Source organism: Dromiciops gliroides, chromosome 2 (assembly GCF_019393635.1).
Source record: "Dromiciops gliroides isolate mDroGli1 chromosome 2, mDroGli1.pri, whole genome shotgun sequence".
NCBI classification, from domain to species: Eukaryota; Metazoa; Chordata; class Mammalia; order Microbiotheria; family Microbiotheriidae; genus Dromiciops; species Dromiciops gliroides.
In genome coordinates, this window is record NC_057862.1 from 297,987,502 (window position 1) to 298,275,859 (window position 288,358).

Consider the following 288,358-nt stretch of genomic DNA (forward strand, 5'->3'; position numbering starts at 1 on the left):
TTGTTAATAGATCTTCTCATAAAAAGTGGCTGTTTAGTGCCCACAAGCTAGCCCATAAGATTCACTGGGGAAAGGGGTGGGAGCCAGTCAATAGCTGACTCATCTGGGGCTGTGAAAAGGACTCCAGAAGCAGGAGAGGGCAGGGAGAGGGGTCAACAGTGAGGTTTTAAGTCATATATCTCCACTTTCCTCCTCCCCCCAACAAACCATTCTTATATTTTCAGAAGTGATTTTATTTGGGTAGGTAACTGACTGAGGGAGTCTCATTTGTAACCAAGATGGAATTCACAGTATGATGTTACATTCACACTTTAAAAATATATCTGTATGTACAGGAATTTGTAGATAGATGTAAACATACAATACTTTCCAAGGTCCGGTTTCCATTCCCTTGTCTCCCCCCCACCAAAAAACAAACACAAAAAACAGCCCCAAATTCAGCAAGGCCAACCTGTCCAAAACAATTTTAAAATTAAAGGACCAAGAATACCAGTTAAACCAAAAAAGTCTGACAACAGTATCATATATCACAGGAGAGTATTACTGAAGGAAAACGGTTTTGACTTTAGATGATACTGGATTATTTAAAACTTTTTTTTTTCAGTAAAAGTAGGCACTGATTTTTAAAAGGAAATGTACTCCTTACAGTTAACTATTGAGCCAATATGGCTGGTTAACATGTTCACTAGTATAAAGTAATCCTGCACAGTAACAACTGACTTTAAATTAATCAAGTGTATAAAGTTAGATTATGATTGGCTTTGCAGTAGTAGCTATACAAGAAGCTGTGCTGTAGAAGGCCCGCTAGAATTCAAGTTCACCATTCCATTCCCTTTTCTGTACTGCAGCTGGGTAGCATGTACAAGGTGCCCTGCTGTTCAACTATTTTTCCATTTAAACTAAACTTCAAAGGTATTTAAAAAAAAAGAAAAAAAAAGAAAAAAATTGTATTTGATTTAAAAAAAAGGGGGGGTGAGGGGGAGAAGAGGCATCATGTTATCTCATCCAAGCTGCACGTCCCAATCCTCCCACAGGAGGCATGCCAGGTGGGGGAATGGGAGGTGGCACTGGGGGTTGCCCACCTGGGGGCACAGCTGGAGGAGGGTAACTGGCAGGTGGCATCCCAAGCCCTGGAGGAGGGTGGGGAGGAACAGCATGAGTTGGAGGCAATCTTGGAGGTGGAAAGTTGGGGTTGTATGTTGGTGGGGGAGGATATCCAGGAGTGGGTGGGGGAATGTTGGGTGGTGGAAAGGATGCTGGGGGAGGTGGGACAGGTGGTGGAGGGTTAGGAGGATATACGTGAGGATGGTATGGCAAGTGAGCGGGTGGTCCATATGCTGGAGGCAGAGCCCCATAGGCTGGTCCTTCCGTCTTCATCATGGATTGCAGACTTTGATAACCCTCTCCTGACATGTAGGAATTTGTAGTTGACATCCCAGTAATGTAGCTGGAAGGTGGTGGTGGTGGGGGTCGGTGAGGAAGAGGAGGTGGCTGATGTACAGGGGCAGGATGACTGGGAGGAGGAATCTGGACTTTTGGTAGATCTCCAGCCTCCACTGTGCCGGTCTGCTCGCCCTCTCCCATTGAAACTGCAGCTGTGAGGGTTGGCTTACGTTCTAAAGAGGAGAGAAAAGGCCAAAACAGGAATCACTATACAAATGAGATACAAGTGTTATATTTCAGGAAATGCTTTGTCAAAAGTTACAACATTAATATAATTACGAAAAGTCACATAGCAAAAAAATTTATTTATACTTTCTGGTTTCTGGCACATTATCTTCATATTTTTTGAGATTTAGAAATAAAATGCCAGTTATAGGGATTACAGAAATAGAATTTAGACCTATGTAAAAGTTAACAACGACTTGTTAATAATAACTAAGTTATTAAAAAAAAATCACCCAAACAAGCCATGATCAACTTATGTGAAGTAGCAACCACAATAAACTTTCATTTCTATATTGCTATAAGGCTCCCAAGGTGCTTTCCTGTGAGGTAAATTCTTTTTCTATAGGACTCACACGAATTCCCAAAATGCAAACAAATCAGTAAAGGTTGGAATTAGAATCCAAGCCTGTGTTTTCATCCCTACGACTAATCAGTCCAGCACCTTCCCCAATTCATCATTATTGTATAAAGGGGGTTAAGAAATGCATAATCATACTCATCTATCTCCTCTAGGAAAAGATACAAACTATAAATGTCATTTAAAGCCCTTCACAATTTAGTTTCAACTCTCATTTCCAAAGTGAAAACACATTACTTCTGCTTGCTCACTGCAGACAAACTGGCTTGCTGTTCCCTATACATGACAGTCCAGCTTCTGCCTGTAGGCCTTGGCACAGCACTAGCATGCGTTAATAATGCCTAATGTTCTATTTTGGCCTGAACTTCCAGTTCCCTCCAAGACTCAGCATGCCACCTCCTTTTAAGAAGTCTTTCCAGACTCACAGTTAGTGTACATCTTCCAAATTACCCATATTTCTTGTGTGTGTAAACATATTTGTATAAACATGCATTCAATAGAATGTAAACTCTTGAAGGTGGGGACTATTTTTGTTGTCTTCTCTAGCAGGTTTTTAAATGCTTATTGATTCACAATCAAACTGGGTTCATTTAAACATTTCCTGAGCTCTCATACTAGACCTAATGATAGGTAGAGAAAATGATGATGATGTCTACTCTCTTGGAGCTCAAGCTAACAACTGATACTTAAAAGTGTCTTTAAGGTACTTTATATATTTCTTTCTGATCCACCCTGTGAAGATAGGTGGCATTAATAAATATTATTTCCATTTTATAGAGGACAAAACTGCAGTTCATAAAAGTTAAAGCAATATGCTCCAAGTCTTAAGAGCTAGTAATCACAGGACTTTTGTGCCTTCACATCATCTTTGTAGAGGTGGCACAATGAATAAAATGTTAAGACTTTTGTGATGTGTTGGTTAATTTTGCTGAACTTTCCCTCCTAATCTTTATTATAAGGTATGGCTCTTTGGGAGGAGAGAGAAAAGATAAATTGGGAAATGTAGGTGACATAAAGAGATAGCAATAAAAACGAGAAGTCTAAGGCTCCTTTGCCACCAAATGAGAAGTGTACTTTCTTCCCTCCAGGGCACTGAGATTGAGATTCCTGAATGAGAACTCCAATTTATATCTTAGAACTCACTATGCATAGAAATCATAGGCCTTGCCACTGTGAAATGACAGGTAATGGCCAAGTCTAAGTAACATCTATAGAAGGCAACCCTTCAGAAACAAAAATCTATAAATGACACTGATGCTAAACCTACCCTTGAAAAAATCAATAGATACAGCACTTCATCAACTGGTACAATGATAATGCTAAGAATTTAAAAGTTCAAATTGTACTCCATCAGTTGAACCATGGAAGTAGATTGGAACCACAGAGGCCATACTCCTAAGGCTGCATGTATTGGCAGGGCAATTGGGGTTAAGTGACTTGCCCAGGGTCACACAGCTAGTAAGTATCAAGTGTCTGAGGCCGGATTTGAACTCAGGTTCTCCTGACTCCAGGGCTGGTGCGCCACCTAGCTGTCCCCTTTTCAGGGTATATTTTTAAAGAACTGGATAGACCTTTAAGGGCAAAATCACTGACAAAGTACATGCACACGTCTTTTCCCTCTCATAGAAGTTCAAAGTTTTGTGTGAAACTGGGATTTAAAAAAAACTAACAAAACCCCAAAGTGAAGGTAACAGCTATGAATCTGCTGCTCAAATAAATATTTACATTTCTATTTTCTGCTACATTCCCAGTTTTCTACTCACAGGAATTACAGTTACCAAAACAACGTAAATACTACCCAAAGGCTCTGATTGGGGTGGTGGTGGTGTGTGTATAAATTAACTGTTTCCTTTACATTCCAGGAGTCTAAACTTCAGGAAATGTTCTAATAACATGGAAAAATGATGGCAATATACTCAGGAAAAGAAGGGAATCCACATATAGAAATATGATTAGACTTTAATTCTATCTAGAATTTGTAAAATTCTTAAAGGATCAAATGAGATATTTAATGGAAGGGACTGTAAATAACAGATGTGTGTGTGTGTGTGTGTGTGTGTGTGTGTGTGTAAGTGTGTAAATAACAAAGAAATGTCAACTATTAAAATTAATTTTGTGTTAAAATACTCAACAAGGGGGCAGCTAGGTGGCGCAGTGGAGAAAGCACTGGCCCTGGATTCAGGAGAACCTGAGTTCAAATCCTGACTCAGACACTTGACACTTACTAGCTGTGTGACGCTGGGCAAGTCACTTAACCCTTATTGCCCCCCCCAATAATAATAATAATAATAATAATAATAATAATAATAATAATAATAATAATAAACCAGGAACAAAAATACTCAACAAAATAGAAGTGTTCCTAAAAAGGTGTTTAAAGAATAATCTTTTTCTAGACAAAAGGTGATACCATAGGCAAATTATAAAAGGAAGGAATAGTTTACTTGTCAGATCTAAAGAGAGGGGAAGAATTTATGACCAAGGATGAGATGGAGAACATTATGAAACGCACAATGGATCATTCTGATGACATAAAAAATTTTTTGCACAAACAAAAGAATTGCAACCAAGATTAGAAGGAAAGCAGAAAGCTGGGGAACGGTTTGTATAGCTAGTGTTTCTGATAAAGGCCTCATTTCTAAAATATAGAGAACTGAATCAAATATATAAGAACACAAGTCATTCCCTAATTGAGAAATGGTCAAAGGATATGAACAGGCAGTTTTTTAATGAAGAAATTAAAGTTATCTAAACCAGATGAAAAAATGTTCTAAATCACTACTGATTGGAGAAATGCAAATCAAAACTATTCTGAGGTACCATCTTACACCTATCCAATTGGCTAATAAGACAAAAAAAGGAAAATGATAAATGTTGGAGAAGATCTAGGAAAACTGGAACACTAATGCACTTGTTCGTGGAGTTGTGAACTGATCCAACCATTATGGAGAGCAATTTGGAACCATGCCCCAAACGCTATAAAACTGCATACCCTTTGATCCAGGAATACCACTGCTAGGTTTATGTCCCAAAGACATCCAAAAAAGAGAGAAAGATCTATTTGTACAAAAGTATTTATAGCAGCTCTATTTGTGGTAGCTAAGGAAATCTAAGGAAAGGAGATCATAAAAAAGACAAAATGACCCACATGTACAAAAACATAACAGCTCTTTTTGTGGTGGCATATGAATGTAATGTAATACTATTGTGCTGTAAGAAATGATAAGCAGATTTCAGAAAAACCTGGAAAGACGCTGAGTGAAATAAGCAAAACGATGAGAACACTGTACACAGTAACAGCAACATTGGGCAATGATCAACCATAACAGACTTAGCTCTTCTCAACAATACAATAATCCAAGATAGTACCAAAAGACTCATGATGGAAAATGCTATCCACATCCAGAAAAAGAACTATAGAGTCTGCATGCAGATTGAAGCATATTATTTTTACTTTTGTTATTTCTTCTTTCTTGTGGCTTTTTTTCCTTTTGTTCTGATTCTTTTTTCACAACATGATTAATTTGGAAATATGTTTTAACATGATTGTGATGTGTAACCTATATCAGATTGCTTGCTGTCTTGGGGAAAGGAAAAAAAATTGGAACTCAAAATCTTACAAAAATGAATATCGAAAACTATATATGTAATTGGAAAAATAAAATATTAAAATAAAAAATATTATTTCATTAAGAAATAGATGACGAAATATGCCTACAATATTTCCTATATGGCTAGGGGTATGTTTGTGTGTTAGAAACTATTCTAGCAGAATGCTGTATACATTTTTAGATGAGGTAATCTGATGTTTTTATTTAATGGTTTGAGTTACAAAGAAAGATTCAATTCCAGAGAGTGGGAAGAAAGTATTTCCAGAAATGACAGTGATATAAAAAAAAAAACAACAAAAAACAAAACAAACTTTCAACCAAAATATTAACATTGGGGAAAAATTACAGACCTACAGAAATGAGGTCATCTTAGTATAGGAAAAATTTCTCACCAATATCTGGACTGTAACCTATTCAAACAGGTTACTGATGCTAAAAAATGAGATATAGATAAACAAGAGTACCACAAACTATTCGCCATCTCTTATAAAACTTTGATTTTGAGGGGGACAAGGGAGTTCAGAAACCACCTCAGCATTCAAAACACTTAACCGTGACAAATGAGAGATGAGGACAAGGATTTTTATAATTTTATAATATTAGTATAATTTAAATAATATCAACTCTTCTACAAATCATTCCAGAGGATGACAGAAAATTATAAGCACTATCACCTCATAAAACAGCAAGAAATGATGAAGGGAAAAATGAGATGGAATTAAGAATGGTGTGAGATCTAAAGACAGATCATAACAATTTCTGTAATTCATTTATCTATGTAAGTGGTACCACTGAATTTGGACTCTTGATAGCTCAGTCCCTAAATGTGCCATACAAGAAAATGGAAATGGCATTAAAGTTGGCAAACAGAGGTGAAACAGTTGAGCCAAAGTAAATGCAGAGGAAACCTAGGATTCTGAGGGCACTCAGGAGCAGAGAGTATTTCTTACTGGGAAAAAAACCAAAAAGGGATCAAGAGGACATAGATAGGGGCAGCTAGGTGGTACAGTGGATAGAGCACTGATCCTGTATTCAGGAGGACCTGAGTTCAAATCCAGCCTCAGACACTTAACACTTACTAGCTGTGTGACTCTGGGCAAGTCACTTAACCCCAATTGCCTCACCAAAAAAAGAAAAAAAAAGACATAGATAAGTACCAACTCTCCCTTTGCTTATTTTCCTATTTCTATAAGAATCTCTCAAAGAAGAATTTATGCAAGAATCAGAGGTATCTAAAGGAAATAGGAGATCAGGCAGGCTTTCGTAAGTAATAACTGATTTAAGAAGTACAGTGAATACAAAACTGCACTGTGTTTATTGTTTTTCCAATTACTTAATGCATAAGATTTGTCTGAGGAAAACACATCCTTAAGAGACTTTCCTCCAACCAATCTTTCTATCCACCCACTAAAATCTCAGAAAACTAAACAAAAACACAAACTCACCAAATTCAGAAATGTTGATTATCAAACAGGGATAAAACATAAGCTTGCTGCTATCTCTCACTGCCATGCCACACTCTTCAAATGGAATTAGGAATTCCCTATAGATGATAAGGTGCCCCAGGTATTCCTAAATGCAAATGCATCAAGTCCAGCCTAACAACCTTCCTCCACCAATGATCAAAAAAGGACTGATGTCGAGACAGTGATATTCAACTGGGTGGACAACTGGTGTGTCTCTACCTCGCTCAAGAACCAAAATTGTGAGTGAGCTATATGGCATGCACATGACTAAGATGTAAAATATCCTCTTTAGATCATGTATGGTGCAGAAATGAAATGAAATAGGGAGGGAGACTGAGAAGTAACACTGCAACATACCTACAGTCAAATGTGTATGTAATATTAAAAGACCTATAACACAGCCTCCACCTCATTGAGTGTGTTCCCCATGGAAGATTTATAGGAGGACATTAACTACATAGGATGAGAAGGAATAAAATGGGTATTTACCATTAGGAGTCTCCACAGAGCCACTAAAGTTAATATGTAGAGTGTACAGAGGGCTCATTTTCCATCCAACATTATGAAGAAATACAGAATGTGCCTCACCAAAAAACAAAAACAAAAACAAATTCTTGTACTGGCTTCTTCCCTAATGCCTTCAAACATGCATCCTAAAAAAAACCAAAACAAAACCAAGCATCTTCACAAGATCCTACCAAACCCTCACACTTATCATTCCTCTTCCCTTCTCAATCAAAATTCCTAGGTGAAAAAAATGTTTACACCAATTATCTGTACTTATCTCCTTATGTCTCTGTAATCTGGCTTCTGACATAACTTAAATGAAACCATTCTCTCCAAAATTACTAATTATCTCTTGATCAACAAATCTAATGGTATTTTCTCAATCATTCCTCATCTCTCCAAAGGGTCTGACACTGCTAATCACACTCTCCGGCAAAGCATTTCCTCTTTGGGTAATTTATATTTTGACTCCTAACTGCAGGTGTACTGTAAGCTTCTGTCCTGGAGCCTTTTCATACTATCTCTAGTGACCTCAAGAGCTCCCATTGGTCTAATTATTATTATGGGCCTATTTTCCTAGTCTGCATAATTTTTAATTTCAGTGTTATCCATAACTCCTCACTCCACATATCTAATTAAGTTTTTTTGTTTGTTTGTTTTTTTTTAGTGAGGCAATTGGGGTTAAGTGACTTGCCCAGGGTCACACAGCTAGTAAGTGTTAAGTGTCTGAGGTCGGATTTGAACTCAGGTCCTCCTGACTCCAGGGCCGGTGCTGTATCCACCGCGCCACCTAGCTGCCCCTCTAATTAAGTTTTTACACCTTGCTATTTCTACCTTCCCACCACCCCTGAGTCCTCTTTTCTACTGTACTCATACAGAAACAACCTTAGTTCAGACTCTGGTCTCCCATTCTTAAGTTTCTCATCACTCCATTCCATTCTCCACAGGTTTTCCTTAAGTGCAGATCTGATTAGGTTACTATAGTATTCAAATTCCAGAGGCTCCCCATTGGCTCTAGATAAAATACAAACTCCTCATTAAGTTTAAAATCCTTCAGAACTTGGTTCCAATCTATTCTTCCCCTTCCCGCACTCTCCAGTCCAAGCAAATTAGTTTTCTGTTCTTCACACAACATTCCATCTCCTGTCACTATGGCTTTATGTTTGTTGTCCTACAGACCTGGAATACATTCCCTTCCTAACCTCTGTTTGTGTTTCACCAAATCCTTCTTCCTTCAAGTTGCAAACATCACCTTAGAAGATGCCTTTCCTGCTACTCCTGATTCCTAGTGACCTTCCTACCTTGTATTTATCCTACATTCACTTATATATGTGCATGTACTTTCCTCTGAAAGAGTATAAACTCCTTGGAGGCAGATTTTTTTCATTATTTTTGTTATTATATACCCAGCACCCAGAATAGCTCTTGGTCCAGAGTAGGCAATTGGTCAATATTTAACGATTGATTTAACAGTGATCTTAAGCCACCTTAAGAGGCATAGTTTCCAGGGCTAGGGAACTTTAATAGTTTCATTAGACTGCCACAGTCAGATCATGTCATGTTCAATTTGGGGTGCCATGTTTTAGAAACTGATAAAATATAAAACCAGAGATGGGAACAAAGGTTTGAAGAACTAGAGAGATTTTGCCTGTAGGAAATACTTGAGGGGATATGATAACTATCTTCAAGTATTTGTCATGTGGAAGAGGGATTAGACTTGTTGTGCTTGGCTGCAGAGAGAAGAACCATGAACAATGAGCAGAAGGTACAAATCTGAGCTTGATGTCAGGAAATGCTTTCTTAGCAACAGGAACTATTGAAAAATAGATAGGGAGGTAGTGGGTTCCCCCTCATTAGAGGTCTCTGAAACTGAGGTTAGATGACCATTTGCTAGGTATGTTGTAGAAAAGGTTCTGGAATACCAGCATGGATTGGATTAGATTGCCAGTTAAATTTTTTTTCAACTAGGAGATTCTTATTTCTATTGTTTACTAAATGAAGTTTACCACTGTTTCCTTCCTGTTGCCTACCTTCCAAGCTTGTTCACATCCTGGCTTTATTACGTAAAGCTGGCCTTTTACAAAGAACTATTTAAAAGGCTGACAGATCACTTGTCAGGGATCCTATAGAGGATGAAGATTGGTTTAGATGCCCTTTTGAGGTCACCCTCAACTCTTAAATTTCTATCATTCTATTTCCCTATACTACTACTACTACTTTTTTTTTTTTTGCAGGGCAATGAGGGTTAAGTGATTTGTCCAGAGTCACACAGTTAGTAAGTGTCTGAGGCTGGATTTGAACTCAGGTCCTCCTGAATCCAGGGCCGGTGCCTTATCCACTGCACCACCAAGCTGTGCCCTCTATTTCCCATATAACCCTTTCTTTATTTAGTCTTCTCAGTGTGAAGATGATCCCTCTCTTCCTTTGCACATTCTATTCCCCACCTAAGAATGTACTCCTCCTTCTCTCTAACTATCCGGGTCCCACTAATGTTCCAAGGCCCAGCTGAGGTATTGTGTTCTCTATTAAGTTCTTTCTGATTACTATGGCACATATTAGGTTCACACCACATTTAACACTGGTTACATTTTTCTAACTAGAATAGTAAGTCCTTTGGGGGCCATGGACAATGTCTTAAGCTTCTTTCATGTTCCCTATATTGCAAAGTTAAGCACACAGTAAAGGAAAAATTCATTCTTCTTTCTCGATTTAAAAAAAAACAACCACGAAGTTACCATGAGAAACCATGGCAATTTATAAGAAAATAAAAAAGTGATTCTGCCTCCAAGAAGTTATTATAAGCCCCAGTGGGATGAATTAGAAGAAGCATAGATATTACATATCTGACACAATAAATTTTAACAAATAGGCAATGGACAAATGCACAAACTACACAATACAATAGATATAAGTAGTGAGTGTCATTAAAAAATTGTTTTCTCAGACTTGCATAGACAGTCAACGTTGGCAATATTCTTCTCCAGTACCAATCTGCCTCCTATTGTCTTTAAAAAAAACAAAACCAAAAAACTACAGATTTCTGTCCCAAGTTTAACATTGTATCTAATATGTTACCTCAATGCAGAGCAAGAGGTTTCCCGAACACACCTTCCTTTAAATTCTGACAATAAAGAAGTCTAAAAATCAGAGCTCCCTCATAGTGATTTAGAAAAATGGGTCTGGAGTTCTATAAGGATTTTTCTGTAAAATTTACTCTAATATTCACTTCATTGTATGAAGGTTCAGAACGGGAGAATGTGAGGAGTAAAGTGGTGGTTAATATTACCATGAGGCCTTGTTTTCTACATAGTTACTAGGCAAGTCCATCAATAAAAACTAAAAGATCATTCTAATTTGGAATTTCACCTATGGACTAGTTTTCGTTACAATAGTCCTGGAAAAGAATTTTTTAATGAAATGGATGGTTAGTACTATGCCTTCCCTTTTCCTGATCCACAATTTGTAGTTATAAAGCTGGTGGTGACCTTAGAGGCTCTCTAATCCAAACTCATTTTAAAGATGAAGAAATAGGAGCTGAGAGAGATTAAGTGACTTGCCCAGGATCACACAGGTAGTGATGGAGGTGGGATTTGAACCCGGGTCCTTTTATTCCAAATTCAATACTCTCTCCACAGTAATCACTGACTCTTAACAAGGTAAAGAAAAAAACCTGGTTGCCAATGAGCTAATCTCAAAGGAAAACTTACCTGGAGGTGGATGTACAGGTAGTATTGGTGGGTGTGTGGTCTCAATTTTGGGGATTTTAGATGGTGGTGGTTCTAAAAAGAAAAACCGTATTAAAAAGCCACCCATACTTCTGCACGAAAATAAAATTTTTAAAAACTGATCCGGGCTTTTAGGAAAAATAACTGAAAAAACCATATGGCTTGCAAGGAAACTTCAGAAAGGATCCATTTAAACCATTACACATTTATCTTTTAGTGAAAAGGACAAATTGTTTCTTGTCAAAAACTTCTTTCTAATTTTCCTACAACCACTATTTTCTACTTTTAGTTGAGATAAAAAAAATATCATAAATAACCCTACTTGAGAAATCCCCTTCAAATAATTTTTTGGAACTTATCGTAACACTTCAAAAGGAACCAGAATTCATTTCTAAAACAACATCAACTATCTGGTACACAGGTGAAACTAGGGAAGCAAATAAGGCCCTGAAGAGCCAAAAGAAACTTCAGTCTATGCAACTAAAACGAATGCATTTCTCTTCCAAGGAGAAATCCTCCTCAAAGTTCTCACTCAGAATCAATTTACTCATTTTTGCCATAGTTCATTCAACAACATTTCAAGTCACAATATATCAGAACAATGTAGAAGGGAGGGATGGAGGATGGTACCTGAGAGACAGCCACACTGATAATAGCAAATAGCAAGAAATGATTACTGACAGCAAGGGAAGAGAGAGAAAAGGTACATTCAAGAATTCAAAAAGCACAGTAATCCAGGGTCATGCAGTGTGAGGGAGAGTAGTTATGCTTTAAGTGCCCCAAGGATATCAGTGTAAGTACACTAGTTATATATACAGTGAAAGTATACTGTTGTTAATAATGATGATTCTCTGTCATCAAGGTTAAGTTTTAATAGCCTTTTTAATGAATGCTAAAAAGCCTGTTATTCATTTTAGAAATATTTTCATCCAATATATCAAAAATTTTAAATAGTCTTGAAGCCAAAAGGGTTACAAGTATCTCAAATCTTTACCCATTGTGAAGCACTTTTTATTTCGTGGCAATGTGGAAAAAATGACTGCTTCGAACACTTCTTGGTATTCTCATAACTTTAGAGGTTCCTCTATGAACTCAACAAAAACTTCACATCCTAAAGAAATTGTAGAGCTGAAATTTGGATGCAGGAGTCTATAAAAGGCATGGCCTGTTGAGCTCAGAGCGGGAGGATTGCTACACAATTTCTTTCAGCAACACTCTTATTTTTTGTATATACATCCTAGTATTCTAATTCACCCTATCTCTGAGACTTAGCTGGGTCACTTTCAATACTTTGAAGGCTTTTAACTTGTCTTTCATTCAAGAGATGATAAAACTAAGATTAGAGGAGAACAATGAGTTAGTTCATACACACAAAATTTGGGTACAAAAATATTAAACATTTTCAATGTGACTTTTATTAGCTAGTTTATTACTAACTACACATTTATCCTGTCAAGTATTACAGAAACCTTGTGCTTTTCTTATTATATGTCTTCACTAGTAGAATTCAATCTCAAAAGAAGGGAAAAAGAAATAACTTCAGGCCCCTGGAATTCAAAGTTTAGGGCTACTACTGTGCTGGAAAGAAAAAATGTTTTCTAAAAGAAGCAATATATTTCAGACATAGGCATTTTGATTAAAGTAAAAATTAAATATTTTTTAAAAAATGAGATTACCTGCTGTCTTGTTGTCTTCCTTAGGAGAAACAACCTAATAAAATAAAGTTTTTAAGTGTTAACCAAGAAACTAGCTTATAGATGGGGGAAAAAAGAATTAACTGTTACTAGGAAGGAAGTAAACAAAATCTGAACCATAGACATAAGAGATTCATTTCCCCCCAGACTAGTCTATTAGAAAAACCTACTGTGATTTATGTAAGACTGGCTGATGATGGATACCAGAAGTGTGTTTTTTCCTATTTTATACTTCAATCTTAATTTAAATATTAGACCAAATTTACTGACTTTTCTGAGAACAAAATTTTGGTCAACTCTCATCCAACATACTCACCTACATAATATTCAATGATAAATAATTTACCTCATTAAGGAATATTTTAGAAGCTACATTAAACAGATTTAATAAAATATTTTTTAAAATATAAAATTAAATAGATTTCTGCACTGGAAGGTACATACTACTACCATTTTTTGAATTAGTATGATGTCAGAAAATCTGGTAGGGACTTCTGAGGACAAGCAAACAGTGTGGTCCAGAGGTAAAAGCACCAATCTTGCAATTAGGAGACTTGGGTTTGAGTTTCAGCTCTAACCAAATCATTTAACTTCTTTGAGCCTCACTTTTCTCATCTGCAAAACAGGGATAATACTTGCAAATGTTCTTTACAAGACTGCAATAAATAAAGTACTCAATAAATCATACAGTATTATATAAAAAGAATTAATCATTTAGTCCACCCTTCCTCCCAATTCAGGAAGTATCTCTACAAGTAATAGGAGAAAACACTTACTTAAACTAACCAAAAAAATGTGGAAAATGTAGATGCGTTGTCTACCTTTACAAATTCAGTAAATCTAATCACATGTACGTCAGCTATAAAGAAGCAGCATGATAAATATCAGCTGGGTAATGTTTACTTTCCCCTGTATTATAACCTCTAAAGGATTGGTATTGGAACTTTTAATCTCTAAAACAGTCACAGAAAACAGTTGTCATATTACATTTTTTAAAAACACCTCGATGAGAAAACTAAAAAACTACAGGAATACAAGGTTGATTCTAAAAAAGAGATATGAGGAGGCAGCTCCACTAATTTCTTTTTAGAGAGGTGGGGGGTGGGTCTAAAGGTGTGAAGCCCTGAGAATAATGCCAAACTTTGACATGTTGGTTAGTTTTGCTGAGCTGCTTTTTTCTTCTCTTTTAAATTTTTTGTTATAACGGACAGTTCTCTGGGAAGGAAAAGAGAAATACACTGGGAAATGCAGATGTAAAAATAAGGTATAAATAAATATTTATTTTAAAATATCTCACTACATATATTGATTTTGGGGTAGTTATTTCCATAGTGAAAAACTGAAGGGGACATAGCCTGACTTTATTTATTTTTGGTGAGGCAACTGGTGTTAAGTGATTTGCCCAGGGTCACACAGCTAGTAAGTGTCAAGTGTCTGAGGCTGGATTTGAACTCAGGTCCTCCTGACTACAGTGCCGGTGCTCTATCCACTGTGCCACCTAGATGCCCCCAATAGCCAGACTTTAAGCTATTTAATCTCTTAGGGCCTGTTACCACATAGAAAATTAAAGGGTTGGACTAGCCAATACCTAGTGTTTCTTCTTCTAGCTTTTATAATTTAATGCATCTATGTGAAAATTTACCTTTTACTTCAACAATCTGTTATTATTATAACTTACTGTCAATCTTATGCTTAAGAATGTTTCAGCAGAAGCCAGAGAACCAGTTATGATGGATGTTGAGTAGATCTTATTCAACTCTAGGTTAGATGAGTTGACCTCTGAGGTTTTTCTCTCTCTTTTTTTACAATAATAATAAGCATTTTAATTTAAAGTTTGAGTTCCAAATTCTATTCCTCCTTCCCTGAGGTGATAAGCAATCAGATATAGGTTATACATGTGCAATTATATAAAACATTACCATATCAGTAATTTTGTATAAGAAACCTTGAATAAAAGAAAAAAATGAAAGTGAAAAATAGCATGCTTCAGTCCGTCAATATCAATATCAGTTCTTTCTTTGGAGATGGATAGTACGCTTCATCATTAGTCCTCTGGGATTGTCTTAGATCATTGTATTGCTGAGAATAGTTAAGTCACTCACAGTTCTTCATCCAACAATATTGCTGTCACTGTGTACAATGTTCTCTGAAGTCTCTTCTAACTAAGATTCTGTGAAACATCTGACAGCTTCTCATCTATACTGTCCTTGAACATCCTGAGCCTAATGGAGAGCTTACTACTATTTGGGGCAGTTCCACTTTAATTGTTAGAAATCATTTATCCCTGTTAAGTTTCATGGACTGGGCCATGTATTAAGGGAAGGATAACTAATGAACAGCTCATATGCTTCACTAGTATCTTCAACATTGAAGAGAATGTGAAGAAGGTCCCTAGCATACTGGGTGAGTCCTTAGTGGAGAACTTAAGAAAGGATATGGTCAAGAAGTCACATAGGAAGGGTATGAATATGTTGCAATCTGAATCAATAGAAGGAATACCTATAATGAGATCAATGATAAAATGGAGAAAATTTTATTTTATCCCATAATTTTCAGCCTACATGACCTTTTGTCCTGCCTCATGTCACTAATTAAGTATGTCTGTTATTGTAGTATTTAATCACTTAACTGATTAAAACTGAATTTGAGAAAGTTAGATATATATTACAGTGGAGTCAGGAAGCCAAGTTTAAATCCTGTTCCAGACACTTACAAGCTGTATGACTCTGGGTCATTTAGTGTACCTGCCTCAGTTTCCTCAATTGTAAAATAGGGATAACAATATTGACCTCCCAGACATGTTGTGAGGATATAATGAGATAATATTTGTAAAGAGCTTAGCACATTTCCTGGCACATAGTAGACACTATTCTTCTTCCCTTCCTCCTTTCCTTCCCCTTCAATAAATGTCTGAAATATATAAGGTACTATCCTAAGCATTGTAGAGAAAACAGAAATAGCAAATGATTAGTTACCATTAATATGAGAACTTATTAGTTTCTGTATAGCTATGTGAAGCTTTGTATATGCTAAGATCCTTTCCATCTTTCACATTCATAGACTGGCTCTATGAAAAAATTTTTCTTCTCAAAATAAGTTGATGTCCTTGGTAATGGAGAAAGAAATGCTGGACAGGACAAAGTACATAATTATAACTTGAGAGTAGAGAATTTCTTCTAGGATAATATCTGTGTATTTTCATTTGATACTACTATTCAAACAGTTTTATCATTCAATTACATTTTTCCTTTCTGTCCACAAGACCACCATAAGAGACTGTCAAATGGCTTGCTGGAATACAAATATAAAATATATGTGGCTTAAATTTGATACCTCAGTCTGGAAATTCTCAAAACAAATAGGTTTAATATGAATGACTTATTCTCATGTTAATTTCTAGCAATCACCTTTCTTTTGTAAATGCTCATAAACTATATATATATATATATTTTTTTTTTAGTAAGGCAATTGGGGTTAAGTGACTTGCCCAGGGTCACACAGCTAGTAAGTGTGTGTTAAGTGTCTGAGGCCGGATTTGAACTCAGTTACTCCTGACTCCAGGGCCGGTGTTCCATCCACTGCGCCACCTAGCTGCCCCATAAACTATATTTTTAATCATTCGTTTAAGGATACTAGAACCTATAGTTTTCAGGATGGTTCCCCTTCTTTCTCAGTTCTGAAAATAAGAGTCAACCTACTGACTATCCTTAAGTGTTTTGGCATCTAGCTTTCTCTTGTGGATTTTAAAGAATGACAATGGTTTTTCATTCAGATCAGTCAGTACCCTAGGAGGTAGTCTGCCTAGGCCTGGAAACCTGAATGAATTTTAAGCGGTTAGGTGCTCTCTTCCAGTGGAAGGAACAATGGCTCTGGAATCTAGGATGAAGTTCTGTCTCTGTCACTGCCTGTGTGACCTTGGATTAGTTATGTAACTTTTCTGGACATCAGTTTACTCATCTATAAAATGAGAGGGCTGGACTAGATGGCTTTTAAGGTCCCTTACAACTCTTAAGTCTATGATACTAATATTTATTCATCCATTAGCTGATTTCTAAATTAATACTGAGTAAAATAATGGCTTTAGGATTGTTACCATTTTGGTATCCATTAAAAATTAAAAAGCCAAAAAAGAAAAAAATGGATTTGGGGGAACAGAAAAAAACAAAAGGATTTCTCTATTTCAATGATATCCAGAGGAACTTACCACTGATCGTTTGACCTGCCTGGGAGGGCTAGGCTGAGGAGATGGTTTCTTGGATTGTTGTGCTTGCTGCTGTTGCTGCTGCTGTGCTGTCTGCTGGGACTCTTTCTGTTGTGGCTGTGACTGTTCAGAACTTTGAGATTGCTGTGATTGTTGTACTGAGGGCACTTGAGGTGTTGATTGAAGAGATGGTGGTTGTTGCAATTGATGAGGAGTATGATGAGGCATCTGCTGTTTTCCTTGTGAATAGAGATCCAGGATCTGGTGGCAAATGTCTAAATAAAGTACAAATATTAAATTCATCTTAAACTGAAATCTCAAATAAAATTCATATTTAGAGATATAAAACCTAGACCATTTTCCTTTCAACAACTATGGATTTAATTTTCTACTTAACCCCACATACCCATGAATAGGGAAGTCAGAAACCTTTCTGGAGTTCATCTGGAAACTGAGGAAGCTAGAGTAAACATTGAAGCTGCCTTCCAGATCTAATATTATATAGTTCTATTTTCCTCTGAAGTTCATGGGAAATGTATATGTGTATTTGAGAAAGAAAGAGATGAAAATGATGCTAACTAATTTAATTTAAGGTTTTTAAGAGGTCGGTTTTATCAGGCTTGACTGAGTCCACTAAGGAATATGGTCAAGTTTACAGTACCTTCTAGTACATCAACAGGTACATCTTGAACAAACTGTTCCCACCATCTTCTATACATTGGTTTTGATGTCCATTCCTGTATTTCAAATTTGCATAAACGGCCTGCCAAGTACATGACTGCTACTGCTATGATCTCAGGTTCCCATTGTAATGATAATGTAGTACACAGGCTATAATAATAAAGAAAAAGAACCATTTTAAATGCATTTAGTCACATAACTATATCCAAAGTTCACAGGATACCTCCAATAGTAAAACTTGTATAACCACTCAGGAAGCAATTATGTTCATGTAATTTTCTTTTAAACATTTTTTATTTTATTTTTATCCATGAACTGTTTTTACATTGCATTCACTTCCAAATATACCCCTGATCCATCACCTACCCCTTATAATAAAGATTAAAAAAGAAAAAAGTCATTCATCAAAACCAAGCAATATATCAACTATGTCTGACAGCATATGTACTAGTACAGAATCAGTGTCCTTGACCACTACAAAATAGGTAGTATCCACGTTGTCTTGGTAAGGCTCATTTAAAACCAAGATAAACAAAATGCACAAATTACAGAAGGTAAGATGAGCATAAGAAAAAAAAAATCTTGATTTTTAGAGCCACCTTTTAGCTTCCTAAATTTATCCATATACTCCTTCAAGTACTTATAGTAAAATAGAGCTAACATTTAAAAAAATGTCCCTTTATGAAAAGCTAAATAGAGTGAGCTGTGTAACATAACATGGCTCTAAAACAGGAGTTCTTAACCTATTTGGTTTTATGGAAGCCATATTGAGAACCCTTGCTCTGAAACCACTATTAGGAATGATCTTTCTGCAATATACTATTTAAATACATGAGTTGTTAAGAGTTCTTAAACATGTAGTTCTAGATGTCATGAATTAGATTATTCAAACCAATTATTAAAAATTTAAGACTATATATCATATCTGCACTACATTTTAAAATATATTGGTAAAATTTACCTGTCATTTACAAATGTCCATGCCATTTGAACCAATTTTTGAATTTTGTTTTTATCACCTAATAAAAGAAAAGGAATGTTAGTAAAAATATGGGGGGAGGGGGGAAGTTCTGAGTGCTCAGTGAGTGTCTTAACAAAAGTGAATACCATATATAGAGAGGAAAAAAATCTCTGACTGCCAGATAGGAATGGAATAAATAAAAATTGAAATAGGACCAATCCTTGTTTATATTTTTATCTTTTCCTCCAAAATACTGAACAGGTTAATAAAATAAAAAACTCGTGGAAGATTAATGTATGTGATGATTGTAGACTGTTTTCTCATTTTCCCTGCCACTAAAAAATCTCCAATGAATTTTATGAAAGAAATGGAGCCTCTGTAAATTCAAGGTCCTATAAGGAAATTTACAGATCATTTGCCATATCTAGAGCCAGGCAGATAATCTGTTCCTAGCATTACCACCAAAAAGAAACAAATTTCATTTTTTATGACATAGAGGAAAGGGCAGTGGATTTCTAGTTAGAAGGTGTCTTCCAGAAGTCTCAAGATATTTCATTTTTAATATGGGGCTAATACCATCTTAAGTCTCTCCCCAATTCATGACATTCTCTAGTCACCTGGAATCATGTTTACTCCTCAGTAAATTTCAGTGGTTCCCTATTACCTACAAGATCAAATATAAAATCCTGCTTGATTTTAAAGATCATTTTACAGCCTGACCCCTCTCTTCTTTACTCTCCTCCAAATTCTCTAAGATCTAACAGTATACTATCCTCTATCTCCTGACTCTGTGCCTTTTTACTGAGTACACCCCATGTTTGAGATGCTCTGTCTTCTTGTCTCAGCTCAAATCCCACTTTTTGCGAGAAGTCTTTCCTAGTCTCATCAATGCTAGTCCCTTCTTTTGACACTACCTCCAATTTACTCTATGTTTTGCATGTTGTCTCCCCCACTACAAAAGTTAAGTTCCTCGAGGACAGGGCCTCTTTTTACCTTTTTTTGCTTGCCCAGCACTTAGCCCAGTGCCTGGTGCGTAGCAAGCACTCAAATACTTATTTAAATTGATTACAGTACTTCAAAGATTATTTTAAGGAAAACCCTTTGTAACTTTAAAGTAGAAATTTAAGAAGCAGCATCACATGGTGCACAGAGTGGTGGCCTCCAAGTTAAGAAGATCTGGATACAAGTCTTATCCCTGACTGGCTGAGTGATCTTAGAAAAGCCACTTAATCTCTCAGCCCACCAGAAAACTCTCTAAAACTCGAAGTTGTAGGGGATTCCCACACCAATAAAATCACAAGCCTGTTTAAAAAAAAAAAAAAAAGCCTATTTCATAGAATTGTTGAGAAAAACAGTATAAACTGTAGTGTTGTGTCTAAATGTGATCTATTACTATCATAGCACAAATTATTTCATACATATTGGTCCATTTGATCATCACAACCCTAGTGAGGTTAATAAGGCAAAAATTATCATCCCTATTTTATAAGCAAGAGAACTGAGGTCTAGATAGCGGAAGTCACTTGGCCATAGTTGTTCAGGTAGTTTTAAGTGACAGAGCTGAGAGTAAAACAGTGATTTCTTAATTCCATATCATAACTCTTTCTAATATATCCCATTTCCTTTACTCCTAATACAAAAAGTTTCTCTCTCTCTCTCTGTTTTTTATTTGAGAAACAGAAAATGAAAGTGTACCATCAAGTGCTAATACAACTAAGCCCACAAAGTCAAAAGGGCTGTACTTGAATTCTGAATGATAAAATTCTATTTAGCAAAAACACTGATTCTTTTACCTTTGAGTTGTTTGGCATATTTGAGGAGGAACTGGTAGGGATGTTCTACTTGCAAATCAAACTTTATGGTCTGTAATAAGATCCTCTCCAGTACCATAACTTCTTCCTAAGACAAAACACAAAAAACAGGCCATTATGACATTCTTTACAATCACATCTCAATACAGCTTGAAAATTAAGTTTTCTGGTGAAATTAATCAATTAATTAATACATTTTATCAGTTTATCTCTAACCATGATTTTAACACCTAAATTCTGACTCTAATTTATGTGCCTCCTTAAGAACTGGAGAAGGTAAAATAAACAATGCATAAGTTAGCTTACATACTGGACTAGAAAGTTGAATAACTCCTACAATTTTTACACAGGCCATTATTTCTAATCAGAGATCTAGCCTATGCAACTGAAGACCTCTGGTAATGAAGGCAATGTCAAAATAGTTGGCCTCATACATAAAGAATATTTAAGAATATATAGTGGGAATAGAATGACAGTTGGATTTAGAGTCCCAGGAAATGGGCTTCAATTTCACTGAGCGATTTTGGGGAAGTCATTTTATCTCCCCAAGCCTCACTTCTACATCTGTAAAATGAGGGATCTAGATTAGGTGGTCTCTAAGGTCCTTTAATACTTTAAAACTATGACCTTCATAATATGAATATCAAGTTTATAGTTTTCTTTTGCTTTGAAATTTTCCCAGCAGTAATATTTTACAATATTTATAATACTGCAAAAGAATTTTTTGCATTCCAAGGGACCTAGGATGCTCTGAACCTCACATCATAAAGCGGAAAGAGAGCAGTACCTAACACATAGAGCAGCAGCAGAAGCATAATTCAATAACAGATACCACTATTTTTAGCATGACAATTATTTAATTTGATAGGCTTTAGGTAATGTCCAATTTTATTAGTTATTTAACTTCCAAATTCTACAAGACAAGGAATTTACTTGGAATATATTATTTATGTATGCAGGCAGAGATAAAGGTCTCACTGGAAATCACAGACCCAAACTGACCAGGTCTGTGAATGGTGGTGATTTAGTTACTGACACATCAAGGGGATACAGCCATCAATTAATTTTACCTATGAAGAAAGCTCACAGGGAAGGATATTGGTATAGTAAGTCTTCTGTATGTCTGTGCGCTTGCATGTACATATATGTAAAGTACTGTAAGTGATGAAAAAATTTAAATTTTCTCAAATGATATATAAAATCAAGCTTTGCATGATATATTTTTAAACCAGCAAGAATATATAAGGCAAAACATTAGAATGAATGATATGCCATATGTTTTGCTAAAATTCTCAATGATTTAATTTTCTAATTTTCTAGAAGTGGTCTATTAGAACTGGCTATTATTTAATAGTATTGAAAAATTAAGGGTTTCAGATAATGAATAGTCAATAGAGTATCTCTCTCTCTCACACACACACACACACACACACACACTCGTCATTTTTCAGATATATCAAATAAGAGAAATGTCATTATTTCTAGGTATAGGAAATCACTAATTTAACACAAATGACATCTGTAAGCTGAGCTACATTTTGGATTCTATTTTTTCTACATCATTTACAAGTGGAAGGAAATGCATTTTAAATCGCAGTTATTTAGATTTAGATTATTTTAGATTCCAAACAGTAAGCCTCATACCTCAAATTCCCATTTAAAGTTAAAAAAAAATCAGAAGCTTCAAATATATTTTCATGGTATAAAAATGTTACACTAAGATTTTATTTTATTTTATTGCTTTGTCACCACTTGTTTCTGGTGGCTTCACAATTCCTCTAAGTTTAGAAACTGCCTCTTATTACTAAGTGTGCTGATCTCATAATCTATCATCGGCCACCTGCAAACTAGATAGAATTACAAGATGATAGTGCCTGACTTCTTTTTATGTTATGAATATTAGCAGGTGCAACATTTTGACTATAACTGGCAAAGTATCCAGTGTTCTACAACTCTTTAAAAATAAAATAAGTCACATACACTATGTTCCTTAAACTTAAAACTGTCCTGATAAAATTGTGTACTGGAATTATTACCCTCATCCAAAAAAAGGATAAAAATTTCATACAGTTGACTATTTGTTTAAATTAGCAGAAGAGCAAGGAACTGTCACCTTTAGTTACTTTCAAAGTATACTTTAATAACTGTGATAACTACAGAAAGTACCATCATATTATGTTTCCTAACATCCTTGTAGTTCAAAGCATTTACTGGAATTTTTTTTACCCTATTTCTATTTTTATAATCATTTATTACCTTCTTTCAACCCCCTTCCCTCCACGAATAATTTCAAACAGGAACTAACTGAAAATCCTAATCATAAATGTGCATACTCCAGAGCAACAAATTCCTGCATTAGCTATGTCCCAAAATGCAAACAACTCATTTTGCATTTTAAGTCTGTCACCTCTTTTGAGGAAGTAGGGAGCATGCTTCATCATCAGTTCACTAAACTTGTGATTTATCACCACACTAATCAGAGTTCTAAATAATTTTTTGGCTATAATGTTGCTGTCTTTGAATAAATTTTTCTCCTTGTTCTGCATTATTTCATAAACATCTTTTGAATTGTCTTGCAAACTGTCCATCTCATTTCTTATGGTACAATAATATTTCTATTACATGAATATACCATAATTTGTTTAGCCATTTACTCGAAGGTGGGCAGCCCTTTAGTTTCCAGTTTGGGTCTACCATGAAAAGAGCTGCTATAAATATTTTTCTGTCTATAAGACCTTTAACTTTTTCATCGATCTCTTCCTAGTTTCCCACATTTTAAATCAAATCTGAACTGCCATATGCTTAGTAAGGCATTAATGGCTTAGTGAGGACATAAAACTATCATTTCATTAATGAAGAGAAGCAAGCAGAGAGGTCAGGTTGATTCACCTAAAGTCACTAGAATGAAACTCACAGCTCTAGACAAAAGACCCTTAAAAATGAATATTTCCAAATGTCTCACCTCTTAATAGTCCCTTAGAACAGAGGTGTCAAACTCAGCAATCCAAAAACGCAGATTAAATTGTAATTGAGAAATATTTAACAAAAGAAAAATAACACAACAGAGATAATGTTAATTTGTGATTTTCTAAGTTAACATGCCAACAGTAGGGAGTGCCTTAGGCCAGAAAAAAGTCCTACCATATAATTATATTTAAATTGCTTACTAAAACTGTGATTCATGTCAATTTGGGTGATAGAAGAACTGTCATATCTGATACAACTTGGTATCTATATGGAGAATCACCTTCTGTTGGCCACGTTTGTTAGCCTGTTCTCAGAAGTTAACCAGAGTATGGCTCTGCTACCTGTCATTTCTAAAAATCACCTATGGATGATGAAAGGAACCCTGATGTTCAACTCTACATTCCAGTCTGCTGTCTCTAGGAGCAGCAGTGGACTCTTCCCCAAAATACAGATAAACTGTATAAGAGAATTTTTCTGGTTTGCCTTTTGCCACATTTGCTTGAAACAGCAAGAACATCACTATCTAGAGAATGAAGAATTTAGTGGGGCATCAAATTTTTAGCTGCAGTGATTAACTGGTTAGTGATAGAATTTCTAGCTCAGCTTTGATACCGCTATTTACTTAAGATAAGCTTGTCAAATAACTAGACATAATTCTAACCATAGTTAATGGTTAGTCTGCAAATTCCAGTTACATCCCTAATGTTTACTAACTAATTTATGATATTAACTGATGAAGATCTTCCCCTTCCACTATCTATTCTTTGATGTGCAAACCTTCTTTTTCTACCCTCTGTAAATTTCCACTGTATATGTTGATTACATAACTAAGGCCTCTATAAAGTTGTTGAAACTGAGGCCCAAGGCCTTTATTTTTTGTATACCATGGATCTATGTTCCAAGCATATAGCAAACCAGTTAATAAAACGTTGCTGTGTGTTGATAAGTATGACTGGCAGCAGTCATGTACAAATCCTTGGATCATTTTTATGTCAAAATGGCAACCATTTTAAGTGACAGATAGGTTGGATCAAAATTGAATTTTCCAGGCCTGATGCCATCTAGTGTGCACAAGGTAAAATTGACCCAGAGAGATTTCTGGGCAGGAAAAATGAACTAACCGGTAAAGTTGCTGTTCTTCCTAGAAAATTTGCAGAGACAAGTTAGTAGTCTGTGTACCTGTCTGTTTATCTCTTGCCCCTGAATAATTAACAAGACATATACTGTTAAATTCATTGATTTCTCTGAAGATTCAGGAGTTGAAAACAAGGGCTAGACTGAGAAATTTTGAGGTCTTAAGAGAAGAGACTACTCTCTCAATCCTTTTTCTTGGTGAATACCTGGTCTAGGACTAGGAATTTTCCAAGCCCTGTGACCTTTTACCTAATTTACTCACAGACAAATATTTTGCAAGAGACTTGTCTGATTGTCATTTGTCAGTTCTATACTGTCTAAATTCATAGGAAGTTCTTGTTAAAAATCTGACATAAATCTTAACTCTGCCTTGAGTAGTCAGAAATCACTGTAGGGGTCTCTTACAGTCTGGTTTGGGTAAAGAATAAAAATCTGACATAAACCTCAATTCTACATTGGGGGTGTCAGAATTCTTTTGGGGGGATCTATCAAGTTGACTTGACTATCTGATTGGCTGTCATTTAAATAATACGGTCTTGACTACTGGGTAGTCTTGATATGGTCTGACATAATTCTCAAGTGCAAGGAAGACTCCCTGTCACTAATGATATAAATCTGACACAAATCTCAATTCTGTCTTGAGTGGCCAGGGATCATTATAGGATCAATCTCTCAGTTTTCTTCTGGTTAAATTCTGGTAATTCTAGTTTGTGATAATTGTCTGTAGATTTGGGAGTAAAATTATTCCTGGTCAAATCTACTCATGATATAACACCTCTAATATGGTTAAATTCTGAAAAGAAATACATATTAACTATAGAAAAGGCCTAAATATGATAGCCTTGACTCCAGGGAGAAACTTAAATTGAAATATTGCTTATGCTTAAGTTAACTGTTGAAGCTTCAACTTAAATCAGCTGAGTGTCTGTTGTTACTGCAATTCTAATAATGACCTCACTTTCTTGCAAAACAGAGACTTCCCTTGACCCTTTCACTAAACTTTTAGTGGGAAATAAGTTTGAAGAATCTGTAGGAAAAAGACTCAGAACCTTTTCTCATCTTTATGCTCCTTTTTCTGTCTAACCTATGAGTGTAGAGAGAGAGAGAAAATTAGGTAAGATAAAGACTTCCCCTTTGCAGAAAGCTGTTTACTATGCATTATTCATGAAAATGTAGTTTGAAAACATTGAAATACCCTACTGGATTTTAGGGTAATGAGACTTTTTGGTCAACAAGACAAAAGAAGAATTTATCAATAAATAAGAGATAGAGAATTGTGAAATGTAAAATGGATAACTCTGATTACATTAAATCAAAAAGGTTTTGTGCAAATAAAGCCAATAAATATAGCCAAGATTAGAAGGAAAGTAAAAAACTGATAAATGTTCAAAAGATATACAGTTCTTCAATGAAGAAATTAAAACCATATAGCCATATTAAAAAAATGCTCTAAATCATTGATTAAAAAGGCAAAATAAAACAACTTTGAGATAATCCATCTCACACCTATAAGACTGGCTAAAATGATACAAGGGGAAAATGGCAAATGTTGGAAGAGATGTGGAAAAATTAATACATTAATACAATGCTGGTAGAACTATGAACTGATCCAAACATTTTGGAGAACAATCTAGAACTATGCCCAAAGAGTTATAAAACTTTAATTACCTTTTGACCCAGCAATACCATATTAGGTCTGTTTCCCAAGGTGATCAGGGGAAAAGGAAAATAATCTACATGTTATAAAACATCTATAGCAGCTCTCTTTGTGGTGGCAAAGAATTGGAAATCGAGGGTTTGGCCATCAACTGGGAAATGTGTAAATGTTTTGGTAAATGATTGTGATTGAATACTACTGTGGTATAAGAAACGATGAACTGGTTGATTTTAGAAAAACATGGAAAGACTTGCATAAAATAATGAAGAGTTAAATGAGTTCATTCAAGGGAATGCTGCATACATTAACAGCAATATTGTTCAAAGAACAACTGTGAAAAATAAGTTATTTTGAGTAATATACTCAAATCAACTACAAAGGAAGATGCTACCCACCTCCAGAGAAAGAACTGGTAAGCAGAAGTATGCTTACTATTGGTGTGTGTGTGTGTGTGTGTGTGTGTGTGTGTGTGTGTGTGTGTGTGTGAGAGAGAGAGAGAAAGGATGGCCTTTCTCTATTTATACAACTGCTCCTTTGATTGCTGAGATCTCCAAAGTCACAGAAGCTTTAATTTTGACCAGGAAAAGGGTGGAAAGTTTTGGCTTAATCGGTATGGCGCTAATTTGCAAAGAAGAGATTCAGTGAAATTGCAGAAACCAGCTAAAATGTGTCCAACACAGACCCAGGGATAGACAGAATTGTGATCTAAGGACAACCCTAGAAAAGGATGACAGACCGAAGAGGTTTATCACCAGAAAATTCACCTAATGATTTTTTTGATCAAGGTAAACTTAAGAAACCATCCACCACAGCACTAAAAGTTTCAATCAATGTCAGTGGAAGGAATGACACTAATGTAAATACAACATTTTTTAAGTACTGAAGGATAAATTAAGGAGGGGAGTTAGCATAAGGAGTTATGTTAACCTTACCTTTGGGTCATCTCCAAACTGACCAAACTGTACATCATTTAATAAGCTACGAGCTGTTTTGATGATATCTTTACATTTTTTGGGAGTTTCTTCTACTTTCCCTGCCAAAAAGAGACAGCACGCTCCTGTCACCTATAGACAAAACACACATATACACACACGCCAAAAAACAAAAACAAAAACAAAAAACACAAAACAAAAAATCAAAAGTAAGACTATTATATTGTAATTAATTATGGTAACAAAAGCAAATAGTTTACTCTAGCCATCTCTCTCTTACTTAATCAGAGAACAAAGATGTAAATAATATTTTACATGTTCCTCACATGCAGATTAGCCTCAAGAATGGTTTTAAATTTTGGATGAACTTTATTGGGCTAATATGTTTAAATAAATGACAAATATAACTATGGAAACTATTTTTGCCCTTGTACTAAAAGGATGGTTTTATTAAATTTCATTAGTTCTTGGCTTTCTTTTTTTAAAAAGGCAATACAATAAAACAAATGTATTGTTTAGCACAAAAGAGCTGATTTTAAAAGCTCAGTTAGCATAATTTTCTTAATTATTTTCTGGGTTTCATACACAAATTCAAATGGGAAACATAGATAAGTAGTAAAAGCTTTTATACAACTTAAAGTTCTTAGCTATTTCAAGAGAATTCCATCACGGTCTACACCCTAATCACATTAAAATTTAAAATAAGGCTACTACTACTTATCTGACTTCTGTTTATGCTATTTGAGGAAGCCTTAATAATAAGTACCTTCATCAATACACATACAAAAAACCCTTTTCTCCCCACCAGGTTAATATGACCATAGTTTTTACCACAGCATAATGATTTTCTAGGGGAAGGAAGAAGTGTTAAAATGCTACTACAATCTATATCAAAGGAATTTTTATTCTTACTACTAGGAAAACAAAGTTATCAAGGCATCACAGAATCATTCATCAGGTAAATATTTCAGGAAAACATTTCAAGAAATATCAAATTAAAATAACAAAGATACTTACATATCTTGGGAATTGTTTAAAGGAATGAAACATATAGAAGCGATGAAAATAAATTATTCCAGTAGCCAGAGTATCATAGTGTCTGGTGTTCAAGTTAAGGACATTAGCCAAGAATCTTTAGAAATCAAGATTTTACTTAAATCTTGTCAACCTGGAAAATAAAGACTTTCCACAGCAAAAGTTAACAAACAAGAGCTATAACTAAATATTAGAATTATAAAATGAGAATTACAGTTATAGGTTTTTGACAAGAGGCAAGCTTATATTTTCTTTAGAAATAAATCAACTATGATTTTAATGCTAGATCATTTTCCTATCTATATAATTATTGTGCTCAAAAGTTAAGTCTACAAGATCTAACTAATAAACTTGGAGCTTTAAAGGAAAAATCTGCACAGAGCAAAGAAAACAATGAATTAATCTAAATACTGCAATAAAATTTAAAGTAGTCTTCAAAGAGTTTTTGAAAACATATTCAAGAAGTCACCTTACAACCTTGTCTACAGTTTCTAACTTAGTTCCAATAGAAATTTGTGTGTGTGTTGGGGGGGGGGGGGAGGGGTGCTACAAAAAAACAAAAACTCTTAAGGAGAAACAGGATACAGTCCCAGACGTGTTCCTACATCAAAGATGAACCTGGCACCCTCTCGGCGGTACCGGGCTTCAGTAGCTGGATCCAGTCCTTCTAACTGTGAAGGGGTATGAGCCAAGTCTTTTTTATCCCAGTACCAGCATGGTTTTGTGTGGTCCAGGTTTGCCGAAGTTACTGAAGGGCTGGAATTTTCTTTATTCTCCTTCATTTATTGAAGTAAACTTGTTCTTATTCAAAAGGTTTCCGGAGAAAGGCAAAAAATCCTGAGGGGAAAAAGTTCACAAATTATAATGCCTCAATTATGTTAACTGTTTGGTAGTCAAGAAATATTTTAGATTTATATAAGGCTTTTAACTTTTCAAAGTTCTTTGAATTTGAATTATCTGATTTTACAAACATCCCTATAAGGTAGGTAGGACAGATATCATGAACCTTATTTTGCACCTAAGGATCAAATCGCACAGAATGATTCTTAAAGCCACCTACTTAGTTTGGAACAAGTATACTTACTGACTTTCTGTCTAGTGTTTTCTCTATTATGACACACAACACGTTCTAGTAAAAAAAAAGTCTTGGGTTCCAAGCCAGGAAATACTACTTCAGGCTCAGTCATTAATTAGCTGAATGACCTTAAGATAGAAATCCTCTGAGTCTAAATTTTCTCTTCTGTAAAGGATGGGCTATATGATTTATCTCTAAGGTCTCTTCCAGTTATAAAATACTGGGAGGAAAGGAGGGTACCCCCTATATTATTATTCTATCACAATCAATCCCTAAGAGTCAGAATTTCTTGTTGCTGAAAGCTCCGCATCTCACTGATATAGCTGCTCTTCTGTGACTTCCTACCCATTCTGAATCCCTTTCCTTCTAGGGAGAAAACAAAGCTCCGTAGTCAAACTTCTCTTTTTTGTATGAGCAGAAACATTAGTCAAGAGTTAGATATCAAAGTTGATAAGAATCCTGGGGAAATCAGGAAGAAGGGAGATTCTATGTTTATCTTGTCATGTTCAAGTGTCTCATTTTCTAGCTTATTATAAAATTTTTATATCTCAAAACTTAGTGTGAAAGTTAATTACTGAAGATACCTAAATCATAGAAAGTTGGGTTATAAATTGTAAGATCGCTAAGAGATAATTCATACAGTCCAAATTGATTTTATATCTTTACAAACTAATTTATCCAGAATTTTCCAAGTCATATGTACACTTTGGATACATAAAAGGACTGCCCCAAAATAAGACCAAGTAATACTTTAATAAAACATCTGAAATTTAGCTGTCCTGCTTAGTCTATTCTGCAAGTGAAATGTATTTGATGATGTGTTTTTTCCAGTTGTATCTAACTCTTCATGACCCCATTTGGGGCTTTCTTGGCAGAGATAATGGAGTGGTTTGCCATTTCCTTCTCTAGCTTATTTTATAAAAAAGGAAATTAAGGCAAACAGGGTTAAGTGACTTTCCTAGGGTCATATAACCAGGAAGTGTCCAGGCCAGATTTGAACTCAGAAGTTTTCCTGATTCCAGGCCTACCTATGGCGCCACCTAGCTGCTCAAATATTTGATAGCACTACTCTTTCTAAAAAATATGCTTAACTATAAAAATGTTACAGGGGAAAGACTCCTGGTTAGAGAATATAACTACTACTTCCTTATTTGAGGTTGAAATAGAAAATAAATTCATTTTTCATTAAAAAAAGCCAAAGCACAATTTTAACTTTCTTTTAACATGTTTAAGGTGAAGTCCAACGGCCTACAGGATTTATCTAATTCAGTAGCCCACTTTACACCTCAAATTCAACTTAAATTGAAGTCATTACTTGTCTTCACAAATCAATTCCTCTTACCAAATATCCTGGGACCCATGACTGGAATATGACACTGGAAGAATACAAGATATGTTAAGAAAAAAGGGAAGGGGTTCCTAGTATTATTATATATTAAGAAGATAGATTAATATAAGGAAATCAAGAACAGGTTGGGGGGAGTTGAGCACAGTTGGGTGAAGATCAATGAAAGCAAGCAAAAGTGATAGTCATCTAGGTATATACAGGCTCCACGTAGAAAGAAGGGAAATAGATGTGGATAGCAGCAAATAGATCACAAGTCCTGCCTGAGACAGAGGGGATGACAGAGTAGAGATGGCCAACTTCAAACATACAGACATCTGCTGGAACTATCTTTCCCCAAAGATGGAGTACTAATAATTTTCAAGCTTTGTTGTGATTCAGTTGGATTTAGTTGTGTTTGACTCTGTGATCGCACTTGGGGTTTTCTTGGTAAAGATACTGGAATGATTTGCCATTTCCTTCCCCAGCTCATTTAACAGATGAGGAAACTGAGGCAAATAGAGTTAAGTGACTTGTCCAGGGTCAATAAGTGTGAGTCCAGATTTGAACTCAGTTCTTGACCCCAGAGTTAGCACTCTATCCACTGAGCTATTTAATTGCTTTAATGATAATTTTATCCTTCAAAAGTTCAAGGAATCAACACGGAGAAAGTCTATCATGGACTTGATTCACACCAATAAAGTTTCTGGGGGTAGAAATGTTGGAAGTCCTGGAAGAAGCTGGGCATAGTTTGACCTACTCTCCAGAAATCAAAGGTTTCACAGGAGGTACATGGCATGGGAGAATGGAAAGAGCACTGGCTCTGGAGTCAAAGAATCTAGGTGCAAACCCCACAGTTTGTCCTTACTACCTAAATGATGCAGGACAACCACAACCTCTGTAGATCTCATTTCTTCACCTATAAAATAAGGTTATATTCAACAAACTCTTCAAGGGACCCTAAGGCCCCTTCCACCTTTAGATCTATAAGCCTAAAAAAAATACACAGGATACCATCAACAAATTCTACAGGAAAATTCAAGAAGGATGTGGGGAACTGGCAAAAATGAAATTCTGAAAAGAATTTTAAAAAGGGGGGGGCAAAGGGAATAGTCTAAAAAGCATGGTAACACACATACATCAATGAACTTTTAAACAATATTAGAGAATAAGGAAAACAAAGGACACCAAGAAAGATAGTTTAAAATATTGTTTTAAGCCAGAGAAAGTTCAAGAAAAGACAGGAACTGCTGCTTTAAGCAGATGAAATAACAATGAACACAACGAAGAAAAAAGCAGATCTGCTCTACTCTTTAGGTGTGCCAAGGAGAACCATCTTGGTCTAAAAAAGAAAAATGGCTAATGTAGTATTCATGACAAATAAAGAAACAAAGAGTTCCTACCTGCTTTTAATAAATTCAGATCACCAGGCCCATGTGAAACATTTTGGGGAAATAAAAAAGAAGTAGCAGATGTGACAGCTGAGCCACTGTTAGTGATTTTCTGACAAAAGTGGGGAAGAGTTTCAGGGCTGGAAAGAGATAAATGTACTAATTTTCAAAAAAGAGAAAATAATAGAATCTGAAAACTACAGGCCACAGAACTTTACCTTCATTTCTAACAAAATTCTGATGTGTATTTATTAAAAAGGATGGCTGGTTAAAAACTAGAAAATTGAAGGAATCTCAAAGAGATAAGCATAGACTATTCTCATTTCCTTTCTGAAGAGATTATTGGATATTATTGGACTGGTAGATTGGGGAGTATTAAATCAGTTTACCTAAAGAATTCTGGAAGGTCTCACATTACTCTTGTGGACAAGATGGAGTAATGTGAACTAGACGACAAAACAAAAAGGTGAATTAAAAGCTGGCTGAATGGTCAGACCCAAAGAACTGTCATTAAAGGTTATCTACTTGGAAGAAGAGACCAGGGATCTACAAATGGCTCTGTGCTATATTTAATATTTCTACCAATAACTTAGATATAAATGCATAGCTGGAATGTTTATAAAATCTGTAGATGATAAAGCTGTGAGGGAAAACTAACATGCTGGATGATTGAGTGAAGACCCAAAAAAGATCTTTATAGGCTAAAATACTGAATCAAATCCAATCACATGAAATTTAATATATTACAGTATCCTGAGTGTGTGTTCAGTTCAGGGTTGGTTTTAGCAAGGATAATAATAAAGCGGAACACAGAAAGTATTATTGATAGTGACCAATATGGTGAAAAGATCACGTTATATGAATGAATATTGATTGAAGGACAAGGGTATCCTGAAGAATATGTAAAGAGACTATGAAAGCTGTTTTATATTGTTTAAAGGGCTCTCATGTGGAAAGGATAAGACTTATTCAGCTTAAGTGCAAAAGAAAGAAGTAGGAACATGAGAGTGGAAGTTATGGAGAAGCAGACTTTGGTGTGATTTAAGGAAAAACTTCCTGATCACAAATATCCCAAAGTGGAAAGCACTACTCTAAGGCAGCTGGTTCCCTCTCACCAGAGTTTTTTAAGCAATATAGTTAGATAATCACTACTTGGGGCAATATTCAATCAACAAACATTTATTAGGTGCCAAGTACTGTGGTAGGCAATGGGGATACACAAAGAATGAAAACAATCCCAACTAGCAAAAAATTTACACTCTAAAGGTGGAGACAAGTGCAGGCAATTCTGCTACAATACAACTTAGGCGTTCTAAAAATTTACCATAGGACTTATGGTGAAAATAAAATGAGCACAGCATTCAAATTCAGTCCCAGAGGACACAGCAGCCTTGACATGAAGAGCCACAATGGGGGAATCAATCACATCACTAATAATGCCAGCTGATGTCCTTGTGAGACCTCTGGTTTGGTGTTTTCGGTGAGATATCCAGTGACCACCTTTGGCCTCACTGCATCCTGGGTTGAGGAAGATAACCTCTTTAACATTTTCCCCCAGGTGGAGCAAAATATGTCCTCTTCCCACAGGCTGAACAACATGCCAGCAGCATCCCATTATGTCAGAGAGGTCTCTTTCCCCCTCTCCCCACGAATACTCTGACGCTATGGTGCAGTTTTCTTTGAAGACAAAATTCCTATTAAGCAAACACAAAATTTTCGTTCTGTTCAAACTGTTCCCTAATGTCAATGATCCAACTGGAACAAGGTCAAATTTTCAAAACAAGCACTAAAGAAAAACTGAAAAAAATACAAAAAAAAAATACAAGGTAGTCTCAGAGGAAAGGAACTAGCAGCATTGGGAGAATCAGGAAATGCTTCAGAGATGGTACTTTGTGTCTTGAAAGAAGAGGGGGATTTTACAAAATGGAGATGAGAGAAGAGTGCAGGCTGCAGAAGCAATTCTTGGATTCTGTGACTTTTGTGGAGGATACCACAATTCTTTTCTATCTTCTGGGATTAGAAAAATAAACCTTTTTTTCCCCCATTCAACCCATTACCACTGTTTACATGTTCTATTTTGAAAGATACCTCAGAGGATCAATGAACATTTTTTAAAACCCACAGAAGATAACAGAAGTTTACATAAGCAGCACAGCATTGAAAGTTGCATTTGAATTTATTATATACTTTATGGAGTTTTGTGGTTTTACATATAATATTTTTTCCTGTTCTTTGAATATGTAAAATTTTTCTTGGTGTATACTTTAAACTCAGAAAAAAGGTAAAAAAACAAAAAAGATTCACTACTTTATTTTCCCTTTACTTTATACCAGACTATAGGTTGCACAGTGGATACAACATTGGGTCTGGAATCAGGAAGACATCTTCTTGAGTTCAAAACTGGCCTTAGACACAGGCTGTATGATGACCCCGCAAGTCACTTAACTCTGGTTACCTCAGTTTTCTCAACTGTAAAATGAGTGGAGAAGGAAATGGTAAATCACTCCAGTATCTTTGCCGAGAAAACCCCAAATGGGGTCACACAGAGTCAAACAAATTACTTAACCTTGTATACCCTTTGACTGAATCATACCACTAATAGGCATACATCCAAAAAAATTAAAGAGGGAAAGGACCTACATGCACAAAAATATTTATAGCAGCTTTTTTCATGATAGCCAAAAATTTGAAAGGGACTATCTTCCTATTAGGGAATGGCTAAACAAATTGCGGTTAGAGGAATATGATGCCACAAGAAATGAAAGGATGGTTTCAGAAGAAACTGCAAAGATCTTTTTAAATGACACAGCAAAGTGAGCAAGACTTGGAGAACAATTTATATAATGAAAAACTTCAGAACTATGATCAGCGCAATGATAAACCATAAATCCAAAACAATGTAGATGAAACATGCTGCTCACCATCTGAGAGAAAGGTGATAAACTTAATATGCATAAAGAGACATGTTTTCAGACACTGCCAATGTGGGAATGTGTTTTGCCAGACCATGCCATGCCTTATGTTTTGAGGGCTTTATTTTGTTTTTAATAGATTTGCTCAGTGGGAGAGGAAGGAATGTACAGGTTAATTAAAAAAAAATTCATGCTTCTCAGGTGCATTACTTCCGTTTTGTTTTCTTTCTAATGCTCTCACTGTACCACTTCAAATCTGTATTATTACATGAGCCTCCTACCATGTGAATCAACAGTCCAAAGTCTTCTGAAAAGTTTGGCTCTTATTAAAAGTTCTGTAATAGTCTTGAAGTTGAAGCAAGCAACACAGTATCATACACAAACTGAAGTATCTGGAACATGGACTTTGTGGTAGAAATCACTTTGACAGTGACTTTTTTCCCTGCCTCAGTATACGCTGATAATTAAATCAAAGGATCTGAACAATTACCTAGTATTGTATCTATCAAGGAATCTTATGCAGCTCTGGGAGGTCACAGTTAAACCCACGGGCTTGCTTGAAGTTGTCCAAGTGAGATAGTATAAATGTGAGAAGCAAAAAGGGCCTAGGACAGCCTTCCAAAACACCCAGTTAGGAGAGGAGATGGGCATAATGACCCAGCAAAGGAAAAGTGAATGGTCAGAAAGGTATAAGGCAAATCAGTAGAGAGTAGTGTCATGAAAGCCTAGAGTTTTAAAGTTTATAGTACTACATATGCTACTATAAACTCTATTTCTAAAATACAGAAACAATAAAATGAATTTAATGATTATAACACTGTAGGGAAACTATGTGACCAATGATTGAGGGAAAGACTAAATAAATTATGGTATATGAATGTAACAGGATACTACTGTGCTTGAATGACAAATTGTGAAGATTAAAAAGAAATCTGGGGAGACACAATGAACAGTTTTTAACTACAGCTACTGTCAATAAAGGCAACATCATGGTAATACACCTTGGTCCTACCTTATTGACAAAAAATTGTTCATACAAGCATTCTTGGTAATAGCAAAATATTAGAAATTGTGTGTCTAATAATTCATGACTAAAATGGTAACATGAATTCAGTGATTATTACACTGTAGGGAATGACAAATATAGAAGGCATATGATTTGATTTAAAAAAAAAGGCAGAATCAAAATAAGATACACTCTGGGCATTTTCATCTTCTGCCCCCTCACTTAAGTTCTCAGCTAAAATCCCACCTTCCAAGGAAAACTGTTCCTGATTCCCTTTAATGCAAGTCCTTTCCCTCTGTTGAAGATCTCCAAATTATCCTATATAGATTTGTATGTACTTGTTTATATGTTGTCTACCCCTATTAAACTTTTGCCTTTCTTTGTACCTTCAGCATTTAGTAGTGTCTGCCACAGAATGGGTACTTAATGATTCTTACCTGACTTAACCTATCTAACGAGTTGTTAAATCTTGTAATTTCCATCACTATAACAACTCTCATATGTGACAACCCTTCTTTCCACAGTCATTACCTTAGTTCAGGCCCTCATTTACCTCTCCCTCCCTCCCTCCCTCCCTCCCTCTCTCTCTCTCTCTCTCTCTCTCTCTCTCTCTCTCTCTCTCTCTCTCTCTCTCTCTCTCTCTCTCTCTCTCTCTCTCGTTTTTTTTTGGGAAGGGCAATGAGGGTTAAGTGACTTGCCCAGGGTCACACAGCTAGTAAGTGTCAAGTGTCTGAGGCCAGATTTGAACTCAGGTTCTCCTGACTCCAGGGCTAGTGCTCTATCCACTCCGCCACCTAGCTGTCCCTCTCTTTTTTTGGCGGGGCAATGAGGGTTAAGTGACTTGTCCAGGGCCACACAGCTAGTGTCAAGTGTTTGAGGCTAGATTTGAACTCAGGTCCTCCTGAATCCAGGACCGGTGTTCTATGCACTGCGCCACCTAGTTGTCCCCTACAAGTTTTAATTCTCAACCAAAAAATGTATAGTTTCATTAAAGTATTTCTTACGATCAATGAATTAGATGAGATTATGGGGTCCAACACCCTCATTTTACACGTAGGCAAACTGAACCCCAGAGAGGGTAAGTGACTTGCCTATGGTGACAGAGTGGGAAGGAATCAAATCCAGGTCCTCCCGCTCCGAACCCAGCACGGAACATTAGTTTCTCTCCTCCGGAGTATTTCTTAAAACAAGAAAAAAGACCACTGCCACAGATACAAGGACCCTTCTTGTCTAAGTTATTTCCTCAAGGAAGATGACTTCGCAGAAGTTGGGTTGAATTGGCCAAGGTAACTCACTCTGCATTATTCATCATGCTACCTGACCAGAGAAATTTAAATACTTATGGTCAATCCCTGAAAACCCTTCTCCATCACTTCGATAAACTATTCTGCTTAGGCAAAAGACTCCCAAACAACCCCCCCCCCAATAATAACAACAAAAAAAAAAGCTTAAAGCAAAGCAACGTCAAAAAAACCCAAACAAACTCAAAATGTTTAGTTTCGTAAAGAATCGTCCTTGACTGAGCTGCCTGAGGAATGGAGGGGAGGACATTGGCCAGACAGACTTAACCCGCTTCCCCAGGTGTGTTTCTTCAGGTTTACTCACATCACTGGGCCTAGCCCGGGGCGCGGAGCTGACTTCACGAGTGGGGGCTGGCGCGGGGAAGGCGGTTAAGTAGCCAGGTGCAGCCCCGAAGCCAAGCACGGCCGCCGCGGGGCTTCCCCAGCACCGCGCCTCAGGCGGGACACCCTCCCCCTACTCCGCGGCCACTGTTCCTCTGTCCCCCCAAAAGTCTTCCTCCTCAGGGAAAGGAGGCGCTCCCGGCTCCGAGTGTCTCCTGGAAGGCGAGGCCGGCGCTACCACGGGATCCAGGGCACCGAGGCCCGGCCCCTTCCTTCTCTCCGAGGTGTCTGCGAGTCCCGAGCCCACACCCGAGGCCCGCTCTTTTTACCAACTGAACCGCGCCGACCAGGTCGGGCCCGCGTCGTCCCCGTTAACTGTTATCGGGACTCGGCCGTTGCCGAACGGGGGAGGCGTCCTCACTCCCGCCCCCAACACCCAGGCACGCGAGGTGCCAGGTCCCGCGCGACGTTCTCTCCGACCCGCACTCACCCGCCACCTCACGAACTCCTACTTAACGACGTCTCTCATAGCTGACGGCGGCCATTTTGGACGCGGGGTGCTAGGGAGCAGACGTCATTACGCGGCGTCCTCTTTGAGGGAAACGTGAAAAGCGGAGGAGGCAAAGGAAGAGGAGGCGGAAAGGGCTGATATTAGAGGGGCAGGGCGAAGAGCACACCTTTCACCCAATCAGAAGGGAGAAGAAAAGCTTAAAAAGGAAAAGAGCCGATGCTTGGGGCGGGGCGATGTAAAGTGGGTTTGGTAGTGCTAGAGGAGGCGGAGTAAAAAAGCTTAACGGTACCGCCCCCCTCTTGGAAAATGCGATTCCGCGACCAACCTAGCCTGCTAACGGAACCCCGAGCGTCAGGGGCGTGACTAGGCGCGGCAGTTCACCAATTAAATGGCCGAAGGAGCCAGTGCAAGGGTCCCTTTCCTCCAATCGCTCTTACGGAGTTGTCAAGGGCTTAGCCGGCTCTCCAGGCCTCCCGGAGCCTACCGGCTCAAAGGGCTGGGAAGAGAACGGTTGGAGTGACAGCTGGATGGTGTGGGGGAAGAGTGAGGTGCAACCGACCAATGAGCTCCAGCCGGGGCCGCTCCCGCGCCTCGCGGGAGGGGGTGTGGGGGGAGCTTCATCGACCAATGAGCGGCGGGGGTGGCGGTCAGGGGGTGGGGCTCCCGGGGGGCTGGAGGAGCGGGGTTGGGTGTGTGGCTGCGGCGCTCTCCCGGCTGCCTCCGCCCCCGGCCTCCCCCGCCTCCCCGGCCGCCGCCGCGTCCGCGGGGTTGGTTGAGGCGGATTGTGGGGTGCTGACTGAAGTGGAGGCGCCGCCGCCGCCGCTGCTGCTGCTGCCGCTGCCGCCGTTGCTGTTGCTGTTGCTGTCGCTGCTGCCGCCTCCGCTACCGCTGTTGCTGCAGCCGCCGCCGCCGCCGCCGCGGGAAGGAGAGAAGACGAAAGGTGAGCGGTGGGGGTGGCAGCGTCTGGTCGCCGCCCCCGCCCCACGAGTCGAGGAGGGGAGCCCCGCTCCCGGTTTGGCCCCCGGAGCCGGGATCGGGTTCATCCGCGCCACCCTGCCCTCCAGGCCTGCGCTTCCCTCTGCCTCCCCCGGCCTGTCTTCTCTCGGGCGAGCGAGGAGGGCGCTGCCCCCGGGGACGGGTCCTTGCGTCCCTTGCCCTCGGAGACTGGCGGTCTGGGGGAGGGGGTGGGGGTCGGCCGGGAATGGCCGCTTCAGATCCCGCTTCTCTGACTGCCCCTGGGGAGGGGGGTTGAGGGGAAAACGAAGAAAGCCTTGTTCCCCAGCTCTACGCTTCCTCCTCTGTGGCGCTGTGGCTGTCCCCCCACCTCTGTGTCACCATGTGTCAGTCCTCACGTCACGGCGTGTGCTGGTCTCTTCCTCCGTCACCTTGTCGGGCTATTTTCTCTCCCCCTTCGCGCCCCCACCCCGACGACCCCCTCAAATCACCCAATCTACGTACTCCCGCCCCCCACCTCCGTCACGGTGTCGGCCGGTCCTCCCCCCACCATCACCCCCCACCCCCCCCACCCCGTCACGGTGTCTCCCCCCCCATGTGCCTGTCTCCACCCCTCCTCACTACGTCTGTCTCTCCCTCTTACCTTCCAATCTCGGTACTCTCTCCCGCTCTCCCCCCCCCCCCCCCCCCCCCCGCAACGTTACCGTGTTCCCAGCTCCTTCAACCTGTGGATCTCTATTCTCCCCTCACCCTGTTGGTCTGTACTCTCCCTCTACCTCCCCCAACCCCATCCACCCTGTGGGCCTATTTCCTGTCTGTGTCATTGTGTGTTCTGTCACTGTCTGTGTCTTGTGCCCCTTCCTTTTAGGTCACTGCTTGTGTCACTGCTCGTGTGTCTTGATTTTTTCTTCCCGATTTTTCCCTGGGTGCCTATGTATATGTTTCTCCCCCCTCCCCTGGGACCCTCTTGTGTCAAAATCCCTTTTTTCAGATAGAACCAACTTATTTTCTTTCTTCTACTAGTCTTCCTTGTGCTACTCTTGGGAGTAAAATCCAAGGCCTAACACTAGATTTCATACTCCATCTGCACTCCCACCTCCCAACTATTCCTCATTGTGTTTCAGTGGAAGTAGCACTGTTTCCTTCCTTTTTTCTCAACACCAACTCTTTAGTAGGAAAGGAAAGAAATAGTATTTTTATGTGCTAGTTCCTGCACCCTTAAACAGGGTTCTTAGAGGAATATTCTCCTTCTCCTCCCCCCCCCCCAAGCCTTTTCAGCTGTAGGAAAGTGGTAGAAAATATGTCCTATTTGTTCAAAATATATTGTTCTTAGATCTAAGTATTCTTATTCCATACACATATGCTTGCCAGGGAGGAAAATAATTTACTTGATTGCAGAGTTTACCTTTGACTTGGCTGTATGACCCTGGGCATAGACTTCTCTCCTCATCTATAAAATGAGGGGGACCTGGACTATGACCTCCAAGATTGCTTCCAGCTCTAAATCTATGATTCTGTTTCCTACCCTCTTTACTTACTGCTTCACTCAGTGTTGCTTGCTTCCTCAAATTTAGCACTTGATAGAAAGGAGTAGCCATTGATTTGTGAGTTTCATTTCCCTCCCCCCCCAATAATTGGGAAATAACATAGTGAGATATGTGAATATTTTTCTGTTTTTAATTATATTACCTCAATACATTTCTGGGCATGATCTAGAAACTCAATGCAAAGTGAATGATTTTTGTGGAAGAACTTAATTATCATCCCTCCTATTAATTAGCGATTGCTATTTTGTTTTAAAAATAAAAGCACGTTTATGTAATTCCTTTTATGTTCGTTCTGTTTTTTAATGAAGTTCTCTTCTAAGGATTTAGAGGAATCTGTTACCATATTTTCCCAAAACTTTTGATCAGAAAGGACAATTTTAACATGTGAGAAGCAAAGTGAGTCCGTTTTCAGTATCTTACCCTCAGTATTTCATATATCTCATTGATACTCCCTCCAGTGGTACAGGTTGCAATTCATCCACATCTCATTCTGTGCGACTTTCATCTGTGTCTTCCTGTATATGCTCCATGAGGGGGTCCACTAGCTTGCAGGGGCTTTCTCTAGGTACTTTGACAATATATGGGTACCAGTAACAGCTACCTACTTGTTATCCCTAACTATCAATATTTGATTAACCCACCTCTTTTTCTAATTATGTCTCAGTTGCTATCTTTTATGCTGCTTCTTATATTTAAATCTTCATTAGAAATATGCTGCAGCCTGTTGATGCCCACCATGCTTTGTGTTGACCTTTGGTGTGCCCTCAGAGATTGTGGTATTCCTTGATTCACATCCATAAAGTATCACCAAAAGGCCATTACTGTAAAAGGCTGAGTTTTTGTTTTATTGAGGAAGTTGGAGTTGTTAAAAGCACCTTAATGTTTCCCATGTTCCATTCTTCTCACTTTTTTCTTATTCAATTCTGGGATCTAGTCATTGTTTATCTATAGCATGTGGTGTACTTGTAGCTGTACATGTACATAGATAATAGGTAAGTACTCCAAATTAGTAACTAAATAGCCTGGTGAAGTACTCCATTTTTCTGAAGTCCTTTTTCTTTGCAAAGAAGGTTGAGTTAGAACAGTGGTTTTCAAAATATATTTTTTTCAGGGAACTACCCAGTTTATATAACTCATTAACACAAACTTTTCAGTGTTACTCTAGTGAACACTATAGTGCTCTCCCTTTCCCCTTATTTTTTGCCTGCCCCATTCCCTTTTCTAATCCTAATTTAAAATTGTAAATCCAGTTCTTTCCTGAAATGGTAATCTAAACTGGAAAAAGAAAGTTATCTACTATACTTTTCTGAAATTTCTCAAAATTCTTATTATACTTATCTTTTATTGGTGGAATGGGGAGGTGAGTGGAAATGTATATGATATGAATGGTTTGCTAACTTCAGTTAATAAACTGTCGGCATCTATCATTGTTTTAGCATTAGGTTTCTCATGCCTTTCTATTGTCAATGACATTTAGACCAGTCTGGAATTATGACCAAACTTGTATTTTAGTGGTAACTGGAAAATGAAGAGAAATGTTTGGAGGTTATATGTAAAGAGCTTTTTCCTTCCTTATATATCTAACCAATGGAATATAAAAACTCTACTTCTTAACATCTTAGTCTAAGGTGTGATGGGTAACTCCTTGCCCTTATCTTTGAAGCACCATGTTCTTTAATTGGAGGATCATGAGGTTTAACTTAAAGAAACCATAGTTACATTTAACAGCATACTACCATAAGTCTTTGCTAAGTATGTGATCAACATCCTATCTCATAGCTTCCTTAAATTACTTTTTATTAGATAGGATCATCATATGAGAATTAATGTTATGCCAAGTGACCTAGCTTTCATTTAGTGCCTGCTATGTTTCTAGCCCAGGGGATACAAAAAAGGGTGAAAAGCAATCTTTGCCTTCAAGGAGCTCACATGGTCTAATTGGGGAGACAACACACAAACAACTTTGTTCCAAAAAGATACATGAAGAATAAATTGGAGATAATCTCACTGGGAAAGGTCAAAGATTGTGGAGAACTGGAAAGGGTTTCTTGCAGAAGGTAGGACTTTAGCCGAGAATTGAAGGAAACCAGGGAAGTAGGAGATGGAAATAAAGATGGAGAGAGTTCCAGGCATGGAGAAAAGCCAGTGGAAACACTGGGTCTGGAGATGGAGTGTCTTGTGGGAGGAACTAGGAGGCTGTTCTGATGTCTAGGTTTTGTGAATCTTTTTTTCAAGTGTTTGCCTTATCATCTTTTAATAGAAAGTCTTTCCATTTCAGAAACTGAGTGAGCTCTAGTTCCTCTGTATGGTGTCTGCCTGTGTGGTGGTAGGAGGAAGTTTAAAGTAAAAAGTTCTTTTATACTGTTAAAGTCCAAACCTGTGATTTCCCTGGTGTAAGGGAACTCCCTTTGAGAAAATCTCCACCAATGTAGGTCGGCCAGTGCTCTAAAATTTAGTCTTACAGAGCTACCTTGAGAAGAACTAGAAAATTTCTAACTTCCATTCCAGCTCTAGAACTGTGATCTGACCTGAAGGTAACTGAGAAGTTAAGGGTCAAATAGCCAGTACGTGTTTGAGGCTGGACCTGAATGAATCATGCTCTTTACCCTCTGTGCTGTACTTGTAGCCTATTATTCCTAGCTTGTATTAAGTACTTAAATCTAGGTATATTCACCCCCATAGAGGATCATGAATAATTTTGCTAATTTTTGTATAAGTGTATTGTACTACTTACCTTTTTTTTTTTCATTTTTGCCTAGTGTGAAATCTGATGCTTTTCTAAATAGATGTTTGTCTGTTTCTAAGATTAAATAGTCATACTAAAAATTGAACAATTGGCAAAGCTGGTACAAGCTGGATCTAGCACACCTCTGATTATAGCTATCTATATTTACCATATTAGAAGTTATAATATCTTAGTATTATTATTTTTAAAGTTTTGACCTTTTGGACCCCCTGAGAGGGTCTCAGATCCCTAAGAGTTCCCTGGCCATGCTTAAGAACCACTGATCTAGGATGAAAAGAAGATATCAATATAATAATAGTGATAACAACAACAATAGCATTTATTTAGCACTTTATGGTTAGCAAAGCCCTTTACAAATAACACTGTGATCCTTACAATAGCCCTTGGAGAGAGGTGCTGTTAACCCCATTGTACAGAGGGGACACATCACTATCAAGTGTCTGAAACAGGATTAAAACTCAGGTCTTCCTAATTGGAAGCTCAGCACTCTATTCACTGTGTAACCTAGCTGCCTCTCTGATAGAAATGCCAATTCAGAAAGTAATGAAATAGAAGGGAAATTTTCTAAAACTAAGCAAAGGAAATAGAAAATGTAGAAGAGTTATCAGTTTCCCTTGCTTTAGAAAATTCAGTAAGACTGAATTTATGTACTTTAAACTTCTCTAATTAAAGAGAGAACACTCTAGGAATCTCTGCTATTAGACTTTTTTTTGTTTTTCTCCCTTTCTAATCACTGATATTTGAAATTTTAGTCTTTAAAATAGCTGTTAAAATAGTTCTATGAGGATTTTAGTATCCATTGGAACTACTAAACAACTAAAGACTATAATAATACAGTTTTAATATATATTCTTACTAGAAACAGCCAGTCAGTCAATAAGCATTGACTAAGTGTCTGCTATGTGCCAGGCACTCTGGGCATGCAAAGGCAAATGACAGTTCTTTTCCTTAAGTAACAGTCTAATGGCGGAGACAACAACCAAACAAATATGTGCAAATAAGCTCTTCGTGGGATAAATAGGAAATAATTTACAGAGGAAAGGCACTGGAATTAAGAAGAAAGTGGAATTTTAGTTGGGACTTGAAGGAAACCAAGAGATGGAAATGAGTTGGGGGAGCATTCCACTCATGGGAGACAGCCAGAGAAAATGCTGGGAGCTGAGAGATCAAGTGTCTTGTTCTGAGAACAAGGAAGCCAGTGTCACTGGATCAGAGTACATATGTCGTGGGGTATATGGTTTAAGAAGACTGGAAAGGTGATGGGGTGCTAGGTTATATAGGACTTTGAAAGCCAAACAGGATTTTGTATCTATCTGGAGGTGATAGGGAGCCCCTGGAATTGAAAATTGAGCATGGTGGTGATGTGGTTGGATCTGAACTTTAGGAAAATCACTGTTGGCAGCCAAATGGAGAATAGATTTGAGTCTGGGGAGTCTTAAGGCAGGTAGACCCACCAGCAGGTTATTGCAATAGTGAGGTGATAAAAGCCTGTACTAGGGTGGCAACTGCATTAGAGGAGAAAAGGGGGTGGTATTGGAGATCTGTTGCAAAAGGTCAAATCAACAGGTCTTGACAACATTTTGGGTGGTAACGTTCATAAAGAAACAATTTGAGGGAAGAATTTTAGTTGATTCCAAGGCACTTAACCTCCATATTAGGTTTTTTCAGGAATAAAATAAAATGAAGCAGGCTGAACTAAGTTCTTATCATTTGTAAATTCCTAGATGAAACTCTGAACATTCACCTTTTCCTGTGTTGGATATTTGCTTTAGATCTCACAAACTTTACAATTTGTGAATAGCAGTGTAGCACTCAGGTTTTTATTATCTCTCCACCTTGCTACATTATTAGCCCACTTTTTTGGGGGGGTTGGTGGGGCAGTGAGGGTTAAATGACTTGCCCAGGTTCACACAGCTAGTGAGTGTCAAGTGTCTGGGGCTGAATTTGAACTCAGGTCCTCCCTCCAGGGCCAGTGCTTTATCCACTGTACCACCTAGCTGTTCCTCCCCCCCCCACTGCCAACTTCTTTTTATTATTATTATTATTATTATTTTTTAGTAAGGCAATGGGGGTTAAGTGACTTGCCCAGGGTCACACAGCTAGTAAGTGTTAAGTGTCTGAGGCCAGATTTGAACTCAGGTCCTCCTGAATCCAGGGCCGGTGCTTTATCCACTTTATCCACTGTGCCACCTAGCTGCCCCCCAACTTCTTTTTTTTTTTTTTTTAGTGGGGCAGTTGGGGTTAAGTGACTTGCCCAAGGTCACACAGCTAGTAAGTGTTAAGTGTCTGAGGCCGGATTTGAACTCAGGTACTCCTGACTCCAGGGCCGGTACTCTCTCCACTGTGCTACCTAGCTGCCCCCCCAACTTCTTTTTAAGATCAAACATTTTCAGGATAGAAATTTCATACTATTCCTTATATATAGGGCATTGTTGGGAATATGCTATAGCTTATTTGCATATACATTATGCTTCTGCATTGTCCTTTGACTGAACTGCAATTTATAGTCATCCGAAAGGCCATAGTAACTTTCATTTTGACTTTTTAAACTTTTTAAAAATGCCACCTTTATCTTTTCATTCACCTGGACTATGTCCTATTTATAATTCCTAATAACCTTATTAGAGTATTGTCAGCTCTTCACCTGTGGGAGCTCCCTGTGAAGCCAATTAAAGGGGAGAAGGAGTGACTAGGTGGGATTCTTCCACTGGTCTGACCATTTGAATATTCACCAGTATAGCAACAACATAATTTATGATAAGTGTTGACTATTACAAACCTGTTTAGTTCATATCCTTAGTATGATGGTCTGCTTAAAACTGTGTTTAGGTGGATTCCTAGATAAATGAATAACTGCATCCAAAGAGTCTTGATCAAGACTTCCCTGAGGAAAGTCTCTGGGAGCCTAGGACTTAGCCCACCTACCTTTTCTCATTGTGTTCATCAGCAATTTTGATGATTTAGAAGGTACATTTTATAAAATTTGTAGAAGAATAGCAAATATGTTGGATAAGAAAATGAGGATTTGAAGCTTAAGGCTAAAAAGATAGGCTAAAACTTACAAGATGAAATTTAATAGGTGCAAATGTTAAATCTCCCCTTTAGGTTCAAAAAACCCATTGTACAGGTATGAGATAGGGGAGCCCTGAATTAATCTAGCAGTTCATTTGAAAAAAACTTAGGGGCTTATTATCTTTGAACTCAGAAAAGGTAATGTAAACTTTGACCGAATTTATAGAAATGTAATGTCCAAATGAAGTGTAATAATTAGTTCATTGTACTCTGCCCTCCTCAAACCCGTTCTGGAAGCCACTATTCTTAAGGTAACATTGATATTCTGAATCTTGAAACATTGTTATAAGGAATGATTGAAGGCAGTAAGGTTATTTGACCTGAAGTAAGGGGGAAGAGAACATGATCAAACAGTGAACATTCAAGAGCCTACTTATTGTGCTAGGCAGTATACCCCGAGCTGAGGATACAAATTTTTAAAAAATGAAATAATTCCTTTTTCCAAGGAGATATGATATACTAGCTCTCTTCAGCTATCTGAAAGGGCAGTCCATGGGGAAGATTGCTCTGGAAAAGAAAACTAGGACCAATGGATAGAAGTTACAGCAAGCGCTATTTTAACTTACTATGTAAAGGAAGACTGGGCAGAAAGATTGTGCCTCTTTAAATGCTTTTTTGTGAAGGTCTACTTCTTCAGAGATGACTTAGTGCTGAAACCCAGAAGAGATAGGGCACAACTAGTTAAAGTACCGATAGGCAGTCCATTCAGATTCTTGAATTTTTTCTTTGGCATGTCACTTGAGGGGATAGTGATTCCTTGTACTTCTATCTGCCCTACAGGTTAGTTGGTCTTACCTCTACCTGAAATTGGGCCAGTTTTTCTTAAAGCGATAGGCCTTTTTGTTTGTTGCTTTTGTTTTTTGCTTGGGGTGGGGGTAGGGAGGAGGGTGAGGCTTTTCCTGGGACTGGGCTGAACCCAGAGGAGCTACCACTCAAACCAACAGTCCAAATGACTGTTGTTCCTCTCATTTTTGCAAACTTTTGCCTTGTCAATACTTTATCAGTTGTTTAAGCAAAAGTTTTAATGACCAAAAGTACACATTATCCCAAAGCCATTATCTCTGGGATGTTTGAGAGTGCATACCCTGTGCTGTTTGTGTGTATCAGCTATAGGAATCCACTGTTTACCCCCAAATATGAGAAAACTTGTATTGATATGATTTAAAGCATTTAGTATATCTCTAACACATGGAAAGTAAAGCCAGTTTTACTAATATTTAGAGAGATTTGGTATTTTGCCCAAGATGATACAGCAAGTTCATATAGGAATGTGGGAATATGTCACTGATTTCCTTATTTCCTCTTTGAACTGAGATCCATTGCTAATGTCCTTAACATGACTGTTAGTTATTAAAAGATAATAAAAGTACAATGTATGTTATCATGTATTGGGAATGAATGTGTGTTTGGAACATTGTATCATCTCCTAAAGGGGATTGTAACTAATATGGAGAAGCTTTTAGAAGACAGGAAAAGAAGACAACCAAAGTAGCCAAGTCCTTCTACTCTCTCATTGATTAGAACAAAGTAATGAAAATTACACCTCTTTTCTATGTTATTTAAATATTTTCTTATTCAGTAATAGTTTTTTGGGGGGGCAGTTAGGTGGTGCAGTGGATAGAACACTGATCCTAGAGTCTAAAAGACTGCCTTCCAGAGAGGTCAATTCTAGTCTCAGATACTTATTAGCTATGTGACCCATGGCAAGTCATTTAACCCCATTTGCCCCAGTTTCCTCATCTGTAAAATGAAGTGGAGAAGAAAATGGCATAGCACTCCAGTATCTATGCCAAGAAAACCCCAGATGGGGTCACAAAGAGTCAGACATGTCTAAAAAAGGACTGAATAACAGTTACAATAGGTTGTTTTATATAGATATCATGAATACTCAGGGGAGCTACCTCACTACACCTTGATTAATCTAGGAAAGAGGCTTATAACTGGGCTGGTATGAAAACCTGGGAATTCTAATCCTTAACCCAGAGCTGTGTAAATAGGACAGTGTTCCCTTTTATGATCTGCTGAAATGCCCAGAATTCTGCAAAGGTACTTATAACCATCCAGGTCCTAAGCTCAAATCACTAGAGACCAGACTGTGGTTAACAATGATTGACCAAAATGTAGACGAGATATTTTTGATCAACAGATTTATGTGTTTAACCTGGTTCTATATACAGGTGTATGGGATACAAGCAGATTAGAATGTATGGAGAAGGTTCTTGGGAAAGGTCTAGGAGATATTATTCAATCACCATGTTTTATTGTCAAATGTATACAGTTTTTCTTCTATTATTAGTTCCTTGCCCTGATCTAGGAGTCTATCAAGTACAATAGGGATATTGTTGCTTTGCTGCCCTTTCCCAACTACTTAAATGAAATTAATTGCTCAGCAGCTATATTCTGTACATTACAATGATTTAAAAAAAAAAGTAGTCTGGGACGTCTATTTAGACAATGACTTTTTTAACTCTTGAGACCAACCACAATGTGCATGATCAAATCTTCAAGGCTAAGGAGCAATGTTTAATTGAATGTTTAGTTCTGTATCCAAATCAGAAAATTAAAAAAAAAAATCTTACAAGCAATTTCTTGTTTCCTGAAGACAGGTTGGTGATAGCATTATACCTTAGAGAATGGTGATTCAATGGAAAGAGTACTGAATTTGGAGTTAAAGAACCTGAATTTGCATCCTGGTCTTGCTTAATACCTGTGGAGCAGGGGCAAATTACTTTCCCTGTCTGAGTTTTAATTTCTGTGTGTGAAATGACGGGGTAGTACTAGATAATTTCTGAGGTCCTTTCTAACTGTGAATCCTGTAATCCTTTGACTCTTTAATTGGAGCTGTTTTATAGTATCTGTCACTAGGGGTGACCCTCTGTCAAAGTTATTGAAGAGAGAAATGCCTTGGGTGGGAAATTGAACTAGATGCTCTCGAAGATGTATGATGTTGAACATTTGTTTGGTGAAATGTATGCTTTGAGGTTTACTTCTTGGCAGAAGGATTATAGGTGTGCACTGAGACTTAAGAACATTCAATTTTAGAACCACTTAAAATCAGGACGTAATCAGATGATTCTTTGTTTTACAAAAAAAAAAGTCTGCAAGTTTCTTTTTAAATGAGTTTGCTTAGTACATTGAAGAGTTTCTTTAAATTTAGATTATAGATTACTTAACAAGTAATTTTAAGATTAAAACCATTGTATATTCTATAATCATTCATTAAGACTGAGTTAATGGAAAGCACTATGCTAGGCAGTAAGGAAGATAAAAAATTGGATATGACTGAGTACCTACCCTCATAGAGTTTTTTTTTTTACTGTAGTAGAATTTTTGAAGATTAATGAGAAATTATACACAAATATATCAGAAATCATGAAGTAAGTTAAAAGTAAAGAAAAACTTTTTTTTTTTGCATGAAGCAAGGTTAGCCATTTGGAATTTATCTCAATTAAAGGTGTTTTTTTTAAAGCATTTATTAAATACCTACTATTTTCAAGACTGTATCAGAAACAGGCAAAGTAAAAACAAGATTCCTGCCCTCAAAGAACTTTTATTCTTTTCACAAGTAAATATATAAATTGATTTGATGTTCAAGTTAAAATAGATTGTTTTCTGTATGAAAAGTCAATTTTTTTTATTTTCTTGTAACCTTTTATCCAGTCTTGATCATTCAAACATATCTAGAAAAATATTCTTTCTTAAGTACTTATTCCTCACGTCTGTGACACATGTTTTTGTGGGTGAGAAAAATAAACATTATCATGTGTTCACTATTAGCTTAATTTTGGAAAATATTTGATTTGCCTTAACTCATCATTTATATAATTTATATATTTAACACAAAATTTAATGGGACACTAGGGCCAATGAACTATTTCAATACTTTACCTATTAGTGTAATTGGGTGAAAACTTTCTATTCTTTCTTCATAAAGGATTTTAGTAGGCTCCCACAACCTCTTCAAATAAATTGGCCTGAGGTATGAATAAACCATAGTGCCACCTCATTCTACAGTTAAACCAACTGTAAAATTGGGTAAGTATAGGACTACACTGAAAAACAGATGCTCTGTTAGAGTTAAGGTTTCCTGGATAAATCACCAAATACGTGTAATCAAAAATGTTTATTTGTGTTGTGTTTAGTTGAAAGTAATATTTTCCAGGAAGAAAAAAAACACAGGAAAAATACCAAGGCACATCCTTTTTATTTTGATTTTTTTAATAGTGTGCAGCTGCAGTGTATCACTATTCTGTTTAATGTATGAACTAAAATGTATTGCTAAAAACCAGGATTTTTAAAAAGGAAACAGCTTTCTCTAAATGTTTTTTATCTTTGTTTATAGTTGGAGGGTTTTAAATGTTCATTTTCTCCATGACCTACTTACTGTCTACTAATTTGGATTCTATAAAGGCATCCCTAGATTAGTCAAAAGTTACTGTTTTTCAGGGATGATACCTAGTCATTACTATATAATTTAAATGAGTAAGATATCACTATTTGTTTATCCAAGTTCTATCATCTGACTTGCATTTTAGACGGATATAGTATAAGTAAATATCTTGAAGTAATTTATTATGTTTTGGGTGGTAGAGTCATTCATGGACATTGTAAATGTTATTGGCCTCTTGCTTTAATATTGGAAAAATTTCTTAAATATATAGTAAACTTCCCCCTCTTCATTTTCTTTTTAAATTGTGTCATAGTCATTTTCTATATAATTTGTCATTTAGGCAATGCCTCATGACATCTCTATTTTCTTGTCTTGTTATTTAAATCTTTTATTTTTTATCTTTTCCAATTTTGTCTCTTTGAGTCTAAGCTCCTTAAAATTGAATGTAGTGTTTTATACTTTTTCTTTATTCCTCATACTAATTTGTTTATAGTGTCTGTATTGCCAAAGGGCAATGGAGAAAGCATAAACAGGTTTCAACCTATTATCCGTGGCATAGCATAAAAAATATCACCCAAAGAAAGGAACTTGTCTGAGTGTGATCTGTATAGAGATGCTAATAGAATCCTTGGGAAGTGCTTACATTTTGGGAGAGTGTAAATGTAGAAGGGAAGAGGGCCCAGGACATCTTCACATTTTTGTGAAAGCCTGCTTTTAGTGAGTGTCTTCTCACTTAGGATGATACAGCAAAGGAGATAAAGTTGGAGTGACCAGAGAGGAGAAGAACTAAGAGAGCGCGATGCCACAAAAGTCAAGGGACTAGAGCGTCTGGGGGGAGGGGAGGGCCAACAATGTCAAATTTAGCAGTTAAGATGTCACTAGTAATTTTGTACAGAGCTCTGGCCTCAATTTAGTTATGGCATCTGAATCAAGATTGCAGGAAATTGATAAGTGAGTGGATTAGGGAATGGAGAACAAGTAGTTTGGACAACACTTTCTAGGAGCTTGGCAATGAAAGAAGAAATGATATGGGACTCTTGCTTAAATCAATGACAGGATCAAGTGAAGTGGGTTTTTTTTTGTTTGTTTTATGGGTGTTTTTGTTTTTTTTTTTTGGTTTTAAAGGATGGGTAAGACATGCTTGTAGGCTATAGCAAAAGGGAAATTGAAAAGAAAGGGAATGATTTGGGGTAAATACTCCTGGAAGAAATGGGATCAAAAGCTAGCTCCCAAAACATTAAGGAGCCCCCTCCCTTCCTTGTGGGGCAGTTATAGGATAACACAAGATTTATACATTATAAGGTGTGAATGGATTTCACTGGAGGAAATACTTATATCAATGTCATCAAAGACCTACAAACCCTACCTTTGATAACCATATAGAGTGAAACTCAGAACTGGGACTAAAGATTGTATTTAAACTACTATTTTATGTTTTAGAGTCTAAAATGGTACAGAAGTCATTTAATTTTTATTAAGGACTATTCTTATACAAAGTATTACAGAATCACATAAAAAGTTTTCTATTGAGCCTTTAAAGTTCTTCATCACCTGGCCCCTTCCTATCTTTCCGGTTTTCTTATACTTCTTTCCACACACTCTTCAATTCAGCTACACTAGCTTATTTACTGTTCCTCACACACAATCCCTTCTCACTTCCATCTCTTGATTTTCATTGCTTCCTTCATGTCTCAATTTAAATTCAACCTGCAGGAGGCCTTTCTCATCCCTGCAACTGCCTTCCCTTCTGAGATTACCTTTGAGCTACTAAGTATTTGCCTTATATGTAACTAGTTGTTTACATGTTGTCTATCCCATTAGAATGAGAGCTCCTATCATAGAGGGAATGTGTCTTGTCTCCCCAACCAAATTATAAACTCATTAAGGGTAAAGAATATGTCTTAAGCTTTATTGTGTCTTCTAGAATACATAATATTATTCTGTCTTGTAGGTGCTTAAATAAATTAAGCATGTCCCCAAAGACTAAGTGAAGTTTAGGCTATTCAAGTTTAAATTTTTAAAAATAGTTTTAAACTATTAAGGCTTAAAACTGATCTAAAACCTTTGGGACACCTTTTATTTTAATGTACCAACAATTAACTGTTAGTATTGATCCATCAAACAGTATTTTGCAATAATTTACTATGTTCTAGGCAATGTGGTAAGTACTTATAACAAAGAAAGGACAGAGCTGGTACACATCAAAGGCAGGACTTAAACTTACTTATGTTTTCCTGTTTGTGAGGACAGGTGTGTCTCCCCCCCCCATTACATCATATTGACTCTCACTATAAAAATGGGGCAGGGAGGGGGTGCAGGGATTTGCTTCTAGAAAGAGGTTAGTCATTACAAGTACTACCAAAACTGTATTTCTCTTTTCTTCCAAGAGTTCTTCCAAAGGATCATCTTCCTTTTGAATTCTGTACCACCTACAGTATTTGTATTATACATATGTATGTGTGTGTGTGTGTATTGATGGACAAACTCCATACAACTATATATCATAGTCTGAAAAAAAAGTTTGTTTGATTTTTTTTTAATTGGTATTTTCCTTTGTCATTCTCATTTGGGAAACTGATAGATATTCTGGGGCTTGATATAATCTGAACCTTATTGTCAGTAAATGAGTGCATCATTAAAACTTCTTCATCTAGATTAATATTAAATAAAAAATACCCTCTTCCATTTGAACTCAGTGCTGGACATCCTCCATTATAGGACATCTTCCATTATAATAGCAAATACCTTTAACAAACCCCATACTTCCCTGTTTTATGCCTTGATAATAATTGGAAGGCAGTCAACAAGCAAGCACAATTAGATCTTGTTTTATCTTTATCCTTAGTCAGCCACATGACTGCACATACCAGATCCATTATAGAAGACAACTTAAAAAAAAAAAAAACTCTTGCTAGTTTTACTCTCATGCATCCCCATCAAGGATGCCATGAAGTATGCAGACTGTTAAAATATTCTTCAAAGATAGGTAATCAGGCATTTAGTTTGGCAACCAGAGATATCTTCTGATTCATCATTTCTTATTGTAAATTATTTTTTTCTAAGCACCAATATCCTTCCTTTTCCATCCTGAAAATTGATCCCTCTGTTGTGTTACTAAATTATTATCCCTAAATTGTGTTACTTCTTGAGTGGACCTCCCTATTGACCTGTTTTGGGCCAGTTGTTTTTCCCATCATAGATTTCTTTAATGTGCTTATTTCAATTTAATTTTTATTTTTAAAGCAGAGACTTTTATTCTTTTTTTGTTCAATTCCAAATTCCCTCCCCTTCCCCCCACACAGTGAGGTTCCCCCAAAAAACAATCCCAATACTAAAATTGTTTGTGATTGCTATTTCCTCATGCAATGCACCAATGTTATGATGTTAGAACCCAAGTATGATGGCTCTACTTTTTTTAATAGAGAAAAAACATTTTTGAGAAATTTTGACAAATATTTTATGTTTCTTCATATCTCTTTTCTCTCCCCCCTCACCCCCACCATTTCATTTTTAAATTTTCTCTGGAGTTGAGCTACCTCAATCAACTTTCTCACCAACCCATCTATAAATTTTTTTTCATTGCTTCTTGATGTTTTTATGATGAGATATATTGCTTATAAACTTTTATCATGTTCCTTTGCAAAATGTTATCAATGAGTTTATGTTCTAAACTGGTGCTACCATTGGCTGTAATCTTTCCTCACCATGTCAAGGAGATCAAACAACCTCTGCCTGAGGCAATCTCCAGGTTTCTCTGGCCTCTCCATTGTAGTGATTGATTTATACTGGTTAAGCTTTTTTCGGAAATGGTGTTAAATTACGATTTTTAGGTTAGGTTGGAATTATTTTAATTTCAGACTGAATCTTATTTTTATTCTGATTTGATTGGTTTTCAAGCCACTTGGGAAGATTAGTAGCATATAAAATCAGGTTGCTGTGTGACTAGTTATTGTTGTTTGTCCTTTGTTCTCAAAGAGGACCATGACATCAGGGATGCAGTGTCATGACTTGTAGTGAATTGGATTTAAGTGAGGAAGGGCTGTGCAAAGTCACCAGCCTCATTCTCTCCAGAGCCATCTGGGTCCAGTGGCAATATATACATCAGGATGACTAGATATTGACCCTGTATGTTTAAGGCAGTTTGAAGTTGTGACTTTCCCAGGGTCTGAGGTCAGATTTGAACTCTGGTCCTTCTGATTCCAGGGCCAGTACTCTATCTACTGCATCACCTAGCTGCTCCTGTGTGGCTAGTATTCTCAAGTGAAATATTCTTAAGTAAAACTTCCTTTTGTATGTGAATCTGACAGTTTCCCTTCTAGGAAGTTGACTACAATGACTATATTAGAAAATATTTAGCAAACACTTATTGGATATTCTAACAACAATGATAATAATTTCTAACATTTATATGGCACCTACTGTTTTCTAAGCATTATGCTACCTACTTTACAGATATCATCTCATTTGATCTTCACAACAAGACTAGGAGGTAGGTGCTATTATCTCCATTTTTACAGTTGAGGAAACTGAGGCTAACAGACATTGTGTCTTGCCTGAATTCACAGAGCTAGTGATCTAAACTCAGTCTTCTGACTCAAAGCCTAGGCCTCTCTCCATGGCATCATCCATCTGCTTCTTATTCAGAACAGTATACTAGACATTAGGAAATCTTCAATTGATAAATGGTCAAAGATATGAATAGGCAGTTTTCAGAGGAAGAAATCAAAGCTATCATTAGTCATATGAAAAAATGCTCCAAAACACAAATGAGAGAGATGCATTTAAAAACAATTCTTGAGTACCATCTCACACCTATCAGATTAGATAAGACTGGGGGGAAAGGAAAGTGACAAATACTGGAGGGTATGTTGGAAAGCAGGTACACTAATTTACTCTTGGAGGATCTAGGAAAAAAAAGTTAGGATGCCAGATTATTGCCTTATGAGAAGCTTGAAGTCTGGTTAGTAAGACAGAACACTCATGGATACATGAAAAGCATAGAAAGTAGTTTTATTCAACAAATGAATGCCTGCTTTGATACTACATAATACTTGATACTACTAAGATACAACAGGTTCCTGGGGGCAGCTAGGTGGCGCAATCGATAGAGCACCGGCCCTGGAGTCAGGAGTACCTGAGTTCAAATCCGGCCTCAGACACTTAACACACACTTACTAGCTGTGTGACCCTGGGCAAGTCACTTAACCCCAATTGCCTCACTTAAAAAAAAAATATACAACAGGTTCCTGCCTTTTAGTTCTTAATCTGTTGTCTGTAGTTTATAGCAAGTAGACACTGCAAAATTCATTAACAATGAGGATAGATAGATAGATAGATGAACAGACCAATAGTATAGGTGAGTATTAGGACGGATTTCAAAACAAGGAGATTATGGGTGAGAATTTTTATAGAAGATGCAGGAGTTGAGTGTGGTTTAAAAAGATGCATTTTGGTTGAATAGGGAGAGGGGAAGAGAAGGCAGTCTAGGTAAGGAATATTCTATAAACAAAAGTAGCAGTGAGCAAGGGATGTTCAGGGGGCAGTCAGACCCAGTTAGCCAAATGAGAGCAGAAGATCTTATATCAGATAGTAAGGGGACATCATTGTGGCATTGAATGCCAAGAGGCAGTGTGGGTTAGTTAACAGAGGACTGAACTGACCTTGCTGCCTGGAAAACTAGGTTTAAGTTCCTCTTCTGACATACTAGCTGTGTGACCCTAAACAAGTCACTTAACCTTCTAGTGCTGTAGTAAATTTTTTTTTTCTTTTTTAGCCCTGTTATAAACAACAACAAAAAAGGGCATTATTAAAAATATGCTTCAGTTTGTGGAGGCCATTAATTCTCTATATGGAGATAATATATTTTGTCTTGAGTCTTTTGGAATTCGCAAGTCCTGTTGATCATTGTTATTAGAATCTGAATTACTAAGTCTTTCAAAGTTGATTGTCTTCACAATATCCCTGTTACTTTGTAGATTGTTCTCCTGGTTCTCCTCTCTTCAAATTTCATCAGTTCATATAGGTCTTACCAGGTTTTTCTGAAACCATCTCCTTCATCATTTCTTAATAGGACAAAAGTATTATTTCACTCTATTCATATATAACATGATTTATTCAGCCATTCTTCAATTGATAGACATCCCCTCAGTTTCCAATTCTTTGCCACTACAAAAGCTGTTATAAATATTTTTGTATTTTTACTTTTCCTTTCTGATTTCTTTGGGATATAGCCCTACTAGATATATTGCTGGTCAAATGGTTTAAAAGCTTTCTGGGGATAGTTATAAATTGATTTCCAACATTTGTCATTTCCCTTCCCCCCCCCCATTTTTTCTAATCTGATAGGTGTGAGATGCTACCTCGGAGTTATTTTAATGGGTGTTTCTCTAATTATTAGTGATATAAAGCATTTTTAAAAATATGGCCATATGAAAAAATGCTCTAAATAGCTATTAAAATTATTTGTTTCTATGATTTGGTCTATGACCCACTCATTCTTTTTTTTTTTTTTAGTGAGGCAATTGGGGTTAAGTGACTTGCCCAGGGTCACACAGCTAGTAAGCGTTAAGTGTCTGAGGCCGGATTTGAACTCAGGTACTCCTGACTCCAGGGCCGGTGCTCTATCCACTGTGCCATCTAGCTGCCTGACCCACTCATTCTTTAGGATTATGTTATTTAGTTTCCAATTGTATTGCAACTTCAAAGGTCCTTTATTGAATGTAACTTTTTTTTTCATTATGGTCAGAAAAAGATACATATAATATTTCTACTTTTCCGCATTTGCTTGTGAAATTTTATGCCCTAATACAGAGTCAGCTTTTGTGCTAGGTACATCTTAGAAATAGTCCTCTTTACTCCCATTCAGTATTCTCCACAGGGCTATCATGCATAACTTTTCTCCAATTCTGTACATTGCTTAAATGTCTTTTTTATTTTGTAGTTAGAATTATGTAGATCTGAGAGTGGTAAATTGAGGTTTCCTACTAATGTAGTTTTCTCTATTTACCCTTGTAACTCATTTAACTTTTCCTTTATGATTTACATGCTATACTTTTTGGTGCATATTATGTTCAGTATTGCTTTCAATTCATAGTCTATAATACCTTTTAGTATAATGTAGTTTCCCTGATTATTTATTTCTTTTTCTTTTTAATTTTTGTGAGGCAATTGGGGTTAAGTGACTTGCCCAGGGTCACACAGCTAGTAAGTGTTAAGTGTCTGAAGCTGGATTTGAACTCAGGTCCTCCTGACTCGAGGGCAGTGCTCTATCCACTGCACCACCTAGCTGCCTCTGATTATTTATTTTAATTAGGTCAGTTTTTGCTTTTACTTAGAGGTCATGATTGCCACCACTGCCATTTTAAACTTTAGCTGAAACATAATAGATTCTGCTCTTGCTCCTTACTTTAATTCTTAAGTATATCTTTTGGTTTCAAGTATGTTTCTTATAAACAACATATTGTTGGATTCTGGTTCTAATCCATTCTGATAGCTTTTTTTATCTTATAGATGAGTTTATTCCATTCACATTCACAGTTATGATTGCTAGCTGTGTATTTCCCTCCTATCCTTCTCTTCTCTTACCATCCTCAGAAGTCTGTTTTGCTTTTGATCACTGCCTCCCTTTTATATTACCTTGTCATTTCTTGCAACCCCTTTTCCTTCTGCTTCCCCCTTGGATAAGATGAATTTCTGTACGCAGATGTATGTGTATGTGTGTTTTTCCCTCCTTGAATCATTTCAGAAGGGAGTGATGTTCCTCTCCCACTACCTCCTCCATTATGTGAACTCTTCCTTACTCACCTTATTTCTGGCTTTTTATGCCTTTCCGCTGTTTTCACAACTCAATCCAGGGGCTTGCTAAGTGTCTGGGGCTTCTTAGGTGGTATGATTTGGAGAAAGATTTGTTCTCTGATCTCCTGGTCTAAACTCTGCAAGTTCCTGACCTGGGTTTGGGTTTGTTGGATTATGGATGGTTGAGTTTCTGTAGACTGCTGGTGGACTCAGTCACTGTTAGCCTGTTAGGAAGTTCTGCAGGTTCAAAACTACAGACCTGCTTGACTCTCCTTTGGTTTGGCTTTCCTGCTCGAGTTATTCTACTACAAGCCTTTTAGTACAGCTTGTAGCTATATAGCTTATGTACAGAGCTAAAGGTTAGAATGGAGTCATATCTACTCCCCCCCCCCCCCCCCCCTGCCCGGCCTGAGAGCTACACAGCTAAGCTTTTGGAACTTGTTCCTTGCTTTGTAAATAGCTAGAATCTCTTTCACTCTCAACTTTTCCTTTCTGCCCTGGAAATGGACAAAAGAACTGCCAGTTGGCTCCTGTTCCTGTTCCCAGCACTGGTTCAGGTATCCTCTAGGATCTCTTTCTGCCCCAGGGCTTCCAGCCCTGGGATTCAGTCTCAGCCCCCTTACCATCCCTAAGCACTAGAATGCTTCAAACCCCTGCTGTTCTGTGTACTGGCCAGACAGTTCCTGCCCCAGTCTCTTCAGATCTCTTTATCTTTCTACACTGCCCTGGCCTTCCCTATCAGAATTTGGTCTGTCACTTTTCTAGATTGTTGTGGAGGGTGTGTATTGGGTGAGCTGGGTAAAAATGTTCACTCTCTTCCATCTTGACTCCTCCCCTCTAGGTAATTTTCTAAGACCAGAAGTTTCAGAGAAGGTGTGCCAGTTTGCATTTGTAGAGGGATTATCTGTACCTAGCAGTTTTCTGTGTATCAAATAAATCATAGGTTCAGTCGCTACTAAGTCCTGATGAATCCCATACTGTTGGAATTTTGTTTTCTGTGTAGTGAAGTATCCCTAAACGGTTTTGTCTTTATAGTTCAGAGCAACATGATAAAGTAGTAGCTTCTATTTTGTACCTCTTTAAGATTTCCTTCTCCCCAACTTCTTTCCTCTTTGCTCCTGTCTAGGCCCTAGGAATCCTCTTCATTCTTCCCCCAAGACCAGAATTTGCTGTTTAGATAACAGTTGCCAGTTCCCATCACCCCCTTCCAGCCAACTGAAATGTCCTGAATCATAGTTTTGTCTATTTGTAGACCTGGCCCCCAGCGATATAAAACTATAGACTAGGGCTATGAGGTATATAAGAAGGTGGAAGGGCAGCTTCTACCAGGATGGCTGCCTGAATGGGAGGGAGAACATTCAGCTCCATATATCCTCATACATTCTAGCAATGCCCTGAAGTTTGCCCCAGACTCAATAATGATCAAGAAATCCAATGAGAAACTATAGTGAATGGCTTCTTCCAGTCCAGAACTGTGGGAAAAGTTTGCCAGAAATCCACAGGCAATTAAAAAGGGAGTCCCCACCTGCAGAGCCATTAGCAGTTGAGGGCCACCTCCTAGTGCAACCAGAAATTGGATATGTGTAGACTGCAAGGCTCAATGAATGGAGCCATGGGTAGCAGCAGCAGACTCCGAGGTAACCTAATACCCTTTTCTGAGATACCAGAGAAGGCCCTGAGGATCCAATACATTGAACTTAAAATATGGGGGGGATGCTGAACCCCAAGAGGTAGGTCATCATGGAAACCCTGATAACCTGGGGCAAGACCAAGCAGGACTGACCACTCTATCCAAAAAATGGAGCAGGGGATAAATCTTGTCCCTGGTACAAAGCCTCAATTCAGGAACTAAGATTAGAGAAATGAGTAAGTCAAAGAAAACACCAGTGTAAAAAATTGTTACAAATTTAGAGATTTCAAAAAAGGAGCTAGTAACTCCATAATAAATGCTAGCACAGACTCAAAGAAGGAAATTGCTTTTCATGAATATTACATGGCTATCTAGAAGAACTGTGGCAAAAGATAATTAAATAAAAGCCTTGGAGGAATTAGAATAAATAACTCAGAAAAGCATTCCTACCCAAGAAATAGATTCTCTGAAAACTAGAATTGAACAAACAGAATTACTCCATGAGAAAGCAACAAATATTAGTACAAAATCAAAATTGAAAAAAATAGAAGACATTGTAAGATATTTGATATCAAAAATAATTCACCTGGAAAAGAGGTCAAAGAGAGACAATATAATAATCATTGGACTAGTTGAAAAAGCAAGATTTTTAAAAAACTATACAATATTTCAAAAAATTGTAAACAAATACTGCCCATATCTATTAGAACCAGAGAGCAAAGGAAAGATAGAAAGAACTTACCAATCAACTACTGAAAGAAATCCCAAAGGAAAAAAATCCTATAAATGAGAGCTCCCATGCCAAAGAAAAAGTACTCCTACAATCCAGAAAGAAGCAGTTCAAGTACCAAAGATCAGTCATCAGGATCACATAAGACCCAGCAGCTTCTACTGTAAATGAAAGGAGATCTTAGAATATAACAAAAGAGAGAGGCTTACAACCAGTAATAACTTACCTTATGAAAATTAATATAATTCTCCAGGGAAAATGGAACTTTAATGAAAGAAAGGACTTTGAAGCATTTGAGAAAAAAAGACCAGAGCTGAGTAAGAACTTTGGAATACAAAACCCAAAATTCCAGAGAAACCTAGAATGGTAAATTTATTTGAGCAAGTAGAAGTAGCTATATGTTGATGTAGTAATAACATTCTTATGGGGAAGAAGAAACATGTCTTTCACAACCTTAATATCTCTAAAGAGTTTTGCTAGAATTAAATTTTTAATAAGACATTCCTGCAAACAGATTGGTTCCATTTTTAAGGTTTTAAGAGGGAAAAGATAAAGTAGAATAAAAATAATACACTGTAGTAGAAGGGAGAATGGAATGGAACTTGAATTTCTCATAATTGGAGTACTTGAGAAGAGTCTACAAATATGTAATAAGGGTTGGTAGGGAATGACCATCAGATGAACCTCGCCTTATGTGAAATGGTCATGGAGTTGAACACACCCAATTTGGAGTAGAAATAAATCAGATTTAACATGGAAACAAATGAGGATGAGGGAAACGTGGTTGTCCCATGTAAAACTAACTTCCTGATCCTGATGTGAGGATTAAGAAAATAGGAATGGGAGGAAGAAAAGCAAAAAATCTGAGGGGGTGAATACCTTAGATCCCCTCTTAGGTAATTGGAAAATGAACAAATTTTGGTGTAGGAATTTAATTATAAAGGTGATTGCAGAAATTCATGTGTAGTATGAACCGACAATGAACTGAACAGAATCCCAGCAGTTTATACAAGGGCAGAAGTACTGTAAAGAAAAAGGTTTGAACCAGTACAGTGTCTCCAGAGGACCTCTGGTGAAACATGCTCCAACTTCCTGACAAAGAGGTGCTATACACAAGATAGAGAAAGATATATTTTTGTACATAGTCACTGTGTGAATTCAATTTTGCTTCTTTCTGTTTTTGATTGGGAATGTCAATTGTGGGGTCCTGGGAGAGGTAGCAACAAAGATGAAAAAAATTAAGAGGGACATTTTAAAACATTTTTTAAAATGAACAGGACAAAAGAAGGTTCATAAGGAAGCATAGACAAGCAGAACAATTTTTGAAAGTAATGTATAAAATTTATTATATACTTAAAAAAAAGGTAGTATGGAGTAGATTCATTGTTTCATTTAGAATCTTTTGTGTTCTCTGTCTATTTCTCTCTCCCTCTTCTGCTCCCCTCCCACTCCTTCTTCCTCTTCTTTTCCCCCTTTTCTGTCTTTTCCCTCCCTCCCCACCTTTTTTCTTTCTCTAGCTCTAGCTCTGAATCCCTACATACAGAATTTAAAAATCTCTCCCCCACAAAAAACTCCAAAGCCTGTGAATCAGTTCCTGTCTGAAAATGTGTGTAGTGCATGTTTATCAAAATTCAAGCCTATTTGTGAATCTGAGTTGAAAGATTTTTAAGGCTTATAATAAAAGTATAAACATGAAGTTAATTAACATAAAAAGTTAGAGAGACCATGAAACAATAGCACTTTAAAAATCCTTGTAAGGAATTTTCTGAGTCTCCAACTGCTAAATTGAGAGCATTTTTAATTGTCACCAGTCTCTGTAGTGAGAGGCTAAGTACCAAGTATTGGAGTAAAGGAAGGTTGAAGGGGATGGGCTTGGATGGCACAAGGGGAGAATAGGAAACAAGACCTTAGTGCTGGGAATGGGATTCTATGGAAAAAGGGTCTTTCCTTGGTTTCAGGAACACCAAAGACTGAATTCTGGGGGAAGACCATATTGGAGTATGACATTTTCCAGATCCCATAGTAATTTTAGATCTTCTCAGGAGGGAAATCTAGGACTAGTCTATAAAGTGTCTAGTAAATCATGACCACCAGTGACAGTTGTTTAAGTTTTTTAAAGTGCTACTTCACTGTCATAATAATTAATAATAATAGTTTAACACATTGAAGATCCAACTGTGTTGAAGGCCATGAGCATTAGGGTAACAGCTAGTGGTCTAGTTTGTCACTTAGAGTATATGAAAGGGAATAATGTTAATTAAGACTGGATAGGTAGGGTGGAACCAGAATGTGATTGGCCTTAAATGCCAGGCTGGGGAATTTGAGTTTTATCTGGCATTAGTGAATCATTGAAGGTTTTAATAATTTATCACAGCTCCTCACATTTATATGTACATGCTTTACATTAGATGGCTCCTGTGCTTCTGGATTTGCATTTTCCCCACATAATAAACATAACCAGTAATTGCACAAGTATTTTCAACATTTTACAGATGAAAAAAGCTGAGCCTTAGGGAGATCTAGGGACCTTCTCAAGATCATGTAGCCAGTATTTCAACTCAACTCTATGACTATTTTTTCTCTCACTATACTTTGTTGCCTCGGTATGCTGGTTTTTTTTTTTTTTTTTTGGTGGGGCAATGAGGGTTAAGTGACTTGCCCAGTGTTACACAGCTAGTAAGTGTCAAGTGTCTGAAGCCCAGTTTGATCTCAGGTCCTCCTCAAATCCAGGGCTGGTGCTTTATCCACTGCACCATCTAGCTGCCCCACCTCTCTATGCTTTCATTTCTGTTCTCATTTTATAATCAAAATAGCAGCTTATATTTATATAGTGCTTCATAGTCATAAAAGTGTTTTATGTACATTATCTGAGTTATGGAATTTCAGAATTGGAAGAGACATTAGAGAGGTAGTCAGTCTTCCCTCTCACTCCGCTCCTGATTTAAAAATCTCCTCTACAGCATATAATCTCTGGAAGCCAGGCAGTGCAAGTATTATCACCTGTGTTTTAATAGGAAATAGCCCTAGAGAGGCTAGGATTTGAACCTGTGTCTTCTGACTCCCAGGTCCAATGCTCTTTTCATCTATTTCTCAAAACTGATAAAAAATGAGACAGAGAAAAGGGAAGAGATTATACTTAAAGTGGGCATGTATCTATCTAGTGGCAGATCTATGACACTGGTATGGTTATTTTGGCATTGTTCCCCCAACTCCCAATATTATATTTGGCATTGGAACAGGAGAGTTTTTTTAGATGGTCTCAGTGGAAACCAGGGTATATAGGACCATTTTTTCACCATAAAACTCTGAATGTAGTTCCATCCTAGTGTGAGAAAATAATTATTAATAATGAACTTCTTGGGGGCACCCAGAGATCAGTTTCAGTTCCTTCTCTCTAAATGCTCACTTTTGAAAAGGGTGAAGTAGCAATTAATATATAAATATAAATAGTAGCCACAATAATTTCAAAAAACACACTAAGGAAAGGCAGTTTATAGCCGAGAAGAACATACTGGCCAGGGTAACTGGGTCAATGCAAAGTCTCAGCAGGTTATCAGTAAGCACACTAGCCAGCCAGTGGCAGTTTCAGACACTGTTTCTATCTCAGCAAAATGAGTGAATAGTAATAATGATAATACATCTACCATAGCACTTTGTCAGTCCTTACAAAATTTGGGAGATAAGTATTATAGGCATTATTACTCCCATTTTACAGATAACTTAAATTTTTTTAGTATTGTAAGGTTTACAAAGTGCTTTTCTTCTTTTTTTGGTGAGGCAGTTGGGTTAAGTGACTTGCCCAGGGTCACACAGCTAGTCAGGGTTAAGTGTCTGAGGCTGGATTTGAACTCAGAGTCCTCCTGACTCCAGGGCCGGTGCTCTATTCACTGTGCCACCTAGCTCCCCCCCCCCTTTTTTTTTAATAGGGCAGTGAGGGTTAAGTGACTTGCCCAGGGTCACGCAGCTAGTAAGTGTCTGAGGCCGGATTTGAACTCAGGTATTCCTGAATCCAGGGCCAGTACATTATCCACTGCGCCACCTAGCTGCCCCACAAAGTGCTTTTCTTACAACACCAAATGAGCTAGTGTTATTTAAATTTTTTTGTTTTTATCTAAATTTTACAAAAAGCCAAAATAAATGAACATTTCCATATGTAAAGCAGAAAAGAAAATGAATATTATGGGCAAAACTGGATTTTGATTATATAAACTTGATTTGTAAAAAAAAGTATTTAAGGGGCAGCTAGGTGGCACAGTGGATAAAGCACCAGCCCTGGATTCAGGAGGACCTGAGTTCAAATTTGGCTTCAGACACTTGACACTTAACTAGCTGTGTGACCCTGGGCAAGTCACTTGACCCTCATTGTTCCACTAAAAAAAAACCGTATTTAAGTTACTTTGAAAATTATCTTACTGGGGCCAGCTAGGTAGCACAGTGGATAACATACCCGGACCTGGATTCAGAAGGACCTGAGTTCAAATCCAGCCTCAGACATTTGACATTTACTAGCTGTGTGACCCTGGGCAAGTCACTTGATCCTAATTGCCCTGAAAAAAAATTATCTTGTCTGTTTCCTTCAGTACTTTTTATTTGCACATTTAAAAACTGCTTCAGTGACTATTCCCTCCCTTCCTTCTCTCATAGCACTATTACTAGCTCCCCTCTCTTCCAAATTCCTAATACAAAAAAGAAAAACACAGTCATTGTAACAAATAAGCATGGTCAAGCAAAAGAGAAATACATGCATTTGCCAGAAATATCTAATTCTATATTTTGAAGTCCATAGTCTCCTGTGTTAGGCAGGTGGATAGTGTGCTTCTTCCTTCTTCTGTTGTTTGTTGTTGTTGCATTGGACTGAGTCGTTCCTTAGTCTTTCAAAATTGTTTATCTTTACAAGTTTGTGCTGTGCAAATTGTTCATTCTGCTCATTGTATTTTGCATCATTTCATATAAGACTTCCCAGGTTTCTCTAAAAGCATCTCTTTTTTTGTTTGTTTTTGCAGCACAGTAATGTCCCATAACATTTATATAATTTATTCAGTCACTGCCAAATCAATGGGCAGCATCTTTGTTTCCAGAACTTTGCTACAACAAAAAGAGCTGCTATAAATATTTTGGTTAATTTGCCTTAGATGTCTTTGGATAATAAACTGAGTAGTGGTAGTGCTGGGTCAAAGGCTATATATAGTTAAGTGACATTTGAAGCACATTTTCACATTGCTTTATGGAATGGTTGAACCAATTCAGAGCTTCACCAACAGTACCTTGTTGTACTTACTTTCCCTCCAGCATTTATCATTTTCCTTTTTTGAACAGAAAAGAAGGGAACCCAGGATGAAGTCTTGGGGAATATCCACAGTTTGGTGTAAATAGGCGATAAACCAGCAAAGGAGACAGAGCAGGAGTGGCTAGCTAGACAGGTGGGAGGACAATTAGGAGAGAACAGTAACATGAAAATCCACAGAGTATAGAATGTATAGGAAGAGAGCATGGTCAACAGTGTTAAATGCAGGAGACAGGTTAAGAAGGATGAGAACAGAGAAAGACCATCACATTTGGTAATTAACCTCCAACCTGCTGCCACATTCTGTCAATTCAATTAAAGAAACTATTAAGCACATACTATGTGTAATCTATTATGCTAGATAGTAAGGATACAAAAAGGCAAAAACAAGCCAATCCCTGCCCTAAAGAAGCTTATATTCTACTGTGGAGAAGGGAGATACAATATTTATAGAACAACTATAGTAAAAAGAAAACTAAGGAGGAATAGGGCACTAACCAATAAAGGCATTAAAAAAGGCTTCTGAGAGCAGTTAACTCTTGGTAATGTGATCAAAGATTTAGAGCTAGAGGGTCCCTGTGGTTCTAGGTTGGATCTTAAAGGAACATAAGGATTCCAAATAGCAGAAATGTTTCTGTGAAGTGACAGAATAAGGTAGAATACGAAGTTCAGAGAATAGCTAGCTAGTAGTACAAATTGAATGGAATGTAGGATTTGAGATTGGCAATGCCATGGCATAAGGCTGAAATGTTAGGTGGAAGTCAGACAATACAGGGACTTAATGTCAGACTAAGGAATTTGTGTTTTATTCTAGGAGCAATAGGGAACTACTGAAGGTTTTTAAGGTGAGCAATGGCATGGTAAGGTAGAAAGTATAGACACTCTCCCTCTGTGACTTCATCGGTCCTTTAATTCTCTTTATTTGGATTATTCAGTGATCTGTATATCCAGTTACATTCTCTCCTCTAAGCTCCAATATTGTGTCACCAACTTCCTATTAGACATTTCAAACTGGATTTCTTTGAGACATCTCAAACTTAACATGTGCCTAACACAGCTCATATTTTTTCCAAAGACCACCCCTTTTCCAAATTTTCCTATTTCTATTGAAGGCACCATTTTCCTTCCAGTCACCTAGATTTATTGCCTTGTTGTTACCTTCAATTCCTTGCTTTTTACCACATATATCCATTTCTGCTTCCATAATAGCTCTCAGCTGACTTCTTTGTAAATAGATAAGCAAACACAAAGTAATTTGGGTGGGCAGAAAATGGGGTGGAGTGATCAGGAATGCCCCATGTAAGAGATGGCTTAAGCTCATCCATAAAGGGTTTGTCTAAGTACATAGTGAATTTAATACTCAAATTCAGAGGAGTCTTTAGCTGGTGAAGTTTGCTTCCCAACTATTAATTGAATGGTTCCTCCCAGAGCCTCTCTTCACACACCTTTAAAGGTCTATAGTTTTGAATTGGGTAGAACCAGGTGGTTCCATAGGTTGATTCACGAAGTTCTTTAATTAAAGCCAACTGATACTAAATCATAGGCAATAATGTACAAATAGGTAGAACCTATTTTGTAGCAGTTGATGGATCGTATTTATAGTGTGAGTATAAAATCATGTCAGTAGCTTGATTTTTTTTTTCCCTTCAGAACTATTAGGTGAAGGGGATTTATTTTTATTTTTATAGCTTACCATTAAAGTGATGTTCTTTATTTGTTTAGAGCCTTGCACAGCAGAACATCTTGCCAACAGTGCTAAAGGGAGAATATCTGTTAAACCCATCATTGATAGTGTTTTGGTACAGGGCTTTTTGCCAAGCTAGTTGATCTACTATATTTGGTCATGTGACTAAACTCTTTAGACCAGACTTTCCTATAGTTTGAGGGTTTTTTGGGTTTTTTTAAGGTCAGATTCAGTAGTTCTTCACACAAATGTCACTGGTGGATATAAAGTGGGTCTAAATAAAGACAGGAAAAAAATCCTAGGTGATTTCATCCCCAAACATAGCTATTGCCTCTAGATTTTGTATTTTTTGTTTATGGAAGAATAAATGTTGGAGGTTTGGGGTGGCTTTATGAGTGTGTGTTTTTAATGAATGAAGAATCAATGAAAAAGCACTTATAAAGTATATACTATGTTCCAAACGCTTCTAAATGACTGGGATAGCAATACAAAAGTGGAAAAAATAGTTTCTACTTTAGAGGAGCTTGCTTGAGTGTATTTATAGGGGAATCATGGCCATGGGGCTTTATTTATTTATTTGGAAAATTATCAGGGTGGTTGTGTGGAGCCTGCGGGAAGTAGTTTATATATTCTTGGTAATTATTTTCAAGCTGTCTAAATTTATGTGTTTATATTTCCTCTTTTTGATTTCAAAGGAATGTACTTTCTCAGTTTTAATCCTGTTGGCGCTATCTACCAATCCTTATCTTCTCTCAGATTTAATGACCTCCTAATTGGTCTGCTAGCTTTTACTTTCTCCCTCCCACTCATCTTCTAATACAAAGGCCACTTTCCAAAGGTCCAATCTGACCAATCCCTTTTGCTTCTGATAAATTACAAACTCCTCAGCCTAGTTTTTATGGCCTTCCACAAACTGGCTTCAAATAACCCTTCTATTCTTTTTCAGTAATACCCTCCCTTGCATACCCTAAATTCTAGCCAATCTGGGCCATATTGGACTAGATGGCTTCTGAGAAATGTAGTTCTACAGTGAAGGTGTAGCTCTAGATCTATAGTAATGTGATCCCATATGATCTTCCACGTTAGGCTGTCCTCAACATCACTTCTCAAAATACTTATCTTGGGCATGCTTGGCAAAGGTGTCACCTCCTTTATGATATTTTCCCTGAAATCCTCACACTTAGAAGAAGTGTAGGATAGAAAGAGTCCTAGATTGGGAATCAAGTAATATGGGTCCAAATCTGGCCTCTGTGTGGTCTTTAGCAAGTTACTTATCCTATTACATTATCAATTTTTCCTTCTGAGAGGACTAGATGGCATCCAAGGTCTCTCTCTTCCAGCTCTAAATCTATGTTTCTATGCACCTATGTATATGGTTGAAAAGACCACTTGTGGCAATCAAGTGTTGTGCCTGGTACTGTTTCGTTATGTAGGCTCTGGTTTCTTTGTGTTGTTTTTTTCTTGCCTTGTGATCAGTCCAAAGGTTTTTTTTTGTTTTGTTTTTTTGTTTTTTGCAGGGCAGTGAGAAGGGTTAAGTGACTTGCCCAGGGTCACACAGCTAGTAAGTATCAAGTGTCTAAGGCCGGATTTGAACTCAGGTATGCCTGAATCCAAAGCCAGTGCTTTTCCCACTGTGCCACCTAGCTGCCCCCCACCCTTTTTTTCCCCCCAAAGTTGGTTTTTTTTTTTTTTTTTTGGCAATGGGGGTTAGGTGACTTGCCCACAGTCACACAGCTAGTAAGTGTCAAGTGTCTGAGGCCGGATTTGAACTCAGGTACTCCTGACTCCAGGGCCAGTGCTTTAACCACTGCACCATCTAGCTGCCCCCCCAAAGTTTTTAAAGAACCATCTTAATTCCTTATTGCGCACTAGGCAGCTATTCTGTATCTATTGTTGCATAATGTTATGAAACTAGACCATTCGATTTGGTTACTTTGTCTTCAGAGCATTTCTTTTGGCTTTCCCTAACAGATGACTGGCCCTTTTGAGCTTATCATACCCTCATTATTGGACTGACCTGCTGTTTATTTTCTCCTTGTGATTAGCCTACTGAATTTTCATTGTACCCAGTCTGGTGAAGTTACTTCACTGTTTCATTCTATTAGGGCAGATACCTACAATATCAAAATTTGTTAGAGGTTTTTTTAATCATTTCATCCCTGGATTTCTGCAATGTTCTCTTAGCTGGTAGTTTCTCTTATTCCTATTTCATCCTTAAGTTGTGCTCAATTTTTTTAATTGTTATTTTGGTTTTAACCTGATTTCATCTATGTAGGGAGTTTCCATTTAGGAAACTCCTTCCACAACAGTTCTGCTTTTTATAATCTTAGAAAGATACATGGGATACTTAGAGGTTCAAACACTTGCCCAGAGCTAGTATATGTCTGAAGCCTGACTTGGATCCACATCTTTTTGAATGAAGCTGAGGGCAGCTTCCCATTTGCTATACCACAGTGCCTCTTGGACTTCAGATTTGTTCTTATTGTTCAGTAGTTTCAGTCATGTCTGACTTTTTGTGATCCCATTTGGGGTTTTCTTTTTCTTTTCTCCTTTTTTTTTTTGGACCGAGGCAAGAGTTTAATTGAAATTAAACAACATGTAACCTTCACAAGAGAAGACCAGAACACTATCTTGTGCTACTTCCTCCCATCCCACACCAGGCCGCCTGGAGAGCCAAGTGGGTGTGGGGATGGAGCAACAGAGCCTGATGTCCCTTCATAAAGAGGGTCAGAGGGTTACTGGACAGGCTCTGTGGCCACAGCAGCAGGGGCTGCTGGGCCAGGGCTTCTGTGCACTGCCCAGGGCCTTCATGTCTAACTGAGTCTTGGAACACAAAATCAATAGGATGTGAACATCTCCCTCCAGCATCAGAAAGACACCAGAAACTCCCCCCAGAAAGCTGCCCAATTCAGCATCTTGGCAGGGAAGCCCAAGAGGCCTCCTCTCCAAAGGGAGCCAGCCTGGGGATCTGGTTTGGGGGGAAGGGAAGGGACAGGAGCTGCAGGGGCTGCCCTGGGTGGCTCTATTTCTTCCTCCCACCTCTTTCCTTGAGGGCCATGTTGTAATATGCCAGGGAGTTGGAGTCTTTGATGAAGATGCATACATCACAGGCACACAGCTGATCAGTTTGATGATACGGCAGCTTCTGCTTGCCGGCTGGCATGTGCCAGTAGCCTTGTGGATCTTAACCTTGATGACAGAGACCTGGTCTGGCATCGGGAGAGTGAAGACCAGCACCTGCCTGTTAAGCTTCCATTTGGTCTTGTCCTGCATGTTGGGGACCTGAACCTTGACAGTGACTGGACCCTTGTTCCTCTGCAGAAACTCTTCCTCAGGCATGAGACTGTCCTCTGTCTTCAGCTTCTTGGAGGCGGGCTCATCCTCCATGGGCAGCGGTGGGTACACAGGAGGCATTGGGGTTGGTCCTGGGACTGGCGCCACTGGGGGGGGGCACAAACGCTGTTGGCACACTCATGGGAGGCAGATGTGGTGCCATGATGGGTGGAGCAGAGGGTGGCATGGGGACCATGTTGATGTGAGGACCGTGGATGATGGGTGGCTTGGGAGCAATCACTGAGCCTGGAGGCAGGTGAACCACTGAGGCCACTTGGGGCCGCAGCATGACAGGCACAGCAGGCACGACTATGGTCCGGACAGGTGCCAGCATCGAGGGACTGAGGTGATGGGCGGGGCAGATGTGGGGATGTTCTGGGCCAAGGAGGGAGGGGGTGGCTGAGGGATTTTGTTGGGCTTGCTGGGGCTGATCTTCTTCTTGCTTTCATCTTCTGGCATGAGCCCTTTGGCCTTGTGGATGGCTTCGATCTGCTCCTGCAGAGTGATGTTGGCCTGGGTGGCCTGCTGCATTCGGGCCATGCTGCCCGAGTGGCTATCCCAGGTGACCACCTCCTCCAGCTTCTTGATCTCCTCCTGGCCGATCTTCTTACCAATGGCCTTCTCCTCCACACCAAAGATATCGGTGCACCGCTCGGATAGCTGTTTCAAGCTGCTCTCTATGTCCAGACCTGGGGCATAGACCTCATTGTTGCTCTGTTTCTCTGGGATGGAACGATGATGCTGTTCCAGCCAGCATGGATCCAGTAAGCTGATGCGCATGTGTTCCTGCATCTTGCTGGCTGGGATCTCCCCAGTGATGGGGGACACGAGAGATACTCGTCTGGAGCTGGGGCTGGGGGCAGGGTCTTGGAAGCTTTGGGGTCATAGTCTTTGTGCACAATGACCTGATCTGGAGTCAGTAGCAGTGGTGGAGGCAGAGGGGTCTCTGGAGGAGGGGCAACTTTCTGGACCTCCTCTTCATCATCAGAACATCAGAACCCTTGTCCATGTACTGCACTTGGGTGTCCTGGTCCAGCTGGGATGGGGGCTTCTCTGTCTTCTCGTCCTTATCATCAGACTCCACCTCCATTTCCACTTCTCGCTCTCCCCAAACTTCTTATAGTGCTCCTGGATGAGGATTCAGGCGCCCAGCTCCTCAGGGTAAGTGGGAGGTGGGAAGTTATCTTGTTCATTGGGCTGGAAGTCCACAGTTTCTACCACCACAAAGTCGTGCCAATAAATCTGTGCATACACCACCCACTCCTTCTCCTTTTCCTCTTCCTTCTTCCTCTCAGGCCCCTGGAACTTGGCCCACTCCATGCGGTAGCACACCTGGTCCAAAACTTCCCTAGGGTTTTATACCTCTTTCTTGAGTTTTGTAAATAAGCCTTTTGGTGGAATCAAGATCTTAATATACAGCTCCATCAGCTTGGTGAAGTAGTTGACAAGACTGTGTTGGGGACACAGGAAATCAAATTGGTAATTCCCCTGCTCCTTCTGCTTCAGCTGGGTCAGGAACTGGTACCCATTGCAGGCCACAAACTGAATGGTCAGCTTCACCACATCTAGGTCAAAGGCTGAGATGGAGTAGGGGTCAGCAATGAACTCAAGCTCTGGAGGGGCTCTTTGGGCACAATGGTCTCCTGGATCACCTGGGCCTGGACCTTTTGGGCAGCTGTTGCTGGAAGGCCTGCTGCTGCTGCTGCTGCATGACCTTGGGGATGGTGGCCGAGGGCTCTTGAACCTTCCTCTCCTTGAACTCGCTGACCTTTTTCTGGTAGTAGGCACGGTACAGGTCATTAGGTTGAGAAAGTTGAACTTGGGGTTGTTGATTTCATTCTGGCGCATCTGAGCTTCGAACCTAGGACTGTTTCTGGCCACAAAGCTGGTGGTCTTGTCCACAATATTCCTGACCTCAGGAGGCAGGTAGACGATTCCCACAACAGGCTTGGAAGGGGTAGAGTCCTCCTTGGAAGCTTCCCCTTCAGGGGGCTGCTTGAGTTCTGTGGTGATGGGTGGTGGCAGTGGCACCCCGTGCACAAGTCCTGCTGGTATGGCTGTGGTGCAGTGGGCTGTGGCTCCAATGGCGGTCTAGGTGGGAATGGCACTCACAACATGGTGGTGGTCAAGTGGCAGACCTCCTTGAAGGTGGCAGGCCCATTTGGGGTTTTCTTGGCAAAGATACTAGAGTGGTTTGGTTTTTCCTTCTCCAACCCATTTTACAGATGAGGAAACTGAAACAATGACTTGCCTAGGGTCACACAGCTAGTAAGTGTATGAAGCCAGATTTGAACTCGGGAAAATGAGTCTTTTGGACTGCAGGCCTGGCAGTCTATCTACTGAACCACCTAACTGCCCTGAGTTCAGATTAGTTGTCATTTACAAAGGATTGTTTTCTTTTAATTCTCCTAAGAACTTTCAGCACCTCAGATCAAATAAGACTCTCCATCCTTCAGACCAACAAATATTTATTGAATGCTTTGTGAGTGTGGAGGACATAGTTTCTGGGAGAGAGATCACTCCTGGTCTGCTTGCTTTCATTTTTTCCCCTTCTTTAGTTTATATTAGTTTGACTTAGGTCTCTTCCTTAATGGAGTTTGCACTGCTAGTCTTTGGGTAGTACTGTCTTTCTTACTTAGCTTTATCTACTAGGCTATTCCCTGATATTATTCCCTAGCTTCAATTATCTCAATTTCCTTTCTACACCTCCTTTGTACTATCCAAATTCCTTTCCTTACTATAGTCTTCCACTTTCATCCATTGAAATCCTCCTGCATGAAGTTCTCAAGCTATCGTGACCTCATTGTGGTCTTTACATGCCCCAAATTACTTTAGCCCTTATTTGGTATAGTTTGTGCATCCCTACCTCCAAATGTTTGTTTTCTTTGAATTATTTCATTTATATATATATATATATGAATGATAGAAAACTGCATGTTTGAAGTCCTAACAGAATCAGATCAGCAGGAGATTTGGCAAAAATGAAAACATATTGGACTAGTGGGAGTTAAGAAAACTGTTGTCATAGCACCTGCATGCTTCTTCTCCCTTTCCTTTCCTTTCCTTCCTTACTCTCCCTGAGTTTTTCTTTTTCTGTCTCTATATTTGTCTCTGTTTTTCTCTCTATATAAAAGAAAACTTGGTCCTAGTACAGTTCTTCCCCTGATCAGCCGTGTGCCTGTGAGCAAATCATTTCTATTTCATGTATCTTCATTTTCTCGTCTGTCATTAGGGATTTTGATGAATGTTTCAGGTCCCTTCTAGTTCTAAAATTCTGCGATTGTTTTGTTTTATTATATTTGTATGATATATGGTGCTATGTTGTTTCCCCTGATAAAACGAAAGCTCCTTGAGAGTAGGGATTGTTTCTTTTTTGTATCTCTATCCCCACACTTGGCTTCTGATTGAACTTTTTTCCTCATTTGTAAAATGAAGGAGATCATAAGATCATGATTTTTGAGATAGAAGAGACCTTAGAGATGATCTAGTTCAAACCCTTTGTTTTAAATATGAGAAGATCAAGGCCCAACAACATTAAACAGACTTGTTTCAAGGTCACCCAGGTTATCACCTGGATGCAAAGCCAGAATTAATACTTAGGGACTTTGACACCAAATCTAGTGGTCTTCCCACAATGCTCCTTCATCACTTGGAACTGCTCTGCTTGACTTCGCATTTTTCCCTCTTTCTCAAATCTACTATTCTTTCTATTGGTCCTCTTCATGATGCTCAAACTTACAATTCTTTCTTATTCTCCCAGTACCCCAAGCCAGTCATAACTTTGGCTTATCTTCAAATCTAGCCTAAATCTCATATCTCTTGTCCTTCATTTTCCCTGCTCCCACCTTGTGAAATCCCAACCATAGTCCATCTCTACTGCCCAGTTTTTAAAAATCTAGTTATATTAATTTTTGGTACTAGATGATATCTTATCCCTTCTAGGTCTAAATCATGTGACCCTATGGGATTACCCTTTTAAAACTACATAGGGGGAAAAATTGCTGTGCTCAAGTGGCCAGTGTATGTTTGTAAACCAAAACTGTAACTAGGGTAGGATGATCAAGACATTGTCTCAGGCCACTGATATTTTGCAGAAGCTGGAGGAGAAATTATAGTACTTTAGCAATATAGAGACTGTGCTTAGGCCCCTAACTTACTTGGATGATTAAACAGGAAGCTAGCAGGTATCCTATGTCCCTGGCCTCTTCCTCAATTTTATTTCTAACCCTGGCCAAGCAGCTTCTTAGCTGTAGGTCCCAGCATCTGTCTTTCCCCTCTATGGCTATCTCAGTCCCCCTCCTCCCTTTATAGGACTCCAGGTATGACTTTTCCCTGTAACTGAATTTATCTTAAAAACTTGATCTGAGAAAATGTTTCTTTCTGCTTGCCCAGGTCACCAATTTCTAGTTGCAACTCTTTTGTGTACCCTTTATCTCTATAACTACCTACTTATTAAATGTAGCCTTGTGTGAATTGTATATGTTATTTTTTTCAAATTCAAGAGTAAAACTTACTTTTAACTGTAGTTTTTAATAAGTGAAAAAGTAATGAGCTTTTCTTCCAGAGAGTGCAAAGCAGTCTTTCTTTCATTGAGATCCAAAATACTAACATTTGCTGCACACTTTTTTCTGGAAGAAAACTTCAGGATATGGCAACTTCTTGGTAAGAAATAACTATTAATGTCCCCTTATAGTCTAAGAGTAAGACATTGCCACCTCATATTTATATTATTTGATTTTATTTCATGGTAACTGATAATAATTTATTACTTTTCCTATTTATCTCCCTCTCATCCCACTAGTCAGAAGATGGGTAAGAAGAGCCGAGTGAAAACTCAGAAATCAGGCACTGGCGCTACAGCAACAGTGTCACCAAAGGAAATGCTGAACCTAATTAGTGAACTCTTACAGAGTAAGTTTATTTTCCAAATGTCAGTAAATCTTTTTCTTTTCTTTAACTAGAATATTTGAATTTTTACTGCTTCCATCCTGACTTGCAAAGTACTGTTTGATTTTTTTTTTAGTAACTAATAAAAATATACATGTGACCAATTTTACAATATCCATGCGAATTATCCACTTTATGGACTTTCCCATGACACATTTTTATTCCCAATTTTGTTTCCCATCCATTTTATTTCTAGTATATACCCTGCTTCCCTGTTCCTTCCACACTATATCCCACATCCTCTATCCTATCACTTGGCATGTGCCATAGTTTGAGCAAATTCATTTTAATAATATCACAAGGTCCACTACCTTCTAAAGCTTAATAAGAGTAATTTTTGGAAAATACCAGCAGTTTAACAATTGAGAGTTAACTACATGTGAACTTGATAGATAATTCTTTGTAATAAACACAAAGCAAGTATTTGTGACTTCGGTGTGACTATTCAGATATAAAAGAGACAGTGTGATATACATACTGGATAAAGATCCAGCCTCACTACCTGGAATTCCTAGGTTCAAGTCCTGTGTCTAGCATCTATGACCTATGTGACCTGGACAAGTCACTTAACCTTGCTCTAGGCAGCTCTTTAAGACTATAAGTTACAGAGATGGTGTTGATCTGCATTGGTAGAGGGAATTTCTGTACCCTTAAATTTTTTGTGCAATGAAATAAAAAGTCCAGTCCTCATCCCTCTTCAGATACAAAGACCTGGGCATGGGTGAAAAGAGGGGAGAAAAAAAGGCTAATATATGAAAGTCAAAGAATGGACTTTGTGTGAAAGAAGAAAGCTGAAAATGATGTCCCTGAGGCAAATCTGACTCTTTTCTGTTGGGAAAACCACCTGTCATATTCTTTTCCTTCAGAGTTAATAAACTTCTAGAAGTACTGCTCTTCATACCTTGGGAGGTTGTTTATTCTGAACCCTGTATCTTTAAACATTCTTTGTACAAAAAATGAATTTCATCAAGAGTAGGAAACTTTTTATTGCCTTTTTAAAAAATTTTCAGAGTGCAGCAGCCCAACACCTGGCCCTGGAAAGGAATGGGAAGAATATGTACAGATTCGGGCTCTAGTCGAGAAAATCCGAAAAAAGCAAAAAGGTAAAGTTGAGAATGTTACAATTAGTCTCCTAGAAATATCATAGTAGCATATTATTTAAGTCATTAGGATACATTGTACTAAAATATTAATGGAAATTTTGAAGACTCTTGCTGATTTAAAAAGATGGATGTGGTGGGGCAAAGCCAAAATGGTGGAGTAGAGGTAGGTATTCTCCTGGGCTCTCCCAAACTCCCTTTGAAACAAATTAAAAAAAAACTTCAAAATGAATTCTGGAGAGGTAGAATCAACAAAAGGAGTGGGTGAAACAACTTTCTAGCCTGAGACAACTTAGAAGGGTGGCAAGAAAGGTCAGTCTCACTGGGGTAAGAGTAGAGCACAGACCACACCCAGCAAGCCAGCAGCAGGCCTTGGGGTGTAACTGAATCAGCAGCAGCATGTTTCAGAGCTCTCAGCCCATGTATGGTAAGGGGTTTGGACAACTTGTCAGAAGATTGCAGGGGACCCTTTGCTGGCACTAGGTGAAGGACTCTTGCATTTGCCCATGTGTAGTGCTGGGTCACTGTCCTAGGGCAAGGAAGAGCACTAGCACACTAGAGTGTGCAGCTGCTGGAAAGCAAGAATCCTCATCACAGTTCTAGGGTGGAAAAGATTGCTTGTGGTTGCTCAACAGACCAGAGAAGTGGCCACACCTCTCCTTAGATCATACCACCTTGGAAGAACTGAAAACATACAAATCCTCAGAAATAGCTCTGAAAACAGCAGCAGGAAAAGCCTGGGATAGTGCCTTTTCCACTCTGGGAGCGGAGCCTAACTTTAACATAAAGTTAAAAGTCAACAAATAGGCTGGTAAAATGAGCAAACAATAGGACCATAGGAAGTTATTTGTCATTTTGTGAAGCAAAACACTTTTGAGGAGGGACAGGGGGAGAGAGAGAGAGAGAGAGAGAGAGAGAGAGAGAGAGAGAGAGAGAGAGAGAGAAAAGGAAAAATAGGATGGAAGGAAATACACAGTAATTATAACTGTGAAAAAGTTTTTACAGCAAGTTTCTCTGATAAAAGCCTCATTTCTCAACTATATAAAGAACTGAGTCAAATTTATAAGAATACAAGTCATTCTTCAATTGATAAATGGTCAAAGATTTGAACAGGTAACTTTCAGACAAATCAATATCTAGTAAGATGAAAAAATGCTCTAAATCAGTATCACTTAGAGAAAAGCAAATTTTAAAAGCCCTAAGGTATCACCCCACACCTATCAGATTGACTAACATGACAGAAAATGAAATGACAAATTTTGGTAGAGTTGTGAACTTACCCAGCCATTCTGGAGAGCAATTTGGAACTATGCCCAAAGGGCCATACAATCTTTGACTAGCAATACTACTGCCAGATCTGTAGCCCAAAGAGTTATTAAAAAAGAAGAAGGACCTATATGTACACAGATATTTATAGCAGTTCTTTTTGTGGTGGCAAAGAATTGGAAATTGTGGAGATATCCATCAATTGGGGAATGGCCGAACAAATCTGTATATGATTTTAATGGAATACTATTGTGCTATAAGAAATGAAGAGCAGGATGCTTTCAGAGAAAACTGGAGAAACTTACATGAACTGATGCAAAGTGGGGAAAGCAGAACCAGGAGAACATTATGCATAATGATAGCAATATTGTATGATGATCAACCATGAATGACCTAGTTATTCTCAGCAATACAGTGATCCAAGACAATTCTGAAGGACTTCTGATGAAAAATGCTATCCACCTCCAGAGAAAGAACTGATGGAGCCAGAATGAAGATCAAAGAATATATTTTTTACTTTATTTCTCTTGGGGTTTTTTTGGTGGGGAGGGGGTCCTGTTTTCCTTCCCAACACGACAAATATGAAAATGTGTTTTGCATGCCTGCTCATGTGTAACATATTAAATTGCTTACCTTCTCAATGGGGGGGAAGGGTAAGGAGGAAGAGAATTTGGAACTCAAAATTTTAAAAAAGAATGTTAAGAATCGTTTTTACATGTAATTGAAAAAATATTTAAATAAAAAGATGGATAGCCGTCTTTCAGAAATGTTATAGAAGCAATTCTTATATTAATATGGAGGTTGTCCTGGATAGCTTTTACATAGTTCCTTCCACCTCTGAGATACTGTGACTTTACTTTTGGAAGATAATAAAAGAATTCTGGACTTAGAAAGAATGTATATAGTGTCATAGCTCATCTTGAAAAGACTAAATCTAATGTCTTTTTCTCTATACTGATCTTCTTGATTCTTGTAGCATTCAACATTCTCATTTACCTCCTATTGGATATTCATCTCCTAGGCTTTGGTGACATTGCTTACTCCTGATTTTCCTCCTTTTCCCCCAGACATTGCTTATTGGTCTTCCTTGTTGGCTCTTCATATGTGGCTTGCCCACTAACCATGGCTCTAGTCCCCATTGAGCTCTAGGTTTTTTCCCTTTATCACATTTAGTGATATCAGCTCCTGTGGGATCAGTTATCTCTATGCAGAGTTTTCCCAGATCTATATCCATAATCTTTCTCCTAATCTTCAGTCACTCATCACTATCTGATTCTTGGGGACCTCAAACTTAATATGCCCAAAAGGACCACCATCCTCCCAATTATTCTGCTTGAAACCTCTCAGTTTCATATTTGCCTCATCCCAGATCTTGTTGACTTTACAACATCTCATGAGTATGGACCCTTCTCTCCAGTCACACAAGCCATAGGCCTAGTTTACTTCCTCATCTCTTCTAACTGGAACCATTGCAATAACCTTATCACTACTGTGTCAGGTGTCTCCCTTTTTAGCTTCCAAAGTGATTTTTCAAAAGAGTAGGTCTGAGTATGTCAGTCCTTTACTTAATGAGCTCTTGTGGCTCCCTGTTATGTCTAGGATCAAATATTGTCTTCTGTTTGGCATTTAAAGCTTTTCATGACCTGGTCCCTTTGTACCTTTCCATCTTTATACCTTAATCTGTTCCATCTATTCTGAGCTCCAGCTGTAGTTCCTTGAACATGACACTCCATCTCTCATTTCCATGCCTTTACACTGTCCAGCCCCCAAGCCTGGAATACTTTTCTCTCTTTATTATTTTCCTTGGCTTCCTTCACAACTCACCTTAAATCTCACCTTCTACAAGAAGACTTTCTTGGGTCCTGCAGCTGCTAACACCTTGCTATCACAGATTACCTTCAGCTCCTCTATATACAGTACAGGGTGTTCCAGAAGTCTGAGCACAATTTTAATCTATTAAAGCTTAAATATATAAGTATTAGCTATATAATGGCTTCAAACTGCACCATGACTTGGTGCACCATGCATACACCATGCATATTGTATGGATGGTTGGATGGATGTACCTAGTTATCTACATGTCTTCTCCATTAGAATGTACGCCCCTTAAAGGCAGGAACTGCTTTTTGCCTTTGTGTCTTCAGCACTTATCACAATGTCTGGCACATGGTAAGCTATTAATAAATGCTTGGTAACTGATTACTAGAAAGGAGATATTTTAAAAGATAATTTTTTTGATTTAGATTTGTTTTCCTATGTAATGTGTTATTTTTGTGTGTGCTATTTTTCACTTTGTTTCTTTCATTTTTTCTTTTATCTGAGTTTTCTTGTACAAAATTACTAATGCAGTAATGTTTTACATAATTTCATGTGTATAACCTTTATCTGATTGTTTACTGCCTCAAGGAGGCTAGAGGAGAGGGAGGGAAGGAAGGATGGAATTTGGAACTCAAAACTTTAGATAAAAATGTTTAACAACAACAACAAAAAATTAATTGCTATTGGAGAGCAGAGAAGATGAGAGTTTCTAAAAGATAATGACCACAAGACATTGATAGAGGGTATTTCCTCACCCCAGAGTTCATTATTAACAAAGAAATCACAGTCCTCATCTGCTTATCGTGGGCAAAGAATTGATCACCTAATGGATGGCTTGATTATGGTCATTTAGTCATTCAATCAACAAGCTTTTATTTATTACCTCACATATACTCAACACTGGACTAAGTGTGTAATGTGCTCTTTATAGTACGGTTCATCTCTAACCACTATAATTGTTTATATTATCTCCTACTACTCCTAGCTAAGTTCTACAAGAGGCACTTGAATGTTGTTGTTTCTAAAATTCATAAATATTTTGTGAATGACCCAGATATCTCCTTGTTAAGATCTACTAAGAATATTTTATGTTAAGGCTAATGTAAATCATAGCTAATATTTATTAAGAGTTTGTATATAATAATTATAGCCCATTAATAATGAAATACTCTTTTCCAAATAACCCTATGATGTAGGATAACTGATAGTTATGTATGCTGCCTTAACGTTTGCAAACACTTTTACATATTTGATCTCATTTACGCATCACAGCAATCCTGTGAGGCAGGTTCTTCAGTTGTTATTGTCCTTGTTTTACAGATGAGGTTATGGGACTTGCCAGGGTCACACTGCTAGTAAAGGCTGAGGTGGGATTGGAACCCAAGTTTTCCTGACTCTAAGTCCAGCACCCAAAGTGCTTTTTTCACAACCTTATGTTGTAGGTAGTATAAATATTATATCCATTTTTGATGAGGAGAAAACCTCAGATAAAGTTCAGTTAATTACCCCAGGGTTTACAAGGGTAGTAAGTGGGAGAGGTAGGACTACAATCCAATTCTTCTCACTCTGAGTTCCCCTACAACAAACTGTATGAAAGAGAGAGAGCTCTAACAATGGGTAATGCAAAGCAAAATATTTTTATGTTTATGAAGGTGATTAAGACAAATAACATTTTCATTTATTTGAATAATTCAAATAATTGCTTTAATTTTCCCCTTTGCTTGTATACACATTATAAAGTCTCTAATTCAGATATTGACAAATCCCAAATCTTTAATGAGTTTCCTGATGACTGCAGTATAATGATTAAAAAAAATGAGAAATATGAGAGACAGCAGTTTAGGGAGAAAGACCTTCTATAAATCCATTGTAGCAGCATAAAAAAGTGTTTAGATCTTGGTTTTTTGTTTTTTTGCACAGAGTATTCTTTTTAATTTTTTTTTTGGGGGTGGGTCAGTAAGGGTTAAGTGACTTGCCTGGGGTCACACAGCTAGTGTCAAGTGTCTGAGTCTGGATTTGAACTCAGGTACTCCTGAATCCAGGGCCAGTGCTTTATTCACTGTGCCATCCAGCTAGCCCCAGAGTATTCTGTTTTTAAGAGAATTTTTCTCTCATCTTCCCACTGCCATCAGAAAAAGCTTTTTCTGAGTAGAGAGTTCAGAATTTTAATATAATTTTTCTTTCCCAGGCTAAGTGCTTGGCAATTTCAGAAACTTATTTTATGCCATAGTAGTTGTAATTTCTTTCTCTTAGGTTGTAAGCTCCATTAGGGCAGGGGCTGTGTCATATTTAATCTTCATATTTCTCCCAGCACCCAGCTCAGTGCTTTTCACATAATAAATATGTAATAAATGTTCCTTGAAGTTGTAATGGTCTTGTTTCTAAGCCAAATTGGAAAGTACTTTTGACTGTTTCTGAGAGAAAAAGGACTTAGAACTATTTCCAGTTTTGTCCATAGATTAGTGCTGTTATCTGAGGAAAACCATACTGTGTTACTTTCTTAAGGTCTAAAAGTTTCCCTTATTTCTTTGTCTTAACTGTGGGTGAATTTAGGTCTGTCAGTGACCTTTGATGGAAAAAGAGAAGATTATTTCCCTGATCTAATCAAATGGGCTGCTGCAAATGGGGCTTCCACCGATGGCTTTGAACTGGTTAACTTCAAAGAAGAGGGCTTTGGTTTGAGAGCAACAAGAGAGATCAAGGTGAGCTTAGGAATTGAAGGGATGAATATGCCAGAAATATGAAAGCTAATATCCAATTCCTTCTCTTTCACAGTTACTTCTAAAATTATGGAGAAAACATCAGTTGTAATAATATCTGCTATAATTATACCAGAAATAGGAAAATTCATTTAAAATTCCCCATTTTTCAGTTACTTGTAAAATTATGATGAAAATTCCAGTTGCAATAACATCTAGAATAAGAGGGATTTCAAGAACTTAATTTTTTTTATGAGGAATTTTTTTTTTAATTAAAGGATTGCAGGTGTTAGGATTTTATTCAAAATATTAATCTTATCAGGTTCTTTGCTTTTTTTCTATTTTAACCAAACTACTCTAATTAATGAGTATGCAACTTACCTCCTTACTCTTTTTTTTTTTTTTGGTGAGGCAATTGGGGTTAAGTGACTTGCCCAAGGTCACACAGTTAGTAAGGTTCAAGTGTCTGAGGCCAGATTTGAACTCAGGTCCTCCTGACTCCAGGGCTGGTGCTCTATCCATTGTGCCACCTAGCTGCCCCTACCTTGTTACTCTTAACAAATATCGCATAGTACCCTGCACATAGTAAATACTTAAATTATGTTTTACTTAATGCATCAGTACAAGATAAGATTTTTAGGATGTCTAAGAAACAAAAGGAATATGAGATGAGGCATTGGCGTAGTTCAGAGAGGTCCAGATTTTTTTCAGTAGTGGGCAACATGATAAGTATAGTTAACTTTATTCAGTTAACCAGTTGAAGTTATGACTGTGTTTTAAGCTCCATTCCAATTCTTTATTGGTCTCATCCTACTTTTATAACATCTAGTTTCAGTCAGTAGTGCAGTTATAGTAATAGTAGGCAGGTAATTAGGCCTTACAAACCTGCCAGATTATATGTCTTAGCTAATTAGCTAAAGAATTGTTTTGCTAAAAGTCAGGTGGGCCATATTGAAGTTGTTAAATACATTTTGGTTGCCTGGGATCTAGTTGCAGATATAGCTATGTGTCCTCTTCATAGATACTGATCCGAAAGGTAAGTATACTGCATTAAGTCCTGTGAAGGGTAGGTGGAAAGTAGGTGTTTGATAGCACATGTTTCCTGTCCTCAAAGATTATATGAGCTAGCTAGGGAGAAAGGACACATAAGTAAAAGTGAAATAATACAAGACAACTATGTAAGATATAATAAGATAGTATGTGCTTAAGTGTTAAATGAATAGTACATTATCATTAAATAGTGTTTAAGTGTTGTGCCTTAGGCTAATCACTAATCATAAAAATAGTCTTCTCCTTCACTGAATTATGTTTTAAACCGTGTAGATATGTGTGTTTAAAGGCATCCTGAGATCCTATATATGAGTGCCTTAAGGCAAGAGCACAAAGTAAGATAAGGAGTAGTAACATTTATTATAGCCTCTCCTTATTATTCATAGTTTTGTTACAAAGTATATCATGTACCTTAATTTATTTGAATCTCACAATTACCCTGTAAAGTAGATAGTAGAAATTATTCCCATTTTATAGGTGAGGAAACAAGTACAAAGAAATTTGTTGACTTTGCCCAGGTTTGCCACCTCCAAACTGGGCTATAATCTCAATGAAAACAGGGGAATTGGATCTACCTGCATATCTTCTGTGTCTAGCATAGTTCTTTGCATGTAGAAAGTACTTAATATTTTAGCTGAATTAAAAGTGATTTTGTTTTACTGTTATTTGGTATTTTGAATATGTTTCTAAGTTTACATGCACACATATACAGGCATATGATATACTATATGCAATTAATATGTGTGTATGTGTGCATATATGTGTGTGCGTCTTAGAACCTTTTGCTTCCCCTGTATGCATGATTTTTAAATCAGTGTTGGGATAGGAAGATAACTGCTGACCATTTAAATAATAAATAATAAAATTGTTTATGTGTGTGATGGAATTTCATTCTGGGCATTATTATTATTATTATTAAGTATGGATATATATATATATATATATATATGAATTACAACTAAAATTGAATATATACTATAAGATTAGTTGTGATAATGCTGCTTAATTTTCTAATTTCTTTCCTAGGCAGAAGAATTATTTTTATGGGTCCCACGAAAATTGTTAATGACTGTTGAATCTGCTAAAAATTCAGTATTGGGTGAGAACCATTTTGGATTGTTGAATGTGTTATAGGAAACTACCTATGATGGAATATTAAATAATTTGTTTGGGTTTGTCTATGGACCATGCTAATTTAGTATTACTAAAGGATAAAATATTTTTTAAATCCACAATATTATTCTCTGTAAAAGTCTGTCAATAGTGTTAGGGACAGCTTGGGGCAGTACATAGGAGAACCTTGGGGGTAGCTAGGTGGTGCGGTGGATAGAGAACTGACCCTGAAGTTGGGAGGGTCTGAGTTCAAATCTCACCTCAGACACTTACTAGCTGTGTGACCATGGGCAAGTCACTTAATTCCAGTTGTCTTAAACATCCAGGGCCATCTCTAGTCGTCCTGATATATATTTTGCCACTGGACCCAGATGGCTCTGGAGGAGACCATGAGGTTGGTGACCTTGCACAGCCCTCTCTCACTTAAATCCAATTCACTGCAAGTTGTGACATCACCTCTGGATGTCATGGTCCTCTTTGAGAATGAAGGACAAACAACAACAGGAGAGCCTTGGAGTTAAAGCAACCTGGGTTCCTGACTGATATATACCATCTCTATGACCATAGGCAAATGACTTTACCTCTAAGTGCCCCAGGCTACTCTCTGAGTTGCAGATGAGTCGAAGATCCTCATAAGTGGAATGAATTTCCTTGCCCAGAGTTCCTTAAATGAAGGAAAATACACAGTAACTGCAACAAGAAACGAAAAAAAGGGTTAGGTTAAAAGAAATAATGCAGTTTATCTTAAGTTTTCCAATACTTTTTAGTTTAGTTAGAACCATTCAATCCTACTGAATTCACACACCTTTTACTGAAAGCTTTTTGGAAATACATTCAACTTGTAACTGTTAACATCTGGGTTAATTCAGGGGCCTTATATTCTCAAGACCGAATCCTTCAAGCTATGGGAAACATCACCCTGGCATTTCATCTTCTGTGTGAACGAGCAAATCCTAGCTCTTTCTGGCTGCCATACATACAGACCCTTCCCAGCGAATATGATACCCCTCTCTATTTTGAAGAAGATGAAGTTCAGCATCTTCAGTCAACACAGGCTATACATGATGTCTTCAGTCAGTATAAAAATACAGCACGACAGTATGCCTATTTCTATAAAGTTATTCAGGTGAGTCATTGTTTGATTGTTCAAAATAGTTAAAAGTGTTTAAATGGGTGACTGAAAGAAATTAGTGGTATAAAGAGGAATCTCTTTTAAGGCAGATAAAAATTAACTTCATATTTTTTTAAAAGAGATTTTAAAAAGACAGTCGTGTTCATATTTATTTCATAAGCATCATAAAATATTTCCTTGAAAGGAATATTATGGCATATCAGTAATCACTGTAAACAGGTAACATTTATTGTCATGGAATTTTTTTTTGCTAAAAAATGAGTTGTCAATAAAATTATCAAAAAGGATTGTTAATAAATTTTGTATCACTTTTTAAAAAGCACAAACACAAAAAAAGGGTTTTTCTTTTTCAGGATTATGAAAAAACTTTGCTGTTTTTTTGAAAGTCTTATGTGTCAGTGGTGAAATTTGGCATTTAGTTTAATAAATCATAACATTTGTTGTAACTAAATTATCTAATGGGATTAGTTTTAAAAAATGTTTTTAAATTTCAAGTAGACTCTTAACTATATGAAAGATTTGAGAATTCATTAAAGGATTAGGAGCATTTGAGTTACAGCTGATTATTCCCTGTGTTTCACTCATGTGTTCTACAGTTATCCTAAACTTGCATTTGAGAAAGGACCAAGATCATTGTTCCTTCATGAGTTAAGAAAAAAGAGAAGGGAAATGCCTTCTCAGCTTCCTCTTTCTTCCCTTCCTAAAGCTCTCAAAAGTCAACTCCTAGGTTTCTATGCCAATTTGGCTCCAATCTATCTTCCCAGCTTTATTTTCCTGTTAGTCTAATGGACTCCAGCCTAACTGGTATTCCTTGAATTTGGCATGTCATCTCCTGTCTCCATGTATTTGTAAAAGCTATTGCACGTGATTCTAGTCATGTTCTCTTCTCATCTCCATTTCTTGGATTTTTTATCTTCAAGATACTGCATTGATGCCACTTCTGGGAAGTCTTCACCTTGTTAGTTTTCTCTAGTTTTCTGTTCGTTTTCAGGTTACCTCATATTTGCTTATCTTTATTATTTGTTGGGCTTTCATTTGAGCTAGATCTTTTTCATATGTCTATACTTTCTGTCCCTGGTATATTTTTACTGGCAAATGGCCTGATATTATTTGTCATTTTCAAATTCATGCATATTATCTATTAATGATTACTTTACCTTTAAGTCACATTTAAACATTCTGTGTATTTACCACAAATACATCGAGTTGTTTTCTATCTTCTCCATACATATGGCTTGTGTATTACCCTAATAAAAATTAACAACTTTCCTTTCTTAAGGAAACACAGATAAAAATTAAAAGAAGCATAGTATATTTAACTGTTAAATGTGAAACTGTAGTAATTCAGGAAAACCTGCTAGTTTTTTTTTTTTAACTTACCAGTTTGATTTTTTAAAACACCAAAGAACTGAATAAAAATATATGGGTTCTATACTTAAGGATAGTTCTAAAATCACTTAATTAAAACTTTGGTTTTAAGGTTAATTACAAACATTTAAATCAAACTCTTAAACATTTTATTTGAACTTAAGTTTTCCACTGTATGTATTTTGATGACTAAGCAATATCTCCTTCTAGGAGTTCTAAGGCTTTCTAAACTCTCCACTACAACAAATGGAATAGCAGTTCTTTTTAGTAATCTATAACAAAGGAATTGCCAGAAATACAAGTTTCGCTGAGAGAAATTAGTTCCATTTTCAGATTAGGAATCCTGAAACAGTGGCAAATAGTCTGAAAATCTATTTGGTACATCATTTTTGATGTGTCACTTTCATTTGCAAAATTGTTTATTGCATGACTTTTTCAGTTAAAAGTTAAAATTTCCGGGGCAGCTAGGTGGTGCAGTGAATAAAGCACTGGCCCTGGATTCAGGAGGACCTGAGTTCAAATCCAGACTCAGACACTTGACACTAACTAGCTGTGTGACCCTGGGCAAGTCACTTAACCCTCATTGCCCTACCCCCCCCCAAAAAAAAAGTTAAAATTTCTCTTCAAAATTTTATTTTGAACATCAACAAGAAGTTATTAAGCACCTATTCTGTGTTCTCTGCTGGGGATATAACTACAAAACATTGCTATAATGATGTTATCATAGTCTGTGCCATAATACTAGCTAACATTTATTATAGGCTTTAAGGTTTTCAAAGCTCTTTCCAAACATTATCTCATTTTTCTCCTCATAGTAATTATAGGAAGTAGGTACTATTATCATCTCCAATTTACTGATAAGAATCTGAAGCAGAAAGAAATTAAGTAACTTGCCCAGGGTCATGCAGCAAGCAAGTATCTGAGGCTGCATTTAAATCCCAGGTTTTCTTAACTCAGATCCCTGTGCTGTAAGAGTGCCTTAAAAGGGGCAGCTAGGTGGCGCAGTGGATAGAGCACCGGCCCTGGAGTCAGGAGGACCTGAGTTCAAATCCAGCCTCAGACACTTAACACTTACTAGCTGTGTGATCCTGGGCAAATCACTTAACCCCAATAGCCTCACCAGAAACAAAAAACAAAAAAGTGCCTTAAAATTAGAACCATTGTAATAATGACCTTTTTAGTTCTTGAAGTGATAAACCTCCTCCGAGTTCAAGGTGAACTCACCTTATATCAGATAGAAGTAGCAGTATAATATATTGCTAGTTTTCTATAATGCAGATATTTTCATACCTCATGAACTTGTTTTAAAAAATAACTTTTATTAATGACTTCTTTATATCATGGGAATTTTGGGAAATATACTCTCATACAACCTCACTTGCAATTTGAACTCTCCCATGTAACAAAAATAACAACAAAATAAAAGAATAAAGCAAGAAATCTAATAAAAGAACTGCTTGTTTACAACATTTTATCCTAATAGTTCCCACCTCTGTGCTAGAAGAAGGGAGGTGTATTTCCTTAAATCTTCTCTAGAACCATTATTAGTTTTTAAATTTATTCAGTGTTTAGATTCCTTTTAGTGATTTTTTCCATTTCCATTGTTATTATTATGGTCATTGTATACATTGCTTTATACCATATAGACTTGAAATAAGCCTTCTCTAAATCTCAGTTGTCTGCAAAAGCAGTAGAAATTCTCTCACAGAAATTAAAAAGATCTGAAAAACATTTTGACTTTTTTTTTTTTTAGGGGCAAATAACTAGTCCTATATTCCTAATTAACACTAAACCTTTCTATAAAAATCCTGAGATCTCATCTTTTGTTACTCCTTTTAGGTGATTTTGCTTAGATAATATGAAAGAGCAAATACCTGAAATCACCAGTAAACAAACAGAAAGAGGTGATACCTACCATAGCAAAAAGTGTACTGTTTCAATTCAGACATTACCATGATTGTTGTAAATAGATTTGATGACCATGTGAGCTGATTTATTAATGACCTTTTTTTTTTTTCACTTGTGGCACAATATAAATTAGTTAAGCTGAGACTCCTACTGTTTAGGAGTTTACAATCTCATATGAACATAGTTGTCATATAAGGAATATATGGGCAGATGAAGAAACTCCAAGAGGATTAAATACAGTTTTATGATGGTGAGTGAAGAAGAAATCACATGTTTAGAGTGTTGGGCTCCCAGTTGATCAGGGAATATTTCAGAGGGAAGGAGAACATGAATGCTGGATAGGAGAGAATTAGGCCAGTTGTGAATGAGGTTTAAAGAGAGAAGAGGTCAGAAGTAACAATGAGAGCTATTAGAATTCCTTAAGTGAATACTCCCCAAAGGGGCAAATTAAAGAGATCAGGAAATTGAAAGAATAGACTATTATTTGAAATGCAGGCAAAAATCTTGATTATTATTATTATTATTTACAATTTTTCTAGTTTAAAATGCTTCATAACTAGTTTATTTTTTGGTTAGTCTTGTTGTTCTAAATACTCTCCTCTGACTTAATGTTTTATAATTCTCATTGTTTGATTTAATAAAGTAGAAATAACCACTTAACATTAGTAAAAAAGACACAAGTTTAACCAACTAAAGTGAGTTTTTATATCAACTTTTCTTTGTCCAATATTTTAAGAAAGTGTCTGCCATGGTATGAACCAGAGGTGACTTTGAAGTAATGGAACTGCTGCTGTTACTTGGAAAGTATGGATTAGATGATTGACTATAAGTGTTAAAATATATTTATTGCATGCTCATTTTAAATATAGAAGGCAAATTGATGAGGAATAAAAATCTCTTTTTTAAAAAACAACAGGATAGGTTGAAGTGAATTCAAAAAGAACCTTAAATATTCACTGTATTTTGGTACCCAGGTGCCTCAAATCATATTCTTCTGACTTTAGCATCCAACAGTCTCTTACCAGTGAGCAATTTGACTTCTTAGATATCACTGAGATTTGGTGGAATGGGACTTGTGCTTGGGCTATGATTCTAGAAGATTGTACCTTGTTTAAAAGGAACATATTTGATACGGGAAGGGATTCTAGTATGGTAGCTTTATATATACATATATATATATATATATATATATATATATATATATATATTAACAAGATACTTAGGTAAGGAAAGCCAGTCTCTGAGTAGGGGAAACCTAGTATACCGTATTTGGATAAGATTCCATAAAAGGAGGAAAAGAAAACCTGTTTTCTGGGGGAATAGAAGGGGATTAATATTCAGACTACCTGGAAAAGAGAAATTATTTAGGGAATTTGGAAATTAGATTATAAACTTGGCATGGAAACATAATATTGAAACTATCTAGACATATATTGGAATTCTCTTTGTTTGCTCACACCCGCCTCCTTTTTCTCCATCCCTTTCTCTTTTCTTCTTAAAAGCAGAACAGCAATGCATTTGTGACTTGCTTTAATGTTAATCTTATCCCTCAAAAGGTAGAGGAAATAACAAGGGGAACTGCAATTCTGGACTGGATTCTGATTTTCAAGGAGGAACTGGTTGCTCAAGTAGAAATTACAGGAACTTTGGCGGCAAGGGCAAGTGACCAATCCCTCAGTTCATGATAGAAGAGAGGAAGGCTGGGCATTATTTGTCTTGACATACACCCTAGATTTTGGGGAGAGCAGACTTCAAACAGTACAAGGAAAATATAGATAGAATCCAAAGGCCTAATATTTTTTAGAAGAAAGCCCTCACAATATAGGAAACTCTCAAGAGTAAAAAATTCTGAAGACACAAGAAATGGATTCCATTGAAAGGAAAGTCAGTGCTGCTTAAAGAGACTAATGAGTATGCATAGGGAACTCACTGACCAACTGAGCTTTTTAAAGGCGTATAGAAGATGGAAGCAAGAGGTAATCAGGCAAATACAGAAAAGTACCAGTCATGTAAGAATAGTATCAGCAGTATTGAAGCCCCAAATGAGCTGCACCTGTCAATAAGTGCTTAAGATGTGACTTTTTGTTTGTGATGGTTCAGGCAAAAGAAAATGAAAGAAATGATAGGACCACTGCTCATGGTGGATAGGATGATGATAATGGATGATAGTGAAAAGGCTGAACTACTCAACTCTTATGTTGCTTCTGTTTTCTCTTAAAAGGAGAATGATCTTTGGACTGGGGAGGAAAGAACAAAAATGGTTTTCAAGGAGTAGAAACCCAAGATCAATGAGGAGATGGTAAGACAGCATCTAGCTGCCCTCAAGTTCAAGTCACTAGCCCTAAATGAACTACACCCTAGAGTTCTAAAAAATGGCAGATAAGATTGCTGAGCTGCTGTCAGTGATCTTTAAAAGATCTTAGAAAATGGGGGAAATGCCACAGGATTCAAGAAAGGCAAATGTATCTAGTTTTGAAAAAAAAAGGGAAGAGGACAAACTAACTATAGACCAGTGAAAGTGATTTCTTTGATACTTCAAGACAAAGGTTGAAGAAGTCCAACTCACTGCCCTATAGTTTGAAGATTCCAGAAGTCCTCCTCTCATACTTCATCATAGGATGGAGTTGACTCTGAGTTCTAGAAGGTCTTGCCAACAGCATACAGGCTCTTGCAAGTCCTGTCATGCTGGAAAGGCTTCAGGTATGGTCCAGATTATAAATTGTCTGCTTGCCAAGGACCAGTCTAACTAAGTATAAAGAGGCTCATTACTAGTAAAATAGCTACAAGGTGATGAATTCTTGGTTGATGACCACCCATAAGCTTGCTTTCTATTCCTGGCAAAATTTTAGAACACATTTTTAAAGAAGTTTTAGTGTTACCTTTTGTTTCTATATCACAAGCAAATATTTCCTCTTTAACATCCCTCTCTCTCAGAGAGCCACTTTCCCTCTCCAATGCTGCCTAAGAGGAAGCAGTGTTCCATATCAGTTTTCCAGGATGAAAATTGTTGATTCTAGTTCCTTAGAGTTCAGTTACCTTAAACCTTAATGTTTGTCACTGTGTATGTTTTGCTAGAACACATTATTAGAGGGTCATGGACTTAGATCTGGAAGAGACCTTAGAGATCATCTAGTTCAACATCCTTGGATAGTTTGTGAGTTCTTAAAGGGGCAGTAATCACCAAAAGCCAACGTGGTGTCATCAAGAGCTATCATACCTGTCAGAGTAACTTCATTTTCCTTTTTGACAAGGTTACTAGACTGTAGCTCAGAGAATGCTATGGATTCAGTTTTCCTCAATTTTAGTAAAGCGTTTTACAAATTCTCTGCTGTTTTCTTTGTGGAAAAGAGTCACAAGTTACTTCAAGAAAAAGCACGAAAAGTATGAATTGTTCATTTCAGTATTAACCCTAGTTCTAGGATATGAGTTTTTAATTTCCAGTGGGAAAGTAGGGGTGGTGGTAAGCCCAAGTGAATTTAAATTCCTTAGGGCAGGTTTTTAATGCATTTCTGCAGAAATGGCAATCTGTTTTTGCTTGTGTGTGTGTCTGTATGAAATTTCCCTATATACTATATTTACTATACTTGTGCTCACAAGATGAGCATTTATTTTGCAAACTGCTTTCACAGGATTCCCATTTTAAATCCACTTTGATATGCTTGATGAAGAGGGGAATTAATTTTTTTTAGATAATAGCAAACTTTACACAAGGAATTTTTAGACTGAAATCACACAGTCAGAGTTGTGAGGGACCTGTATCATTTAGTCTAACCTGTATTTCACCAAAAATCCATTCTTACAGTGTTAACAGGTGACCATATAACCTCAACTTGAAAACTGTAGTGTGAGGGAACCCGTTACCTCCCAAAAGAGTTTTTTACACCTCTGGACATTTCTGATTTTTTGAAAGTTTTTCCTTACATCATATCGATATTTACTTTTCTTTTTCTGTCCCTACCCTACCCTGCAAGAAACCACTTTTCTGAACTATATCCCTTCATTTAGATGAAGACAATTAACATGTTCCACTTAAATATCTTTTCTTTCATGCTAAATATCTCTGGTTCCTTTAGCCTCATATGGCATGGTCTCTACCCCTTTCACCATTCTAACTATTTCCTTGCAATAGAGATCATTAATGTCCTCCCTAAAATGTGATGCCCAGAACTGAACACAGTCTTGATTTGGCCAGACCCAGGCAGATTCAGTGGGATTATCATTGCCTTCATTCTGAACACTTAGTGTTGTCTGCCATGATAATAATGTCATTTGCTTATAAAGTTCCTGCCACTTTTACTTCAACTAGTTCTTTCTATTAAAGAGTGACCTTGAGTAAGATGCTTCATTTCTTTGCCCCAACTTCCCTCATCTGTAAAATGAAGGGTTTGACCTAGATCATCTCTAAGGTTTACTTACTTCAATAAGCACTTAATAAGCTGCTGCTAATGTGACAGATACTGTATTAGCAATTGTACCTTCTGAATTTTGAAATTATCATAGCCTGGGACTTAGAACTAGGAGCTAGTAAAAGGAAATAGCAATATATTAGATTCTCTGCTTCTAATTGAACTGGACTCATAAAAGATCTCTAGTTAAATAAATCCTCTATCACTTATGGTTTGTTTCGGTGTCAGTTTTATAATTCATACTAGGCAAGTATCATCTATATTCTCTGTCTGACTAGATACTACTGCAATGATATTGTTGGGCTGGTTAGGGTAGGAGCCCAGCTTTAGAGCCTCCCAAATAAGAGCAGTGCTGAAGGGAGGACATAGCAATGTTGTTTGGGTTGACATTTCCCTAGGAGGTCTTCAGTTTGCTCCTAGCCTCATTTTAGAATATTTTGTCTTAAAAATTCCTTTCCACTAAGAGAAGGATTTGGCACACTCCTTACTGCTATTATTCTAGACCATACTTTGATTACTGTACTTCAGAGAATAACAGGAGACCAGCCATCTATATAGAATTTTATATTATGAAACCAACCAATCAGTCAATTCATTTTATTGGTGCTCTTTTTTGACATCCTTGTCACTTAACCCTCCCTTGTAACAAATAAGTACAATCAAGCCAAACAAATTAGAACATTGGCTCTGTATGAAAATATATGCCTTAGTCCAGACCTCTTTGCTAAGAGATTGGGAGCATACTTCATCACTAGTCCTTTGAAATTACCATTGGACACTTCCTTGAGCAAACTTCTGCAGTTTTTCAATGTTGTTTTCCTTTATATCTTCAGTTCATTTTAATAAGCATTTACTGAATACCTAGTCATAAATATGTACTTTTTGGAATAATGAAGGAATAATGAAAAACTGATATAACATATAATTAAAACAACTTAATCCTGAACTATTTAAGCCATTGATAATGAAAAATGTGCAGTGGACAGCAGAAATAATGACATTGGTTATAATAATAGCAGATAGAAATTAAACTTATATAAGACAATATCCATCGCAAAGAGACCTGAAGAACCCCCAGAACACCATAGTTATTAGTAAACACTTGACTTACTTGCCAAGCAAGAATATAAACTCATTCATAGAATCTTATGGAGGAACCTGATGGATGCTTATGAACATTTTTGTCTTGTAAAGTACAGGGGGCAGCTAGATGGCGCAGTGGTTAAAGTGCTGGCCCTGGATTCAGGAGTACCCGAGTTCAAATCCAGCCTCAGGCACTTAACACTTACTAGCTGTGTGACCCTGGGCAAGTCACTTAACCCCCATTACCCCGCAAAAACAAACAAACAAACAAACAAAAAGTACAGAGAAACATAGCAGGTAAAATCAACTTAAAGACAGCTTAGCAAGAAAATCAACTGCAAAGTGTTCCTTATGACAATAAGAAAAGTAAACGGAAGAAAAATTGAAAAGATCTTTTTTTTTTTAAACAAATTTAACAGTCAAGAATAATAGCAACACCACACTAGGGCTCTTAACATCATAGTCCCAATTGCATGGTGAAAATGTCAGAAAAAAATGTTTGGAAAAGTAACTGATTGAATGCAAGTTATAAAAGAAGTTATGTCATGTGCTGGACATGATTGCAAGGTTGCTGAGGGATCATTTCATTAGCTAGAATCATTGGCTCATCATTCTGTGAAAGGAACCTTAGAGGCCCTCTAGTTCAACAGTATGTAAAGGAGGGAAAGATAGCAAAAGTGTGGAAAACATCTCTGACTTAGCTACTATTGCAGGGGGTGGGGAGGGGGATTGATGGGGAGAAGGTGACCAAGAGAAAATCAGCAATTACCAGTCTATATGCCTACAGAATTTTCCATCAATGCAGTATCTTTGAGAATTTTCTACACACAGATCTAGGACATTCCTGTTGAAGGTATTAATGCAGACTTTAGAAAGCAATATTATACAACAGACCACATCTTTACCATGCCACAGTTGCCTGAAATATGTTGAGAATACATGATCCCACTGTGCTTATTATTTGTTAATTATGAAAAAGCATTTGATTCAGTATAGAAAATGTTACCTTAAAGGCTCTCTTCCAACAAGGTCCCTCATCTTGTACATCAAAATCATTTAAGATCCTTTGAAAAATAAATTACAAAATTAAAAAAAAACAACTGTTGATTGATCCTTCGACAACAAAGCTAGGCATAAAAACAAGCATAAAAATATGCTTGCCAAAAGTACTGGCACTTTGATGGAGGAAATATAGCACAGAATCTAAGTTGAGAAAGGATTTCCTTAGATAGTTAGATTATCCAGCTGCTTCTGTTTACTAATGGCATTGTGCTGGTTTCATCAATTCAGGGGACACTACAGAGTTTCCTAGAGATCTATATAACCACTTGAATTTTGTCCGACTTGGAAAGGCCAAGGAGGTGAAGAATGTGTTTTACAGATTGACCTGAAGTTGAACGCACAAAACTAGAGCCTGTCTATACGTAGATATGTATATGTCTGTTTATGCAAATATATATCTGGGACAAATGATACACATGAACACTGAGTTGGGCTCTGAATCAGATATGAGGAGAAGCAATATTTCATTTAGGAAATTGCAGAGAGTTTCTCCATTGACTCCAGCCTTCTGGAACAAAGGCCAGTCTTTTTAATACTAGTGTATTGCTTCTAGACGTGGGATACAGTAGTCTCTAGAGAACTGAAAAATCAGTATCACACAGAGGGCAGTGAAGTGGTACATGGAGTAGAAGAAGAGATGCAAGGGAAATGCATACTGAGAAAATGCTTTGTTCATATGGCAAGGACAAAGGTTTGCAGATGGACAAAGTCCACTGGTAGACTTGTAATGTCAGGAATACACAAGGAAGACTTCTAAAACATTTGGCAGATCCATCATGGTAAACTTAATGGGAGCACTTAGATAAGACTCAGATATAAATGGTAGGCATGGATAAGTTGTAGTCCTTGTCATTGGAAGGAACATACAAAAAACAAGATCATAAAAGCATTTGAGAATAATCCCAAGTACTTAGCACATAATAAATATGTATTGAATTTGTATTCAATAGGTGATGGTGCAATTGAGTTTGTCAAGTAACATGAAGCTCCCTGTCCTAAATGTTGTTTACTAGTTACTGTTATTCTTTTTTCTTCTTTTTTTTTTTTTATTTTTAAGTGAGGCAGTTGGGGTTAAGTGACTTGCCCAAGGTCACACAGCTAGCAAGTGTTAAGTGTCTGAGGCCAGACTTGAACTCAGGTCCTCCTGACTCCAGGGCCAGTGCTCTATCCACTGCACCACCTAGCTGCCCCATAGTTACTGTTATTCTGACCTCATTACTCTTAAATTTTTCTGGAGTATCATTTTTTGGGTATCATTGGTAAATAAAGTTTAATATTTGGAAATTTCCTCCAACTAATATCTTTCTATTTACTTAAAGTTACACCATAGAGATGTGGGGACAAATTAAAATGGAAAAATTTGAAAGATGCTATGAAAGCAAATGTGTTAGGTTTTGGCACAAGATTAGATGTTTGGAATGAAGGTCAGTAATTTATAAGATCTGTAATTTTTTTTTTTTTGCTTGAAACCTATGGCACAGTGGGCTTGTTTGCCCAACAACATAATTGAAGAGACGTAGAAAATAGAGATATGAAAGGAAATAGCTCTGTTTTCAATATATTATTTGAGTTGACTATAAAACAGTCAATTAAACTAATAAACAGTATCTCTGAATGACATGTGGAAATAGACTCAAGTAAAGCTCTGGATTAGAGAGACATAGATGTCATCTATATATGTGATATTAGTAAAAGTCAAGGAAGTAGTTGGAAGATCAGAGCCCTGGGAACTGCCTTAATCTAAATAATAATAATCTTTTGGCTATTTTCTTTTCTAAATCCTTTTTCCTTAATTGTGATTGCTGTGGGACAAAGTACTACATTTGTTAAAATCTGTATTCATGGGTCAGAAGGCACCCCTTCCAATGAGAGATCACAGATACATCAAAGTATTGAAGAAAAAAGATGCTATTTTTTTTAAATGCTTGCTTAGTTGGGCACATACACTGGCTCATATGGAAAGTCAAATCGTTTGCAGAACTACTGTCAGAAAGGTCTACATAAAGTTATTTTTATGTGTTTTGAGTTTCTCTTGACTCCTGTCTTTGCATTATAATATATCTACTCATGTATTGTCTTTTCATCAAGAATTCATCCAAGTGCTATTGTCTACTTAAGGTTTATTTTTTTCCCCATTAGTATTTTACTTTTAGGATAAGTTCTTTTCTTTTTCTTTTTCTTTTTCTTTTTTTTTTTCAGGGCAGTGAGAGTTAAGTGACTTGCTCAGGGTCACACAGCTAGTAAGTGTCAAGATTCTGAGACTGGATTTGAACTCAAGTTCTCCTGAGTCCAGGGCTGGTGCTTTATCCACTGTGCCACCTCGCTGCCCTAGGATGTTATTTTCTATTGGAAGCCTTTATCTTTTCCCTTTTGGAATAGTCTAAGATTTCAATTAAGTGGTTGCCTCCAAGTCTTGTGAAATCATAACTATGGCCTCCCTGTCTCAAGTCTCTAACCACTCCAGTCCATCCTACACAAAAAGTAATTTTCCTTTAGCACATACAGCTCTGACCATGTAACTTTTTCATTCAGTTTTAATGACTTCCTGTTAATTCTAGGAAAAAACTACAAAATACTCTATTTAACTTTTAAAGCCCTTCATAGCTTGGTCCCACCTGTCTTTCTAGCTTCACTGGACTTACCCCACCCCCACCTCCCATGATCCAGTCAAACTAGCCTTCTCCTTGTTTTAAGCACATGATACTCCATTGCCTATCTTTATGTCTTTTCCTTGACTGCCCCATGCACATAAAAGGTACTTCCTCCTGCCTCATTGAGTTACTGTCTTCCTTTAAGATACAGTTCAAGTACCATTTTTCATAAGAAGCCTTTCCTGACCCCCACAACTGCTAGTGTACTCTGAAATTACTCTCTGTATATATTTACATCTATTAACTTTATGTTACATATATTTTATATACTTGTCTCCCAATTAGATTGTAAGCTCCTTACAAGCAGTAATTACTTCATTCTTTGTACATGTGTCCCTGGAGCTTGGCACAGTGCTTATGTCATGGTAGACACTTAATAAATACTTGTTACTTGTTGATTCCTTGATTGACTCCAATTCCCAATCTATGGTCATGGTGTCCTGATTGGTAAGAACTTGCCTTCTGAAGTTCATCCCAGATAACAAAGCATACTTCTTCACTGCCATCTTCCTACCATATTGTCCTATTTCATAACTAGATCCTCTAAATCAGATCTTTAGTCCCTGCCTTGGGGTTGTGCTGTCCTGATTGATTAGGATTCACTGTATCTGGCCCCAGCCAGGAAACCTTGCTTTTCTACCATATTCCTGATATAACCACAGCTTCCCAAGTTAACTTCTAGCCCTCTCCTGTCACCTGGGATCTTGCTGTTCTCATTATAACACTCACCTTATCCAGCTGGTTCCAGCTGGCTGTTCATATTTCACTGCCATCTGACGGCCATGCCAAGAGGTCTTTGTTACACCCAGTCACTGGCTTCTAGCTCTGGGCAGAGTAATCAATCCATACCAACATTGCTTCAGAAAAGGGCATGTCAGTGGCCTGACTGATCTCCAGATATACAAGTGCCCTTCCCTGGCTGCTTCTCCTCTATATTTGCTGTTTCCTCTATTACAATGAAAGATCTTTAAGTGCAAGAACTGTTTCTTTGGTATTTGTATCCCCAGTTCTTTTCATAGAGCCCAGTAAACACTAAGTGTTTAATAAGTGTTCATTCATTCATCAATTACAGAGAATTACTCCTTTATTTAGACTCTCTACTGGATCTCTTTCATAACAGTGACAAATACTTCTCCAGTGAGCATATGCTTCACTTGCTATAATCAAAAGGTTGTCAAATAAGTTTATAACTTGTCATATTTTTCAAGAAATTTTGTACAGTTTTGATATTTGCATGATACATGCCTCAGTAGAATCATACTCTGATCTTTATCATGTCACGGACGTGACCCTGGGTTCTTGAAAACTTTGTTAGTGGTTAGTGCTCTGGCAGACTTTGAGTTGGCTTTATGAAGCTCATCCTAGCTGATAAGTACTGGGTGACTCATCATCAATAGGTTGGCCACTTGGTGATGGATTCTTTTCAAATAAAGCTGTACAATTTTCTATATCAACAGAACTGAATAGTTAATCTTATGTACAAAGAGCATAGGAAATGACACGTTTCCTTATGACTGACTTAGGAATGTTCTGTTTCACCAGGATCAACTAAAAGTAGTGTTGGCTTCTTGGCTTGTTCAGACTTGGGTATATGTGCTTTGTTAAGACTGTCATTTAATGTTATTCATGATTGTGATTCTTAGAAAGAAGGAATAGCTTGCAGCCTTTCTAAATTTACATCATATATTAAATCCAGCCATTGTTGACAATGATTGAAAACTGTTACCCTCTGGCTATTTGGTGTCTCATTCTAATACCTACTATACTTGTAGTCCACTAGATATAACTGTTCAAAACTTTGACATTAATGGAAATCCACTATATTGGTTTCTGTCTTAGAAAAATTACAAAAATGTTCCTACATAATATAGTAGCTGTTTCATACTGTTTTTCTCTTAGTGATTAGAATGGGACCTATTAGCTTTTTTTCCTCTGCATGGTTATTAATGATGCCTTTTCCACCTCAATATTACTGAAATATGCCATACTTCACATTGTATTTAAAGGTAACTGAATTTTCAGTTAATTCAAGATTAAACAACTAATTTTCTTATAGATTTCAGATATATGGAACATGTTATTTTTTCAGCCTACCAGATTCTTCTGACTTGAAGTACATGACACTAACTTAAATATGTGAACTATAACTGATTACAAATATTGATATTATTACTTTGTTTCCTTTTGAGTATATTTAAATCAGTCTTGTATTTTCCACTTAAAAAAATTAATACCTTGCCCTAGTAAGATTGACCCCCCCCAGTCGTGTTTAACTATACTTTCTCAGTTTTGCCATGTTCCATACTAAACTGGCAAAATCATAGTCTGAGAAGTGATAGGAACCTTAAGAGAAAATTTTATCTCATTGTCTCTCTGTAGACATCTATTCTACAGTGTCCTTGACAGATGGTTATCTTGCCTCTGCTTAAATACTCACAATGATGGGGATCATTCCATTAGTAGATGGCTCTAATGATAGCTGGGAAGTTCTAATTTGTATTTAGTTGGAATCTGCTTGTCCAAAACTGATTCTCATTGCTCCTTGTCCAGCCCTCTATCTAGTACAACAAAGAATAACTAATGTGGTGAGTTATCATATCATACATGCATACACATCCCCATCAAGTCTTCTCCAATCTACACATTCTCATGTCTTTCAGTGGATACTCATAAGGTATAGCTTCCTTATCTTTAACCATCCTGATCACTTTTCTTTAGACATTAGTTGATAAAGAATTCAACAAATATTAATTTAGCATCTCCTCTCTACAAAGCACTCTCAACCTCTCAAACTGTAATACCAAAATATATTATTTTAAACATACATCATACAGATTCTTACAAAACTAGTGATCAACTCAAACCGCAAGATCTTTTTTATGTTAACTGATGTCAAGTGATAATTTCCTCATATAATACTTCATGCAGTGAATTTTTTGAGCCTAATTATAGGGCTTGTACATTTTTACTCTGTTATTATATTTCCTTTTGTCTCATTGTTTGAGCCTATCAAGATAATTAAGAATCCTGATTCTGTTTAATGGTATGTTAGTGATCCTTTGTAGTTTCATGTCATTCACAACTTTGGTATTAGAGTAGGGCCAAGGACAGTCCTGTGGCTTAGCATTTAGTGGTCTTTCACCTTCCTTTCCTTTCCTCTTTCCCCTTTCCCCTTTCCCCTTTCCCCTTCCCTTCCCTTTCCTTCCTTCCTTCCTTCCTTCCTTCCTTCCTTCCTTCCTTCCTTCCTTCCTTCCTTCTTGTTTTTCAAGTCGATGTCAGCCACATTAATTAGCATTTTTTAATACAGTATGAGTTTGTTTTTGATGTTAGTGCCATTGTGCTTTCTTAAGCACAGGGAAGTAACATAATAACATTAGAGGTTTACATTAGCAAGAGTCTGGGTTCAGGACTAAGATTGAGGATGGTAATATAGATGTGAGGGCATGGGGACCTAGATTACATTGGTGGCAATAATAATGGAGGGGAAGGAGGTGAAACAGATAGATATATCAAAGGAAGAAAGCACAACATTTGGTTCCAAATTGGATATCTCTGTTTTTAAAATGTAGAAAGAACCTTCCGCTAAAATCCCATTTGGTCGCTTCATTGTGGCATGATTCTAGATTTTGGAAGACTGTACAAGTTTACAAGCTCTGGCAGGTCTTATTAGACTCCTGGTATCAGCCTGTGTTGAACTGTGTTTTGCTGTCTGAGGACCAGTCAAGTTAAGAGAAACCTCATCTTTTTTTTTTTTTTTTGGTCATAATAACTCTTAAAGACCTTCTACTGATTTATATCCCGGTTGTGATCTGCACTGGTGGAGAAAATACCCACATAAATTACACTGTACAATTTTGAAGAATTGAAGTAATTGAAAACATGGAAAAGAAATTGTATTTAACATTTCACATGTAACCATCAAAGTCATATAAAAGTAAAAAGCCACACTGAGACAAAAAAATCATCCTACTTATTTTTTTGCTAACATTAGTAGTTTTGGATTCAGTTCTGGATACCAAATTTTAAAAAGAAATTAACAAATGAGAACATGTTTCAAAATATGCTAACTCAATTTAGAGTTTGGGAAACTATATCATAAAAGAAATAATTCAAAGAAATGACAGTATTTAGCTTAAAGATAAAACAATTTTAAGGAAGAGGACAGGTGATAACCTTTCCAATTTGAAGTTTCAGTGTAATGTATACATCACCCTTCATGGACCATTTCTTTGCCCATAGGAGCATTCTTCAGTGTAACTCGCCCATCATCAAAACGAGGCCTCCTTTCTTTCTCCTCACCCATTTCCTTTTCCCTTTGTGAGACCATAGGAGACGTGTTCCCATCATTGCTAACCATTGGTTTTACCTTGGCTCATCACCTACTCCTCCCTAACTGCTTGCTCCTCTTCTTCTCTTGTGCCCTCTCATGTCATAATGTAGTTTCATAAAAAAAACCCAAAAGCCAAAAAACCAAAAACAACTCATTGATTCACTTGTAGAAAGGGTGTCACCAGGTTCTGTCCATAATGTCCTGTTTCTGCCTCTTCAGTGTTAACTTCTGTCAGGTTTCTGCCTTTACCTTTATCTCCATGTGTGCATTTAGAAGGAAGCCACTATTCTCTCTGTTGTCGCTTTGTTGTTTTTGGCTTCTGCATGTATTCACTTCTGTGTTTCTGTTGCTTGGGGTGTTCAAGAAGCAAATAATCTCTTCAGTTCTGGTTTTCTTTCTAAAAATATTTCAAATATCTCTATTATTGAACATCCATCTTTTTTCCTGTATGGTGATGCTCAGATTTTCTGGTAAGTCACCTGTGGGCTGCATCCTGAGCTTCACTGTTCTTCAGAACTTATTATTCCATTCCCTCCTATATTTTCTAGCGGGTACAAAATAGGCTTGCATTATTCAAATGCCCTTCCCTTTTTATTTGAAAGTCTTTCTTGTAATCACTTGCAGGAATTGTTAAATTTAACCACTTATGTGTTTTGGAGCTTTTAGGTTTTGTGTTTTTTTTTCTGGAGGTAATCTGTTAATTCTTTCAATTGGTATTTCATTTTATGTGTTCAATAGTTCTGGGCAGCTCTACTATTTGCTGCATTGTGGTATTAAGGTTTTTTATCCTGTTGTTTTTTTCTGGGAGATCTGTGATCTTTAGGCTTATCTTTTTGCCTCTTTGAGATTGATATGTTTTACTTGCATAGTGAGCAGATTTTCTTTTGTTACTGTTTTTGCTTCTCATCTTCTAGATTGTCCTTTATTTCTGTGTATTTGCCTTGCCTATCTGTTGTTCTCTTTTTGTTTCTTTGGTGAGGCTTGCTATTGCAGATTCCACTTTTTCTATTCTGTCCATTATTTTTTCTATACAAGACCTAAATTTTACTTTCTTAATTCTCATTTCTCTTTTGAATCCTTGGACAATCCCAAGCAACATGAGATATTATGGACCTCGTGACACCATGCCTGGAGTGTGAAGAGAGATGGTCTGTGAAGGGAGACATGGACCTTACATTGGGTGTGGGTGTGATGGAGAATTTAGGACTTGAAAAATCTACTTGACCTGCATTGAAAGTAGAGGGATTTGGAACTTCTGGGAGCAACTGACATCTGGGGGAGAGGGAGAACTTGGTCGTAGGCAATAGATTTTGAGGCAGATATGGGGAGAAGGGACGGTAACCAGCGAAGAGTATAGATCACGGGTGGGCTACATAATTAAGGATGTGGTAGGAGTGAGGCCCTACATTTGCAATAATTGGTATTGTTCTGGGAGTGAGGAACAGCAGAACAAGGGAATTCATGGAACAAGCTCTTCAAGGCAATATTAGAAACCACCTTGAGAAGAGAGCCTAGAATGGATACCTTGAAAGTCTTGATTGCATGAGGAATACAGAGAAGAGAGAGATACCAAATAATTATGGGGACCATGAGAGAATGAGGGTCTAGAGTAGACAGGGAGGACACATAATTCTGAGAGTAAGAGGAGTCCAGAAATAGGGACAGGATCGGGTAAAGCCTGACTACCATGTCCAGGAGTGTTGGAAGAGAGGAACCTGGCCCTGACACAAAGTCCTAAATCAGGAACTGAGGCTAAAGATAAGTAAACAGAAAAAAAAAATACTAAACACAGTAAAGAGATACTGTGGGTCATTAGATATCCAAGAAATAAAAACTAAACGAGGTATTCTCTACAAACATGCCCCCTCTTCTACTTCTCCCCAAAGTCTTGACTATACAGTACCTCAAGCAGCTGGAGGGAAAATGAAGCAAAAGATTAAAAATAATATTATATACAAAATAACCCTGGTCAAAAGAATCCAAAGGACCGTACATGGCTTAGAATAGTCAGTGATAATGGAAGTATAAATTCTGTGAAAGCTAGAATGAAACAAAGAAAATGACTCCAGGTAACAAGAAATAACAAAATCTGAAAAAGATAGAAGAAATGTCAAGTATCTACTTTTAACACCAACTTATATGAAAAATAGATCATGTAGAAATAATGTAAAAATCATTGGAAAACCATGACCAAACAAAAATACCTGGATATTATATTTCAATTATGAAAGAAAATATATAACTCAATTAGAATGAGAAGTTTGGTGTAATCATACATTAAACTCAATAGGGATTCAGATAGGGATAGGAAAAGGAGAGGGAGATGGAAGAGGGAGAATAAGTGTTTGGAGAGAATAATCTCAAGCAAAACAAATTTTAGTTTTTGAGACTTATTTTAAGGGGTGATATAGAGAAGGCATTGAAAACAAACCAAATTATAGTCTTGACATGGTGAAGAGAGGAGGATCTGAGGGATAAGGACATACCACTTTGATTGTAGCTTACTAGTATTGATCAAATCTAATCTTTCACTACACCCTTCTTTGTAAAGAGAGAAGTGGTAGGAGAAAATGTAAGAGGCTATTATAGAATGAAATACAGAATTAATGGTCTTATCTGTGAATGGAATTTACTCATCCATAATCTGGAGAAGGGTAGTAGCAGGATGAATTAGGTAGCATAATCTGACAGTGTGTTTATAAAAAATAAACTTTAAACATTCACACAAAGTTAAAATGCTTCAGGTGAATTAAAAAACAAAAACCAAAAAAGAGTATAGCAATTATGATCTCCAAAAAGTCAAGAGTAAAAATTTACATGTTTACAAGAGATAATGAGGAAAACAACATGTTGCCTAAAGTTACCATAGATAATAATACTAAAATATTTATATAGCAATTTAAGATTTTCAAAATATTTTACAAATGTCATCTCATTTGATTTTCACAACAGTCCTGTGAGGTAGATGCTATTATCATCTCCATTTATAGATGAGGAAACAGAGACACAAAGAGATTAAAGTATGTGTCCAAGGTCACACAGCTGTCTGAGGTACAAATCAAACTTAAGTCTTCCTGATTCCCAAGTCTGACACTCAGTGCACTGTGATAAGTGTTATTTCATTTGATCCTCACAACTCTATGAGGTAGGTCCTTGTCACCATTTTGTAGATGAGGAAATTGAAATAGAAAGTGAGTTGCCTAGGGTCACAAGCTAGTAACTGTTTGAGATAGGATGTGTACTTAGGTCTTCCCAACTCAAGATCAATGCCAGTGCCTTACCTGGCTACCTAATAATATCAATATCCCGTAATTAAGGAGTGGATTTGAGAAAACTTATATGTGGTTGACTTCTAACAGTTACTAGATGGGAATAGAATGGAATGTATTCAGATATGCATATTCATATATATGTGTATATATATATACATATATATATATATATATGTATCATTACTCAGTTGCACGTGGCACCTTTTTAAAATTTATTGTGTCCTAATGCATAAAAATCTCATAAACAGATGAAGAAAAACAGTATTATTAAACATAAATGAAATATTCACATTGATCACACTGACCACATTGCAATAAAAATTATAATCAGGGAAGAACAGTACCAAATGGGTATGTGTGTATGTGTGTGTGTATGTAGATATAGGTATAAAATTAATTTAGATTTTTAAAAAATTATATGTTTTTTAAAATCCACTTAGTTGCAACCTTACATAAATTCAAAATGGAAAAAGAAAATGTTCTATCAAACTCTTTTATGAGTCAACAATGGTCCTAATACCTAATCCAGAAAGAGATAAAGCAGAGGAAGAAAACTTTAGACCAATATGTTTCATGAATATCAATACAAAAATGTTAAAATAAATATTTTTGAACATTACAAAAAATATGTTTAAAGGATTACATACTGTAAGCAAACCTGAATTTTATTAAGAATGCAAAATGCATTCAATATTTGGAAAATATAAACTAATAGACTTTATTAATAACAACAATAATAATCAGTCATTAATTAACAAGCATTAAATGCTAACCATGTATGCCAGATACTGTGCTAAGATATGGCTACTCAAAGATAGTTAAAAAGAAAAAACAACAGTCTTTGCCCTAATGGAGTGCACATTCTAATAGGAGATAATATTCACATAAATAGATATGTATAAGATGCATAGAGTTTATGGAAGGGACTCTGAGAGGGGAGAACTTTAGTATCAGGGAAGAATGGGTTTAAGGGGACCAAAAAAAGGCCTCCTACAGAATTTGGTTTTTGACCGGGGTTTTGTAGGGTGCAGCAAGGGTTCTCAGAGGTAGAAGTGAGGAGGGAAAGTGCAAAATCAGTGCAGCTAGATGGTTCCCTGGATAAAGTGCTGTAATTAGAGTAAGGAAGACTTCATTTCAGAATTCTGCCTCAGGCACTTATTCTCTGTGTGACCCTGGGCAAGTCACTTAACCTAGGTCTGCCTTTGTTTCCTCCTGTATAATGGGGATAGTAATAGCCCCTATCTCTGAAGATTGTTTTGTAGATTTAAAGCACTTTGCAAACTTTAAAATGTTATATAAGTGCTAGCTTTTATATGTGGGGAAAACAGCAAGTCACCCATTATAGTTAGATCCTAGAGTGAGTAAAGGGGGATAAAGTATAAGAAGATTGCAAAGGTATAAAAGGTCTGGTTTGTGAAGAGCTTTAAATACCAGACTTAGGACTCCATAATTAATCTTGAAGATAACAGAGAGGCACCAACATTTGCTGTGTAAGAATGTGACATGGGTAGATAGCTGCTTTAGGAAAATTCATGTTGGCAGCTCATTGAGGGATGGATTGGAATGAGGAGAATCTTGAGACTAGTAGACCAATTAACAGACTATCTCAGTAATCCAAACAAGAAGTGATAATTGAGGATAGTCATTGTGTTTCCTAATCCAACAAAATTAATGCAATTCGAACTAGAAGTGAAACAGTTAACTATAAAACAGATCTTTACAGCAAATTTCTCTGATAAAGGTCTGGTATACAGGATATATATGGAATTGACACAAATAAGAACTAGAGCTATTTCCCAGTAGATAAATGATCAAAGAATATGAACGAGTTCAGAAGACAAACACCAAGCTATCCATGACTATTTGAAAAAAAAATGCTCCAAATACCCGATATTAGGGGAAATGTAAAGTAAAACAACTGACATTCCACCTCACATCCATTATATTAGCAAAGGGAAACTGACAGTTATTGGAGGGGATGTGGGAAAAGAGGCACATCAATGTACTATAGGTAGAGCTGCAAAGTGGTCTATCCGTTCTTGAAAATAATTTGTACTGTATCCAAAGTCACTAAGCTCTGCATACCATTTTTCCTACTACTATTCTGATACTTCAAAGAAATAAAATAAACAGGAAGAACCATCAAAAATATTTGTAGCAGCACTTTTTGTTGTACCAAAGAACTGGAAACAAGATGGATGCCCATTGATTGAGGAGTACCTGGACAAATTATGGAATATGAATGTAATAGGATATTATTATGATTTTGGAAGTGATGAAAGAAGCAGATTCAGAGAAACCTGGGAGAACTTTTATGAACTGATACAGAGTTAGTTGAGCAGAACCAGGAGAAAAACTTAGGAAAAACAATAGTATAATTATAAAGAAAATCAACTGTGAAAGATTTAAGGACTCTGATCAATAAACACAAATCTGGAAGACTAATGAATTGTGCTTCCTATCTCCTGTTAAAGAAGTGATAAATTAGATGTGATTGTATGAGTTTCACTGGATCATTTAAAAAAATAAATGGAACAGAAGGTAGTTTTGAAGGGGACCACAACAAGTGGCACTTTTTTAGAACTACCATGTTAAATTTGAATTTATGCTCACATACAAAAACAAGAAGCTATATGGATGAAAAAAGACAAATGATACATAATGAAAGTTCAGAGTTACATATAAAATACATCCTTTTCTTTTTCTGTGTATTAAAATATGAATATTAATAAGTTTATAATAAAAAATTTATTAAATGGGGGAGAAGAAAGTAAACAATCATCATTAGTCGCTTCTAATTTCTTAAATGTGTTTACTTTTCTTGATCTCTCTTGACTCGTGTTTGGATTTTAAAGTTTCTGTTTAGCTCTGGTCTTTTCATGAGGAATACATGAAAGTTCTCTCTTCTATTCAAGATATTTTTTTATTTTACAGGATTATACTCAGTCTTTTGGGGTAAGTTATACATTGTTACAAATTGATATCTTTTGCCTTTTTGAATTTTGTGTTCCAGGATTTTGTCTCATAATATTTGTACCATAATTTTGTGACATCCTGACCGTGATTCCTTGGCTATTGAATTCTTTTCTTTTCTTTTCTTTTTTTTGGCTGTTCTCAATTATATCTATATGTCTAAATAGAAAGCTTCTTTGATGCAAAAGCTCAGGAGTTTGGCTATGACATTCCTGGGAGTTCTCATTTGGAAATTTCTTTCAGGATGTGATCAATGGATTTTTTATATTTTTACTTTGACCTCTGGTTCTAATAGCTGTGGAAATTTTTCTTTTCTGATATCTTAAAATATTGTATCCAGGTTTTTTGTTTGATCGTGAATTTCAGTGAATCAAATATTCTTATTGCTCCTTGACCTATTTTTCAGATGTGTTTGGTCTAATATTTTTTTTATTTTCTAGAGTCATTGAGGTTAGTTTGCTCCATTGTTTTTTTCAGGGAGTCCATTAAGTGTATCAATAATAACCTACTGTTCTAAGTTTTTTCTTTCCAGTTTATTCCTCCAGATCGCTTTAGATTAATTATAATTTCATTTTTAAAAAATCCTTGCTACATTTCTTCCAGCCACTCATGGAGTACTTGAAACTATGCCATTTCTTTCCCTGAGATCCTACTTGTATTTTTATGCAGTTTCTGTTTTCTTCTGTGCTTACTTAACTGGCATCTCTTAAACTGTGGTATTTTTTCACTATGTTTTATGTTTTCTTCTGTTACTTATACCTCTAACCTCAGTTCTAGGTTTGAGATCTTGTTCTGGGACCAGATTCCTTTCCCTTCACACTTTTGGATGGGCTAATCTGACCCTGTTTGTTCCTGTCTATAATTTCCTGGTCTCCTGCTGCTGGCTTCTACCTTCTTTGACATGTCTATTCCTCCCTTCTACAGTTTATGTTAGAGGAGAAGAAAACCAGACATGCACCCTGGATTTGGAGAGAGTAGATATGAAAAAGTCAGAAGAAAGATAGGTAGGATCCCATAAGTTCAAATTTTATATGGGAATTCAGCCTGTGTGAGATGGAAGATTCTCAAGAATGAAATTCTGAAAACACAAAAAGAAACAATTTTGATGGGGACGACTAACAGAAATTGTCTGACATGAATGCTAAGGATTACATGGGGCATCCTACCAACTAACATGTATTTTCAGAAGGCATGATCCCTTAACAAGAAACTAGACTGGGCAACAGAGAATAGATACAAGAGCATGTCACAGTACTATAAGAATGATATTGGATAGACCACTAGGCTAAGAGTGAACTTACTTAGTCTGTTGAGATAAATGAAGGACATCAAAAAGGTTTGGGGTTTTTTGTTTGTTTTAAAATTTACCTTGGGTTAAAGAGGAAGGTCAAAGAAAGGATATTTCTGTGTAAGATGGATAGAACCCTGTAAAACTAGTAACAGAAAGGAGGTAGATGTGATCATTTCTTATTTTACTTGTGTTTTCTCTACCAAGAAGAATGACCTTTACATTGGAAATAATAGTGAAAAATGCTAAGAGGGAATTGATATCCAAAATAAGTAGTTGCCCTTGATAAGTAAGTAGTTATCCCTTGTCCCAAATAAATTACATCTTCAGATATTGAAAGAATTGGCTAATATGATTGCTGAACAAATACTAATGATATTTAAAAAATGGAAAAATGTAGAGGAACTATGTGATTGGAGAAGGGTAAATGTGACTACATTTTCAAGCAAGGTCTAACATTTTCAAATAATAAATGGGCCTGGAGTTGGGAAAATCTGAGTTCAAATCCAACCTCAGGTACTTACTACCTATATGGTAATGGGCAAATTACTTAACCTGTGTTTGCCTTAGTTTCTTCAACTGTAAAATGGAACAATAATAGCACCTACCTTGTAGAGTTGTTGTGAGATAATATTTGTAAAAAGCTCTTTTCACAGTACCTGGCACATAGTAGGCAATATATAAATGTTTATTCCCTTCCTTTACACCTCCGTTCTTAAAACTGGAGTCAGTGTGAGAGAGAGAGAGAGAGAGAGAGAGAGAGAGAGAGAGTGTGTGTGTGTGTGTGTGTGTGTGTGTGTGTGTGTGTGTGTGTGTGTGTGTGTGTGTTTAATATATTGATGTGTATATTTCAAGATAATTGGTTTCCTTTGTTATCTTATATATTTCTTTTTATATATTTAGAAACTTTATTTTGAGAAAGGGTCCATAGGCTTAAACAGACTTCTAAACAGATTCCATGATACAGATAAAGGTTAAGAACTCCTGGACTAAGCATTGGACTGAATCTTATAAGCCAAAATTTAATAAGGGTAACTGTGAAACTATATATTTAGGTTTTTAAAAAATCAACTTCACGTATACCAGATGGATGAGGCATAGTTAAATAGAAATTTGTTTGAAAAAGATTTGGAGGTTTTAGTGACCTGTACTATGAATAAGCAGTGTGGTGTGTATGGCAGCTGAAAAATCTAATGATCTCTTGGACTGCATTGAGGGTCATATATTATAGAAAGAAGGAGGTGAGAGTTGCTTAGTACTCTGTCCTGTTCAAAACATCTGAAATATTGTGTTCAATATTTCAACGAACTGTACCAGTTTAGCATGGACATTGATAGGTTAAAGAATGTGCAAAGGAGAGCAGACAAAATGACATGGGGTACTGAGTCCTCCATGTCATACAAGGATCAATTGAATGGCTATGCTTAGCCTAGAGAAGAAAAGACTACAGGGGGACATAAAAGCTGTCTGCAAGTATACAAAGAGTTGTCATGTGGAAAAGAGATTCAGCTTAGTCTGTTTGGCCCGAGGGGCCTAAGAAAAATAGGTAGAGGTTGCAAAGAGGCAAGTTTGCAACTCATGTCAAAGGAAAATAATCCTAATCATTAGAGTTATTCCAAACTGGAATGGGGTTCCCCAGGAGATAGATAGTAGGTTCCTTTTCTTTGGAGGTCTTCAAGCAGAGTTTGTAAAGTAGGGGGCATGCATTGATGTAAATGGCTACTGCAGTCAGTCTCTTCAAACTCTAAAATTCTGCAATTCTTTGATATGTTCTCATGATATCATTTGACTTTCATTCTTGATCTTCTTTGGTTCATTCTGTTAGCCCTATTTATCCATTCTGTGCTCTTATATTCACCTATATCAACTGAATCAAGTGCTCTGATAGCTGTGTTTGTAACTATAGCATACATCCTCATTTTGGATTTTTTAATAGGTGGAAATTTCCAGGTATTATCTATGCTTCTTTTCATTGACATTGCTACCACACACTAATTTTGGTTCTCATTACCTCTTACTTCGACCCTTGTTTTAGTCTTTGAAGTGGTTTCCTTGCAACTACTCATACCTTACTACAATCTATTCTTCATGTAGCTACCAAAATCATCTTATTTAGAGACCTTCAGTTTCTTCCTGTTGCCAGTAGGACAAAATAGAGCATTTAAAGCTCTCTCCAAATCTGCCTTGTCAGTCTTAGCTCACATCACCCCTTTTCATACACTCTAGGCTACAAGCTGTCTCCTCTTTCTACCCTTGTACAGACTGTCTCCCATTCCTGGACTAGCTCCTTTTCTTTTGCTTCAGATCTCAGCTCAGAGACTACATCTGCCATCAGCTTTTTCTGGTCTCTCCAGCTAAATGTTCTCTCCTTACTCAAATATCTTAGGACAGTTTTATCTGAATCTTTCTACTGCCCCATCACACTTTTCCTTGTTTTTATACATGGGTTCATATGGCATCCCTCCCTTAAATGATATGTCAACTCCTTTAGGTAATAGGCTAGATTTATCTTTATATCCCTCGTATCTAGCACAATGTCTTAAAAATATAAAGTACATGATGTTTGTTGAATTAAATGCATGTGAAAATAAAATAACATTAGTATTAATGGATTTAATGTGTACTTAATGTTTAAACTAGAATCAGATTGGTGGTGGAGATTGTGTACTGAAATATTCTATAAACAATTTCTTTTAAATTCCTTATAAATGAATAACCATCTTATTTAGTGAACCTTTCTGAATGTTCACTGTTATTTTTATAGTTCTTTCTACCTGCCTCCTCTTCCCTCTGTTTTTCAGACATATTTACATCCCATGTTTAATTAAGGGCTTAAGTGGGTAGAAGCATACAGTGAGCTCCTGTTAACATCATACTTATTGCATATATCTATTTCTTTATGGATACATGTTTTAGTGCAATTAGAAGACTGGAAGGCAGAGATTATTTTGGTCAGGCTATACCTTCACCAGATTTCTTCGGGCATTTTAGAATTGAACTTAAAAAGTTTTTGTTTCACAGATAAAAATGTGTTTTCCAACTCATAATACAATGGATCTCTGAGTAAAATAGAATACTATGACTACTACTTATTAAAAATTCTAGTTGCATTGTCTTTTATTAGTTATTTGCCATAATAAATCTAGGAATGTGAGGTGTGCCTGTGTGTATGCCCATGCGTGCATGTGTGTATGTATGTGTGATTTTAGGTCAGTAACAATATCTTAAATTTCTAGATCATTTTAAGGCTTGCAATTCACTTCCTCACAGCAACCCTGTGAGGTGGGTAATGCAAGTATTATTATCCCCATTTTACAGATGAGAAAACTGAGGCTCAGAGAGATGGCGTGGCTTACCTACAGTTCCACAGCTAAATGGCAGAACTTGGACCAGAACCCAGGTCTTCTGACTCTAAATCCAGTACATTTTCCACTACACCACTGGTAATCAGCAGCTTTCAAATTTTCTGCCATATTTTTCAAATGGAAAGATTAGTTTGTAGCAATCATCTTTTGTGGAAGTTTAAATCTAATGTACAGAGGCATATACATACATATATATATATACATATGCATATTTATATATATTATAGCAGAGGCATAGTCAGAAAAAGTAAAATTCTTGATCTTTCTGCACTCTTGTCAAAATTTCAGAACCAAACTATGGGGAAAACTACTTTTTTTTTCAACTTCATCCCTCCATCCTCTAAATCCACCATACTTTTTTTTCTTTTTTTTTAGTGAGGCAATTGGGGTTAAGTGACTTGCCCAGGGTCACACAGCTACCAAGTGTTAAGTGTCTGAGGCCGGACTTGAACTCAGGTACTCCTGAATCCAGGGCCGGCGCTCCATCCACTGCGCCACCCAGCTGCCCTCCACCATATTTTTAATCAGTTAGCCACATTTATTAAGTTCCCAGTGTATGCTCCTAAGTGGCATATGGAAGAGGATACAAAGAAATTAAAGATCCAGTCGTTATTCTCTTTTTTTTTTTTTTTTTTTTTTAGTGAGGCAATTGGGGTTAAGTGACTTGCCTAGGGTCACACAGCCAGTAAGTGTTAAGTGTCTGAGGCCGGATTTGAACTCAGGTACTCCTGAATCCAGGGCCGGTGCTCTATCCACTGCGCCACCTAGGTGCCCCTCCCAGTCGTTATTCTCAAGGATTCCCAATGAAATCACATAAAAATGGATGAATAGTTACAGAAAAGTGAGAGGTGGGATATGGGGCAAGAAGAGGCTTAGCCAGTGGCAGCTGTAGGTTTCTATTTGTGGTTTTCATGGTGCAATTGAACCCTTCCCTCAGGTTAATTTTGTCTTCTTAGTTGTTTTCAAAACAAGTTTATTTATAAGTATAAATATCTGGGCTGATCTGTAATGTAAATGTAAGATAGCTTTCCTTTTGTTCTCCAAATTAAATTTGTAAATCAAGGAAGGTCAAGAAACTGTGGGGCTTCTTCTGGTCTTTTTGAACATGCCTTAATAACTCAATATATGCATATGATTTGCTAATCATTGACAGTAGTTTATGCTCAATCCTGGTACTACTTTCTGAGAGACATGAAAAAAATGTAAGGACTGGCTCCTGCCCTCAAGGATCTCATAATCTAGCTAAAATAACAGAGCAAACATATTGAAAAAAAAGAAAATTAAATTATAAATAATTAATGCTTAGTGGTGTGTTGCAGTCTTTAAGCCCACTAGAAGAACTGAGATGGAGAGGATCTCTGGGGTAGAAGTTTTGGGGGAAAGCTTCAGATGGAAATGTCTTGGAAAATAAGGTAGGATTTAGATCATGGATGAGGAGTGGACGGGCATTCCACTTGGGGTTATAATCTCAGTCATTTATTGAATGGTTAACATGTTTGGTTTGACACTGTTCTAATATGAGCAGAGAATATGAATGGTTGGATTCCAACTTAATTTTTAGGGGGAGATAAATAAATGAAAGAGTTAGCTCATTATTTCTCAACTTGATTGAGACATTAAATACTAAATATGGAAATAATGTTCATTTAATTGATAATAGAGTTTCTTAACTGACAAAATCAATGATCTAGAAAAATCAGTGCTGGAAAGAAAATGATACTTGTTCATAGGTGTATGGTGTTCCAGATGGTGAAGCAGATTTTTTTCATGTTTCAGGAGACAGTGCTTAGACATAAATTTCCTCTACAGTGGCCTCCATAACATAAGTAATTTTTGGTTTATCCTAAATTTTACAATGTATTTTTTCACAAAAGAGGTAGAATCATAGCTATTTAATATAATTTGCTTCAAAAGCCATCTCTGCTAGAAGAAAGTTTATCAGCATATGTCAGATTTAGAATATGTTCTCCATTCTCACCCTGTATTTATAAGTATGGGCAACCAATGTGATGAGAATGAGGAAAATATATAAAATGAAATATTAATACTCATTCAAAAAATGTTTGAATGCCTACTTTGACAAGCCCAGTGATAGGAACTGTAGGTAATTTTAAAAAGAATAAGGCATGGTCCTTAACCCCATGAAAATGAGGTATGTGATCTTAAGCAAGTTGCTACCTTTTTTTTTTTTTTTTGTGAGGCAGTTGGGGTTAAGTGACTTGCCCAGGGTTACACGGCTAGTAATTGTTAAGTGTCTGAATCCAGATTTGAACTGAGGTCCTCCTGAATCCAGGGCCAGTACTCTATCCACTGAGCCACCTAACTGCCCCAAGTTGCTGCCTTTCTTGCATTCAGTTCCCCATTTCTAAAATAAGAGGGTTCAGCTGGATCATCAGTGATTCATTGTATACAAATGCACTATAGGATATGGTGTGGAGGTACTGTAAGAAAGGTATGAAGTACTTTGATAATCCCCCCAAAGGAAAGGTTGATTAGTTTTGAAAGATAGGAAAAACTGCATGGAGAAGATGTTATATGAGTTGGACCTTTAATTATAAAGAAAAAAATTGAGAGGGAGATAGGAATAGGGTGAGCGAAGGAATGGTGATAGGAAAATATATTGTGTTCTCTTTGAGAACTTAAAAAGAGCACTGTAAAATAAGCCTGGGATGGTAACATTCATGAAGGTCTTTAAAATCCAAAGTAGTTCACCCTTCATAAGATGGGTCAGCATTCTCCAGACTAATTGGACTACAAAATATTGCTATTTTTAAATGAATTGACAATGAATTATAAGGCTACAGATTTGTTTTATTTTTGTATTTTTGTTCCCAGAGCCTAGAATAAATGCCTTGTACTTAGTAGTAGTCTCTTAGTCAGCATGTTATTATTAATCATCTACTTATGCAAAGGAATAGGGTTACAAAGACAAAAGGAAGTCATAACCTGTCCCTATTTTCTTTTTGATACAAGTTTTATCTATGGCCTCCCATAAATTCTTTGCAGAGATCTACCCAATGTGCTGAATCTCTTGCTCTAGGACTTCCTTACATTGTTTGTGTACCAGTGTGTGTTTGTTAAAGCAAATTGATATCAGTATCTGTCTGGATATGGTAGCCCCAGGGTAAAATGGCAAGGGAAAACAGAATAATTTGAGCTTATTTATATATTATTTATATATGAGCTTATTATAATTACCATCTATATTTTCTCATGACACCTATTCACATCAAAAGAAACACAGTTTGGGAAAGAGTGTGATAAATAATGGAGAGTCATTGAAGGTCTTTGAGCAAGATAACATGAGATCCACTGGCAACTCTGGTTAAAGTATTTTATGGAGAGAGAGAGAGAGAAAGAGAGCAGAAGCAGGGAGAACATTTAGGAGCTTTTTACACTAGACTAAGTAACAAGGACCTGAACTAGTGATTGCATTTGGCTTCCAGTTTCATCTTCCACTTCTTCTTTGCCTGTTCCATGCCTTAGCTTTGCTAGACAATTCTTTCCCGGATGCTCCTCCCTTAACCTTCCTTCCTCCATGTCTTTGCTCATGTGTGTTCTTCACCTTGAATATCTACCCTTAAGGAGCTTACATTTTCAAGGAGAAATAAAATATGTAGGTGAATGAGTAAATGTAAGGTGATTTGAAGAAAGAAAGAGTACTAACACCTAAGAGGATGAGGAAAGAACTTGTAAGAAAGGTAGTACTTGAACCTTAATGAAAGGGACAGATTCTATAAGGAGAGTGTATTCCAAGTATGGAGGCAAGCCTGTGCATAGGCATGGGTGCAGGAGATGGAGGCTGGGTTGGGGGAACAATAAGTGGCCCAATTCCACTAGAGTACAAAGTATGGGAAAGGAAATTATGAGAAATAAATATTGGAAGGTAGCTACCTGTGAAGAGCTTAAAATACCAAACAGAGGAGTTTGTATTTTTAAAAGCTATTAAAGGTTCTTGAGGAATAATGTGGTAAGATCTGTTTTTTAGGACCATCATGCCATCTTATTATAGAAAACAAATTAGAGATAGGAAGAATTGGAAATGGGAAGATCATTTGGAGAGTATAGTAATAATCTAGGTGAGGGAAGAGGAAGCTTTGAACTTGATCACTGAACAAGGGAATGAAGAGAAGGGGACTGAAGTGATGCTGTAGAGGCTGGATTGACAAGATTTTGCAATAGATCAGATAATCAGGGAGAGGAGAAATGAATGAAGAGTGATTCTAAGGAAGAGGTTTGTAGACGTTATGGATGGCATCTGGCCACTGCAGGGAGATGGTGTTCACCATAATGAGCAGAGGTCCCAGACACTGACCAGGTATCCCCAGAGCCATAATATAATAATAATGGTAATAATAATAGCTAGCATTTCTAAAACACCTTCTACCATGAACCAGGCCCTGAGTTGAGCACTTTACAAATATGAATGCATTTGATTCTCACAACAGCCCTGGGAAGCAGGTGCTATTCTTATCCTCATTTTACAGTTGAGGAAACTGAGGCATAGAGTTTGCACAACTGACCTTCTCAAGGTCATACAACTAGTATGTGTCTAAGGATAGATTTGAACCGAGGTCTTTCTGATTCCAGGTCCAGCTTTCTATTTGCTGTGCTATCAAGCTGCCTCACATACTGGGGCATCTCAGCAGGGACAGGACCTAATTGGAATCTTTGTTGTCCACTAGCCAGTTCCTGGTGGTAGATCCAGGGTGGACAGATGACATTCTGAGGGTTGACACCTTAGGGTAGCATTCTCAGGTAGGGAGGTTATAGTTGGCATACCAAAGGAGCAAATTCTGAAGCAGCAGCAGCAGCAGCAGCAGCATAGAGGAATAATCAGGGCAAGAATTCCAGATGAAAGGGGAACTGCAGTTCTGTCAGTCTGAACTAGCAGAGCTTCCTAGGTGGTTAATCCTAACTGAACCCAGCACAGCTACCAAACCCAATCAGTCAGTAAATAAACATTCATTAAGCACCTACTGTATTCTGGGCATTGTCTTAAGGGCTGAGGATATGAAAAGAGGCAAAAGACAGTCCCCCAAGGAGTTCACAAACTAATAGGGGAAACAGCATGCAAACAAAATATCTACAAGCTGTAAATAGGAAATAATTAACAGAGGGACAGCACTGGAATTGAGAAGTTGGGAAAAGCTTCCTGTAAAAGATAGGATTTTAGGTGGGACTAAAAGGAAGTCAAAGAAGTCAGTGGGAAGAGTTGAGGAGGGAGCGTGTTCAAGACGTGGACAGCCAAGAAAATGCCTGGAACTGAGAGATGGAGTATCTTGTTAATGTAGCAGGTGAAAGCCAGTATCACTGGATAATGGAGGATGTATTAATAAGATGTAAGAAGATTGGAAAGGTAGAAGTGGACCAACCTATGAAGAGCTTTGAATGCCAAACAGAGAATTTTGTATTTGATTCTGGAGGCAATTGGGAGCCTCTGGATATTTTTGAGTTGGTTAGATGATGTGGTCAGACCTAGACTTTAGGAACATCATTTTAGTGGCTAAATGGAGGATGGTCTCAAGTAGAAAGAGACTTGAGTCAGGCAGACCCACCAGCATGCTACTGAAATAGTTCAAATGTGAGGTAATAAGAGCCTGTACTAGTGGTGGCAGTATCAAAGGAGAAAAGGGGGGATATTTAAGCGATGTTGCAAAGGTAAAACTGACAGTCCTAGGCAGCAGATTAGATATGGGAAGTGAGAGATAGAGAGGAGTCAAAGATGACTCCTAGGTTGTGAGTCTGAGGGATTAAGGGAATGGTATTGCCCTCTATAGTAATAGGGAAGGTGGGAGAGGGATAGAGTGTAGGGGAAAGATAATGATTTCTGTTTTGGACATACTAAGTTTAAGATGTCTATTGGATGTCCAATTTGAGATGTCTATAAGACAAAGATACAAGATTGGATATCAGTAGAAAAGCTAGAGCAGGGTAAATAGATTTGGGAATTGTCAGCATAGAGATTGTAGTTTAATCCATGGAGGTTAGTAACTTGGAGCTCTCAGTTCAGTGGAATACCAATCAGACTTTTCCCTGTATCAGACCACTTTGTGAATATTGAATGAAAGCTTGCAGGTTCCCAGCCCTAACTTTTCCTGAGATCCTGGAACAACATAACACTTAATATCCCAGGAAAGCAGCAACAAGAACTTCCATCCAGAAGTGCACAGAACCTGTCCTTAACATCAAATTCAAAGTCAGAAAGTAGGCTAGAAGAATGAATAAGAAAAAATAAGAGAGTCCCACCATAAACAGTTACAGTGATAGGGATGCTAAACCTAAAAGAAGAGAATGACTTCAAAATATCTACAAATGAAAGCCTAAAGAAAAACAGTATGTGGGCTAAAATTCAACCAGAATCCTTGAAAGAGATAAAGCAATTGTTTAAAAATATTTTTTGTCAATGAAATGAGAGCCACAGGGGGAAAAAGTAGAAGAAATGAGAGCTATGGAAGGAAGAATTAGAAAGAGAATTAATAGTCTGACACAAGAAATACATAACCTTGCCCAAGCAACAAACTCCCTGAAAATCAGAATGGACCAACTAGAAGCCAATGACTCTATGGGGGCAACAAGAAATAGTAAAAACAAAATCAAAAGACTAAAAGAATTGAAGAAAATATAAGGTATCTCATAGCAAGAACAAACAAAACCTGACCTTGAACACAGAGGAGAATTAAGAATTATTGTATCACCTGAATTCCATGACCAAAGAGCCTAGATAGTCCATCATATTTCAAGAAATCTTAAAAGAAATTGCCCAGAGCTCTTAGAATTAGGGAGCAAAGTGAAAATAGGGGGAAAAAAGTGAAAAAACAAAACAAAATACCCAGTGAAAATGACCAGGAACATTATACCCAAAATCCAGAGCTTCCAGGTCAAAGAAAAAATACTCTTAAGCAGCCAAAAAGAAAGAATTCCAACTACTAACAAGTCATGATCAGGATTTAGAAGGCAAAGGATGCAAAACTGAATATAATAATTTTTTTAATGAAATAGAGGACTTCCAAGCATTCATGATGAAAAGACCAGAGAAACCTTGAAGAAGTTTGTGTGGAGACTTTGAAGTTCAAACACAGGAGCTAAGAGAAACAAAAAAGTAAACACACTCATAAAAGACTAAACAAGAGTAAACTGCTTACATTCTAATGTGCCTAGATGACATATATACTTTATTGAACTCTATCATCAGATTTCATAGGGATAGTCTAATTAGTCAGAGGCCTGGGAGTGGTTCTGGTATGTCTTAATGGTCTTAAGGGAAGAATAGAAAGAGAGGGAAAAGGAATATATTGGGAACGAAAAGGAAAGTTAGGGAGGAATTATCCCACAGAATCAAGGTGCACAAGTAGACAAACAAAAGAGGAATGGGTGCTAGGGGTAGCAGCTGACACTTGAACCTAACTCTCAAATGAACTGTTCAAAGAAGGGAAGAACATACAAATTGAGATGTACAAAAGTTCATCTCATCAGGAAAATGGGAGAAGAGAAAAAGGGGTATTAGTGGGAGCATATTGAGGGGTGAGATTCATCGTGTGTGTGTGTGTGTGTGTGTGTGTGTGTATGTGTGTGTGTGTGTGTATACTAATTTGTAGTTTATTCATTTTCAGTTGTGTTTGACTCTTCATGAACCCTTTTGAGGTTTTCTTGGCAAAGATACTGGAGTGGTTTTCAATTTCCTTCTCCAGCTCATTTTATTTTATTTTATTTTCCATAAAAGTATTTTTTTCCAGTTACATGTAGATATAGTTTGCAACATTTGTTTTTATAAGATTTCTAGTTTCAACTTTTTATCCCTCCCTCCCCCCTCCCCAAGACAGCAAGTAATCCAATATAGGTTACATATGTATAATAACATTAAACATATCTCTGCATTAGTCATGCTGTGCAAGAAGAATCAGAGCAAAAAGGAAAAACCAGGGTGAGATTCATCTTAAGCAAAACAAACACTAAGGATGTACAGAAATATTTATAGGTTTTTTTTTTGAGGTAGAAAAGAAAGGAAACCCATAAATTGACATGGCTAAGCAAGTTATGGTATATAAATGTGACAGAATATTATGCTGTAAGAAATTATGGAGGAGAAGGTTTTCAAAGAAATCTGGGAATACTTAAATCAACTGATACAGGGTGAACAGCCAGGAGAAAAATTTATACAGTGACACCAATATGGTGGGGACAAATGACTTTGAAAGAATTAGAAACTCTTTTCGGTGTAATCACCAACTATAATTCCAGAGAACCAATGAAGAAAAATGCATTGTGCAAAATAAGACACCCCCTTTTTTTTTGACAGAGCCAATGTGGAAATTGGTTTTGTTCAATTATACATGTTTATTTCAATAGTTTTGTTTTTCTTTTGTCCTCAACTGGGGTGATAGGAAAGGAATGGAGTACTGAGAGAAGGCTGGTTTTTGCTGATTTAGAAAAATAGATTTTTTTTTTTAAATGACTGATGCTGTGAGCCTGGATAACTGGAATGATGATGCTATCTTAAAAATATTTGGAAGAGAGACAGTTTTTTTTTTGTTGTTGTTTTTGTTTTTGTTTTGTTTTTGAGGGGCAATTGGGGTTAAGTGACTTGCCCAGGGTCACACAGCTAGTAAGTGTTAAGTTGTGAGGCCGGATTTGAACTCAGGTACTCCTGAATCCAGGGCCGGTGCTCTATCCACTGCGCCATCTAGCTGCCCCGAGAGACAGTTTTTAATGGGAAAAATAATAATTTCTTTCCTTGAAATGTTAAGTTTGAAATGGAGGATTGGGAGACATAATGTATATTTGATTTTATCTAGAAGTTTTGTTGTAAAAAGAAGAAAAGATAAGATGATAGTTTGAATCCCCAAGCATAGTGGAGACTTGGATATGTTTGTATGCAGCAGGGAAGGAATCAGTAAAAAAGACAAAATTTAAAATGAGAAAAAAAAAAGATGATTGAAGACTTAGAGTAGAATATAAGAGATGCCATTAAGGGCCCAGTAGAGGAGTTGGACTCAGCAAGAAGGGACCTTTATTGGGGAGTAGTGCAAAGGAAAAAAGGCAAAAGATGATGTAGATAGTTGATAAGGAATAAAATAAGAGGGAATAGGGAATTCACCATTGACAGCCTGTTTTCCCTGGAAAGCCAGAGGCCAGGTTAGTAGACTAAGAGGAAGACAGTCTGGTGCAGGTGGTGTGTTACAGAATCTCGGAATTTGAGAGTTTAAAGGGATCTCAGGGGCTATCTAGTCTAATCCATAAGTGAAGGAATTCCCCCCTAGAAAATACTTAACTAGTACTTATTGAATCTCTACTCAGAAACTTCAAGAATGAGGAACTCACTATGTTTTGAGGAAGTGCTTCTGGTTTTAGGTTGGAATTGCTGCTAGGTGTGTGGATAGAGTGCCATCCCTAGAGTCAGGAGGACTTGAGTTCAACTCCAGCCTCAGATACTTACTGGATGTGTGACCCTGGAAATGTCACTTAACCTCATTTGCCTCAATACCTCATCTGTAAAATGAGCTGGAGAAGGAAATGGCAAACCACTCCCATATCTTTGCCAAGAAAACCAGAAATGGGGTCCACAAAGAGTCAAACACAACAGAAATGACTAAACAACAAATTTGTAAAATACATTGTTATTCTGTTTATTCAGTTCAGTTAAACATTGTGAAATTAACTTTTTGTACCCAAGTTCAAGACTTGACATTTATCCTTATTGAATTTCAGCTTATTAGATTCAGCCTAATACTCTAGATTGTCATGGTCTTTTTGGATCTTGTTTCTGTCATCCCTTGTGTTAAAAAGTGAAGCTTTGAAATAACCATTGTGGGTAGTACAATGGATAGTATGCCAATGTAGAATAAAAGGATTGCTTTTCATCAGCAAGGTCCTAGTTTACAATTAGTTCAAAGAAATCTTTAGTGGACTTGATCATAATAGTTGTTTGACTTCCTCCAGTGGCATTCAGCAGCAATTGAATAAAAAGTAGAGAATGTGGGGATAATAGACTGGGGTCTTACAAGGCATGAGTATTAATAGGACTTGGGGACAAAGGATTTAAGGGTAGAGTACAGCATATAGTTAAGTTCGTCATCATTGATAGGGTAAAGGCAACAAAGTGAGAATAGTGAGATTCCAGCAGAAGTGATGGATCAAGAAAGCAAGGAAGCATGGTATGATTAGAAGTTGTGGTGAGATCAAAAACTATGCTCAGTAGTGTGTGTATTAGATATATTAAGGAAGAGGTGGGAGGATAGGTGGTTGTTATCAAAGAAATTTCAGTGTTCAGATGCCGAACAGTTGTAGATGGTAAGATCTCAAATCCTTTGCCCCCTTGCCCTTTTGTCACTCGTACCTTGCAAAATCCCAACCCTGTGATTGAGTTGGAGTCAAGTTGAGGAACTAGGAGGCCAGGGTGTTTGAAGACAGATCATTATTAATACAGTAACTATCCTACGGGAACTGCTTGAAGAGACCTAGAGTGTCTTTTAATTGATCATTTATCCTCAGATTTTAGGCTTTGGTAGAATATTTAATAAGATCTTTTTTTAAAATACTATTTGGGAAAGCATTAAATTGTGTCTTTTATAGAAAAGTATATTTCTTTAAAAAATGTTTTTTCTAGTCTATCCCATTTTATTATTCACCATTAATAAAATGAGAAAAGGAATTTTTAAAGTTTATTGATTACCTCAACTCCTGGAATTGAACATTATCTTGTAACAAAGAAAAACAGTCAAGAAGAAACAAACCAATAAAATGAATGCATCTTATAATGTATCAGTATACTCCCCCTGGTCTCCTGCTTCTTTATTAAGAGAAGAGAAATCTGTTTCATTATGTTAGCAAGCAAGCAAAAGCTAAGCTATTATTTGCTAGAACCTGTATGTACTAGGTACTGTGGATACAAACACAAAAGTGAAATTGTCCCTTCCCTCAAGAAGCTTGCCTTCTTGTTGGGAGAAGACGTTCACAGATAAGTAAATACAAACTGTAGAAGTGATTGGAGTAGAAAGGCACTAAAACTAGGGGAATCAGGAAAGACCAATTAAAGGAAATAACACTTGAGCTATAAGCTTTTAGGGGAAATAGGACTGTCAGAAGTAGAAATGAAGGGAAAATAATTTCCAGGCATGGGAAACAACCTGTGCAAAGGCAAGAGGCACCTGTGAAATTTGTTCATTCACTGTGACCAAGATAGGATAAGTAACCAGAGTTTGGATAATCAGAGTTTAACTTCCTTTTAGTTGTTACCACTGACATTATTGCAGCTATTGGACATATTGTTCTTCTAGATCTGTTTATTTTATTCCAGTCCCAGATAGGGATTTGTAAGTAAATATAAAAGTACCTCCTCTCATATCCTGGCTCTGATATTATCTGTATCACCTTGAGGGGATCATAACTTCTTGGGCCTCTGTTTCCTTATAAAATAAAAGGTTTGCCTAGATTTTAAGCACTGAATTATATTATACTAACTCATTTTCTAGTGGTTTCAAAAATCAAAGCTTATAAAGATTGCTTCTTTTCAGAGTTAATTGTTTTTGAACACTGGGCCCTTCATTAAAGACTGTAATTCCTTTTTAAATGGTCTTGTCACATTTTTTAATCACTAACATGCACCAAGCATTTTCAGCATTACCAGGTTTTTGAAAACTCTGACCTGTCATCATTGAAAACAATTTGTTTATAAAAAGTGGTACAGTTAAATGTATTGTTGAGTATCTCTTAAAACCTGTTGCTTATTCCAGAAAGCAAATGACTAAAGAAAGGAACATAGATAATGCCTTTCTCTAAGGGGAGGTGGAATAGTACTGTTCACAAGACATTGTGCATGTAAGCATTTGTGCATGTATTTACATATTATTTTTCAGTTACTCCGCAGAAGAAATTTTTTTAAAAGCAACAATTTTTTGATGATTAGTGATAATGTCTATAACTTCTAAATTTGATCTTTGGACGACTCTGTCATGCTAGCTAGAATAATTCAACCTAATTCCAAAGGCTCTATCAGAAACTGTTGAAACAATATAGCTGAGGCCAAAAAAAACAATCTATAGCAATATGGTACTTTTTTATTCCTAGGCTATTTTTTTTTTTTGCGGGGCAATGGGGGTTAAGTGACTTGCCCAGGGTCACACAGCTAGTAAGTTTCAAGTGTCTGAGGTCAGATTTGAACTCAGGTCCTCCTGAATCCAGGGCTGGTACTTTATCCACTGCGCCACTTAGCCGCCCCTAGGCTAATTTTTATTATAGTATTCTTATAAAAGTTGACCATGACTTTCTCTATTGATAAGTTTCAAAAACCCCAAAGCTTTTAAGAATGATGAAGAAAATAAAAAGAATGATGAAGATACTTACTCTAGTATTTTTGTTATTAATAAATTATTAATAATATTTGCTTATACTCTTAGTAGAATTTTAAATTTATCATGGCCAAAAGGTTTTAAGATAAACATCTTATTAAGAGTGTTTTAGGAGGAGAGAAATGTCAAAAGTCAAGGAATTTTAGAACTGGGAGGGACCTAAGAGCATGTTATCCAGACATGACAAACCTTTGTTTGCCAAAAGTCTCTCTAAGAAGTTTTTTAATGGTATCAGAGCACACCATCCTGAACTAAAAATTATTTGCACAATATGAAAGTTCATTTTCTCCCCTAATGCATTTAGATGTGTACAAAATTGAACAAAAGTAACCATTAATGTTTTTAATTACAAAGAAGCAAATGTGATTTATTGACTTTTTTGCATCAATTTGTTGTTAATTAAAAATTCAGTTTAAAATATTGATTTAAATTACTGCTGTGTTGCAGGATGCTATCCTGGATGCTGAGGGAAACAGAGTTTAAATGAGCTACTACTCATGCCTTCATGTACTTCGTTTTGTAGCGGGATATATTATATAAACAAGGAACTATAATGTTAAATAATGCCTGTTAATCTGTTAGAATCAAGAGGGGAAAGGTCATTACTACTCAAGGACTTATGGGAGGCTTTATAGAGAAGGTGATATTTAGGTTGGACTTTAAAATATTAGGAGGAATTCAAGGTGTGGATGAGGGGATTCCACAGCTGTTAGAAGGGTTCTCAAAGGCAAGATAGTCCAACAATAATGGGCTAAGTACAGAGAACGTCATGGTCAAAGATATGGAGGTGGGAAAGCACAGGGCCTATAAAGAGGACAGTAAGTAATCCATTTTTTACTAAAGTGTAGCATTCACAAAGGAAGGAATAGTATGAAATAATCATTAGACATGTGTGACAATGCTAGATTGTGAAGTGCCTTGATTTTTATACAACAGGTAATAGAGAGCTCTTAATGGCCTTTGAGAGAAGTTGACATATACTTCTATAAGGATAATTTTAACAATGTTGTGAAGAAGGATTGGAGGAAAGAGAGGAGATGATAGGATGTTAGAAGGGTATTGCAATAGCCTAGAAGGTGATATAATAAGGGTAGTGTCCATGAGGAGATGAATGGGAGAGAGATTTTGGCAGTAGAATTGACAGGAATTGGTAACTGGTTAGAAGAACTGAATGAACAGAAAAAATCAAAGATATCATCAAGGCTTTGAACATGGGAAACTGAATGAATGATAGTACCACTACCAGAGGTGTGAGAAGGTTTTTTAGAGGAAAATTATAATCTCAGTTTTGGATATGTGGGTTGTGTGAAGCACCAGTATAACATACAGATGTGAGTATATAGTTCAGGAAAGAGTTTGAGATTCATCTGTGTCAAAATGATATTTTGTTCCCCTCCTGTCCTAAGCTTGAATTGGTCTTTCAAATGAGCATCTGTCAAATTTGATAGCAGGCACATTTTCATTCAAGTCATATCAGAAATGGATGAATTACAAATAGGGCTCTTATATTGCATAAGGCCCACTTTAAATAGTAGAGCAGTTTTGTTGAGTCTTATGCAATTGCTTACTGCCTCTGCTATGGTGGTAAAGAAGAGATTGCACACAAAATCCTAGTTCGTCAGAATCATTTTACCCAACTGTGAGCCTGTATTTACTGTTATCAAAATGGTATCCCAGTTGTGTCTGATGAGATAAGAATATATTTAGCTTCTGTCAGGGTCACAAGATACTATATACAAATTCTTGAATCCTTGATTGAATCCAATCTTTATTTTTCAGATGAACACACCTAGAGAGAACAGCTTAGAAAGACTGTCAGATAGCTAGCTAGCTAGCTAGATAAATATTTAGCTATCTATTTAAGTAAAGAGTATTTAGTAGCAGAAATGGACCAAGAGCCTTTTTAGCATGAAAAAAGACTTGATATTTTATTGCAATGCAAGTTCAGTATTAAGACAATAATATGATATGGCAGCCAGAATAATATCCCAAGTGAGGGAAGTGATGAACCTATTACTGTATGCCATCCTGATCACTCTACATCTAGGTGCCACATTTTAAGAAAGATATCGACAAATTGGGGCAAGTTTAAAGGAAGGTAGCCAGTATTGTGAGAAAGCTAGAAACTGGAATTGGTTGAAGGAACTGGGAATGTTTATCTTGGAGAAGAAGAGATTGGGGGAATGGGTGACAGTACATAATAGCTGTCTTCATTTGAAGGACTGTCTTGTGAAGAAGGACAGCTAGGTGGCATAGCGGATAGTGTTGGGCCAGGAGTCAAGAAGAGTTCAAATTCAGCCTTAAACACTTAGTAGCATACTTATTAGTGACCCTGGACAGATCTCTTAACCCTGCTTGCTTCAGTTTCCTCATTTGCAAAGTGACCTGAAGAAGAAACTGGTAAATCACTCCAGCATCTTTGCCAAAAACAAAAACAAAACAAACAAACAAAAAACCAAAAGGGGTTACAAGTCAAATGCAACTGAACATGGCTAAGAACCCTGTAATGAAAGGATTCTATTTTATTCACTTTGATTCCTGAGAGTGAGTGGAGTGGGCAGAGAGGGGATAGAGGGTTTAAAGTTACTAAAAGCTAGGTTTCAGTTTAATTTAAGGAAAAACTAAAAATTAGAGCTGTCAGCAGTTCAGCTCATTTTAATTCAGTACTTTATATATTCAGTACCTACTACATGCTAACCATTGGAGGTACAAGGATAAAAATGAAATAGTCCCTGCCCCCAAGGAGCTTAGATTTTACTGGGTGAAAACAAAATGTATATACTGGTAAGTAAATCCAAAACATTTTCTATAAAAAAGTAATATCTAGGGAGAAGGGAAACCATTACCTGGGGAGATAGACAGTCTACTCATAGAATGTGGCAATGAAACTGAACCTTGAAGAGAGTTAGGGATTCTCAGAGGTGAATGTGAGTAGGGAAGACTGGGGTAAAGCCTCTGCAAAAGCACACTGCAAGGTGCAAGGAGAATAGTTCTTCTCAGAAGGTCATGAGTTCCTTATTACCAGAAACCTTCAGGTAGAAGTTCGATAGCTACTCTTAGGGGATTTTGTGAAAAGGATTACCACTGTTTGCACATGGGTTGGACAAGATGCAGAATCACCCCACAGATTAAAAAAAAAAAATTATTACTGCTGGGGCAGCTAGGTGGCGCAGTGGATAAAGCACCGATCCTGGATTCGGGAGGACCTAAGTTCAAATCCAGACTCAGGCACTTGACACTAGCTGTGTGATCCTGGGCAGGTCACTTAATCTCATTGTCTGCGCCCCCCCCCCCAAAAAAAAAGTTATTACTGCTTGTCCAAAGGTTCTGGTGTCTATGGTTCATTCTGGTTTTCTTTAGATGGACGATTTAGATTTAGATGTACATTTCTAAGATGTATGCTTCAGTCATACGATGAATTGTAACCTCTGTCTTAGAAAAATGAGAGTGAAATTCACCTCGCTCTTCTCATTCAGTGGAGAAGTGGGGACTAGATAGGGAATGAAGTGTACACTAGCACATCAGCGTGCTGTTCGATTTTGCATACTTTTTGTCTTAATAAAAGGAAGGGTCCAATGTAGAATAAGGAGAAACAGCAGTAAAAACAGACAACATAATTAAGAAAATAAATAAATACAGAATCATCATCAGAACTTTTTAACTCATTTAACAAATAAAAAAGCATTGTTTTTTTTTTAAATGCCTTAAGCAGATAGGCAGGTATGATTTGACTAATACTCAAATTTTCAAGTGGTGCCATCCTCAGCTCACACAAGCTGCACATAGCCAGTCTGTTACTAAGTCTTAACAACAGCAATAATCTACTTTTCCTTCTTTCCACTTAAAAGCCACCACCCTAGTGCAGGCCCTCAGCACTTCATAGCCACACTATTGCAGTAGCCTTCTGATTGTTCTTTCTGTCTCAAGGATCTCCCCACTCCAACCCATCTTACACACTCAGCTGGCAAATTGATCTTTCTCAAGTACAGGTCTGACCATGTCGACTCCCCATTCCTCTACCTCCACTCTCAATTCCAGAGGCATCCTATTATCTCCTGGAGCAAATAAAGCTCTATGTTGGCTTTTAAAGCCCTTCAAAACTTGGCTCCTTCCTTCTTTCCCACCTTTTTACTTTACTCCCCACACTCTAGAACTCAGCAACCCTGGCTTACTTGCTATTCCTCTAACACATCACTGCTTTTACACTGCCTGTCTTCCATGCTTAGAATGTTCTTCCTCCTCAACTCTTCCTCCTGGCTCTCTTCAAGACTTTAACTCAAATCCCACTCTGCAGGATGTCTTTCCTGATTGCGCCCTTCCCACTTCCCTTGGCACAGTAGGTGAGATTACTTATACTTATGTATCTATTATGTATAATTTTTTGCATTAGAATGTGAGCTCCTTAAGGTCAGGGACCATGTGTTTGCATTTATTTGTAACCTCTGCAGTTAGCACGGTGCCTAGCACATAGAAAGCACTTAATAAATCCTTGTTGACTGCTCATGTTCTCACAGTTAACAATAAAACAAAAACATTTCTTCCATATAAAAATGCCCAATAAACATGTTTGCTTAAAGATGAAAATGAAACATGAAAAGCATGTTTCTTGTCTGAAATGGATAGATATTGTGCACATATGGGGAAACAAACAAAATGGTCTTTAAACGATAAGCAAGCCAGTGAGCTTGATTTTATTCCTAGCAAAATTCTAGGACATGTTAAAAGGGATGATTACTGGACGTTTAGAAAAAAGAAGTGACAGTCACAAAGAGCCAGCATAGCTTCATCAGGTCATGTAAAACTAACCTTATTTCCTTTTTTGATAGGGTTACTAATCAGGGGAGTGCTGTTGATATATTTTATCTAGATTTTAGCAAGTTGGAGAAAGTCGTGCCTTTTTGTTGATAACACGGAGTTATGGACTAGACAGTGTAGGTAAGTGGACAAAGGACTGATTGGCTAAGCCCAAAGATGAATCAGTCATTAATGGTCATCAGTCCCTGATGAAATGTCAGGATCTGTGCCTGACCTTGTGCTATTACACTTTTATCAGTGACTCGAATAAAGGTATTGTTGGCATACTTATCAGACTTTCAGATGACAGAAATTTAATTCAAATGAGCAAAGCACATACTAGCTACTAGGCACTGAGTATGCTAAAACTTAAATAGTCCCTGCTCTCAAGGAACTTACATTCAGTTGGATAAGCACATACATATGCATGTATTATATATTTACACATATATACTAGAAAGGATTGTTAACATTGGGTTAGAGTTCCAAAAAGATCTTTATACACTAAAACACAAGGTCAAATCTGATCAAATACAATTGAAGTTTTAATCTTACATTTGGGTTGTGAAAATCAATTTCACCAGTACAAGTTGGGGTAAACTTGGCTAGGACTTTACTGGGCTTCAAGCCCAATGTGAGTCATCAATGAGATATGGTAACTAAGCAAGCTTATAGAATTTCATTTCGTGTAATGCTTAGGACTAGATTAATGATAGTCTCATTGTATTCTGACACTGTCAGACCACAACAGGAATATTGTGTTCACCTCTGGGTACCATATTTTAGGATAAATTTATATCAAGAGAATGATCAGGATGGTGACATCTCAAGATCATACTATATGCAACTCAGTTGAAGGAATTAAGGATGATTAACCTGGAGAGAAGACTTTTGGCATGGGGGGGGGAGGGAGGGGGATAGAGGAAGAATAATAACTGTCTTCATGTATCTGAAGGGCTATAATTAGACTTGTTTTGCTTGCCCACAGAAGACAGAAGTTGGAATAATGGCTAGAAGTTTCAGGGAAGCAAATTTAGGCTGAATATAAAGAAAAACTTCCCCCAAATTAGTGTTTTCTGGAGCTGGAATGAACTGCCTTAGTACATAATGGAAGTCACAAAATGGACTAATTTAAGTCACCTTATGGTCAAATTGTATGCAGAACTGAGTGGCTGCTATAAAGTATATCCTCTTGGAAAAATATTACTTATACTGTCTACCTCATCAGATTATAGTGAAAAAAATCATTTTGCAGATTATGTGGTGCTTTTAAATTCTGAGCCACTTTTAAAATATCTCTTTTTCTTCTAGTACCTTACACAATGCTTATATATAGTAGGCACTTAATATTTTATTGAATTAAATTTATAGAATAGAAATACTGTTCTTGATTGCCATTATATTTAGCCATGGCAGATCTGCTTGAGGAATAAAACATAAGAAAATAAATATAATTCGTTGACCTCTCTAATAGTAATCTCTTTTCCTTCTCTATTTCCATTTCTTCTTTTAACTGTCCTCCATCTAGAAGTTTAAAAAATCCCCAAATCTCTTAGCTTTATATAATTTACATTTTTCCTTCTTACTCTAGTCAGTTTTCCACCTTAACTTCATTCTAAATTCCTCTACTGGCTCTCTTTCACTGTCCTTTCAATCAATTTTCTTTCTATGTGTTCTCATTTTTCCCCCCACTCTTTTCTCTTTCTTTTCAATCAACAGTGCCCCTATTTTTTTTAATCTCATTATTTTTCCCATCCTTTCCCCCATGTGATTGGAACATTACTATATATTGGCTTGGAGGAGGCTCTGGGTGGGTGGACGACACTCTGAGTCAGTTCATGCTGCCTTCTCCTGCGCCCACTCTCTGCAAAGTCTGAAATGTGCTCAAAGATCATTTGAGCCAGGAAACTGTAAGTTTCAGCAAAGACCGTGTCATACAGTTGCTATCTTTAAGACCTTGCACGTCAGGATTTTATTGGATAACAAAGAAATACCAGATACCTCTCTGTCTGTTCTAGATGGGTCAGGTTTCTGAACTTCTTATAACTTATATACATCCATTAGCGACCAGATTCAAGGTTCAGTGGCACTTTTCTTACTGCTTTAATCCTTTAAATTTAGGAGATCTAAAAAAAGCTCCGAGCATAGTTCATCTTCACCTTTGTTTTTTTTTGTTTATTTTTGGTGAGGCAATTGGGGTTAAGTGACTTGCCCAGGGTCACACAGCTAGTAAGTGTCAAGTGTCTGAGGCTGGATTTGAACTCAGGTCCTCCTGAATCCAGGGCTGGTGCTCTATCCACTGCTCCACCTAACTGTCCCCCTCACCTTTGTTTTTAATGATCATGAACAAACAAGTCACTTAACTTCCTTCACCTATAAAATGATGGGGTAGACTAGATGACCTTTGAGGTCCCTTCTAGCTCTCCATCTATGATCCTATGATCATAATGAAAGCTAGACTTAATTAGTATGGTGTAGTGTGAAAAAGAAATATCACTTTCACTTAGAAAACTTATCCATGCGATAATGTGTTTTATACATTAAACTAGAGTTACTATATTAGTTCCAAAATTACTTTTGGACACCCTTACACTTTAAAAAGTAGGTGCCTTAGGGCAGCTAGGTGGCGCAGTGGATAGAGCACTGGCCCTGGATTCAGGAGGACCTGGGTTCAAATCCAGCCTTGGACCCTTAACACTTACTAGCTGTGTGACCTTGGGCAAGTCACTTAACCCCAATTGCCTCACTAAAAAAAAAAAGTAGGTGCCTTGGGAAATAGGAATTGTTTTATTCATTGTATTTGTATCCCTAGTACCTAGCACTGGGCCTGGCACACAGTGAGTGCTTAATAAATGGGTAGTTTGATAAACTAGCACTTGTAATTTTCTGAAATGCTCATATTGTGTGGATATTAATTCATAAAATTAAAAAAAATATTTAGGATTTTGCTAACATCAACATTGTTATTCTACATTTGGGAAACAATTTTCCTGTTGGTATACTTAAAGACCTCATTGCAAATTATTGTTTATTCAAAGATAGTAAGAATTTGGGACCCTTAGAAAATCACTGTAAGAAGAGATGAATATTACGTAACTGTACATGTATAATTTTGAAGCACATGCCATGCCTCAGATCATTTAGGGTTGAAAAAGCCCAAATTCCTTTTACCCCAATTAATCAGCTCTTTAGTTCAAACAGCCTTCTTTTGAAAATTATCATATTGAAATACCATTGTATTTAGAAGGGAAATTTTTCTGTCTCAAATATTTTTTCTTTATACAAAGCTTTTCAAAGCCATTTCACATATCCTTGATGTTTCTGAATTAGTAATTCAAATAATAATGAATTCTGTTTATTTTGGTTCTCCACAGAGGTTTTGTTGTTTGAGCTTAAAATAAAACCGCAGCTGATTTGTGTAACATATATTAACTGTTTGTTTAGTTTTAGTACATTTCTGTATCTCTCATTCCTGATCAACCTGAAAAATTTGCACGCTGTGCAGCAGCCATCTTCTCCTATACTTTATTAAATATCTGTCAATTATAAATATCAAGGTTTTACATTAATGTCAAGATAGTGCATCAAAAATTCATGGAATATGTGACTTTTTCCAAGGGTATTTAATACTTAATGCATTTGTGTCATTTTTCTTTCTAGATATATTGACAGGTTTTATTAAGTGTTTGTTAGGGAGATTTTATTTTTATCAGGGGACTATAAAGAGAAGCTGCATGCTAAATCAATTTTTAAAATCAGAATATTGCTCATTTTTATATCTTCAAATATTTGTAAATCATAGGTTTTAATGCAAATTTCTTTTACTTTTATATGTTTAAAATTCACCACAGTGGTCCAGTATAGAACTAAAATATGACTAAATGTACTGACTTTATTTTATCTTGATTTTTTTTTTAGACATAGCTAATAGAATCCAATATGGCAGGTTTAAAAAATATATATATCTATGTAGTAATGTTTAGCTAGTTTTGATCTTTTTATTGAAATCTAAAAATTTTAGATTATAATTATTACAGACATGTTAGTTACATTAAATATGCTAGATCTTTGGATGTCATAAAGAATAATACCCAAAGAATGAGGGAAAAAGGAATCTGTTTAAATAGCAAACTCTCTCTAATTCTTTGTCAACTCTACGAAAATAACCATTTTTTTCTTCAACTTCAAATTTTTATCTCACTAAACAAAAAAATAATAAACAAAACAAATCCTTGTAATAGAGTTTTTACAGTCTTTTAAAATTGTTTCTTTTAATCTCTAGAAGGTATTGTATTTACGAATTTATTCTGGGTTCAAATTTTGCCCCATATTGGTACCTATATTTGGAATGTCTTTGAAGTCTACATATAATGGGACCTTTGATGAAAACTATTTATTTAATGAACCCCTTAGCTGTTTAGTATATAGCTATTTACATTATATAGCTATAATCACAGCTAAACTAATTATTAGAAGGAAGAGGTTTCTATGTTCCTGTTACATTTTTCTTTTTAATGCATAACCGTTCAAAGAAAAGCAACCAAATAGAGTAGCTCACAGTAGGAAGGAAAAAAGAAAAGCTTTATAGAGTTTATCCTTGAGAATGAGAAACATTCAGGTAAAGCCTTTTTTGCTAAATAGTATCTAAAGGACTGAGTCAAGTACATTTCTGGAAAATCAAGGTCACTGTAAATGAGTTATATGGGGGTTTTTGAAGGTATTTTCCTAATATTTCACTAATCTCTAGCAGTGAAAAACCATAAGTTAAAAAATTAATTCTGTCAAGACTTCTAAATAAAAGCTGTTTTGAATAGAAATGTTTTTTTTTTTTAATTTTTGAGGGATTCTTTTTAGATAAATGGAATATTATTGATTACTCACAAGTCTCCCACGTTAAATGCAGCCTTTTCATGGACAAAATCCTTACCTAATTTTTGAAGGGTTAAAAATCACCTTATTCTTAAATTAATTACATTTTTTTGAGATAACAAAATTATTTTTTCCTCAGTAACAGGCACCTGAGCAGGTAGCCCTTTTGATTGCCACTATAAACCCAACTGTTATTTAAGTATGATGCCGAGAAGGTCTTGCCCTTGCGTAGATGAATCATTTTGTAGAAAAGATCTGACAACTCTATGATTATTGCGTTCTTTAGAAACATATCTCTACTCTACCATAACTCCAGTAGGTGGCATTAGTGCCACAATAATGAGATTCTTTTCTAAATGGAAATATTTGCTAACATCCATGGTATCAAATTTTGCATCCGTATAACTGTTAAGTTCATGTTCTGTGACAAAATAGCTTTTTTAAAATAAAAGTTGATTATAAGCATACAGTTTTACATAAGACTTTTAAATATTAATTAAAATATTGTATATTTTTACAGCAATAATGTCCTACAAAAATCAATCCGTAAGTTCATTTTTTTTTTCTTCCGGAGGAATTGCTAAATCTTTTCAAATAAAAGCCATGAGTCACCAGGCATGGAGATATGCTAGAGGTATAGGATCTAAATTTGTACCAAATCTGGCCCCCCCATTATTTCTTGATTTTGTGGAGTTCTTTCTTTTTTATTATGGTAGTTCCTGCAGTTACTTTTGCTTTGTGGCAGGTCGGTAGCAGGTTATGCTCAAAAATCGGCGAATGTAGGGAGATTTCCACATAAGTCATGAAAAACCCTCAGGGGTCCAATTTTGAGAATTGCCACAACATGTCATGCTTAATAAGTAAAACTATTTTTTAAAATTTGCAGTAATTGTGACATATGGCATAGTATACAATATACTTTTTAAAAGCATATTGTAATGCTTGTAAGCAGCAAGAATTGAGCTTTCTTATTACTTGATTTAAATAGACAGAATTTATAACATTACAAAAATGTCATTAAGTTCTTAATTTTGCATTAAGGGGATAAGAAAATTTTTGGAATCAAATTCTTAAACCTTAAGTTCTATTTTTAAAAAAATTACTTATCACTGATTAGATTCCAAATCATACTTTCCCCCCACTTTTAGTACTGTAAATAAAATGTGAAAGGTATGGTTTAACTGTTAGAGATGTAAAAAATTTTAAGAATAAAAGAATGCCTTGTTCTGAAACTCAACCTCAGAAATCATCCATAGTTGAAAATAAAATACAATTAAAAAGCTTCAGTTTTATTCCTAGGCTATGCATATTTTTACATCTTGTCAAACAGTGAGAACAACTTTAATGTAAATGTCAAGAAGTATCTGTAAGTGACCTATGCTTGTCTCAGCTATATATTAAATCAACAGTGATTTCATTTAATTTTCTTTTAATAACATATTTAAGTTCCTACTATGTGCAAAGTACTATGCTAGATTGTGATTTTTTCTTATTTAGCAGATTTTTCAATCCTTGGTTAGCATTTGAAAGCTGTTTGCCTAATCAGTATGCTATTTTGCATATTGACTTGAGATATGTTTGCTTTATTTTCCTTTTTAAAGCAATATTAGTTTTGTATGAATATATGACTAGACTTTGGTTCTTTTTCTTCCAAAGGGTTAAAACACGGCTGAAGACTAGAGGGGGTGGGGGGAAAGCAGGCACCTGGGAGCTAACACCCAATTGGCAGCCTTTTGTAATATATAATTTGCCTAAAATTGCGCACTGAGCACAAGCTTTTGTTTTCTAATTGATTTACGGTTTGAGCCACTTTTACCTCATCCCCTACTGTCCTGCACACGGTGCCAGCGAGTACATTACAGTGAGAGATGATAAATTACCATGCACTTGTGATGCTAATGCGTCAAGAGTAAAAACTGCATACTACATAGAGCTTCATGCATTAACAGTGGTGCAAAGATACAGCCAAGCAAAATTTCATTTGTAGCTCAGAAATAACCATTTGTTCATTTGATCACTTACTGCAATCTGTCTATCAGACTATAATTGAACTTGAAGATTGAAATTATACTGTTACAGCTTTTAATTTCTTAATTGAGGCAAAGTTTTAAAGTGCTTGAAAGGTCTAGAGTGAGGTGGGTGGCAGGGTGGGCAGAAAAGATATTAAATATATGATATACTCTCATAAGTGCTAGATTTTAAATATTTTGTAAACTGTCCTTTTGTCCAGAAAAGAACAGTGAAAATTTTTTAAAAGACTTAAAGCTTTTATTTTAACTATAATATCTTTAGTCATTTTAATATAATTTATTATCTCACATTTAATTATTTCTTGATATTGTTTTTTTCTTGATTTCTTGATAAATGTGTGCATGTAAAATGCACTTGAACAGAACGAAAATGTATTTCCCTCCAACTGATGTGAGTCAGAGGTAAATGAAGGAACTTTCAATTTATTAGAGTGTCTTTGAATATTCCTTTTATTGGCATGAGAAAAGATTTGAAATAAATTCATAATGCATACTTGAGCATTAATGAATAAAGATGCAAGAGAGGGGTAGGACAATCACTACTTCTGAAGCTTCGTGCTTTTACTGGATCAGACATTTATAGCACAATTATTCTCTACCTTTTGGAGAGTCAGTCCACCTTAAATTTTATTTTTGTGTGGTGTCTGTGGGTTCCAGTCTCGAAATATGAAGAAGCAGATTTATGGCGGCTGCTGGGCACAACAAATTAAGTTGACAGTGATGTATGAGAGCATAATAGCATGATGATCCCTCTGTAGCACGGCTGGACGCCTCCTGCTTCATTTGGCTCTTGTTAGGATCTGTTAGGCAGCTAAATAATGAAATTCTGCTGACTGATTTCTGTTTCCCCCTTTTTCTCTTTTCTCTCCTTTCTTAAAACTTCTAATTCCCAGACCCATCCTAATGCCAACAAACTGCCCTTGAAGGATTCTTTCACTTATGAGGACTACAGGTTGGTATACTGTGTTTTCTAAGGTGGGGTTTTTCACGTGAAATTGGGGGGTCTTAAAAAGTGAGGGAAATGCTTCAACAAGAAGTAAGCCTGCTGTGACCATTTAAAACATCATAACAGTGATACTCTTTCAGAAGTTATAATGAATAGAGTGGATAAGTAGCAGTATTTTAATAGCCATGTAGAAATTGCCATTAAACTGAAGTGGAGGGGGATTAGTTTAGATAGCCAAATGGCACTTGAGATTAAGATTAGTATGGTGGTCTGGAGGTGTTTTTTTCTTTTTAAGTAGCATATTTTAGTGTCAAGGAGGGTCATCTTTTTTGAACAAAAAGACTTAAATCACTATGCAAAGTAATCAGAAAATAATGTACACCACACGATGCAATTCTTAGAGGATTTCTGATCATAAAATAGTAATAGACTTTACTTTTCATTGAGGCTGAAATTGAAATAAGATGCGGAGTCAGCATTTGATTAGAAAGGAGGTTAGAGCATTTCTTTTTATAAGGAATGACATGTTATTTGTAATAAAGAGCCACAGCAAACCTTATTGGGCCCATTAATGCCAACCTCATAATACCCAATTCCATCTCCTTTTTGTGGAAACAAAACATATCCTTTCTTAATCCTTTGCTTTCTGATTTCCTTTGAAATTTAAAATTTCCTTTACTTCTTTTCTTCCTTTTACCCTTCCTTCAATCTTTACTTAAATGATGTTAAAAAGACTAAATATTACCTTCCCTGCTTGAGGAGAAGGCTTTGAAAATTTGTGGGAACAGAAAACTTGAGTTTCTCATTGTTACATCTTAATTTGCACTTATATCCTTGCACCCTAGATAAAGTGAATTTCTTACTCTTTCAGGTGGGCAGTATCTTCTGTTATGACACGACAAAATCAGATTCCAACTGAAGATGGTTCCCGGGTGACACTGGCTCTGATTCCTTTATGGGATATGTGCAATCACACCAATGGACTGGTAAAAATTTTATTTATATCATTTTAAGCATTAAGTTCAATAAAAGGCTGAATTATTATTAAAATTAATGTCCTTTTGTCATTATATTTTTACAAATTTCATTCCACCTGCCCTTCTCACATACACACCCACAGACTTGCACACAAATACACATACCTCTTTGTATGTCAACCATGAACCAGTGAGCATCAATATTAAACTTTTTACTGTGCTACAAACTGAGCCAACGTTCTTTTTTTTTTTTTTTGCAAAAACAGTTTAATGTAGTTTGAGAATTTTCTTTTTTTCCCCTTTTATTCTCCGCTCCACTGTTCTTTCTTCTTCACTTTCATATCCATTTTCATTGTTGTATTCATGTACATACTTCCCTGCCCCCTACACTTTCTTTATATCACATCATTAAATGTTTCTCCATCTCTGTTCAAAGAGTTGTTATTTATTTTTTCTCATATTAGGGTTGGGGAAGTGAGCTTTCTCTTGTCCCTTTATTCTTGGTTCCATTTGGCATCATTAGACTAATCGGGACATTTGTGATATGGGACAAACTTTTGAATTTTCAGGAATGGCATTATCACAGCAGTTAAACTGGGGTTTTTGGGTGGTGGTTTATTTGTTTCACTGAAGGCACAACAAAATAGCATCAAAGCTAATAGTTCTTTGTGAACAGGTGAATATTATAGAGCAGAGAACTAGACTCAATATTGTCTTTATGAGTAAAATGGTAACATTGCAGAAAATTTTCAGACATTTCTTAAATGCATTCTTGTAGCATATATAGTTTCTTTTAATTTTTTATTATGTCATTTGCTCTTTTAGAAATAATGTGAATAAAGTTTTAAATCTTGTTAAAGAGTATTTTATAGAGAGCAAAAACAAAATTAGAAATGTACCCATAATTTTAAAGTGGATGTCAAATACATGATAAGGAAATCTCAGTACAAATTTTAAAAGGCATATCAACAGGTATTCTGAAGAATCAAAGTAATTAGATGGGGAAACAAAGGTTCCTACTCCCCCCCCAAATTCTGCATTTGCATTAATTTTGAAATATGCTCACATAATTAACAATAACAAAGAATGGACATTTTTGTTATTTGTTGGAATTATTAAATAATTTTCTGTGCTCTGTTCTTTGGTTTTTCATTGAGACATTTGAAATCCATTACAGAATTGTTAAATTTTTCAAATGTTTATTGGTGTGTGTCACTTTTTTTCTAAATAAAAAAGTACATTCATAAACAAAAATTATGAACGAGTTTGGACCAGTAAAAATAACCATATATTTTCTAAAATTTTTGAGCTGGAACAAAGTTACAGTATCAAAATATTTGCTGAACCAAATCTGAACAAATTAGTACATCATTTGGTTTCAGTCCTTGCCAAGAGCATCATTGATATTTAAAAGGTATGCCATTTGACATCTTCCTTCTGGTTGTTTTTCTTACATATTTTTCTCAAAAAATAAAATACAACCCTTCCCACCTTTAAGAATATGAAAGTGGAGTTTTCCTGATTTTACTCTGATACATTCCAGTATAACCCTCTGAGGTTGTAGATTACATGTGTTAGCAATGTGTTCCTAAGAAAATAATGTTCCTAAAAGGCAAAGTTAGCTTGGTGGACCAGAATTTCTCCTTTTGTATCTGTCCTGATTTTTTAAAAATTTCCTATCAATCTCGATTATATCACTAAGGGAGTGGGTAGAAATTTGTAACCCAGCAACGCTGTCTGCTTCCAGCAATGTCCCAAAAACCTGGTTATGGAAGCAGAAAGGGAAGAATTTAGTCTATTTCATCAAAGTGAAACTAGTGTAGCCAAACTGTAGTTAATAAAAACAACATTAAGGAAATGCACATACCAGCCCTCTGAAATATTGGGTGGTGTGAAACATTTTTATGGGCTTTTCAGGATTTGAATAAACAAATTTAGACAATTTAAAAATTTATATTCATGAACTACAAGAAATAATTTTAAAAAACAATTCTTAATTTTTTCTTAAACTTATGTGAAAAGACGTTGCCTTTCTAAGGGTTGTCCAATTTAAGCAAAGGAGGAAGACTCTGCATGTGGTTTTGGCCACTATAGTAGCCCAAGTACACAAATGTGTTATGTGAATATCCAATTCTTCTTATATTTGAGTATGTGACATTTCAACTAACTAGGATAAAAGGCTATCTGAAAGAATTAGCAGAGATATTTTTTTCAAGGCCTTTCTGTTTACATTTTGAAAATGATAATAAGAAAATCCATTAGTCAAGGCAGACTTAGCTTTCACTTTTAGTGTGGTTTTCTGTGTCTTAGGAATGCAGAAGTAAAGAAATAGGTTAGTAAGAGTAAGAGCAAATGAAATCCTTAAGGAAAGTAACTTATAACATCTTAGACTTATCAGTGGAAGTCACCTGATCTTGGAGAACTTCCCTATAACTGAATACTGTCAGCTATTCAGTGTTTGCTTTTCCCTGTTGGTGATAGCATTCTCTGCTGTTTTTCTTCCTTTTTCTTTTGTCTTTTCCATTCTATTGCCTTTTCTCTGTTTGGTTTAACCTTATTTTCCTACATTGCTAAAACTATGAAAAAGTGAAGTAAATCTCAGAAGTTGATAGTACTTCTCTGGAACTTGATCCCATGTCTTCTATGTGACTCTGGACCTCAGTTTCTTCCTTTGTAAAATGAGGAGGTTATATTATTATATTATCTCAAAGGCTCCTTGTAGCTCTAAATTCTGTGTCCTATGATGTAGAAATGAAAGCACACAGTAGCATGAATATAACTCAGAATGCTATTGCCAAGAAGTCAAAATGATTAAAAAACATCTGGGAGTTTTGTAAAGGAAATTCTCAGTAACATATGGGGTTCAATTAAATAGCCCCTGACGTCCCTTCCAACCTTGAGATCTGTGATTCTCTGAAAAGTCTTCTGTGGTCAGATCTATATTAAATTATAGTACTAAATGGGGAATTTTAAGCTTTTAAAAAGGATGTGGGGAATTTGGATAGTTCAGAAGTAATAAAAGCTAACATTTCTTTGGTGCTTTCTATATTAAAAAGCACTTTCTTCACTAACAGATCTATAAGGTAAGGAGTGAAAATATAATCATCCTCATTTTTACAGAGAAGGAAATTGCAGTTCAGACGAGTACAGTGACTACACCAATTAATAACCAGGCTATGCTGGACCTAGACTTGACACTATTCCATGCTCCCTCCCTAACATGATTGAAAAGCTGAAATATAAAATCTATTAGAAAAAAAACACCTTTTTAATTTAAAGTTAAACTTTGCTAGTAGTGGTAATCCTAACTGGAAAAAATTCACCATTTGTCTATTAGTGGCAAATTTGAAAGTAATCTAATGGTACTCCTGTAAAGAAGAGCTCTATCAGCGGGCTCTCAGGGCTTCTTCTGATTGAGAAATGGGAATTCCCTTGGTAAACCAACAATACCTAGAACATAGTCCATGTCACCTTCCATACTGCTTCATTGGGAAGTCTACTGTAAATCTGGCCTTAGGCAGTGAGGGAGTTAATACTGAATGACTCTGACTGCCCCATACTTCTTTGGATTATAACTTATTCTTTGATACAGTCCTAATGAAAAGGATTTCATACTAATATGTACAGATAAATTAGACGCAATTTTTTTTTTTTTACCTTTACCTCAAAACTTGGTACACAGGTCAAGCTTTGCATGTTACTATGAAAAGGTTACATGTGGAAATCTAGCCTTTGTCATTACAGTATTCCAATTGCTTCTTAGCAACTGGAGCTTTCTGAAGTTATTATTAGTTAGAGGAAGTCATCTCTTCAATAAGTTCTTTTTTACCCTCTCTTTTAATTATTCCATACTTAAGATCTTGACACATATAATTATAACAAAGGCTGAATGTTGATTGGCTGTGCTGAGAATTGAAGAGAAAAGGCATTATTCCATCTTTCAAAGTTTATTGGTAAGATAGTTGGTTTTGAATCAGAGAATGTAAATTAGATGTTCACAATACTTGGATTTTTTGCTAATACATGTTTATTTATCTGATGTTTTAATTACCTGATAAAATTGGTAAAAATTGATTGGCCTGCCTTTGCCAAATATGCCAAAATGTTTGGCTTTCCATCTTCTGCTGGGTGCTGCTTCTCCCTTGAAGAAAGGCTGCTGGAGGCCAGACAGGGAATCTCCCATCTCCCCCAAAAGCAACCGTTTCCATCTGTACCAGTACGAGGGATCTTTTACATCCTGCTGCTAGCCCAGTCCCTCACCTGAGATATGGAGAACCTCCAGTGCTAAGAAAAACAACCATCTCTTTGACTTCAGTCCTCCTATCTCCAGCTGTGCCTGTCCTTTGAGGATAGAGGAGTGGCACCCTCCACTCAATGATGAACATTCTCACACCCATCATACCCTCCACATCCCAATGCCTCTTAATGCCTGCAGGTTATCATCTAAACCTCATTTAATAACTCCTACAACCCAGTTCCTCATTCCCATCCCCCTCAACCTTCCCACCCCAAAGTTTCACCCTAATTCCCTTCCCTTCTGGAATGCTTATTCCATGGGCAAGAAACTTCTTATCTTAAATTTCTTCCTTTTCCACTCCTTCCATTTAGCTCTTACTATAGTTTAGCTTCCCCTTGATGACACAGCCTCCCTGGCTAACCTAGATGCATCTTCACTTATTCCCTGCTCACTGGTAGAGGTAGGGAGTTGGAATACTCCTTGCTCCACATGGCTACTTCCTAGTTCTTTCCTACCACAATCACTCAGAAACTACTGTTACTTTGAGGTTCGTGCTAGTCATATCTACTATCCAATCAAAATCCTTGTAGTTGTTGTCTATAGACCTTCATCAGTGAGTTCAGTACATGGTTCATAGTTTTTTTCTCCTCCCCAACTCCTGCCCTCTTAATAGGGGACTTCAGTCTACATATTGACTCTCTCAAACACACCAGCTTCCCATGAGCTACTCCTCCAACCTACCTCATCTACACACAGAGAGGGTCGTACCCTTGCCATTACCCCAAAATGTACCACCTTCACGTTGAAGAATTCTGAAATCCCTGTAACCAACCATAATTCATTGGCTTTTCACTTCTCCCTCTGCCTTCCCTTATAAAACCCTACTCTACAGCCTCACCATTATCTCAGTTCTCTCCCAGTCCATCTCCACTGCACTAGCCACTCCTCCCCATCTTGACCCATTGGGTGAACAAATTCAACTCTATACAACCCCCCCCCCCCCCCGCCTTGAATCTCTAACCCTTACATCATTAAAGCTGAGGCTTTGGATGACTCCCACTATTTTTTGCCTTCAAACCTATACATGTGCTGCTGAATGAAGGTGGAGAAAAATCACACAGGCATTCTGACTGAGTCCACTACAAATTGATGTTGCACAATCTCAACTGGGCTTTCACTGCTGCTAGGCAATCCTACTAGACCTCCCTTGTCAATTCACTGTCCCCGTCTCCACAGTGGCTCTTCCAAACTTTTCATCCCTCCTCAAAGCTCCCATGGCTCCCCCCTACCCTCACTCTCAGCTGAGAACCATGCTTCATATTTTCCTGAAATTTACCATGAGTTTCCTTTTCTCTTCTTTTTCACATCTATTATTCAGGTGCCTTCTACCACTTTCTCCTTTACCCCTGTATTGCATAGTGAAGTAGCCTTACTCCTTACCAAGGCTAACCCTTTGCTTGTTCAAGTGATCCTATCCATCCCAGATCATCCAACACCACACCACAACCCCCCCCCCCCCCCCGTCATCCCTACTCTTTCACTTATTTTCTGTTTGTTTTTGGTGAGGCAATTGGGGTTAAGTGACTTGCCCAGGGTCACACAGCTAGTAAGTGTCAAGTGATTGAGACCGAATTTGAACTCAGGTCCTCCTGACTCCAGGGCCTGTGCTCTATCCACTGAGCCACGTAGTTGCCCCTCTTTCACTTATTTTTAGTCTCTCCTCTACTGGCTTGTTCTTTATTGCCTACAGACCTGCCCATGTCTCCCTTTTCCTGAAAAAAACCCTCACTTGATCCTTCCATTCCCACTGTCATTTTATCTCTCTTTTGTCCTTTGTTGCTAAACTCCTAGAAAAGGTCATAGATGCCTACACTTTCTCTCCTCTCATTCTCTTCTTAACCCCTTACAATCTGGTTTCTGACCTTATCACTCTACCACCACTCTGTCCAAAATTACTAATGACCTCTTAGTTGCCAAATTCAATGGCTTTTTCTCAATCCTCTTTCTCATTGACTCTCTGCAGCTTTTGAAACTGTTGATCACTCTTGTCCTTGATCCTTTCTTCTCTCTAGGTTTTCAGGACACTATTTTCTCCCCTGGTTTTTCTTCTACCCATCTGACTGCTCTTTCTCTGATTCCTTTGCTGGATCTTCCCCCAGATCAGGCCCTCTAAACATACATGTCCCATAGGAGTCTATCCTGGGCCCTCTTCTCTTCTCCCTTTATACTATTTCACTTTATGATCTCATCAGCTCCCATGGATTTAATTACTATTTTTATTCTGATGATTCTCAAATTTACCTTTCCTGTTCCAATCTCTCTGCTGACCTCCAGTGTCACATCTCCAGCTGCCTTTCAGAAATCTCAAACTGAATGTCCAGATATTTGCTAACTAAAAACTTAAGTGCTTCAGGGGTTTTTCTTAAACCTTTTATTACCCATTTATGAGGTGAATTTGTTGGAAAGCACAATGTTGTAGAAAGACAAGGGATTAGTAAACTTCAGTTAAAATCCCAGCTCTTCCTGCTGTGTGGAACTATGCAAATGACTTTGCCTTCCTAAGTTCCAGTTTTTTTATCTGTAAAATAAACAGACTAGATGCTCCCTGACATTCCTTCCAGCTCTGATGTTCTGCTTCTCTGATGACCCTCTGATGGTTGCCTAACAACATACTAATTGCTTGGGAGATACACTGAGTATCAGACCTAGTCAACCAAGCCCTCAAAGACCTCAGAGCCTATAGTCTAGATGAAAACTGTTGTACTGTCTCATGTAAGGGCTTTTAGAGGTTGAACTGCTCTGTAAAGTGCTTGGAAATCTTTGCATTATAGGCAAAAAGAATTGCAATAATGATAAAAATGAAATGATCACTTTAATTTTATTTTTCATTTTCTTTTACTTACCTAAGGGGCCTATTGTCATGATTTCTGAATAAAATATGTATCTATTATAAAATGAATCTTTTCCTCTTTCTCAACCCTGTACGCTGCCTTAGAAAACCCTCTTCAGTCTCTCAGAATAATTACCTAATTTCTGATAAAGCGATTGTTTGCAAGTAAATTGGAGTTCTCCAAAAATAGTATTCCCTGAAGAGTCAGAGTTATCCGTTGCTTTATTGAGAGAAAAGAACGCACTGGCAGGTGATGAGTCTGACACAGAATTCTTACCATATCGATTCAGTGTCATGTGAGATGGACTGTGAATGCAACTACTTTGTAATAAACTTTTGTTCATAATTGGGGCAACCACCTTAAAACCTGTGGAATATATTTTCTTTGGAGAAGTTTTTTCTTCAAGTAAGTTAATTTTTTTCTATGAGATTTTCTAGCATAGATACAACTAATCTGAACTTTTATTCAGTTATTGTGGCAGTTAAAAAAAAATATTCAGGGACAAACTCCAGGTATGTAGCTATTGAAGGATATTATTTGACTTTTAATTCTTCCCCGAAAGGCAAAACTGATGAATCAAAGAGAAATCTAGATATCTTCATCACTTTTTTTTATTCTCTTCTTGACTAGATTACTACTGGATACAACCTAGAAGATGATCGCTGTGAATGTGTTGCACTGCAAGATTTTAATGTTGGAGAACAGGTATGTTTCATACAGTGTCATATATTACATAGACTGAAAGGTTGTTATCAGGTAAATTCCTTTAAGTTATTAATTCACTTGTGTAAAATTGCATGAAAATACACTTGCATCATAGACCATGTGTTAACTGCGACATCAAACACTCTTTGGAATGTGGTATAAACATGTAATTTGAATTGGATCTTTGTCTATACTCATTAAAAACAAGTAGCAAAGTATGACTAAAGTGAACATTTGTAGCAATTTAAGCTAAAAATAAATTTTGTTCCGGTGTAACTCCAAATAAATGTTGGAATTTTGTAAGAAAATACTTTTAGTATCTTACTGTTTTGTTCTATTCCCTTTCCTATTAGCAATATAAATGAATGTCTCTTAATTTGTGAAGAAACTGTATGGTCTGTTGGTAGAAATACAACACAGAGAGACAGGAGGCTTGAGAGCTATTCCTGTTTTGTTCCTGTATATAAATCTATAAAAATTCCCTTTTTAATAATTTGAGAGTTAGCATCTGTATAAGTACTAAACCTGCTTTATTTCCATTGATCTTATAATTATACACGTATAAAAAAATAAAACTAACTTAAGACTATAGAGACCAATTTTTAATTGGGGAGTGTTAGCTAGGCAGCTCGCGCAATATTGGGGCAAGGAAGGAGACCAGCAGCCTCCCTCAAAACAGAGCAGGATTTATTTAACAAGAACGAACTTAAAAAAACACAAACAGGATCAGTAGGATTAAGGGAAAGGAAATAAAATGGGGAAAGGGAAATTATACAACCTGAACAACACCACCACCCAGGAATCAGCTGAGAACACACAGCAGTGTCCTGTTGCCTTTCAGCTTCAAGCTAGAATGGTGAAAAACCTCCCTTCTTCCCAGCAGACCCCAGGCTGACCACACACAGCCCCCAGCCAATTGGCTGGCCACTCTGACAGTCACATGACTGCCCTCACTGGGCATTATAATTTTGCCAGGCCCATGTAGGCGTCGGCGAGTGGTGATGACGTGAGGTGCCAGCGCCATGGCGACGGCTATAACCAGTGGGTGGAGCACTGTACCATTTGCGGAGCCCCAGGCCAGTGCGTGCGCCAAGGTTTTTAAAAATTCTAACCGAGATGGGGTCATAAAAACCTCAAATAACAATTAATTCTTTACAAGACTATTGCTATAACCCCAGTTGAAACCAAAGAAAAGACTTCGTCTTGCAAAGTATTGATCTTCCATTTCTGAAGGAACAATTATATAACCTACTACTTGGTGGAGAATTGCCACGTGATCTAGTGATACATTTCTGACACTCATTGCTTTAAACTCTTGTTCAAGAATAGACTCTCCTGTATAAAAAGGAGAGGAAGAACATGATGAATTTTAAAATGCAGTCTTAAAAGTAATAGACTTGCTGTCCATTGGAAGGAGAAGAAGTTAATATGAAAGGTCAGATGAATTCAGGGATCAAGGATCCTTTGTATAATGCTAATACCCTCCATTCTACTTTAGAGTATTTGGCTCCCCTTCATGTAGTGGTTATTGAAAATGATGCTTTTCCTTAGCTTATCTCAGTCAATGGGGGATGTTGAAAAAATTGCACAACTTGTTTACAGTTTACCATAGCAGTAAATTTTTTAAGATACTAAATTAAAATTTTAAATAGGTAGATTCAAGTCCAGTCAATTGTATTTATTAAGTGAATACAATGTGTTAGGCACTGAAGTTACAAAGACAATACTGATACAGGTCCTATCTTGAAAGAATCTACTTTTTACTGAGGGTAGATAAAATGAATATTCATACCTATATACTTGTACATATATGGACACATACATACATATAAATAAATACAAGGAAATTGGGGTAGGGCATGTTAACGACTGAGAGGATCAGAAAAGGTTTCCCAAAGAAGGTGTTACATGAATTGAGCTTCAAAGGAGACTAAGAATTCCAAGAGTAGGTGATAAGGAGATTGTCCATACTAGACATGAGAAAGCCTGAAAAAAAGATGTGAAGGGATTAAATAAGTCTAGAACAGTAGGATGGGGACAGATTGTAAAGTTTTAAAAGCCAGACTGAGCATCTGTATTTTATCCTTGAAGGCAATAGAGAGCTACAAAAATTTTTTGAGTAGGGGAATGACATGATCAGTCCTTCCTGGCCTCCAGGAAGATTATTTTAATTGCAATGTGGAAAGATTGGAAGCAGGGAGACCAGTAAGAACTGTTGCAAGAATCCAGATAAGTGGTCTTGAACTAGTATAATGACAGTATGAATGGAGAGGAAACAACTGATGCAAGAGATGTGGTGAAGACAGAATGGACATGATTTAGCAACTGATTGATAAAAAGGAACGAAAGAGAAGGAAAGGTTAAGGATAACTGCAAATTTAGGTGAATGGTGCCCTCAACAGAAATTGGGGAGATTTAGAGGAGGAATGAATTTAGATGGGAAGGTGACGTACTTCATGTTGGATCTGAGAAGGCACACTGAAGTAGAGAGATCCAATAGATGGTCGACAGTGTGGGACTAGAGAGGAATCGTATTGATTGTGCAGATGTAGGAGTTTTATGGAAATGTTCATTGAGCTCTTGATCACTAATGAGATCACCAAGTAAGATTATATGGGAAGAAAGGAGAAAAGCCCAGGACAACTTTGGGGGATACCCTTGCTTAGTGGGATAGGAGATAAATAATAATCAAGCAAAGGAGACTGATTAGGAGTGGTCTGACAGGTGAGAGCAGGTTCAGGAGAGAACAGTGTCAGAAGCCAAAAGAAGAGGAAAGATCTGGGAGAAAGTGCTGGTTACTAGTGTCAAAAGATAGAGAAGTCAAGTAGGATAAGGACAAGACAAGCAGATTGAAAAGTTAAAAGATCGTTGAGAACCTTGGAGAATAGATTCTGTTGAGTAGTGTGATCAGAAGCCAAAGATGTGAGAAGCATAAAATGGAGACAAGTATAGACAGCCCAGGCTAGGAGTTTGGCTGTGAAAGAGAAAACAAATATGGGATGATAGCTTGAGGAGGAAGCAAGGTCAAATGAAAGCTTTTTATAAATGGGAAGATTTTGACATGTTTGAAATAGTGGGAAAGTAGCCACTTAATAAGGAGAGATTGAAAATGAGAGGGAGAAGGAATAATCAAAGAGAAAAACTCCCAGGAGAAAAGGAAGGGGAAGCAATAAGGTAGGAGGAAAGAGATTAAGGGTACCAGTGGAGGAGTTAGCTTTGGTAAAGAAAAGAAACCAATTCTTCCTCAGGAACTAAAGCAAAGGAAAGGAAAATGGAAAGTGACAGGTGGGAGTGTGCTTTTGAGGTGTGGAGTGGAGAAGAAAGGAATGGAGGATGACTTCAGTTTTCTCAGGAAAGTAGGAAGCAAGGTTTTTCTCCATTCAAAGGAATGGGTGAGAATATGGTATAATGGTCTTTAAAAGAGTAGGTTTGGAACTGCTACTTCAGGGAGTATGTTGGAGATTCAGTCCTGGAAGAATAAAAGGATTTCCATGTAGCAGTAGAATCCACCTGAAATCAGGTAACACAAATTTGTAATGGACCCATTGATGTGGTTGGGTTATTGCTTCCATTGATCAGCACTCATATAGGAGCATAAAAACCAGATAGCAAATGGCCAATACAAGGGAGCAAGGGATTCAAGGATAAAAGACAGTTTTGATGAACTGGGTAGTTATAGGGTTGAGACTGAAGGGAAGGTAGTAAGGCCAGAACAGAGGTTCTGGGAGAGAGTGAGAGGTAGAGACACTGAAGGTGGCAAAGAGGATGAATAATATTAGGAGTAGTGAGGCAGAAGTAGAAGGGTAGGACAGGAGATTATGTTTAGAGGTAAGAAATTGAGAGTTCTGGATAGTTATGGATGACAATGAAATCTAAGGTATAACCATTCTTGGGGTGGTAGAGATATCAGCATTAGAAGAAGGGTTGGGATGGAGAGGAAAACTGTAATCCAGATACTAAACCCACTCCTTAAGAAGGGAGAAAGGATTTCTTGGAGGCCCAAGGTGACAGTAACAAGGATCTCTATAGACTGATATAAATAGATGAAGTGAACCTCAAAAGAAGAGAGATGGTTGTGTGATGACAGCAGAAGAAGAGCCAAGAAGTGACAACAAAGAAAAAGTTGTTTGCCAGCTCCTCCTCTTGGTCCCGGGTGTTTGGTTTGGGGTTTGAGCTATGAGAGATGCACTCGGTCCTAGACAGGGACATGATGTAGTCTGAGTGTACAGACCATGAAAGGAGTGTGAGAGTAAGAGGTTGAAGACAAAATGAAGTTGGTAGCAGTGTAATAGGGATTCCAGAAAGCATAAGAGAATAGGGTAACTGAGCATGGTAGAGATGTAGGAAAGGGGGAGATGAGAGAGCAGGAAATAGTAAGAGGAAGAAAGTTTTTATCAAGGAAATGAATGACTAAATGACAAGTATTCAGTAGAAGAGATACTAGATGAGTGGGGCTTTCACTGTGCAAGGTACTGTGATGACTGAAAATGGTTGTCAGTTTCTTCTACCTCTCAGAACTAAGGAGGAAGGGAGGGAGGCAAACAGATTCTGTAGGGCATTTTAGTCATAAATAGCTTGTGGTTGGGTCTCCAGTGATCTCACTGAATTTGTACTTGGCCCTTTTCTCATCCAGTCATAGTGGATGAATGAGATATATGAAAAGATAACATATACATGGATTGTATACTTGTTCCCTAGTTATGCCTGCTGTCAGAGGTCATGGTCCAGTATAGGATCCTGGTGGTCAGAGGTCTGATGTCTGCATAAATGTTGATTATGGATTATGAGGGCTGAGCCATTTTTCTCGGTTAGCGGGACACAGTAGGTAATGTGTCCATAAATTGCAATAGGTTCCCAGGCCAGTAGGCCTTCAGATACAATCTTTGAGAGTCTTGAGTAGAAATCCATGCACCTAGCTACAGTAACGGTAAAGGAAAATATAGGTGTTACAGCAGCGGCTAGGTGTTAACTGTGGCTGCCATGTACCTGAGTGCTCGGTAATTATAAAGTTGTTTTCTCAGACAGTAGTAGCAGGCCCAGGGCAGAACAGATTACATCTCCATTTACCAGGGCTCTCAAGGGTAATAGAAGATTGGAGTGTTGTTATTTTCTCAGATGAATTGGAGACACAGGGCAGAGTAGGTACTACCTCTGCACAAGGCAGTAAACTCCTATGTGAAGAGGCCTCTAACTCCAGTCCTCTGTGGGGGGCCAGAACCCTACCTTCCTGGGTTCAGTGATGATAAAAGAAGGAGTAGGTGCTGGGATAAATTTACTATCAGTGTTCTACCCTACTAGGCATTCAGTAGCAATGGAGGATTGAGACCCTGTACATTGAGTATTTTGGGTAGTATTGAAAAGCTTGGGTGTTGTTTTCTCCAATGGATTCGTTAACATCTGGCAAAGTGGGAGGTTCTTCTGTGTCATTGGTTCCTGGGGAAGCAGCTTCTAGACTACATAGGGCTTCAAACTTTGTCCCTGAGAAGGACTAAGAACCCAACCTTCACCAATCAAGAGAAGTTGGTTCTTTTCCCGTTCCCTGGCTCCTGGATTAGAACTTTATAGACATTTTGTCTCATTAATGTAAAGTGGCGCTAAATTTACAAGACATAATACTATACCTCAAGTCTGTACTAAACAGGTGTTAAGCTTTTTTATGTGCCTTCATTTTTTTTTTTTACATCCTTTTAGATTTACATTTTTTATGGCACCCGATCAAATGCAGAGTTTGTGATCCACAGTGGTTTTTTCTTTGACAATAATTCACATGACAGAGTGAAAATAAAGCTCGGAGTGAGCAAAAGTGACAGGCTATATGCAATGAAAGCTGAAGTCTTGGCTCGAGCTGGCATTCCAACGTAAGTAAAAAGACTGGTCAGCCTTTCCCTCTGATAATTTGAAATATCTCCAATTGCATAGTGTTTAATTGAGGTGCTAATAAAACTGCTCCTCAGTAGTTTGTCTTAATCCTTTTATGCCTGCTACCTAGCAAATCCAGAGCATTTAGAGGCATGGTAATTTACTAATGTTTTTAAATAAACATAATTGTTAGAAACATTTACAATGAGTTCCAGGGAATATAGCAGTGAAGTCTTCATTAAGTTAAATAAGTACTTAAGTATCACCAGTGTCTTTCACCTTGAAAAGGTTAATGACTTTTTCTCCATTATCTACCATGCTGAACTGGCTGTACTGAGTGACTGTTAGTCATTTCAGGAATTTCTAGTTAAATTTTTTCAGTTTTTTTCTCCAGTATTGGATGATGAAGATAATGAGAATTATGGTTTATTTTTCTTTTTGTAGTAATCATCCTTAATGTAAACTGATTATATGAACCTTTTTAGTGTTGAACTTATCATTATTTGATTAATGATGAAAATATATTATTGATGATATAGTTAAAATCAGAATTTGAATTACTAGAATATATTTGTTCCTATAATCTTGTCTATGCAAATTATAATTAAAATTATATCAGCATATAACAACAATTCGCAAAGGCTTATTGTAGGGGTTCTATTCTCAGTACCTTTGCTCCTACTTGAACGATTTGAGATTTGTTCTTCTGTAATTCAGACTTGAGACTTGTATGACTCATCTACCCTCTTAGTTCTCCTAGAGGAAAACCACATGTATCATAAATTAAAGGGATTTTGCTTTGGAGCAAGTCGATAACTACACTGCTGTGACTGATCTCTGCTTACTGTTTCTGTTAGTTCCAGTGTCTTTGCCTTGCACTTTACTGAGCCTCCCATCTCGGCCCAACTTCTGGCCTTCCTTCGAGTATTCTGTATGACTGAAGGTAAATCATTTCAGAAAAATTCCTTTTGACTTAAAAAGAATTTTTCAGGAAGTGTAAAGAAAATAGACTTTCCAATTAAAGTTAGAGATGCTTTAAAATGAAGACAGTTTATGGAGAAAGAGAGAGGTAGCAACCTTAGAGACAAAAGAAATCTGCCTGTTTTGTGATGGAAATGTTTCATTGACTAAAGACCTTGTTTTGAAACCATTACTTTGTATTGCACAAATATTTATCTTATGTGATGCAGCAGAGTATTAGCAGAAAAAATCCTGAATTTAAAGTCATAGGCCTTGGAGTTCAGTCCCACATTGGCCACTCACCAACCACATGACCTGGGAAAAATCACTTGCCCTACACCTGGCATTCACTAATTGTATGACCTGAAACAGGTCCCTTAACCTCTTTTAGCGTCAGTGTCTTCAACTTTATTATTATCCCAATATGGAATTAGAATAATAATCACAGGGTTGTGAAATTTGAATGAGGATAATATATGTAAAAGTACTTTCAACATTTGAAGCTAACATATGTTAGCTAATATTATTATTATCTGTTATGGAAATGCTTGTACCACCGAGGCAGCTAGGTGATACAGTGAATAAAAGTGTTGCACTGAGTCAGGATGATCTGAGTTCAAATCCCATTTCAGACACTTACTAGCTATCTAACCTTACACAAGTTGGAGCTTCTCTGTGCTTTAGTTTCTTCCTTTGTAAAATGGAGATAATAATAGCACCTACCTCCCAGGGTTATTGTGAAGATCAAATAAGATAACAAGTATGCAGTGCTTTGCAAACCTTGAAGTGCTAAAAGCAAGCTATTTTTTTAATCATTTTTATTACTACCTACCTCAGATCTTAAAGCACTTTGTGAATGTATTTTTATTACAGTAATTATTCATAATTTCAGGTGTCTCCTAAATCCACATTCATAGCTTACATGAGATCTTGATATGCTTTAAAATCTCATTAGAGTCAAATAACTATACTAAAAAAAATCAATTTTTATCAGTTTAAGTTTAGTAAATCGAATGAATTTAATAATCAGGTGGCCATAGGACATCTTTATTTTCATTAATTAATAACTGACAACAAATTATGAAATTTCATTTCATAATTCTATGTTTTGAATCTGAGTTTTTTCTTAGACATTTAATGTCAGACAGTCGCTTGACATTCATTTGTGATAAACCTCGTTACAACAAATAGCTTCGCCACAGAAGTTTCTGCAGTACAAGGGTTCTTAATTGTGGATCTGTGAACTTTCTTTTTTTTTTAATATTTTCATAACTTTATTTTAAAATAATTGGTTTCCTTTGTGATCCTATGTATTTTATTTTATGCATTAAGACACAATATTCCAAGAAAGGGTCCATAGTTTTCACCAGTCAGGCAGAGGTTCTCCAGGATACCAAAAAAGGTTGAAAACTCCTGCTCTAGAACAAAAAGGTTTCCTGGATCTAGTTAACAATTTTTTTTTGATACCAACTGTGGTCAAGCCCTGTGCTAGGCTCTAACTTATAGCCAACTTAATTCAAGCCTCATCTGATAGAACCAAAGAATTTAGACAGACCAAGTAAATTGTTCATAGCATATGATCATTATGTTTGTGGTTTTTTTATCCCCAAATTCCTTGGCCTTTATAAAAAGGAATATCATGGTAATATAAATGAATAGTTATTTTAAAGCTGGTCTATATATTGACAAACAGTTGGTAAGAACCCATCAAGTCATATTTGCCATTGACCTCTGTGTTTTGACCTCAATGCTAAAACTCAGCATAGCATGAAGTGAGGAAGATTGTCTCTGTCTTCAAGTGCAGACATCCATTTGCCTTCCCTGGACTTTGTAACAGAATAACTGGCTTGTGCCCTCCTTGCCTAAAGATGACCATTTCCTGTCTTCTGTGAGCAAGCAGAAATCCGTAGACTATTTAGATAGGTTCACATTAAATGGAATGATTGTGTATCATCTATTTGAAGTTTGGTTGCATTTTGCATTTTAATTCGTGTGGAATCATAGTATATAGAGCTAAATAGGACCTTACACATCATCTGGTCCTGGCGCTTCATTTTATAGGTAGTGAAACTGAGGCTTATAGGCAGCGACTGTCTGAGGCTGCAAAGGCAGGAAGCACTAGAGTTGAACCAAGTTGAGACCTGACTATAAATCCATTCTGCTCTCTGTAATTAACCACTATGAACTTTAAAGTAACACATTTTTCTCATCTTCATTTGGTCCCGAGGTAATTAAAAATAAATTACTTCAAATTTTTCAAGACTATATGCTGATTTTTTTTTTTATTATTTTTAATTAGAGTACTGACAAACATGTTTCTGCAGAAAGTGCCGAAACAGCATTGCATAGTGGCTACAGTGCTGAACTTGGAGACTTGGATTCGAATTCTGATAATTACAACCTATGAGATCATGGACAAGTTTATTTCATATCTGTTTCCTCATGTGTAGAATGAGGATGATAATATCTGTAGGACCCACTTTATAGGCTTGTTGTGAGGGTCAAATGAGATCATGTAGGTAACGCATTTTGCAAACTTTAGACTACCATGTAAATGTCAGTAACATAATCACATCACTAGCCTTTTATATGTGATTCTCCCATTTATCTAGCACTTAACAGTTTTCAAAACCCTTCTCTTAAGACAGCTTCACGAAGTGTCATACAGATATTATTATCTCCGTTACATAGATGAGGAAATGGAGGTTCAGAGAAGTTAAGGGATAGAGCTAGAACTCCAGCTAAGGTCAACAACGCCTCAATGTAATATTTTTTTGCATCTACTTCAGGTTGTTTCCCAGTGCTGGTAATGATCTCATCATAGCACTTGATTGCACTGTTTTCTTTGTCCTCCTGGACTCCTTTGAAAAATGTCTGGCTTTGACTTTGGAAAAGAATGACGGTCACTGGTCTCAATGACCTGTGTGTGAATAGCCCATCAGCCTACTTGTAGAACTCAGAATGCGGAGTATAAGTAAATATATTATAATACATTTTTATTGTGGTTGACAAATTAAAAGATTTACTAGGCAGAATGAAATGATCTATTGTTATTCATTTACATATATGACAGAATGTCTTACCCCAGAAAGGTTTTTATTAATTTCAACAATGTTTTTAGTAGATCTTGATATTACCTTGTTTTCTTCCCCTTTATTATGACCATATTTTAGGGTATCCTGGGCTGAGAGGGATTGATAGTTGGTATAAGCTGAGTCAAACTCTTCTTACACTAGTAGTTGGCTATTGGCCCTCCATTACAATATGGTTACACTTTTGTGGAGTATTAAAATCAGGGAAGAATGCAACATCATTGGATCTAGTACTCCCTAGTTTTAAGTTATACTTGATTTCTACATATTTCTATTACCAAAGAAGCTCATTTTTCATTTTCTTAACTAAATATTGTGTTAATTTCTGGTTATTTTTCCTGTGAATTAACAATTTTCTATAAAACTTTAGGTTGTGTGTGTGGGGGGGGTTTGCCTTATTGTTTGTCAAAAGTAGAATGTATCCATCCTGGGCATTTATGCAATTCATTTCAATTCAGGAAACATTTGTGAAATGCCCATTATGTGCAAGGCCCTGTGTTAAGTTCCTAGGGCTTGGGTAGAATTGAGGGTAAAAGGGTTAGAAGGGGACACAGAAGTGAATAAAATATACTCCTGTCAAGAAACATGAATTTTAATGGGGGCGGGGAGCTAAGATGACATGCACAGGTAACTATAATAGATTCAGATTTCTCTTGATGAATTTTGATTCTTTAATTTCACTTCTTCCATACTTCAAAAGATAAGTGTACTAAGACAGGCATAAACAAAGTGGTATGAGAGGTCTGTTTATGACATGAGAAAAATCTAAAAAGTCCACATTCTTACCTTCAGCTTCTAATGATGTTTGGTAAAAAGTATACACCAATGAAATTTTTCATAAACTATCAACAGATCATCTTTTTTCTTATTCCCCCTTCCCACAAAAATAATTATTTAAAACACTTTTCTAGCTCAGTAGAATTTATCACATTTCATATGTAGGATGAGGAGATTTAATTGTCACATACTCTAGTCTTTGAGAAGATCTATCTGATACTAATAAAAGTTTGTGTTGTTGACAACAAAAGTTCTTCATTTTAAATTCTAAGTAAGGACAGCTGTGGGGCATTTTGCTTTGAAAGAGATACTGTCCTCATAATTACAAATGAAGCTTGAGTATATTTCTTGGTATGAATAGGCTAGGCACATTTTGGTCTTTTGGAAATAATATGCCTACAGCAGTTGTGTTGAATTCCTCCTCCTTTGAAATATATTTAGGTGTAATTTAGACGTTCACTCATTTACTTGTGATTTGTATTTAAATGTCTTATGAGTGAGACATATCAAATTTTCATTGACTAAGGTTTTCATGGGATATTTTCTTGATTGTTTTTGTTTGGGGAATTACTTATTTTGAGGGTAAAGGAGCTGATTTGTCAAGTCAATCCATCAGAATTTGTTTCATGCAAATTTAAAATCCAAAGCCTTTTGGGACTTGTTGCAGTTAGCTTTGGCTTTAAAGTCATTGCAACTTTAGTACATTTTGCCCTAGGTAATTCAAAAGAGGAGGGCATTGTCAAAGTGAGTTATACATATACATAGTTCTAAAAAGTGGCTTATGAAACAATCTCATTGATCATAGTGTCCTTCATTAGAAATAAGAAATGTTGGGAGTGTTATATGCGAAGGTTGGTTTTTTTGTTTGTTTTTGGTTTTTTTTTAGTGAGGCAATGGGGGTTAATTAACGTGACTTGCCCAGGGTCACACGGCTAGTAAGTGTTAAGTGTCTGAGGCCGAATTTGAACTCAGGTACTCCTGAATCCAGGGCCGGTGCTTTATCCACTGTGCCACCTAGCTGCCCTGACCTTGTTTTTAAATAGAAATGAAAATTGAGGCTAACACCTCATTTTCCTCACCTAAAACTTTAAACTTCCAATGCCACTATGGAGAGTATAGAAACATCATTGGTCAGATGATCATGCCTAGTAGGAAAGCCAAGGGAAAATTTGCATAATTGGAAAAGATATTTTCTAAGGTATGTTAGTTACTGAAATTAATATTTGAACTGTTTTTTCCACTAACAGTTTATCCTTTCTTTCTATTTCTTATAGAAGAACTAAAAGAACATTTGATAGGAGAACATGCTATTGACCGAATCTTCACTTTGGGTAACTCTGAATTTCCTGTTAGCTGGGACAATGAAGTCAAACTCTGGACATTCCTTGAAGCCAGAGCATCCCTTCTTTTAAAAACATATAAAACAACTATTGAGGTAATTCTGGGTAATTGTGTGTTGGTTTGCACTTTGCCATGTTACTACTAGATTGTGAGCCTCTTGAGGGCAGAGGACCATGTCTTATTTTTCTTTGCATATCCCCCCAGTGCCTAGCAGTGCACTACAAACAGATGCCTAATAAAGAGTAGTGGTGGGGGTCAAAGCATAAACTGAAAGTGATTTCTTCCTCCACACATTTCTTATAAGGATTTAGACTAGAGATGTCAAACACACAGCCCATGGCCTCCATGTGACCTACAACACTTATGAGTGTGGTCCAAACAAGATTAAAATGTAATGAGAAAGGGCAGCTAGGTGGTGCAGTGGATAGAGCACTGACCCTGGAGTCAGGAGTACCTGAGTTCAAATCCAGCCTCAGACAATTAACACACACTTACTAGCTGTGTGACCCTGGGCAAGTCACTTAACCCCAATTGCCTCACTAAAAAAAAAAGAGAGAGAGAGAGAAATATTTAACAAAATAAATTAAAATACAATAAAAATAGACATATACAATTTTCTAAGTCAGTATGCATTCCACAGGGATCCTTATGTGTGTGTGGTTTAGTGGCTGCCATTTCTATTTGAGTTTCACTGCAGAGTTTTAGACCTCTCCTCTTACACTCAATACATTCTGTGGTATCTCATCTTCTCTACTAGAGTGTAAGCTCCATGAGGAGCAGGACCATTTCTTATGTCATCATTATACTAATGCAAATCGCTACAGCTCTTGACCTGAATCATTATTCAGTGCTGTCAGTTTTATTTCTATTTAAGGTTTTGATGCAAAAATTGTATTGACATTGTTGACTAAAAGACAAAGGTAGAAATTATTTTTGTAATCCTCTCATTTGTTAACAAAATGTCACTCTGGCTAGAAGTTCTTATTTATGTTTGAATTGTTTGCTTCTAAGTCACTAACTTAAAGTTTGAGAGGCAGTGGCAAGAATACTAGATGTGGAGTCAGAGACCTGGATTCATTTCCCAGCTCAACCACTTAAGTTAATGAGCATGTGGCCTTGGGCAAGTCCCTTAACTGCTTTGAATCTCAGCAACTCCTATAGCTTTGTCACAGGGTTATTGTGACCATCAAATAAGATCTCTATGTAAAGTACTATATAAATGTTAGTTGTTATGCTCTTTCTGCACATGCAACCTTATACCACCACACCCTTTTTGCTGTGTAATTGTTTTGAAGTTCTCTGTTGGATGTCCTGGTGCACCATTTCATTTAGACTACTTTTAATGAAACTGACTATTCTTTCCTCCTCCTGTTTCCCCTCCAGGAAGATAAATCCTTCTTGGCGACCCATGACCTTACCTTTCATGCAACAATGGCCATCAAACTGCGCTTAGGAGAAAAAGAGATTTTGGAAAAAGCCGTAAAGAGTGCAGCTGCCAACCAAGAGTACTATTGCAAACAAATGGAGGAGGGCACCCCACTTCCCAAATATGAAGAGAGCAATATTGCCTTGTTAGAGAACACCGTGGCAGACTCTAGACTCCCGATTGTCCTCAGAAACCTGGAGGATGAGGCTGAGGTGCAGGAGGACTTAAAGATTGAAGAAGCTATCACTGATAGAGAAGTCACAGAAAATGGATTTGTAAATAGTGAAAACTCTATACCTAATGGGACCAAATCTGAGATTGAAAATCTAAATCAAGAAGAAAATACAAGAGAGACTGAAGATGCCAAAGAATCTTCTCCTGACAGTACCAATGAGGTTAAGCAATAGTCATGAAATAAATCTTGACTTTATTGTGAAATTAAATTTAGCAAAAATTTATGAACATTTACATTGGTGTGTTTCCTTGTTAACATTTTTCTTTCTGCAGAGAGGAAAGTATGTTTTTGCTGCTTTATATAAAATGATTTTTTTTTAAGTTATTTTTAAGAAATTTGACTTTCCTTCTCAAATAAGATTGCCATCTTGCTTTCAGGCAAGACACTCAGAAGAATGGGGTGGGATAATGGTGGTAAGGGGGTACCTTTGGAAGATTTTACAAATGTAGGACAAGTGTATTTTCTTCCTGGGGAAGAATTAAACCCTTCTATCAGTTGTACTTTTATTGGTCCATCTCTCTGACAATGAAAAGGAAAAGTCTGCTTTACCTTCTGCCAAGAAAACAGGATGAACTGAATATTCATTATGAAAATAGAGGTGCAGCACCATGGAAAGCTGTGTGCAAAGATCAGCAACTTTGGAGATTGGGCAACTTTTTTTCTTTTAAAGAGAGAGAGAGTAGTACAGGGGAGAAGTATCTGAGTAGGAAAGAAAGAAATGTTGTAAGGTGGCAAACTTATTTTTAATAGTTTTAAATATTAATGATAATCTGGATTATATATTCTTAGTGATTTCTTCAGATTTGTTTACTTTTTTGTGTTTTGTTTACTATATTAAGTGTGTCCTTCCTCCTTGAATCAAAGTAGGGTACTATAATATACCATTCACCTAATTTCAAAAGCTGACTTTTTAAAGTGGTACATTTGATTTACAGTGTTGGTGATGGCAACTTCAAAAACATAGTCCAGTGCACAGTTTTACAGAATGTTGTTCCAAGTGAGGATGCACTCCCCTGCTGCCCAGCTTATTCAGGTTTTCACAAACAAGCTAGAGGTTTTCAAAGCTACACTTTTGACTACAAACCATTATTAAAAGGAAAATGTGATTAACATTTTTGTCTCTTCCTTCTTTGGGGGGTGGGGGGAATAGATTGGAGGTATACAAGGCATCCTCATGTAATGTGATTCTTTAATCAATTTGTATGATTTGAGAAAACATCCTGAAGTGATCTTCCCGCCCCTACCCAGCCAAAGTGAGCGTCACTTGACTACAAGCTGTCTCTTTGCCGCATTATTTCCATATAATGTGTTTGTGTGTTTTTTGGTAAACCTGTCAAAAAAGTGTCATGAAATAAGTAGAATGAGCATTAGAATGATGAGAACAAAGCATTTGTCCTGTAACTGAACTCTGAAGTAGATCATGCAACTATTTATTCCTATTTTATATGTTTGTTTTCCCAAAGCTTGCATGCTTTCCCAAGGTTCATGCTACTTTTGTTCTTTCTACTTTGGCTCATTAGCACCAGAAAATCATTTATTTGTGAATAATTTGCTTCTAGGTACATCTTCCTGTAACTTAAAGTTTCCAATCTATTATTTCAAATTTGACCAGGCAAAAGGCTGCCTCAACATTGATTTAAAGAATTAGGAATGTTTAACCTGAAGAAAGGAAACCTTAGGGGAGGGACTTGGGAACTGTCTCTCCCTTCTCTCCACCCCAGCAGTAATGATGATTTGTAGGAAAAGCACATGATAAGCCTGAAAGGGTTGTTCCCAGACTTCCAGTTCCTGTCTGCTTTTCTGTTTCCTTTGAGCAGAGGTCATATACTAGGATTCCTGAGAATGGAGTTTCCATACCCAAGCGCATAGCGTATTCAGTCCTAGCAAGCACATGTGTGCCCCTACATAGGCTGAGAGGAGAGATCCTGAGAGTGGACTTTCTCCGCTTTGGGGGGTTATCTTGCAAGCAAGCTCGCATTTAAGAGGTCCTGAGTTTGAGTGTTTGAGCACTGGATAAGCTAGTGGAAAATTCTCCTCAAAGTGCTCTTTGGAGGAGAAAGAGGAATGTCAAAATAGCCGCCTGCAATGGGAAGACTGGAGCTCAGCGTGGGAGGATGGGAAAGCTGGATGAACCTGAACAACCCAGCACACCAGCATTCTCTTCTTTGAATGAGTAGTGTTTGTTTAGCAGCTTCTCAAGGAGCTTTATCTTCAAGGGGAAGTTCAACAGGTGATTTGAGTGCTTTATATTTGTTTATTTGTGTGTGTGTGTGTGTGTGTGTGTGTGTGTGCGCATGCGCGCGTGTGGTGTGTGCATGCTCCTGGGATTCCTTTTTGTCTTGTGTATATTCTGAAGCTCATGAAATAAAGGTTATTCCATGCCTGGTACATGTATTGTACATTGAGTTTCTGTGCAGGAAGTGGAGATCTACTTAGAAGGGAAAAGAACTGTACTGGAGCTTTGATTAGGAGATTTGCCTGGAGTAAAATTCTAGGGTTGTGGCATCCAGCCAAGAAGAAAAAGGCAACAAAGTAGTAGGTAGAGCATTAGACTTGCAGTCAGGGAAATCAGGGTGCAAATCCTGCTTTGGAGACAAAAGAGTTGTCTATCCTGGGCATAACTTGACCTGTCTGAGCCTTGGTTTCCTCCTCTGTAAAATGGTTGTTGGACATGATGGTTTGTAAAGTCCCTTCCAGCTCTAAGTCTTTGACTCTGTCTGAATCAAGGTATCCCAGAATTGGACTTGGTCTGTGTGAGCTCGGAGTACTTAAGGAGAAGGACAGAGGACAGAGAGGGCTCTGGGAGACATACAGAGAAGGAAACTGAGTTTTAGAAAGAAGAATCTTTCGCAAAGCCACACAGGAAGTGGTAGAGCCTGACTATTCCATCAGGCCTCTTGACTTTATAGAAAGCAATCTATCCCATATACCATGTAACACCAAAAAAGAGTCTGAGAGTTCTCTAAATGGGGAAAGAGTAACCGTTACCATCTGAAAATATTATGCAAAATCCTCCACTGAAATTTTAGGTCTTGCCTGATTGAAGGCATTGCTTTCTGAAATTTAAGAGTTTGGGAAACTGTATGTAGGTAATGGCTTACATAGCTAGGGCCAACCATCATTGCCAACTCTCATAGCAACCATGATAGCTAGAATACTTTACTAAAAGTATTCAGTTATTGTTTGTTTGTTTGTTTTCCCAAAGCTTGCATGCTTTCCCAAGGTTCATGCTACTTTTGTTCTTTCTACTTTGGCTCATTAGCACCAGAAAATCATTTATTTGTGAATAATTTGCTTCTAGGTACATCTTCCTGTAGCTTAAAGTTTCCAATCTATTATTTCAAATTTGACCAGGCAAAAGGCTGCCTCAACATTGATTTAAAGAATTAGGAATGTTTAACCTGAAGAAAGGAAACCTTAGGGAAGAGACTTGGGAACTGTCTTCAAGCACTTGAAATGCTGTCATGTTACACTTGTTTCAGTTGGCCCAAGAGCAAAATTGGGAGTGACCAGTGGAAGGTGCCATGGTACAGATTAAATCTTGATGTAAGGAAAATTTTACTAATAGAAATAACCTAGAGGGGAATGGACTGACTGCTTCAGGGGAGGTAGGTTCTCCCTCACCAGAGCTTCTTAAGCAAAGTTTGGAAAAACACTTTTTAGGGTTGTTGAATGTATTATTTTTTCAGGTTTGGGTTGACTTCTAACTGAAATTCTGATTCTGTGGTTATAGCCACAATTTGGACAATATTTGGGCCAGAGATCACATATCATTACTAAGCAGAGGGTTTTTCAAGTTGTAGTATCTATGGAGGCAGAATATTTTCATGGATAGCTGGCCTCTAGAAGGAAGACCTAGATTCAATATTCATGTGACTTGGTTGTTCTTCAGTTGTTTTTCAGTCATACCTGACTCTCCGTTACCCCATTTGGGTTTTTTTTTGGCAAAGATAACTGGAGTGGTTTGCCATTTCCCTCTCCAGCTCATTTTACAGATGAGGAAGCTGAGGCAAACAGTATTAAGTGACTTGCCAAGGTCACCCAGCTAGAAAGTGCCTGAGTCCAGATTTAAACTTATATGAGTCTCCCTGACTCCAAGCCCAGTGCTCTATCTACTGTGCCACCTAGCTGCCCTAGTTGACTTGGGCTGGTGACTTATACTTCTCAATGCCGTAGGTAACTTCCTAAGATAGGAAATTGCAGAATAATTGTTGAACTGCATGGGTAGAGAAGGTCTTACCAGAGATGTTCTTTACACCAATTAAGTCAAAGGTCTGTTGTAAAAACTATAAAGAAAAAAAAATTATTATCATAACTTACCTCAAATTATAAGATGAAGTCAGTATGTGGTAGAAAAAGAACAGGTAGGAGATTGGGATTTAGTCCTCACTGCCACCTTAAGCTGTTACTTTAATTACTGAGCATCTTTGGACTTCAGCTATCTACAAAATAAGGGATATCCTGTCCCTTCTAGCTCTGACATTGGAGGGTTTTGTAATTCTATATTTTTTGCACTACCTAAACATTTATTTCAGTTTTGCAGGGCATTTTTATTGAGGTCTCAGGAGCAAAAAATGATCTTGTTTTCAGTTAATCAAATGTAGTGTATTTGTGCAAATAAGAATAAAGTATCTTAACTTGGAACTGTGTTGTAGAATTGGCCTAAAATGACTCTTTAAAGTTGGTGAAGTCATAGCACACATTAGTCATCCTCTCTACCCTATTACATCTCAGTAGATATAGCATCACTTGCACAAACACTTCAAGCTACAGCTTAAGGATTTGAAAATTGAGGGAAAGTGATTAAATTGGCATTGAAGAACACTCTTTGCCATCTGTCATGAAATAGTCCTTTCTCTCACATCATTTTAAAGTTTACTTTCCTTAATGCTTTGGATAAGAGGCTGTTTGGGCTAGTCATTGGGAAAATGCCAGATTTTACTTGTGTTTAGTTAGCTCTGTGTAGTATTTGTGTAAACAGTTAGCAATTAGATTTCACCAGACTAGAAAAAGCATCAAAAGTTCTTCATACTGCCTGGCAATTGATAGGTGATCTCCCCTAAAAGATCATTGAAAGTTGTATTGACTGAAGCATTGGAGATGGGGGCAGGGAGGAAGGAGGTACATTAAATTCAGTAGGTTTCCAGTGTAGAATTACAGGGTGGTATGAAACAAAATCTTTACAAAATTTCTGTAAACCATTACATGTGACATTTTCTAGATAAGATATACATGTTAACTGGGGCATGGGGGAGATGTTCACAGCCCAAATGCTTCACTGATTGATGAGTCACTGGTTACTTTAGATCTGTGAATTTATCATTGTAGGTATCCCCTCCACCAACACAGATGGCAATCCCTCTAGGACGATGTCTTTGAGAGTTGCTATGAACAAGATTTTATCAACTTTTGGCCAACCTGGTTATGAACCTCTCCAAAACTTAGCTATACTTATTTTTTATGATTAAATTCAATTTTAACTTATTTTCATGCATTCTCTCTCCCCTTTTCTCCCCCCATTGAGAAAATAAGAAAAACAAAACCCATAACATGTATAGTCAAGCAAAATTTATGTATTGATCATGTCCCAAATTGCACATATGCATATATATATGCACGTACATATACGTATATGTGTATACACACACACACACACACATATACACACATAGTCAAGCAAAACAAAATCCTGCATTGACCACCTCCAAAAATGCAGGGGTATATATATTCACACACATAATATTCCTCACTCTACACTATGAGTTCATCACCTCTCTATCCAGAGGTGGATAACACATTGCACCATGAGTCCTCTGGAATTCTGGTTCATTATTGTGTTGATCAGAGTTGTCTTTACAATATTATTGTAATTATATAAATTATTCTGGTTCTGCTCACTTCACTTTGTTCCAGTTCATACTAATGTTGCCAGGTTTCTCTGAAACCTTCCCTTTCATTATTTCTTACAGCACAATAATATGCTATCACATTCCTATAACATAACTTATTTGATCATTCCCCAATTGATAAGTACCCCTCAGTTTCTAATTAAATTAGCTGTGCTTTTCTTCTGATGACAGATATATAGTCTGCCACAAGGCTTACAGAGGAGTGATAGGTACAAAAAGAAAAGTTCTTTGTGATGTATAGTGTTATATTTATCTCAGATTTTTATTCATCTGATGAAATGAATCTGTTATATTGTGATATGTAGCCAAGCTCATTGGATCATGGTTTTCAGATTTTTACCTTTGTGATTTAATGCCAATTTCAGGTAAGTAAATAATGGTGTCTAATAATTTACCCAATTAAAGGGCCATATGATTATGTTAATCAGCTGAATAAAAAATGGTTCATAGGAACGTTATCTTCTGAAAAAATACGTGAATAAATTTTTGATAAATTAACTCATACTTTAAATGCAAAATTAATTGATTACTTATGAAGGAAGAAAGAAAATGGGCATTTATGAAACACTACATACCAGACACTATACTAAGTGCTTTACTAATATTGTGTCATTTTATCCTAACAACAACCCTTGGAGGTAGGTACTATTTTATAGCTAAGGAAACTGAGACAAACAGAGGTTAAGTGACTTACTCAGAGTTACACAAGTAGGAAGTATTTGAAGCTGGATTTGAACTCAGGTTTTTCTAACTCCAGGCCCAGGTCTCTATCCATTGCACGACCTTGCTGTCATAAAGGAACTGCAGTAAAGAAGAAATTGGATGGTTAAGCTGGAAAAGGATTAAAGGCCTGTCTTTAAATATCTGATATTGTCTCCTTCCCACCCAACTTATTTGTTAAAAATAAATTTTATTATGTCATTTGTTTTTTACATCAATCTTTTCTACTTTTTCCCTCTTTTGCCACTATCATCCACAAGTATGTACACACGTGCACATAGGCACATTTCCCTTGTAACACAAGCAATTAAGCATAACAATTTCTTCAGATATTTGAAAGACTGGTATCTAAAAAGGAGTAGAAATGCTTTGTTAAATTACTGAATATTGAGCTAAAACAGCTTGATAAGAGTTTTTTTAAAAGGCCAATTTCAGCTCATTATCACAGAAGGACTGTTTTATAATTAAAGCTGACCTGCAGTGCAATGCAGTGTCCAATAGGGTCACTCAGTCACTGAAAGTGTTTAAGTAAAGACTAGGGGCTAGCTATTCATCAAGTTTGTTTTACAGGGGATTCCTGCAGTGGATAAAAGATTGGTCTTTAACCTCTAAGGCCCCTGCTGGCTCAGATTCTCTGTTTCTAGGAATACTTTTATAATGAAAATAAAGGTATCCCACATGTTAGACAAAAGGTACATTCCTTAAAAGTTGTATGTAAATGAAATCATTTTAAATTGACCAAGAAAGCTTTATTTTCTTTAATATGTTATTATTTACATCAACCATATTTGCATGCCCCTTCCAAGGAATGATTTTTAAAATAAAGAATTAAAAAAAGAACAAACAAAAGAGTTCAGCAAAACTAGCCAATACATCACAAAAAAGTGTGATATTGCATTGACCTTCACATCCACATAGTACCTGCCTCTACAAAGAAGAAAGGAGGAGGTAGGTTCCTTCTCATAGCATAGATCTTCATCAATCTCTTCTTTGAGGCCAAGTTTGATCATTGCAATTTCACAGCCTTTACTTTAATTGTTCTTTCCGTTTATATTGTAGTTGCTGTGTATATTGTTTTTCTGCTTCTATTAACCTTCCTTTGCATCAGTGCATATAAGTTTTCCCATGCTTCTTTGTATTCATCATATTTGCTAATTTTTACCACATACTGATATATCATGTACCATCAATTTGTTTAACTTTTTTTCAGTTGATGAACACTTTGTTTCTAGTTCTTTGTTATTGCAAGAAGTATTTTGACACATATATGGCCTTTCATTTTGTCACTGGCCCCCTTGTGATATATACAGTGGAATCTTGATCAAAGGGTATGGACGTTTTGTCACTTTTGGGGGGCATAATTCCAAGTAGCTTTCCTTAATGGTTGGACTAATTCATGGGAGAGGTCTCTATTTTCAATCAAAAAAACACATTAAGTACCTTCTATGGGCCAGGCACTGTGCTAGATAGTCAGTATTTGAAAACAAAAATGCAACAGTCCTTAAACTCTGCCCAAGGAGACAGCATGTGAACAAAGAAAATTGGGAATTCTAAGAAGGTTGAGGTTAGGAGAGAATGAATTCCAGACTCTAGGGACAGTTTGTACAAAGGTACAGAGAAAGGAGATTTAGCATCATGTGTGAAGAACAACATGGAGGGGAGACCATCAAAGATGGCAGAAGAGAAGGAACAGTACAACCTAGGTCTCCCACAACTACTACAACAAAGATTGAGATAGAGCAACAGACCCAGTAGTTAACTGGGAAATCTAACAGAAAACAGTGAATTTTTTTTCCAGCCCAGATCAGTATAAGAATGTTGCCAGAGACCTGTGGACATTGGAATAAGGGTAAAGTTCATGCAGAGCCTTGTAGTTCAGAGACTAGGCCAGACCTGCAGCTATATATCAAGGTAAGAAGTGTTTATGTTTCCATCGTGGAGAAAGAAGCCTGCAGCTATGTACTAGGATGAGGTAGTCACAGTTCCGTTGTGAACAAGAGTAAGCCTGTAGCTGTGCACCTCTAACCCCAGAGCAGCATCTTAGAGTAAGCAGATACATCCATGCTAGAGTCTACAGCTTAGTAACCAGGGAAGGGATCTCAGACTAGGAACAAATCTATAGTTCTGTTACTCTGAGTCTGTATATAAAGTTTTCTAGCCAGCTGCAGAGCTCAGACTTCACCCTGCACCAGAGCACTTAAGGAACATTGAAGTTTGTAGCTTGCTGGCTTAACCCTCTCCTTAGAAGAACATAGCATTTCAGTGCTTAGAGAAAGCAACAATAGGATGCCAGAGAGTATGGATCAGGACCACATATGCCTTTAACATTTCCTCCCAAAGTGTGTGGAGCCTGGCCCTAACACAAAGTCTCAATTCAGATATGGGAGCACAAGCAAACAAAGGTATTAATGAATCATTATTATGGTGCCAAGGATGCCCAAAATATAAACCCAGAGGAAGAAAATTATTCTAAAAACATTACCCTCCCACCCCTGTTCTTGACTTCCAGGACTCAAAACAATGCCTCTGCTGCTGACTCATCCAGCCCCTCTATCTTCCCACCCCCTGTTTTTCCAGCTCCGTTTTGTGTTTGGTCTTCCCCCATTAAAACAAACTCCTTTTTATTCCCTCTTTCCTCTCCTTTCTTTCCCCTCTCCCTCCTTCCCTTTCTTAACATCTACAAGCAAAGCCTCAAAGAAAGGCACAGCTTGGATACAAGGCCAACTAGAATTCCTAGAAGAACTTAAGTTTTTGTTTTTGTTTTTTAAGTTTTGAAAATTACAAATGAAATGTGAGTTCTGGAAGAAAGAGAAGAATTTACAGCTTAGTATGAGAGTTGCAGAACCTCACCATAACAGACTGGCTGAAAATTAGACTAGGACAGAAGTTATTGACTCTATGAGACAATAAGAAATACTAACATATAGTTAAAGTCTAAAGAAATAGAAGAAAATATGTCATATAAAAATGACCTTGAAAACAGTTCAAGGACACATAAGAACCATTGGACTACCTGAAAACCACAATAAAAAAACAAACAAACCAAACCCTACTTATATTTCAAGAAAACAAATGAAAACTGCCCAGATCTACTAGAATCAGAGGGCGAAGTGAAAATAAAATTCACCTGTAATCTGAAATTCCAAAATGAAAACTCCCAAGAATATCCTAGCTCAAATTCAGTTTCCAGTCAAAGAAAAAATACTGCTAGCAGTTATTTTTTTTAAAGGGGGAAAAAAAAGCTCAAATACTAAGGAACCACAATCAGGATAACACAAAATTTGGCATCTACTACTATAAAGGAACTGAGAATTTTTCCTAAAAGGTAAATTATATGAGCTTTCAACCAAGAATAATTTACCGAGCAAAACTGGGCTTACGGAAGCAAACTGGATCTTTAATGAAATATAGGACTTCTTAGCATTCCTGATGAAAAGACCAAAACCAAGCAGAGACATAAACACAGGAGGCAAGAGAAACATTAAAAGGTAAAGAGAAGTATGTGATTAGAAACAAGTGTCACTTCTAAACCCTAATGCCATTAGAGGTCAGGGCAGGGGGTAAGACGGAGGGCTTGGGAATGGTTTTGTTATTTTTTAGTGATTTTTTTTTTTGCAGGGCAATGAGGGTTAAGTGACTTGCCCAGAGTCACATGGCTAGTAAGTGTCAAGTGTCTGAGGCCGGATTTGAACTCAGGTCCTTCTGAATCCAAGGCCGGTGTTTTATCCACTGTGCCACCCAGTTGTCCCCCCATTTTTTAGTGATCTTAAAGAGGAAAAAAGTGAGGGAAACAGGAATATACTAGGGAAGAAATGGGGAGAAATAAGGGGGACTTACTATCTCACATAATTAGGGTGCAAAGAGGAAAAAGGTGGGAGGAGTAGACATCACTTGGACCTCCCTTAAATCTGAACTAGGGGAAGGGTAGAGGGGAAGAGAATAAGCATTTACATGGTGCCAACTATGTGCCAGGAACTGTTTTAAGTGCTGACAAACATTATATTTGCTAATGAGATTATCTCATTTGATAATTTGGAAAATATCTCATTTGAACTAGTCAAAGAAGGATAGAGCACTTAAACACACAAAGAGTTTGGTGTAGATAGGGAAGGTAAATTGGAGGAATTTTTCATGAGCAAAACAAACCAAACTTTGGAAGGTGGGTTCTGAAGAGGGATTTAATAAGAAGAAAGGGTAAGACACATGATTTGGGCAGGAGAATATAAACAGATTGCATCAAGCTTGGTTGCATGACTGGTGCTTCAAGCACTTCCCTTCTTTCCACCCTCTTCTTTGTAAAGAGAGAAGTAGGGATAGGCACAGAGGAAATTTTATACAAAAATAGGATGGAGGAAAATACACAATTAGCAATAAAAACTAAATATGAATGAGATAAACTTACCCCCCAAGTGGAAGAGGATGGTTTTAAAACAGTTTAAAAAACATAATCCAATAGTTTGCTGATTACAAGAAGAACACTTAAAACACATAAATTCACACAGGATTAAACAAGGAGATAAACCAAAATCTTTGCTTCAACTGAACTAATAAAGGACATTGTTGCTGTTGAGTCATGTCTGATTCTCTGTGGCCCCATTTGGGGTTTTCTTGGGGGAGATACTAGAATGATTTGCTATTTCCTTCTCCAGCTCATTTTACAGATGAAGAAACTGAGGCAAACAGGTTTAAGTGATTTGTCCAAGGTGACACAGCTAGTAAATGTCTTGGTCTGGATTTGAACTCAGGTCCTCCTGACTCCAGAGCTGATGCTCCTACTTCCCCTAATAAAGGAGGTAGCAGTCATATAATAAAGGGGGTAGCAGTCATAATCTCAAATAAGGTGATGGCAAAAATTAATTTAAAAGTCTTGATTAAGAATGCTTAATAGTACCACATATAATGGATTACTAACAATACTTAATGTGTATGTATCTAATACCATAATATCTAAATACATAAAGGGAAAAAAATCAATGAGTTTCATGGAGAAAAAGTAAAACCATAAAAGTAGATGTCAACTCCCTTTCAGACAAAAAAAAAATCTGGCTGAAAAAAATGTTAAAAACTTAAATAGAATTTTAGAAAAGTTAGATATGATAGATCATTGGTAATTACCGAATGGGAATAAAAAGGATTATACATAATTCTCAAACTATGTGGCACATTTACAAAAATTGAACATGTATTAAGGCATGAAACCTCACAAATTCAGAAAACCAGAAATATTAAACGTCTTTCTTGACCATAATAAAAATTATACTTGATAAATGCCACTAAAATGATTATAATTAGAGAATATATAACAATCCTAAATAATAAATCAGAGGAACAATAGACAATTTCATTAAAGATTATAACAACATATACATCCAAAGTTTGTGGAATATGGACAAAGCAATACTTAAGAGAAAATGTATGTCTCTAAACACTTTCATCAACAAAATAGAGAACAGATCAAAGAATTAAGCATGCAACTCAAAAAAAAAACACCCTAAAAGAACCAATAAATTAAGGAATCCAAATTATACACAAAATAGATATTTTGTAAATTAAACAAAGCAAGATTAACACAATTGCAAGTGAAAAAGACCCATTGAAATAAAATTAGGAGCTATTTTTTAAAAAATAAAATGAGCAAACTGTTGTCTAATTCAATTTTTAAAAAAGTTAAAAATGTGTACTCCAGAGGGCAATGGAGAAATACATGTTAGATATAAGCAGGCAGCATCACCTAATAAAGAACTTCAAAGAAGAGGTAGAGGAAAGGATGTCATCAGGGAAATGTACAGATAAGGTGGATTGTTCACATGATGGGAGTGAGAGATAACACATGATTAAGAAAAATTGAAAATGTTTGTCCAATTATATGCCAATAAAAACAACAATTTAAGTAAAATGGCAAATGATAACAAAAATCTAAAATTGCTATATTGAAACAAAGAAAAAACATTTAAATAAAAAGAAAAAAAAGAAATTGAACAAGTGGTGTGGAGGAGAGGATAAGACTAAATGGATCTAGAAGTGAATGCTACCAGACATTCAAAGAATAATTATTTCCTGTATTAAATAATCTGCTTGCAAAATAAGAAAAGAAAAATCCTATGAAATTTTTTCTATAATATAAATATGATATTGATACCTAAACTGCAGAGAACCACAGCAAAAAAAGAAAATTATAAGCAAATATTCATATGAATATCAATGAAAGAATGTTTAAATAAAATATTAGTAAAGAAGCCACAATAGGTCAAAAATACTACACACTGTGACCAGATTGGATTTATAATAGCAATTTTAAACTGATTTAATATTAGAAAATTATAAACATAAATAGACTACATAAATAAGAAGAAATAAATCATATGATTTTATTAATAGCTGCATAAAAAGCTTTTTACAAAATATTACACCCATTTCTATTTTTAAAAAATTAAAGAACATAGGAATGAATGAAACTTTCCTTAATATGGTAAGCAGCAAATATCTAAAAACAAGACCCAGGAATGTACATATAGAGGTCTTTCCAATATGGTCAGAAATAAAACAAGAATGACCATTATCAACAACATTAAATGATACAGTACAAGAAATGGTTACTATAGCAATAAGCCAAGGAAAATTTGAGGGAATAAGCATATGCAAAGAAAAATTAAATGATCACTTTTTTAAAATATGATAGTGTACTTAGAGAACCTTATAGAAGCAACTAAAATTAATTGAAACAATAGTCATAAAGGTTGCAGAATTCAAAATAAATCATCAGTATTTTTATGTTACCAAAATCCAGCAGGAAGACATAAAGAAATTCTTTTGACAATAACTACTGTATGTATAGTTAGGAATCTACCTACTAAGAAACCTATCTGAACTATATGGATACAATTATAAAATACTCTTTACAGAATAAAAGCATAGTTGTGTGTAATTAGAGAAATATTAATTACTCATGGATATGCTGAACCAATATAATAAAATGTCAATAATACCTAAATTAATTGATTTATTCTGTGTTATAGCAACCAAGCTACCAAGATTACTTTGTAGAACTAGGGGGGTAAAAAAGAGGACAAGATTCATCTAAAGGAACAAAAGGCCTACATTTACAAGGGAAATAATGGGGGCGGAGGGGAAACAAGATAAGAAAGAGGGCCTGGCAGTACTACATCTCAAACTAGACTACAAAGCAGTAATTTTTTTTTTGAATTGGCACAGATTAAAAAATAGAGAGGTCAATTAGTGGAACAGATTAGATGTACAACACGGAACATAGCATGATAGTGGATAAACCCAAAGACCTCAGCTATTGAGTTGTAAAATAAAAATTTCTGGGAAAACCAGAAAGCAGGTGGGGGAAAATTAGGTACAAATTAACATCTCGATCTATACACTGTTAAGCTCCAAGTGGACACATGACTTAGATATAAAGAGTTCTTTTATCAAATCTTATTAAGGAAAGGTCCCTTCCAAGACTGGACACAAGGTCAGTGTTTGGTCACCTTCTCAGGAAAGGAATATAAACCAGAAAAGGTAGCTAGAGGCTTGGGTGCAAATGTTCTTTGTTAAATCTCTAGCTGCCACGTGCCAATGAAATAAAGAACTACTTGTCTTGCCAGGAAGGGAGGGCTGGGATGTAGTCAAACTGTCTTTAAAAATCGCTGAGTCATCAGTTCTTCCTGCACAGTGGCCAAAGAGGGGATTTCTTCATCAGCTCAAACTGCAAGAGTCCTTCAGTCCTTAGTCACATAAATGGTCTGCTGGAAGTAGCCAAGGATTCATTATCCTCAGACATTGCACAGAATATATCTGGATCCAAGAAGGGCTGCTTTGTGCATCCTCTGACATAGTTCCTTCCTTCAAGGACCTTATAGGGGCAGCTAGGTGGTGCAGTAGATAGAGGACCAGCCCTGGAGTCAGGAGGACTTGAGTTCAAATCCTGCCTCAGACACTTGACACTTACTAGCTGTGTGACTCTGGGCAAGTCACTTAACTTTCATTGCCCCACAAAAAAAAGAATATCTTCAAGGACCTTATAGTCTAAACACAAATATAATACAGGCAGAATGTGGAAAATGCAAAGATTTCTAGTGAACATGCCTATGAAAAATTTAATGGAGAAAGACATAATTTTCAGCTGGTGGGTCAGGAACATTTTCATGAAGAAGGAATAGTACCTGAGTTGATTCATTTAAGAAAGATATAGATTTCATCTGGTTGAGATGGAGATCCTTCCAGGAATTTCTAATACATGAACAAAGCACAAAGACAATGTAAAAGGAAAATGGGACAGTAGATTGGCATCAGGCTGCAGGCTTTGAATGCTATGATCAAGCGTATATACTATAATCAGAAGCCACTGGAACTTTCTGGGTTGGCAAGTGGCATTAGGAAGAGCTCTCTGGCAAGCATTTGAATGACTGAAACAGTTTGTGTCAAGGCAGAGAGGACCAGTTAGGAAACAATAGTGCAAGTAGGACATACTAGGGACCGGGAGTAAAGTGTGACAGTGGGAGTAGAAAGGAGGGAATAGAAGTGAAAAATATTGAGGAAGTAAAATCCACAGGGCTTGACCATTGATTGTATATGAGGGAAAGAGAAAAAGAAAAAATGACTGAAGTTTCAAGCCTGGAGAAACAGCAGTACAGGTATCTCTTGGGAGTGTTTCGACCTGTTTCATAGAATTCTCTAGGGTTATGTTTATAGGATTGTTATATTTTATGATATTACATCATTAATTCTCTTACAAGATATTTATTAATATTTTGTGATAATGCTAATACATTAATTTTAACATGAAGTCACATCTCATTAATTGTCATTAAGTTTATAGCTTCAGAGCTAAAAGGAAACTTAGAGGTCATCAAAGAAAACACCCTCATTTTACATGTGAGGAAACTAAAGCCCAGTGAGGCTAAGCAACTTGCCTAAGATCATACTTGTAGTAAGTGGCTGAGTTTAGGATTTTAACCCAATTACTCTGACTTCAAACCCTGCACTTTTCCCACCATCTGACACAAAAAGTTCACTGAAGACACAGATTCTTAAAAAGGCTTCTTTCTATATACCAATAGGAATATATTTAAAAGCTACAAAAAGGTGAATTGTCTTTTAATAAATGCTTGCATATAACCTCTTTTAAAATGATAATTCCTTCAAAGAGAAAGCAAAATATGCATGGATCCTCATACTCACAAGGTTCTGAACCACAATTAAGAGTTGAGCAGATGAAGTCAGACTAGCTCCAACTTCCTGTTCCTTATCTGACAACCTTAAGTAAATGTTTAACATTTCAGGCCAGTTGCTTGCTTCCTTCCCTCCATAAGCAGATGCATATCCCCTTGTTTTGACATAGGTAATTGTTAAGCTTCCTCAAAATTCATGTTCTTTAGTTGCAGACAAAGAGAATGGAAATTCTGCATTCTTTAGAGGACTTGATCTATCACCTTTCATATTAGAACAGTTAAAAGGGTGAGAGATGGGGGTGAGTGTAGAATGGCATTCTTAATAGTTTGATGCCAACTTGATACCAATATTATGTAGATAAAAGAGAAAAGTTGCTTTGGAGATGGAAAATTTTATGTTATTTCAAAGATTCATATATGCCTTCTGGACAGGTCTGCTTTAAAAAAAAATTATTGTGATTTCTTTTAGTATTTCCCTTAAGGCTTAATTGAAGAAAAAGTAATTGTCTGATTGAGCATAGCATGCTCCATGAAGATTTATTATTAGTGTGGTGCACAATAGAGCTCATGCATCGATGTGTATATACATATATGCATATGCACATGTATAAACATAGATGTATAAATATATACTTATATAGACACACATGCAGATCCACATGTGTATATGCACAGGTATCTATGTGTCTGCATGTCTACATTTATGCACATGCATACAAATTTACACATGCACATAGCTAAATGGATATTTATATGTGCATGCATGTTTTGACATGTATGTATATATGTATATTTATTAGACGTATGCTGCAAATGGGCAAAAGTGTACTGGTTTGCCTTTGGAAAATTACAAAGCTGCTTACAGGTCCCTAAACATCTCCTATTGCCTGATGGATATATATGCCTGCAAATCATGAACACCATAGTCTTCAAAGAATTAAAAATGCGTATTCTAGAAGGCAATGGAGAAATACATGTTAGATGTGAGTAGGCTGCATCATACAATAAAGAACTTCAAAGAAGAGGTAGAGGAAAGGATGTCATCGGGGAAATGTGCAAACAAGGTGGATTGTCCATGTGGTGGGAGAGATGGCACATGGACAACCCAAATGCTCCTTGTAGTCTCAAGAGAAACCAAGAAAAATCTCCAAGATGCAAAGTGGATCCCCTCTGGCGAACTCATGGAATGATTTAAAGGAGAGTCATACTGCTTGGGCATAAATGGATAGGTTGCAATGAGCATCATTGGAAAGAACATCCAAATAGATGAGATCACAGAAGCATTTAAGTGTTTGAGGGACAGCTAAGTAGTGCAGTGGATAGAGTACCGGGCCTGGAATCAGTAGGATTCATCTTTCTGAGTTCAAATATGGCCTCAAACACTCTCTGTGTGACCCTGGGCAAGTAACTTAACCTTGTTTGCCTCAGTTTCCTTATCTGTAAAATGTGCTGGAGAAAGAAATAAGCAAATCATTCCAGTATCTCTCTGAAGAAAACCCTAAATGGTATCACAGAGAGTCAGACATGACTCAACAACAACAATAATGGCAAGTAGTGTTCTAGTCCCTGAGTCCTGAACTAGAAGTCAGGAGAACTGGGTCCATCTTTTGCAGAAAAGTCATTTAACCTCTCTGGGCCAAATTTGAACTTGTCTTCCTGAGTCCAATACCAGCACTCTATCCAACTGTACCACTTAGCTATCTGTGAAGAATAGCAAGTATGCCGGTGTAGCTGGACCACAGAGTACAGAGTTCAAGGAGGGGAATATGTGAAAAGACTGGAAGGGACTTGGTCATAAAAAGTTTTAAATGTCAAACAAAGGATTTTATGCCTGATCCTAGATGTGATAGGACAGCATTGACATTCGTCTCATAGAAGGGTGACAGTCATACCTTAATTTTAGGAAAAACCACTTTGTCAGCTCTATGGAGGATGGATAAGAGTGAGGTGAGACTTGAAGGAGGGACCTCAATTAGAAAGCTATAGCAATGGTCTAGGAGAGAGGAAGGGAGAGCCTAGATTAGGGTGGTGAATATATAAGTGGGAAAATTATATACGTGAAAGATGTTGGAGAGAAAAAAGTTGACAAGACCTGGCAATTGATTTACTAGGTGGGGCGAGAGAATGAGGAGTCAAGGATGGCAGCGAGGTTGCAACTGTGGGTGACTGGAAGGCTAGAGATGCCCTCAGCAGTAAGAGAGAAGTTTGGAGGAGGGGTAGAATTTGGGGAAAAAGAAAACAAGTATAAGCAGAGAGAAAATTAAGGACAAATTGAAAACCTTCCTTTTGCATCATTTCCTCCTCCTTTTTTCAAAATGAGGTGCTATCATGGGACCTCTGACACAACTGTAACTATATCAGCTCCACTTTCACAAAGGTGGGGTTTTGTATAAAAGTCTCAACAACATTATTTTTGCAAGAATTAAAATCTGAGCAGAGAGTGAGCATCAAGAGCTGCCCAATTTGGTGCATTTTGGCCTCATGTTGAGATACTGTGGAAGCAGGATGACTCACACAAGCAGACAACAACTGAACAAAAGCCACCAACTTGGTGCAAAGTGTTTAACTGAATCTCTCCGTGTTTTGCATAAGTTAACTGCATTCTGTACTTAAGGGACCACAAGCCAAATGACACTTGACTTTGAGCTTTTTACTTGAGGGGAACCAAGGAGGAGTTGCCTTTTTTCGGAACTTACCACTTGACATAAGCATTTAGGAGAAGGACTTTGAATTAGGAGTTGGGGAAAGGGGGTCTTTGCAAATGATAGCCAAGAAAAACATGTTTTCCCCTAAAAGAGTTAGGGATAGAATGAAGGCAAGATAACCTTGTGCTGAGAAACTGACTGGATACCCTGCCCCTCAACAGGAGTAGGAAGAAGTACTCCACCTTATCTTCAAATAGCCAAAGGGTTGTGATACCGAAGAGGGATTAGATTTCTACCACTTTGCCCCAGAGAACAGAACTAGGATGAATTGGGTGAAATTCACAAGGTATCAGATTTGGGTTTAGTAGAAGGAACTTTCTAAGAAGTAGAGTTGTTCAGTAATAGATACGATAGTGACTCTATTTTTATGGGAGTATTCTTTCAGAACCAAGATGTTATAGAAAGGAAGAATGGTATAGAACTTTGAACTAAGAGTCAGAAAATTTGACTTTGATGCCTGACTCCATTCACTAGCTATTTGACCTTGGGTAAGTTACTTAACCTCTACCTCAGTTAACTCATCTGTAAAATGGGGGTGATAATAGTACTTGCACTCTCTTCTTTGTATAGTTGTTGTAAAGATAATTGAGATAAGCCTCCTATAAATGTTGAATCAATACAGAAATGTAAGGTGGTATGTTTAAGATAGAGATTAGGTGCTTTACATACATAAATGTTTGTTGTATTGAATTAAATTATCTCAGATAGCCCTTCCAATTCTTTTTTTTTTTTTTTTTTTTGGTGAGGCAATTGGGGTTAAGTGGTCGGATTTGAACTTAGGTCCTCCTGAATCCAGGGCTGGTGCTCTATCCACTGTGCCACCTAGCTGCCCCATCCCTTCCAATTCTAAGGGTATATGTGAAATTCCATTTAAGTCTTAGTCTAAATTCTCGGGTTGAGAAACACCTAAAAGATGTAAGATTATAAGGTGAGATAAATAATGAGGTATTTTCCATATAACTTAAATACTTTCTGCTCCTCACCACATCCAAATGGTGATACCAAATCACTCTACCTTTTCATTGGGAAGATGGAATAGATCCTCAGTATTTTGAGTTTCCTTTCCCTTTCATTGTACTTAAGTTCTGTGTCAAGCGGTATTTCAGTTTTCCTTCTCTACTGAGCACAAGAATGGAATAGTAATATGTACTGAAGGGCAGCTAGGTGGCGCAGTGGATAGAGCACTGGCCCTGGATTCAGGAGGACCTGAGTTCAAATCCGGCCTCAAACACTTAACACTTACTAGCTGTGTGACCCTGGGCAAGTCACTTAACCCCAATTGCCTCACCAAAAAAAAAAAAAAATTGGAAAAAAAAATGTACTGAAGCCAAAATGAAAAACCTAGGAATTTTCTGAGTTATGTCCCTTAAATTGGGAGGCGGAGGGAATGGCGAGAAAGGGAAGGTTTTTTAGAGTTAGAAGAGACCTTAGATATCCCCTACTTCATTTCCTTGATTTTTACAGATGAATAAACTGAGGCCCAGAGATGTCCAAGATCACACAGCTAATCCCTATGTGTAAGATGTGTTTTTAAAGCCCTTCATAACTGGGCCTCTTCCTACCTTTCTAGTCTCTTTTCCCTCATTCCTCTCCACATGCTCTGTGATCCTCTGACACTTGTCCCCTTGCTGGTCCTCTATCTAACATAACATTCTACCTCCCAACTCTGACCATTTAAACTGCCTGTCCATTCCTGGAAGTCTTTCCTTCCTCATTTTCACCGTCTGGCAACCCTGGCTTGCTCCAAGTCTCAACTAAAATACCACTTCTTACAAGAAGACTTTCTAAAGTCCTCTTACTGCTACTATCTTTCCTCTGAGATTAGCTCCAATTTATCCAAATATATTTTGTCTACATAATTATTGTATGAGGCAGCTAGGTGGCAAAGTAGTTAGAGTATTGGCTTTGGAGTCAGGAGGAACTGAAGTTTGACTCTGGCCTCAGACACTTCCTAGCTGTGTGACCCTGGGCAAGTCACTTAACTTTGTTTACCTCAGTTTCCTCATCTATAAAATGAGCTGGAGAAGGAAATGGCAAACCACTGAAATATCTTTGCCAAGAAAATCCCAAACAGGGTCATGAAGAATCAGACACAACTGAAATGACTGAACAACAACCACAAATTGTTGGCATGTTGTCTTTTCCCCCTGTGCCATATTAGATCATAAACTCCGTCAGACCAGGGACTATTTTTGCTCTTAAAGAAAAGCATCCTCAGCACTTTCCATAGAGCCTAGTACATTTTTTGTTTAGTCGTTCAGTTGTGTCTGACTCTTTGTGACCCCGTGGATCATAGTATACCAAGACTGTTCATGGGATTTTCTTGACAGATATTGGAATGTCATTTCATTCTCCAGTGTATTTAGGCAGACAGAGGTTAAGTGACTTGCCCAAGGTCACAAAGCCAGTAGGTATATGAGACCAGATTTGAACCCAGGTCTTTTTCTGATTCCTTATCTATGCAATGAGTCATCTAGCTGCCTCCTAAGACATAATAGGTGATTAGTAAATGCTTGTTGAATTAAACTTAAATTCTAAAGTCCATTCTAAGTTCTGTCTTATTTATTTATTTATTCATTCATTCATTCATTAACTTATTTATTTATTTATTCATTCATTTATTTATTTATTTATTTTGCGGGGCAATGAGGGTTAAGTGACTTGCCCAGGGTCACACAACTAGTAAGTGTCAAGTGTCTGAGGCTGGCTTTGAACTCAGGTCCTCCTGAATCCAGGGCCAGTGCTTTATCCACTGTGCCACCTAGCTGCCCCCTAAGTTCTGTCTTATAATCATTTGAATCCTATGAACCCAGAAGCAGAGCCAGGGTTCCAGTATCATTCCCACCACATCACTATAAGATTTTAGGCCTTCCGTTTTAAGTTTTGATTTTTGGTACATAACCAAAATCTTCTTTAAAATTCAAATTTCCAGATTTATTAAAACCTCATTGGCTACTGAAATAACTTTCAATGATCCCAGCCAAAACATTTTAATCCTGATGCACGATTAGTCATAGGAATGGAGGGAAGGAAAGACTACAAAGGAAATAGATGCCAATGTAAATCCTTAGTTTTTCTGCTGAAATGTATTAATAGTCAATGGTTAAGATTATGAATGAGAGGTAAAGAGCTTGGTTTCTCAGGTCCAACTCTTCTGATGCCCAGATGGTAGAATTCTAAGTAGGCATTACATTTTTTCTTCTCAAGTTGCAAATATCTATTCAAAATGGCAACTAATTAAAGAAAAAAATTAAAATGAACACAGCTAAAAGTGGACACACAGAAAAATAATCCAGGTTTGGCATGTCCAAGGACCAGAACAGTTCACTGTACAACCTATTCATTTATTTCCACATATTTCCTGTGAGATTTTTGCTTTGTTTACTGCCCCAAGCTGTGTAGCTAAGACACGTTTTTGCCCATAAACATATCCATTTCTTTAAATCCAAATGAGTCAGTTTCCATAGAACCAAGTATATCTTTAAAAAAAAAAAGGTAAATGGCCTCCCATAGGCATCACATGGTTCATAAGGATTGCTATAAGAAAATCAGAATGTCATACAGCAATTAAAGAGCCTGATTGGATACCGTGAAGAATTTTTAATTGCACATAGATAGCAATTTACTATGGTAGCTGTTACTTGTGACATGTGTCCCAAAGGTCAGAGTTCATACTTCTTTGGACATTAACCTAATCTTTTAAAACTCTAAAAGTTACTCTTTTGAGTCATTAAAATTTTTTTTACAAGCAGAGATTTTGACAATTAACCCAGTTAATAAAGGTCAAATTTCAATTTTTTCCAATTTCTAGAGCATTTAACTTCTTCCCTTTTGAAAATGGGAAGATATAGAATGATAAATAGTTATTAAGCAAGTACAAGGATGTAGTTCTACTGTCAGAATGATGATTATTAAATAGCTGATAATGAAAGAATAGAATTGCCATGTATATGATGAGAAAGAAAGTGGATTAAAGAGAAAAGAAATAAAAAATTAAGCCCAAATAATGTGTGTAAATTAGTAGTATAATGTAACTAGACTCTCTTGTAAATCTTCTAACCATTCAATTATGTCTTCCATCTCCTAAGATTTAATATGCACATTTAAAAATAAGTGATTTTCTATTTGAACATATTTCCCTTATTTGCAGCCTCTTACTTTCTGTGGTTTACAAACCATAATACACAAAAGTAATAACAATAGCCAATGTTTACATCAGTCCTTAAGGTTTTCTGGGTACTTCATTCTTATTCAATCCCAGCAAGGGTTAAGAGTTAGTAGGAAACAATCTCTTAAAAATGATGATGATGATGATTGATGATAAGTCATAACAAAAACAGGTAGTCAAGTCCCTTGGTGGGAGGGACAGGAAAAATAAAATAGTCTTAAATAAAATATAGTTTTGCCTTTAATTGCAAGATTTTACAGGTCAGGTTTCTTCATGGTTAGAATACTATTAGGTGTTAGTAAATAAAAATATACCCTATAAGAAGTATAAACGTAACTCACCCATTCTTTGATATAAAGATATTAACAGAAGATTTTCATCTTAGTAGACAATTGTAATTTACACTTATTTTTCACCATCCTAACTACGTTGTGAATTTACAGACAAATTCCTTGGTATAGCAGACAGGGAACACACAAACAGTATTTGAATACAGTGAAAGGAGTAGGTAGAAGATACACTTACCAAGCAGCCCTGCTGGCTAGTTGACTGCCAGCTAGTCTATCTGATGCCATGCAAGCAACAAGGAGCTTCTGTTAGGCTCCCTTATTATTTTACCTTTGTTGTGTCAGCATTCTATGTTCATCCTTCCATTTTCCCTGCTCTGTGTCAGCAGATTGATGACTTCTCATCACCCTGTATCATTTTTTTCCCCTTTCAGTAAATAATATTACCTAAGGTCTTTATTATTTGGGTATATTTAAGTGAAAGGGCGTGACTGGGAGGAGGGCAGAATCACATCATAATAGCTCCCATTAAAATAAATGAAATTGGCTTTTCCTTAAGTGAATTTCTTCCTCATGTGCCATTTTCATGAAATGGATTTTATCTATTAACAAAGGAAGGGTGTATCAAAATGGTGTCAGATATAATGATTTTCTTGGACACCCTCCACTTTTCACTTGCTAACCTTCTTATTGTGATAAACTTGTTGCTTCTCTTTAGGCCCCAGGAAAACTACTTCATTTAGGTTTAATACAAGTCCCCAAAATACTTTGTTTCCAGAAATCTTGAAGCCAGAAAAAAATAGCTATCTTACTTTGTAGCTGAAAACATTGTTATCATCAGCATTTTTTTTCTTTATACAAAATACCCAGGTCTGAGACTAGAAAAGGAGATGGACCAGTCATGTAATAAAAGGAAAAAACAACCAAAGAAAAATAGATGGATGACCCAAATGCTGTACTAATATCCAGGAAAATTTAAATATCTATAGCAAGGGTTTTAATTTTTATTTTATTTATTTTAATTTTTATTTTTTTGCAGGGCAATGAGGGTTAAGTGACTTGCCCAGGGTAAGTGTCAAGTGTCTGAGGCTGGATTTCAGTTCAGATCCTCCTAAATCCAGGGCTACTGCTCTACCCACTGCGCCACCTAGTTGCCCCCCTATAGCAAGAGTTTTTAACCTTTTATTGTGTCATAAACCCCTTTGGCTATCTGGTAAAGCCTATGAATGGACCCCTTCTTGGGATAATATTTTTGCCTATATTAATAATTTAAGGATATACTAATTTTTGTTTAGAAGTTAGTGAAAATTAAGATGTAACTTTTTCCCATCAAAGTTCATGGATCCTTTGAAATCTACCCATGAACCTCAGCTTAAAAACCTCTGATATTCAAGGAAAGCCTCTATTACATTCAGTAAATTTGCTATGAAGGATTTATGGAAGGATGGGAATAATAACGGCATAAAATGAAGATTATGAGGCATGGGTGACTTTTCTTTTTTCTTTTTTTTTCCCCCCAGGGCAATGGGGGTTAAGTGACTTGCCCAGGGTCACACAGCTAGTAAGTGTCAAGTGTCTGAGGCCGAATTTGAACTCAGGTACTCCTAAATCCAGGCCTGGTGCTTTATCCACTGTGCCACCTAGCTGTCCCTGGGTGACTTTTCAATATGCACCATTGGGAGGGCAGCCAGATGAATAAGATCAATGGAAACACTGAAGTACACTGAAAGATATTCTGAAAATAACTGGACAAATAACCAGTGATTGGTGGGATTTTCTGAAAATTAAACATAATTTTAATTATATAAATGATAATGCCACAGGACTGATTAGATTTTTAAAAGTCTTTGATAAAATACAGCACTTGTTTTTGTTTAGAAAAAAACACTCTAAAGATTATAAACAAGAAAGATCCCTTTTTAAAAATATGGTCAAAATTATAGCTGCAAAAGCAAAAGCTAGCATCAGCATAGTGGCGGGCGCATAGTAAGCCTATATAAATGTTACCTAATAGTAAAACATTGGAAGCTTTCTCAATAAGAACAAGGGTAAAGCAAAACAGTCACTTTCCCCACTGTTATTTGTGAGTTCTAGAAAGACAACCTAGCTAAATGAGAGAAACTGAAGGTATAAACATTGGCAAAGAAGAGTCAAAATTATCTCCCATATATAAATTTGTTGCTGTTGAGTTGTTTCAGTCATGTCTGACTCTTTGTGACCCTACTTGGGGTTTTCTTGGCAGAAATACTAGAGTGGTTTACCATTTCCTTCTCCAGCTCCTATTACAGATGAGGAAACTGAGGCAAACAAGGTTAAGTGACTTGCTCAGGGTCACACAACTAAGAAGTGTTTGAGGCCAGATTTGAACTCAGGAAGATGAGTCTTCCTGATTCTTAGCTAGCCTTCCCATCACACTGTACATGATTAAAATCTTGAATCACAGAGACAGGTAACTCCCTTGGGGAAGGAAAGCACAGCACCTAGGAAAGAGCAGTGACTAAAATAAGAAGGCCCAGGATTGTATCATCTTCTCCTCCTGCCACTCTCCTCCTTATCACTATCAGTGTAACCTTGGGCAGGTCACATCCTTCTTGGGCCTGCTTTCTCATCTGTAAAACAAGGGGATTTGACCCGATGTCTTTCCAACTCTAAATCTGTGACCTTTTGACCCTATGCCATGACAGGTACTGTGGTTAAGTAGGAAGGGTATGATTGAAGGATCAAGCAGATTTCTAATTAGCTAAGAGTAAGCCTGGTCTTGCCCCTCAGATGGGAGAAAAGACCTTTGGGTGAAGGGGAGAGTAGGGAGGCTCTTTGGCCTGAGAGGAGATGACCACATTTAATCAAGGGAAATACTATTTAGTATTCTTTAGGAAGCTAGCAAATCTCCCAGGCTTTGCAGAGTCAAGTTTAGGTTTCCCCTTTGATCACCTGAACCTTAGTTTTGTGATTTCTGTAAATCCATTTTTCCATTATAAATAAACAGCCTGGGAAAAGCATACCTAAATTTTTGAGTATACAGTTATCCCTCCAACATCATAGAGGTGTAGCTGTAAATCACAATTCTTTACAGAGGGGTTAGGGGTAGAGTTTTCCTGAGATTTGGAAAGTACCCATGAAATTTTTGGCCCTCCCTTCATACCAGAGAAGAAGTTTTAATTATTATGGTATTGAAAGATAAAATATGTTGATATTACATAATACTATACATATATTTGATGCATTTCTGAGTTTTAAAACCTTTTCTGGGTAGTCTGCTGCCCTTCATGTGTCCTCTGCAACTTCTGCAAAACTTCCCAATAATTTCCATTTAATTTCTTATGCCAACCTGAAATATATCAAAACCATGATGGAGAAAGTCAAGATGTGGAAGGGATAACTGTATATAGCAAGGGGTTTGGTTACCTGAGTCAGGATACATAGAGAGATGACAACAGGGAACTTTAGAGGTCATTCAGGGAGATAATCAGAGTAGGACAGAAATTGTGAGCAAAAAAAAAAAATGTGACAAGGAAGCGTAGTGAAAATAGTTTTGGACTTGGAGTCTAGAAACTGAGGTTGTAATGCTGATAGTGTGACTCACTATATATGCAACCCTAGACACATCACATCACTCTGTGCTTCAGTATCCTTCCTTGTAAAAGAGACACAAAATGATTACAACTACCTACCTCAGGGTTGGGCCAGCTAGGTGACACAAGGGATAGGGTTGTAGGCTTGGAGTCAGGAAGACTTATCTTTCAGAGTTCAAATCCCACCTCAGACACTTCCTAGCTATGTGATCCTGGGCAAGTCATTTCCCTCTGTTTGCCTCAGTTCCTCATCTGTAAAATGATCTGAAGAAGGAAATGGTAAACCACTCCAGTGTCTGTGCCATGAAAACCCCAAATGGGGTCAGGAAGAAGAGTCAGAAACACGACAACAATAATTTACTTCAAGCTTATTCTTAAGAACATGCTTTGTAATCCATTTAAACCATAGAAGTATAAATTACGTTTGGTGCCTCAGCTAAATTGAGTGAAACTGTGTGATAGCCAGTTTGTTTCTGACACACCTTTGCCTCTCCTATTCACAACATGGAGGAGGCTTTATCTAAAAGAACACAAAGCTACCCAGGACCTGACAGGTCTTCGTGATTGCCTCTGGCTTCCCCAATGCAGTTTCTTTCTCTCCTTTCTACAACTGAATCTACCCCACAGCCAATATTGGGTGGGCCTAGGACAAAGCTGTCTCTTGGATTTGATTGGCCCTGGCTTTGGTGATGTGCTTCCTGGTCATTTGAGAACATAAAAAGTCACAACCCAGTGGAATCTTTGCCACATGCACTTGGTGGATTTCTGAAGACCCCTTTAGAATGTTACTTAGCCCTACTGACCAGACAGATTTTCCATATGAAGTAGGGGGCAGGGTGAGTCTAAAGAGGTGAGATCCCACTATATTCTTGTATATTCAATTAGTTGCAAATGCTACATTTCCTCCCAATACCCTAGTGTTAAAGACTAAAGAAAGAGATAAGTTTTCCATATCAAATAAGGAAGTGAGAAGAAAGGGATGGGTGTGAGTTGGTTCCCCCCCCCCCCCGTGGGGGGGTGTCAGATTTAGAGAAGGAATTTATTTTTGAGAGGCTAAGGCTTTCATACCCTACAAAACTTTTCAGGACTGTCAGCCACTAAGTATAACTCAGTTTTTCTCTCACCCTCGTGGAGATGCTTATAATACCTGAAGTGATAGGAACTGAACAACAGAAAGGAGGAAGCTGGGAAGCTGAGGGACATGCCTAAAGTACAGATTGAGTAATCAGCTTTTGGATCATTAGAAGTTAACAGAGACTTCTGTTTCATTGGTGATTTGGGAAATTCAAGTGTCACTGATATTTTTATATACATACATACATACATACATACATACATACATACATATATATATATATATATATATATATATATATATATATAAATATTTTTTTTTTTTGCCGGGCAATGAGGGTTAAGCGACTTGCCCAGGGTCACACACTAGCTTTTAGAGAGCTTCAAATGAAAACAACTCTGAAGTTCTACATCATACCCATCAGTTTAGCAAGAATGACAAAAAAGGAAAAGAACAATTGTTGGAGGGACTGTGGGAAAACAGACGCACTAATGCATTGTTGGTGGAAGTGTGAATTGGTCCAGCCATTCTGGAAAGCAATTTGGAGCTATTCCCCAAAAGTTACCAAACTGAACATACTTTTGATCCAGTATTACCATTACTAGGCCTATAACTTCAAAGAGATCAAAGAAAAGGGAAAAAAGACCCATATACACAAATGTATATATAGCAGTTCTTTTAGTAGTGTCAAAGAACTGGAAACCAAGGACCTATCAACTGGAAAATGGCTGAACAAATTATATGAATGTAAGGGAATACTATTGACATAATAAAATAATAATATAAGACATGATAAAAAGGAAGGCTTTATGGAAATCTGGGATGATATATCCCCTGATGCATGGGGAAATGAACAGAACTAGGAGAATGATTTATGTAATAAAATTGTAAAGGCAAACAACTTTGAAAGACTTAAGAATTCTCATTTACAACTTACCATCTCAGTGAGGGGGTTGGTGAGGGAGAAAATTTGGAAATCAAAAATTTTTAAATGAATGTTAAAAATTGTCTTTACATGTGATCGGAAATGAAATTAAATGTTTTTTTTAAAAAGAACTCTGATCAATGCAATAACCAACCACAATTTCAGAGACCTAATGGACATACTATATACTTACTGATAGAGAGGTTATAAATTTAATAAGGCGAATGAGATATTTTATATGGCCCAAATCAGGAATTTATTTTGCTTGACTATGTATATTTCTTTCTCTTTTTTGCTAGGCAATGAGGGTTAAGTGACTTGCCCAGGGTCCCACAGCTAGTAAGTGTCAAGTGTCTGAGGCCGGATTTGAACTCAGGTCCTCCTGAATCCAGAGCTGGTACTTTATCCACTGAGCCACCTAGCTGCCCCTGACTGTATATATTTCTTATAAGGGTTTTCTTTTTCTTTTTCTTTTTCCAATGAGACAAGGGGTGGTAAGGAGAGGAGGTAGGCAGGAGGGAAAATAAATGCTTATTAATTTAAATAAATTCAATTAAATTAAAAAAGAAGATTATTCAATTTACTAAGGATTTACAATAAGATATGTTTAACTTTTGAGTTTCTTTCTCCAAGGAAATTAAAATGTAAGTCTGTTCACAAAAATTTAATATGCCCTCAACTTTTCAGGAATCCACATTGTGCAAAGTGACAGCCACTGATATAAAGACACTACCTTAAAAAAATAAGACAGGAGAACAACAGCATCTGCTTCTACAGAAATAACACTGGAGGATACAACACTGCCTTAAACATTCATAAACTGGATGCTTTGAACTTTTAAAAGAAAACCAAAGAAAGTTCAAACCCCTTCATTTTAAATTTATGTATTTGAGATTGTGAAAGTGTCTCTTTGTGTTCTCCTCCTAGTAGGATGGAATAGAAGTTCCTTGAAGTCAAAGCCTAATTTTTCTTTTGACTTTGTCCCCAGTGCCTTGCACATAGCAGGAGTTTAATAAGAGCTTATTAAATTGAATTGAATTTACTGAGATAGTATTTGAAAAGATGGTTATTATTATTACTATTTTATTATTATATTAGATGGTACTATTTGGACTTAACCCTTTTTAAATATTTGTAACTTGTCAACTAACATTAGAACTATAAACATTTGCACCCCCCTGCTTAGTTGTCTATCTATAAGGCATATTTATAAGAGAAGTAGTTGCACATAGATATAATGTGGATTGTGGAAAGTCTGCAGATGTACTCTCTGCCTGCTTCCTGCCAACCACACAGAATGCTTAACATTTCGGCATGTCCAGGGTGATGGACCCCCTGATTTCTTCCTGCCATATAATGAACCAGACCTGAAAAGACTTGGCATTTGGGTACAATATGAAAAACAATAGTTAAGTTATTGAATCCTGTTTTAAGTTATACCAATGTGGGCTTGTGAGAATTATTCATGTATTTTAGTATTTTGTTTGTGAGTATCAAAGAACACTTGTTCCCTACTTGATTTACATTGTATATTGAATACCTACCTTTCTAGCCCTTTCTTTGGGATGAAGTAGATAGAAGCCAACAACATATACCTTAAGCATTTTTTCCCTCAGGCACCAAGGTGGGGGACTAAGTAGGAAAATGTGAGGAAAGGGAGCCTAACTATACCACCTCAGATAAACTGAGACCTGGGAAAGACCTTAGCATAAAAAGGTCAAGGTCTCCCACTGCATCCTGGGTCATCACCAGTTGTCCTGACCTATGTCTTGACACTGGACTCTGCTGACTCTGGAGGAGAGAGTGAGGCCAATAACTTTGCATGGCTCTGATTCACTTAAATCCAATTCACTCGCAAGTCAAGACTCCTACTTTTTGAAGGACATATAAACTGTGACCCCATTGCCACAGGGGTCTTTGGTCTAGGAGAGATGAGCAAATGACCATCCTTTTATCAATAATTGCTGGCCTTATTAATAAAATTATTAAATTACCCAGAAATGATGTCTCTTGAACCTTTTTAATCATCACATCCCCTTTTGTCCCAGCAATGTTATTACTAGGCATATACCCCAGAGAGGTCAAAGTCAGAAGGAAAAGGCCTATATGTTCAAAAAATGCTCATAACAGCACTTTTTATTGTAGAAGAGAATTGTAAACTGAGGCCATGTCCACCAATTGGGAAGTGGCTGAACAAATTGTGGCAATAGAATGTAAAGGAATATTTTTGTGCCTGAAGAAGGAATAAAAATGATGGATTCCAAGAAATCTAGGAAGACTTGTGTAATGGAGAGACTGTCTAGTGAGGGCCCAGCCCTTGAATTTGCCCTTCTGGGTGGGTTAAACAAAACATATTCAATATTCCATCGCCTGTTGATGATGAAGTGTGCTTCTCACCTTTTGGCAGAGGTGATGGACAAGAGGTATAGAAAGAGATATACGTTTACAGATATAGCCAATGTATTGATTTGCTTGACTATACTTTTTGGTTACAAGGGATGATGTAGGTTTGTAGGTAATGGGAGTGATGTAAATAAAGAAGAAAAGAAAAAAGGACATGAATTTAAAAAAGAATATTCAGGGAAAAAAAGAGGAGATACAGTGTGAGTTTGTGGTTACCATGTTAAGTTTAATATACACTTAAAAAAAGACAAACTACTTACCAGAATTTCATAGTTTTATTACAATCTGCTTTTGTTTTTTTTTGTTTATTGAAACTTTCACATATATTAAAAATTCTAGAAATAAGGAATTGACAATTCCTTATGAGAATTGTCATGGGACCTATCCAGTTGATATATGATTTATCTATACATGATTTAATTGATATGATCTACTTAGTTGGGCAGCCTCATCCCTAGAAAGCTATTGGGAGATATCAATCGCATTTCTTCCAAGTCAGGCTGTGACATAGTTGGAGCAAACTTTGTTGTTTGTCATACCAGTCACCCTTCCCCAGAAGCATAAGTGCTACTAGGAAAATGCAGAAAATAATTCAGTTCAACAAAAATGAAATGCCCACTATACATAGGGCACATATATACATAGTAAGTACTGTGGTGCCAGGACGATAAAGATCAAAAATATAATCCTTGATCCCAAGGAGATTTCATCTATAGGAGGTTGACCAGAAAGGGTTTTTTGTTTGCTTGTTTGATCTTTTACTTGTTTATTCACAAGACTTGTGATTTCATTAGTACAGTGATGAATTCCTTCCATCAAAGCACAGTGGTACCTGATCAGTGATGACAGTTCCCCCAGCCCAAGGACAAAAGTATAGAAATGTCTTGTCCCAGAATGTCTTGTAGGAGGTGGGAAGCTGCTATTGTGCTTTGACATGAATTCGGTTATTGTACTCCACTTATCTTTTGGGAGGAGGAAGGGATCTGTCCCTGAAGGAACAGATCACCTAGTGATAACTAGCTAACAGGGTTACCTCTGGGATGGTCTGATTTTGAACTATAGAATGATAGAGCCTAGAATATCAGAGCTGGAAGGGGCCTTAGGATGCTAGAACATGGAATGTCAACACTAGATGGGACATGAGAGATCACATAATCCAAGCCTTTGATTTTACAAATAAGGAAACTGAAACCTAGACAAAGGAATGACTTGCTAAAGGTCACATCCCTAGTAAATGGATCCAATCTTTTGAATTTAACATCTCACTGAAAGCAACAGTTGAGACCCACAGATAGTGGGAAGAATACTACATTTGGAGTCAGAGGACCTGGTTCAAATTTGGGTTTTCCATTTACCTGCATGACCCTAGGAAAGTCACTGAACTTTTCTGGAACTCAGTTTCCTATGTAAAACAAAGAGTTTGGACTCAATTAGGGCTTCTTAAACTTTTTCCACTTGTTACCCCTTTTGCCCAAGAAATTTTTATGTAATCTTGGGTATACAGATATATAAAATAGGTATATATAATCTTTAACTGGCACTAAATTTTTCACAACCCCCACATTCAGCTACATGACCCCACATGTGGTCGTGACCCATAGTTTAAGAAGCTTTGGACTAGATGATCTCTGAGATCTTTTCCAGCTCTATAAGAAAGAAGGAAGGGGAAGCAGCTAGATGGTGGAGTGGATAAAACACTGGATTCAGGAGGACCTGAGTTCAAATCCGGCCTCAGATACTTGACACTTACTAGCTGTGTGACCCTGGCAAGTCACTTAACCCTCACTGCCCCACCAAAAAAAAAAAAAAAAAAAAGAAAGAAAAGAAAGAAAGAAAGAAGGAAGGGGTATCTGTTGTAAGTTCTTTTTGGATATCATTAGGGAAGGGAATAAGCATTTATATAGTGCCTACTATGTCTTAGGCACTATGCTAAGCCTTTTATGAATATTATCTCATTTGATCCTTATAAGAACCCTGGGAGGTAGGTACAATTATTATCCCCATTTTGCAGTTGAGAAAACTGAGGCAAACAGAAGTTAAGTGACTTGCTTAAGGCCACAAAACCAGTAAGTGTCTGAGGCTGGATTTTAACTCAGGACTTCCGGACTCCAGGCCTAGTGCTCTACCACTGCATCACCATCTAGCTACCTCTGATAATGATGGAAGTGAATATTCATAGAAACAAAGACTGGGAATTTTAGAGAAAGTGGTCTTGGAGGTCAACTAATCTAACCCCTTCATGTGATAGAGAAGGAAACTGAGGCCCAGAGAAAGATACAAGAAACATGATGGTCCTAGTGGACTTGGAGCTGAACAGATCTCATCTGAAATCACTTTTTTTTTTTTTGCAGGGCAATGGGGGTTAAGTGACTTGCCCAGGGTCACACAGCCAGTAAGTGTCAAGTGTCTGAGGCCGTATTTGAACTCAGGAACTCCTGAATCCAGGGCCGGTGCTTTATCCACTGTGCCACCTAGCCACCCCCACAGAATGTGTATTAAATTGAATCTATTTGAAAAGGACTTTAGTGATCATCTGTGCCACATCTAAATGCAGTCCACAGTCCCTTTCCGGGGGTCTATGAAGTCAAAACCACTTTCATAACAATACTATAATATTAATTGCCTTATAAGATCGTCCTTTCTTTTCCAACCACATATTGATATGAGGCTAGATTTTCCCTACCACTCCCTTCCCATAGTAAAACAAATTTCTAAGAAAAAGCCCCCAGCCATGAGTTCTGGTTAAAGATATGAATGTATCTAAACTAATCTAAAAGCTTTAATCTAAAACTTTAAAGTTTGTGGCAATAATAATAATAATCATAATCATAATCCCTTAGATATGTGTATTACCCTACAGTTTACAAAACACTTTTTTAACCACAATTCTATTTGTTCTTCATAATAACCCTGTGAGTTAGGCATCATAGTTATTATTATCACCTTTTCTGGCTGAAGAAACTGATGAAATGACTTGATGAAGTTCCCACAGCTACTGTAGGATGAAACTGGAGCTATAATACTGATCTTCTGGGTCTATGCTCTTTCCCCTACAACAGCTGCCCCTCATAACTAATTTGGAGACCACATATATTCAGGGCTTCTTACAGGGCTATATGCTTTCCACATCAACATCAGAAATCCCAAGCCAAGTGAAATTGCTCACCTCTCTCTTTCTTCAAAACAAACTATTTTTCAATGTTCACATTCCACATACAACTGTATAAAAATACCACTCCCCAACACACACACACACACACACACACAATATTCTATTATATAGCATTACTCTGTCTCCATCTATTTATCTTGAAAAAGGAAATAGAGAGTCTGAGGAAAGCTTATTCATCATTATATTAAGAGTCTCAGAGTTTATTAATATAACTGAGTCCATGTGAGGGAAATTTAGGGTATGTGATGAAGGCTTGGAAATCAGTTAAGGAGCCTCAACATGCAGGAAGAAAATCAGTTTTAGGGAAGGAAAAAAAAAGAAAAATAGAGAGAAAATCCAAACATAAGATCTTCGCATAATTGACTTAGGAGAGCAAACTTGGTATGAAAATTGAACAGCAGATACAGAGCTTTGCCTGCTGGATCTTAGATTAACTTTATATCACACCCATGTGAGCTGTGTGACTTGAGGCATATCATTTGACCTATCTGAGCCTCAGTATCCTCATCTATAAAAGAAGGGTAATAGTATTTAGAAGTCAATAATCAACAAGCATTTATTAAGCGCCTGTTATATGCCAGGCACTGTACTAAGCTCTAGAGATACAAGAAAGGCAAAAGATGGTCTCTACCCTCAAGCATCTTACATTCAAAGGGGATAAAGAGTGTCTAATTAACTAGGCACATACAAGATATGTTCAGAGTAGATGGAAGGTAACCTGAGAGAAGTTGCCAGCAGCTGGAGGGATTGGTGAAGATCTCCTGTAGATGATGGGATCTGAGCCAAAGTCTTGAAGGAAGCAGAAGAAACTTAAAAGTAGAAGCGAAGGAACAGAGACTTCCAGGTATAGGGTACGAATACAAGGACAAAGGCACCAAGATGTAGTTTTTTTCTCAGGGTGTCTGGATCACACAGTGCACAGAGGGGAATAAAATATTTAAAAGACTGGAAATGTAGAAAGGGGCTAAGTTGCGAAGGGCTTTAAATGTCAAAATTTTTATTGGATCTAAGAGGAAATAGGAAGCACTGGAGATCATTGTGCAAAGGGGTAACATAATCAGACCTGTGCTTTAGAAAAACCACCTTGGCAATGGAGTAAAGGATATACATAATGCTTATTCCCTTCCCTAATTATATCCCCAAAGCCCTCACAGGTAAACCTTCCGTCCTCCTTAATGGAAATGAGAGATACTTGAGGATCAGTTAGAAGGCTATGGAAATAGGGGGCAGCTAGGTGGCACAGTGGATAGAGCACTGGCCCTGGATTCAGGAGGACCTGAGTTCAAATCCAGCCTCAGACACTTAACACTTACTATCTGTGTGACCCTGGGCAAGTCACTTAACCCCAATTGCCTCACTTAAAAAAAAGGCTATGGAAATAGTCCAGGTGAGGGGTGATGGGTACCTGAACTTAGTGTGATGTTTGTGTGAATGGAAAGAAGGTGGCATCCATGAGAGACACGAAGGCAGAAACCACAGAATTTGTCAGCAAATTGGATATGTAGGATTGGTGAGGAAGAGGAGGTGAGGATCACACCAAGGTTGGGAGACTGACTATGCGGATGGTGATCCCTTCAACAATAATGTGAAAATAAAGAAAATGGGAAGCTTTGGGGAAAAGCTGGTGAATTCTCTTCTGGATATTTTAAATTTGAAATGCTGATTGGCCATCTAGTTCAAGATGTCTAAGAGGGAACTGACACATGACCATAGCTCAGGGTTGATGAGAGGAAAGCACTTTGCAAACTTTAAAGTTCTATAGGAATATGAGTTATTATTAGGAAGTTTCAAAGAAACAATATAAATCATTTTGTAACTGCTAATCACCACTAGATTTCAACTCCTACTATTATCAAGGGCAAACATTTTGTCTGATAATTCTTTTTGTTATGCACAGCATCCAGTTTAGTGCTAGGCACACGTTAAATGCACAACATGTACTTGTTGACTGACAGATTAAAACTAAATGCCAATTTCTTTTGTTTGAGTATTCATTGCTCTTCTTAGAGGAAGGTGAGCCAGTAACAATTGTATTATCTGCTAGCTAGTTACCCCACTTGGTCTTCAGCTAATGTTCTTACTTCCTGTTGATTTCCTTGAATTCTTTCCAAATATACTAGCTTTCCAAATATACTATATCACCCCTGCAACATGGAAACTAACATTTTCATCAGCTATAGAAAAGTGTATTTATAAAGTCAAATAGGGAAAGAAAGCTTCCTTTGAGGGGAAGGAGAAATAGAAAGATTTTCAAGGAGGAAAAAGAATGATTGGGCACTGAATGTGAAGAGTTGAGTAAGAGTCGAGAGGCAGAAACTGCTTATGATTCTTTGTAGCAGCATCAAAATCTATTCATTATTCCAAATGATGGAAACTTCTATCTACCTGTTTCCTTCAGGAGAGGAAGTGTAAGAGGAGCAGATGTTAAAGGCATTTATTGAATCTAATTCCAAGGCAGCAACAAATGAGCTGACTGATAGTGAGTAAAAAATGATTCTCAGAACCAAAGCTTGAAAAGCAAGGGGAGAAAGAAGAGATGGCATCCTTTTCCTACTGCAAATAAACAGCTCAACTGAGTTTCAGAGACAAAGAAAATATCCACCCGAATCAGTTTTCCTCATGACAATAACACCATCCAGTTGTATTCAGCAAGGTTAAGTAAGTCGTATTATGGTGTCTGAGCACCCACACCTCTCTGTTTGCCATATATGTCTGTATGACTGATTGTCTGAGGATGTGTGGAATCATTTGGTCCCATTTACATCTCCTTTTATATTTTTCTCTACCTTTGGATTTGACTTAAAGATTTATTTTCAATTGAGCCTAAAGCTCAGACAAAGTAAATGTTCAATTTTGGGTCATTTTCTTCAGCTTTGGAAATGGGTCCCACCATGACCTTTTTGCCATTTTAATTAGGTGAGTTATGTAGAATACTAAATGGTTAAGTGACTTGCTTAGGGTAACATAGGTCAATATGTGTCAGACTGTGATAAAATAATGGGATTTAGCAGATACTCAAAGACCCACCTGGAGATTAATCTAAACTGATTGAATCAAGTGAGAGTGATTGACTGCTGATTAGCCTGCTTCAAAGTTAACTAGATTGTAATCACACCTGGCTAGCCCTTACCATTAAGGGATTTTGGAGGATGCCAACCAATCAGCTTGAAGCAGTGTGTAAGGACCGCCTCTATTCCAGACCTATAAAAAGCTTCCACAATCAGTTTGCTAAGGAGTTCCTGATTAAAGCAGGGTGGTGGAGGAGGACTTGAGGAAGAACCCAACCAGGCTTGAACTCTATTGGAGATAGGCCTTTTCTTAACTTTCTGAACTCCATGTTAATACCTGTATGTTTTAATAAATGCTTAATGCCCAAAGACTGGTGCTGAAGCTTCTAATTTAAGGTGATCACACAATATAGATTTTAAACATCACAAGACAGAGGCAGACCTTGTCCAAGTCTTCCTGGTCTCTATCTACTAAGCTCATTCATTAGTATGTAAGTTTCTTGAAGGCAGAGCCAGTTTTTAATTTTTACATTTCTTTGTATCCTCAGTGCTTAGCAGTATGCCTGGCAGTGCTTAATAATATTTGTTAGATGATTGGTTATAAATAATGAAGTAAAAATTCCATATACCCTTTAATTTTGTATTGTCCACAGTTATCTTAATTGGAATTTTTCCTTTCTCTTCTTTCTGGGTTTTGTTGGCAATATATAGAAATCCTGCTGATTTGTGTGGATTTATTTTATATCCTAAAACTTTGTTGATGTTGTTGATTGTTTTGACTAGTATTTTAGTTAACTCTCTAAGGTTCTCTAAGTAAACCACTGTATTATCTGCAGTAATTGAAAATTTTGTTTCCTCTTTGCCTATGCTTACTCTTTTAATTTCTTTTTTCTTGTCTTACTACTAAAAATAGAATTTCTAGTATAATATTGAATAGTAATGGCGATAATAGACATCCTTACTTTATTCCTGATCTTATTGGAAAGACTTCTAGCTTATATACATTACAGATAATACTTGCTTTTGGTTTTAGATATACTACATATCATTTTAAGGAGAGTTCCATTTATTCCTATGCTTTCTATTTTTTTTCTAAATGGGAATGTATATTTAATTTTGGCAAAAGCTTTCACCTCATCTATTTAAATAATCATATTTTTTGTTTTCTCATTAATATGATCTATTGTGTTTATATATTTCCTACCATAGTAGGTTTGGTATGGATATTAATTCATTGCCTATGGTATCTTTTAGCAAAATATAATTGAGTCACAAAGAGTAGGACACAACTGAAATGACTAAACAATAACAAAAATTTATTTGGCTATCTCTTGATTAGGTATATTTTTGCTTTTGCTTTGTCTAAGATTATGATTGCTATCTCTGCCTTTTTTATTTCAGATGAAGTATAATAGATTCTGCCCTACCCCTTATTTTGATTCTGTGTGTATCTTTCTGTTTAAAATTGTATGCAATATATTATTGGGTTTTGGTTTCTAATCCATTCTTTTACCTTCTGTTTTAGGAGTGAGTTCATAATATTCAAAATCACAGTCATGATTGCTAACTATATTTCCCTCCATCTTATTTTCTTATATTTAGTCTTCTGTTTTCTCCTACTCCTTCTTTAAGTGTTTTTTTTTCGATTCTGACTAATGCCTTCTCTCATCTACCCTCCTTATTCCCTCCTGTTTCCTTAACTACTTTCCTTCCTATTTCCCAGATAGATAAGATGTATTTATATATCCAACTGTATGTATATGTATTCTTCCCTCTTTTAATCAGTTCAGATGAGATTTCAAGTGTCATACTCTCCACCACTACCCCCGCACTACTCTCTTCTTTGTGTATCATATTTACGTTAGATAATTTCCCCTCTTTCCTTTCTCCCTTCTCTCCCTCTCTTAGTGCATTCATCTTTCCCCATCATTGTCTTTTTCTTTTGAGAACATTCAAACAGAATAGAATCACACCTAGGTTCTCTGTCTAATTAAATTCTCTCTATGACTCCAATGATGATAAAATTCTGAGGGGCTACATGTGTCATCTCCTTATATAGGATGTAAATAGTTTAACCTTGTTTAGTCCCCTATTATTTCTCCTACATGTTTACCTTTTTATGCTTCTCTTGACTCCTGTGTATGTATGACAAATTTTTTCTTCAGGTCTGGTCTTTTTTATCAGGGATTCTTGGAAGTCCTCTACTTCATTAAATATATATATTTCCCCCCTTAAAGATTATACTCAGTTTCAGGGGTTGGCTAGGTGGCTCAGTGGATAAAGCACTGGCCCTGGATTCAGGAGTTCCTGAGTTCAATTCTGGCCTCAGACACTTGACAATTAATGGCTGTGTGACCCTGGGCAAGTCACTTAACCCCCATTGCCCCCCCCCAAAAAAAACCAACAAGATTATATTCAGTTTTGCTCTACAGGCTACTTTTGATTGTAAGCCTAGATCTTTTGCTGTCAGTATGATCATCTTCTAAACTCTCTGCTTCTTTAGAGTGGCTGCTGCTAAATCTTGTGCAATTCTGATGTGGTTCCTTAGTGAATTCATTTTTCTGGCTACTTGTAATATTTTTTCCCTTGATATGGGAGCTCTGATGTAATGTTCCTGGGAGTTTTCATTTTGGGGTTTCTTTCAGTGTCCAGTTGATTGTCTCGATTTCTACTTTGTCTTCTGGTTCTAATTTATCTGGACAGTTTTCTTTTATTATTTCTTCAAATATATCTAGGTTCTTTTTTCATCCATGGGTCTCAGGTAATCCAATGATTCTTAAATTGTCTCTCCTTGATCTGTTTTATAGGTCAGGTGTTTTTCCTATATTTCACATTTTCTTCTATCTTTTTTTTAGCTTTTGACTTTGTTTTGTTATTTCTTGATGTTTCATGGAGTTATTGGCTTGCACTTGTCCAAATCTCATTTTCAAGGAATTATTTTCTTCAGTAAAGTTTTATATCTCTTTTCCCCAAATTGTTAATTCTCTTTTCATATTTTTTCCTACCTCTAGTCTCATTTGATTTTTTTCAAAGTCTTTTTTCTTGCTCCTCTTGCTTTAACTCTTTAGAAATTCCTGTTGGACTTGTATCCACATTGCATTTTTTTTTTCTTTGAAACTTTGCTTGTAGATATTTTGGAGTCATTCTCTTCTGTGTTATTGTCTTGAGCTACCCTGTCACCCTAATAGCTCGTTGTTATTGGATTTTATTTTAATTCGTTTATTCTTCATCACTCTTGACTATGGACTTTATGTTGGTGCTGGGTTCTGCACACTTCTGGTGGGAATGTCTGGCCTAAGTTTCTATCCCTTTATATCCCTCTCTTGCTTTCACAGTTCTAGTGGGGATCCTACAAGTTTTCAGTGCCTCTGAAGTGGTATGATCTGGTAGGAAGGTCTTTTTGTTTCCCTCCTGGTCTGATGACTGTAAGTTCCTGACTCAGGTTTGGGTCTATTAGTTTGTTTCTAGTTGGAAATTTCAGTAGACTTCTGCTTGACTCAGCCACTATTGAACCAATGGGAGGTTCTGTAGGTTTAGAGCTTCTGAATTGCCAGCTACCCTTCAGTCTGCAATGCTGTGCTCTGCTCCTGGCATCAGAATCACACAGATAACATTTGCTTACCAGAACTTGTTCCATGCTTAGTACACAGCTAAGGCAAATGCTTACAATTGCTCCTCTCTACCCTGGATTTATGACACAGAATTGAGTAGTGGGTGACAGAGCTGACAGATGGAGCCTTTTCCCATATCCAATGCTTGCTTAGGTATATTTTTGGAATCTTATTCTTCCCTGGTGCTGCCTGCCCTGGTGCCCAGTCTCGGCCCTCTCCCAGTCCCTGAAAACTGTGATGCTCCATGCTATACTGTGCTCCTGGACAGGTCCTGTTTCCAGGGCCCACAGACCTTTCTGTTCATTTCCCTAAGCTGGTCTGGCCTGGGAAAGTGACTCACTGTGACTTCTTGGCTTTCCTAATCAGAATTCATTCTGGTGCATTCAAAGAGGTATGGAAGGCATGCTAGACTCTAAAGCTTCCTCTTTCTTCACCATCTAGATTCCACCTCTTCAATGAATATGTTTCTAAAAATGTCCTTTTTAAAATTTCTGTAAAGAGTGTTTTGAAGTCGTATTTATCTAATTCTTGTGTGTGTCTTAGTAAGAAGATTCCTAAATATTTTATATTAGTTATGGAAGACTGTAGTAATTTCAAATGGAAGTTCTGCTCTTCTTGTTGGGTTTCAGTGGTCATATAATAAATATTTATAATAATATACTAAACATGATTTATATTATACTAATATATTAAAATGATTTATGTGGGTTTATTTGATATACTACTCTGCTTTGTTGAAGTTAATTGTCTCAATTGATTTTTAGTTTATTTTCTGGGGTCCTTTAAGTACAGTATAATATCATTTGTGAAAAGTGATGATTTTGTTTCCTTTTTGCCTATGTATATTCCTTCAAGTTATTTTTATTGTTGCTATAGCTAGTATTTCCGGGACTTATCTTAAATAGCAGTGGTACATCTTTGCCTTTCTCTTGATCTCATTGGAAAGATCTCTAGTGTTTCTCCATTATAGATAATTCTAGCTATTGGTTTTAGATAGATGTTATTTATCAGGTTAAGGAAAGCTCCATATATTCTTATACTTTTAATTTTATTTACTTAAATTGGTGCTGTATTTTTATCAACAACATTGTCTATATCTATCAATACAATTGTATGATTTTCAAAATTGTTTTTGTTATTAATATGACCCATTTTGTTTATAGTTTCCCTAATATTATGAACCAACTTTAAATTAATAGTATAAATCCAACTTAGCCATAGTGTACAACCTTAATATGTTATTACAGCTTCCTTGTGCCCGCTTTTCCATTCCCACTGCTACCACTTGAGTTCAGGCCCTCACCAACTCCTGCCTGCTTCATCTCCACATTAATATGTCATGTAGGGCCCCTTTATTCAATATTTTTGCTTATATAAAGTCTTAGAATTTGGTGTGTTCTAGTCTTTCTGAAGTGAAACTCTTCATAATCCTAATTGGCACCTAGTTAGTAAGCCTTCCACTGTTTACCATGAAATGATTTAAAAAAAAAAAAGACTTCATCATTAGAGAAGGATAAATTAATTGTAGATGATGTAAGAGGCCTGTTGACAAATGCAAAACCATTCTCAATGGACTGACTTCAGAAGACCATAATATTAAAGAAATAATAAAAATCCATTCACATTATCTCAAAATATGGTACTTAACCCACTACTCAGGACTCAAATACAGGAAAATCTAATGCTTCTCATGGGGGTGTCCCTACTTGACCCACGAGAACCCTTTCCAGTATTAGTTATGAGATGCTAGTGAAGTAAGACAGAAATAGGGGAGTTAAGTGGAGAAATAGATAAGGTGAATGGAAGGGATCAGAGGGCCCTACCTTACTTAACCTCATGTGCTTCTTGAAAATCCAGAGATCTTAGTGTTGTTGTACTTGAAGCAGATGGATGGGTAATTTGATGGCGTACAGTCTGTGCAGAATGCCTATGTTCAGTTGGTCACTAACTTGCCTCAAGAGTATAAGCTTTCAGACTCGTCTAGATGTGAAAAAGTCACTATCGACTGGTGGCCAAGGGCTTGTAGATGAGAAGATGGACAATTATTGTGTAGGTTCAGGTGGTACACACGTGGGACCACCTGTCAGTTTTTGAGTAGAAAGCAGTTTCCTGAATACACACAGCTGGCTTCCTTCCTGTAAAATGAGAGGATTGGATTAAATACCCTCTAAGGTCTCTTTCAACTTTCAATCTATGACCCTACAATATAGCCAGTTAAGGGATTCCATGCAGGGAGAGAAGGGAACAACAAGAAAAACGGGTCTCAACAAGCACCAATTTGTTTCCTAGGATGTGGACCACTGAGATAAAATGAGGCTGCCCTTTATATGTGACCTTTCATTCACATTCTCTGACTACAGGTAGTCTTTATGACCTTCTCTGGGTAGATGACTGATCTAAATTTCCAATATTCATCTCTCTCTTGAGTTTCAATCCTTCATCACCAGCTGATGGCTAGACACCTGGACCTGGATATTCCATAGTTCTCTAAGTTAGGGATGGAACTTGCTATCTTCCCCTTGTGACTCATCCTTCTTGACTCATGATGGAAAATGCTATGCACATTCAGAGAAAGAACTGATGGATTCTGAATGCAGATTGAAGCATACTATTATCACCTTATTTTTTTCATGTTTTTTCCCCTTTTGGTCTGTTTCTTCTTTAACAACATGACTAATATGAAAATATGTTTTTCATAATTGCACCTATATCAAATTGCTTATTATTTCAGGGAGAGGGAAGAGAGGTAGAAAGGGAGAAAAATTTGGAACTCAATTTTTAAAAAATGAATGTTAAAAATTATCTTTATGTGAAATTGGAAAAAATCAAAATACTTTTTTTTTCAAAAGAAAGAAACCTTCTTCCTAACTTTGGTCTTTAAAGCAGTTCACAATCTGGCTCCAACCTATCTTTCTTATTTCACATTCTTTCTTCTCACATACTCCACATTCCTGCAAAACTGGTTGGCTTCTGGGACTTTGCACTGGTCATCTCCCATACTTGGAATGTTCTTCCTCCTCATCTTTACCTCTGGGAATCCCTTGATCCCTTATAGACTCAGATCAAATACCACTCCTTTCAAGAGGCCTTTCCTGATCTCCCACTTATTAGTCCTCTCCCTCATTCCCTGAAATTAATTTGTTTTTTTATTTATTTATTTTTAGTGAATTATTAAATTAAGAAATAATATTTATTAATATAATCTGTATCTTTTTGTGTAAATTTTATTTCCCCTGAGCATCTCCTTAAGGTTAAGTATTACATTTTTGTCTTTATATCTCTAGCATCTAGCATTTGGTATATGGTCGGTAATTTATAAATGCTGGTTCAACTGAATTGAATTTGTCCTCCAGTTGGCTGATGAAAGAAATACTTTAGTAGGGGCTCATCAGCTATGATTTTGGGGTAGGTGTAAACTTACAGAGTGCCTTGGATCTGGATTAACCTTCTAGGGTCTTACATGTAAAGGGGGCCCGACATTCTACATTAATATGGAGAGCATTTTAATCAAGCAGGAGGGAGTTAATGAAGGCCTGAACTCAAGTGGTAGTGGTGGGTTGTCACAAATGTGAATGATTTGTTTTGGATGTAGTCAAATTGATAGGACTTCTTAGTTGGTTGAATATGGAAAATAAGAGAAAAATCAAAGATGATTTAGATTTTGATAAAATTGAAGGGGTTACTGTAGGTGGTTGTGGAAGGGGTTGGTTGGTATATAGGTTGGACAGGGTAGATTGGATGATCACTGAGGTCCCTTTTAGCTCTCAAATTCTGACTCTGGCATCAGAAAACCCAAGGACCCATTGTTTTCAGGAATGTTCCAATTAGAGTTATCTTAAAATGAGATATTCCTAAAGCACTTAGCATAAAACCCAGCACATAGTAGGTACTTAATAAATGGTGTCCCTTCCTCTTCCCTCCTTGACAATCCCTAAGATCTCAGAGAAAATCTTGGCATGGGAGAGGTGGGAACCTCTAGAATTGGCAAGAAGTTGATAGGAACTATTTGGAGTTGAGCTTAGCTGATAACTTCTGTGGTTGCGTCTTGAGATTGGCATGCAAGAAGCTAGAGATAGCATCAGGCTGGGAAATAGGAAACCCAGCTTGTAACTCTGGATCTCCCTGCTAATTCTCTCAGGGCAACTAGGTGGCGCAGTGGATAGAGCACTGGCTCTGGAGTCCAGAGGACCTGAGTTCAAATTTCACCTCAGACACTTATTATCTGTGTGACCCTTGACAAGTCACTTCACCCCAAGTGCCTTAAAAACATTCAGGGTCATCTCTAGTCTTCCTGATATATATATATCTTGCCACTGAACCCAGATGGCTCTGGAAAAGAGAGTGAGGTTGGTGACTTTGCATACATAGCCTTCCCTCACTTAAATCCAATTCAGTGCAAAGTCATGACATCACACTGATATCCTCTTTGAGGATAAACAACAATCACTGGGAAATCACATAAATTCCCAGTCTCTTCCCCATCCCCCATCCTGTGTAACATTCAGTCCTTCCTCCCAACTTGGCTCACATGGTTCCCTTATGGATGTTCTTACCCTCCCTCCCACTTATTCAAACCTTACCTGTCCTCAACCTCCAGAGCAAAGCACATCATGGTACTAAGGCAAGAGAATCAGATCTGAAAATTAGAAGACACAAACACAGAATCCCGGGGTTGGAAGGGACATCCAAAGACCCTCTGGTCTTATTTTATAGATGAGGAATTTCTTTCTCCTTTTGTCTCCTAGTTTTCCCCTCTATAGATGAGGAATTTCAGGCTCATAAGGTTAAAGTACAATAGCTAGGTGGCACAATGAATAGAGAATTGGGCCTGGAGTCAGGAAGACCTGAGTTCAAATCCATCCTCAGACACTTACTGTGTGACCCTGGGCAAGTCATTTAACCCTCTTTGCCTCAGTTTCTTCATCAACAAAATGAGCTGGAGAAGGAAATAAAAAAATATTCCAATATCTCTGCCAAGAAAACTCCAAACAGGGTCATGAAGAGTCAGACTTGTCTGAAACAACAATAACAAAACCGTGGATCATTAGCAGCCCAAGCAGGCCCAGAACCCAGGAGTTCTGACTCTATCTCCAATGCTCTTTCCACTATACCCTGGTGACTGGCCTGCTCCACTTTGTACTCCCCCTCAGAGATGGGTTATTCAGCCAGATTTGCCTTCTGACTGCTTTAGTGGAGGAGTGAGAACAGGGAGTGAAAAGCGACTGGGGAGGGGGTGGAGGAGGGGCCAATCACTAGCTCTCTGTGATAAGAAAATCTCCCCAGGGACCCAAATGTCAAAATCTGGATTAAGTTATAGATGAAATCTAAAGCATGAGTGTTTGCTGTGTGTGACTTGACACATTCCAATTAGCTGATGTACCATCATGTCTCAGGCTTTCTTGTGCTGGGCCAGCAGGATGGCATGTGTTACCGCTGAGCCCTAATGTGCTTGCTGCCCACTGGCATGTGATCCGACAGGCCTGTGCTTGGGAAGAACCAGGTAAGAAAGGCAAAGGGAAATGAACACAGGTGGTGAGGGAAAAGGCTCTCTCTGTCTCATCTCAGTTTGGCCCTGCACCAAGAGCAGATATTGCAGGTGGAAAGTACTTAATCATTGATTATTGAATCGTTGAATTGTACCAGATCTAAGGTCCCTTCCATCTTTGACATCATCCTATAGCTGAAAGCTCTCCTCCCTGAACCATCTTCTCTACCACTTGAAAGTAAGACGAATTATGATGGAGTGGAAAGAACACTGGGTCAGTCAGAGGATCCAGGTTGGAATCCTGTCTCTGATGCTTACTACCCCTGTGACTTGGAGGAAGTCATTTAAACCTTCTGGCCTCAGTTTCCCCATCTGTAATGTGAGATCTTAAATTAAATGACCTCTGAAGTCCTTTTCTGTTCTAGGCAGCTAGGCGACACAGTGGTTAGAGCACCATGCTTGGAGTCAGGAAGCTCTGAGCTCACATCAGGCCTCAGACACTAGATCTGTGACTCTGGGCAAATCACTTAACCACTACTTGCTTCAGTTTCCTCAACTGAGAGATGATGAAAACAGAAGTCAAGTGGCTTGCCCAGGGTCATGCAGCTACTAAGTATCTGAGGCTAGTTTTGAACTCAGGTCTTCTTGACTCCATGCCTGGTGGTCTATCTACTCAACTGAGGAAAACAGGAATAATAACAGCACCTACTTTGCAAGTTGTAGTACGGATGAAATGAGACAATATTTGTAAAGCATTTAGCATAGTGTCTGGCACATCGTAGGTGTTTAATACATTCTTATTCCCTCCCCCTGTGCCTGGTATGCACACACAGAGACACACACATGCATGCATGCATGCTTGGATTTATAGCTATCATAGATCTTGCTAGAAATGATATTGTAAAGTGTTTGTTTCTGAGTCACCATTACAGGTAAAGATTCAAGTTCTTGTGAGAGGAAACCTTAGAGAAGTGCCTGTTCAAACCTGTATAGGGATCAAGTGAGGGGACCAGCGAGGGTAAGGTTGCAGGTAGTCTGGGGTCTTCAGTCTCATTTGCTTCCATAACCCATGGCACTTGTACGGAGTTGATTTTTATGTGCTTAATTTGCATGATGTACCCCAGTGCCTGATGGGAAGGAGCTACAGACCAAGTAAATGGGTCTGGCAGTCCTGGAAGAGGTGAGATATAGTTACTTCATAGGAGAACATCTTGTCTTTTTTCCCAGGAGTAGTAAAAGAAATACCACTTAATTATGAGATCAGAATCTATGACCTATCTCCAATTAAGAGATGGAACAAGTTCTTTTCTAGAGTTTATTCTCTCTGACCTGCTAAATTGAGCCTACTTTTTCTGATCTATCTTACTGCTTTCTTCACCTCTGACCTCCCTTTTTTGACCTGCCTTTTTTCACTGCTTTAGTTTCCTGATTACCGATAAGAATTCACATTTCCAAAGCATTCAAGGTTTATAAGTCATTTTTCTTTCAATAACCCTATGAGGTAGATAGTTCAAGTATTATTATCCCCATTTTACAGATGAGAAAGCAGTTTGAGAGAGATGAAATGAGTTATGCTTGTAGTTCGAGATGTCAATGGAACTGCTATTTAACTCTGAGGCCAGCTTTTTCAATCCAAGTCTCTTGTCTCCAAGGGCAACACTCTTTCTACTACAGTCTGCTGCCTCTCATTTATCAAGAAGAGTTCAATCTCTGACCTGTAGTAGTGGCGGGTAATCAGTCTCTTCAATATCTTTAATAGGACGCCTTGCCAGGAGCAGATTTGAGCCCAGTCAGTTAGGACATACAGAGTCCTCTATGCCTTGATTTCCCCTGGACAAGATCTTGCTGCTCCAGTTAACTCCTCAAGATCTGGGTTCTCTTGGAAAATGACAGGGATCATAAAATAAAAGATTTAGATCTAGAAAAAAAAACCACGAAGTTCTGAAAGTCGATTTTACAATTTGTTTTTATATGTAAGGTGGGGAAAAATCCTAAACAAACAAACAAATAAATAAATGAAAATGCAAAAAAGAGAGAGAGAAATCCTTAGAGATCCTCTAATTCCACCTCCCCATTTTAACTCTGTGAAAATGAGGTCACAGAAAGATATCAATTAAAAAGCATATATTAAGGGCTTACTATGTGCCAGGCACCATGACAGGCATAGGGTATACAGAGACAAAAGTGAATCCATGTTTTCCTTCAAGGAGTAGAATGGGGATTCTGGGTTTCCTCTTGTAAGAGGGTGAATGAGAGACTCTGTGTCTAGTGAGAAGTGAAGAGGGGAAATGGGGAATTGGCAAAAAGTTTTGGGGAGAGGAGTTCTTTGTGACACTCCATTATTCTCTCAGGTGCATAGATAGATGGGTTGACCTAGGGCTGAAGCAGTGAGAGAAAAGACCCTTCTCTCTCTTGTGCAATGCACCTACCCACCGTCCTGATGGCTATTGGATTTGGCAACATAAAAATCATTGATGACCTTGGGAAAGGTAGCTTCAATTGAATGGTGAATTAGAAATCAGTTTGAAGGGTTGAGAAGTGTAAGGGTATAAGAAAGTGGAGGAAAAGAGTGAAGATAGATTTTTCTAGGAGTTTGACTGTGAACAGAGAAGGGATAGGCAGAGAAAGAGGAAGGGAACAAGCATTTATTGAGCACCTACTATATTAAGGAGGCAGCTAGTTGGTTCAGTGGATAAAGTGCTGAACCTAGAGTCAGGAAGACCTAAGTTTAAATCCAGTCGCAAACACTTCTTAGTTGTCTAAACTGGGCAAGTCACTTAACTTCTGTTTGCCTTAATCCACTGGAGAAGAAATGGCAAAACATTCCAGTATTTTTGCCAAGAAAACCAAAGGAAAATATGGTCTACAGGGTCATGAAGAGTTGAACATGACTGAATAACAACAACAAAATGTGTGAGGCACTGGGGTAAGCACTTTGCAAATATTTCATTTAATCTTCACAACAACCCTGAGTGGTAGGTGCTATCCTAATCCCCATTTTATAGTTGAAGAAATTGAAGTAGACAGAAGTTAAGTGCCCAAGGTCACATGGCTAAGGAATTGTCAGAGTCAAAATTTGAACTCAGGATTTTGAATCCTAGCACAGAACTCTATCCACTGACTTGAATAGGAAGAAAGACATAAAAAGATAGCATAAGGGATGCTAAGGTCAAGGGAAGTGCTTTTTAAAAAAAAAATTTTAAAGAATGGGAGAAATGCAGGCATGTTTGTAGGCAGCAAAGAAAGAATCAATGGATACAGTGAAGTTAAAAAATTAGGGAGAAAGGAGATAAACAAAGAAACAATTTCTGGAAGAAAAATGAGGGGATGCTATTAAGGGCACCAATAAATGGGTTGGAGATGGCAAAGACAAGGGCACCCATTCTCCAAGATAGGAGCAAAGGAAAAAAGGATGGAAGAGGGAGCGCTGGGGTTATTTGAAAAATGGAATGGTGGGGAGAGGGAGCTGGCAATGGATGGCCTTAATTTTTTTGGTGAAATATAAGGTACAGTCCTTTGTGGAGAGGAGGGAGGTGGTGGTACAGGCAGTTTAAGAAGAGAAGGAAAGATTAAGAATAATAGTTCTTAAAACAAGGGTGGGTCATATAGAGTTAATTAGAGGGAAGGATTGGCACGCAGTATTGAGGACCGAGTTGAAATGAATATAGCACTCATCTGTTGATGATCTTGTCAATGTGGTTGCTGGTGACTTCCAGCAGCATGAGATCCAGGGCAAAGAAGGCAGATGGTGAAAGTAATCAACCTAGAAAAAGGGATGAGTGTTGCTAGGATGAGTTGACCAGGGGCTCCACAGTAGAGGACAGAGAAAAATTGTATTTGTTAACTAAAAGATCAGTATTTTGAAGTAGAAAAAAGTGAGGCTAGAGCAGGAGCAAAGGCCTGGAAAGTCAGGGAAGGGTGGAGAGATTAGAGGTCATGATGAGGATGGAGAATGGATTTAGAGGTGAGGCAAGAGCAGAATTTCTGGGTTCTAGATGATAGAAGGAAGTAGGATGCTTGTGGGCAGAGATTAAGGACGTACTCACCCCATTTTGGTGGCTGAGATGGAGTGAAGGTGCAGATCACAAGAGTTGTGGAAGCTGATTCATTGGGAAGGAAAAGTATTTAAGGAAATGGGGTTGTTCAAGTTAATGTTCCCAAGGACAGGATTTGGTTTGGAGAAACAGACTGTGAGTCAGGCACTGAATTCCTCAAGAAAGGAGGGAGAAGGGGCAGCCAGGTGGCGCAGTGGATAAAGCACCGGCCCTGGATTCAGGAGTACCTGAGTTCAAATCCAGCCTCAGACACTTAACACTTACTAGCTGTGTGACCCTGGGCAAGTCACTTAACCCCAATTGCCTTACCGAAAAAAAAAAAAAAAAGAAAGGAGGGAGAATAACCCAAGGGCTAGTAGAGAACACTCACAAGAATCCAGATAGGGTGATACATCTGGATAGAGTGAACTTCAAAGGAGGCTTTTCCCTCTCCAGGCCCAGTGCACCTGGGGTATGCCACTAGGAAAATCCAGCACTGGAGAGGGAGGGGGTGGCTGGATTTCCAGTGGAATCAAGGGAGAGGCAGGTCTCCATAACTGCAAAGAAATGGGAAGAACAGGAGAGGAAGAGGTCTAATATGAAGAGTAGTTTGTTAAAGATAAAGTGAAGGCCTCATAGGGCATAATGTACTTGGATAGGACACTCATGGATGGGAAACTGGGGCAGTGGAAGAAAGCTTAAATTGAATCAGTCTATGACCCAGAGTGACAGGGATTAGGAGAGGAGCCACAGAATATGAAGTCGCCATGCTTTTTTCCAGTAGGGATGGTAAAGTTCATTTAATTATCATTCCCTGAATTGGAGGTAGAAGGCTGTGGTGGATAGGGGGTGGATATATAACCAGCAATTGGATGAATGACAATACCCATGCTGGTTAGGCTCTTGTGTTCTAGTGGAATGACCAGATATGATGAATCTCAGTCCCAGGACAAGTCTCAAAGCTGAACATATTAACCCCACCCTGGCATAGGTTCTCTGGAGGACCAGAGGGTAACCCTTTTTGGTGTCTTGGTGGGGAGAGGCCACCAGCAGCAAGGCAGATAGCAAAAATTTGAGTCTGTATAACTACCAAGTAGAAGAGTAAGGATTTAAACCTAGGTCCTCTTATTCCTGGGCAGCTAGGTGGCTCAATGGATAGACCACTGGCCTTGGAATCAGGAAGACTCATCTTCATGAGTTCAAATCCAGCCATAAACACTTACTGGCTTTGTGACCCTGGGCAAGTCGCTTAACCCTATTTGTCTCAGTTTCCTCATCTGTAAAATGAGCTGGATAAGGAAATGGAAAACCACTCATATCTTTGCCAAACCAACAAATAAACCCAAATGGTGTCATGAAGTGTCAGGTATGACTGAAAAATGATTGAATAACAACAACCTCTTAATCCAACTGACTGGTTCTCCTAATCTCACTTGGGAGAGTTGATTAATTAGGAAGGAAAGATATTCGAGGGGACCGTGATGGTTAATGTGGTTTGGTTAAAACAGACAATAGGCGGGGAGTCAGGTACTGAACTCCTTTCTCAAGGAGGGAGAACAGCCAGAGGACTAGTACAGACCAGCAATGGGGATGCAGGAGTTTTAGCTCCCTGGTAAGCAAAAGTGTGACAAGGGCGATTGCATATTGTGGGGCCCAGAGTGAAACAGCTCCACCTCACCCCAGGGCCAAGTTAGACATGTGGAAAAAATGGAGGCAGGGATCTCAGCCTCATTGAAAATACTCCGTAATTTCTGGTAATGACCAACTCTAAATGACGAACAAGAGCTCCTGAAAGGTCATTTATCTGAGCGGAGGAAAAATTGTTCCTTTTCCTAGGGCTGTCATCTTTCACTTTAATTAATATCAAAAGTGTACTCTGTTGGCAGTGGCTTCAAATGCTCTAACGCTGGGAGACTGGACTTCCTGTGACATTTTTAATGAAAAAATGTAAATCATATTTGGCTAACACTACGATATGGGTGTTCATTAGCTAATTCTAAATTGCCGTGGAACACCTGTGGCAATGCATCTGGCCTCTGTATGAATATCAAAGGATCATGTGACTAGGGGTGCCAGTGGGGCTGGAACTGAACAGACAGAAATTGGGGGACATAGTACTTTGACTCACTCTCTATTTTTTTCCTTTTAATTCTGATTTGGTTTCCATCCTCTGAAGTTGCTGCTGCTTTCTCAACCCATAATCCTTCAGCAAAAGGGCAGGAGAATAAATATTCTTCACCTGAAGAAGGGTCCCACTTCTGAAAGGGGGGTGGGAAGATGGTGAGAGAGGAGAGATGAGGACTGTGAAATGCCTACTTGAGAAGAAACTGAGGAACAAAGTAGAAGAGAACTAGCTCATTTTCTAGGTTATAGACAATGATAGAGAGAAAGAGCTGATGTGAGACTTCATCTACCTAATGATATATTACATCTGTTAGACAAAAGACACCCTGCTAGGTGATGTCTAGGCTCTCTGGACATGGAGTTGGGGGAGGGAGAATGGGCATAAAAGGACCCTTCAGAGTTTGCTACCTCATACCAAAATGCAAAGGTCTTCTGGCACTGATTCACCACACAGCAGGAAGTGGACCCCAAAGCACCCACCTGGTCCACTGGAACCAAGGAGGGTGATTTTGAGCATGCTCCATGAGATGATCCCCAGAGGCAAATTCAGCCTCTGCTCTACCTTCCAAATTTGACATTCTGTGTGCCATGATTCTAAGGTCCCTTCCAGCTAAAACATGCTATGATTCCACCCCCCCCCCAAAGGAAGAACACCGAAATAGATTACCCAGGAAATGATAACCAGATTTGAAAAAGGTAGGCTTCTGCTAATTACAGGGTTTTGAATCTCACCATTTAATAGTCTAGGGTAGGCTGTGGGGCTATAGTCTTCTGTGTCACATGTATGTAATTCTTAATGTCCCTGAGTAATTAATGATTAATAGTAATAGTAATGTAATTGCTGGGAGCTTCTGCCTACTCAGAGCTTGGGTCCAACAGAGACAGTCAGTTACCTCCCATTCAGGGTGTGTGCATCCATGTCCACAGCCTGGGATCCCTCACCAATGTATTTGCTATTAATATTCAGCCAGATGACTAAATAATCTCAAAGCAAAGGCATTGAATGAAATAGCACAGTGAGAAAAGTATCAATAAAACAGTTCCTCTATAAACTTATAAACTGCCACAAATATTTGTACCATCAACAAGAAGGGTGAACATGTGCAGAGTACAGGAACACAATTTGTGGCCAGGGCATAAGTATGGAGGGACAGCTCACCTCTGAAGTTGCTGCAGTTTTCTGGAGACTCATTAGGCTGTCCCTGCTGGTTTCTGCTCGGAGACTTGTCTCCTCCAGCTGCTGCTCTGCTGGACAGTTCTCAGCAGGAGGCTGTTCTACTGAATGCCTCCCCACTGGATATTTAGTCTCTGCCAGATTGGATGCGACCAGGCACAGACCCACTGGGCATTTGGCCATGGAGCTTCTCTCTGCCTTTAGCTTCTGTTTCTGGGGAGGTGGGTATGGTCAAATCCATACTTTATAAATAACAATTGGCAGCTGCGTCAAGAATGGATCAAAGAGAGAAGAGTGGAAGCTGAGAAACCAATTAGGAGTCTATAGCAATAGCTTTAAAGAGAGGTGACGAGGTCTGGAAGTAGGGTGGGTACTAATGAGTGGAAAGAAGGGGGGTGATGTGAGGGATATTGTGAAAGTGAAAATACAGAATTGACAAGACTTGACAATTGACTGGAATGGGAAATAAGGAAAGAAAAGGGAAGTCAATGATAATTGCATAGTTTTGCCCCCTTTTTTCTTTTGTAAATGTCCAAATCACTTTCAACTCAAACCTTCAATTAATGACAACAGCAACTTACATTCCTCTAAAACATGATGGTTTACAAAACACTTTTTCACCACAACAATCCTGTTTGTTCAAGTATTCTGTTACTTTAGAGATGAAGAAACTTGATGCCCAGAGAAGTCCTAGTGTGGCTACTGCTCTGGTACACGATAGAGGGAATATTGTTCAGGTATGCGTTGGACTGATTGGCCTCTGAGATGCTTCCCAACTCTCAGGTTTGATGACATCCTTGGTTATCTTTTCCTTATAAGAAGAATATTCTTTCAGGTAAAGATGGAGGCATTTCTAGAACTCTTTTAGAAAAGTAGCTGCCTTTGCCTTGGACGAACAAAAATTCCTTTCCTGGGAAGAAAACAAAAACAAAAAACGCCTTCCTTTTCTTTTGTTCCCTGAGAGCAATCTGCCTTGTTCCCTTTATTCTTGACCATCACCATCATTTTTAGACATTACTGACCTTTCCTAACTCTGCAATCCAGCCAAACTGCCCTTTTGATTCCATATCCATTACACATTACCACCATGCTTCAGCCACCCTCTCTCTCTCTGCCCCTGCAGCTTCCTTCTCCCATTGGTGAATTCCTGTGAGAACCTCTTTTTTTTTTTTTTTTTTTTTTGCGGGGCAATGAGGGTTAACTGACTTGCCCAGGGTCACACAGCTAGTGTTAAATGTCTGGGACTGGATTTGAATTCAGGTCCTCCTGACTCCAGGGCTGGTGCTTTATCCACTGTACCACCTAGCTGCCCCTGAGAACCTCTATTTTGAGGAAGGTCCCAGACCAGCTGTGCTTCACTCTTTGGGCTCTGATACTGTTTTACAGTGGCTATATCCCTGTACTTCACCACCATGTCCCCCAGCGTGCACCTTCCCTCTCCATCCCCTCCTCTCATTCTTTTTCACACCCTTACTACCTTTCATGAGTTGTCTTCCTCTGTTAGAATGTAAGCTCCTTGAGGACAGGGACTCCTTTTCTTTTTGCTTGTATTCATATCCCCAGTGCTTAGCACAGTGTCTGGCACATAGTAAGTGCTTAATAAACGTTTGCTGACAACAGTATGCTCCCATCTTTACACTGGCAGTCACACATGCTTAGAAAGCTTTCCCACCTTACTTCAACTTCATCAATGCATCTTCTCCCACTTAAAGCCTTTCCTGGTCCATTTCCATCCCCCTCTCCCAGCTGCTAGTGCCTACCTCCCAAACCACCTTGTAACTGTATATATTTGTACTTATTCACTATACATATGCTGCTCTGCCTGATTTCAACTCCTCAGAACAAGATGCTCCTCCCAGGCCAAGCTCATCTCCTCTAATCTTGTCACTATGCTGCTAACTCAAGCCTTGACTGATGCCACCTCCCTCAGCCTCCTCTCTCCTCTGACTGGAGAGCCGGAGGGTGGAAGACCAAACCCCTCCCTCTGCCTTTCTTCATAGAGGGCAGAAACTGGACTTCTGACTCACTCCACTTTGCATCTGCTGCTCTGCTTGGTTTCAATTCTTTGGAACAAGATGCCCCCATTTGAGGTCACCTCCTGCTTTACCACCACCATTTTCTTTCCTGACTATTTTTGTATCTCTCCCCCTGCCCCCTTCTGTTTGGAAGCTCCTAACAATTGCATCTCTAGCACTTATCACAGTACCTGGTACACAAGAGACACAATAAATATTTATTGGATTGGATTTCATTTTATGCTGCATATTTCTTTATATGTCTTTGTTGTCTCCTCCAATAAAATGTAAATTTATAGAAAGTAGGGATTGTTGGGGGGCAGCTAGGTGGTGCAATGGATAAAGAACCCGCCCAGGATTCAGGCCCCAGTATCTCCAGAATTTAGCACAAAACCTGGCACAAAGTAGGAGTTTAATAAATATTGACTGATGTATTGTCTTCACTTCTCATCTCTCACAAAAAGTTGTCAGCTTCAGGCACCAAATTCTTCAGAATAAAAAGCCAGACCTTCTACTAGCTAAAGCCCTTAGGCTTGATCCTTTCTTTGGACTTAACTTCCTACTCACTCAGCAGGGGTGGGAATTCAATAAGTGGTGAGGAAGGTAGGGCATTCCATACTTAGAGAACAGCAGGAGCAAAATGTTGAAGGAGGCAAGAAAGTACAGGTTGTATTCAGAGAATAGTCTAATAAAGGCAGAGCATAGGGTATAGGAGGAGTAGCACGAGATACATTTTGTGAGGAGCAGGTTGGAGGCAGATTGTAGAGAATATTGAATGCCAGGTTAAGAAATTAGGACTTTTATTTACTTTACCAAGTGCTGTGCCGTGTGTGAGGTTGGTTGGTTGGTAGTACAAGTATTTTTACTTTGCTGGGGAAGAGACTGAACTTCAGACTGGCTGCCCTGTTACACAGCTAATACAGGACCCGGTCAGGAAGGGAGCCTTGGACTTTTCAACCCAAGTCAAATGGTCATCATTATAAGCGCAATGCCCCCTTTCTCTGAACAGTATGTTATCTTTGGTTTAAGCAATTCATGTTATGTTTTCCTCTTCTGTGGGTGTTAAAGACACATCTCTAACATTTGAGGCTGATTTTATGGAATATAAATTTGCCCTTCCTCAAACTGGTCCATTAGTATAGTATTTAGGAATGAGATTCTACACTAGAGGGACCATGGGACAGATATCACAAGTTATTTCTCATTCATTGTCTTCCGTTCTCTATCACCCATCATAGAGAGTTAGAACAGAGACAATACAAGACTGAATTTCGAGTATTCATTGGCCATAATCCAATAAACCCTGGTTTTATTAGAAGCTGCCCCTGAATAAAGACTGCACCCTTGAAATGAAAGTGACTTTAAATGATAAAAGATAGGTTTACACTGAAAAAATCACTATAGAAGATTACTTGAATAAATTCATGATTTTATTGATATTGCTACTTTTTTTCCAGCAGAAAATAGGGTACCATCTGACAAAAAAACTCTCCCTAATGTGTCTGGTCAAACCTCTGCATTTGGATTTATTCTAGACAAAATCCAATGAGATATGCTCTAGGTATCTCAATTGTATGGTGTCTAGAATGAGGAAGAGAAGGAAACAAACAGAGATAATATCTCACATTACTCCCCTCTCAAATGGAATTTCTCTTATTCCTGTGTGTCTGCACTCATGAGATCTCTGATTCCTGTAATAGACTCCTTCTGTCAAAGATACTTCCTGCCTCACCATCTCCATCTGTTGAAGTTCTTTTCTTTCCTTCCTCAGGTACCACTGTTAATATACAAACTCCCCTTTACCCGCCTGCCCTGCCCCCCCCCCATATAATTAAATCTTCTCAGTTTCTTGTAGCATTTTGTATGGATTTCTCCTTGCACTAATCACATTCTCCCTTATATCATAGTTATTTGTCTACTTTTTCTTCCCTCATTAATAATAAAAGCTAACATTTATATAGTGCTTGAAGTTTTGCAAAGTGCTTTATACATATTAACTTATTTGAGCTTTATTAAAACCTATGATATTAATTATAATGCTATTATTAATTTTATTTTACAGAAATTATATGCTATTTTATAGATGAGGAAACTGAGGCTGAAAACTTAAGTAATTTACCTGCAATTACATAGATAATAAATGTATGAGTCAGGATTTGAACTTGGGTTTTTCTGATTCCAGGTTTGGCACTCTATCCTCTATGCTGCCTAGCTGCCCTTTTGGATTTATAATAATGACAATAATAATTAGCACTTATTTATAATGCATGTTATAAATATTAGCTTATTTGATGCTCATAACAGCTTTGGAAGGTAGGTGTTATTATCCCCATTTTACAAATAAGGAAACTGAGGCAAATAGGTTAAAGAATTTGTACAATGTCACAAAGCTAGTGTCTGAAGCTAGATTTGAATTCAGGTCTTCCTGCCTCCTGGTCCTGCATTCTATCCATTGTGCTACCTAGATGTCTTTAAAACAGTTTCAGAGATGTTTTGCTAGACTCTAGGACTAGAACTAACAAATGGAAATTACAGGGACAGATTTTGCTTCAGTCTATTGAAGAACTTCCCAATAATTATAACTGTCTGAAGTTAGAATAGGCTGCCCTGGGGAAAAATACCTGGAGTCCTACTTCTAAATGCTATGTTTTTTAAAACAAAGATACTTGCTTGGGAGGTGGGAATTATGTCTCATTTATGAGAATGGAATATTTAGCTTCTGAGTAAGGGAGGCCCCAAACTGCTACACCTGTTTGTGAAGCATACTTGTTAATCGTCCTTGAAAGAGCGGGGAAAGCTGTCCTGGTAGTCTCTGGGAGACGCTCTCCCACATCCCTGGATTTGGATAAATGTGTTGATTTGGTGAATGAGTTTCAAAACTTGTCCTAGTGGCAAGAACCGTTTGATGATGACTGTCCTTATTTGATGGAAATATATTTGCCCAAGTGACTGAGTCTATTGACTAAATCACTGTTGCTTACTAACTGATAGGAGGTCCCAAGCACCTAGATACATCAGCTTACTGAGAAAGGCTCTGTGGTTGGCTCTGCTAGTAGTGTCCTTTTGGAGTAGGCGATGCAGAGAGGCAGGGTGGGGAGTGGAAAAACCACTACTTTTGTAGTCTGAAGACATGAATTCAAATCTTACTTTTGTCATTTAACTTCCATGGGCCTCAATTTCCTCATCTGTAAAATGAGAGGATTGAACTTGGTGGCTTGTAATGTTCCTTCCAGCTATGAAACCTATGATCCTATTAATTTGTAATTAGTTCATGGAGGCAATAAGGTGGCTAGAGCTCTGGACCTCAGGAAGACTTGAGTTTAAATCCAACCTCAGACTGTATTTGACACTTACTAGCTGTGTGATCCTGTCCATGTCACTTACCCTCTATCTCAATTTCCTCATCTCTTAAATGTCGATAGACAGCTAGGTGGTATGGTGGGTAAAGTGCCAGGCCTGCAATCAGGTAGATCTGATTTCAAATTTACCCTCAGATACCTCCTAGCTCTTCGACCCTAGGCAAGTCACTTAACCCTATTTACCTCTATTTTCTTATCTGTAAGATGAGCCGGAGAAGGAAATGGCAAACCACTCCTGTATTTTTGTCAAGAAAACTCCAAATGGGGTCACGAACAGTTGGAAACAACTGAAAATGACTGAACAACAACAAAATGGGGATAGGAAGATCAAATGAGATAATATTTGTAAAGTACTTAGCACAGTGCCTGGCGCATAGACGGTGCTTAATAAATATTTGTTCCCTTTCTCTTCCTCTTCTCCCCATTTTGCATATCAAGAAACTGAGGCTCAGAGAAGTTAAGGAATTTAATCTAGCTGTTCTGACAGCTAAACCCTGCTTCCTGGCATTTCCATGAGGGAAATTTTGTAGCATTACGACCAATTGCTCTGCCAACAGTTTAACTGAGGTGTGTCAGCACTCCCGGAGGATAACACCACAATACTTAGCTTTAATAACTCTTTAGTCATCTTGTCTTTCCTTAATTAGATGGTGAGCTTCTTGAGGGCAGCAACTGTCTTTGGCCTGTTTTTCATCCCCAGTGCTATGCCAGGCACATAGTAGACACTTAATTTATGTTTATTGATCACAGAAAGCCCTGGTCAGTTCATGAACCCTAGAACCCATGGTTTTGGCATCTTAGAGGTCACCATTCTAGAATTTTGGAACCCTATTATTCTAGATCTTCAGGGCCTATGGATTTAGGACACCTGAATCTAGAATCCTGAAATTCATGGTTCCATTACTTGTGAGAGAGTGCTGGAAGCCCAGAATGAATGGTTCTCAAGTTCTAGATTTCCAGCTTCTCAGTTTTGTATAGAGGTCGCCAGCTATCTCTGTATCCTATTTGTACTGAGGGCATTAGGGAAAACATGGTTTATGGACCAGATGCCTAGAGTGAAGGCAAGGGCCCATGCATTGTAGTTAAAGGTTCAATTAAAAAAGAAATACTGGCAGGCTCTTTGAACTGTGACATATCTCCGCAGCCCTCAATTAGAGCTCGGGCTACTCTTGCTTTCCTGCCGCTTAAATCAGCTGCCTTTGAGCTGATTTATGTGGAGAAAGTTGCTCTAAAATAAGCTCTATCTATTCCCTCCCACCTTCTGTGAGTTTTCCCCAACACGGTGGAGAGAAAGAAAATTAATTTGAAAGACATGGGACTCCCAGATTCTACACTTTCTTAAATAGCCCTCTTGGTTCCAAGGGATTTTGGAAACAATAATAATGATAATGATAGTTTGCACTCAGCCAGTGCTCTGAGATTCAGAAAGTAGTTTTACAAATATTATATCACTTTATACTGACAACGACCCTGGGACATAGGTGCTATTGATTATTCCCATTTTACACATGAGGAAATTAATGCTAAAGGAGGTTAAGTGATTTTCCAGTCTTATAAACATGTTGTAACATTTCCAAATGAAATTGAGTTTGAGATGATGCTGTCTAGCTGAGTTAGCTAACATAAAGGTAGAAGAATTTATGGAACTTTCAGATTAAGATCCCAAACTGGGCATTCAGGGATTGCCACTGGATGTAGAGTGGTCACCCATTTAGAGATTATAGAGGATGGCAGAGCTAGGAAATTCCCAGTGTACATCTCTTGCCCTGAATGCTTTCCTGAGTTCAAGCTCTGACTCTCCAGGAACATATGGGGTATTTCTTGTTATGCACTTCTTATCTCCACCCTTGGCTTCCTTTAAATTTCTCCATTCAATTCTAACTGGTCCTTTATTGTCTCCTATGCTGGATTCTCACCTTCTTCTTGCACAATGAATGTGCCCATGTTCCAAAGGTCTTTCTTCAGACATCTGCTCTTAAGTGTTTATTGATTGATTTCTACACTGTCTCTTCTGACAATCTAGCACCCTGATGCAGACAACTTCCATGTCCATATTATCAGTATTGACCTCTCTCCTGAGCAAGGGGGCCAGTGTCATTGGATCAAAGAATACACAATGGGGAATAAGGTATTAAGAAAACTGGAGGGGGCAGCTAGGTGGCACAGTGGATAAAGCACCGGCCCTGGATTCAGGAGTACCTGAGTTCAAATCTGGCCTCAGACACTTGACACTTACTAGCTGTGTGACCCTGGGCAAGTCACTTAACCCCCATTGCCCCACAAAAAACAAAAACAAAAAAAAACTGGAAAGGTAGGAGGAGCTTAGGTCATGAAGGACTTGGAATGCCAAACAGGATTTTGTATTTGATCCTGGAGGTAATAGGGAGTCATTGGAGTTGATTGAGTAGGGTGGTGATATGTTTAGATGCATGTTCTAGGAGAATCACTTTAGTGGCTGAATGGATGATGGACTGGAGTTGGGGAGAGACTTAAGGCAGAAGGACCAATCAGAAGGTTGTTGTAATAGTTCAGGTATGAAGTGATGAGGGCTTGTATCAGGGTGGGGTCAATCGCAGAGGGGAGAAGCAGGCATATATGGGAGAGGTGTATGACTTGACTTCCAAGACTCCCTCTCTTTCTAATACATCACACTGTCTCTGATGCTTACAAAACTTCTCCTCTGATGACCAGAAATTTTGAAGAAAAAGACCACCACGGAATGAACGCTCCCTGCTGGGCCTTATAGCTCCATAGAGCTTGCTGTCATGTGGGTGTGCAGATACTGTTTTCATGTGCCCAGCTCATAAGCAGTATATCCTAACCAGGAAGATGCTCAGCACAGCCTGGGAAGGGACTGCTAGGGAAGCACCAATCATGGGTTTTCATCCACATTTTAGGGGAAAGTCTAGGTTTAATTCCTGTTTCCTCAAGAGCCTTGATCCTCTGAAAGGAATGGTTATAGATGCTGAGCTCTTCCTCAAACCCTTTCCCCCAAAGATCCTCAGTGACAGTGAGGGATTTACCAATAATAACAATACCTTACATTTCTATAATAACCTTTTTCATCTTACAAAGTCCTCTCCCATTCATCTTATCTACATTATCAGCTCTCATTTGAGGTAGTCAGGGCAGCAAGGTCTAATTATCCAATGGGCACACATCGAGTTCCTTTCATGGTTAGTGGAAACAGCCTGGACGCTTGCTCTCCAAGACCGCAATGTCCTAGTATGAGAGACAGGGTGATGGGGATGAAGGCTCTAGGACCTCAGGGGGCTTGGAGAGATCTTAGGCTGTTGCCTTAGGGTCAGTAAAGCCTAGGTTAATTTTTGTCATTGCTGTTGGGTTACATGTAGCCTGGGAAAAGTCATTTTAGGGAATTTTGGCAAGGTGACTGATTGAATTTTTTCTTTTTCTTTTTTTTTTTTTAGTGAGGCAATTGGGGTTAAGTGACTTGCCCAGGGTCACACAGCTAGTAAGTGTTAAGTGTCTGAGGCCAGATTTGAACTCAGGTACTCCTGACTCCAGGGCTGTTGCTCTATCCACTGTGCCACCTAGCTGCCCCCTCTGATTGAATTTTTTCTTTCAGGGCAATGAGGGTTATGTGACTTGCCCAAGGTCACACAGCTAGTAAGTGTCAAGTGTCTGAGGCTGGATTTGAACTCAGGTCCTTCTGAATCCAGGGCCAGTGCTTTATCCACTGGGCCACCTAGCTGCCCCTCTGATTGAATTATTGTATCTAAGCCCATCTCCCATTCATCCTCTCCAAATGGCAAATAATCAATCAGAACAAGTAAAAGGACAACACTAAACAACAAGGAAGGGATATAAAGAAATTCATCACAAGGAAGATCTCACAGAAAAACCAGCACTGAAACTGAATGAAATGAATAAGCACTACAAAAGGTACTCCAGTACAATGAATAAACATTATTTACCAAAGATGGTCAGTACCTTTTGCATGATTTATATAAGGTAGTATGAGGTTGAATGACTTGTTCAGGGTTCCACAGCCAGTATATATCTGAGTCATGACTCAAATTTCTGTCTTCCTGGTTCTGAGGACAATTCTATATATAACATAAGATGTTGGTTGGTTGTTGTCCTTTGTGCTCAAAGAGGACCAAAATGACATCACTGTGTTGGGGTCAAGTATAGTGTGTCTGATTGTGGCTGATCAGACCAATACCACAGGTTGGGCACAGATAGTCTGCATGAACATTTGGGATGATGTCTCTAAACTTGTGCATCTCATGTTTCTTTTGAGCTACTACAATTCTGCTTTGCTCACAGAGCACAGCACCTTCTTCAATTTTGGCACACCAGGCTGGGGGAGTCCTGGGCCAGTGTCTCACAATTGTTTCCAAAATTCTTCAGAGAGACCTTGATAAAGAGAGAAAGCCCAAATGTCACACTGTAGTCCATAACACTCTAAAATAAAGCCTGAACCAGATTAAAATATAATTGAGAAATATTTAACAAAATAAATAAAAATATAACACCATAGAAAATGTTAATGTTTGGGTTTTCTAAGTCAATATGTGGCTTGTAGAGATGGTTTAGTGGCTCCCATTTCTATTTGAGTTTGACACCCACATTGCCTCTGAGATAAAAGAAAGTAATACAAACATCCCAGGATGGATTTTGTTGCAACCACAAGACCCCCAGAAATGCAATGGAATGATTGACTGCAACAACATCCAGAGCATTTGGAAATTTGATTTTTAAAACTAAAGAAGAAATAGACCTTTCAAGGAAGTATTCAAAGAGTCATACAAGAAAAGAAATACTCTAGAACTAATGACAGAATCCCTTGAAAAAAGTTGATTCACTAAGAAAGAGAGCAGATTTGGAATTGAAAAAAATGAAGAAATGGAAAAACATTAGAACAAAATCAGAAAATAGAAAATAGAAAAATTTGGAGACACTCAAGATTTTATAAACTTGATATCTTGAAGATAATCTGAGAATTATTTATCCTTCAGGAAAACATATTGAGATTTTAAAACCTAGATAATACTTAAAGAAATCATGTAGAAAAATTGCCCAGAAAGAAGTATTACTCACAGAGGACAAAATTCAGATTGACAGTATCACTTAATAGGTAACCAACAGAGAAAAACCCCAAGTTCAACTTAGAAATATTGTGGCCAAAATTCCAGAACTTTAATTTAATTTAATTTTTTAATTAATAAAGTATTTTTTTTCTGTTACATGTAAAGATAGTTCTCAACTTTTGTTTATACAAGCTTTACAATTTCAGATTTTTCTCCCTCCCTCCCTTCCCTCCCCCCTCCTCTAGACAGCAGGTAATCTGATATAGGTTATATATATATATATATATACACACACACACATAATAACAAACATATTTCTGCATTAGTCATGTTATAAGAGAAAAAATCAGAGCAATGATGAAAAACCTCAAAATAGAAAAAAACAACAGCATCAAAAACAAAAGAAATAGTATGGTTCATTCAGCATCTATACTCCGCAGTTCTTTTTTTTTTTCTTGGATTTGGAGATCCTCTTCCATCACGAGTTCCCTGGAACTCTTCTGTGCCATTGCATTGGTGAGAAGAATATAGTCCATCACAGTAGATCAACACTCAATGTTGATGATACTCTGTACAATGTTCTTCTGGTTCTGCTCATCTCACTCATCATCAGCTCATGCAAGACCCTCCAGGTTTCTCTGAACTCCTCCTGCTCATCATTTCTTACAGCACAATAGTATTCCATTGTATTCATATACCACAACTCGTCCAGCCATTCCCCAATTGATGGGCACCCCCTCAACTTCCAATTCCTTGCTACCACGTAAAGAGCAGCTGTAAATATTTTTGTACATGTGGTCCCTTTCCCCTTTCCATGATTTCTTTGGGAAAAAGACCCAAAAGTGGTATTGCTGGGTCAAAGGGTATGCACAGCTTTATCGCCCTTTGGGCATAATTCCAAATTGCTCTCCAGAATGGTTGGATCACAGAACTTTAATTTTAAATACCAAATTCTGCAAGCATCCATGGGGAGGACTTTCAAATATCAAGGAAAAAAGGAAAATCAGCAAAAAACATGCAAGAGTATCTCTTGTTCAGTCAATAAATGAGTGTTTATTAAGTGCTTGTTCACACACACACACATACACACACAAACTAAACAAAAATGTAATATGAAATACGAAAGTTTTCATAAGAAATCAGTTTTCACTACAAAATAGTATGTCCTACAGAACTTAGCTTAATTATAAATTTTTAAAAAGATGGATTTTCAGTAAAGGAATCATTTCAATCATTTCTACTGTAAAGGATTATTAGTCTTACTAAAGATTATAAAGGAGCTAGCTAAACAACTCAAAAAGTGTGAAGTTCTTCAGTAAATCTGATGGGATTATAGGGTTGGTGTTCCTTCGGCCGAAGGCCACTGGTGAACACAGGGAAGTTTTAAACATTGGTTGAGAGGATTAGTTGTTCCCCTTCTGGCTTAGCTAAAAAAGAAAGCTGCTATGTCTCTAAAGTGTGCTTTGAAGAAAGAGTTTATTCTTCCTCTTCTTGCTCTTGGAGAGTACAGCAAGGGAGAAGGGAGTTTCTCTCTCTTCTTGCCTCTTCCACCACCAAGAGCACCACAGCCCTAGTCCTATCCAATGTAGCACCTAATAGTAAGAGCACATGGAAGCTTCCAGTAGAGTCTGGCTCCAGAGTCAGTTTATTTAAGAGAAGTCAGTGGAAGGAGAGAAAGTCTTGTGCCTGAAGCTGGGAATCCTGTGCAGTAATGGTAGTCTCCAGGGCTAAAATTCCTGTTGGCTATAGGGTTTAGATTCTGATTTCTTCTGAAAATGCAGAGCAGTAATCCAGGGCAGGATTTAGGTAAAGCCAGAAGCTTCAGGTAGTGGAGACAACAACTAAGCGGTGCCTGGTAGCAGCCAATGGACCATGGATCAGTATATAAAGTCAATCAGTCTCCTGTGGAACAGAATTCAGTAGAGAAGAGTCTAGAGGAGACCATAAGACCAAGATGAAAAGAAATAGCCGGAAGACACTTGCAGCCCTGCAACCTTAGAAAAGTGAGTTAACTCTACTTGTACATGCCTTGGCTACATGGATGCTTCTTTACCTGTGAACTCTGTATGTGTGTCCAATCTTTCCACTGAAATTGTGAGCATTTGTGGGAATTTAAGGGGAGAGATGTTTTGTTACTACTTGTCTTACTATACCTTTTCAGTAAATGCTTTTACTTTGAGCTAATTGTGCCCCTTAGCTGACTAAAGACAAAACAAACATACTACTGGGGGCTCATGAGCAATATTTTTAGGAGTATAGACACACAAATCATCTCACACTTGAGACGGTAGACCCAGGGGATCTGATCTGACTGTGAACATAAGCTGGAGGAACATTTAGGGATGCCACAGTACTGAAGAAACATTTGACTTGCCCATTCATCCAATAAAATAAATTTAAGAAAGGCAAACAAGTTCATAAAACATAAAAAATTCAAAGAGCTAAGTCAGTATTTATATCCTTCAAAAAAGAGACAGTCTACTCATCTTTAGAACCCTTACCTTATCTGAGAACTGTTAACAGAATATTTATAGATGAAGCTTATAAAGTGGCAATCAAACAATAGTTACCTTGAGAAAGTATATTTTACTCTTCTGGGTCCTAGAGATATTCCTTCTTAGCTCTGAATTCTATCATTCATTTATTTGTTTCTTTGTTTTGGTCTGGACCTCTGATTTCTTTGGTGTAGAAGACTCTCACTGAAAAAAGACACTGTCTATCAATATAGGTTAGCACTTTCTCTGCAACTTTTGATCTAAAAGAATTGTTTGGAACACTGAGAGATTAAGCACAGAGTAATAGTATTTCTCAGAGACAGGATTTGAATACTGTTCTTCCTAATTCCAAATCCATCTCTCTGTCCATTATGCTATGCTTCTCCATATCTTTTATTATTATCACCATTTTGCAAATGAGAAAACCGAGGCTTAGAGATAATAAATGATTTGTCCAATTTATTGTCCACACAATAAATGGCCATTGCAGGGCTAGAACTCAATTTTCCTGAATCCCAATTTCATGCTCATTCCTATTCCCAAAGCATTTAATTTCTTGAGTTAGGTCTCCATAAATTGAAATGCAGCTTTGGACAAATATCATCATCACCTAGAAAAACACAGATTTTGTTCAGGAATCTATAGATTCCTGGGTGCTGGGATGATCAGGCAGATGGTTCTGTCGGGGGAAATATTCATTGCCTCTGAGGTCTTTATTTGCTGCTGAGATCTTTATTTGCTTCTAAAACTGACCAGAAAATGAAGGAAGAGCTGAGTCTCTTGGGGATCCTTTGATTCTCCCCCTTGTTGATTGATTTATTTTCAACTGAAGTGGCCTGTTGAAGTGAAAAGAAAATTATGTATAAATGCAGGAATCTTGTTACTGTGGCACCTCATTAAAAATATTACATAATAGTATTCGACTCTGTGCTGGAAGGACTTTTTATTTCTATATTGATAGCATAATATCATGAAAGGGACAAAGGGGACCCATTGGTGTTCTGAATAAGGGAGGCCAGAATCTGCCAGACCTTTTGTGAAGCATATTTGCTAATTGTGCCTAATTTCCCTCATTTGAAGCATACTTTCTCATTGTCCCTATTTATTATTGTTATTATTACTGATGTTGGTTTTGTTCTTTTAATTTTTTACGGATTTCAAACAGAAATGGTGCTGGGACATGTTGCTAACTTGTTATTCTTCTTTTATATTTAAAGTCTTGCAGCCTTTTGTAACAACATATAAGTACTGGGACATAAACTCAACTTTTCTAAGTACTGAAAGCATCCTTAAGACAGCTATAGTAGTAGAAAGGATGATAGAGATGAGATGTTTCTCATCTTTCCATATGATTTTGATTTCATCTCCAGGGTCTCTACATTTTGAAAGATTTTTGTTCCAAATAGTTTAGAGATTATAGGTATTGAGTATGGTGGCATCTATTCAATTGTTCTTAAATTTTTATGAATCAATATCATATCTGGGTGATTTTGAGCAATAGCTCTGACTAGGATAATGGTCTAATTCTAGCATAATTTATTTACTAAATTCTTTTTTGTTTTGTTTTGTTTTATGTCAGGGCAATGAGGGTTAAATGACTTGCCCAGAGTCACACAGCTAGTAAGTGTCAAGTCTCTGAGGCTGGATTTGAACTCAGGTCCTCCTGAATCCAGGGCCAGTGCTCTATCCACAGTGCCACCTAGCTGCCCCATATTTATTAAATTCTAAAGGCTATTTTGAGGGCTGTAGTTGCAGTATACGAGTTTCTTGTTCATCAGTCTATGAAAGATAGTGAGCTTGTAATGTATAACTTAATGTATGATAAAATCATGTCTTCCTAGGTATTTGGTAAGTGCTAAATTCTAGCCGACTTCAGTGATGAATTTCAATTTCTATTACCTTTGTATAATCTACTTGGATCAGTAAACTGGACTCCTTAAGGATAACCTATTTGAAACTATTTGTGGTGTTGGCCTTGGTTTTGAACTGCATCACAAACCCCTTTGTTTCTATGAACAAAATCTCATGACTCAGTCATTTGTTTAATGCTGTTGGTTGAATTATCATGGGTATCACTCATGGAGAGAGCCTTTTGATTCTATTTCAGTATCTTAGACATTTCATAGATTCCTTCTGGAGATAAACCGACTTCAGTTAAATTAAATAAATCCAACGTTGTGCACCTATTATTGATCTTTACTATTGCTCTGTAATGTGATATTTACTTCTTTCAAAGGGTTTTATGTAAGTTTTTGTTGTTGTTGTTGTTGTTGTTTTTTTAGTGAGGCAACTGGGGTTAAGTGACTTGCCCAGGGTCACACAGCTAGTAAGTGTTAAGTGTCTGAGGCTGGATTTGAACTCAGGTACTCCTGACTCCAGGGCTGGTGTTCTATCCACTGCGCCACCTAGCTGCCCCTATGTGTGTGTTTTTTAATGGAGCCCTGTTACTTGATGACAACCATGTTCATCAAATGATGAATAGGATGTTTTGGTAGAATTTCCTTTTTTCATTTATTTCATTAAATATTTTCCATTTATATATTAAAAAATTTAAACATTAATTTTTAAAATTTTGAGTTCCAAATTCTTTTCCTTCCTACTTCCCCATCTCTACCCCTTGAGAAAGCAAGTAATCTGATATTGATTATAGGCTTAAAGTCTTGCAAAACACATTTCCATATTAGCCATGTTGCAAAAGAAACCACACACACACACACACACACACACACAAACAAGAAAAATAAAGAAAGAAGAGTATGTTTCAGTCTGCGCTCAGAGTTGATGAGTTCTCTCTCTGGAGGTGGATATCATGAGTAGCTAAGTCTTATAGTTGTTCATCTTACAATATTGCAGTTACTGTGTACAATGTTCTGCTTTTACAAACATCACTTTGCATCAGTTCATATGTCTTCCCAGGGTAAAAACAAAACAAAACAAAACACCATCATCTCTTATAGCACAATAGTATTCCATCACAATAATATGCCACAACTTGTTCAGCCATTCCCCAATTGATGGGCATCAATTTCCAATTGTTTTGCCACTACAAAATAGCTGCTATAATTATGTTTGTACAAATTGGTTCTTTTCCCTTGGTAGGACTTCTTGAACTTGGAGACTATGCCCACTTAGAGAGGATCTGGACTTAAGGTGAGGCAGGTCTCCCTGAAAGACATCATATTTTACATCAACTGTTCTTTATATGTTGTTTTGGTGGCATGTTTTAAATAGAAAATACTCTTCCATGTGGATGGACACCACGTGCCCTGACACTCTTGCTAAGCTCAGATCTGCTTTATACATTTCAGTGTATCAGTCATTCCAAGTGTAGAACTGAGCTAAAGGATTTGAAATAATTGACAAAGGGGATAGAAATGTTACGGTGATTTAGGATGGTTTGCTCAATAATCATTGATTGATAATCAGTTGTTCTTTAAACTCCTGGGAGTGTTTTAGCACACTCTTTTTGTTCCTTGGGCAATATATTTTTTTCCTACAAGTGTCTAGATTTTTTGAGAGATTCAATGGAGTACATAATGAGAACATATTTTGAATGTACTTTGAATATAGTACATAAAATACTTTGAATATAGTACATAAGCAGGTAATTAACATATTTTAAACGGTCACTGGCAGTCTCATCTTTTGGTAGTAAGCATGCAAACTCTTCTATTGAGAAATATGGGATAAAGCTTGCTCCAGAGAGAAAACTGGTAAAATGCTTTCAGGAATGTGCTGACAAATGTTTAACAATTGGCTCTCTGGGGAAAAAATGGGGGTTAGGTTCCCCCTGGATCTTTGAGGTTGAGTGTTGGAACTATGGGGCTCTTTGTGGGCTCTCAGGATAGAATATTAAAGACATCAGAGCCTTGGACCTGGACTGTACTGGTCTGATTGCTGCTATGGCTTTATGCTGCTCACTGCCTATTGCTGCTCCCTAGGGCTGCCATGTTCCCCACATTAGAACTTTCTGCTCATCCTGGCATTCTCAGGAGGGGTCTCAAGGATCCCTCTACTCTATCAGTGTCCAGACACAGAGATTTACAGGTAATCTATGCCCCTTCATACTGGGAAGCTACCTTGTGCTAGGGCAAGGGGGGGTGGGGTTCCCTTTCCTATTGTCCATTGGCTTCTAGTTAACTTTTTGTGTAGTTCTGCCTGGGATGGGAGATGTGATTTTCTGCAGTTTCTCATTAGATTTCTTGGTAATCATGAAGCCTGGTACAAACTTCAGAGTTTTGTTGGAGTAGGAATGTGGAAGATGAGTGGTTTCCCACAGAACTTTAGGTAGCCATTTTATCAGGATTAAGCATATATTTTCTTTTTCTTTTTCTTTTTCTTTTTTTTTTGGGTGAGGCAATTGGGGTTAAGTGACTTGCCCCAGGTCACACAGTTAATAAGTGTTAAGTGTCTGAGGCCAGATTTGAATTCAGGTCCCCCTGAATCCAGGGCCAGTGCTCTACCCACTGCACCACCTAACTGCCCCTTAAGTATATATTTTCAATGCTTTCAGGTCCTTCACCTTTTCCTCTTCATATTTAAGTAACTCTTAAATTTCTGCTTATCAAATTTGATTTTAGAAATGAAACTATTTCTTACAATTGGCCTGCATTGATCTGCGGCCCACTGCTGACTTACAGGGAGTTGAGAATGTTGTTGACAGATAGTATAAGTATAAGTAAGTATATAAGTATACTTATAAGTATAAGCATAAGATAGTATAAGTAAGATCTAGTTCTAATTTTGGTAAAATGTAGAACCAGCTAATACTAAAAAGTCTTCTTATCTTTAGGTCATTTCATGTGACTCATGGTTTGCTAGCCTTAATGGTCAGTACCATGTATACCAAAGTATTTCTAGCAGTTAGGGGATTGGTATTTCTTTTTAAAAAAATTTTTTTGGGGGGCTATTTCTAATTTGTTCCAATGTATCTTAACTTCTTGGGGTATCAGAACAAAAAGAGCTCCACTCATTCCACTGTCTTCCAGGGCCATCCTACAATCCTGTGCTGCCCTTTCTATTTCTTGGATTCATTGGAGAATTTAAATCACACTAGGCAGGTGCGGACCCAATCAGTGATATTGCACCTGTCAGGCCTTCACAGTCACCACAGTGATCTCAGAGCCCACATAAAGTCTCTGCTGCATATCATTCTGGCTAGCATTCCCTCTCTCCCCTCCCCCTCCAATGTAGACATGGGTTGGCCTTTGAGGGGTTGCTGTTTATGATTATGAGTATAGAAACATCATTTTCTTCATTTTGTTTGATGGAATTCAGATAGAAATGGCAAGAGTCACCTGGGAAAAGTTGCTATCCTGCTATTATTCCTTTTTAATTCATGTCCTTTGTACTGTTGTACAGATGGATAAAATAACTGCTTTTTTGTTGTTAGATAAACATGTTTCTCCTCTTCTGTAGCCTCATTGAAAGCATCCTTGGTATACCTCCAGCAGCAGAATGATGGAGAAGCTGTGTTCCTCATTCTGTTCCCACATTAATTTGATTTCTATTATTATTATTATTATTTATTAAATCCATTGTTATCTGGCTGGCAGGGGAAGACATAAGTCAGAGCGGCCTTTTCCTGAAAGATGGAGCAGAAAGACTCCATATCTCTCCTTTCTGCCAGTCCCCCTTGAGACACATATATGAAGAAATAGTGTGCCTTTAATCACTTAATTCAGTTTTAATTTTAAATTGTAAATGCAAAGTTTATTTACAATGAGGTAAACCTCTGATTCCTGTCTTGATCATTTTAATGTACTGGAGTGGAGTAGAATTTTTTTTACCAAGTCCTCCACAGGCGTCTGAATGTGTTAGCATTATACATCTCATGCTTGAGTGAGCGTGTGCAAGGAGTGCTAGAGCTTGGCATGTGCATATCCAGGCCTCCATAAATTATGCACATTGCTTCCATTTCTATACAAAGGCACTGAAAAAATTATAATAAAAATTAACTTATATTGCACACACACGCCCTTATCTGTTGTGTCTGGTCCCTAGCCTCTCATAGAAGTCAGCTTTTCTTTTCCTGGGCTGCAAGGGAAAGGGTTGGCCTTGGCTCATGTGGACATGCTTGACTCTTCGGTGAGTGATTTAAAGAATAAGCAAGTCTTTTTTAGAGAGAAATAATACATACCAAATACCTGTGACTCTGGAGAGCTGGACCAGTATTCCAAGACAATAATTCTCTCATCCTGCCCTCCACCCTGTGTTTTTTTTGTTTGTTTGTTTGTTTTTAGTGAGGCATTTGGGGTTAAGTGACTTGCCCAGGGTCACACAGCTAGTAAGTGTTAGTGTCTGAGGCCGGATTTGAACTCAGGTACTCCTGACTCCAGGACCGGTGCTCTATCCACTGTGCCACCTAGCTGCCCCCCACCCTGTGTTATTTAAGAGTAAGGGAAGACACAGCTACCACTCTAATCTAGGTCCTCATTGCTTCCCACCTGGGTTATTGTGATAGCCTCCTGGTGGGTCTGTCTGCCCTGAGCCCTCTCCCCACTCCAATGCATTTTCCATTCAGCCACTAAAGTGATGTTCCTAAATCACAGGTCCAACCGTGTCATCCTTCGTACTCAATACACTCCAGTGGATTCCTAACCATTTAAAGTTCTTCTTAACCTAGCCCCTTCCCACCATTCCAGTGTTGTGACAATCTTGCTTCCCCACAGGTACTTTTCCATCCAGTGACACTGAGGTCCTGACTACTCCAGCAAGAAGGCTTTCTGACACTCTGCCCTGGGCATTTTCTGTCTGTTCCCCATTCCTGAAACACTGTCTCTCTTCTGCTTCAACTACTGACCTACCTTGCTTCCTTTAAGCCCCAACTAAAAATCTACTATCTATAGGAAGTCTTTCTTAACTCCTCTTAATTTCAGTGCCTTCTCTGTTAATTATCTCTTATTAATCCTACATAGAACTTGCTTTCTATCCATTCGTTGGCCTGTTTTCTCCACCCGTACCACCTTAACTCTTTGAGGTCAGGGACAGTCTTTTGCTTCTTTATATATCTCCAGCACTTAACAAAGTGATTGGAACATAGTAGGTATTTAATAAATGTTTATTAGACTGATTGATACTAGGGCAAGGGAATCATTGAGAAATATATAAAAAAGTAAAGAACATCAATCAAAACTTTTAGAAAGGGGGAAAAATTTGTCTTAGAGAGGCATATGATACAACAGAAAAATGGACGTATAATCAGAAGACCTGAATTTAGTCCTGGACCTGACTTTCAAGTGAGTGACCCTGGAAAAAGCACTTGGCCTCTCAGAGAGAAGTAAACTTTGCCTGGTTATCTCTTACAAGGTTGCTGTGAGCAAATCACTTTATACACCATAATCCCAACCCCTACCTCCATACATTGATATACATACCATACACACACACACACACACACACACACACATATATATATTTTTGATTCTCATCTCTGGAAAATGAGTCCAAGAATTTCCTTATATGCTCACAGAGCCATAGGATATGAGAGTTGAGAGGAACCTTTGTATTTTAGAACAGAGAATGTCAGAGGTGGAAGGGGGTCTTAGAATCATAGAACATAGAATTACAGAGCTGGAAGGGACCTTGGACTCATAGTACATAGCTGAAGAGAAGGAATTCCTAGGGGCAGTGACGTGGTGCTGGACCTTGGGTGAGGAAGTCATATCCTGCCTCAGATACTAATTATGTGAGCCAGGGAAAGCATTTAACCTCTCTGTGCCTAACTTTCCTCATCTTTAAAAGGGGCATAATAATAGCAACTACCTCCCAGGGTTGTTGTGAGGAGAAAATTTTATAAACTTAATAAGCATGGAGGCAGCTAGGTGGCACAATGGATAGAGCACCGGCCCTGGAGTCAGGAGGACCTGAGTTCAAATCTGGCCTCAGACACTTGCCACTTACTAGCTGTGTGACCCTGGGCAAGTCACTTAACCCCAATTGCCTCACCAAAAAAAAGCATGATATAAATGATATATCATCATCATAATTTATTATTATCCACTTGATGAACTTATAAGGTGGTGAGCCTTTGCTTGGGACTTTATATCCTATGGAGGTTATGGACATGCCTATTGGTCTGAGAACGTAAAGGGACATCTACTGGGTTATACTGAGTAATACCACATTGAGAATGAAGACATCTTAAATCTCAGTGATAATAAAGTGACTGGCTTGTGTTATTATGCTTCAAAGCTGCCCCTTTGGGCTGGGCTTATAAAGAGGGGGAAGGGCTTTCTGATACAAAGTCAGCCCTTTTACCTTTCAAAAAACATCCCAAGAGAGACCTGAGACCTAGCATACTTTAGGGCTTGACAGGGGTGAGCCCTGGACTTTGGCCTGGTCCCTTTCCCCATCCCCAGAGTTGGCCATGGAGAAACAATGGCAGAGGCCTATTGCTATCATGCATGCTTTTTGTCATATGACTTCTAAGAGAGGGGAAGCACCAAGTGGCCATGTAGTGAACAATTTGGAGAACCAATTCCCTAGACAAAGAAAGGAAAATTTCTTCAATATTGAATTCCTAGACACTTTGGGGCCCAACTTCCTGGATAGAGGAAGTGGAATTTCCTGGACATTGTTAAGTTTCTTTAGAGTTGAGGATTCTAACCTGAGAGAGACAGACAGACAGAGAGATATGTAGACAGAGTTGTAAGGTATCTTAGAGGTCAATTAATCCAGTATCTTCATAGAAATCTAGGGCTGGAATAAGCCTGAGAATCAGAACAGAAAATGTCCAAGCTACGTAAGACCTTAGAGATCATCTAATATTACTTCTTTCATTTACAGGTAAAGAAACTGAGGCCCAGGAGTGACTTCCCAAAGGTGACGTAGCTGGTGAAAGAACTTAAACTCAAAATCAGATGAATTTCCAATCCAGTGTTCTTTTCAGTGCTGATTCTACCTTGCCTCCCCTGGCTGTTTCATGGTACATATCTCCAGTGAAGGGAACATCTGAAACACCAGGTTGAGAGGCTTCTAAACCTAACAGGATTCTTAGATCTTTTCTAGTGTTCACGAGGTGTGTATTCTGTCCTCTTGACACGTGAAATATATGGTCCCACTCCAGGCTCCCTCAGCTGTTTGTAGGCCTGGACATTTTAGCCCTGAATTACAGGCTTTTTGTAATGTCACCCTTCATGAATTACAACTTGGATCTTGACAGTCTATTTAAATTAAATATATATTGCAAGACCATGTAGTATAAATCAGTATAAATATTTATAAAATGAGAAAGGCCAGGGGAACAACCTGATTAGCTAATGAGGAAGCTCCAGCTTCACAGGTTAGAAAGAGTTAAATTCATAGAATCATTTAAAACCAGAGCTGGAAAGGACCTTGGAGGTCATCTGGTGCAATCGTCTCATTTAAAATATTGCATTGCTTCCCTTCAGATTTGGTGAGTTTATGAAATGGGAAAATAAAGCAATGCTTGGAATGTCGAACAATTCAAGCCCTACCTTCCTTTTCTTTTCTCTGTTTTGTCCTAAAATTGTCTTGAACCGAGAATAGATAGTTACCTTGAATTACACTGATTTTTCATGTTTGAATACATTGAATGGACCACAGAGTAAGAGAATGCAGGGCTTAGAAGGGCCCTTCAAATAATAGAAAAACAGAATGTCAGAGCTTGAAAAGATGCTAGAACCAAAAACTACAGACTCAGAAGGGGTCTTAGAAGGAATTATGGAATGCAGACTGTCAGAGCTTGAAGGGGCTGAATAAAACTCCCAAATGTTAGAATTAGAAAGGGCCTTAGAATCCTAAAATATATAACATCAGAACTGAAAGTAGGCCTCAAAGTTGAAGAACAATAATGTATTGTGGAGTTGAAAGAGGCTTTGAATCATAGGACAGAATACAAATTCACATTATATAATATATGAGTGTTTGTAAAGTGCTTTCCCCACAACCAGATTTTAGGTTATTAGGATAAGTATTCTTTTTTTTTTTTTTGGCAGGGCAATGAGGGTTAAGTGACTTGCCCAGGGTCACACAGCTGGTTAAGTGTCAAGTATCTGAGGCTAGATTTGAACTCGGGTCCTCCTGAATCCAAGGCCAGTGCTTTATCCACTGCACACATAGCTGCCCCCAGGATAAGTATTCTTACTCCCCATTATATGGATGAAGAAACAGGCTTAGAAAAGTTGTGACTCATATGTGGTCACATAGTCATTTAAGGGAATCCCAAGTTTAAAGCTGAATGGGATCCAAGTGGTCATCTAATTCAACTTCCTCATTAGACCTATGTGGAAACTGAAGCCCTAGAAGTTAAATGACACATACAAGTCATTGCCATAAGTGGCAAATCATTCTGTCACTTCACATTTGATCTCTCGGGTGGTAAGTGGCAGGGCCAGGATTCAAAGCCAGGCCCTCTGACTATAAATCCAGCATTCTTCCTTTTGTACCACACTTTCTCCCTTTATTTAAGGATTATGTGGACAGCTATGTGGTCCAGTGGATAGATTGCTGGGCCTGGAGTTAGGAAGACCTGAGTTCAAATCTGGCCTCAGACACTTACTAGCTATGTGACCCTGGGCAAATCACTGAACCCTGTTTGCCTTAGTATCTTCATCTGTGAAATGAGTTGGAGAAGGAAATGGCAAACCACTCCAGTATCTCCACCCAGAAAACCCCAAATGGGGTCATAAAGAGTCAGATATGGAAACAACTGAACAACAAAGCTAGCTTTCAGCCCTAAATATTCTATTGTTCTTTGATCCAGCTTTGACACTTTGCAGTACTGTGATTCTAAACTCTATTATAGCTATGACATCTTATGTTCTGTAAGTCTAAGATCCTTTGAAATCCAGATTCATTGATTTTATGAACAAAGTGATACACATGAGCAAACTTTCCAGAAACTGATGGTATTAACAAACAAACAAACAAACAAACAAAAACCCCGTGGAGGTTGGGTGGGTGTGGTGTAATTCCTATACCTGGAGGCTGAGGCTGCTGAATCTTTTGAGCTGGAGAGGTCTGCGCTATTGTGGTGTTAAAAGGGCTATCTCTAAGTTTGGCACTGGTATGGTGAGTCTTCAGGGAGGAGGTGGAGACTAGGCTACCCAGGCAAAACAGCCAAGACCAGAAGCAGAGCAGGTCAAAAACTGCTGGTCAGCAGTCAGATAGGGCTCATAGCTGCATTTCCAGCTTCGGTGGTATAGGGAGATTCAGGCTCAGATAAATAAGCAAGAAACAGGGGGCAGCTAGGTGGCGCAGTGGATAAAGCACTGGCCCTGGATTCAGGAGGACCTGAGTTCAAATCTGACCTCAGACACTTGACACTTACTACCTGTATGACCCTGGGCAATTCACTTAACCCTCATTGCCCCACAAAAAAAAAAAATAAGCAAGAAACAAACAAATAAATAGATTTTAAAATGGGAAGGAAGATCCACACCTGCTCTGCAATTTATAATTTGCCAGGGAACAATGGCAGTTTAAGCTGTCTTACATTATTGTTGTTTAGTCATTTTTGAGTCATGTCTGACTCTCTGTGCCCCCATTTGGGGTTTTCTTGGCAAAGATGCTGGAGTGGTTTGGCATTTCCTTTTCCGGTTCATTTGACAGATGAGGAAACTGAGGCAAACAGGGTGAAGTGACTTGCCCAGGGTTGCACAGCCAGTAAGTGAGCTCAGGAAGATGAGTCTTTCTGACTCCAGGCCCAGAACTCTTTTCACTGTGCCACCTAGCTGTTCTGGCACATAGTGAGTGCTTAATAAAGACTTATAGGTTGACTGACTTGGTTAGGGTCATGCAACTTATACATGATAGAGACAGATTTAAACACAGCTCTTTTTTTTTTCCTTTTAGGGCAATGAGGTTTAAGTGACTTGCCCAGGGTCACACAGCTAGTAAGTGTCAAGTATCTCAGGCAGGATTTGAACTCAGGTCCTCAGGAATCCAGGCCTGGTGCTTTATCTACTACGCCACCCAGCTGCCCCCTAAACACAGCTTTTTGACTGTGAGGGTGGTTCTGATCACTATAATTAATGATAATCCTTATTCAAAATAGTAATAAAAAGCCCAGTGGGAGGAAACACATTTAAGGCAATGAACAGATATGCAATATCAGCCTTAATATACACTTTTGGAATAGTAAAATGGCAAGTATAATTATTATTCCCATATTACAGATGAGGAAATTGAGATTGACAGAGGTTAAACGACTTTCCCAGGGTTACATAGCTAGTAAAAATGTCTGAGGCAGGATTTGAACTTGGGTCAGCACACCATCTACCTGCCTCTTCTATTACTTTGGGCCTCAGTTAAGCTGGTGCTCACGTTAACACCATGCTTGAGCCTCTGTCAGGCTCTTTGTGAAGTGAATTAGTGAGCAAATGACAAGTGTTGGGGAGATCTAGAGTCCCTTCAGGTGTGGCTCTTTTTGACCTTCAAAGCCCTTCATAACTTACTCCTTTCTTACCTTTCCTGTCTTCTTGCACCTTACTCCCCACCAGTGACGCTGGCCTCCTGCCTGTTCCCCAAGCATTTTCTCTGGCTGTCTCCCATGCCTAGAACGCTCCAACTATTGACCTCCCTGGCTTCCTTTAAGTCCAAGCTAAAATCTTATATTCTATAGGAAGCCTTTCCTAATCCCTCTTAATTACAGTGCTTTCCCTTTAAAATTATTTCCTATTTATCCCGCATTCAGCTTTCTTTGATTATACTTGTTTGCATGCTGTCTTTCACATTAGATTGTTTGTAATCTTTTTTTGTTTGTTTGTTTTGTTTTGTTTTTAGTGAGGCAATTGGGATTAAGTGACTTGCCCAGGGTCACACAGCTAGTAAGTGTTAAGTGTCTGAGGTCAGATTTGAACTCAGGTCCTCCTGACTCCAGGGCCGGTGCTCTATCTACTGTGCCACCTAGCTGCCCCCTTTCACATTAGATTGTAAGCTCCTTGAGGGCAGGATTTGTCTTTTGTCCTTTTTCTTTTTTATTTCCAGTACTTAGAACAGTGCCTGGCACATAATAGACACCTAATAAATGTTTATTGAATGAATGAATGAATGAATGAATGAATAAATGAAAGCCAGGAATATCTCCTGTTGGGCTGCTGTCTCATTTCTGACCCAGGGACATGTGAAAGCCTAGTTCCCTCTCCCTTCGTCTCCCTTTTGGCTGCTACCTTAGAAGCCTTGCTAAAAGCAGCCAGAGTTTCTCCTTTGTTTTCACAAGTTTCTAATTATGCACAAGTGGAAAAGAAGGAGGCTATGACCTGAGGATGTTTTTACATTCAGAGGAGGAAGGTGAGCAGACCATCTGTTACTTGCTGTATGAATGTTGGTGCTCCTGTAGAAGCCGTGCCCTCTGGTTCTTCATGGAGGAGGACTCCTTACCCCAGACCCCTTGGGGGGCAGCATGTGCTCCTGGAGAATCTGTTACCTAGTGATGAATGGAATTTCTGTGTAGAAATTATAAGTAAGGTTCCAAACACTGGGGCTTTTAACTGGTAACCAAACCTGAGAAAGAAGCACCTGATATCCTACCAACAAACGTTAGATCCGGAAGGGACTTCCAGTCCTTTCATTTTGTACTTGCAGAGTTTGAAATCCAGAGGTTAGATGACTTGACCAAGGTCACACAGCTTAGCAAGGGGCAATTCCAAATTCCAAATCTAATGCATTTTTGTGGGGCAGGGCAATGAGGGTTAAGTGACTTGCCCAGTGTCACACAGCTAGTAAGTGTCGAGTGTCTGAAGCTGGATTTGAACTCAGGTCCTCCTGAATTCAGGGCCGGTACCTTATCCACTGTGCCACCTAGCTGCCTCCCGCATTTTCTACCACAAAAGGAGATGTGAAGGAGCTTGTCCTCCTAAAAGAAATCAACCTTGAATGTACAGCTATGAGTATAGAGGGGAATTGAGGAAGGACTAGCATGAGGGTCTTTTTCAGGGCTGCTCATCCACTTTTGGTGTCCACCTTCACCCAAATCTCACTTGTGGCTCTGAGGAGCTATAGCATGTGCAGGGGCCATACCTGGGTAAAACCGTATCAACAGACAGACTAAACCAGGTAGAGGGTAACCTACAGGTCTCAAACCTGTTGGTGAGTTAGGGGGATGTCTACCCCAAGCATGTGAAGACTTCCCCTAGTGGAATGGGAAACTATGAAGGCAACTGAAGCAGGCCCTGTGGAAGGCTTAGAGCTTGGTCAGACACCAAGGTCATTCCCCACGATGTCTTTGGTCTTCTTTGAAAATGGAGGATCATTATCATCATCACCACCACCACCACCAACAACAGGTGTGAGGCTCTCCACAAGGCCTACTTGTTGACATACTCCTAGATTACGGAGTTAGAGAGTTGAAAAGGACCTTAGAAATACTTTATCCCAGGGGTTCTTTTGGGTGCCAGGGACTCCTTTGGCAGTCTAGGGAAGTCTATGTACCCCTTCTCAGAATATAAGGTTTTTAAATGAATAAAATAAAATAGATAGAATGATCAAAAATAATGTTTTAAACCTGCAAATAAACCAAGGACTCAGATCCCATGTTAAGAAACCCTACTCTAGGCCTCAGACACTTGACACTCACTAGCTGTGTGACCTTAGTCAAGTCACTTAACCTTCATTGCCCCGCATTAAAAAAAAAAAAGAAACCCTACTCTAGTCCAATCCCTTCATTTTATGAATGAGGAAATTATACTATTTCCCTTGATAAAACATAAGCTTCCTGACAGGAGGGATTACTTTGTTTTTGTCTTTTTTTTTTTTCTGGAGAACCCAGTCCAATGTCTGGCATATAGTAGAAATTTAATAAATGATTGTTGAACTCAACTGATATAGACAATCAAAATGCCAGGAAAGGGGGCAGCTAGGTGGTGCTGTGGATAGAGCACTGGCCCTGGATTCAGGAGGACCTGAGTTCAAATCCAGCCTCAGACACTTGACAGTTACTAGCTGTGTGACCCTGGGCAAGTCACTTAACCCCAATTGCCTCATCAAAAAAAAAATGCCAGGAAAGGTCAAATGAGGAGCATGTAACTTCCATTGAGGGGAAGGAGGAAGACTATATGGAGGGACTGGAACTCTGTTGAGCTTTAAAATGAGTAGGATTTTTTTTTTTGCATTTAAAAAAATGCAAAGGAAGGTGGCCTAGCTGAACCAGATCTAAAACTATATTATAAGGTGGCAGTCATCAAAACTATTTGATGGATTAAGAAATAGAGTGGTGGATCAATGGAATAGGTTAGGCACAGGAGACGCAGTAGTAAATGACTATAGTAATCTACTGTTTGATAAAGCCAGACTCCAGTTCTGTTATAAGAACTCACTAATTGACAAAAACTGCTGGAAAAAAATGGAAAATAGTTTGACAGAAACTAAGCATAGACCAACATCTTATACCATATACCAAAATAAGGTCAAAATGAATGTGGGACTTCAGCATAACATAAGCATAAGGGTGATAACATAAGCAAATTAGGAAAAGAAGGAATAGTTTATCTCTCAGAACTATGGAAAGGAGAAGAATTTATGACCAAAGAAGAGAAAGAGAACATTATGAAATGTAAAATGGATCATTTTGATTACAATAAATTAAAAAGGTTTTGCACAAACAAAAGAAATGCAACTAAGATTAGAAGGAAAGCAGAAAGCTGGGAAACAATTTTACAGTCAGTGTTTCTGATAAAGGCCTCATTTCCCAATATATAAATTTTTAAGAATACAAGTCATTCCCCAACTGAGAAATGGTCAAAGGATATGAACAGACAGTTTTCAGATGAAGAAATTAAAGCTATCTATAGTCATATGAAAGAATGTTCTAAATCACTAATGATGAGAGAAATGAAAGCTAAAACAACTCTGAGTACCACTTCATACCTATTAGATCGGCTAATATGACAGAAAAGGAAAATGATAAATGCTGGAGAAGATGTGGGGAAATTGGGACACTGACTTGTTGATAGATTTGTGAACTGATCCAACCATTCTGGAGAGAAATTTGGAACTATTCTCAAAGGGGTATAAAACTGTGTATACACTTTGATCCAGTAATACCACTATTAGGTTTATATCCCAAAGAGATTATAAAAAAGGGAAAAGGACCCACATGTTCAAAAATATTTATAGCAGCTCTTTTTCTATTGGCAAAGAACTGGAAATAGAGGGGATGACCATCAATTGGGTAATGTCTGAACAAGTTGGGATATATGAATGTAATGGAATACTATTTTGCTGTAAGGATAAGCCCTGGGGGTGGTTAGGTGGCACAGTGGATAAGGTACTGGCCCTGGATTCAGGAGGACCTGAGTTCAAATCTGGCCTCAGACACTTGACACTTACTAGCTGTGTGACCCTGGGCAAGTTACTTAACCCTCATTGTCTCCCCCCTCCCTCCAAAAAAAGAAAAGGAAAGGATGAGCAGGCAGATTTCAGAAAAACCTGGAAAGACTTAAGTGGACTGATGCTGAGTGAAGTGAGCAGAACCAGGAGAACATTATATACAGTATCAACAACATTGTGTGATAATCAACGGTGATAGACTTAGCTCTTCTCAGAAATACAATAATCTAAGAGAGTTCCAAAAGACTTATGATGGAAAATGTTCTCCACATCCAGAAAAAAACAACTATGGAATATGAATGAAGATCAAAGCATACAATTTTCACTTTGTTTTTCCCCCTTTCTTGTGGTTTTCCCCTTTTTTTCTGATTCTTCTCTCACAACATGACTAATGTGGAAATGTGTTTACCATGTTTGTACATATATAACCTACACAAGATTGTTTGCCATGAGGGGAGGAGGGAGGGAAGGGAGAGGGGGAGAAATTTTGGAACTCAAAATCTTTAAAAGAACGAATGCTGCAAACTCTCTTTTCATGTAATTAGAAAAAGCAAACTACTACTAAGGAAAAAATAAAACGAGTGGGATTGGATAGGTGGAACTGGGGGCAGAAAGTGGCAAGAAATTTCAAGACACAATCAGGAAACAGAAAGTAGTCCATATAGACTGGGATGTAGAGTTCATGAAGAGGCATAGTGGAAATTGCAGCTGGAAAGGTCAGTAGGGAAGTCAGGTAACAAACATTTGTTAAGTGCCTACTGTGTGTGCAAGGAAAGCTAAAAGACAGCCCCTCTTCTCAAGGAGTTCACAGTCTAATGGAGGAGTCAACATGCAAACTATGGACAATAAGTTATATAAAGGCTGCATTGGAAATAATCAATAGAGGGAAAGCATTAGCATTGAGGGAGATCCTGCAGGAGGTAGGATTTTATGTGAGACTTGAAGAAAGCCAGAGAAGCGAGGAGGCAAGGATGAGGAGAAAGAGAACATTCCAGGCATGGGAGCAGCCTGGAAAAATGCCCCAAATCAGGAGATGGAATATATTGTTCAAGCAACAGCAAGGGGAACACTGTCACCAGATCCAAGAGTATGGAGGAGGGCAGTGTAAGATGAAAGAAGGAGGGAAAGGGGTGTGTGTGGGGAGGCTTTAAGTGCCAAACAAAGGATTTCATATTTGATCTTAGAGTTCACAGGGGGCCACTGAAGTTTATCAAATAGGTGAGTGACACGGTCAGACTTGAGCTTTAGGAAGATCACTTTGATGTCTGAGTGGAGGATGAAGTAGAGGTGAAGAGGGCATGTGTTCTGGTGTGAAGGCCAGTCAATGCAGGGAGATGGGAACAGAAGATAAAATGTTTCATGTGAGGAACAGCACGAAGGCTGGTTTAGCTGAACAAAAGTGTGCACAAAGGGGAGTAAACGGCAGGAAAGGCCGGAAGTGTGGGTTGGAGCTGGGTTGTGAAGAGTCTTAAATGTCAAATAGAGGAGTCTATATTTGAGTCTATAAAACCGGAGTTTGAGTCAGGGACGGCCATGGTTAGGCCTAGGCTCTAGGAAGGTTGCTGTGGCTTCTGAGTGGAGGATGGATCAGAGAGGAAAGGAGATTTGAGGCAGGGAGACTAGTTAAGTGGCTACTGAGATAATCCAATGGTGAGGACTTGAATGCGTGTGAGTATGGTGTAGGAACAGTTTGATGTTGCAGAGGGAAAATCAGCTAGACTTGGCGATTGATTTGAAATGTGGGGTGAGGCAGAGGGTGAGGATGACAGGTTGTATAAGCCTGGGAAATTGGAAGGATGGTGGTACCTGTTCCACTGACAGGGAATTTAGGGGGAAGGGCTGGCTTTGGGGAAAAAAGATCATGAGTTCAGTTTGGGACATGTTGACCTTGAGGTAACTATGGCTCATCTTGGAATTTCCAATAGCTGATACAAGGATTGGAGCTCAGGAGAGAGACTAAACTAAAGAGACTCTGGCTCAGTTACTTATTACTTGTGTGATGTTAAGCAAGTCACTTGAAATTCTGGGCCTCAGTTTCTTCATCTGTAAAATGAAGAGGTCAGATTCCATGCTTTTAAGGTTCCTTCTAACTCTAAATCTTAAGATCCTAAGGTTTTATTCAGTAAGCAAAAAAAAAAAAAGTCAGCGAAAGTACAGTAGTGTAGTGTGGTGTGAAGATAATTAATTGTTTGCCCCTCCGTCTCTCCCTCCCCAGTCTAATTTCTAATGGCCAAGCAGGAGCTGATGCCCAGGAATGCTAAGGACTCATCTTCAAAATTCCTCGACCTCCCCAGCCCAACTAGACTCTGAGCTGTGGAACTGAGAAACCCAGACATGTAGTCACCACTTGTTTGCAGAACAAGGAAAAAAAATACCCCAACAGTGGAGTATTGTGTTTGTCTTATTAATGTTCATTTTCTCCTTATTATTTTTCCTCCTAATTGCTTATTTTCCATATTATTTGCAGAGTAATTCCACTTGCATTTTTTTCTCCCCTCACTGAAGATCTTTTGCTTCAAGAAATCACCACAGATGGGACGAGGAGAAACACACATGTTTGTTTTTTATTTTACTTGCAATCATTTGATTTTATGAAATGAGTTTGTACTACTTGGAATGTTGGCGGCCTCTCTCTCCTTTCCTCAGCGAGCAGCTTGGGAGATCAGCCTTGGAGGCTTCATTTGGAGGGGATGTTTTTGTACCTCATCTCATTTGCAAGACGCCGTCGCAAAGGCAGCTTGCTTTGTGCTCAGTGGCACGCAAGCTGGCAGAACAACTTCTCTTTCAAGGGTCCGGACTTAAGAGTAAGAGAACAACCCTTTTGATCCTGAGGCTTCCATTTCCAAAGACCATCCTGAAAAACAAAGTGGATCTAGCATTAGGAAGTATGGGCCCAAATCCCTTATGGCTCCAAACTCGACCTCCTTGACAATTATAGTTGATATAAAATAGAGATTCTTAACCAGGGGTTCAGCACTCCTGACAGGTCCATGGACCGATTTCTGTGTTATCCATGAACTTGCATATGAAAAAAATACACACACACACATATATATGTATGAATATGTGTGTATATATTCACTTACTTCTAACTGAGACTTAGCATTTCCTTTAATTATGGATGTAGTTAACAAGACATTATTCTGAGAAGTCATCCATAGATTTCGCCAGTCTACCAAAGGGATCCATGAGACAAAAAAGGTTAAGAAACTCTGATACAGAATCATAAAATCTGGAATTTCAGAGTTGGAAGGAGCTTTAGAGTCACAGAACAAGCTGAGCTTGAATGGGACCTTAGATATAAACTTAATTCAATTAGTTTTATTTTTTAATTTTGTATTTTCTTTATTTATTTTTGTGGGGCAATGAGGGTTAAGTGACTTGCCCAGGATCACACAGCTAGTAAATGTCAAGTGTCTGAGGCTGGATTTGAACTCAGGTCTTCCTGAATCCAGGGCCGGTGCTCCATCCACTTTGCCACCTAGCTGCTCTCCCAATTAGTTTCTTTTAAAAGGGATACTTAAAAGGATGAAATGACTTGTTCAGTATCATAGGAGTAGAAAGAGGCAGAACTAGGATTTGAATCCAGGTCATAGCTGGAAGGCAATTTAGAGGAAGGAAGGGAAGAAAAAAGGAAGGAAGGAAGGAGGGAGGGAATGAAGAAGGGAGGGAGGAAAGAAGGAAGGAAGGAAGGACTTACTAAATGTTTGCTATGTGCCAGACACTGTCCTAAGCATTTTATAAATATTTCATTTGATCTTCACAACAACCCTGTGAGGTAAGTACTATTATTATCCTCATTTTATAGCAAAGGAAACTGAGGCAGATCCTCTTGTTAAGGGACTTGCCCAGGGTCACACAGCTAGGAGCTCTCTGACACCATATTTGAACTTATGTCTTCCTGACCCCAGGCCCATGTGCCATTTCAGCACCTCTGAAGCTCAGAGTTTATCTAGCCACTCCTACCCCCATTTTGTAGATGAGGAACATGAGGCCCAGCAAAAGAAAAGTGACTTTTCCAAGGATACACAGCTAGTGAGAAGCAGAACTAGGAATCAGAACCAAGTTCTCTGACCAAATTAAAGTCCCTTCTCCAAAAGATCACAAGATGATCTTTACTTAATTAATGGCGAAGTCAAGACTGGATGGAGCCCATGTTTCTGTCCTCCTGGTCCAGCTCTCTTTCATGACACCACACGGTCCTTTTTAGTGATAAAATTGTGAGCTAATTTAAACACACACATACACACACACACACACACACACACACACACACACACACACACACACTCCAGAAAACAAAAATAAAAAGACAACTGCACTGTGCTGTCAGATGCTCCTGGGAAAGGAGCCAGCAAGGATACATGGTGTGGTTCTTTATGAATTATTTATTGTTCATTCTCCTGATCAGAGCTTTGGCCCTTGTCCCCCTTTAAAGGCGCTAAAAGTCTTAGCTGAGTGTCCGCTTGAAAGCAGTGGGCAGACCTCCCAAGGCAGAGTCCTGGTACCATCCCAGCAGCCCCCATGTTCCAAGCTTAGGCACGTAGAACCCTTGTAGTGGATGAGTCCATCTATTATTAAGCAGCAGAGGGAACTTGTGGGAGATGGAGGTGCGCAGGACTCACATCCTCTGACTGAAAATAGCTGAATGTGGGGCAGTGCAAACATAGCGACTGTTATTTGATCAGCAAGGAATTAGAAAGAACCAGGACCCTCTTACCAATGTAGAGGGAAGCTCTGCTTCTGGCAGGGGCTTGGGTTTGATGACCTCTTAGGTCCTTGAGATTTTGTGACTGTCATTTTCTGTTTTACACTGGAGAAGTTTGAAGTAGTGGATTATACACTGGATTTGGAATTAGGAAGATCTGAGTTCAAATCCTTCCTTCCTTCCTTCCTTCCTTCCTTCCTTCCTTCCTTCCTTCCTTCCTTCCTTTCTTGACAGTGGGGTTAAGTTACTTGCCCAGGGTTACACAGCTAGTAAGTGTCTGAGGCTGCATTTGAACTCAGGTCCTATCCACAGCGCCAAACTACCTGCTCCTCTTCTTGTTATTTCTTAAACAACTTCCCTTCCCCCCACCCCTCAACTGAATATTTTCACTGGCTCTCCCATGCATATAATGCTCTCCCTCATCTCTGCCTCCTGGACTCCCTGGTTTCCTTATTCAGGTCCCAGCTACAGTCTCACCCTCTATAAGAAGACTTTCCAGGGGCAGCTAGGTGGTACAGTGGATAGAGCACTGGTCCTGGAGTCAGGAGTACCTGAGTTCAAATCTGACCTCAGACACTTAACACTTACTAGCTGTGTGACCCTGGGCAAGTCACTTAACCCCAATTGCCTCACTAAAAAAAAAAAAAAAAAGAAGACTTTCCTGATGCTTCTTGATGCTAGTAGCTTCCTTTGGATATGGCTCTTGTTTATTTTGTAGGCAGCTTGTTTGTCCATAGTTGTTTGCATGCTTTCCCCCATTAGACTGTGAGCTCTTTGAAAGCAGGGACTGTCTTTTATTTTTCTTAGCACAGTGCCTGGCACACAGTAAGCACTTAATAAATTTTTATCAGACAATCTCATTTTTTTTTTTTAACATTTGAGGAGATGGAGGTTCAGAATGGGGAAGAGATTCACCCTGGTGTTAGGATCATAGAATCCTAGCTGGGAGGGGACTTAGAGGCACATGATTGCAACCTTCTCATTTTGTAGATGACAAAAATGAGGCCCAGAAAAATTACGTGACTTTTAGCAAAGTTAGGATCTGAACCTGGGGTTGGGGTGGGGTGTCATTTGACTCTTTCCCTCCTTTGGGCTGCCTCTAGAGGTATGAGAGGTATGAAACAAGACCCTTTCTCCCTTTGCCCCAGGCATGGGAAAGCTGTGTCTCCTGCCCAGAGTGGGTGGCTATCAAAAACGTGATTCACCAAATTATGGAATGTGAAGCCATAGAAGTCATAAGATGTAGGTTTTTTAAAATTCTGAGTCAATAGGGAAAAAAAAATAACCAGCTGGACCTCAGAAAAAGGGAAAGATTCGTTGTCACAAAGTTGGGACAAGTGATTTAGCAGCCAATGCTTCCCTGCCCTGTGATAACAGTGACACTATGGCAGCCAAGGCATGATGCTGGTGATCTGATATGACGGCTTGTCTCACTTTAGCAGGCTATCATCGGCTTCCATGTGCTGTTTCAGATTCGACATGCTTGTGGTACAACATAATCCAGGGAGCTCTCCTCATACAGTATTGGGATGCTTGGCCCCAATTGTCCACTTAGGAGAGTTTGGCGTTGTTTTTTTCTTAGAGTCTGAGCATTAGAGTTGGGCCCCAGAAAATTTTGTTGTGACTGGTCATTCCTGGGAAAATGGAAATCTGTTAGACAGGACCTTTAAGTCTATGGCTACCTGAGGGACTAGGGAAACAAGTCTGAGCCTGTCAGATTAATTCATCTCTCTCTTATTATGCACCTGGGTTAGGTGCTGGAGACAAAAATTTTCAAAAGTTCTTGCTCTTAAGGAGCTTACATTCTAAGATAAGGGAATACAAGGGGGTTGAGGAAAGGCTTTACATGGGAGGTGGCACTGGAGCTGAGCCTTACAGGAAAGGATTCTAAAAGGCAGACAGAAGCTAGAGATTTTAAGAGGAAGTGCATTCCAGGCCTAAGGAACTTGTTTCAGCCATATAAGGTGGGAGAAGGCTCTGGGCAGTTGTCTCAAATGACCAATGTGGATGCATAGGGAACTCAGCAAACAACTTAGATTTTAAAAGATATGATCAAAAGGTAGAAGCAAGAGCAGAATGAAAAAAATGAGCATGGCACAGAATCTGGAATGCTAAAGCTCATAATGAGCTGGCTGCAGGTAAAGAAGCACTCCAAAAAAGTTTGTTTATTTTAAACTGTATTAGCTCAAAGGATGAGGATCAGAAGAAAGGAAAGGGCCTCTGCTTAAGGGGAATGAGGCGAGAAGAGAAGACAGAGATGCTCAATTCTCATTTCCCTTTTGTTTTACCTGGGAGGAGAATGACCTTTGCAATAGGAGTCATGTGACAAAAATGACTAAGATGAAGTCGATATTCAAGATAAATAAGTAAATACAAAGAGACCACCTACCTAGCTGCCTAGGATGTATTCAAGTCACCTGGCCCATATGAATTATGGGCCTTAGGTACTAAAATAATTAGGGCACCTAGGTGGCACAGTGGCTAGAATGCTGGGCCTAAAGTCAGGAAGACCAGAGTTCAAATCTGGCCTCAGACACTCACTAGCTGTGTGACCCTGGTTAGGTCACTTAACCTTATTTGCCTCAATTTCCTCATCTTGTAAAATGAACTGAAGAAGGAAATGGCAAACAATCTAGTATCTTTGCCAAGAAAACCTCAACTGGGGTCAAGAATGATCAAACATGACTGAAATGACTGAACAATAATGGCAGAAAACTAAAATAATTGGCAGATGTGATTTCTGAGCCTAGGCCCCCTCAACTCTCACCCCTAGTGATATTTAAAAGGTTGTTGAGGACAGGAGAAGGAAGAATTGAGGAAGGGAAAACGTCCCAGTTTTCAAAAATGGGAAAGAAATAAAGTCTGTAAGCTATAGACTACTAAACCTGATTTCAATTCCTTGGAATAATCAAGAATGGATCTTTAAAGAGATGGTTGGTGAATATTTGTTTGGCATCCAAAGCTCCTTATAACTTAGTCTCTTCCTATCTTTCTAGTCTTGTTACACCTTACTCCCTGCCAAGCATCCTTCCATTCAGTGACACTGGTATCCCGTTTGTTCCATGAACAAGACGCTCCATCTCTCAGCTTTGGGCATTTTCTCTGGCTGTCCCCCATTCTTGGAGTGCTCTCCCTCTTCTGCTTCTACTCCTAACTTCCTTGGCTTTTTAAAAATCCCAACTAAAATCCTACCTTCTACGGGAAGCCTTCCCCATCCCCTCTTAATTCCAGTGTCTTCCTTCTGTTGAGTATTACCTATTGATCCTGTATATAGCTTGCTTTGTATATCTATTATCTTCCCCACTAGACTGTAAGCTCCTTGAGTGAAGGGACTGTGTATTAGGTACTGAATAAATGTTTATTGATTGAGATCTAGAAAAGGAAGTAGTAATTACAAAAAGCCCATATGGCTTCATCAAGAACAGGCCTTATGAAAGATTTGTGTTTGTTGAAAATTATTAACTTCAGAAAATAAAGAAGAGGTCATGACACAAACCTCATTTCCTTTTTTGATAGTATTCCTAACTACTGCTGTGATATAGTTTACTTAGAGTGTAGTAAAGAATTCAATGGAGTACAAAAGGATCATACTCAAAGAACAGTCATTAAAGTTTCAATGTCAATTTAGGAAAAGTCTCTGCTGAAGTGCTCTAGGGAATCTGTGTTTTGGCTCTGAGCTATTTAACATTTTTAGCAGTGACTTGGATAAAGCCACAGGCTCACTTACCACATATGCAAATAACACCAAATTAGAGAGGTTTGTTAATACAGTGGACAGTAGAATCAAGACCTAAAAAGATTCTCACATGCCAGAGCATCAGGCTAGATTTAACAAGATGAAATTGGATAAGGATCATAGGCAGGTGTAGTAGGAATAAATATGAAGTCTTATGTGTGGGTTCATAAAATCAATTTCCATAAGTCCAAGACAGGAAAGGTATAATTAGACAGCAATTAGAAAAGGTAATGGGGGCAGCTAGGTGGCGCAGTGGATAAAGCACTGGCTCTGGATTCAGGAGGACTTGAGTTCAAATTTGGCCTCGGACATTTGACATTTACTAGCTGTGTGACACTGGGCAAGTCACTTAACCCCCATTGACCTGCAAAAAAAAAAAAAAAGAAGTCTAAAAAAACAAAACAAAAAAAGAAAAGGTAATGGCATTTTACTGGATTATAAGGTCAATATAAGTCAGCAGTGTGATGTGGCAAACAAAAAAGCTGATGAGATCTTGGGCTACATTGGAGAGGCAGAGCTTCCAGAATAAGGTGATGGACCTTGCTATGCTCTGCCCTAGTCAGACCACATCTATAATATTGCCTTTATTTGTGGTTACCATAGTTTAGAAAAGATATTGATAAACTAGAGGTTATACATATGAGGATAACCTGGACAATGGAGGAACTTGAGTCTGCGTCTTACGAAGATTGGTTGAAAGAACTGAGGATGAAGGAGAAGCTTAGTGGGAACAATGGTAGCCACTTCCAAGTATTTGAAGGGTTATCATATGGAAAAGAGGTTGGATTTGTTCCACTGGACCCCAAGGAACAATAGGTACTAATAGGTGTTTTTGTTACTATTGTTCAGTTGTACTTGACTCTGTGACCCCATTTGGAAGATACTGAAGTGGTTCACTATTTCCTTCTCCAGCTCATTTGACAGATGAGGAAACTGAGGCAAATGGGGTTAAGTGACTTGCCCAGGGTCACAAAACTAGTATCTGAGGCCCCAATCTGAACTCAGGAAGAAGACTCCAGAACCAGCACTCTATCCACTGCGCCTCTTAGATGCCCTAAACAGAAGGTACAAGGAGGCAAGTTTAGGTTGAATGTAAGGAAAAATTTTCCGATAATTAGAAATGTCCTAGAGTTGAATGGGCTGCCTAGACAGGTAGTGGGATCTCCTTCCCTGAATGTATTCAAACAGCAGATTGGTGATTAACTGCTAGGTACATCATAAAGAAGTTTCCTTTTTGGCTATAAGTTGGACTCATTAGATGGTTATTTTTTTTTCTTTTTTGGTGAGGCAATTGGGGTTAAGTGACTTGCCCAGGGTCACGCAGCTCGTAAGTATCAAGTGTCTGAGGTCACATTTGAACTCAGGTCCTTCTGAATCCAGGGCCAGTGCTCTATCCACTGTGCCACCTACCTGACCCACATAAGATGGCTATTGAGGTCTCTTTCAACTTACTGATCCCATTTGGGTGGAATGTAGAGTATGTGTGAGGGAGAAACGTGAAATAAGTCTGGAAAGGTAGGATGGAGTCATCTTGTAGATGCCTACACATGACAAGCTGAAGAGTTACCTTTTATCCTAGAGGCAATGTGCAGACACTAAGTATTTTTTTTTTTTTTAGTGAGGCAATTGGGGTTAAGTGACTTGCCCAGGGTCACACAGCTAGTAAGTGTTAAGTGTCTGAGGCCAGATTTGAACTCAGGTACTCCTGACTCCAGGGCTGTTGCTCTATCCACTGCGCCACCTAGCTGCCCCAGACACTAAGTATTTTAGAGCAAGTGAGTGATCAGGTGAGATCAGTGCTTTGGGAAAAATATTGACAGTATTGAGAAGGATGGATTATTGAGGGGAGAGACTGGAACCAGGGAGAACAATTCAGAGACTATTGCAATAGTCTAGGTGAGAGGTAATGGGGGTCTGAACTAAGATTGTAGTGACCACCCAAGTGGAGAGACTTGGATAAAGCCACAGGCTCATTTACCACATATGCAAATAACACCAAATTAGAAAGGTTTGTTAATACAGTGGACAGTAGAATCAAGACCTAAAAAGATTCTCACATGCTAGAGCATCAGGCTAGATTTAACAAGATGAAATTGGAGAGAAACATGGGAGGTGTAGAAGTGGGACCGGTAAAGTTTGGTGATTGGTTGGTATGAGGGAAGTGAGGGAAAGGAATGGGTCAAGGATGATGCTGAGGTTGTAAACCTTTCTGGAGGAATAGTGATACCCTCAAAAATAGGAAAGTTTAGAGGAGGAGTGGGTTTATGGAAAAAGATAATTTCTGTTTTGGACATATTGAGTTTGAGATGCCTATAAGATATCTAGATGGAGATATCCAACAAGCAGTTGGTGATGCAGGAGGGAGACTCAGGAGAGAAATTAAGGCTGGATATATAGATTTGGAAGTTATCTGTATTGTCCCCATGGAAACTGAGGAGGTCATAGAAAGAGGATGCAGAGAGCCCAGGACAGTCTTAGGAGATATGCTGGGTGGGACATAGATAATGATCTAGCAGAAACAAGTAAGAAGGAACAGTTGGACAGATAAGAAAAGAACCAGGAAAGAGTGATGTCACAAAAGCCCAAGGAAGAAGGAGTAGACAGGAAGAGGAGGTAGTTATCAGTTTTGAAAACACCAGAGGTCAAGAAAAATGAGGCCTAAGAAAAAGTCAGGTTTAGCAATTAAGACATTGTTGAGAAGCCGTTCCCCAGTACATAAGTGGTCAAAGAATATGAACAAACAGTCCTTAAAAGAATTACAAACTATTAATAAGTATGTGAAAGAATGTGCCAAATCACTAATAATAAAAGAAATTGAAGTTTAAAAAAACTCTGAAGTTTCACTCACATGCAGAAAATTGGCAGAGATAACAAAAGATGGGAGTAGTCAAAGTCAAAGGGGGTTTTGAAAAGCATGTGCACTAATTAATGCATTGTTGGTGGAAGTGTGAGTAGGTACAACCAATTCTGTCAGTTAGCCAGTCAACAACAAGCAATTATTAGGCACTTACTATGTTCTAGGCAATATGCTAAGCACTGGAAATACAAATACAAGCAAAAAGAAAAACACTTCCTGCTCTTCAAAAGCTGACATTCTAATGAAGGAAAACACATAAATGGAAGCTGAAGTGGTAGAGTTGGGGAAAATACCAAGTCTGGAAACATGATGGAGAAGTCCAGAGAGCAGCCAAGCGGGAAATGGATCAATGATCAGCCTGGCTCCTTTCTTTCTTTATTTCTTTTTTTTAAATTAATAAAGTATTTTATTTTTTTCCGTTACATGTAAAGATAGTTCTCAACTTTTGTTTATACAAGCTTTACAATTTCAGATTTTTCTCCCTCCCCTCCCCTCCCTCCCCCCTCCCCTAGACAGCAGGTAATCTGATATAGGTTATATATATATATACACACACATAATAACATTAATCCTATTTCTGCATTAGTCATGTTATAAGAGAAAAAATCAAAGCAATGGTGAAAAACCTCAAAATAGAAAAAAAACAACAGCATCAAAAACAAAAGAAATAGTATGGTTCATTCAGCATCTATACTCCGCAGTTCTTTTTTTTTTTTTCTTGGATTTGGAGATCCTCTTCCATCACGAGTTCCCTGGAACTCTTCTGTGCCATTGCATTGGTGAGAAGAATATAGTCCATCACAGTAGATCAACACTCAATGTTGATGATACTCTGTACAATGTTCTTCTGGTTCTGCTCATCTCACTCATCATCAGCTCATGCAAGACCCTCCAGGTTTCTCTGAACTCCTCCTGCTCATCATTTCTTACAGCACAATAGTATTCCATTGTATTCATATACCACAACTTGTCCAGCCATTCCCCAATTGATGGGCACCCCCTCAACTTCCAATTCCTTGCCACCACATAAAGAGCAGCTATAAATATTTTTGTACATGTGGGTCCCTTTCCCCTTTCCATGATTTCTTTGGGAAAAAGACCCCAAAGTGGTATTGTTGGGTCAAAGGGTATGCACAGCTTTATCGCCCTTTGGGCATAATTCCAAATTGCTCTCCAGAATGGTTGGATCAGTTCAGAGCTCCACCAACAATGGATTAGTGTTCCAATTTTCCCACAGCTTCTCCAACATTTATTATTTTCCTTTTTTGTCATTTTAGCTAATCTTATAGGTGTCAGGTAGTACCTCAGAGTTGTTTTTATTTGTATCTCTCTAATCATTAGAGATTTAGAGCATTTTTTCATATGGGAATAGATAGCTTTGGTTTCTTCATCAGAAAACTGCCTCTTCATATCCTTTGACCATTTCTCAATTGGTGAATGACTTGGGTTCTTATAAATTTGATTTAGTTCCCTATATATTTTAGAGATGAGGCCATTATCAGAAGTACTGGCCTCAAAAATTGTTTCCCAGCTTTCTGCCTCCCTTCTAATTTTGGATGCATTGCTTCTGTTTGTACAAAAAATTTTTAATTTAATGCAATCAAAATCATCCATTTTGCATTTTATAATATACTCTATCTCTTGTTTGGTCATAAACTGTTTTTCTTTCCAAAGATCTGATAGGTAGACTATGGCTCCTTTCTTAAATAAAGGTTCTGAGAGGAGCCATCCAATCACAGGGAGGAGCCTCAAGGGCCAAAAAGTCATTTGGAATTATGCAGATAAAGTGGTTATAATATCCACACCCAGAGATTTCATTGCTAAGTACCTGACTCAAGGAGGTCATTCATAAAACCATATATTCCATATCCATTATATGTTGATGCACAAATATATTCATGTTGTGGTGGTGTTGCTTGGTCATTTCAGTCATGTCCAACTCTTTGTGACCCCATTTGAGGTTTACATGGCAGAGATACTGGAGTAGTTTGCCATTTCCTTTTCTAGCTCATTTTACAGATGTGGAAACTGAGGTAAACAGGGTTAAGTGACTCACCCAGGGTCACACAGGTAGGAAAGTGTCTGAGGCCAGATATGAACTCAGAAAGGGGAGTGAGTCTTCTTGAATTCAGGCCTGGCACTGGTTGTCACTGTTGTTGTTTTGTTGTTGTTCTGTTAGTAAAGAACTGAAAACAACATAGATGCCGCTGATTAGAAAATGGCTAAACAAATCATGATCCACAAATATTACAGGGCTATAAGAAACAACAGATATGATAAGCAGAGAGAGACAAGCAGGGAGAGACTTCCGTGAACTGATGCAAAGTGAAGTAAACAGAGCCAAGAAAACAACATACACTGTGACAACAATATGAATGAGAAGAACAATAATCACAAAACAATTGAAAATGAATGTTTCAAAATTACCAAGAACAAGCTTGGCTCCAATGAAGATGTAAAACAACAACAAACAACCACCACCACCACCACCAACAAAAGCTATTGGGGTTTATGTGGCACTCAGTGTGTCAGGCACTGTTCCAAGTGCTTTACAATTATTTCATTTCCTCCTTGCAACTGCAAAGGGAGGCGGGTGCTATTATTATCCTTATTTCACACTAAGACTTGACCAGCATCACATATCTACTAGAACTCAGATCTTCCTGACTCCAGTCCCTTTCCATACCTCAGTATTTACACTGCATATGATGTTAGATTTTTCTATGAATTTCTAGATTTTCCTGAATTTTTCTCTTCATCTTTTTTATTTTAAAAATTTTTGTTATTTGGATGGCTGTCTGGAATGGAAAAAGGGAAGAAATATAGAGGGAAATTTAGACCACAAGAAAAACAAAAGATACCATTAAATATTTTTTTTAAAGATTGTCGATAACCTCAGAGAAAGTAATTTGTTTATTAATGTAGGTCCTGCCTGCCTTGATGCTTAGTGGTAAAGGAAGGGCTTCAGTGTTGGAGTGGAGGCAGGCAGAAGTGTGTGGGAGCGTGCTAACCAGCTTTGTGAGAACCCATCATTAAGTTTTGAATGTGAGCATTTATATGCCAGAAATTGGCAAACTAAAACCCAGGGCTTGATTTATTATTTTACTAATTATCCAGAGTTAAGAAAGTGAAGGAAAAGATGTTAATGATTCAGATTAAATTTAAAAGTGTGTCCTGCCTACATTTTTTTTTTCTCGGAAAGCTGGTTGTTAAACATTGAAGCATGGTATGGTAGATGCTATCTCCAAACAGAGCAGTAGGTCTTGGGCATTGAATTGTAAAGGAAAGAACACAAAACTTATTTTGAAGTTGGGTATGTGTTGGAGGTGAGAGAGGGGATGTCACTGCTGATGAAACCTGGATTCAGGCTTTGAAAATTCCATTTTTCCTGAGTATTTCTGAGGCAGCTCTGCCTTATTCATTATTCCTTAAGGGGGAAGAAGCAAGAATGCTCATAGAAAGAAGTTTCTTTGGGGGTTACCTCTGGCTCCTCGGAGCCTGGTCAGGAGGAGATAATAGTAGGCAGGAAAGAATGTGAAAATTTGTCCACTTATGCCTTCTTATATGTTCCTACCTTTTGGGTAATCCATTCTTGACCCAGATGTTCAGTGACTTCATGCCGCCCAGGGCTCTGACAGTAAAAAAGGAAAGTTCTATCTGGTTTTTCAATTATTCTGAAGTTCCTGGATCACTCCCAAGGTATTTGACTTTTAAAAGAGGAACAAGGAAAGAGCAACATATATTATGTAATTATAAGTTTGTGGAGACAGAAATCATTCAGCCTGTTCCACATACAAAGCAAGAACTATCTCTCCAATGTCTCTGTCAGACACTTTTCTATCTTCCTCCTGAAGACTTCAGTGGAAAGCTTCAGAAATGTGGTATATTAGAGGAAAAGAGGATCAAAGAAGGAATGGGACTGCATTTTCTTGGGGGAGGGGAGGGACTATGATAACAGGCAAAGGGAACAGCGCGGAGTCTTGAACAACTATTATTTTGTTTAATGTCTTCTCCGCCAAAGAGAATAGCCGCCAACTAGCACAATTAATAGAATAATTATTGGTGGAATGGCTGGACCTAAAGATTAGGGTCTTTAACGGAGCTCTCTGGGGGGATCTGTGCTTAGCCCTCTGCTGTTTAACATTCTTTTTTTTTTTTTTTAAGTGAGGCAATTGGAGTTAAGTGACTTGCCCAGGGTCACACAGCTAGTACGGGTTAAGTGTCTGAGGCCGGATTTGAACTCAGGTATTCTTGACTCCAGGGCCAGTGCTCTATCCACTGCGCCACCTAGCTGCCCCTGCTGTTTAACATTTTTAGCAATGAACTAGATAAAAGCAGAGATGATATGCTTATCAGATTTGCAGATGACCTAAAGGTGGGAGAGATAGCTAATACATTTGATCACAGTATCGGGATCCAAGATCTTGACAGTTAAGAACATTGGGCTGATTCTAACAATATAAAGTGAAATAGGAATAAAAGAAAATTCTTAGACTTATTCAAAAAATGAACTCCACAAGTACAATATAGGGGAAGTGTGGCTCGCTAGCGTTTCTTCTGAAAAAGATATGAAGTTAGGGGCAGCTAGGTGGCGCAGTGGATAGAGCACCGGCCCTGGAGTCAGGAGTACCTGAGTTCAAATCTGGCCTCAGACACTTAACACTTACTAGCTGTGTGACCCTGAGCAAGTCACTTAACCCCATTTGCCTCACTAAAAAAAAAAAAAAGATATGAGGTTCTAGTAGTCCAGATACTAATGTGAATCATGTGATATAGCCCATCCCCCTAAAAAAACCCCAACCTATTGTATATTTAGTTGAGGGTCCAGAAAGTGGCAAATGGCAGTCTCAGGGTATTCTGCCATTGTTGGGTCATATATAGATTAATATGCTCATTTCCGGGTACCACATTTTAGGAAGAAAATGGATAAGCTAGAGAGTATCCAGAGAAGGGATAGCATAGGTCTATAATATTTTGGCCACATGGGAATTGATTGAAGGAACTGGGGATCTTAATGTAGAGAAGAAAAACCTTAGTGGGGGTGTCCTTCAAGGACTATCACATGGAAGAGAGTTGAGGCTTATTTTGCTTGGCCTCAAAGGTCAGAACTAATGGGTAGAAGTAAGAGGGCAGGTTTAGACTCCATGCAAGGGGAAGTACCCTAATCATTAGAGCCATCCAAAAGTGGCCTGGGTTATCTCTGCAGGTAATGGATCCCTTATTAGTAGAAGACTTCAAGGAAGAGCACTGTACCCTCTTCTTGGGCAAGTTGTAGAGTGGATTTTTATTTAGGTTGTTGTAGATGGCCTCTGAGGTGTTTTTGAGCTCTGAGTGTCTCCCATATAGGTATCTTTATTTTAGGTGGTTGGGTATTGCCAAACAAGGACAGCCAGGTGGTACAATGAATAGAATGCCAGGCCTGGAGTTAGGAAGACTGCTCTTCCTGAGTTCAAATCTGGTTTCAGACACTTACTAGCTGTATGACCCCAGGCAAGTCACTTAACTCTGTTTGCCTTAGTTTCCTCATAAGCTGGAGAAGGAAATGGCAAACCACTCCAGTATCTCTGCCAAGAAAACCCCAAGCGGGGTCACAAAGAGTCAGTCATGCATGACTAAAAAATGACTGAACCACAAAAAGCAGGAATACCCCTTGCAACATTTCTGACAAGTGGCCATTCAACTTCCACTTGAAGAGAAGCCTTTATATCCTGAGGCAACTCATTCTACTTTGACAGTTCTATTTATAAGGGATTTTGCTCTTTCTAAACTTCTTCCCATTGCTCCTAGTTCTATTTTCTGAGGTCAGGCAAAATAAGTCTAATCCCTTTCCGACATCACAGTCTTTCAAATACTAGGAGGTAGAAGCATAACTCCCCAAGTGTTTTCTTTGAGTTCTGTTTCCCTCATGTTTCTCCTTCTCATCCTTCACCTCCAACCAATTCGTCCACAAGTTGTATTGATTCTATCTCCCCAGCATCTCTCATATCCATACTATTCTTTACACTTCTATGGACATCACCCTAGTTCAAGCCCTTCCCATCTCTCAACTGGACTATTAAAATAGCCTCCTAATTGCTCTCTCTACCTCAAGTATCTCCCCTCTTCAATCTATCCTCCACGAGGCTGACAATGACATTCCTAATCCATAGCTCTGATGCACAAGTTACTCCTGTGCTCACTTCCCTTATCACAGTCCACTGTTCAGACAAACTGGGCTAATGAGTGTTTCTTACACGTGATGTTCCATCACCTGACTCTTTGCCTTTATCGGGGTGGGGGTGGGGGTCCCTTAGTCAAGTAATGCTATCACTTCTTACCCCCATTTTAGAATTCTATTTAAGAATTATGAACAATTAACTCATTAATAATGTGAGAAATGAAAATCAAAACAATTCTGAGGTTTCACTTATACTCAGCAAGTTGGCAAAGATGACAAAGGCTGAAAACAATCTATTTTAGAAAAGCTGTAGAAAGACAGGCAAGGTAATACACTGCTGTTGGAACTGGGTATTGGTTCAACCATTCTGGAAAGCAATTTGGTATAAACCTTCCCTAAAAGTGACTAAAATGTCATCTTTGACCCAATGCTAGATATATACCTCCGGGGAATAAAAGAAAAAAGAAAGGCCCTCAATATGCCAACATATCCATTGTAGTAGCAAAGATCTAGAGACAAAGAAGATACCCATTGACTGGAGAATGGCTAAACAAATCATGGTACGTGAAGGATATAAAATATTACTATGTTATTAGAAAAGATGAACATGAAGAATTCAGAGAAGGCGTATATAAACTGATGAAGAATGAAGTAAGCAGAACCAAGAAAACACACACAAGTCCAACAATGAAAATGGAAAAAACAACAATGACAAAAGAGACTTAATACTCAGTAATGAATACTGAATGATGATCAGAAAACTTGATCCTGGACATAGGTTGAGAAAGGGTTCTTCCCTCCCTTCTTTTCATAGGTGAAAGATTATGGATGTAGAACCTTACACACACAAACATATACATATACATACATATACATGCACACACATATACAAATATACACACATATACATATATACATCCTGTCAAATGTGGTTGATATGTTAATTTTGTTGAATTGCTTTTTCCTTTATTTCTTTTTCTTTTTGTTGCAAGGGATAGTTTGTTCCCTGGTAAGGGGAGGAGGAAGGGATATATTTAGGAATGAAAGTGAGGTAGAAATGCAAGATATCAATAAAAGTTAAAGGAAAAAAATAATTTCTAGCTCCCTTCAAAGCTCACTTTTTTTTTTAGGCCAGGCAATTGGGGTTAAGTGACTTGCCCAGGGTCACACAGCTAGTAAGTGTTAAGTGTCTGAGGCCGGATTTGAACTCAGGTACTCCTGACTCCAGGGCCGGTGCTTATCCACCGAACCACCTAGCTGCCCCCCCCTTCAAAGCTCACTTTAAGCATCACCTCCTAGAATCATAACACAAGAGTTGGAAGGGGCTTCAGTGGCCATCTAGTTTAAACTTGTACACAGAAGGAATCCCCAGTATAACATACCTATCAAGTGGCCATCCAGTCTTTGCTTAAAAGGTCCAAGGTGGGTCCACCTCCAAGGAGTGGGACCCACCCCCAAAACACACACACACACACACACACACACACACACACACACACACACCTCTTGAGACAATTCATTCCATTTATGGATAGCTCTAATTCTTGGGCAGTTTTTCTTGACATCAAACCTAAACTGACCAGTTTACAACTTCTACCCATTTCAGAGCGAGTCCAATCCCTCTTTCATGGAACAGCCCTTCAAAGACAACTCTCCCTGCCCACCCCCAAGTCTTCTCTGATACTCATGTAACATGGACTTAAGAGCCTTTACAATCCTAGTTTCATTCTTCTGGATACTCTCCTGTTTATCACTGCCCTTATCAAGTCATGCTGTCTGGGAAGGAGGAAAGCTATATCTTAGATAAGTTTGAGGAGGGCAGAATACATTGGAACATTACTTCCCTATTCCCAGAAGTCATGTGCCCTTCAATGTAGCTCAAGATAGCAGCTTTTTTTGACTGCTACAGAGTACTTATATTGAGCTTGCCGTCCAGTAAAACCCCCATATCTTTTTCAGACAACCGTTTATTCCTCCTTTGTCTTATTCTTGTGAAGTTGATTCTTTTTTGCATCCAAATGCAAGACTTCACATTCATTTGTTTTGAATTTCATTTTTTTTTATCTCTACCCTGTCATGATCTTTTTGAATCCCGACTCAGGTTAGTAGCTGTCCCTCTTAGCTTTGTGTCTAAATTAGATGAGCATATGATAAACATTTGCCTTTATCCTAGGAATGAATAAAAACCGACCCACTTAATTGTATTATCTTCCAGTGCACACCTCTCCATCTTCTCCTCAAGAATTGTATTCTTTATCAAAAGCTTTTCTAGAATCTGGGTACACTTTGCTCACAGCATTCCCTTCATCTTAGAATTTAATAAGTGGTGTGTGGATATCTACAATCTCCTTCCACACCTTCTGTGTGAGGAGGACAACTAGGCAATTCACTTCATCATTTTCCACTCTGTTGAACTCTTGGATTTCATGATCTTAAGAAACTCGTTATTCTACAAGATGAAATCAACTTGGAAGCTCACGCTTCTTCAGGTTATTTCCCACCCCAGCTGCAGGACTTCATCATGGCCCCCCACCCCACCAAATAACCTCCCCCAATCCTTTCAGTTTCATTTTATATGCTGTCTACCCTCATTAGATTGTGAGCCCCTTGAGATCAGAGACTGTCATGCCTTTCTTTGCATCCTTAGCATTTAGCAGAATGCCTGATACATAGTAGGCACTTAATAAATCTTTATTGCCTATTGATTAATCCTGTTAAAAAAGGAAGTTAGGTAAGTCTGACATGACATAATCTTGAAGTACTGTTAGCTCTTTATAATCACTATTTCCCTAAGTAGATGGTTGCCAATTCTCTTTTTAATTATCCTTTCTAGAATTTTCTCAGGAAATGAAGCCAATTTCACTGACCTATAGTTTGTAGGTGTTGTCTTCCATAAAAAAAATCCGCACAGCATTTTCCCTTCTCCACTCTTGTGATCCTATTTTCCATAATCTTTCACATATCACTGGGAATGGCTTAGGCATCATATCTGTCAGTTCTTTCAGAATGCAAGGATGTAGTTCATTTGGACAGTGATGTGAATTCATCATAAGCCAGATTCACTCCCACCATCTCCTAACTTATCAATTCTCTATTAGCTGGTTTTATTCTGTCATTTCATTGTAAAAGTCATTCTCTTTGGCCGAGCAAACAGAAACAATGTATTAGACACCTAGACCTTCTCTCTGTTGTCAATTTTCATCATCCCCTCCACCCCAAGCTTAAGTCTTAGCCCTTCTTTGTGCTTCCTTTTTCTCCCAACTAGATCTAGATATCATCTATATCAAACATTTATCAATATCTATATTTGTCTCTATATATGCATATATACATTATATCATTTCTACATGACTAATTTACCCCCTTAACCTGGCCTTGCTTTTAACTTTTGTACATCTTTCTTTTAAAAAAAAATGTTAAATTGAAACTTTTTTACTTAAACTTTTGAGTTGCAAATTCTATCCCTCCCTCTCTTCCTCCCTTCCCCACTACCATAGGTGGTAAGCAACCAGGCATAGGTTACACATTTGCAATTATGTAAAACATTTTCATATTAATCATTTGGATAAGAAGGCTCAAATAAAAGGAAAAAAATGAAAGAAAGAGTAAAAAACAGCATGCTTCAGTCTGTATTCAACCACTATCTCTGGAGGTGGATAGTTCAGCATTAGTCCTTTGGGATTGTCTTGGATCATTGTATTGCTGAGACTAAATAAGTCATTCACAGTCATCCATAAAACAATATTGCTGTCACCGTGTACAATGTTCTCCCAGTTCTGTTCACTTCATTATACATGAGTTCATGTAAATCTTTCCAAGTTTTTTCTGAAATCATCCTGCTTGTCATTTCTTATAGCACAATGATAATCCATTGCAATCATATTACAATCAGCTTGTTTAGCCATTCCCCAATTGATGGGCATCCCTTTGAGTTTTGAGTTTTAGCCACCACAAAAAAAGTACTGCTATAAATATTTTTGTTCAAATAGGTCCTTTCCTCTTTTTTTAGTTGTCTTTGGGATATAAACCTAGCAGTGGTATGCTGGATCAAAGTGTATGTATAGTTTTTTTCTATTTGTTTTTGTGGGGCAAAGTAACTTACCTAGGGTCACACAGCTAGTAAGTGTCAATTGTCTGAGGTCGGATTTGAACTCAGGTCCTCCTGAATCCAGGGCCGGTGCTTTATCCACTGCACAACCTAGCTGCCCCCAGGTATGCATAGTTTTATAGTCCTTTCGGCATAGTTCCAAATTGCTCTCCAGAATGGTTGGATCAGTTCATAACTCTACCAACAGTGCACTAGCATCCCAGTTTTCCCACATCCCCTCCAATATCCAACATTTTCCTTTTTTTTTTTGTCATATTAACCACTCTGATAAGTGTGAGATGGTACCTCAGAATTGTTTTAATTTGTATTTCTCTGATCAATAGTGATTTAGAACATTTTTATATGACTATAAATAGCTTTGATTTCTTTGTCTGAAGACTGCCTGTTCATATCCTTTGACCATTTATCAAAGTTCTTTCTTTTTTAAAATCAAAGTTGGTTGGTGCAGTCACAACAGTATCTTAAAACAACTTACACTTTTCTTTCCCACAGGAATTGCTTTCTTTTGTATCTTAAGAATTTCATTCTTGGGGATTTCTCATCCTTCCTGGACTGACTTCCTTCCCCTTAAACATCTTACTCCAAGAGATATTACCCATCTTTCCTCTGAGTCCTTTGAAAGCTGCTTTCTCAAAAGCTAAGTAAGGTCCATGTCAGACTATACCTAGATTACCTCTCTTCTATTACAAACTTTAGCTTGGATTTCTCTCTAATTCTTGGATTTCCTCACCTGAGTATATGTTTTATATACAATGCTACCCCCTCACCCCATCATCTACTTATTTAATTTCTTACCTGTACAGAGACATAGTCCAGTTATGGTTTTCATTCCACCAAGTCTCAGTGCTACCTGTGAGGTCAAATTTGCCTTCTTTACTTTGGATCTCTAATTCATCTTGTCTATTTATTAAACTTTAGGCATTTGTATATAAACATTTGAGGCCACAGGTTTTTACTATTGTCTCCTTTTCTTGGATTTTGTCTCCTGTGAACTTCTGGTTGTCTCAACTGCTATTGTCCTGCCTTTATTATAGCTACTCTCTATGGAATCTAGCTTAGGGGAGATGCGTAGGCAGTTTTCCAGAGCTCCCATCCTTTTTTATTTTAAAGCTCTTTGGATTAAATTTACAACACACTTGACAAATGCATTTTACTGATTTCTCCAGCTGCTAGTGTTACCCCCCACCATTACTTTGTATTTACTCTACATATTTTGTATTTCCTTATATGTATACATGTTGTGTGTCTTCTTTGCTATCTGTTCCTATTCTTTTTTTATACATTTTTATCTGTGTATCCTCTGAACCTAGCAGAATATTTGATGCATTATAAACACTTAATAAATACTCATTGAATGTTTTTTTAGGATATATATCCCCAGCTCTTTCAACCATTCTTCCTGTGCCATGTTTTTCAGGACCCTCATCTTCATCACCTCTTTCCTTTTGATTGGCTTGTTATCATTCTTCTTAAAATGCGGTGCCTAGAACTAATGACAATCCTCTAGATGTGGTTCAACTATATTGAAAAAAAAATTTCTCCCTCTGGGTATTATGGTTTTGTTCAGACAGACTGATATTGCATTTGCTTTTTTTTTTTCCTGGCAGGTCACACTGTTGACTCAGTTATGAGCCATTAAAATTTCTTTCTCATTCTGTACTGGTGTGATTGATTTTTTAACCCAAGTGTTAAACCTAATATTTATCTCTATCAAATTTTATCTTATTAGATTCAGTCCATTATTCTAGCTTCTAGTGATCCTTTTGAAATCTGATTGTTGTTTAACATGTTTCCTATTCTTCCTAGCTTCATGTTTGGCATACGTTTGGTAAATATACAACCCATACTTTCATTCAAGTCATTGGTAAAAGTGTTGATTCTCACAAGTATGTTCAACTAGAACCACCTCACCATCACTGCCTACAGTTTTACATTTACCTTCTGCCTCCTCTTTGGGTGTAGACCTTCAAGCTGTCATGAATCCACCTAATGGTCCTACCATCTTGAGCCCATTGCTCTCCATCTTGTCCATGTGTTATTATAAGCACCTTTGTCAAATGTCTTGTGAAATCCATGTATACTGTGTCTATGGCATTTCCCTGATCTATTAGTCTGGTAAGCCTTGTAAGAAAGGACATGAAGTGAGATGGGCATGAGTCATGGGCTGTCAAAACAAGATGAAACCTTAGAATCACTGAACCAGAGGAAGTCAATCAAGGCTATAACTATCATGGGGTGGTTGGAGTTTTGCTCCAGGGGATTAGCACAGAGGGAGGGGGGATGGAATACATCCTCCCTTCCACGGTATTTTGTACTTTATTGCTCTCTTCCTACCATGCACTGCTTGGCCTGACTGTCCCTTCCCCTCTCATCACCCTAGGCCCTAGGGTCCTATTACCATCACACTCTTCTCCCAGAGTTGTTCCCCACACCACCTCCATCCTAGTGTGACTGTACCTAACCACAGTGGATTTCTAGTGTCATGTCACCAGACCTGGGAATTCATATTGCCCTGGATGTCTGGAATCATTAGCAAAAATAGTATCAGTAGTAGTTTGTTCTGGCCTTCCTCTCGGCTTTTGGATCTCCATTCCTCCATCCATCCATCCTTCTCCAAACCCAGTTCCTCAAGTGAATCTGCCCTAGGCATTGGTTAAATCTCTGATGTCAGAGTTGAATAGGACCCTTAGATGTAATCTCATCCAGATCACTAATTTGGATACAAGGCTAAGGTCAGTAGAGGAGAAATGACTGGCCCAAGGTCATCTATCCAATCAATAGTGGATTCAAGATTTCCATATACTAGTTCAAAAGTCTATCACACTATACTTTTTTTTTTTTTTTTTTGCGGGGCAATGGGGGTTAAGTGACTTGCCCAGGGTCACACAGCTAGTAAGTGTCAAGTGTCTGAGGCTGGATTTGAACTCAGGTACTCCTGAATCCAGGGCCGGTGCTTTATCCACTGTGCTATCTAGCCGCCCCACTATACTTTTTTAATATCTTTCTCTTATTGCCATCTTCCTAGGATCAGTAAGAGAGGCGGGGTGGTCATGATTAATTCTGTTTTAATAGGGTTGGAATGGGTAGAGTGGTGGATTTTTGATTCTGGCACTGGAACTGTCTATGTGCACATCCTCATTTGGAGGTGGAGATAAGAGGGAAGCCAAAGGATGTGAAAGTGTTGTCTTGTACCTGGTTTCCCACAATACTTGTTCCAACATAGGTGGCTCTACAGTAGTCTAGTGTTTTTACACACTAGTGAAGTGGAAAGAGGATTGGGTTTGGAGTAAGAAGACCTAAAGTCAAATTGTTTGCTACCTGCATGACCTTGGGCAAGGCCTCTTCCCTCTCTGGGCCTCAGTTTCTTCATCTGTAAAACGAGGGGGGTTGGACTAGATAATCTCTAAGTACCCTTCAAACTCTAAAATTTGATGATCCTGTGATCCTGTAAGTCGATGTCGCTATTATCATCCCAGTTAAAAAACTCAGCAAGGAGAAGAGTTTGCACATTTCTGACAGTCGGGGATCTATGACTCACACTGGACCATCTGTTATTTAATGAGAAAGATGACAAGCTGATTGGGTTTTTTTTTTTCACTTTTTAACATGGCAAATTGAAAAATGTGAATCTCTTGATCTGTATTTTAATTACAGGCCCTCTGACTCTCCCCCTTGCATTTCTTCTAATTGGAGGATAAATAAAGCCTTGGCTAACCCTGGATTCTTTTCTGGTCATAGTTGAGGGTAAGGAAAGGGCTGAGGCTGTGTCTCCTTTTGCATAGGATTTCCAAAGGCAGGGACCTTATAGACACTGTATTTGCTCTCAGTTTAAGAGTCCTTTTGAGCTCTGAGCCCCAGAAAAGATAAGCTGCCCCATCTCTGGAGAGTGGAATTGGCATATACAGCAGAGAACACATTGGCATCGAGGTGAAGAGAAAAATCAGAGGACACAGTGTAATATAATGGAAAAAGCATGGGGCTGGAAGCCAGGAGACTGGTTTCTAAACTAGGTTTGCCACTAACAGGCTGTGTGGAGCAATTCACTTCATCTCCCTGGGTCTCAGTTTATTCCTTTGTAAAATGAGCTGGTTGTCCTAGGCGATCACTGATTTTCCTTTTAGCTCCGACTTTCTCTACTCTATGATGGTAAGGGAGGTTTACGTCTTTCCTTCTCTATACTAGGATTCTAAGACCCTTCCATCTTTGATAGTCTATATTCTAAGGCCCATTCCTTTCTTTGTTCATATCATTTCTGCAGTGTGATTTGAAGGCCCTGTCCAATCTTATTTTTCTATTCATTTGCCCATGATACCCCATTAGCCCACCTCCAGTGAGAGGGAGAATATAACTAACTCAGACTCTTTTTTGAAAGGCTTCAATCCTGGAAAACCAGTTCTCAACCCTCAGTGAAAGACCCCTCCCCTCTTCGGCTGAGCCTGGCTCCCTGCCTTAAGGAAGCAGCTCCATCTGACTTTATAGGAAAGCATGGCTTGAGAGCGTGGTGAGCAGGCCACGTGTTATGTCTCAGTCCAAGTCCGCTGTCACGTGACTATCTACAGTAGATTGATGAAATTAAGCACAGATGGGCTACTTTGTTGTTGTTCTTTGAACCGACAGCTGCCGGTATAAAAATAAATTAAATTAAATTTCACATAAGTCAGACTTTTTGTATTTTTTTTAATGATGAAGTCCCCCCCTTTTTTTCTTAAAAAAATTGTTTTCTTTCTTTTTAGCATATGGAGGCAGAGAAAACTCTAGGGCAGCAGAAACAGAATTTGAACGGGTTCTTCCGCAGCCTACCCCAACTGGAACCTTAAGCCTAACTTCAAGATATAACCCTCATGATCATTCTACCTCTACTTTTACCCCTTTTCCTTTTCCTGCTCCACTCCCCAAAAGGGTGTGGGACTAGTAAATGTCTGGATAATATATTTAGGTGGCTCTGGGGCATAGCAAATTGGAATAATCACCCCATGCTATAGTGCTATGGGTAACCAAATAGCTAGAACACAGCAAGGAAGACAGTGAAGTTATTCTGAGGGCAAAAAGGCAATTGCTATAGGCAGTAGTTCTGAAGAATTCTTTTCTCTCCAGTGCTGGAACTGCCTAAATTCAACAATTAAAATCCGGGAGAAATAGTACCTTCACTGCTTGTGTTCGAGACTGGCTCTAGTGATCACAGAAATATAGAATGTCAGAGCCAGAAGGGGCTTTGGGATGTACGTAGCTTCAAAAAGCTGTATCATTGTTGGTTAACCCCAAAGATCATCTTCGAGCCAATGCTCTCATTTTATACATTCAGATTTTATACGGTGACCTGAGTGATTTGCTCAAAAACACATGGTGATTTGGTAGAAAATTTGGGACTGCTAGAGTATTTATCACACGGAGTCATTGTGAAGATGAAATGAAATAATAAATTAAAGCGATTTGGAAACCTTACATGACCTATCATTAATATGATTACTATTACTATTACTATCAATTGCTATCTCATTCTCGTCTTTTCACTGATGTTTACATAGAAATGGTCCTGGAACAAGTCATTATTCTTTTACTCTTTTATATTTGATGTTCCATGGCCTATTGCACAGGTGGATAAAATAACTGTTATTTGGCGTTGAATAATAATATTGAGATGTAAGCTTGTCCTCTATAGGCAACCTCTGTACCTCTCCAATAGTAAAGAGGCTATTTAACTGGACCTTATCTGTCTTCTTTGCTTGATTTCTTGTCCTCTTCTCAACCCTTTGATGCGGGTTTTACTTAGGGACTTGTTTTGGGTACACTTTTATTCTCTCGCTGCAATCTATCCCTTAGAAATCTCAATCATTCCCATGGTTTCAACAATCATGTCTATGTGAACCTATGCTTCTGACTCAATGTCAGCTTCATACTTGCTGGATCTTCATCTGGATGTCCTACCAGTATCTCAAAATCTGCATATCCTCATCTGAACTTCTCTTTTCCACAAATCTTATTTGCTCATTGGGGCCATGCCTCTACCATTCACCTTGTTTTCTGTGTTCATAATGTTGCCATTATCTCGACTCTTCCCTAGCTCTCATTCCTCGCATTCAGTCAGTTTCCAAAATCTGTAATTTCACCTCTGCACCATTTCTGTACTTGTCTCTTCCTCTGTTTTCTCTACCATGGCCCCAAAACGGGCCCTCATGACCACCAACATAAACGACTGCAATAGCCTCCTGTCAGGCTGTGTCAAGAGCAGCATCTGTCTTTAGTATACTAGGATACTTTCACTTGAAGGCTTTGCTTTTGTGTGTGTGTGTGTGTGTGTGTGTGTGTGTGTATGAGGCAATTGGGATTAAGCAACTTGCCCACGGTCACACAGCTAGTAAGTGTCAAGTGTCTGAGGTTGGATTTGAACTCAGGTCCTCCTGACTCCAGGCAGGGCCAGTGCTCTATCCACTGCACCACCTAGCTGCCTCCAATACTTTCACTTGAAAGAAGCTGTACTATTTCACTATGTGAACTCCATTTATGATTACCCTGTGTGGCTGGTGAAGAAGTCAAGTGGTACCTGGAAGCCTATAGTGAACTTTAGGACATTAAATAAAGTTGTTTTGCTAATTACTGTGGTTAATGCTGAACCTATAATCATGGTGGACCAGGTAACCCCAGCTGAGTGAGATGGGGTTACTGATATAACCAATTCATTTTTTCTCTATTCCTGTGATCAAGACATCTTAAGAGCAGTTTGCTTTTACCTAGACAGGAGGTCAGAATATCTTTACTACTCTTCAGAGTTAATTTGAACTCTCCTTCCTATTGGCATAGTTTATTGGGTGGGGGAAGGGAGGATGTTTAAAAGAGGCTTCACTTTCTGACAGCATTGAAGTCTAACACTATATTGATGATGTGATATTTCCTGGTCTGGAAGAGGTCATAAAGGCAGAGGCCCAGAATTGGATGGTGGCTCATATGGGAGACAAATGGGTAAGAGATCAGTTCCAAGTAGATTCAAGGTCTGGCATGTTAACTTTAGGGAATATGATGGATGGGGAGAACCTTAGTATTTCTGGATCTAGTTAATATTAAGCTATAAACATTCGCTCTCCCACAGGTTAAAGAGGAAGCTCAGAGACTTATTGGACTCTTTGGGTTCTGAAGAACCCATATTCCCAACCTGGTCATTTTGATGGCATCCATTTATTGAGTCACACACAAGTTTGCTTCTTTTGAATGGAACCTAGAACAGGTCACCCTGGAAGACCAAAAAAAGGTTGAATAGCTATTTTTCCCTGGGTACTGTGTTTTTTGGATATTTCTGTCCATAAGTCCAGGATGAGTGGAGCCTTTGGCAGAAGTGGCCAGATTAGATTACTATAAGGATTCTGGAGCCATAAGCTCCCTTAACTAGCCATTTGTTATACCACTTTAACAAAATAGGTAGAGCATAGAAGGCTTCTATGGTTAAATGGAAAAGGTATATTCAAGCTTATGCTCACCTGGCTCTTTTGGTCTTCATGAGTGGACTGAGGCTTTGCTGACAGTTGAGAACTCCAGGATCAATATAATGCTTTGCCTCTTCCACTAGTTCAATGGGTCCTTGCCTACAAGAACTAGGCTCTTGAGGGATGCCATTTTGTTTGGGTCAAAGCACTGGTCACTTTGAGAGGCATATGCAACTGGAACTCAGTAAGAATTAATATAGCAATAAAGGATGCTCTGAGTCCTGGCAAGTCATCCCAGGGAACTGAGCTATATGGCTGGCATGTTAGAGAACGTCAATGGATAGGTCTTTATCTATACTGATTCCTGGGTGGTAGCCATAGGTCTGGCTAAGTAGTATGGGACTTGAAGAGAACAAGAGTGGACAGTCAAATGTTCTCCCATTTGGAGTCAGAACCAATAGAGGAATTTTGCCAGTGCTTCCCAACACATACATCTGTTTGGGGGGCCTATTAGTGCCTATCAATAATATCATACTTCCTTTTCTGAACTGGAATAATCAGGTTGGTGCTTTCATGAGAATAGCAGTGATTGAGGACTAGGTCCATCATCAATCTGGACATGGGGGATGTATTGCCATGTTGCAGTGGGTGTGGAACCATATGATCCCCTTAACTAAGGATGAGGTAATTATTTCTGTTTAATAATGTTCCTTGTGCCAATCTGAACATCCATCTTTGAAAGACTGGCATGATTTTGTGTGGTTCTCAGCTGGCATCCAACTGGCAAATTGACCATGTTGTTCCCACCTTAGGGAAAGAGGTTTGGCTTTACTAGAGTTGATACTTATCCAAGATATGACATTTGAAATTCCAGTCAAATCCGCCACCCTGTAATCACCATAAAAGCTCGTAAAGAACATATCCTTCTTCTTTATATCTCATCTGGCCCCATACCAATGCCTCTGATCAGGTCTCCTGCTTTACTGCTAAGGAGGTCCAAGAATGGGCCTATTTCCACTCCATTTACTGGGTTTTCCATCTCTTAAGTAATTCTCAGGCATCCTGGCATTGTTTAATGTTGTAATGAACTCTAGAAACAATAGCTTCTCCCAGAAGTTATGTCTATGATGTTATACCCAAGAAGAGGGAGAGGTCTCTGGCCCAGAGATTTCTTGGATCCAGACTCCAGGCATATTTACCTGGTAAGGATGGAGAACGTTTAGACATAGGAGATTGAAAACTACCCCTCCCCGCCCCCCCGCAGCCATTCCTTATTATGTCCCCTGAAGAATTATCTAGATCTTATGTTTGTCCTCTGAGGTTTCAAAAATCCTGAGTCAATAGTTCCCCTAAATTAGCATATCTTTTTGCCTTGGGAAGGTTGACAACACCTTCCTAGAAGAGTCTTGGGGAATAAGGGTTGGAATTATTGGGAGGTCCTTAGCTTTTCAATTATTTGGGAGAAGTAAAATTGTCTTTGCATAATTATGGGGAATATGAATTCATAGGAAAAATGAGAATCCTTTGGCTGACATGGTGGAAACTTTGAGCCCTTTGATAAAAGTGAAATTCTTCATTCATTCCTTGCAGAAGGGAACAGTCTTTTAATAGAAGGCTCAAAAGGGGAAAAGATACACCATTTCCTTATGTAGTTCCTAAAGAAAAAAAAGTTTTGGTGACCTCTTAGTTATTTTCTTACATATGACCCTGACCCATGATGGGAATTGGTGACTATATTGGAGATGTCATCTTTGGTGCTATGGTCCTGATGTTCTTGGCTCTGTTCCTGTTTATTGTTGATTTGGAGACCCATAATAAAAAAAAAACCCTGATGTCACTTCTATTGCATGGACTATACTTTTTAGAGAGCTTTTATATATGTTATTTGATTTAAACTTCCCCTTCATTGTTGCCTATACTAAACTTCTTCACAAGGTCAGAATTTTTTTTTTTAGTTATGCTTAAAACCATTTAAGTAATAGAAGATTCCCTTGGATGATTTAGAGGACTTTGACAGCAAGGGGTGGGATATGGTAGGTGTAGTATTTTTTATGTAGACTAGTATTGATTCCTTTTTAAAAAATGGTTTCCTTTTAAAGAGACCATTCTTGGGATTTGGTTGTTCAAGGAAACTAGGGTTTGAACTGTTAGCATTGCTTCCTTGTTTCTTGAGGCATAAAAAAACTCATCCTATGGGGAAGCTGGTATGACAAAGGTTAACTAGAATTCCTATGGCTCTGAGAGACATCTTTCTGACCTAGCAATATTGCCTTGGTGGGTGAAGAGAAAGAAGAAAACAGTATCTATTCCAATTAGAAAATTGTATTCTTTTAACTCTTTTATTGATAGTGTACTTTTATTAAATTTTATGGTCCATGAGTGTTTCATTGTGTTCGAGCCTGAAACACTGGACTAGCTTCAATTAGGCCTGTCTCAGAACACAGAGCTTCCTGCTTCCATTCTCCTCACCTTTCTCCTATCCATACTATATACTGCCATGAGACCAATCTTTCATATATATAAATGTGTATATATATGTATGTATATATATTTTTAGACCATGTCATTTCTTTGGTCTAAAAACTTTTAACTAGTAAAGTTTAGTAGAATTCAAAATTAATTCTCTGGCATACAGGGCCCTCCACAGTCTGGTCCCTACCCACTTTTCAAGTCTTATGTCATAATACTTCCCTCATTGTAAATTATTCTGTAGCTTTATTGGACTACTTTTCTCTTCTTGAAAGTTATACAGGGTGTCCCAAAAGTCCTAGTGTTATTTTAAATTATTTAATCTTTAAAGTATAAAGTTTAAGACTATACCAAAATTTTGGGGATGCCATGTGTTATTCTTTTCTGCCTCTGACCCTTGATTTACTTTTTATTCCTGGAATTGCTTCTCTCCTTTGGGAAATCCTTTGGTTCGGTTGTGTCTAACTTCCTGACCCCATTTGGGGTTTTCTTGGCAAGAAAAGTGGAGTGTTTTTCCATTTTCTTCTCCAGCTCATTCTACAGATGATGAATTGAGGCAAACAGAGTAAAGTGACTTGCCCAAGATCACACAGCTAGTGTCTGAGACCAGATTTGAACTCAGAAAGATAAATCTTCCTGATTATTCAGGCCTGGCAATCTATCCACAGCACCACCTAGCTGCTCCCAAAATCAAAATCCTATCCAACACTGTAATGGACCACTAAGTATCACCTCCTCCAGGAAGCTTTCTTTGATCACCTGGTTATTAATAACCTTCCCTACTTGGAACTCACACAGTAATTTTCTTAACAACTTCCTGGTGCCCTTGTCATGTAAAAAATACATTTTCTTAAATTTTGTTTGCTTTTTGTCTTTATGTAGCAGCAGTTTCACCCTGTCTCCAGATTGAACCCTCCTTTGTTACAAGGAAAAAACAAATAAGCAAAAACACTCAAAAGTATACATGACAACATACACAATATTCTCATAATAGTGCCCTACCTCTCCAATGTGAGGGAGGAGGTATAGTTCATTGCCTTTTCTCTGGGACTTGTATTGGTTTTTTCAGTTTTTGAGAGTTAAAATTCCTCTAGTGTTCATCTCTTATATTGTACCTATTGTGCATATTGTTCTCTTGGTTCCACTTAAAACCTCTAGGATTAGTCAATTCATACAAATTTTCCCATACTTTTCTAAATGTTTCATATTCATAATTATATAGTATGCAATAATATGACTTTACATTATCATACCACAGGCTTTTCAGTCATTTTTCAAGAAATAAGCAGCCATCTTATTTCCAGTTATTTCTGTCACAAAGGGTATGTCTATGAATATTTTGGTATATAAGGGGGTCTTTTATTCTGTTTTTGTCTTCCTTGGGCTATAAGCCTAGTGGTGAGATTTCTAGGTCAAAAGATATAGACAGTATAGTCACCTTTGTTGTACACTTCAAACTTGAAATTCAGAATAATTGTATTACTTCAGAACTCCATCTTCATTTTTTTTCATCTTTTTTTCCCCCAGGTCCTTCAACATTGACTGTTCCCATCTTGTAGCATACTTGCCAATTTTATGATGTGAAATTATTTTAATTTTCTTTTCTATTTCAGTTAGTGATTTGGAGCATGTTTTCATATGGTCATTTCTTGCTTGCAATTCTTTTTTTAAAAAATGATTCATATCTTTTGACTATTGGACAATGTTTCTTGATGTTGTGTGCTTGTACCAATTCATTGTATATTTTGGATAGCAGCTTTTTATCAGTGACATTTGATGCAAATATTTTTCCTCTTATTGTTTCTTTTATAATTCTATCTTTATTGATTTTATTCATGCAAAGGCTTTTGAGTTTTATGTAGTTAAAATTATCTGTTTAATCTTTTATGATCTCTTTTATCCCTTGTTATTTAAGGCATAGTTATAAAAGGTATTTGATCTTGTGTTTTTTTTCTAATTTTTCCTTACTGTATCATCTTTTATATTCAGATCACATTTCTACTTATTGATGACTTTTGTCTTAACGTCACTGTCATTTCTAACTCCACTTCCAGACTGAATCCTCCCCTGTGACAAAAAAACAATTAAGTAAAAACCATCTGATACAGAGACTATATCTGACAAACTATATGATGTTCTATCCTGGCAGTCCTGAATCTTGTGCCATGTGAAAGCTTTAAAATTTTATGTAGTCAAATGGAATGTTTTATCTTTTATTATTTCTTTTATCTCTTGTTCAGTGAAAATCTCTCCCCTTAGTCATAATTATAAGAGGAATTTGATCTCCTTGTAGTTTTTTTAAAAATGTAATGATCATATTCAGATCATGTATCTGTTTTGAGCTTATTGTGATATATGATATTCATTTAAATCTAATTGCTACCAAACTACATTTAAGTTTTTCCAACAGTTCTTATAAAAAGGGAATCCTTTTCCTAATAATTTATGTTCTTGGGTTTATTGAACACCGTTTCTGTTTGCTTCTGTTTTTAGCTCATGTGGTCTGTTCCACGAATGTCCCCATCTCCACTCCCCTCCTCTCATATCCTCTTCTCCCTCCCCATCTCTCTCCTCCTCCTCCCTCCTCTCCCCTTCCTTCCTCTCTTCTCTTCACCTCCTCCTCCTTGTCTTCTCTTCCCTTCTCTTCTTTCAGTACCAAGTGGCCTTGATACCTACTGATTTATAATATTTTGAGATATGGTAAAAATGCTGCTTCGGGGTAGCTGTTTGGCTCTGTTAATAAAGCACTGGGCCTGGAATCAGGAAGACATGAATTCAAATCTGGCTAGTGTCTGAGCACTTACCAGCTGTGTGACCCTGGGCAAATTCCTTAACCTCTGTTTGCCTTAATCCACTGGAGAAAAAAAAAAATGGCAAACCACTCCAGTATCTTTTTTTTTTTTTTTTTTGGTGAGCCAGTTGGGGTTAAGTGACTTGCCTAGGGTCACACAGCTAGTAAGTGTTAAGTGTCTGAGGCTGGATTTGAACTCAGATCCTTCTGACTCCAGGGCCGGTGTTCTATCCACTGCACCTAACTGCCCCCACTCTAGTATTTTTGCCAAGAAAATGCCATACAGGGTCACAAAATGTTGGACGTGACTGAACAACAAATCAATAACAACGCTATCCCACCTTCATTTATACTTTTTCTCATTTTCCTTGAGATACTGTACCTTTTGTTCTTCAAGATGAATTTTGTTTTTATTTTCTCTAACTCTAAAAAAGTATAACCTTGGTCATTTGGTTGATATAGCACAAAATCTGTAAACTAGTTTATGTAGTATTGTCATTTTTATTATATTGACATGACCCAATCATGAATAACTGTAATTTGTCTTTTATATCTATTAAGTGTTTTGCCATTGTATTTATTTAAATCTTGGACATTCTTTGGTAGGTTAACTCCCAGATATTTTGTGCATCTTATAGTCATTTTGAATATGGTTTCATTACTATTTCCATTTTGTTAATATTGTAAAGAGATTCTGATAGTCATTGCTGATATGTTCTGTACTTTGCTATTTTATAGAAGATATTTTCTCAGTTATTCTCTTCACTAATTCTCTAGAATTTTCTAAATATACTAAAGTGTCTTCTGCAAATCGGGATAGTTTTGTCTCTTTGTTGTCAATATTTATATCTTTGGCTTTGTTCTCTTGTTTTATTGCTATAGTTAAAATTTCTAGGACTATGTCAAATAATAGTAGAGAGAAAGCATCCTTTTTTCTTTCTTTCTTTCTTACTCCTATTTGTACTGAAAAAGTTTCCAGTGTTTATCCATAGCAAATAATACTTGCTCTTGGTTTTAAACAAATACTTTTGATCAGAGAAAAGAAGAGCCCTTCTATGCCTTTGCTTTTTATGTTTTAACATGTGTATTATATTTTGTCAAAGGTTTTTTCTAAATCTATTGAAATAATCATGTGATTTTCATCTTTGTCATTTATATGATTAATTGTGGTTATTATTATTATTTTTTTAATGCTGAACCATCCTTGCATTCCTTGTAGAAATCCAACTTGGTAATGGTGAGTCATTTTTTGGATATATTTCTGTAGACTCCTAGTAAGGATTTTATTTCAAATTTTTTGCTTCGATATTCATTATTAAGATTGTGCTGTAGTTCTTGTTCTCTGTTTCTTTCTCCCTTGTTTGGGTATAGGGACCATATTTGTCTCATAAAAAGAGTTTGATAGAGAGCCGTCTGTCTCTATTTTTGAGAATAATTTTTATAGCATAGGTATTAATTGCTCTTTAAATGTCTGATAGAATTCACTTATAAATCCATCTGGCTCTTGGTTTTTTTTCTTTGGCAATTCATTTATAGTTTGCTCAATTTCTTTTTCTGAGACTGAGATGTTTAAAATCTCTATTTCATGTTTTGTTAGTTTGGGTATTTTATATATTTTTTGTAGGTACTCATTAATTTCCCTTTAATTCTCAGATTTGCTGGCATAAAATTGTGTGTAGTAATTTCTGCTCATTCTTTTAATTTTCTCTGTTGCATATTTATTTTGTTCATTTTTTATTCTGGTAATTTTATTTTAATCTCTTTTTTCTTGATCTAAGAGTATTCTTGGGTAATGGCTTATTGATTTGGGCTGTTTTATGGTTTCAACCTGTGACTTCATTGGTGCTGGAAACTCCAAGTAAGGAAACTTTCTCTATCAGTGCAGATCACAAGTGTTCAACTTAGTCTTAGCTAGTTGCCTGGCTAAATGACTTACCACTCTTTAGCCAGTCAGAATGTGTCACTGGCAGGATTTTGTGACTCCGAGGTCAACTCTCTAGGCACTATTCTATGATCTCATTAATATATTCTATTAACCTTTTTTTTTTCTAAAAAAAGACTTAATTATGCTGATCAGTTCTATAATCTTATTTTGTAGTTTCTTTATTCTTTAATTTTCAAGATTTGTCCTCTTTAAATCCTTTTAGGGTTGCAAATATGTTTACTTTTTCATCTTTATAATTGTATATTCATTTCATCGATATTTTCTTTTCTATTTTGTTAATATAAGCTTCAGAACAATAAATTTTCTTATGAGGTCTATTTTAGTTATACCCCATAAGCTTTAATATGTTGTTTCAATGCTCTCATTAGATATACTTAGTCATTCCTCTATTCTTTTTGTTTTTATTGGGGAATTTTATGCTTTATACACATTCAGGGTTATAATTGCTAAGTTTGTGTTGCCTTACATGTATATGTGCATACACACAGAATAACTAACCTCTGTTATTTATGTTGCTTACACTTACCTAGTCTCCTTCCCCCATTATACCCTCCTTTCCATTATCCTCCCTAGTCTGAAACTTCTGGAGATTACTTGTGTTGCTATTATTATTATTTCACTTTTGTTTCTGTTTTAATCTTTACCTTTCCCACTTCAGTTAAGAGTGGGACTCTAACCCTAATAGCTAACTATCCTTGCCCTCCCCATTCATTCTTTTTTTTTTTTTTTTTTTGCAGGGCAATGGGGGTTAAGTGACTTGCCCAGGGTCATACAGCTAGTAAAGTGTCAAGTGTCTGAGGCCGGATTTGAACTCAGGAGCTCCTGAATCCAGGGCTGGTGCTTTATCCACTGCGCCACCTAGCTGCCATTCATTCTTTAATTTCAGTAATGTTAATTTCTAATGTCCCTTTCAAAAAAATATTGATTTTTCTTCTAAGTCCCTTCTTACTATTTCCCCCTTCTGGTATTCTTTAGACTGCTTACAGCAAAGCTAATTCCATATAAAGGCAGTGGAGTGGAGTGGGAAATGTTTCATAACCCTAATCTGGGGAGTCAGAGGGGTCTGAACCTACTCTTTGTCATTTCCTTCACCACTCATCTCCTTTGATTATCATACTAACCTCCCTATGAACCTGTGGATGCCTATTAAATCTGATTTGAGTTGTACTTGCCTGGATACCCAACCAATTCCTCCCCTCAGTTGGAAATAGCATTGAGATGCACAGTCCTGTCTTGTAAAAATGGATCAGAGGCCTCAAATCCTAACACCCAGTAGGCTTTATTATAAGATCCTTGTCTTCCTCTTTGCTGTTTCCAGATAATTACCTTTCTGCTTATGTGTATCCAATTTCTGATATTTCCTCTATCATCTGCTCCCTTTCCCCTACAGTTTTCTGTCCTTATCCTCTTATCACACCAAAGGCAGGGGAAAAAGTTGAAAGTCTTTCATTTAATTTTCCCCTCAAGTCCTGACCAGTCCAGTTCTGAGACCCATGTTCTACATAGAATTTAGATGACCTAATCTCAGAAAAAGAAAGTGAGCAAGACATAAATGAACTTCCAAAAAAATAAAGATCCCCAGGTCCATATGGAGTTACAAGATTTGAACAAACATTCAAAGAACAATTAATTCCAATGTTATATAAATGGTTTGGAAGAATAAAAAGGAAGGTAACTTACTAAACTTCCATGAGATAAAGATGGCCCTGATACCCAGACTGGGGAGAGATACATCAGAAGAAGAAAACTTTAAGTTGCTACCTCTAATAACTATTGATGCAAAAGATTGAGTAATATGTTAGCAAAGAAATTTTAGCAATCTATTTAAAAGATTATATACTATGATCAAGTTAGATTTATTTCAGGAATTCTAGGTTGTTTCAACATTAGGAGAACTATAGACATAATTGGCTACATTGATAATGATACAGTAAAAATAATATGATTATGTTAATGTATGCAAAAAAACTTTTAAAAAATAGCTAAAATCATAGTAACAGAGTTTTCCTTAGTATGTAAAGCCAAGAGCCATTATTATCTATAATTCATAAATGCTAGACATCTTTCCAATAAAATTGAGTAAAACAGGGATGTCCTTTTATTGTTGTCATTATTATTGTTGTCATTATTATTGTTGTCATTATTATTATTTGACATAGTTCTAGAAATGCTAATTATCATCATAAAATAAATAAAGCAATTGAGGAAATAATCATAGACACAGAAGAAACAAAGGAAAAAACTAAACCTTTTGCAGATGATATGATAGTATACTTTAAAAATCCCAAAGATTCAACTTAAAAATCAAATGAAACAATGACTTCAGTAAAATGTATTGTCATTCATGAGTTTCAGTTGTGTCTGACTTTTGTGATCTCATTTGGGATTTTCTTGGCATTTCCTTCTCCGGTTCATTTTACAACTGTGGAAAGTGAGGCAAACAGTGACTTGCCCAGGGTCACACAGTTAGTAAGCATCTGAGGACAGATTTGAATTCAGGAAGATGAGACTCCTGACTCCAGGTCTGGCACTCTATCTGCTGTACCACCTAGCTGCCCCTAAAAAGATAGTAGGATATATAATAAACTCCAAAACATAATAAACTTTTCTATATATCACCTGGAAAACTCATCAAGAAGAGATAGAAATTTTTCATTTAAAATAACCAACAAATGTATAAAATATCTGGGATTTCATGTACCAAGAATTCATCACAATCAAGAATGACGTGAAGACAACTAAAAAAACCCCCACTCTTTATAGAAATCAAGGAAGACAGGTGATTAGAGAGATATTAAGAAGCTCAGGTAGCTAGGTTGATCAGTGGATGGAGTCCTGGGACTGAAGTCAGGAAGACCTGAGTTCAAATCTGGTCTCAGACACTAGCTGTTTGATCCTGGACAAGTCACTTAACCTTTTTTTTTTTTTTTTTTTTTTTTTTTTTTTTTTTTTTTTTGCCTTAATCCACTGGAGAAGGAAATGGCAAATCGCTCCAGTATCTTTTCTAAGAAAACCTCATGCAGGGTCACAAAAAGGAGGAGAACAACAAGTAGCTCATGGTTGGTCTATGCTAATATAATAAAATAAATGTATTAATAAAACAAATTTACAGATTTAGAGTCATACTATTCAAACTGTCAAATGATCACTTTATAAAATTAGAGAAAATAAAAACAAAATTTATCTGGAGGAACAAAAGGTCAAGAATACCAAGGGCAATAATGAAAAAAGTAGGGAATCTGGCAGTACATATTTCAAACTATACTACAAAGTAGTAATCATTAAAACTATTTGGTACTAGTTAAAAGAAAATGCAATCAATGAAAAAATTAGTTATACAAGATCCAAAAGCAATTGAACATAGTAGCAGTGTTAGATTATCCTAAGATGCCCATCATAGGGGTAAGGATTTCTGGTTCAACAAAAACTGCTGGGAAAACTGGAAAGCAGTTTGGCAAAAATTAGGTTTCGATCATCATCTTATATGTTTATACCATAATAATCTTTAATTATGACCTGAATGTAGGTCATATTATAACTTAATTAGAGAAGAAAGGAAGGAGAAACTTTGCATAGCTATGGATAGAGGGTAAGTTCTTGAACAAACAAGGGATAAAAATAATCATAAATGTCCAAGGAAACAATTTCAACTACATAAAATTGAAAAAGTTTTTTGCACAAGCAAAATCAATGCAGATGAAATTAAAAGAAAGAGTTAACTGTGAAAACTCTTTACACAAAATTTCTCTAATAAAGGCTTGTTATCCAAGATATACAGGGTATTGATTCAAAAACATGAGAACAAAAGCCATTTCCTAGCCAACAAATTGCCAAAGGATATAAAAAGTTATTTTTATAACATGAAAACTATTAATAAGTGCATGAAAAGTGCTGCAAACCTGAGAAATGTAAATTAAAACTTTTATGAGGTTCTACTTTATACCTATCAAACTGGCAAAAATGACAAAAATGGCAAATGGCAGATTTTTTGGGGGGTGGCAAATTAATGCACTATGGGTAGAGCTATGAATGGGTCCAATCATTATGGAAAATAGTTTTGGATAAAAAACAAAATATGATTGCACTATGCATACCCTTTGACTCAGTATACCACTATTAGGCACATACCCAAAGAGATCAAAGATAGGCTGAAAGACTCATATGCATGAAAATATCTATAGCAGCATTTTTGTTGTAACGAGAAAAGTAGAATCACTTTGTGCATGCCTTTGTTATTGTTGTTTAGTGAATTAGTTGTGTCCAACTCTTCATGACCCCATTTGGGTTTTTCTTGGCAGAGATACTGAAATGGTTTGCCATTTCCTTTTCATTTTATAGATGAAGAAACTGAGGCAAACACACTTAAGTAATTTGTCCAGGGTCACACAGCAGTAAGTTCTGAGGTAGGATTTGAACTCAGATCCCTCCTGTCTACAGGGCCAATGCTTTAACTACTGCTCCACCTAGCTGCCCATAAAGTGTGTGCCTATCAACTGACAAATGGCTGATCAAAATGTGTTTGGGGATACTCTTGCACTTCTAAGAAATTATGCAAATGACACTCAGAGAAACCTGAAATGTGTATGAAATGATAAAAAGTAAATTGTTCAAAATCAGTATAAACAATTACTATATAAAAGAAAAAAAACCTTTGAAAATCATGAGAGCTTTTCTCATGAATAAAATGACCAACCATAACTCCAGAAGACTGATATCAGTCATACTTCTTACCTTTTGGCAGAGCAATGATGGACTAGAGGTATAGAAGGAGATATAGATTTTCCAAAATACACGTGTGGATTTGTTTTGTTTGACTGTTTGCTGGTACACAGAAGGGCTTTTATTAAGGAATGGGGGTAGGGAGTAGTTTGAGGAGAGAGATTTGTTGAGTTGTCAAAGTTATAACAAAAAAAAGACAAAAATAGAGACAAGAACATTAATGATTTTTTGCGGGGCAGGGCAATGAGGGTTAAGTGACTTGCATCCAGGGCCGGTACTTTATCCACCGCACCACCTAGATGCCACTTTCAATGAAATTTTTTAAAAGTACAGAAATGCAGAAAGAAATCCAGAAGGGGACACAAATTAAGTAGGCCAATTTTGTTACTATTGCACATGTTCAGTTTCAAATCCAAGCCTCTTTTTCTGTTCTTCTTTGAAATGTGTTAGTTGATGTTTTTCATAATAAAAATGAGCATATTTTCAAAAAAGAAAAAAAAGTAAGTAGGGCTTGAAATATTTGGGGGTAGAAAGGAGGAAGGTTGGCATTCTTGGTCAGGGGATCAAGATAAGAAAAGGTGTGGAAAGGAGTTAGACATATTTCTGGGGACAGTGAAGAGAGTGTCTTTATTGGGGAGAGAAGACTGGGAGATAAATGAAGAAAGGTGTGTGGAGATCAACTGCAGACAGTACCCTTCCTTCATTTGAAGAGGGTGCTTAATGGTTTATTGCTCTTTGCTGCACTTCCTTCCAACTCTTGGCTACCATATTGCCATTTCCTCAGCAGCTTCTTTATCATATTTAGCAAGAGTCCTTTCTGATCATCACTGTTGGAAGGTGATTATGAAGTAGGTACTTCTCTGAGAAATAGGCTGTGGGCAAATTCTCCCAATGACTCAATTTTAACTGTATTGGCTTTGATGCCTGCATATGACTTGACTTGGAAGATTTAGAAACTGTTTTCCCTACGAGATTACATGTCAGACTTGAGAAGGTTCAGCAAACCTCCCATTATTTATCCCAGACAGACAGTACACCTTCTAGTAATTCATGCTAGTTCAGTATATGGCTGTCTCAGTACCTCTCATCAGGAGGTTCCCCTTTCTCTGATTAGTTCCAGATGACTTCTCTCCAGATACCACCTCTAGATTCATATCACATTCCTTGGAGCCACAAGTAACTACTTCTTCCTCAGCTAGTCTAGCTCTGCTTTCTATGCAAAAGCCTTATCCCTATTAAAAGAACTCCAAAGGTTGCTTCATCTTTTTTCTTACCGCCCTTTTCTTTCATCCTCCAACTTCCTGACATAGAATATGAAGTAGGAGAAGGGATTCCTGATCCTTTTCTACCTTGTTTTCCCATGGAAATAATTCTGTTCCTTCAAAGAAATTTGGTGCGCCTTGTACTATATTCTGGATGATGGAAAGGCTTTGCTCCAACCCACTCATCAATTTAAATAAGAAAAAAACCCCAATTTTGTGCACACGTTGCTGGTACGTGCACAACTGGCAGAAACACAAACATAACACATTCTTCACAGGTCACTAGAAAGGAAGATCCTTTCCCCTTAGTTCTTTTTTGTTGTTGTTGTTTCAGGGAAATGAAGGTTAAGTGACTTGCCCAGGGTCACACAGCTAGTAAGTGTCTGAGGCTGGATTTGAACTCAGGTCTTCCTGAATCCAAGGCCAGTGCCTTATCCACTGTGCCACCTAGCTGCCCCCCTTTGCCCTTAGTTATTGTTCTTGTTCAAATGATGTTGGCTTATTGTGATTATAGTTTCCCTTGCTTTAGTTCACCAGTGGATGTGTGATCAGGTTAACACATGCAAAATACTTTGTTAATTTTAAAGCATTATATAAATTCTAGTTATTATCTATGGAAGTACTCCCCTCAATGATGAAGATTTGAAACCATCCCTATTGCATTCTAAAGTTTTGTTAGGACCTGACAACAAGGCCCCTGGCCCGTAGTATTCAAAATCCACCCTCTGTCTTTTGTGGGTAGATGTGGGGAATGGGGAGAATATCAATGTGTCCAGTCCTTGGGCACCTCTCTTGCTGCCTACAATTCCTCAGGAATTCTCAACAGTTCATTACCCATGATGCCCTTAAAAGTAAGGGGAAGGTCTTCTAATCTTTCTACCATTTCTTCCATTAGGAAGACCTGCCATTTTGTCTTTATATAATTGTTATTTGGCATTGGCAGCAACAGTGTCCTCTCCTCAGATTACTATAAAGCATTGCCTCGCTCTTCATTTTTTTGTTGTTGTTCTTTTGCAGGGCAATAAGGTTTAAGTGACTTGCTCAGGGTCACACAGCTAGTAAATGTCAAGTGTCTGAGGCTGGATTTGAACTCAGTCCTCCTGAATCCAAGGGCAGTACTTTATCCACTGTGCCACCTAGCTGCCCCACCTCCATCCATTCTTGCTGGAAGCAAGGTACTTAGTTCTTTACTTCTTGTCAAATCTCTTGTGGCTAATTCATAACGGCAAGTTGTCAAGATAAACCTCTTGTTTGTTATACCTGGTGTGTGTGTGTGTGTGTGTGTGTGTGTGTGTGTATCAGATATCAAAAGCTCTCATGCAAGGTCTTTTCCACAAATGGCTTTCTAACCTTTTTTCTTTTTCTTTTTGTTTGTTTTTGCGGGTCAATGAGGGCTAAGTGACTTGCCCAGGGTCACACAGCTAGTAAGTATCAAGTATCTGAGGCTGGATTTGAACTCAGGTCCTCCTGAATCCAGGGCCAGTGCTTTATATACTGTGCCACCTAGCTGCTGCCCCTTTCTAACTTTTTTCTGAGTCTTTCCTTTCTTGGGACTTAATGCTTGCTCAGCTAGCCAAGTCCTAATGTAAATGATAAACTCTGACTGTTTCCCACTTGGGCCTTAGGTAAAATCCAACTTCTAGTCACTTTTTTCTTTTTCTTTCTTTTCTCTCCTCCCATGGAGCAGTCCTGCATTT

At 37.8% G+C, this 288,358-nt stretch overlaps 2 protein-coding genes and 1 pseudogene across 7 annotated transcripts; 1 reads left to right on the forward strand and 2 right to left on the reverse strand.

Moving 5' to 3' along the window:
* Nucleotides 1-217: 217 nt before the first annotated feature.
* On the reverse strand, nt 218-38,605 carry CCNK (cyclin K). Of its 5 annotated transcripts, none has more exons than XM_043982324.1 (12): nt 38,229-38,603; nt 37,208-37,296; nt 28,994-29,245; nt 28,391-28,472; nt 27,374-27,505; nt 20,666-20,771; nt 18,873-18,930; nt 17,892-18,061; nt 17,234-17,505; nt 13,012-13,045; nt 11,318-11,389; nt 218-1,616 (listed from the first exon to the last, which is right to left on the reverse strand). In XM_043982324.1, exons 3-12 carry the CDS (start codon nt 29,188-29,190, stop codon nt 997-999), a joined length of 1,743 nt encoding a protein of 580 aa, XP_043838259.1. In that variant the 5' UTR covers nt 29,191-29,245; nt 37,208-37,296; nt 38,229-38,603; the 3' UTR covers nt 218-996. The 5 variants fall into 5 exon arrangements, with proteins under 5 accessions (XP_043838259.1, XP_043838257.1, XP_043838256.1 ...); XM_043982322.1 differs by lacking the exon at nt 38,229-38,603 and adding an exon at nt 37,722-38,222; XM_043982321.1 differs by lacking the exon at nt 37,208-37,296 and having other exon boundaries at nt 38,229-38,602.
* A 341-nt stretch (nt 38,606-38,946) lies between these two features.
* SETD3 (SET domain containing 3, actin histidine methyltransferase) lies at nt 38,947-162,840 on the forward strand. 2 transcript variants are annotated; one of them, XM_043986337.1, is made up of 13 exons: nt 38,947-39,189; nt 76,215-76,324; nt 77,371-77,463; nt 83,098-83,246; nt 85,320-85,392; nt 86,276-86,532; nt 139,178-139,236; nt 140,102-140,216; nt 147,966-148,040; nt 153,732-153,898; nt 154,757-154,842; nt 160,003-160,163; nt 161,453-162,840. In XM_043986337.1, exons 2-13 carry the CDS (start codon nt 76,222-76,224, stop codon nt 161,900-161,902), a joined length of 1,788 nt encoding a protein of 595 aa, XP_043842272.1. In that variant the 5' UTR covers nt 38,947-39,189; nt 76,215-76,221; the 3' UTR covers nt 161,903-162,840. The 2 variants fall into 2 exon arrangements, with proteins under 2 accessions (XP_043842272.1, XP_043842271.1); XM_043986336.1 differs by lacking the exon at nt 38,947-39,189 and adding an exon at nt 75,957-76,075.
* On the reverse strand, nt 71,103-75,089 carry LOC122738761 (annotated as a pseudogene).
* Nucleotides 162,841-288,358: the final 125,518 nt, after the last annotated feature.

Bases quoted from the DNA above. Each gene is read 5' to 3' on its own strand.
- SETD3 (XM_043986336.1), top strand. The intron at 85,393-86,275 runs GTGAGAACCATT...GGGTTAATTCAG, and splicing joins TGCTAAAAATTCAGTATTGG to GGGCCTTATATTCTCAAGAC. The intron at 160,164-161,452 runs GTAATTCTGGGT...TTTCCCCTCCAG, and splicing joins CATATAAAACAACTATTGAG to GAAGATAAATCCTTCTTGGC.
- CCNK (XM_043982324.1), bottom strand. From the start codon at position 29,190: ATGAAGGAGAATAAAGAAAATTCCAGCCCTTCAGTAACTTCGGCAAAC. The intron at 20,772-27,373 runs GTAAGGTTAACA...GTTTTGTCTTAG, and splicing joins AGTTTGGAGATGACCCAAAG to GAAGAAGTTATGGTACTGGA. The intron at 11,390-13,011 runs GTAATCTCATTT...TTTTCTTTTTAG, and splicing joins GGAAGACAACAAGACAGCAG to AACCACCACCATCTAAAATC.